The sequence below is a fragment of the Aedes albopictus genome, chromosome 3 (assembly GCF_035046485.1).
Source record: "Aedes albopictus strain Foshan chromosome 3, AalbF5, whole genome shotgun sequence".
Taxonomy (NCBI): domain Eukaryota; kingdom Metazoa; phylum Arthropoda; class Insecta; order Diptera; family Culicidae; genus Aedes; species Aedes albopictus.
In genome coordinates, this window is record NC_085138.1 from 399,473,823 (window position 1) to 399,738,312 (window position 264,490).

Here is a 264,490-nt window from a genome sequence, read left to right on the forward strand (position 1 = left end):
TGCACGATATTATGATCAATGCGGCTAAACCACTAGTCTCGGAGTAACAGCATGGATTTGTACCTCATCTCTCTACTACGACAAACCCACTATGCTACACTTCCGTACTATTCAACGAAATGGAACGTCGAATGCAGGTTGACTCAATCTACATAGACTTTTCAAAGGCGTTCGACACTGTTCCTCACAAGTACGCCATTGAAAAACTCAAACATATTGGTTTTCCTGGTTGGTTTACTGAATGGCTGCTGTCGTACCTTTCTGACCGTAAAGCATTCGTTAAAGTGAATTCTGCACGCTCGAATTCCTTCGACATTCCTTCTGGCGTTCCGCAAGGTAGTGTCCTAGGTTCCCCTAATCTTCGTGCTATTCATCAACGATTTGTGCACTCGGATCTCCCCAGGAAAGCTGCTGTTCGCTGACGACATGAAAATGTTCCGAGTCATTGCCACAGTTCTAGATTGCCTTGCACTGCAAATGGACATAAACGAGCTGCTGTGTTGATGCCAAGAAAACGGCATGAGCGTAAATATTAAGAAATGCAGGGTCATAACGTTTAGTCGTAAATGCAGCTCAGTAATCCACCAGTACAAGATGGGATCCATGCAGTTAGAACGTGTGCAGTCAATTCGCGATCTGGGTGTGATCATCGACAGCCAACTTCGTTTCAATGATCATGTGTCCGTAACAACTGCACACTTGGATTTATACGCCGTAATGCAGCGCACTTTACCGATCCATACACACTCAAGTCACTTTTTTGTGCCCTGGTGCGTAGCATCCTGGAATATGCAGCCCCGATTTGGAACCCTACCAAGCTTCGCAAATAATCTGCATCGAACGTGTCCAGAGACGCTTTATACGCTTTGCGCTTCGCAATCTACCGTAGAACGATCCGGAAGTTCTCCGGACTACCCAGCACGTTGCCGTTTAATTGATCTTGAACTGCTCTCCGATCGTCGAAGAAAGTTACAGCAGCTAGTCGTGTTCGATATTTTGGAGAACAATATTGACAGTCCGGATCTTCTGCTGCAACTCTCGTTGAATGCACCGATGCGTCAATTACGTCACAACGATTTCTTTATTGTACCTGGGCATAGAACAGACTACGGCCACAATAACCCCTTTAGCTCCTGCATACGCTGCCGGTGGAATCATAATTGTCCCATGTGCATTTTTGGCAATATTGAGATTTTGCAGCCCATGACCATGTATCGTACGGTACTATCATATGGGGAAATAAAAATAAGTAGTTTGTTCTGAAAATTGTTGAAAAAATGCATGGCCGATTTGTAACATTCTTAAAAGTGGACGCATAAGCGTCACGTTTCATAGGAAATCCTATGGAACTATAAAATCGCTCTAAAATAAAAAATAGTGCTCAAATTAAAAATTGGTTGATGTTAGAACACGATTCAGCACTTATACTTCATAGTTGAGACAATTTACTGTTTTCGAACTTTGGACGCGATTTTCTCGATTGTCTGTTTTTGCACATGGGACATTTATGCGTCCACCGGCAGTACGGGTATTTAACGAAGTTAGCAGCTTGTTTGAATTTGGTATGACAAAGCAAAATTTTAGGAATAAGTTATCAAATTAGATTAAGTATCAGTCTGTACGATTTATATCGAAGACAAAGTAATAATAATAAATAAATAAATAAATAAATAATCGACTTAGTGGGCCCTAAAAAGCTCTGCTTACTTCAAATCTCCAGGAGCAAATGGGGTTTTGTACTATTTTTCTGCAGAGGGATTTGAGTATTGCAAACATGTTTTGAACTCGTGTAGTTTCATATGGGGTATTTTCATGGCGTGAAATTACTCCATAATTTTATCCCGAAAGGGTGCGTGCGTTGTATAAAGATGAAATGAGTGTCAGATTTATCTGGCTACCTCGCTCTTTTTGAAATGCTTAAAACGCATTGTCGATTATGACATCTGTGATGTTCGTCTGGCTAACATGCATATTCATGTGAACTGACATGCCTCCCAATTTGGGATGTTCACAGTGGCTTACACAAAGTTGAAGTTCAAGAAAGTACTCGCTCAAACGTAATTTTTGATTGGGTGATTTCTTGAATATTGAGGATGCTTTCGATGACGTACCTTTCAATGTCATACTGAAAGTCGGATGAAGTCACAAGCTACCTCCAATAAGCTATAGGCTCTCTTTACGCTTATGCGGGCACTGATTAAACCCGTTGTGGTATGGTCTATGAGCTCTCGTTGCGCTTATGCGCTCATTCTCTCTTCTAGGGTATCCCTTCCTATTTCATCAACTTCCCCTCTCCTAATTCCCATCCCTTATCCCATTCTCCCTCAGGTAAATGATGAAAAAGGCTTATATGTATGGCGATGGCACAAATGTCCCAAATGGAGGTTAACGTGCCTCTGGAGCCGGCCTACTGATACCTGATGTTGCAAAACTCAGTGCTTCCCAATCTGGAGTCTAGGACCACAAAAATTTCTCATGAACCGAAAGTGTCAGTAAGATGTATAAATAAATAAAGCCGCTAAGCTAGGTCCATTTTGTATCAGCCTCTAATATTCTCTTCGACTATTACTCTTGAAAAAGTTTAATATATGTACTATTTGCCACAGCCAACAAAATACGAGCTTACCTTCGCTTCCCGTCAACCAAGTCAGCGCCTCTGTTCAGCTCCACAAAGAGAGATGAATGCCAATAAAAAGGGTTTGATTTGTTGTAAAAGAGTAAAAAATCATATGCATTTATGTAAATCTCGCAGCCCCCTATATCATTTGTATGTAAATTTGCGTGCTCCCCAATCGAATCCCGAGGGGCCCCAAACGCGAGAGGTGCCGTACTTCGGTCAGCACTTTCTCGCGTGGGTGGCTTTCAATTAGAATTTATATATATTTAATTTAATTACCCTCTCCTGTGTTTTCTGTCTGTTTGTCTGTCTGTCTTTTCAGCTGTTTGTGCATAAAAATGTGGCGATGTTGAGTGTCTACGGCTGAGGATATGCATCTGGGTACCTCTCTCTGGGCACATCCATGACGACGACGTCCAGCGTCGCGGGCTCGACTGTCGTGCACTAATGATAGCTAAACTAGTGACGGTTCGGAGAGATGGCGATTGCTGTCTATTGTTAGCGGTGCGGACTGTGCTGGACTCTCCCCGTCACGTGGAAACTCGTGTCTTGCTGGAGGTGCTTCTGGGCGGGTTCCTTCTTGTAGTATGTCATATCTCATAGGGAAAAACAAACAGCCAGGAGGCCCCCGCGGGAGCAGCTTGCTACTACTAGCACTAGTACGACTTAAAAACACTTTTCCGCCAGATTTTGCACATTTAGACTTGGAGAGGACATGACCGTTTGGTGTTGTGGTTGTTGTTGGCATTTATGTTACCATTTAGCGCATCGGTTTGAAGAGGAAGCTATAATCGAAGCCGCCCATCAGTTCCTTTTTTCGATTTCGATCCTTTGGTTGACTGGAGGACGAGCCCTTTTGCGTGCCGTTGGGCGAGGTGCCGAAGAAATTCCAAATGGTCAGCATTTCGTCGCAGCCGGCACTTGCTAAAATGGAAAAGAAAACGGCAATCGTTAGAACAAATGCCTTTGAAAGTGTTAAGCATGGGTTTTTAAGTATCCCAAAAGGGGTGGGTTTGGTCTGGCTTTACTATCCTTGTAACTATTACGTTCCATTACACTACCGTGCAAATGCTTACGGAAAACTTGAAAAATCTTGAGTAGATGAGAAGACATAGAAGACATTAATGCGATAGAAGAGATAGAAGTCATAGAAGAGATAGAAGAGATAGAAAATGCAGAAGAAATAGAGGAGATGCAAGAGATAGAAAAGATAGAAGAAATAGAAATTGCAGAGATATAGAAGAGATAGACGAATTAGAAGAGATAGAAAAGAAAGAAGAGACAGAAGAGGTAGAAGATAGGATCAATAAAATAGAAGATAGAGGTTAAGAACAATAGAAATAAGATAAAAAAAAAACGAATAATAGTTAAAAAGTAGCAATCATAAAAACAAGACCCAAAACTTCCCCACGGAACTGTATTTTTACTAGTATATGAATAATGGCATATCTCTCACCTAGCTGCTTGCCGTCGGGGCTCCAGAAAAGGTGCGCAACGTGGTCATCGTGATTCTCCATGGCATCCACGACGCGATCCATCGAGGCAAGCACCAACATATCGGGTGATTTACCCGTTTGTGCTGAATTTGAACGTTGTTGCAGTTGTTGTTGTCGAAAGAAGGGAGAGGCACAATGGAAATGGAATAGAAATAGATAAATCATTCGTTCGATTTTATGTATCGTCGTCGTTGTTGCTTGCTGGCGGAATGTGCTCCATACGATAGGCATGCGAAGCGGCGGAATGGAGGAGATTAATCGCACGGTATTGGAAATTTAAATGGAGAAATTGCTGTGCGTTGTTCTGAATATCGCAAACTTTGGCATATCGCGATCGTTTTATCAACGGTTGAAATTGATATTGTTGCTTGGTGAGTTGTTCCTTGCAATACATGTACTGATGGGTGGCTTTGGCGTTCCATTTATGGCTAATCATGAGCCTGGGAGGCACGTTGGATTGGTTGTTGGATTGATAGAGGAATTTTTATGAATGCTGGTTCAAATATTTTCGTTTCTGGATATCAAATGTACTTGAGAAATAGTATTGGATTCTCTGAACATAACTATTTCTGATGAATTTCTTTATGAAATTCTTAAAATTTTGATATGTTTCGTTTCGTTCGTTTGAAATTTCTTTGGAATTTCCTGAATTTGTTTCGTGATTTCCCGATTAATGAAGTGGCCAATTGGCAACTAATTTTTCTTTAACCAACGCCTAAGCTATTACTTCTACATCAGCACAGGAATGAGAACGTAAGATTGTACAGCTGGGAATTCTGACCGATGATTGAAAAGATGTTCAGCAGTCAGCAGTTGACGAACAAGATCGTATGCGACTGGTTTACATGGCAGCAATAATGAGGCCAATTGTGGTACCTATGTAAAGAAGATCAATACAGTTGTTGAGCGCAAGAGCATTCGAGTAGTTGCGCGAGAGTGTAGAATTAGCTCAGCGTTAAAATACACATTAATAAATGTAGAAATATCCAAAAGAATTCCTGGAAGAATTCTTGAAAAAAAAAAAAACCGGAAGGAATCATTAGAGGATTTACTGAAGGAAAAATTTCAAGAGGAATTTCTAAGGGAATCCCTAAACAGTTTCTGGAGGAAGCACTGGATAAACTCCTGGAGGAGATCCCTGAAGAATACAAGGAGGATTTCTTGAAGGAATCCTAAGAAGAAATCCTGGGAGAATCATTGGAGGAATTTTTAAAATAAGTTGTTCCTCGTAGTGAAGCGCTGGAGAAATTCTTAGAGGAATCCCAGGAGGCATTCCTGAAGAAATTATGGATGAACTCATTGAGAAATCCCTGTAGCAGTTCTTGAAGAAACTCCAGGAGGAATCTAGGAGGCAATTCCCAGAGCCATTCCTAAGGGAATCCCTAAACAGTTCCTGGAGGAAGAACTGGATTGATTCCAGGAGCGGTTTCTGAAAGAATTCCAAGAGGAACTCCTGAAGGAATTCTTAAACGAGTTCCTGGGGGAATCGTTGGAAGATTTTTTAATTTAATCCCTGGAGTTGTTCCGGAAGCAATCACAAAAGAATTCCCGGGTGAATCTCTGGAGGAACTCATGGAAGAATCTCAGGATAAATTCCATACTCCTTGAGTAATCCCTGTAGCAGTTCCTGGAGAAATTTCCTAAGAAACCTAAAAAAGAATCCTGGAAGCAATACCAAAAGGAATTCTTTAGGGAATCCCTGAATAAATCCTAGAGGAAGTACTGGGTTAATTCCTGTAAGTGTAAGTGAAAGAATTTCAAGAGGAATTCCTGGAGGAGTTCTAAAAAATATTGTTCCTGAAGGAATCACAGAAGAAATTCCCGGGTGCACCACCGAAAGAATTCTGGGAGGAAAACCTGGAGAAATTCCTGAAGAAATCCCATGAATGTGGAGTTTGGTATTTCACTGGGATGGAATCACCCCGCACGTGCAGCACACACAACTTACCCAGGCTGACGTCGGTTCGCAAGTGGCAAGAGTGAACGCGGTTGGGTGACGCCTGGAGTTGTTACTACGCAAGCAGGGGTGCTAACATTATTGTCTGCTTGACAGTTCGCATCACATTCAAATGCGCTATATCGCCTGCTGTGATCATTCTCTTTATAACAGCTTTATTCAGTACATCTTATATCTCACAATGAAGAATCCCGGAAGCAATATCATGAGCAATTTTTTTGGAAATCCCAGGAAAGCTTTCGTCACAAATTTTAATTCCTGGAAGAATTTCTGAAGCAATCCATTTATGGAGTAATTTCTGGACGAATTATTGTAGGAATCTTTAGATGGAATACAAAAAAATGTGTTGTACCATTTTTTAGGGAATTCCAGGAATAATTTTAAGATAATCTTGAATTCTTGAAAGAATATTTGAAGGAATCCATGAAGAAATCTCTGAAGGAACTCTTGCAGAAATACCTAAAAAGATCTCTGTTGACATTCTTTTGGGAATCGCTAGAGAATTCCTGGAGAAATCCTCGAAAAAAAAAGTATTGGAACAATCACTGGAGGAACCTCTAAAGATATCCCAGGACAAATTTTCGGAGGAATGTCTGGTGAAATCCCTAGAGGAATTCTTGAAAAAGTCTCTGGAGCAATCACTCCACCGAAAAGTGCCCCGCTGAAGAATGCGACCCGCGCTGCGCGAACTGTGGCGGTAAGCATCCGGCGACCGACAAGACATGTGGGAAACGAGCTGAGTTCCTGAAGATTCGACAGCAAGCTACTATCGGCAAACAACCAGGGCGCCGTATCGACCGACGTGGAAACTTTTCTGAAGCTACGATGCCAACTTCCCACCGCTAAACCCAAATCTGGCCGAACCCCCGAAGAAGCAATGCGGTATTCCGCTGGGATTCCAGCGTACTTCCAGTTCGGAACCACCCCCGTCTGCGTGGAACTCGGAAGCGACTTCAAACACGCTTCACACCAACGCGGAGCTGATGAAGATTTTCGTCGACATGTCCAACGCTCTCCGCGGCTGTAAATCGAAATTTTAGCAGATCAGCAGTGCTCGGTACGTTTGTCATCCAACATGGGTACTAATCCATTGAAGATGATGAATTGGAATGCTTGCTCCATTGGGGCAAAAAATATAGAACTCTCCTCCTTCCTACACGAACATTCTATTGACGTCGGGATCATCACCGAAACACATCTGAAGCCCAAAAACACCTTTAGTCTCCCAGGGTACTCGACCATCCGGCTCGATCGAACTCGATCCAACGGTGGCGGAGTCTCTATGTCTTCCCCATTTTGCCACTACAACCATCGAATCATCGCTGTTTACTGTCCTCGACAGTGCAAGGAGTCCTGCTGAAGGACGTGCTGAAAATTTCATTTCGTCATATCTAAATTCAACCACCTACAGCTCATTTTAGAAGCTGAACCTGAGGATATGGTATATGAAAAACTTGTGCAGCTAGACCAGTTCTGCAAGAAAGTCACGGAAAAACCGCCATTTTTTGAATATTTAAGGTAAATGTCACGGACTACATTTGAAAAATAACAAATGATATTCATCGTGAATATCATTAGCATTTTTCGAAGGTAGTCCGTGACATTTACCTTAAATACTCGTAAAATGGCGATTTTTCCGTGACTTTCTTGCAGAACTGGTCTAGCCGCACAAGTTTTTCATATACCATATTCTCAGGTTCAGCTTCTAAAACGAGCTGTAGGTGATTGAATTTAGATATGACGAAATGAATTTTTCAGCACTGGCAAGGACACCGACGGATCCTCGTCCAGCTTCAAAAATGACCTATCTATGCTGACTAGACCGATGCAAATTTTGAAATTTTCGCTCCCCTAGGCTTAAACAATGACAATTCGAGTGCTGATCATCCTACCAAAATTTGAAATTATTCGGATGAAATTTGACTGAGCACACGCCATTTAAAGTTTGTATGGACATTACTATGGGAAATCTCGTGTTTCCTTTGCACAGGCTGTAATATTTTTTTATGATGTCTTAATAATCAAACCAATATTGATTTAAATAGCTTACATTGCCATCTATCAAAGTGCCGAAGACACATGACACGTAAAACCTATAGAAAAATTGTTATTCAATAAAATTTAGTTTTTAATCTTTAGCAATCCTATTTTATTTTACTTCTTGGGAACACTGCGGGAGGAAAATTATGCCTAGTAGGCCACATGAAAATTTTACAATGCCAAATGTCAACATGGAAATGCAAAGGCGTGAAGCAACAACGACTACAGCAGCACCAAGTTTTTGTGTGTTTATAAATTGGGCAAAAAATAACCGGCTGGTAACAAAAAGTCGTGGATTACTTAAGAGGATACTCTTCTACTTTCAGATACTCAGAAATACAATACGATAGGCTCGAATAGAGCCAAATGTATTGCTAACGTTCGGCAACTCAAAACATCCTTCATCCGGGTGTTCACGGCCGTCATGCCATTAATTAGGTATTACACATTACAATCCAGATAATTTAAAGTCGATTCCGGGTTGACCAGAAGAATAAGTTTATAGTTTAATATATTAGTTAAATAAAGTTAAGCCATAGAGTTCAGGGATCCTTAACCACAGACGAACTGATACTTAAAGTTTACTAATTTTCATTCAACCAGTAAATGTCTCAATCATTCCCAAAAATGCTTTTCCAATGCCATACTGAACCTTACCTCTCAATAACAAGATGAAGTTAAAGTTCATGGTGATGGTGATCAAACGTAGTAAGATCGTGACCTGATTTTTTTTATAGTTGGCTCTTTGGGGATCGGTATACAGAAAATAACCCAAGTAACAATTTCTATGCCTTCTGCTCTTAGACATTATTTATGAAGGTTTTGTCATGGATTTGGTAAGCCCTTTTAGGTTTAATGAAGATGTTCATGTAGTAAACAGCTTTAACAACAAAAGCAACTTTAAAACAGTTTGTAGATATCTAGAAGTCCTAGGAATAAAACCGATTATCTTGCTTTTTTGATAAGCAATAATGCCATTGTAAACGAACTGCTAAGTACGTATTAAAACTTCATCATAAAACTATTTTCGAAGCCGCTTGCACGTCTTAAAATATCGGTCTTAAAACCTGATGAATTGCATAAAGTCATAATAAATCAATCTTAAACCCTGTCGGAATTACCAGTGGATGCATTAAAACTAACTTAAGAAGGTTCCTGTAATACGATCTTCTCTTGAACAAACGAGAAGATAATCAATTATGCAAAACTTGGGGTCATTATTATTGAAACATAACTGATCGGAAAACCTCGGCTGGGCTTAAATTTTCTGGCTAGGAGATCAAACCAGTTTTCTTCACTAGAGTTCGATTGCAATCGGGGTTTCCGAAGCAGCTGATGGGTGGGTATTGCATCATTTGTTCTAGGTCTGGCACTACAATTGTGTATAAATAATGACTATCGCGCCCAGCCGCAGTCGGCGTAAGATCAAATAATACAATAAATTCACCCACCAAGCACTCGAACAGCCTAAAAAACACGAAACAGCACCAAAAACTCACGAAAATACCAAAATGTTTGGTTTGTTTACATTTTTGACGGCTGTCGGTCAAGCGAAGTGTTCTTAAGAGCATTCAGTCCGAGCCCACACTTCCCTAAATCTTAACAGTGTTTGTGTAGCGCACATAATTATGCGTTAAGAATAAGTAGGTGTTTGCTAGTCATTGCATCGTATTCATAAAGAACAACAACTCTAGAACATGTTAAACATCTTAAACAAAACCAGGAGGATTTAACTTGACGGCATGCATATTTTTCATTACGATGATCAATTCCGGCTTGCCAAGTGTGTACGCCATGTTGATGTTTGGACTGTAAATTGAATTCATGGTTTTGCACGAGGAATTAAAATGATTATTATTTATATGCCAAAAATCTCAAAATGACGTGGCGCACCTCCTTTTTTAGAAACAGTTCATTGCATTTCACGGTAAATTTTTTTTGGCATAGATTTTTTTTGTCACAGCACTCGTGATAATTTGCAAAAAAAAAACATAATGGACATGGATGATTGATATAATTTTCGTTCTTGCATTATTAGTAATTTACTGCCAGTTTGTGTGATGATTTTATTTTCAGATTCAGTTTGATTCTTTGGTTTTAATCCTTCTTTTAGAATGTTGTACGAACTTCAAAACGGCATGTTGTTCTTCTTGCGACCTACACAACAAATCTTATCCATGCTGTATAGTATACTACAAGAGTATGTCACAAAACCAAGTAGCATACATAACGTTTTAAGGGTTGGTTTTAACAACCTCCTGTAGGGTGGGCCCTTTTGGGCTTTAATGGGCTTCATTACGGGTTTATTAGAGCTGTTAGGATTTCTAAGCTTTAAAATTAGCTTCAATTGTTTGGTTGTAACAACAGCTTGTAAGCAATGAGAAAACTAAAAATGTTACTTGGGAAGGATGTGTCCAGGCACCTACATTGGTGCGCGGAATCACAATTTCAGGAAATCACAGGAAAAAATGTTTATTAGCAGTTCATCTTCATCGGTTCCCCTTCAAGTGCAGCTCATTCTGTTTTCGTTTTGACACATTGCATTGCTCAATTTGTCCTTGCCTACTAGGTAAAATTTTCCTCCCGCAGTGTTCCCAAAAAGGAAAGTAAAACATCATTACTAAAGATTCAAAATTAAATTTCATTGAATAACAATTTTTCTATAGGTTTTACGAGGCATGTGTCTTTGGCATTTTGATAGATGTCAATGTAAGCTATATGAATCAATATAGATTCAATTCTTAAGACATCATAGAAAAATACTACAGCCTGTGCAAATGAAAGATAACATTTCCCATAGTAATTGCCATACAAACTTTAAATGGCGTGCGCTCAGTGAAATTTGATCCGAATAATTTCAAATTTTGGTAGGATGATCAGAACCCAAAATGGCATCGTTTAAGCCTATGGGAGCGAGAACTTTAAATTTTGCATCGGTCTAATGCTGACGCGATGTGGCACGGAGCCTGTCATCGGTGGAGATCTCAATGCCCAGCACGAGGTCTGGCGAAATCACACGAGAAATCGGAACGGCTGCCTGGTGTTTGACCATGCTCAACTGTGACACTACACGATTGAGTTTCCAGATGACCCCACTTTCGTCTCGGCAGCTGGAATACCAAGCACACTGGGCGTCTTCCTGGCCAACTTCAACATTTCCAAGCCTGTGACGGTAAATGACCTCAGCTCAAATCACAGCCCGGTGGTGTGTGAGATCAACTCGCGGGCCACTCGTTGTCCAGCTCGAAATCCCAAGGATTACAACAACGTCAATTGGGTTTTTCAATTTTGAAAAATGTACTAATTTTTTTATTTTATACGGAAGAGCACCTTTTTTTGAGCCACTATGATTTTCTTTTCAGATTTTTAGAACTTTATTTTGGAACCTAAAATCAACTTCAAAGAGATTTTTTGAAATCACCTTTTGACAGCTGGGCAACTGTTTGACAGCTCCACCCAGTACAAAAGCGACGAGGGGTGATTCGACAAATCGCTCCCATACAAACTTCAAACTGATTTTAAAATAGCTTCCCGGGCACCGAAATTCATGAAAATTTGACATGCAGATTCAGAATATGGAATTATCTCAACACGTCTAAAGAAGCCAATTGGTTGGCGTTTCAATGTACCGTCGACAGCCTAGTTGCGGACAATCCAGCTCTGACCACCGAAGACATTGATACAGCATTGGAAACTCTGCAGCGAGCGATTGACACGGCTGACGAAAGATATGTCCGGCGGCTTCCGCTTAAGGGTGAGTACCTGCGCATTGATCCCAATACCAAATACCTCATTCAGGTGCGAAACAGCTGTAGGCGCCAGTTTCAACGGAATGGTAACGGCAAATGCATTTCTTAAATAAAAACATTAGAGACAGGTTGGACTCTCTTCGAAACGCAAATTTCGAAAGAGTGCTCCAGGGTCTCGATAACAACTCCAAACCCTTCTGGAAAGTCTGCAAGGTACTTAAAAACAAACCCAGACCTGTTCCTCCGTTGAAACTGGCTGATAAACTTTTGGTAACCGCCACTGAAAAAGCAACAGCTATTGGTAACCATCTAGTGCATTCTCACCCGAGCAGAAGAGAATAACAACAGCATAACAAAATGCGTTATTTTGGCAAAATAACTGCATAATGGAATTAGTAATTTTCATGTTATTAACATAACATATTGAGTTATAAACTTGGCTGTCATAAGCGGCAAAATAACAAGTCACATAACAAAAATTTGTTCCTGAAAAATCAATTTAATAACATGTTTTGTTAGTGGCAATAACAACTTAATAACAGTGAATTTGGGAAATATTTCAATAACAAATTTTGATATTAAAGAGTTATTAAATTAGTTAAAAATTAGGGTAAAAACTAACTTTTTTTACTCATTTTTGGGTAATTATTTTAAGTGTGTTATTCTATTTTTAGAAAATAATAGGCCACATAAAAAAAAATTCGAATTCATTATAAAACTTACAAACATCGACGGGATTTGAACCTCCAATCCTGCTATCGTAAATTTCCAGTCGCCTTTACCAATGAGGCTATCACAGCACTTGCAGTGAGGGACGATAGAAGCTTTACTGGTTCTACGTATTGCCAGTTTCTCTATTCCCCCATTTCATGTTTGCCAGTCGCAGGACAAAAATAGACAGAGATTTGAATGCAAGATCAAACAACGAACCTCTCTCTCTTACCAACAGCGCTATCGCGGTGCGCAGACATGTGCACTGTAACACTAATAACAGTGGTGGCGTTCGCAGGGCCCGTCGTCGGCTGTTTCGGAACAAGGAGAACGACGAAAAAGTTGCTAGTCGACTATTTATGATTGAGCTTCGTCATGGGGTGCATTTTGGCGGCGACAAAGATCCTTTCCAGACGGAGATGATTTTATTTAATTTTTTGTTTTGTTCGCGTTGTGAGAACGGCGATTATACACGTACCTACGTGAGCGAAGGTAAAAGGTAATTATATCATATGCCGATATGATTACTTCTGCAGATGCTGTTTAGTTTTATCCTGTTTTAGATTATTTTTAGTAATGAAAAAAGATATTTATGACATAATGTCAAACAATATATGATCGAATAATAATAGACCGAAAGAAAAAAAAGTTATAATAGACAAATGCAATCATCAATTGAGCAGAATTGTCTGTATAGTTGACATTTTTATTGATTAGAATTATTTAGTAGGTACCATATTTGCTATCTCCACTCTCACTAACATTCATTACTTCGTAATACATAGTCTGTTCGATACTTTTTGACGTTATAATTAGAGGTTAGAATAGCAGTACATATGACATGACATATAATTTCAACTAAGTTTACTCAATTTTGAGATAAAAAGAACTCATTTGCAGATGTATCACTTTTTGAAGCTAAAATTTTACTTAACCTATAAGAATTGGGAATCGTAGAAAAGTGATAGGAATTTGGCACCGTAACGGAACTGGGATATTGAAAGAAGGAAATTAATACAAAGATAAACATATCAATAGCTATGATGCTATATTTACCCAAAACTCAAATTATAGCAATGAATAAAATAAAAAATACGGAAGAGTCTGATGAAATTTTTAGAAGTTACAATGCCTTTATTTTCTACTTCATAATATGAAACAGCAGACAATAAAATAAAGAAGGTAAGCTATGTAATGGTTATATCTGCGATAAATTTTCTCCGATTTTGACAATATTGATCTCATTTGATCCAGATTTATTTTTTCCATCAAAAACAAATCCGACTGAACCAATCTGGTCATCGTGAGTTAAGAAAAAACCCGAATTGCCATACACGTGGAATTTTCCATAGACCAGCTGCAATTGGCTTCTTTAGTGGTGTTGAGATAATTCCATATTCACAATCTATACATGCCAAACTGAGCCGAAATCCAAATTTTCATGAACTTTGGTGCCCGGGAACCTATTTAAAAATCGATTTAAAGTTTGTATGGGATCGATTTGTCGAATCACCCCTCGTCGCATTTCGTACTGGGCGGAGCTGTCAAGCAATTGCCCAGCTGTCAAAAGGTGATTTCAAAAAATCTTTTTGTAATTGAAGCTTAAGGTATCAAAATAAAGCTTAAAAATCTGAAAAAAATCATACTGGCTTAAAAAAAGGTGCTCTTTCGAATAAAATCAAAAAATCAATATATTATTCTTAATTTAAAAAACCCAATTGGTGATTGGTACAAATTAAGTACCTTACCAAGAAAAAAAAATGTTAAATTTAAATTTATACGTTCAATATGTAGTCCGTCCAAAGTCTTACACCGTACATCAAAACGTTTTTAATTAGATTTTGTTTTAGATTTTATAGAGACATTTTAAAATCTTCTCCTGTGTGGTAGGGATAGGATTTTTCAAAACACCATCGTTCTTCTTCTTCTTCATGCACTATCAAATCACCAATAGCATATCTGCCCAGCCTAGGCCCAAAGTATTGACTTCAAAGTAATCATTACGAAGCATAAATGTCAATTTCTTGATTTTGCTTTGGCTGACCAAGCCAAGGTTGACCGTAGCATTTTCATAATTCAAATCTCAATTTGTTCATCGAGCACATGTTCTGTTGTGCTGCACGTGGATGTCAAAGCGTTTTCAACAGTGTAATTACGAAGCATATTTCACGAGAGACCATATTTTTTTCAATACGCTAACTCTAACAACGCCGATATTAGAATAGAGGAGCTTAGAAGCAAAGGGGTGTAAGTTACAAAAACCCACTTTCGAGTAAATGAGCTTTGAAGTTTTTCACCAGTTTTTCATCCCATTAAAAATGTATGGAGTTTCAAGACGGGCTTGGTGGTCTAGTGGCTACCGCTTCTGATTTATATGCAGAAGGTCCTGGGTTCCATCCCTGACCCGTCCCTTTCCTCCTACTTTGTATCTTTCTATATACCTTCTCTCTGCTCTCATGTATATAAACATGTTCATAGCCGTCGCTAGAACAGAAACGGGTTGAAAAAGCCGTTTCCCTTCCTTCCAAACTTTCACAGCACAGTGTCACAATCCTATTAGAAAACGCCTACAAGTTATGCAATCAAGCGAACTGTGCCGCACATCTTCAAAATAATAAAACACACAATTCTATCACCTTCCTGTGGTATCCACACACCAATGTGTGAACCTTCTGCCAACCAATTCCCACCAACACTCCAACATCCGCATGAATTTGTGCTGGCGCAGAGGTATATTCGGCCAGATGTGGATACAAACGATTGCAATCATCACTTCCTTACCCCTTCCCCACATTGACCTGCAACCTGGCGTGGCAGGCGCCATTGTCGCCTAAAAATAGAAGATCACTAACGCTCACACACTGAAGATGCCTGCTAGTCCCCGGCAGTTATCTCATTGGTCCTTGTGTGAGTGTAGCTGGTCTGGCGATACTGGAGTAGCATCCACGGGCGGTCAATCAAGCTCAAGCTCAAGCTCATTAAAAATGTATGGAGTTTCAATATCAACCCAACTCTGATTTACTGTAATTTTTCTAATCATCATAAAAATAATCTTTAAAAAGTTCCTGTGAGCTTGAAATCTGAAGATTTTTTGATATGTTCAGCTCAAACTCGACAAAACGCTCACTTACACCTCTTTGCATCTGGGCCCCTCAATAGCATAAGGATATGTTCCAGAAAATTTGGACTTTTGGGAATACCGCGTAACCCAATCGTTCTATTCGCATAACCAATCAATAAAAAAGATGTCTTATTCAAACGAGTTTAAGTTCACTTAAATCGGTTCAAAGTTGAAAAAATATGAGTACTTTTCAGTTTTGAGGGTAGCCGGATACGCTTCCGGCATTCTACGCAATGAAAAACAAGCAAAACTGCAGCCCCTCAACAGCAATTGAATGTTTTTTTTTTAATTTTTCAATTACATAGAATAAAGCTGTTTCCTTATAAACATTTTCTGATCTTTTACCTGCTATCCATCGACCTTTTGCTCTACAAGCAATGAAAAAAAAACGAATACTTAATCAAATTTCTCATTTTTTGTAATATAGCTAAAAATTAAAATTATTTCATATTCTGATATAATTATGTTATTTTTGCAACTGATTATTTTGTTCAGTTGCAAAAATAACAAAGTTATAACAGAGTTTGTTCTGATTTATTTGTAACAAAACTAGTTACAAAAGATTATAATATATTTTCTTATAATTTAGTTTGAAAAAGTTTGAAACAGTCCATGTCATAACAAAATTATAACATAATTTGTTAGTTATATCACATTAAGATATAATTATGATATATTATTGTTATGTTCATCTAGTCGGGTTTGGCCTCCACTTTAGCATCCTATTCTACATCATATATGACTTCGTGATGGCTGAGAATTCTATATATTTAGACCAACATGTTAGAATGCGAACTTCAGTTTCTCTCTTCCCTAATAGGTGTATTTTCAACTATTCATGTACCTATCTTTCAAATAGGTAGATCCGACTTCATCCTCTGGAACGACAGGGAAAACATGTGAAATACAAAATATTTCTGAAAAATCCCATTCAAAACCATCTACAATTTTGGATTCAGCTGTCTGTATTAGCTTCGTTCAAACAAGTTTATTCCATAAGTTTGACATTTTTATCATTGAAATTCACATGTCAAAGGCGGAATCTGGAACGTCCCTTTGAAAACCTTAAAAACCTTCAATATCGTCTGCTATGTTCTCGTTTAGATGTATGCAGGGTACTGCGCCACTTGGGCAGTGGCTGGTATTTTGGGTACTTTTCAGCTACAACTCAGTCAATTTCAGAAATTTAGCAAAACCTCGCGCCGCAGAGCAGGGACTTTGTTTTGTACACATTACAGCACCTCCATGTCACGTAATATACCATACCTCTTATCAAATGTGATACCGTAAGTGTACCATACTTTGCGCACCTAGGGCCTAACTTTGCGCACTTTTCAAAAAATCGTTAAACAGTTTTTCTGGTGCATTATGCAAACTTTTTCCCACGGAATACTAGCTAGTGATATGGGGCATGCACTTTGTCTCAGTTTGGATGTAATGATAAATGGAAGAGGAAGACAAATTGATGAGTGAATATGCAGTTGTTTTCCCTCAAATGCTGTAAATAACGTTGTAGAATGATGTAGGTTTTGTTTCAAAATTTGTTTTAGTTTAGATAGCAATACCATAAAGTATTTGTGCACTCTCAATAATACAATAATAACCAAACTTGTTCCACAACAGAATGTAATATTGAGATGTTATTTAAGGGCTGCATACCAATTGCTTGGTCATAACAAAATAAGATTGTCCAACAAAACATGTTATGGAAACGTAATGCCTTGATAATTCAATAATAACAAAACAAGATATAAAAACAGGTTTTGTGATTTCGTAGTTATTAATTTGATATTCCCCTCTGCTCGGGCACGAACTAGGAAGCACCATAAAAAGTCCTTTCGAACAAGAAGTAAGTCAATGCGTGCAGCAAATCGATAACTCCGACTGTGAGGTACCAGACGACCAAAAGATCACGGTAGACCAGATCTCCATGTCACTGAAGCGAGCGAAGAATATGAAGGCCCCGGCATTCAATGGTGTCTTCAATCTCGTCCTATAGATCTCTTCCAACAAGGCACTCTTTCTGCTGGCCGCTATATTCAATAGGTGCTTGGAGCTTGGCTACTTTCCAAGTTGCTGGAAAACTGATAAGATTGTCTCCATACTAAAGCCAGGAAAAGACCCCACTTCTACGTCCAGCTACAGGCCAATAAGTCTTCTTTCGTCGCTGAGCAAACTATTTGAAAGGTTAATACTCGATCGGTTGCTGAATCACGATGTAATCCCGCCAGAGCAGTTTGGTTGCAGGAAAGGCCATAAGACTGTGCACCAACTGAAACGTGTGGTCAACAATATCAAACACAACAAATCAGTCTCCAAGTCTACACCTTGTCCAATAAGTTCTCATACAAAATGTAAATTTAGAAAATATAGTTTTATTTCACATCAGTGATTCATATTTTCAAAATAAATGCGTGTATTGAAGAGTGACATAATACTGATTAAATAAAGCATACGGTTTAGAATAACGTAATTTGTTATTTGTTTTTATAAGCCTAGCAGTACACTTCCTTTTTCAAAAATTCGTTTGCTCTGGCACGCAAGAAAAATATACAAACAGTTTTTAGTTCTACGGTAACTGAATAGAGTCCATAAGGTTAAATTTTGAGTTTTTGTCCCAAGTAGTGTACCAAATAGACATACTAAAGCTAAAACAATAGGGGTACTCACTAAACAGTTTAAATTGCTGCGTAAGCCATGATTTTCTGCTTATTTGAAATGTTTCATGATTTTGCGAATGAAATGATCAAAGATTGCCTTGGTGATCGCGACGTTTAATCAGTTTAATTAGTTTACGCTGTTAAGCGAATCCCCCTAATATAATGTTATTGATGATATGGTAAGAAATTTTGCAAGTAAGCACAACTTGGGCTGATATTCTTGAAAATGATCGCTATATTAGAGATAAACATCATAAACATAAAATTTGGACAAAAATTACCACAATAGGAATACAAGCATGTTTTAGAAGTGAGAATAGTGTGGAATCAACAAGATAAGATGCAGCCGTGCTTATTTGACACAACAAATCTCATTTAAATAGGTAAATGGGCATTTTTGTTTCATGCACGTTTTATTTTGAACAAAATAAAACGGCTTCGTACTCCACCAATACAAAATCGCTTTTTTTTCTCTTCTGGTCATAGTTGCTACTAGCAATGGTGAGGTCAGGAACTTTTTCTTTCAACCTGAAACCATTACTCGTTAAAATGAGATGACATTCCAAAGAAATGACGTGCGTGCCAGCTGAAATGAACTTACGACACATAAGCGATCAGCAGAGATGGATAAAGAACTATTAATTCCAAAACATTTGCTGTATTTGGTCAGTGATAGATGGCCTTTCAACAAATAAATTTACTTTGAAAATCCTAATTATAGATGTGAAATAAATTCAATTTGATTTTGTATGAGAACTTGTTGGACACGGTGTACAGCGATGGCTCTAATGGACGTGGAGAAAGCGTTTGATAACGTGTGGCATGATGGTCTAGTTTTTAAGCTATGTGGTTTCAATGTTCCACTGTACAAAACAAAAATCATTAGAAATTACCTCCAAGATAGGACGTTCAAGATACCGCTGGAGGGGTCCCTATCAAACAGTTTCAACATCGCAGCAGGAGTTCCACAAGGTAGCTTGTTGGGGCCTACCCTGTACAGCATTTTCATATCTGACCTTCCTCCCCTGCCGGATGGTGGTGTTCTTTTACTCTTTGCGGACGACACTTCCATTGCATTGCGGTGAAAGGAAGGACCCTCCAGCGATGCCTTGACGTCCTGATACAATATCTAACCGACTGGAAAAAAACAAAATAAACCCAACCAAAACTCAAACTATCATGTTCTTGTACAAACAATCAGACAGGCTCAAACCACCAAAAAACTGTAAAATTTCATAAGAGAATAATATCATCGACTAGTCATCAGAAGTCACCTTATTAGGAGTTGTTCTTGATGCAAAGTTGCTTTTTAGATCACATACAGAAAAAAACTAAAAATAAATGTATGACTCTTTTAAAATGTTTGTATCCACTAATTAACCGTAGATCTAAGCTATCCCTGCAAAAAAAAACTCTCTGTATATAAGCAAATAGTTGCTATTATGCCATTCCCGACAACAACAACTAGTTTTCATGTAGCTTTAAAATTGACCGATCTAAAGATATTTTTCTAAATTAGTTTTTTTTTAAGTTTCGATTTTTCATTAAAGTCGCCCAAGAAACACTTGCAGAGCATTTGAAGACGTGTCGTTTCGTGCGCTGAGATGGTAGTAATCACTTTTGGTTCAATAGTTGCAGGTGTTTTTCATAAAAAAAAATCATAGTTTTATGAAAAGGTTATATGACGGGTTGGGGCAAATATAAAACATATCTTTTACCCGTATTCAAAAGAAGAAATGTTGTTATAAAACATGTCAAACAAATAAGAGGGGTGTTATTTTTGGAACTTAAGTAAAAAATACTTGAAAAGTGCCTATTTTTTCTAGAAAATCATCAACAGTTTTTGAACGGAATGACCTAGACACATTCTCCGCGCACGAAAATGCGCGTTTTTGGAAGTTCTAAAAGTGGTTCATAGACTATATTGACGAGAAATTTGAATCAAAAAATATAAAGCGATAAAACGATTTGTTCTAGCGTCACCATAACTATGGGAAAATGCTCCAAATTTGGTCAAAACAGTTTGAACGCTTTAACATTTTTGTTTCAAATGCCTCGTCAAAGTTGTCTAAGAACCCTTTTTTGAGCTAAAAACGGGCATTTTTGTGCGCGGAGAATGTTGTTGATACGTCATTCCGTTCAAAAGATAACGATGATCTAAAAAAATAGGCACTTTCCAAGTAGTTTTTTTACTTGAGTTACAAAAATAACACCACTCTATTTTTTTTTATATTTTAACAACAACATTTCTTCTTTTGAATGCGTGCAAAAGATATTTTTGTGTTTGCCTTTGATTTTTATGAAAAACACCTGCAACTAATGAACCAAAAGAGATACCGACCATCTCAGCGCACGAAACGACGCGCCTTCAAATGCTCTATAAGTGTTTCTTGGACGACTTTGATGAAAAATTGAAACTGAAAAAGTTAATGCCACAAAACCGGTTCTTCTTGAACCACCCTAAGGCCGTTACAAATATTTATTTCACTTTTTGTCCCACCACTCTTTGGCTAGTCGAGGGGGGGATATAAATAATAAAGCATTTAATCCGAAAAATATTAAAAACTCATCGGATTTGTTAAAGAATTTCCACCAAAGCCTGGTGTTTTGATAATTATTTTTTTATCTGCCCCCTCAAAATGCAAAATCCAGCTACATAAAAACAATCTTTGGCAAACTTGCTAAAAATTTTTTTTTTTTTTATCTGTATTAACGAGATTTTTAACCGTAGGCTAGTTCATCTCGGGACCCACGCTTTACTTCCCTTCCGAAGGAAAAACCCACATTTTGTGAGTATGTCGGGAGTGGGATTCGATCCCAGGTCCTCAGCGTGATAGTCAAGTGTTCTAACCATCACACCAGGTTCGCTCCATTGCTAAAAATTGATACATCTACAACATTCCTGAAGAATCATCTTCTTCTTCTTTATGCCCAGGGAGTCGACAAAATTTTCCCGACTGGAACGATAATCGAACCCGCCGTCTCCGGATTGGCGATCAATAGCCCTAACAACTAGGCTAACTGGAGACCCCTTTCCCGAGGAATGTATATAGTTATTCTTGTAAATAAAAAAGTTTGGTTTTCAACTTCTTTGAAAATGGTGATCCATCCCTAATTTTCATGAACATTGAAAAGAGGGATTTTTTATTACGGACAACTTTGTCGAAGACCATAATCGTCTAAGAAGTCATTTGAAGGCTCTGAATGCATCTTTCCTTGTAAATCTGGTTCGTGGAAAGTTGTGCAGTGTAACAGCCTGTTACTAACAGGTTCCATATTAATGCAATGTTCAAATAGCTTCAATACTAATCATGTTGAACATGGGCGGAATAGTCAACTGTAGCTCACAAAATTCATGAAACTATGCTGTTGATAAGGCTATTACATGATTTGGTACCGCCTCTTAGCATACCGCACATCAAATGAACTGATATTATCTTTAAATTAAATTGAACTGATTCTACATTGCATTGGGACATATAATTTAGCAAACCATCGAAACAGCATAAAGCAAACCAATAGCATCGTAAAATCCGTCTTAGCCGTCTAATGGGAAAGGGCGTTTTGCAATTACAGAAAAATAATCAACCCCCAGTGCTGATTATTGGCTTCACCAAATCAATACATAATTCCATAATTATGCCATAAAGTGGCCACGGTTGGATGGGCTGTGATTGGAACAGTTTGCCCACCACAAAGTAGAGAAACCCGTCCGCCGTCGTCGTCCCAGGTAGCTTATCGTCCTTGGGATCGTAAATTCCTGCATCGCCGATCGGATCCCATCTCGGCAGCTGCAACAACGGGTAGCCAGAGCATTTAATTTTAATCGTCTTTAATTAGTACTTACGAGGATACGCGTAGGAAACGACCAGCTCGCCGGAAATCTTATTGAATGCCAGCGCCGTGATAAGGCAGTCCACGTTACGGCGGCGATGAAACGAGAGCACCTGCTTGCTGGCCACGTGATACACGGCGATCGTGACGGGCTCCGTATCAGCTAATAAAGTTAAAGCCATTTAGCACGATCGCGTTCCACCGCTGCTGATTTGAACTTTTAGCTCACAATTAATCTTACCGATAATGATCTCCTCTTCGCGCCACGGGTGCCAGTCGAAGACCGAGGCTACGCCCTCGTTGCTGACCCAGGCCGTCAATGGACGCAGCTCGCCGTTGGCGTTCCAGCTCCAGATGTACAACCGCCCGGACTCATCCGTCGAGGCCAAATATTTGGACGTCGCCGAGAACTTGACCATGACAATCCTGTAATAGTGTACCGGCCCAACCACGCCCGGCATGATCTCGAAATCGCGGGCACGTATTATCATTATCTGGCCGTTTCCCAGACCGCATGCGATGTACCGGCCGCTCGAGTGCCACGCCAAACAGCTGATATCTGTATCAAGATGGGGGAAAACCTTCATCTGCGAAACGTTGGCCTTGACGTTCGGGCGAAGGCAATTCAGCAGGCGGAGAACCGGCCTCGACATGGTGAACGTGGCCATCGCCAACGCATCCCCTGCCGGGTTGAACGCAATCCCCGTCGTATATAGGGCACAGTAGGCGCACGTCACTTCGGTGTTCGGGGTCCAGATCACCAGCTTCTTGCTGAAGATAGCCGCTATCTGCCCTTTGGCCGACCAGTCGATAATGTTCGTGTACTCCACCTGTGAGCAGTTTGACGCGTGTGTGGAAAATTAAAAAGAAAATTGGTTAGTGACTATCGTTTGTAATAGAACGAGTGTGCGGAGGCTAGTGTATTTTTCATTGAAATCATCCGGGAAATTTGTGGTGAGCAGGAAACTCTTAAGCATTATCTTTAGGAATCCCTGGAAGAATTTCTGAAAAAACTTTACAAAAAATTCTGGAAGAATTCAGAATTTAGGAATTGACATTAACATTACGATTTTCAGCACTATTTTTTTGCAGAAATTTTGGAAGCAATCCGTGAAAGATCCTTTCTGCAATTCTGAGATGCTTAGAGATACTTCACAAGGAGTTTTTAGACAAATTTCTAATGGAAATATTTTATAAATACCTGGAGATTTTTTTTAAAGGTGTCTCTGAAGGATTTGCTTATGGAATTTTCGGAACAATTTCTGAATGGAACTTAAGAGGAATGTCCAAAGAAATTTATGAAAGATTAAATACAAGAATCTCTGGAAGAGTTTTTGAAGGAATGCCAGGAAGATTTTATGTTCAAGCTCCATGGAAGATTTTTTTAGCTTTTGGAAAAAAAAGCTTTTGTAGAGGAATTCTGTGGAAAACCATGTCAGATTTTCAGGAAGATTTCTTTTTGAAATTTCTGGATGAATCCCAATCTCTGAAGATTATTTCCGAATGATTCATTGTATGATTATTCAAAAGAATCTATGAGAAATCCGTGAAGAAATTTCCAAAGGAATCCTTGGAGAAATTTTTCAAAATGCTCTACAAATCTGTACAAGAATTACAGAAAGAATTACTGAAGGTTTTTATAAAAAGATTCATGAACATTTACTGAATAAATGACTAGATGATTTTTGAAAGATTATCTGGAAAAATTTCTGAAAGTATTCTGGGAAGCTATTCTAAAGCAATCCATACATTTCTAAACGAATTCTTTGTGAAATTTCAAAACAAATTCTAACTAAAACTCACGAAGGAATTCCATAAGGAATTACCAAATCAATCCCAGAAGGAAATGATCGAATAAGGTATTTAAATTGGGAAGCATTGAAAAAAAAAAATCCGTGAAGGAAGTCATCGAAGAATCCTTGGAGAATTTTTTGAATAAATTCAAAGAGGAGTTTCTATAGGAATATCCGAAGGATTTTTTAACCTTCGAGTGATTGTGCTATTGTATTTTGTACATCACGTTGAGGTACAAGGTTAAAGGAATCCCTGAAGCAATGCTTGAATGAATATCTAGACAAAGTTCTGAAGGAATCCTTCATTGAATTTGTGAAGCAACCCTTGAGAGATTACCTGAAATAAACCTTTGAGAAATTTCTATTATAGAATTTGTAAAGGAATACAGTAAGTAATTTAAAAGCAATTACTGAGGAAAATTTCAGATTGATTTACTGGAACGTATTTTGAAAGAATCATTAAAAGAATTGCTTTTGTAAGTACAGTCAGCTCTGACAAGTTTTTCCAATAAAGCCGATATACGGCGCCATTCACCGTGTGCCTTCGAATATTTTTCCATTATTTCCATATTATGATTGAATGATATGACAATTTCCCTTCAATTTCACCAATACAACACTAATGTATTGTTACCATGTCAAAACGCTCATTAAAAACATTTAAAAGTATCATTTTGACACTAAAGTGTGTTTACATGACCCGGGTTTCTGCTCGTTCACTGCATTCATAGTGAAAAAAACGAAAACTGCGCTAAGGTGATTTAAGCGATAAACTAAATGTAGTAACGTTTTTATTCCACTAAGAAGCAATTGAATTCACATATCAGGTATGTATTTTGCATTACCGAAGTAAGTTTAACAAGAAAGTACGATTACTCGTACTTTTTAATTGAAACAAAAAGGCACGGTAAATGGGTACCCTAAAAATCAATGGTCTCCATTCACCGTGCCCCATGTTGTCCCATATATCTAGAAAAAATCGAAAATTTGAACATTCGTTTTTCTAATACAATCTTGCAAGTTATTACTTGAAATGAATTTAAACGAAGAAAATTCCCTTGGCTGGGTTGTTTTGATCATTTTTAAACAAAGTAGAATAAAATTTCTCATACACGGTGAATGGGTCCCTACTACCACGGTGAATGGTGACCTATCACGGAATTAGGTGTACTATATCATCAAATTTTGTGAAATATTTTCTACTTCTGTGGATATTGCTTCAATTTTAACCTATAATGAAGGCAATTAAAAGCGGCACCAACAATGTTTATAAGACTGGTGTAAAATGACAGCCCTTATTTGCCCCGAATCCTCTTAGATCCACGGTGAATGGTGCCTTGACTATGAAAAACAATAATATTTTTTCGTTCTCTTCTTAACCCTTATCCGCCCAACAGAAAAAAAAAATATCATATGGCTGCCATTTCGGCAATTATCAACCGATTTCTTTCATTTTTGGACCATTGCATCGTTTTGATGCATGGTTTTAGGAAACCTTCTGGTCATTTTTGAATGTTCCAGATATCCGGAGTTATTCCGGTGGGTCACTGGGTCACATCCGGTAAAAATGACCCCAACTTCCTTTCACCACTAAATTTCTTACACTAACTGCTGAAATTCCAGTTTCATTTCAACCAAATTTTCATAATCTAGACCACAGTGATATTTTCAGATGCAAGTTAGGCGATGTAACCTGTCACAGACATGATCCCTGTTTGGAATCTTCTCCGGGGTCCTCAGGGAACCGATCCAAGTGCGGTCAAATATGATTTTTCGTTCAAGTTCAGCAATATGGGTATCAAACTTTAACGTTTTTCAATACCAGTTATAAAATGAACACTAAAACTTGTTTTCTGGCCATTGGTCACCGGGAGGACCAATCCAGAGATCCCACGCGGAACAAGATATCGGCCATTTTGAAAATAGTTTGCGCCCCACACTGGGCAGAACGCTTGTGCTCTGGATATCCATCCTAGAGGTTTCGTATCTTCAGAGAAATGTCTTGTAACAGTTCACACTTAAATTAAATCGCCGACCTCAGCAAACGGATTGCCGAGAATCCAACAGCCGAGAATCCGGTAATGATTTTCACTGAATCTCGGTAAAAGTTTTACCGAGATGTCGTTAAAACTTTGCCGAGATCTCGGTAATCCAACTTTTTACCGAGATATCGGCAAAGTTCACCGAGACTCGGTAATGATTTACCGAAATCTCGGTAAAAATTTTACCGAGAATCAGTAAATATTTTACCGAGATATCAGCTGTTGGATTCTCGGTAAACCGTTTACCGAGATCAATTTCTGAATTTAAGTGTGTTCTTACTAAAATTTGGTATCATAAAACTTGACCTAGATAAGTTGCAAATGATCTAGATCAGTTCTAACTTCCATAGAAACGTCATAGAAGAAAATTTTCTTTTGCATAGATTTCTATCTGATGTTTTTGACATTTCTTCTGAAGACACTTAAATTGTTAAATGTAAACAAAAGAAACGGTGGGCCACTCTATGAAAAATGTAAAAAACAAGTTTGATCATGATGATGAACCTGGACTTGTTAGGGGAATATCTGTAAAAAAATCTGTAAAGAAAATCGTGTTGTGTACAGTTCCTTTGAATTCCACAAAGAATTTGCATCCTTCGACGGATACGTATTTTGACCTCAACTGCTAGGTCGTCTTCAGTGCCTTGTAGTCGAGTCAAGTGCAAGACACTAAAGACGACCTTACAGTTGAGGTCGAAATATGTATCCGTCAAAGGATGCAAATTCTTAGTGGAATTCAAAGGAACAGTACTTAACACGATTTTCTTATTACTTAAGTTTGGTCAATTTTTCGTGAAAAAAATATTCTAAAAGAATGTTATTACTATACGTTTGCAAACTTAGATCAAACAATTTTATTATAATGATATAAATCTAAGATAACGTTAATGCAATGATCAATTTTTATTTTTAAAATGACAAGAAAGAAGGTTATTTACAGTTTATTTAGCTCGACCAAACATTCGCTGAAAACTTCACTATCGTACAGATGTGGACAATAGAGAATAGAAAAGTTTCTCGTGAAACATTTAGTTGATTTCGGTGAAGCAGGAAAAGAGTTACGCAAGTTTGAATGTGGCACAATAATAACCGGCTTACCCTGCTTTTATAACTTATAACAAACTTCTAAATATTTAAATTCCGTTTAAAAAACAGTAAACAGGTTATAGGTACAGCCGTTCAAAAATCACGTACCGTAAAACGGGGTATCTTTGATAATGCGGGTAACTTTGATAGTGCGACAGGCATTGTATAGTTTATCTTATAACTATGCTTCCTTCAATCAGTTAAGAAAAGGCAAACGAAGATCAATTCTATGCATATGAAAGTTCATCTTAGACGTATTTTCATTAAAATCTAGTTTAAATACAACTTTTTGGACAAAAAATAAAAATTGTTAATATTTTTGTCATTTGTCAACCCCTTCAAACAATCTGCTATACGACTTCGTTACAACTATTTTTTCAATGAATGGACTCTTATTCTCCTTAGAATCATCATAGTAGATTCCAAATCTAGTCTTGAATCTCTTAACGAAGTGTGTTTTTACGAAATGGAAGCAGTTTTGTAAATTGTGACATAAATCTCCATACATTGATAAACGCCTAAAAGTATGCAATGCCCTTGTTATATCCTGTAGTAAATCAGTGTTGTTCAAAATTTGTCAATAAAACTTTAAAAAACAACCCAAAAAAAATAGAGAACTCACTATGAATAGCATGTAATCATATGTTGATGTACCGTTATACATATATTTTTACAAAGATAATGGTTTTTGAGAGCTAAATTCACTGTGTTTTTCATTCAGGACTCCACAAACACATTTTTATATGTAGAATTTAGAAAAATCAATGTTTCAATATAAAAACTCTATATGATATATTCCACTAGGTTTCTTTCATCATGTTCATACTCCTAAGATTTCAATCTGTGATTATTTTTCATGATTTGATGTATTTTTCAGGGCATTATCAAAGTTACCCCAAAATCAAAATGTGATTCTCGCTCATATGAAAAACTATAACCCAAAATATTTCAGATTATCGAATCTTTCAATTGCAATTGATGACTGATACCCCAGTACTTGTTTTAAAAATATAAAACTCGGGGAAATACTATTACATGGAAAAATATTAAGAAAATTCGCAGAAAAACTATCAAAGTTACCCCATTTTACGGTAGATTTTTAGTCTGTCTGTTCAAAATCACGTAGATTTTTAGTCTAGTCTGGTCAAAGTCTTTATTTCATAGAAATCCACCCATCCATGTGGATTGGCATCTAAGCCGAAATAGAAATGGTTTGTGACAAAAAGGAGTGTTCATGGAGCAAGTTTGGGTTCAGTTTAGTTTTCTATTTCGCAGAATCATTACCTGTTCTGTGCCTTAGTTGGTTAAAGCACCGGTCTAGCGAATACGGAGTCGTAGGTTCAAATCCCAAGCGAATGCGCTATTTTTTACAAATTTGTCTCTCAATATGTCAATTGGCTTTTTAAACGGTGTTGAGATAATTCCATATTCGGAATCTACACGCCAAACTGAGCCGAAATCCAAATTTTCATGAATTTTGGTGCCCGGGAACCTATTTTAAAATCGATTTGAAGTTTGTATGGGAGCGATTTGTCGAATCACCCCTCGTCGCATTTTCTACTCGGTGGAGCTGTCAAGCAGTTGCCCAGCTGTCAAAAGGTGATTTTGAAGAATCTCTTTGAAATTGATTTTAGGCACCAAAATAAAGTTCTAAAAATCTGTAAAAAAAACATATTGGCTCAGAAAAAGACGCTCTATCGTATGAAATCGAAAAAAAAAACTATAAATTTTTCAAAATTTAAAGACCCAATTAGAAACATTCTGTGCCTTTCTAATAACAAGTTTTTCTGTATCGTGAGGTATGTAACCTTTATCAAGAAACAACAAATTTATTATTTTTTTGACTACACTATTGCACATATTCACACCGAAAATAACGAAACATTCAAATTATTTTGTAATGCAATAATGAAAAAAAATGTATTATTAACTAAAGATGACACGGGAGTTTGTGCCGACACTAGACATGACAAATCTTTCAATATTTGTTGGCTATATAAATACATGAAAACCAGTTTTATGAATCATATCAAATAGTAATATTAATATGGAACGAACTGACCCTTAAATATCTATTCTTGTCTCCGGTGATGATGTGCTCCATACCGGAGCGGATAGAAGCGGTTCTTATCATTCATATAGGAAGAAAATGTATATTTTATTGAAACAAGATTCTATGATTTCACGTTGACACTTGCAGTGATGAACTGTACAATGTGTATTTGTTAAATTTACGGAGATGGCTATCAAAGAGTGTTGTAGTAAGATATGGTCGGCGTTAAGTCAGAGGCGACCAAGTAACAAAATTGATGAAAATGATATTTTTAAGGCATTTAATTGAGAATTACATTATCTACATGGCACTTCTACCTGATTTGCTTAATGTTAAAATTAAAAAAAAAGTATAATGAAATTTCATTTTGATTGTTCTGCGAAAATCCATTATAGTGTGCAGTCAGAGTGGACCAAATGCTTGATGTCATGAGAATAGAAAAAACTATATTTTGGCTGAAATCCAAAAATGAAAATAACTCATCATCGAAATGAAATATTTTTTTCCGAATCGGACAACTCCTCAACGTATTTTCTAATGATTATAAAGTATTCAAAGTAACACGTGAAAATCCATATTATTCTGCTAATCATGGTTGAAGCATATTGCGGCATTTTACGTGCAGACAGAGTGGACCATATGTCTCTTAGAAAAACAAGTTGAAATTACCTATTATTCGCTATCCTATCTATATCAAAATATGTTTGTTTATAAGCTGTTAAGCATCCTATTGGAATGTACCATTACCGGGTTTCTGAAGAAGTTTATTTTACCAGCTATTTCATAGAATTTTACTTAGCTCACTCTGACTGAACGAATATTTCAAAAACACCAGTCATCTGAATAAAATGTTATAAACTGTGTAACTACAATAATTAAAAAAAAAATCTATGGAAGAACTATGGAAATACGTTCAAAATTTGTTAGCCGTAACATGCTCTAGTCAAAAGTTCTTAAATTGGATGACAAAAAAATTGACAAGAAATATGTGGGAAACGAAAAAAAGCCCTTCAAACCGGTGCAAACGGGGAAAACGAATCCCACTTGCCTGGGTACTCTTCCTCTGCCAATGACCATTTTGCATGTGTATATCGTGTGGCAGGCACGAAGATACTCTATGCCCAAGGAAGTCAAGGAAATTTCCTTTACGAAAAGGTCCTGGACCTGGGAATCGAACCCGTCACCCTCAACATGGTCATGCTGAATACCCGTGCGTTTACCGCCTCGGCTATATGGGCCCTCCATCGTCACCCTTATATAGTTCACAAAATACAAGTCAGATTTTGTTTTATCAACGCCTTACATATCTATCCCGTTGCATGAATCCAAACTGTACCGCGGTACCGCCGTTAACCAACGCATCTTACCTTGATCCGGGGCAGATCGTGCACCGACTCGATGAAAGCCAGCGGCTTGGACCGCGGCCGACAGCCCCAGTCCAGTTTGTGATCGTTCTTGTACATGGGTTCCTGCTGCATCAGCAGCGGCTCTCTAATCTCCAGCCGTTTGCATATTTCCTGATTGGTTGCGTCACGAAAGTTAAGAATCTTATCCATCCGTGGGCTGAGATCGAACATCTGGTTGAATACCGTGGCGAACGAGTGGGACTTCCAGTAGCCCTTCCGTTCCTTCTGAAAGCAAAACGCCAAACCGCGTGCATCATTAGAAGAGGGACTTGTTATGTGGCTGCGGCGATCCCGGAGGTCATGCCATTACCATACGCATCACGTCGGTGCCTCTATCGGCTTTGCATTCCGCCTTGAAACGGCTCGAACTGGTTTGGGCATATCGGCGCGGAATGAAGCGATCGCCGTACCGATTCGGAACATAGTCCACCGGTTTCAGAACCTGCAAGGGAGGGAAGAAGAGGGTAAACAATAAGAAAACCGAACGGGGAAATCTGTCGATGAATCAGTACGTCTTTGGTACGACTGTTTCTCTTATTTAGCTGGAGCCAGCTTCATTGCATTGCACTGTGGATCGAATATTTTAATTTGGCTCTGAAATCCTAAAGTTACAAAAATAGATCTAAGATATACTTTTTCTGTACTCCTTTAAAAACAACCGGCCGAATAGATTTTATGGAACGAATTTCTAGGAGACTCTTTGGAAGTTTTCTCAGAGAAATTCTTTCACAATGCCCTGGCAAAGATTTAAGAGAATTTGTTGAATCTCTAGATATTAGTTATCAAGAGATTTAGAAAAAATCCTCTGAAATATCACAAAACTTGGAGAAGCTTCCAGAAGGAATTTTGAATAGTATATAGTAAAAGGCTATCGAGAAATTGGTACATGATTTCCTGAATCAAAGACAATTGACTGGAGGTGTTGCAGGAGGATTCTCCGGACGAATAACAGGTGTAGGGTTTCCTCGAACTACTAGGGAGGATTTAATGGGGAGTCTTCATCTCTGTAAGACTTTCACAAAGAATGTCTGGAGGGTTTCCCGGAGGAATTCTTGGAGGGTTTTCTGGAGGAATCCATGTGAGGTTTCCGGAAGAGTTCTCTAGGACCATGTCTGGATGCTTTACTGGAGGAATTCCTGAAAGGATTCATGGAAGAATCTTTGGAAGAATTTGTGGATTCGTGGAGGAATTCCTTAGAATGATTCCTGGAGGAATCTCTGGAAGGATTTCTGCAGGAGTCCCTGGAAGGATTCCTATCCCTGGAAGGACTCCTGGAGGAATCCCTGGAGGAATCCCTGGAAGGACTCCTGGAGGAATCCCTGGAAGGACTCCTGGAGGAATCCCTGGAAGGACTCCTGGAGGAATCCCTGGAAGGACTCCTGGAGGAATCCCTGGAAGGACTCCTGGAGGAATCCCTGGAAGGACTCCTGGAGGAATCCCTGGAAGGACTCCTGGAGGAATCCCTGGAAGGACTCCTGGAGGAATCCCTGGAAGGACTCCTGGAGGAATCCCAGGAAGGACTCCTGGAGGAATCCCTGGAAGGACTCCTGGAGGAATCCCTGGAAGGATTCCTGGAGGAATCCCTGGAAGGACTCCTGGAGGAATCCCTGGAAGGACTCCTAGAGGAATCCCTGGAAGGACTCCTGGAGGAATCCCTGGAAGGACTCCTGGAGGAATCCCTGGAAGGACTCCTGGAGGAATCCCTGGAAGGACTCCTGGAGGAATCCCTGGAAGGACTCCTGGAGGAATCCCTGGAAGGACTCCTGGAGGAATCCCTGGAAGGACTCCTGGAGGAATCCCTGGAAGGACTCCTGGAGGAATCCCTGGAAGGACTCCTGGAGGAATCCCTGGAAGGACTCCTGGAGGAATCCCTGGAAGGACTCCTGGAGGAATCCCTGGAAGGACTCCTGGAGGAATCCCTGGAAGGACTCCTGGAGGAATCCCTGGAAGGACTCCTGGAGGAATCCCTGGAGGAATCCTGGTGGAATTCCTAGAGGAATTCCTTTTGGAATCCCTGGAGGAGTTCCTGGAGGAGTCCCTGGAGGAATTCCTGGAGGAATCTCTGGAGGAATTCCTGGAGGAATCCCTGGAGGAATTCCTGGAGGAAACCCTGGAGGAATTCCTGAAGGAATGCCTGGAGGAATCCCTGGAGGAATCCCTGGAGGAATTCCTGGAGGAATTCCTGGAGGAATCTCTGGAGGAATTCCCGGAGGAATCCCTGGAGGAATTCCTAGGAATCCCTGGAGTAATTCCTGGAGGAATCCCTGGAGGAATCCCTGGAAAGAATCCTGGAGGAATCCCTGGAAAGATTCCTGGAGGAATCCCTGGTAAGATTCCGGGAAGAATCCCTGGAAAATTTCCTGGAGGAATCCCTGGAAAATCAGAATGGTCAAATATTCTTTCCAAAATTTTATTGAGAACAAAAGTGTAAATGTTCACACTTTGGGTTTTATGGTCCACAGTGCCCCGACGCCGATTGCCACCGGCTTGCTTCGAACCCCGGTTACTGACGACGCGCAGATAACCTTAAAAGCTACCGCCACACGATAACATTGTGTTTTACGAGGCCTAAATGCTACTTAAAATGTCAGGGACCTATTAAAGGAAAAGAAGTTTCTATTAAGTGCCGATAACATGCAATTGTGCGCGTAATTACGCGGCGCACCCCGCTGACCGACCTTCCCGGATTTATTATTGGTTCTGGTGGCGGTGGCGGTCGGAGGCGATCCGCGAAGGGTCCAAACAGTTTGTGTGTATCTCATTTGTTTCTTGCTTTCTCGGTGCGCGCCGTTAGATTTATTGACGACACATGGGCGCAGGAGTTCGTCGTCGTCGGTCTGCGCCGCACCGAAGAAAGGCGATTTAATTACCTCGACCGTGGCTGTTGTGTGTCCGATACCCAACTTACGATTTGGCCCGGATCGAATCGGTACTTTTTTTTAATGTTGTGCCTTTATCAATTTCATTGAACTTTGAATGGATGGTATGGACGGGTGGGCGCTTGGTCAAGACCTTATCCCATTACCCCATAGGACAATTTCAATTAACTTTGTAAAAGAACAAAGACCCCAGCGCTATCCAAGATGCAAACAACAGCATCTTTTCACACTTAATAAGGCAATAAAGGAGCCGTTCAAGGCGTGACTTGGTTTTGTTAACAGTTTTTAGGTGGTTGGTTGTTGATGGGTGTTTTTGCTATACGTGATGGGAAGGGACTGTTTATAAACCACGTAAACTGTATTGAGGTAAGTAGATGGGAGGAGGATCTGGCCAAAGTCTATGCTCCATTAATATATGATTTTTTTTTTTGTACGAACGAAAGTCTACAAAGGGGAGGGGGTGATCTGAGAAGCCCAAAAATTTGGTCTACGTGGTTTATAAACTGCCAAATGAAACTTGAAGTAGCTTCTAGATTTATTTATTTATTTATTTATTTATTTATCTCTTCAATTCATGTAACTTAAGACATAATCATTTTTAGCGTTACAACATGATGTTTAACTCAGAAAACAGTTCTTAATTTCTAATAACTATTTGTTCTCTATAACTGTATGAACCTGACTACTGCAAGTGCTGCAGGAGATCCCTCTTGAAGCACGGAAACGAATTTATTTCCTTTATTGATGTCGGTAAGTTGTTCCAGCTAACAATGCCCCTTACAAATAAAGTTTGGCTATAGTATGAAGAACTATGTTGCGGTACACGATAACTTTTTGTTCTTGTTCCTCTTAATGGTACCAGCTTTTCAAAAAGATAAGCAGGGGAAGATGTTTTAATTAATCTGAATAGTCTTACGCATGATCTATATCTATAAAAATTAACAAAAGGGCATCCTAAAAGGTTTTTCTGCAAGAGAGACACGTGTGAAAAACGAGAGAGGTTGTAAACATAACGAACACAGGCATTCAACGCAACTCTTAGCCTATCCATTGATCCAACCAACGCATTTGTGAAAATAAAATCACCATGCAGAAAATGAGGCAGAATTAAAGATTTAAAAAGTTTCAGTTTAATGGCAGAATTACAGTGTCTAGTTCTTAAATTTAATGTTTTTAATGATCTGTAGATTTTGGAGCATTGCATATTAATATGAGCATCCCAATCTAAGTTATTTTTAAAGATAACACCCAAATTATTTATACGATCGATGAATTGAACTTCAACACCATTAATTAAAAGTTGAGGTGGTAGTGGGGTATTTCTTAGCTTGGATATTAACATCGCTTTAGTTTTATTGGGATTAATCGGAAGAAGATTTTCTTTGGACCATTTCATAAGTTTTCGGAGGTCATGATTCATGCGAATACCCACGAACCTCATATCAATGTTTCCATCAGTACAAATATAAATTTGCACATCATTTGCAAAAATATGAACAGAACAAAAATCCAAAACAGTTGGGAGATCGTTTATAAAGAGTGTAAAAAGGATTGGTCCAAGAACGGACCCTTGGGCAACACCGGAAATAGTTGGTCTAAATTCAGACAGCTCCCCATTGCAGTAAACCGCTTGACTCCGCTGGCTCAGATAATTACCGATAAGTTTTGCAGAACAGTTGGAGAAATTGTACAGAGATATAAGCTTGTTTATTAATTTACTATGAACCACACGATCAAATGCCTTTGAAAAGTCAATCAACAATAAAATAGTTACACCATTTTTATCAATTGACTTTGCAATGTCGTCATGAACCTTTAATAATGCAGTATCAGTACTATGATGCCTTCTAAAACCAGATTGGAAACTATGAATGTAGTTCATTCTTGAAACGTAGTCTGTGATCTGAACTTTGATCAATTTTTCAAAAATTTTAGATATTGTGGGCAGCAAGATGAATTCTCACAGAAATAAAACAATACTCCATTTATCAAAATATTACCAACGGAACACGAGGGATGTTTTAGGAAATTATTCATAGCAGCGGAAAATCTAGAGGTATAGAACAATATTAGAAAAGGGCTTAGCAACTTTTCTAGACAATAGGGGGATTCACTTAACAGCGTAAACTGATTATCCCACCATATCCTTCCGGCTTTGGCCACTTTCTGGATACTGGGTTCGCCGTAAAGTGCAGCGAGCTCGTGGTTCATCCTTCTCCGCCACACACCGTTCTCCTGCACGCCGCCGAAGATCGTCCTTAGCACGCGTCGCTCGAAAACTACGAGTGCTTGCAGGTCCTCCTCGAGCATCGTCCATGTTTTGTGTCCATAGAGAACCACCGGTCTTATTAACGTCTTGTACATGGTACATTTGGTGCGGGGGTGAATCTTTTTCGACCGCAGTTTCTTCTGGAGCCCATAGTAGGCACGACTTCCACTGATGATGCGCCTTCGTATTTCACGGCTCACATTATTGTCAGTCGTTAGCAAGGAACCAAGGTAGACAAATTTTTCTACCACCTCGAAAGTATCCCCGTCTATCGTAACATTGCTGCCAAGGCTTGTCCTGTCTCGCTCAGTCCCACTTTTTTCTGTTTGGATGAGCCACTGCGGCCAGTATTTAGAACTTTTGTGGAAAAACCCGTATCCTTAGGATTTAGTGCATGTCGCACTACTCCATTGTCATTGAGAGGCAATGGAGAATCGATTTTTGTACAGATCTTGTTTTGTTACCTCAAAGGTTCGAGAAATCGAATGTGATGAAAATTACCGTTTTCACAGGGATAAAAATCCCACCGAAAGTGCGCCCTTAATCACACATAATCGATTCTATTTCTGAAAAAAACAAAACGGTAGAACTGATATTTGTCAATGCATCGGAACTCTGGCTTCATCCGTGTCTTGCTTCTAGTTTAGTCCCAGGACAACATTGAAAAACCCGGGGCTTTAGGCTTGTTGCAAAACGCTGACAAATTAGAGAATGGAAATAAGAATTCACGTGAGTCCTTGTATTACGCAATTAGATACGCAAAGCATGTTTGTTTTCCTTACATCAAGTGTAGTCTCGGCGAGGACAAACCGAGTCTTTAACTATCCGTAAGGCAAAATAAATGCAATTTTAGAAACTGTCACTACTAACAAGGGCTTTGTACTATGAATCCTTATTACCAAAACGCATTACCCTAGCTTAACAAGTTGGATGTCACCAGGGTTCAGTTTGGTAGATCTTACTCCGTAACGCAACCCAAAAGGGAGATCTACCCACGTTACGGGCTCCGTTGAAGATCGAGCATGTTTTAAATCCCCTCAATCATTCATCCCTCAGCACGGGTCGCCTGACACCTTAGATTGGGGTTCCCTGTTTGGTGGACTTTTACCCCGGAACAGGGAGTCCGTAGTGCTATTCTAAGCCGGCAACAACACGGGCTCAGTCCCACTTACCAGCATATACTTTGTCTTAGCCGCCGACCTTTGCTGCTTCACGTTTCAGGCGGGTGTACAGTTCTGCCACCGCTCCAAATGTTCTAGCAATAATATCCATGTCATCCGCAAAACAGACCAATTGGCCGGATTTCATACAGATCGTACCCCGGCTGTTGAGCCCGGCTCGTCGCATACCACCTTCCAGGGCGATGTTGAATAGTAGGCAGGAGAGTCCATCACCTTGTCGTAGTCCCCGTCGAGATTCGAATGAACTGGATAGTTCACCCGAAATCATTACGCTGTTCTGCACACCGTCCATCGTTGCTCTTATCAGTCTGGTAAGCTTCCCGGGAAAGCTGTTCTCGTCCATAATTTTTCATAGCTCTGCACGGTCAATACTGTCGTATGTCGCTTTGAAGTCGATGAACAGGTGATGCATTGGGGCCTGGTATTCACGGCATTGCTGGAGGATTTGCCGTACGGTGAAGATCTGGTCCGTTGTCGACCGGCCGTTGATGAAACCGGCTTGATAACTTCCCACGAAATCATTTATCTCAGGTGGAAGACAACGGAAGATGATCTGGGATAGCACTTTGTAGGCGGCATTCAAAATGGTGATCGCTCGAAAGTTCTCACACATAAACTTGTAGCCTTTCTTGTGGATGGGACAGATTATCCCTTCCTTCCACTCCTCCGGTAGCTGTTCGGTTTCCCAGATCTTGACTACTAACTGGTGCAGATAGGTGGCCATCTTTTCCGGGCCCATCTTGATGAGTTCTGCTACGATACCGTTCTTACCAGCCGCTTTGTTGTTTTTGAGCTAGTGGATGGCATCCTTAACTTCCCTCAGCGTGGGAGTTGGTTCGTTCTAGAGGGTCTTATTTCCCGGACTGAAAAAAATCCCGGGATTCGGGATTTATATTTTTCAAATCCCGGGATTTCCCGGGATCCCGGGATAAAATTAAAATTTCCCAAAAACGATCCAAAATACTAATGGAACGATTTCTAAAACATTTTTCATTAAATTCGATCAACTAGTAATCCAAAGTTTTGAAATTGAATACATTTTACAAAGACATTTGATTGCGTAAGGTCAATTGGAAATATTGTAGGATATCACAAAATTGAAATAAAATACTCATCTTCTTCCGGAATAGGTTAACTTGGGCTATTCTGCCATATTAATCCGATCGAAGTTTTTGACAGAACTTGTAAGAAGATTATATTTTTAGAGAAATGTCTTATAATTCACTCTGAGACTAAGTTTTATGTGGAATTTCAAGAAAAGTTTCCATTCGATTCGTTTTTTAATATTTTTACATTCCTAGAGGAAATAACAAATAAAGGGTTAATAGAATTCAGGCATCAATTATCAAATTGACCCATAGTATCTCTTCTTATAGTTATTTTTGGGAACAAATTTAAGAACTTCTCTGACAGAGTTTGAGTGCAAAAGTTTAGAAGAGTGATTTTGAGTGTAATTTCAAACGGCAATCTTTTAAGATTTTTTGTAAGCATTTTGTTTTTTTAAAGGAAATGTGTTATATTTGTATATAATTTCCTGATAAAAACTTCTGGATTTTTTGGTGAATATATCAAGAAAACTGTATGAAAATTGGAAGAAATTCAAGGCCTGACTCCCAACAAACTTCTAGTGAAATTGATATGTAGGTACATGTTTATAAAAAACCTTAAAATTTCCTTTAGGATTTTTTCAGATGCCTCTTCGTGGATTTTCCAACAACTCTGCTACTTTTATTATTCCTATTCCATGGCATTACAGTACCATTAGGACAGGTCAAACTGTGCAGTTCAACTTTTTCACTTATACTTCTAACAATATCACTAGTTAACAGCATTTTTGAACTCGGTAAGCTGATGATCATTTTTGCTGTAGAATCATGCCCTGAGTTCGAAAACACGAAGGAAAAAAATTACAGTAGAGCGGAAATTTTTTCGACTTTTCATACAAGGTTGATGATTTGAAACCGATTTTTGTTCTATTTTTAAGCAACGTCGCTCACTTCACACATCTCATTCTCCTTAATCAATGCTCCGATTGAGGTGAATTTTTTACTGTAACTTGCCTACATATGATATGTCAAATAAACGTTGAGAGAGAATTTTTAGATTGTTTTTTTTTCTTATTGAAAAAAATACATTTCTTCAAATATTTTTGGAAATTTGGCTAAAATTTAAGAAGATCGTCCCTAAAACTCGCCAGTATCTTGAATTTCATCAATCTGACGCAAAACGTGCATTCAGATGATCAAATGGTATTGTATTCAGCTTTTAATTTATGGAAAAAGATTTGAAATTGGTTGAACAAAACGCAAGATATTTGAATTTTAGTAAATTCCATATTTTTAAAAGTTGTAAAACTCGATATTGAGCTAGAACTCAAAAACTGATCTACTATAAATTTTTTAAAGCACGGTTTCGAAATCAGCACTAAATTGTGCTTCAAAAATTTTGGTCGTTGACAGAAGTTCACGACTTTCATTTTATTTTGTAAACTAGTGTATTCATCGGTATGCTGTTTCAATTGATTTATCTCTAAAATATTCAAACGAGTTCCACAGAAAATTTTCCCTGGACTTTAGAAGAAAATGTCTTAATTAATTTCATCGGAAATATTTTTACGACATCGTCAAGAATATCTTAGAGAGAGTCCTGCAGAAGTTATGAATAGTTTGCCCATTTTCCTGAGTTACATTTCTCTGAAAATTCTACGATTTTCCCCATAATTTAATCGGAAATGCGTCAAGTATTTGCTCAGGTCAGTTGAGTAGTCAGTATTCTTAAGGGACTACTTCAGAAATATCTAAAAAGATGTACACTTTTTCTTTAAAGAAAACTTTGCAGAAGTTTTACCTGTACATATTTCACATGTTTTGTAAAAAAAATCTATAGAAAATTTGCTAATATAAATGTTGAACATAGCTATCAATCCCAGGAATACTACAATAGAATAATCTAGAAATAGCTTTAAATAAATCCTAAGACTCCATATTCTAATATTCTGCCTGTTGATTTAGTTTTCCTATAACTGTAGTGTAATAAATAAAAATGAAGGTATGACTTGCCACAAAAAAAAAACTGTTGTGTAATAACAAGGGTTTTCATCAAAAGCTTGATTTCCATAGAAAAAAAATACACTAGATCTGCCAGATAGCGTAGAATTGGATGAAACATGGCAATATTGATAAAGAAGATTTAAAGTGGCATGTTACGTTTTAATCAAATACTATGTTGTCATTTTTTCTAGTTTTCGGGAAATCCCGGGATTTTCGGAAAAATATCCCGGGATTCGGGATTTTTCAGATCCCGGGATATCCCGGGATTTTTGTCCCGGGAAATTCCGGGCAAGACCCTCTAGTTCGTTCCCGTCCTCTGCTGCACCAACATAGTCATTTGCTCCGCTGCCTTGGTCCTCCGTGCCTACATTCTTTTCGCCATTCAGGTGCTCGTTGAAGTGCTGCTTCCACCTTTCGATCACCTCACGTTTGTCCTTCAGGAGGCTCCCGTCCTTATTCCTGCATATTGCAGGCTTGCGGCATGTAGCCTTTGCGGGATGCGTTGAGCTTCTGGTAGAACTTAAGTGTTTCTTGTGAACGGCATAGCAAATCCATTTCCTTACACTCCGCTTCTTCCAAGCGGCGCTTTTTCTCCCGGAAGAGACGGGTCTGCTGCTTCCGCTTCTGTCTGTATCGCTCCACATTCTGTCGGGTTCCATGCTGCAGCATTACCGCCCGCGCTGCATCCTTCTCCTCCAGAACCGCTCTGCACTCCTCGTCGAACCAATCGTTTCGAAGACTCCGTTCCACGTACCTGGCTGCGTTGTTGATGGCTGTTTTGACTGTACTCCAGCAGTCCTCTAGAGGGGCCACATCGAGCACATCCTCGTCCGGCAATGCTGCCTCGAGATTCTGCGCGTATGCAGTGGCGACATCCGGTTGTTTCAATCGCTCTAGATCGTACCGGGGCGGCCGCCGCTACTGTACATTGCTAATAACGGAGAGATTTGGGCGCAGTTTAACCATCACCAGGTAGTGATCAGAGTCGATATTAGCGCCACGATAGATCCTGACGGCAATAATGTCGAAGAAGTGCCGCCCATCAATCAGAACGTAGTCGATATGCGATTCCGTTTGTTGTGGTGATCTCCAGGTGTAACGATACGGAAGGCTGTGCTGGAAGAAGGTGCTACGAATGGCCATGTTCTTGGAGGCAGCGAAGTCGATGAGGCGTTGGCAATTTTGTTCATCAGCCGATGTGCGCTGAACTTTCCAATCGTCGGTCTGAATTCCTCCTGCTGGTCTACCAGAGCGTTTAAGTCTGCTATGATGATCTTGACGTCGTGGCTCGGGAAGCGGTCGCCTTTGTCTTCATCAGGGCTTCCGGAGTGAGGGCTGTGTACGTTAATTATACAGATGTTGTAGAATCGGCCCTTGATCCTCAATCTTCACATTCTTTCGTCGATCTACCACCTACAGATCACGCGGCTCTGCAAGTCGCCCATCACGATAAAAGCTGTTTCTAGCTAACGTGTGTTGCCGCAGCTCTAGATGGTAGATGGTACCTCTAAACGTTCGCACCATAGATCCTGTCCAACATACCTCCTGCAGCGCTACAATTCCGAGCCCGCGGTCCTTGAGTATATCGGCGAGTATGCAGGTGCTCCCGATGAAGTTTAGAGATCTGAAGTTCCGCATACCGAGCTTCCAATCACAAGGCCATTTTCCTCTCTGTGGTCGTCGCCATTGGAATCGGTTCGCATTCTTCTCTTGTTGATATTGCGGTGCTTGTCTTCTGACAGCTGGCTCGCAGGCCTGACGCGACCCACTAACTCAGTAAACTGGGCTGACCTTCCGTCCTAGAAAGGACGTTCAAGACACAGGATTAGAAGGAGTGTAAAATAAAAACTTTGAACTGGAATTCTAAAGTAACTTTAGAAAGGGTTCCTGAATATGGTTTTAAGAGAACCTTACCAAGAACTCTTGTAGATATTCCTGAAGAGTCTCTTGAAGGGCCCAAACATCTAAACAACATTACACAATAAGTTTCTGGAAGAGTCTATGGCGGACGCCTGAGAGTGTGAGAAGATGTTTTTGACTCGGAAATACTGGGACATATATTGTTCAGCTCACTGCAACGATCCCTGCATATACTTCCGAAAAAGCTTTCCCAGGAACTTATTATAAAATTTAATGAGAAATTTTTCAGGGAAATTTCGGGCAGACTTTTGCATAGAATAAATTAGCTGGGATATTCATTAATTCGTAAAGTATGTATGTAAAGAAATTTGTAGAGTATCCAGAAACAGTTTAAATTATGATTAATAGGTAGATAGTTCTGGAAAAATAATTGAATAGTTGAGCAATTTCTAGAATAAGAAGTTTGAAGAAGTTCCTGGAAAAGTCTGGTAAAACAGTTGAATTGATAATTCAATTCATAGCTTCCATGCCACTAGCCAAGATCCAACACATCCTGATCAATTCTAATCAACGTGATACCTGATTTCTTGGGTTTTCGGCTTGCAGTCTGAAAAAAATTGCGTTGACTGATTTCAGATCATCGCCGACGTTTCGGTCCAGGTATGGGACCTTCCAAAACAACGTGATACCGAACTACTCAAATAGAGGTTCCAAATAGACTCACCTAGAGACCCAGCGCTCTCTTGAGCACCATATTAACCGTTCTCCCTTCCGTGGCTCACAAGAGCAACGAAAAATCCTTCTACCGAATGAACCTCGATAGCAGCTCGACGTTTGTCTAAATCACCCACCTCTAGCCCTGGGACCCTAACAGAGCAGCACACTCCATAAGCGTGCCACCAGCGCAGACAGACCCCTGGGAAATCATTCGGGTGAGCAAGCAGCACGCGCGCACACTTCATATTTCTCAATCTGGTGTCCAGGGCCAACGAGAGCGGCGGCTCGAATGAGAGAGAATCGATTACTCTCCCCAGCATCCGATCAGCTGGTTCTGCCGTCGTCCGTCGCAAACCATGCTGCAGTGGTGGAGGTCATTCCCGTTTTGGTTCATTGACTCCTTTGGGGGCAGCGCGAGATCTATCGTGGAAGAGTCCGTTCCACGTTGAACAGGCTTATCCAAGCGTGCGAGACCCCGGGATGACGAGAGTGAGTTCCACTTGTGGTCGATCTAGTTTCTAGTGGAGGTTCACTAGATCTCGCGGAATTCCGATCAGACGGTGTTTGCTCTATTTTCTCTCGCTCTCCTTGCGCTGGGACCCCAGAGCAACCCAGCGATATTGGAGGGGTCAGTTACGACGACGACGACGGGTTTCCTCCTCTGCTGCTATTTGTGCTGGCGGACGACGGACACAAGTGGTGCGCGCGCGCCTATAGTTGATAGTTTTGCACATGCTACTACTAGTAATTGTTCGTCGCGCAATCGGATTAGGCCAATTCGCGCACGCATCGAGCCAGTTCGAAGCGGGGATCGAACGGAAAACCAGAACGACCGCCGATCGATCCTTTGGGGCTGCAGTTTGCACATGCAGTTTAGTAAATGTGCAGTGTTTGAAGAAAGCGGTTGACGCCTAGAGAGTTGCTGGCCCATCGCTGGGGCCAATTTACCTAGGCGTAACTAGTTTTCCTGTTGGTCGTTGGTCGTCTTGATTGCTACATTTTATGCGACCATTTGATTAAACCCAGACCCAGTGGACTTCAGCGGAGTGCAGTGACTGACCATTGATAGGATTTTCTTTTCCCATGTGAAATGTGGACCTCTCGGAGTGAAAACGGATGCTGCGGGTAATCAAATGATCGTGCGAGTGTGAGAAAAGAGCTTCAGTGATAATTTGAATTGCTTGCCATGAGACGCAGGAAACTGTTGCGTCGGGAGGATGTGTTTCAAGATAAGACCCACAAGTGAAACGGATAGTCGAAGGGAAATGCTGCGGTTGTTTGACTGCCCACGTAGTTTATTCGATCAGACCTCAAGTGGGACGTTCGTAGCAAAGGGGAGCAAAATTTCTCAAAATTCACAAAGTGCTAGTGTCGGTCAAAATTGAAAGGTGGAGAATTAATAGTTCAATCGTAGTGATTGATCCATGGCGGAACCAGTGACAGGATTCTGTGCGTCAACCGAAAAGTGAAACGAAAACGAAAGATTACCCAAGAGGCAAGCGACGAACCCGAAAGTGTTGCTGATGATATCAATCAAAAATGCAAAGCAGACGCAGTGATGAAAGAGACTGGCAGGGTGAGCTTGAGGGGTAGTGGCCAGTTGGACGAGTTCTCTCAGTCGGTGGTTGTTTGGTAAGTTTGAAAAAAGTTGCAGCTATTAATTTTGTGCTTGTTGGCGCTTTTGGGTGGTGTTTTGAGCATATACCATCAATCAGATGCACAGTGTAGAAAAGCGTGTTTGGTTAGTGAAATTAACTGGTCAGAGGTTGGCAGCTGATGATTTACGGTAATTGACAGTGTAATAGTCATTGTTAAAACTGGATATTAAAACTCGTACTATATAAATGTAAGGTATCCAAAGGGAAGTGTGATTCAAAAAGAAGTGATATTTTGTTTCATTGTGGCTTAAAATTTGACTAAGCATTTAAAGTTTCCATTTTCATACTTTTGTGAATAAGAACATTTCTTCTGCCTAAGTCTGCTTCTTAGTGTCCTATGAGCTAAACATTTGCACAGTTATCAACTCAACGATTCTTCTGCCAATCAACATTTGACATGTGCATACCGTGTGGCATTAATAGCATATGGAGCATTTGTAGCTCAACGCACTAATCGCGTAGACGCGACCTTTTTCAATTCAAATGAAATTTTGCTAATGTATGAGCTTGTTCCGAAGTATGTGAAGAGCTTGAGAGTAATATCAATCGCGTCTCTAAGCTGGATCTCATGTAATTTGATTTTCAAAAACCTTGGCCTTCATTTTTTTTATTATTATTAACCCGGGAGCGGTCGCGTCGTGTACTAAGTACACCATGAAAAACCCGATTTAATCCACCTATGGTGAACAGAACCCTTCTTACACTTATTGAAGTTATTGTTGTATTATTTGTATTTAACATATTTATATCGTGCTATTGACCAAAAATTCCAGAAAATATTATAGATTTGGCATCTAGAGGATTGGTTTCCAAAATAGCATCATGGAATATGGGCTAAACTACCAGAAATGCCAGACACCTCCTAGAATCTTGTGTGGAATGTTTAAAAAATAGCTTACATATTCTGGAATATTGTATCTTTTGTTAACTGCCAAAAGATCTTGAATCGATTAATAAATAGATAAGAAAATCACCGAGATACACTTTGTCTAATATCTCTTAATCAGTCGATTAAATTAGCTCCGAAGTACCTGATATTCATGGTTATGGTGTAGAAAGGACAAAAATGATATTTCTACTAAGTTAATCAGTTTTGACATTAGCTAGTTATTTTGGCTGTCCGGTTCTTGCATTTTTCCCACAATATATAAATTCAAAGCTTTCATTTAACATATTGTTAGTTTTCATAGAATTCCTGTTTATTTGTAATTTGTTATTTATAATTTTGTTGAAAACAATAACCTGCTATAGTATACACTATATATGAGGTCAGTTTTATTTATTGAAAAATAATTTCCCATATAATGGTCAAAAACTCATGCAAGATAACAAGTGAATATAATAATAAAATAAAAAAAAGAATTTATTGATATACTCTTCGTAAGATATCTCAGTAATCAAATGTCGAGTCGAAATAAAATTTCAGGGCCTTTTACAAGGGTATTGCAGCTTTTATTTGATGCTAAGAGAACCCAAATCGGTTGACAGACGGCTGAGATATTTATTATGGTACCCTTGGTCAAAAATCTCTCAAAAAGTTAACATGTATTACTCCCAAGTACTCTTTGAAACATATCTCGGTAACCAAATGTCCAATCCTAATGAAATTGTATAGGGTTCTACTAGAATGTTGTAGCTTTCATTTGGTGCCAGGAGAACCAAAATCGGTTGACAGACGGCTAAGATATTTATTATGATATACTTGGTCAAAAATCTCAAAAGGTTTAGTTGTATAAATCCTAAGTAATCTTCGAACGATATCTCTGTAACCAAATGTCCAATCGAAATAAAATTTCTGGGCGATCTACTAGGATGCTGTAGCTTTCATTTTGTGCCAAGAGAACTCAAATCGATTGACAAACGGCCGAAATATTTATTATGATACACTTGGTCAAAAATATTAAAAAATTTAGATGTATGACTCATAAGTACTCTTCGAGAGATATCTAACCAAACGTCCAATCGAAAAAAAAAATCAATAGCGTTCTACTAGGATGTAGTAGCTTTCATTTGCTTCCAAGAGAACTTAAATCGGTTGACAGACGGCTGAGAAACGTGCGTGACTTTTTTTTGTAACGCACATACACACACACACACACATACACACATACACACATACACACACACACACACACATACAGACATTTGCTCAGTTCGTCGAGCTGAGTTCATTGGTATATGAGACTCGGCCCTCCGGGCCTCAGATCGAAAGTCGGTTTTTCAAGCGATATGTATACCCTTCTTATGGGTGTAAGAAGGGTAAAAAGCTCGCTTGTGGTACACAGCGTGTTCATGATGTCGCTGAGGGTGGCCGACAACGTGACTGCTCGAGGGTTAATCTGCAGAAAGCTGACTTTCAGCCCAAAAAATTGTCAAGTAGTCTAGGATTAAAATTATGTAACATCAAACATAGATTCACGATGAGCATTTCTGTCAGTATATTTTTTTCTTAAATTCCTTCAAGTATTCAAAAACAACTCTGAAGTAATCATTTCAAATCACCAAAGCTTTTTCGAGTCATATTTTATTAAAGTAGAAAATTATTTTCTTTTTCATACGCCCTTCATCTTCTTCTTCTTCTTGGCGTAACGTCCTCACTGGGACAAAGCCTGCTTCTCAGCTTAGTGTTCTATGAGCACTTCCACAGTTATTAACTGAGAGCTTCCTCTGCCAATGACCATTTTGCATGTGTATATCGTGTGGCAGGCACGAAGATACTCTATGCCCAAGGAAGTCAAGGAAATTTCCTTTACGAAAAGATCCTGGACCGACCGGGAATCGAACCCGTCACCCTCAGCATGGTCATGCTGAATACCCGTGCGTTTACCGCCTCGGCTATGTGGGCCCCAATATTATACGCCCTTATTAAAATTTAAAGTGAGAAAAATGGTAATGTGTTGATGCAAAAGTAAATGATTAACGAAATTCAAAGCATAAACAAAATCCTATTCAATTTGAAAAATATCAAGTCAAAAATGGCATTGTTTTTATGTATTTTGGGCAAGAAATGCTTTATGGGAAATTTTATATTTTCGGACACCTAATCTATATTGTGGGATTTTGCTTTCAATATGTCTATTTGAAGAAGGTTAGTGATCGTCTGATTAATGGTATGAGAAGCCTGTGAAAAAGTGGCTCGTTCAAAAAGTGTAATGACGAAATATATGCACATTTTCTTATCAAATTGTGCATCGTAAAAAACAACAAGTAATAGTAGTTTACGCAACAAGGTGCAGAATGAAGATTTTTACAGCACGAGTCGTACATTTATCCAACGAGGCTTGCCGAGGTAAAACAGCCTATTACGATGAGAAATTGCAAAAACTATCTTACAGATGCGTAAGTAAGCGCATGTACTTCCAAAAAATATACAGCTAAGATCTCACTTCAAATAATCATTATGAGAAGCTCTTGCTATGTCTTCGGTGGGAAAACTTCCAGCTTAATGGTGTTTATCCAATCCAGTGTAAATATTCGTTTTGTCAAGTCCCGTTTTTTCTTATTTTGTAACCCAAATGACATGTTTTTTGTTTTTGAGATTATCTTGTAAGTAATTTGCATTTAGGAAACAGTGAAAATTGTTCTGGTTTAAGTACAGAAAAAAAGGAAATTTGATCGAGCTGTAAAAGAAAAATTATGAGTTCACAGAAAACGCTACTTTTTCTTAGAAAATAACCACGAAGCCTTTGAAAAATCTCAAATACGTATAAGTATTAATGTTTAATATATTATTACATTAACAACTATTTCGGCTCTCATTCTGGCTGAAGTTGTATACCTTTGCAGTAGACACAATGGAAATTCGTGCCAAAATATCAGGGTTCTATATTTTCGACTGTTTTGTTGAAGAAAATTCAAATTTTGTATCCCAAATGAAAAATGGACTTGTATTTAATGAGGTGTAATCATAAATTCGTCGGAAAAGTGACAAATTAGATGAAAAATTAGAAAGAAGCATAGACTATTATAATAGCCATACGGAATCGTCGGTAGTGACCAATTTATGCTTAAAAATTAGAAATTAATGGTAATTTGAAGAATATTATTCCAATTTTATCAAATTTCGCGGCCGGATTTCTTAAATTTCGTGGATTTCACGGATTCCGCGAAACCGCGAATTTCCATTGTCCCTAATTTGCAGCTTTACATTGCAAGAAATAGCACTCAAATTATTCAATTTTTTTTGCATGAACTATAGCGGTCATTGAAATACATCATGTCAAAAACAAATGTGTATGATTTCAAGTTTTGGCGCATATTATAGATTTCATCAGAATGAGTGGGCATAAACTATTTGGATATACAGGGGATGGCCAAAATGTTTGGGATAGGCAACTTTAAAAAAAAAGGTTCAACAAGCTATAACTTTTCATAGAGCGCATCGAAAAATCTCAAATTTTGACTGTTTGTCAACCTATAATGTGTGCATGATTGGTACAAATTTGGGCTCGATTGGTTAATATTTCGCAAAATTGAAACCGTTCGGGTAAAACACTATTTTTCAGACAACTCATTTTTGAGGTGTCATATCTCGGAAACCAGTGAACCGAATTGAATGAAATTGTGAATGTACACTAGCAAAATGTAAATGCTTCACAAACTATTAAAACATAGGTACTTTTTAAACGTTGAAAAAAGTTATCAAGGATTGACACTTTTTGGATTTTTCTCGTAAAAAATGCATTTTTTTTACATCAATGTCAATAAATTCTAGTGTTGATATCCAAAGATTTTCCACTTCTGTTCTCAAGTTATCTCTAATCAGATATATTAGAGCCTATTTAGATTGAAGGAAGAACACATTTAGTAATTTTTGTGTGTAATTGTAAATTTGACTTATTTTTCTCTATATGGGTAAAAATTTCTATCCGGTATAACTTAATTCGCTGTGAGAAAATATTATATTTCATAACATCGTATTAAGTATCAATATATTGTTGATAAACATTAAAAAAATCATTCAATTCGGTTCACTGGTTTCCGAGATATGACAGTTCAAAAATTAGTTGTCTAAATAATAGTGTTTTTCCCGAACGGTTCTAACTTCACGAAAAATTCATCAATCGAGCCCAAATTTTACCAATGATGCACATATAATAGGTTGACAAATAGTCAAAATTTGAGATTTTTTGATGCACTCTATGAAAAGTTACAGCATGTTGATTTTTTTTTTGTGGAAGAAAAAAAGTTGCCTATCCCAAACAATTTAGCCATCCCCTGTAAAGTATAATTACACCGACATTTTTCAATTCATTCAATATTGCTAGTGATAAATCCTAATATTTCAGAGACATTAGGATCCGTCACTATTTAACACACATAAAACTACCGTCAAACGGGGTTACTTGCAACAGCGGTGAAACTTGCAACACGATGTCATACATTAAATGAGAACTATTGTCTCATAATAATGAAAGCTAGTGTGCTCCACTATTTCGGTTATCAACATTATGTGTACCAAAGATCGTTTTAGTGGAAAAATCTAATTTGTTTCTTTGTTTATTGTTTAGCTACACTGTTAAACGGCTTGCTCATTTCATAACATTCAAACAAGTATGAAAATCGTGGTTTATCACTCTCCTATGGTAAGTGCGATAAGTCTGATGATCTTGTTTGCAGTTCAGGTACATAATAGTAAGTTTAGCTGAACGATAAAAGTTTGATGAAGTTATCTTCTAAATAGTGTAAAAAATCATTACCGTGTAATAGTTGAAATTATCAAAACTTTCTATTATAATTATTAACTAGCTGTCCCAGCAAACGTCGTTCTGCCTGCCTATTGTGTTTTTTTGACATGCAGCTCTGTAGAAAAATGCCCCGCAAAATGGAATTGCAAACTTTCTCGTTTTCGGTGCGTTCCCGTTTCGTTTTCCTAATTATTTTCACGTACGAACACGTCGGAGCCCTGCACAAATGAAACACTGAAAGAATGGTGTAGATCCGTTGGCCTGTTCCCGAGCCTATTCGTGACATACTAACACCACTCCTTTTAAATTTATATAGATTTTCATTTCGCGATGTTCCTAATAGAAACAGTCGAAATGAGTCATTTATCAATTACGCAACGTGCCCATTTTCAAATGCCAACTCAGTTTTTACATTTTTTTTTCGCAGGTGACCTTCAAACATAGTTAAAGACTGTCATATTTTGAAATTTCGTTCATGTTTCACTTGTTAAAAATCTGATTTGCTTAATGGACGTTCCAAAACAATCACCAACATCAATTCTGTACCTAGATGGGGTAAAATATTTCAGCTGAATGCTTAAATTAACGCCTTTGATATTTACTAAGTTGGATGAGTGTTTAAGTTATGATATTTTAGCTAGAGTAGCCATACAGTACTTCAAACATTAGGGCATCGTAATATTGAACATAACGAAACGTGAAATATTCTTCTTCTTCTTTATGGCTCGACGTCCCCACTGGGACTTGGCCTGCCTCGCTTCAACTTAGTGTTCTTTGAGCACTTCCACAGTTATTAATTGAAGGACTTTCTTTGCCTGCCATTGCATGAATTTGTATATTGTGAGGCAAGTACAATGATACACTATGCCCAGGGAGTCGAGAAAATTTCCCCGACCGGAACGGGAATCGAACCCGCCGTCTCCGGATTGGCGATCCATAGCCTTAACCACTAGGCTAACTGGAGACCCTCGTGAAATATTGTCAGAAGTATGTATATCGCCTACACTTTGGTACGCATATAGTAATTTTGTGCAGTTTATACGATTAAATAGGTTCTCAGATAGTAGTGTATAACACAAATTATACTGAGAAAGCAAATGACGGATTGCGCTGAAAAGTTGATCGGTTGGTGACCCACTGGCGATGGCCAATCGATCAACTTTTTAGCGCAAACCAACCCTTGGTTCTTCAGATTTGTGCTTTTGAAAATTCGAAGTGTGGCCTCGTTATATATTCACCTCAAATATGCTAGCAGTTTAACGAATAAGGACAGGGATTGGGAAAGAACTGGACAAAACGGTTACTGGCTCTACATTTGACATTTTTCCTCATAAACATCACAGGCGCAGGCAAACTCAAACTGCCCGAAAATAGTAATTTAGGTAACGAGTTGCAAAAAGTTGATTTTTTCAGCACGAGTCGTACATTTATCCTACAAGGCTTGCCGCGCATAACATAAGTGGAACTCCATAGTCAGAGCGAATGAGAAAATTGTATCCTTTTTCAGCACGCGAAACTGTTATATCTTTCATAAAAGGCGTCGAACTGTAATTCATTTTGGTAAACAAAAAACATCTGATCCAACCAGTATTCCAGTTTTGGCAAAGAATACAGGAACGAAGATTGGCATCTGAGATATGCGTAAAACTAGTCGCTGGAAATCCACTTTGTTATAAATTCACTTAAAGTTTCGAAATAACACATTCACGTTTCACATATCGATCTCCCTTTATATTTAAGGCTAGAACACGTATTTCTGATTTAAGTTTACAAAGTTTCATCATAACTTATGTCCTATGTAAGATCTCCACATGCTGCCAGTCTAGATCTATGAGATCTTTGTTTTAGTTTACTGCAATGAAAAATTGTATACATGCTGAAAAATGGTATGGCGATAATGTTATAACGCATGTGACATTTCGATGCCCTGTGTACCAGCGTACGTACCAGCGGGAAAGGCATCAACTTTTTGAGCCAGAGTTCTACTTTGTTATGTACTTGCCGAGTTGGATAAATACAAAGAGTGCTGAAAAAATCGGGTTTTGCATCGACGCCATCCCTGAATAAAAAAGAGCATTTCTTTAAAAGAAAGAAATGTCTCTACGTGGAACCTTTATCAAACCTATTTTGTGTCTGACCAGCAGAAGTTGAGTTTTGTACGAAGTGCTTTCGAAATTTACGAACAAAATTAAATAACTTAATTTCTGTTGGCTTTGGATGGTTGGCTCGTTCAATGAAGTTGTTCAATATATACCTATATGACCGGGGTTCTGCTAAACCGAAAGAAGCGCCGAAAAGTTTAATTCGAGATATTTTAGCTTAAAGTTCAAACACTCACAAACAAACAAGAGCTGGGATTATTGAAAACTTTTCCGCACACATGTCACTATCAGGTCTTGATTAACGATTAGAGATGAATAATACATCTAAATTATTTTAAATCATTGATTTAATTAAATTTTATTTCTTAGTACATTGCATTTAATTCACTCTGGCTGAAGAGAAACATTAGAATATGGATTATAGTTCAGTGTGGCTGAATGTAAACATCAGTTTAGTTATGTAAACTCAGTGTTATGGTGGTTGACATGATATATCATGTGAATTGGTGTTATATGTCATGTAAACACACAGAGTCAAGCTGAATTACATGACATATAATGGAAGTTTACATGATATTTTATGACTTTTACATGATATGTCATGCAAACTTCTGTGATATCCTACGCTCCAATCATGTACATCATATGTCACAGAACTTTACACTCTTTTTTCGATCTGTATAGAGGACGCGTATATTATAATATAGTCTTCAACAAAACCATTCGAGTATTAGAGCCATAAACAAAAAAGCTTTCAGTTTAAACTTCCTGATAAAATTTCACAGATTATTTCCTATACTTACGTCTCCCACAAGGGCTTCGATAAAATATTAAGCAATTCCTCCCGATGATTCTCCATGGATTTCTTCTATCATTAAAACCAGGTTTCATATTGCAATTGCTCTTAAGATTCCTGTAAAGATTCATCTCTGCATTTCATCCGGATTTTCACCCGAAACTAGGATTTTCCCTGGGATCTATTCAAGCTTCTTCTAAGAAATCCTCACGAAATTACTTCCTTTAGTCTTTTAGTGGCACCTCCTGGCATTTCCAGAGAGACTCCTCCCTAGATTCTATCACAGATACCTGTCGGGATCTATTCTGGGAATCTCCCATTCATTGCACTCTGGATTATTTCCCCCGAGATTAAGTGTAGAATCAGCATAAGGTAAAATACACAGAAATAAAAATTAAAAAACATCCCCCGAGATTCCTGCAGGGCTTTCTCCCAGCATTTCTTTATCCTGTGTCCTGGGTTTACATCGAGGATTCCATCAGAGATTCCTCGAGGCAGTTTCTTCAGCGATTTCCCCTGGGATTTCTTTCGAGAATCTTTCGGAGATTCCATCAGAGACTCCTCCCGAGATTCTTTAGCTGAGTTGTGACAGGTTCGCATTACGACAAAGAATGGCTTTCTCTATTACAGATGGTAATCAACCATGTTAGTTTAGGCAAGAAGGTTGGGTTCTTTCCTGATTTACAGGGGATAGACAAAATGATCGGGACAGGCAAAATTTTCACTTTCCAAAAAATGTTCAACTAGCTGTAACTTTTCGAAAAGTGCATCAAATATTCTCAAATTTTTACTGTAAGTTCTTCAACTAGTTGTGTATCAGTGGACAACATTTGGAAAAGATCGGACAATTCTTCACGAAGTTATAAAGATTTTTGAAAAAGATAAAATTATCCGATAGCCAATTTTGAACTGTTATATCTCCGGATTCAATGAATCGATTGCAATGAAATTTTGTCCATTCATGACTAATATAATGAACTCTGGAAAACATTTAACTTGACTTGAAATTTTTAACGAGCGAAAAAGTTATAGCGGTTTTATTTTTTTCACGATTTTTTAGTAAATTGGTCTATTTTTAATGTGCATCCCATTACTTTTTCAATTTATTGGCGGTTATGTTGTTACTTTCCTTCAAAACGCATTTATATATAAGTCAATTAAAGGGGAACCAAATGAACTATAATTTGCATATTGAATTTTGAAACGATGTTGATGTTTTGGATAATTTGGTGTTTTATTAGAAAAATAATCTAATCGTAATAATTTTCTTCCGTGTTAAGAATATTAAGTTAAGTCAATGGTTTTCCATAGCTTATTATATAAGTCATGAATGATCAAAATTTCATTACATTCGGTTCATTGAATCCCGAGATATAACAGCTGAAAGTTGGCTATCGGATAATTTTACCTTTTTAAAAAATCTTTATAACTTCGTGAAGAATTGTCCGATCTTTTCCAAATTTTGTCCACTGATACACAGCTAGTTGAAGAACTTACAGTAAAAATTTGAAAATATTTGGTGCACTTTTCGAAAAGTTACAGCTAATTGAACATTTTTTGAAAAGTGAAAATTTTGCCTGTCCCGATCATTTTGTCTATCCCCTGTACTTTAACTTATACAGGTTGACAGCATTATAGAGCAAGAGCTATAGTCAAATGGAGTGGCTGCTCTATTATGAAATTTGGTACAATGCAATGGTGCAATTTAGTCCCACTTGCCTGACCTTCCCGAATCCTTTCGTTTCGAATTAGGTATGGACTGTTTGCCGAGAAGTAAGCAAGAAGGATAGAACATCAATCCGTTTGTGGCTATTTTGGTTTCCTTTGATGTTTCTTTCGAGATTTATAATGATTCCTTCAGGGATTCTTCCAAAGATACCTTAAGGAATTTTTCCTGTGATTCCTTTCAAGATTCCTCCAGCTGAAGGGGTTCTCCCAAAGACTTCTTCAGAGATTAATCTTGGGCAGAGATGGAATCCTTCCCAAAGCAAAACAAGAGAACAAAAATTCTGCACCAATCCCTGCACCCAAAGATAGAGCGCCTTCTCTCGTTTTATTTCATCTTCCTGCTTGCAGCTTGTTACACCGAAACATGTGTGGTTTTTTTTTTCACAAGAAAGTGCGATAGCAGCTATGGAAGATTCATCAAGTATTCCTACTGAATTCTTTCGAAGTTTTCTACCAAGCTTCCTTTAAGAATACCTTCCAGGTTTTTTCCCGGGTTTCTTTTAGGGGTTTCTCTTGTTTCTGCTATTTATTCAAGGATTTTTTTATGAGTTTCTTCTGAGTTCTTTCAAGGAATTCTTCCTTGAATCCCTTTCTAGAATTCTCCTGATTGTTTCTTGGAATTCTCTGAGGAATTCCTTCACAATTCTCTCAGAGACTCCAATTGAGATTTTTTTGGGAATTACTCCAGAATTCTTTCATAGATTGCTCCTAGGATTCCTTCAGGAATTCCTTTTGGAATTTCCTTCTGGGTTCTTCCAAAGATTGTTTCCAAAATTCCTTAAAAGATTAATGTCCCCTCCTTCTTTGAGGGATTTTTCCCTTGATATTTTCAGTTCTAACGTGGTCATTTCAGATCTGGGAATCGAACACAGCAGTGTTTCACAGAATAAAAAAAATTTAAAATATATAAAAAAGAGAATGATAATGTTAAAAGCAACAGGATATACATTTGTGTAGCAAACCGTAACGTCATCTGACAGTAATTTTTCTGTTTTGTTTGAAACTACACCATAGCCTTCATTTTTTTTTCTTGAAATTATGTTTATTTCACTGGAACTTGAATATTGAAAACAAATTGAATTTATGATTCAAACTATGAGACTATTTTATGATTGTCAAGACGTTTCTATATCAATATTTTCATATTGCCAATCCAGATTAATTACAAATTTTAACTCGTTTCATGATGAAAACAAATCTTGGCTATCACCTTCTCACTCGTTCTCTTTCAATACGCGAACAAATGATAAATTGACTTGATACCACTAACCGCACATGACGCAGCACGACGGTCCCCTTGTCGCCCTTTTTGCCAACGAGTGTCGATACCCATAGGTACATATTGGTGATCACCATCCGGGCCGTATTCGCCCAGCTCACACTTGTGTAATTGGAGGTTGCGAAGAAATGCGTGCGTTGCCTAATTAGCAGCATTTAATCATGTACCTCCTCTGCAACAGCATCAATAGGAGCATTATTGAGCGACAAACCGGCTCCCGATATTACTGATACCGGTACTGACGGCTGCTGGGCTACTATAGTTTCATAAGGTGCTCTCTGTGCTCTCTGGCTTTCGTATTTATTTATTCAAGGCGAAGAATTTAAGGCATTTTCATTTCTCATCATCATCTCAGTTTTCCTCTTTTCCAAGCATTCCGGTATGCTCCTACCGGTTTTGGAATGCACCCTCATTTGCAGACTGATAAGGTGCCCAAGTGTGCATGCTGATCGCAGGGCAACGAGACAGCAATTAAAATTCAATTAAACTGTTGCCGCGATAATGTTCCAACCCACACGATTCAAATCTATCAAAGTGCATTTGCGACATCAACCGAGAGTGGATGGCCGTTAATTTCAGACGAACATGAGCTGTTGACAGCCCCCTCTTGCACGTCCAACTGAATTAACACTCAATTTCATCTCATCCTGAGCCCACACCGTGCACGTTACCCCTTAATTACACTAATCTTCGCGTAAATTCTCTTGATCCAACTTACACAAGTACCTTGGCTGGGCCATAGGACCCTCGGAATGAGATAGCTCCAGTTGTATTAATCATTTATGGAACACCGGAGCGTGATTTACAACGGCCAATAAAATGGTCATAATGCCAAGGCGAGGGAGGCCCTGGGAGAGGCGGGCGAAGGGTTGACCATTGCGAAAGGAAACCGTTCCCGTTTAAGGAGCTGTGAATAAATCATTGCACCAATAAATCAATGTACGACTCTCCGCGCGAGAAGAGACTATTATAATGCACTTTACACCAACCGTCTCCGAGCTCGGAGACGGAGCGTTAGCAGAGGAGCACTTTCGTCGGTACCTTGAGCTATTGGTATTAGGAGAACCACGCTGCACTGGTGCGTCGTTTACGAGCTGGCTCATATCGCCCACGGTGTGACTTATGGATGGAAACCAGGCAGGCAGGCAGTGGCACTCCAGTCTTGGGGCGATAGCGCAGCCGGTAGATCCTCACCGAATGCCAATGTCCATTGACTGCTGATGGAGACGTGTGTGTTCCTCTACGACAGATGGCGCAACGGTGCTGCGCTCAATCCTAATGAGCAGATATATTGCACAAATAAATAGAATAGAACGTGGCAGCTCATAAATCTGCGGTGCGAGTCGTGGTTTGTCGCTTATTCAAATTAATTTTAATTAATTGGTAGCAGTTCATTGCTGACGGGAGTCATTTGTAGGGCACCATAAATGGATTATTGGAGTTTGGAGTTAATCAAAATTGTGTTATTGTGGGAATCATACATATTCAATTCGAGGGGTCGGTGAAAAACTCTTTGAACTACTTGCCGCTTCAACATTTGATTGAAATTTTGGGTGATTGACTATTTTACCCAAGCATTTATATTAAACTGAGTATACATTTATATTGTTATTGTCTTGTACCAATTTCTCAAACCAGCAGCGCTTAGAAACCTTGGTTTTCACCTTCTTAGATTTTCACGGCGCCCCAGTGGCGCTGATTCGTTTTTAGAACTCATTCAAACGAGCCTACAAAAAGCTGGTGCACTGCGTAATCAGAGTTTGGGAATCCTGGCCCTCCAGGAGTACAACTGACACTGAGGAAGACTACAAGTGATAGTCAAAATATGCGTATTTGTTAATACTTACATATGATTTATAGGATGGAATTATCAGGTACATACACAGCCGATGAAGGATAAAAGAATTTAAAAAAAATCGTTTTTTTTTGACCTCAACATATCTGTTTCGTGACCAACCAATAATGCTGTTGAGCCATTACAGTTTTGCCTATTTTTGTTTGTCTTTGTTTTATGTGATGTAAACTGTTTTAATAATTGAGTCATTACCAAGATCATTACTTCATGCGCGAAACTACAGATTTTTGACAGGGTGCACTACAAACAAATTTTCATTAGTTCATTCATTCATCATACATCGTCCCATATGTAACAGCAATGCATCAAAATTTCACCAAAACACCCCCGATAGTTTAGCCTATGCATTACTTGTATGTATCTGAACAAACATTTGTTTACGTTGCATGTGAGATTTACAACAACAAGTTAAACAAAAAGTGGACAAAAACCATGTTCATGTTTTACGAACAAGTTTTATCCGTCGCAAATTTTTCATTTCCGATTTATCAAAGTAGTCAATTCTGGAAATTGAAAGATAAAGTGTAGTTCTTTCAAATGAGGAACAACAATTGTTATTTTGTTGGGGAATCTAAGAGTTCTTGGAGTTACTCGATTACTCGATTTTTACCACGAGTGGGCAATCAATGTATAGCAATTTCATATGTGTGCGTTATATCGTTATCCAATGATCCGTGATTTTGTTATTTACAGGGCAGGTGAAGGCCTGCTTTGGATTTGCTCATATATGTCCTTAAGTCGCATAAGAAGTCTCATTGTATCGCAATACAGTGGTTTTTCGATTTTGTCATGGTTCTATTTAATCACGCTCCATTATATCACACTCGATTTTAGCATGCTATTTTTTTCGATTATTTCACGCTATGATAACACTAGTTTACAGCATTTTTGAACTCGGTAAGCTAATGATCATTTTTGGTGTAGAATCATGCCCTGAGTTCGAAAACGCGAAGGAAAAAAATTACTGTAGAGCGGAAATTTTTTCGACTTTCCATACAAGGTTGATGATTTGAAATCGATTTTTGTTCTATTTTTAAGCAAAGTCGCTCACTTCAAACATCTCATTCTCCGTAATCAATGCTCCGATTGAGCTGAAATTTTTACTGTAACTCGCCTACATATGATATGTCAAATAAACGTCGAGAAAGAATTTTTAGGTTGTTTTTTGTTATTGAAAAAAATACATTTCTTCAAAAAATTTTGGGAATTTTGCTAAAATTTAAGAAGATCGTCCCTAAAACTCGCCAATATCTTGAATTTCATCAATCTGATGCAAAACTTATATTCAGATGATCGAATGGTATTGTATTCAGCTTTCAATTAATGGAAAAAGATTTAAAATTGGTGGAACAAAACGCAATATATTTGAATTTTAGTAAATTACATATTATGAAAAGTTACAAAACTCGATATTGAGCTAAAACTCAAAAACTGTTCTACTTTAAATTTTTTGAAGGTCGGTTTCAAAATCAGCACTAAATTGTGCTTCAAAAATTTTGGTCGTTGACAAAAGTTCACGACTTTCGTTTTATTTTGTAAACTTGTGTAATCGATACAAATATCGCCAAGCACATATTCCAAACTATATAGGATACATGAATCGTCATAAGTAAGATATTTTGCACATTACTATACGATTATGGTGCCATTGATGACAGACCGGAACACAGGATTCGATTATCTCGAGTTACATTGCCATGCTTTGCTCTGCATCGAGTCCGGTCTGTATGCGTCAATTCCACGCGTTACATTTTCCATCAGGGGTCTCCAGTTAGCCTTTGTGAATAACGTTTTCGATCGCCAATTCAGAGACTGCGGGTTCGATTCCCATTCCGGTCGGTAACTTTTCTAGACTTTCCTATGCATAGTGTACTTGCCCCACAATATACAAATTCATAAAATGGCAGGCAAAGAAAGCCCTTCAATTAATAACCGTGGTAGTACTCAAAGAACACTAAGTTGAAGAGAGGCAGCCTTAGTTCCATTGGGAACGTAGAGTCACAAAGAAGAAGTAGAAGGAAAAGGCTTTTCCGTTAGAAACTTACTTTGATTTTTTTTTTTGTATTTTATTTATTATTAACGAGCTTTACATTCCGGGGCTCGTTCATGTCAGGACCTACGGTTTCACTTCACTTCCGAAGGGATAACTAACATTTTGTAAATGTATCGGATTTTTAAAGTTGATATGCTGTTCAATTAATGCCAGCATATCGAACGATCAGAAATTAAAGACAGAACCTTTAAACTTCGAGACAATTGAACAACAAAGCGTACTACGACAACATCGCAAAAATGTCAAATTTTGATTTTTCAACCAGAAATTTCCAACCTTCTGGAAACACTTTTGAAAATGTTAAGTACTCGACGATAAATTTAAGCAATTATCTTTATTTTGCTGTGTAAAGATTTAAAATCGACAACATATGCAAGCATAAAGTTCATAAACTATGGTGTAGAAGTGCAAATAATACCTCCATTATTTGATTTTATTTTCAGAGACATTAAAAAATAATTACATACAAGAATATTAGATTTCCATTACCGGGTTTGATATTTTGTTCGTTTTTTGTTTGATTTTTTTGTGTGCAAGTGTATTTTGATTAATAAACGCCTTCGGAAAAAGATGTTTCAATTATATCACGCTCCAATATATCACGCGAAATTTTTTTTCATTCGTGATATAATCGAAAAAGTACTGTAGTGAAAACCGTAAATCGAATAAAATTACGCCAATGCATTGCATGTACATAAGCGTGGGTCATAGAGGTCGTTTTTTTTCAGATCAAGGTTTTTTTTGACTCCATTTCGGGTCCTGAACGACTGTACAAAATTTGAGCACGGTCAGTCATGCCTACACTTTGCGCATCGCGATTGAAATTTGTATGGAATTTTATATGGAAAACTCACTTTTTTGTATTTTCCTTATAAAAGAATAAAATTATTCTGAAAGTATTTAACCGATTATGTAAATGTATAGCCTCAGATGTCCTGAAAAACTTTGCCGAAGACCACAAAGCGATCCGTGCCTTGTAACAAAAATTATAACCTACTGATCGCCTGAGTGTGCTTATCTGTTAACATGTAAAGGAATAACACCAATAATAAAATCTCAATTTTTGGCCTGACTTTCGAAGAGTGTATCTTTTTCCACATGCATCGGATCGCTTTGCGGTCTTCGACAAAGTTTTTCGATACATCCTGGACTGTACTTTAACATTGGTGGCTATGTGGTATAGGACAATTTTGAGCAACCTTTAAGAAAAATACGAAAAAGTATGATTTCCCATGTAAAATCCCATAAAAACTACAATCGCGATGAGCAAAATGTAGGCTAAACCAATCATGCCCAAATTTTGCACAGTTATTTGGGACCTCAAAGGGCATCTAAAAAATTTTGATCTCATTGAATCTGATCAATTTTAAATTTTCCCATACAACGTTGACCCACCCTAATGTACATTTGTACGCTTTTGCTGCATTGCATTGTTTGGGATTTAGGTATAACACAGTCGCTTCGTCATAGAGTATATGTACCCTGGGGCAGCAGGGACGGATGTCCTGGGGCCTGACGCACCCCCCCGCTTGCGAGTCAGCCGCGTAGTTGCCGGCTAAGAATAGGACTACTAACCCCAATTCAAGGTGTCAAGCGACCCGTGCCGAGGAATGAGTGATCGAGGGGGTGAAAAAGATGCTCGATCTTTAACGGAGCCTGTGGGGCACCTGGGCACCCCCCACAGTAAGCTGTCCCTTACCGCGTTAATGCAGAGCTCTGGCGTGGTGGACATTATTTCTCGTGCGACTCGTGGGAATCAAATATGAGTAAACAAAATTCTAAAACTAGTGCAACAGGTAGTAGTGGTGCGATCAACCCCTTCGCAAGAAGCGGGTTGATGCGGTCTCCAACAAGGAGAAGCGAGGAGTCAGGTGCTGGAAGCTGCTTACGCAGCTCAAGCGTGGGAGCTCCTGTCCACTCCACGGCAAGCCAGCCGGCGGAGGTTATGGACGGAGCGTGGTTGCTGAGGGCCATCAGCCAAGTAGCAGGAAAAGGACGGCCCGCATTGGAGGTAGCTGAGCAGCAGCTTGGCAAAATTATTGACTTCGCGACAACTAAGTCGAATATAAGTAAGGACCTGAAAACGGCCTTGCTTCGGCTTAGAGCGTCAGTCGATGAGGCCAAGCAGGAGCACGCGGTCGCGGTGTTGGCTGTGGCAGCGGCGGAACCCGCAAAGGAGAAAGCGTCTAAGTTTACGCAAACGGAGGCCTTCTCTTTCGCGGGTAGTCCGAAGAGTGTGGAAGCGAATGCTCGTGACAAACGTGACAAGCATTCGCAGAAGCGGGCGAGGCAGCCGTCAGGTGAGGAGCTGTCTAGCGGTGCCCGCAAGGCCAGGCGCATAATAACCCCGAAAGCCGGTGGTTATGCCGGAAAGTCGGACCCCAGCCAGGGTTCCCGGAAAACTGGGAAGGGTGGGCCTGAAAAGGCCGGCCCGTCCCGGATTGATGGGAACAAGGGGTTGCGACCAATGGTGGGCCCTCAGCAGCCACAGAGCAGGGCGGTCCAAGGAGAAGACCCTCCTTGGACAAAGGTAGAGCGGAAGAAGAAGAAGAAGGTGAATCCGCAGGTAGAAGTGAAGGACGCCAAGCCAAGGCGTAGGAAGGCAGGTGCCAGGCGCGAAAAAGGTGACGCTATCGTCATCAAGACCGAACAGTCGAAATACTCGGACGTCTTGAAGGCGATGAGGTGCGACGCCAAGCTCGAGGGTCTTGGAGCCGACGTACGCAGTATCAGACGTACTCGTACGGGCGAAATGATCCTGGAGCTTAAGCGCCAGAAGGATCACAAGGGCGCCGCCTACAAGAGGCTGGCAGAAGAGGTCCTTGGAGATGGAGTGGAGGTGAGGGCTCTTACGCATGAGGCGACTCTGAAGGTCAAAGACCTAGACGAGATCACCGAAGCGGAAGAGCTCGTCACGGCACTGCGGCAACAGTGCGATGTTCAGGTGGCCGCCACAGCCGTCAGGCTGCGGAAGGGGCCAGCAGGGACACAGATAGCTCTGGTTCAGCTACCTGTGGCGGATGTTAAAAAATCCGTTAAAGTAGGGAGTATTAAGGTGGGCTGGTGTGTTTGTCACCTGACATTCCACGAGCCACCTGAGGTTTGCTTCAGGTGTCTGGAACCAGGACACAAGTCGTGGGACTGCAAAGGCCCCGACAGGCGCAAACTGTGTAGGCGATGCGGCGCTGAAGGTCATAAGGCCCAAAGCTGCACGAGTCCGCCCATCTGCATGATCTGTACCGGGAAAACCTCGAAAAACAGACATGCGATGGGTGGTCCAGGGTGCCCGGCCTTTAAGAAAGCCGCAGTGAGCAACAAATCACAGTGCAGGTAACGCAGCTGAACCTGAACCACTGTGATGCGGCTCAGCAACTGCTTTGTCAGGCGGTTTTTGAGTGGGAGACGGATATCGCCATCATTTCGGACCCATACCGAGTACCCGCCGGCAACGGCAACTGGGCCTCGGATGGGACCAGGAAAATGGCGGCGATATGGACGACGGGTAAATACCCCGTGCAGGAGTTGGTGTCTACTACCTATGAAGGCTTCGTGGTCGCCAAAGTAAACGGGGTCTTCTTCTGTAGCTGTTATGCGCCTCCGCGGTGGCCGATCGAGCGGTTCACGCAAATGCTGGACCGCTTAACGACCGTGCTAACAGGGCGAAGGCCGGTGGTAATAGCGGGTGACTTTAATGCCTGGGCTGTGGAATGGGGAAGCCGTTTCACGAACCAGCGGGGTCAGATCCTGCTAGAAACACTGGCCATCTTAGATGTCGACTTGGCTAACGTCGGTACCAAGAGTACCTATAGTCGAAATGGAGCGGAGTCAATTATTGACGTGACCTTTTGTAGTCCTGGCCTAACAAGTAGTTCGAACTGGAGAGTAGATGATGGCTACACTCACAGCGACCACCTGGCGGTTCGCTACAGTATCGACTACAACAACAGCAGACAGCGGATAGAAGAAGAGGCGGCTAGGCCAAGGCCAAGCCCTCGTAGGTGGAAGACATCATACTTCGACGAAGAGGTATTTAGGGAAGCGCTCCGCCGTGAGCGAAACCTACTCGGTTTAGACGGCGACGAGCTGGTAGCGGTGCTCTCACGTGCGTGTGATGCGACCATGCCTAGGAGAGTCCACCCTAGAAATGGGAGGCCACCGGCTTACTGGTGGACCGACGCGATTGCGGACCTGCGCCGCGCCTGCCTACGGGCTAGGCGGCGGATGCAGCGAGCACGATCAGAGGAAGAGCGAAACGAACGGCGGGTGGTGTTCGCCGCTGCAAAAGCCGCGCTCAAGACCGAGATAAGAGCAAGCAAGAAGGCCTGCTTTGAGGGTCTCTGTCAGAGTGCCAATACGACCCCGTGGGGTGATGCCTACAGGATCGTTATGGCCAAGACGAGAGGTGTGATGGCTCCTACAGAGCAATCTCCAGAGATGTTGGAGGGGATCATTGGAGGACTTTTTCCGCGTCATGATCCTAGTCCTTGGCCTCCTTTCGTAGGACAGCCGGGGACTGGGGCTGGCGATGAGGAAAGGGTCACCGATGTGGAACTTGCGGGGATAGCTAAGTCCCTTAGCGTAGGTAAGGCCCCAGGTCCGGACGGAGTTCCGAACCTGGCCTTAAAAGTAGCTATTGCAGAAGCTCCCGAGATGTTCAGGTCTGCTATGCAGAAATGCCTGGACGAGGGAGTTTTCCCAGAAGCTTGGAAGAGGCAGAGCCTGGTACTATTGCCAAAGGCGGGGAAACCACCCGGAGACCCGTCGGCATATAGACCAATATGCTTGATTGACACGGCGGGGAAGGTGCTCGAAAAGATCATCCTCAATCGAATGTTGAAGTTCACTGAGGGCGTAAATGGTCTCTCGAGCAACCAGTATGGCTTCCGGAAGGGGAGGTCCACCGTAGACGCTATCTTGTCGGTTACAAAAACCGCCGAGAAAGCACTCGAGCCTAAGAGGAGGGGAATTCGCTTTTGCGGGGTAGTGACTCTGGATGTAAGGAATGCATTTAATAGCGCCAGTTGGGCTGCTATTGCTGATGCGCTCTTGCGTCTGGGGATACCGGAGTACTTGTACAAGATTCTCGGAAGTTACTTCCAGAATCGCGTACTAGTATACGACACGGAGGTGGGTCGGAAGTGCTTTCACATAACCTCAGGAGTCCCGCAAGGTTCCATCCTGGGTCCGGTGTTATGGAATGTCATGTACGACGAGGTGTTGAGGTTAGAGTACCCAGTGGGAGTGGTGATTGTCGGATTTGCTGACGATATTACGCTCGAAGTCTACGGTGAAACGATCGAGGAGGTGAAGTTGACTACCGACCACTCGATCAAGGTTGTGGAGGCGTGGATGCGGTCCAGAAAACTGGAGCTGGCTCACCACAAGACAGAGGTGACGGTTGTGAACAACATGCAGTCGGCGCAGCAGACGGAGATCAGTGTAGGAGAGTGCACTATCCTGTCGAAGCGCTCTGTCAAGCACTTGGGCGTGATGATCGACGACAAGCTTACCTTCGGTAGCCACGTCGATTATGCCTGTAAAAGAGCCTCCACAGCTATTGCGGCACTGTCCCGGATGATGTCCAATAGCTCAGCGGTGTACGCCAGTAAGCGCAAGCTTCTGGCTAGTGTTGCTACGTCCATACTTAGGTATGGCGGCCCGGCGTGGGGTACCGCGCTAAGTACTGAATGCTACCGACGGAAGCTGGAAAGTACTTACAGGCTTATGTGTCTGAGGGTTGCAAGCGCGTACCGTACCGTGTCACACGACGCTCTCTGTGTCATTACTGGTATGGTGCCCATCAGCATTCTTATCAGTGAGGATATGGAGTGCTTCGAAATGCGCGGCACAAGAGGCATACGCAAGACTGTCAGGATGGCCTCTATGGTCAAATGGCAGCGCGCGTGGGACAGTTCCACCAAAGGAAGGTGGACCCATAGGTTGATACCGAGGGTAGATAGTTGGATTAATAGGCGCCATGGGGAAGTTTCATTCCACCTGACACAGGTCCTTACAGGTCATGGTTGCTTCCGACAGTATCTACACCGTTTCGGGCATGCGGATTCTCCCGAATGCCCAGTGTGCAATGGTTTAGAGGAAACGGCGGAACACGTTTTGTTCGTGTGCCCGCGTTTTCGCACAATGCGTGACCGCATGCTTGCCACATGCGGGGAGGACACAACTCCGGACAACTTGGTCCAGAGAATGTGTAGGGATGAGATTAGCTGGAATGCCGTTTCAACGGCTATCACCCATATCGTCTGGGAGCTACAAAGGAGGTGGCGCGTGGACTCGGAGAATGGCTAGTCCAGATGCAGTACAAGAGGTGGTCCAGGGGTTCGAAGTCGGCTTCGTAGGTCATACCGGTGCCCTGCGGTCGAGATCGACCCTTACAGCGATTAAGTGGCCGCGGAGAGGAAGTCCCGGTAGCGGTGCTGTCGTGGCGTCGGTCTACTGGGTTGGATCTGAGCCCGCGGTTGGAAAGGGGTCCCCGGCAAGGGTCGGGGTAGGTGAGACCCTGCTGTCTGCAACCTACGGATGCAGCTGATAAGGCCTGAAGGGTAGTGATACCCTTGCCTTCAGCAGGTCAGATCGGGTTGCATGTGGGCATCAGTTCTTGATGTCCGCTCAGCAGTAGGGCGCGGGCGGGGTTGACCCTGCCCGCCTTCCGTGGACAAAGGGAGTGGCGAGGACCACTCGGGAAACTGGCTAAGCGCCAGCATGCTATCGTGATGGACTCTCCAGTGCGAGTCATCGATGTTCGTTGCTGCTAGGCTACGGCAGCTAACCTTGAGGGTGCGATATGCACTAGCCCCTCTCTGAAGCAATACCTTCTTGGTGGTTCCGGCGAGACGTAGGGTTTGGCGACCATAGGAATGTGTTTTAGTGGGTCGAGGAGAGAGTAGTCCTGGCTTCTACCGGCATTGTAGAAGACGGCCTCATCCCCACACTACCCTAACCTTCCTGTTAGGGTGTCTGATGAGCAGATCAGAGCGTTAATGATTAATCATAAATTTAATCATGATTAATGATTAATGATTAGGATTAATCAAAAATCATTAATCATAATCACAAAAAAAAATTCATCTAATCATTAATCATTAATCTTAATCAAACTGATTTCACAATTTAATCATTAATCAGTAATCATAATCATAAGAAAAAACATTAATCAATCATTAATCATTCATCACCATAAATGATTCACCGTATAAAATATATGATTCAATTTGAATTGGTTCAAATGCTGTTCTAAATAATATAATTTATGATTCTTTTCTTAAAAATCTCCCAGACAGAGTTACCTTTCACTTTTGGAACTACAAAAATATTTTCAACAACAAATATATTTTAATCATTTCCAGTTTTTTGTGATTGATTAATCATGATTAATCATGATTTTTAATCAATGGGCCATTTTTAATCATTAATCATAATCAATAATCACAGGTAAAATTAATTTCAATCATTAATCATAATCATTAATCATCCCAAAAATCAAATTAATCATTAATCATAATCAATAATCATCGAAATTAGAATTTTAATCATCAATGATTAATCATGATTAAATTTTTTGTTAATCATGAACGCTCTGGAGCAGATTTATCCCCCTATGGTTTAGAAGGAAAAAAAAAAAAAAAAAAAAGAGTATATGTACCCGTCTTCAGGCTATGCCCCTATGTTCATACATGTACTACATATTTCAAAAATAGATGATTTAGACATCGATTGTTTCTGGTATTTTTTATTTTGTTATCATGTATGTATGCTCACTAGGTTACGGCTTATTTTTGCAAAGTTGTTGAAACCTGGAATTAGTAAGCTCTTCTGGATTCAAATGACATGAAAAGAGAAACGTACCAGGGCCCATATAGCCGAGGCGGTAAACGCACGGGTATTCAGCATGACCATGCTGAGGGTGACGGGTTTGATTCCCGGTCGGTCCAGGATCTTATCGTAAAGGAAATTTCCTTGACTTCCTTGAGCATAGAGTATCTTCGTGCCTGCCACACGATATACACATGCAAAATGGTCATTGGCAGAGGAAACTCTCAGTTAATAACTGTGGAAGTGCTCATAGAACGCTAAGCTGAGAAGCAGGTAGGTGAGGACGTTACGCCAAGAAGAGAGAGAGAGAAAAAGAGAAACGTCTGACTTTGAGCCAAACATATTGAGATTTAGAGAAGGCACAATCGCCTCAAAGTTGACTTTTCGGGTTCTAAAAAGTTTTTTTTTTATTTCAAGTGCCATAACTTTTTCAATTTTCAACCGATTTTCAATATTTTTTATGGATCTCTTACAAATTAAATTTGCGCCGGGGCCCGTGGGACAATTGATCACACGTTTGCTTCATAAGCATATTGGTCATGGGTTCGATCCCAACCCCGGCACTTTTGTCAGTTGCTCTTTCCTCCTGAGAGCAGCTGACACTGACCCTCTTCTGAGCCCATGGCTCAAATGGACCCGGATACATGGATATCGGCAAACGGCAACTCATAATGTATCCCCAATCGGACTGGAAACAGGAACAACCAACCGCCATACATCATCATCCTCGTGCTCATCATACTACCATGATAGGGCAGAAAGTGAAAGCAGCGCAACGGCAACCAGTTCGATGTAGTAATTTTAGAATAGAATACATTTAGGCGCTGTACAAAATATAAGTACAGCTTCCAATTGGAATCGCTCATACAGTGCCCTAGTAGACAATAGAGCTGTAAATTAGGTTAAGTGATTGAAGAATAAAAAAAGTCAACTTTGGCGCAATGGCCCTTCTAAATCTCAATATTTTGGCTCAAACTCATACGTTTTTCTTCTTGTGTCATTTGAATCCAAAAGTGCTTACGAATTCCAGGTTTCAACTACTTTTGAAAAATAAGCCGCAAACTAATGCTCACTGCTAACAAAAAATACAAAATTTATAAAAATTAAAAAAAAAAACTGGACAAATAGCGCTTATTAGCTTTGTTTTCGAAAGGATAAAAATGGGAGCACTTGGTTTGAGATGGTTTACGCTTCTCTACGTGTGAATTGGTTGGCTGGGAAAATGGGAGCAATTTACTTAAGGAGTGTATCGGAAATTAACTATAAACATTCAGGATGCTCTATCTCGAAGCATGTTTGGTCTTATAATTTCGGTTCTTCTATCAAATCTTCACAATATAGTCAAGTTTAGAACAGCCTGAAAAAATTGAAAAATGTTTACCATTATTGAAAATATTGTAGAATGAATACATCTCACAAATTAAAGTTTTGGATAAATTGTTGTTTTTTAAAGATTTTCCAGCTTTTCAATAGCCTGTAGCGAATAAAACTTGTACGGCGAAAAATCCCAAAAATAATTAATATTGTTAGCAGTTATGTATCAACTTAAAATATAATATTTATGATCGAAAAACCCTCAACATTTAAAAAATGACCTATCCTAAAAAAAAACACTATTTTTTTGTCGAACTTTGACAGTCTGTTTTAAATATCTTCAAAGGTTATACAATTCCGTTCTCTACTAAAACTACCTCGTCGTTAAGTTTAAAAACATTTCCAATTTAAAAAAAAATGAATTATCAATTTGATCTATTTTTTATTTGCGTAATCGTGCTTTGAATGAGCATCAAAAAATGGGGTCCCTGAAAAATGACCTTTTTTCATTTTTAAGAATTGCGCTAAAATGGAGTCGAATTTTTTCTTAAAAATATTTTTTTACCTATATTATGAGCAATCTGGGAATGAATATATTTGCGCTAAAATATTTAAAAAAATCCATTTTTTCCGCAATTTCAAATTTTTAAGAGGTGTCCAAAATTTCAAGATCATGCGTTTAAACTTTGAGATTGATGTCCATGTAAAATAATGATTTTTACAAAAGCAAAAGTGCCATTCCTTTTTCTGAGGATTTATATAGTACCTCCAAAAATAAAATTATTTATAACTCGAATAAATTATTTTTTAGGATGATTTGAACATATATAGTTAATTTTCGATACACTCCTTAAGATACAGGGGATAGACAAAATGATACGGACAGGCAAAATTTTCACTTTTAAAAAATATGTTCAACTAGCTGTAACTTTTTGAAAATTGCATAAAATATCAAAGGTTTTTCATAGCTCATTATATAAGTCATAAATGGTCAAAATTTCATTGCATTCGGTTCATCGAATCCGGAGATATAACAGCTCAAAGTTGGCTATCGGATAATTATACCTTTTCCAAGAGTCTTTATAACTTCGTGAGGAATAGCCCGCCCTCTTTGAAATTTGGACCACTGATATACAACTAGATGATGAACTTACAGTGAAAATATGAGAATATTTGATGCACCTTTCGAAAAGTTACAGCTAGTTGAACATTTTTTTTTAAAAAGTGAAAATTTTGCCTGTCCGGATCATTTTGTCTACTGATTATTTCTTCAATAACTTACATTGAAAGTATATACAGAGTTTTTATGGGTAATTGCTTCGAGAATTCATTAGATACCTCGCGCAATTCTTCCAGGGATTCATTTAGGGAATATTTCTGGGGTTAATTTGGGAATCCCTACAAGGATTCCTAGGGACTTTCTACAGGGGATACTCAAAATAACTGGGACAGGTATAATTTTCACTTTTTAAAAAATGTTCAACTCGCTGTAACTTTTCGAAAAGGGCATCAAATATTCTCAAATTATTACTAAAAGTTCATCAACTAGTTGTGTATCAGTGGTCAAAATTTGGAAAATCGGGCTATTCTACACGAAGTTATAAAGGTTCTAGAAAAAGGTATTATTATTCGATAGCCAACTTTGAGCTGTTATATCTCCGGATTCAATGAACCGAATTCAATGAAATGTTGATCATTTATGACTTATGTAATGAGCATTAAAAAACATTTGACTAAACTTAAAATTCTTTACACGAAAGAAAAGTAGAACGATTAGATTATTTTTCTAATATAACACCAATTTATCCAAAACTTCATCATCGTTTCAAAATTCGAGATAGTAATTATAGTTCATTTAAATTCTCCCTAATTGACTTGAATATATTTATGTTTCAAAGGAAAGCAACCAAATAGCCGCCATAAAATTTTAAAAGTAATGGGATGCATATGAAAAAAAAGATAAATTTACTAAAAAAAATAAATGAAATCGCTATAACTTTTTTTCTTCATAATAATTTTAATTTAAGTCAACTGTTTTTCAAAGTTTATTATATTAATCACAAATAATCAAAATTTTATTGCATTCGGTTCATTGAATCGGGAGATATAACAGCTCAAATTTGGCTATCAGATAATTTTCCTAGAATTTTTATAACTTCGTGTAGAATGGCCAAATTTGAACCACTGATACACAACTAGTTGATGAACTTACAGTAAAAATTTGAGAATATTTGATGCCCTTTTCGAAAAGTTACAGCGAGTTGAACATTTTTTGAAAACTGAAAATTTTACCTGTCTCAGTTATTTTGAGTATCCCCTGTACATACACTGTGGTGCATAATTGATCGGACAAACGCCGATTTTCATACAAAATGTCCAAGTTTGAGATGCTGTAACTATGGTTTGCTTTGATGGATTGAGCTCAATTTTTGACACGGAACTAAAAATATGCTGAATTTTGTGTATACAAAGTATAAAATGTTTTCGTTCACAGGTCTGGGCGTGGCAAGGCGTTGAAAAATTTGCAAAAGTGATCGGACAGCGGCACGCGTGTAAATCAAAGGGGTACCGCTGTCCGATCACTTTTGCAATTTTTTCAACGCCTTGCCACGCCCAGACCTGTGAACGAAAACATTTTATACTTTGTATACACAAAATACAGCATATTCGTAGTTCCGTGTCAAAAATTGAGCTCAATCCAACAAAACAAACCATAGTTACAGCATCTTAAACTTGGCCATTTTGTATGAAAATCGGCGTTTGTCCGATCAATTATGCACCACAGTGTAGTCTCGAGAAATCGGGGAGCGCTTCGAAATTTCCATAGAGTACATTGAGAAGTTTCTCTGAAGATTCATCAGATGATTTTTCCTTGGGTTGCTACGGAAGCTTTCTGTAATATTCTTTGCAAACATCGCCAAAGATTAATTCAGTTTTTTCCTGTATGTTTTTAGAAAACCATTGAGGTTGCATCAGAGATAACATTAGAAATATGTAAAGAGATGTGGCAAATATTTCCCAAAATTTCATTTTGATTTTCTCCAGATTTTTTTCTCGTGAATTTTATTCGAAATTCTTTTGGGAGCGTCTAAAGGGATTCGTTGGATAATTTATGAAGACATGCTTTGAGGTACTATAAAATAAAGCAACGCATGTTTCATGAAAGAACTTCTGGAGATATCTCCACAGACATTCATAAAGAAACACTAATGAAAAATTCTGAAGAAATTTCCGAAGCATTTCTAAAAAATAATGCAAGTGTTCCTTAAAACATTTTAAAGATGTCCCCAACAAAACTACCTATTTTGTTTCTGAACTAATTGAAGCTGTTATTGAACAATTGTGTTGATATTTTTTTCAAAACCATTCGTTGAAATCTAGGTATTATTGATAGAAATCTCAGAATAAATTTTTGTTAAATCGCCGGAGATACTTTTGAATTAATTCCTGGAGCAACATCTGCTTAATTTTCTCGGAAAACTTCGAGCAATTCTTACTTAAACAATTTGCAGAAAAAACCCTTGAATTATGCTTGAAAAAAAAATACAAAATGAAAATAATTTTCAAAAAATTTTCCACTGTTGGGAAAGTCAGAAACACTATTTACGATGTCCGGAAAAAATCACAATTTTTTTTTGGAACTGGATTTTATAAGCTATATTCTGTAAAATTTTCAAGATGTGTTTCTTTTTTCGTTCCTGAGGAATGATCATTTTTGTGCAAGTTAATAATCCAGACGGTCGAAAATCAACCAACAACTGGACAATTTTCACTAAATTGGTCATTACTAAGGAACAAAAAAAAACATCTTGAACATTTCACAGGCTATAGCTTATGTAGATCCTTTCCAAATTTTTTTTTTGGGATTTTTTCCGGATTTCCGAAATTGTGAAAAATTTTTGTGGAAAGATTTTCATTTTGTATTTTTTTAATTGTTCAGAAAAATTGCTATGATTTCACAAAAAAAATGTGTCTACTATGCTTCGTACCACAATAGATCAAATATTGGTCGCAGTGGTTATGTCCCGAACAGAGAGATGCTTCGTTTTTGAGATAAAAAGTAGGTGGTGTCTGTGGAAAAATTTTTGTTTTCCACTGGAGTTCTCCGGAAAATTAAGCGACCTTGATTTTTTTTTTCTTTTTTATTTTTGTTCATACATTACATATATGAACCCTACCTATGAAATAAAATTCGTTGAAATCTAGGAACCTGCGTACGATAACAGATGCCCGAAACACGCGTCACTTTTCCAGAAATTTGACATGAATTTGTATAGGAAAAGTCATAAATTATATCAGGAACTTCATGGTTTTCCGAAAAAAAGTCAATAGTTTGTTTTTGATTTTTTACTGTTCCATAAAGTTTCGCCAGAAGATGGTTACCGAGTGTTATCGAAAATCCTTTGACGGGTAGTAATTCCATTAGCAGTCGCGTTAGAACTCCTAACTCCTACGAAAAAGTAATCGTAATCGACCAGCATCTTATTCGAAAACTGCTCCAAGGTTTCAATTAGATAATCAGTTTGAAGTTGTCGTAATATAAAAACGATCCCAGGGCTTGCGCTGCAAGTTTTGCTAAAAAATTGTGAAAACTTTAAATTCACGTAGATACTTCCTAAATATGTTAATGCCACGAGCACACTCGCGAAAAGCGCGTTTTACTTTTTAAAACTTTCATAATATCGTTTTCGTACTAGAAATTCGAAGCTGCATCGCTGTTATGAATTAATTGAAGTGGGCACCAGAACGATTGCTAGTTATGCTAATCGTCCTAGATTCACATTCTTACATAGTGAAATTACTACTTTTTTGTAAGAACTATTTAAATTTTCGCGATTTGAGAGCAAATATTTTTTCTAAAATTAGGGCCGCACAACACAGTGGCCCCGGGCCTCCACTTTTGTAAATCCGGCCCTGCGTAAGGCGAATGCATTATTTAGAAAGTGCACACTTTGAACCTTCACCTTAACATGCGGTGGTGTCTTCTGTTAAAAAATCTAACTTTGGTTTCTTTGTAATACTATATTACCATTCTACACGTTACATTATTCCGTTCCGTTACATATTCCTGTAAAAATATGTATATATGCAACAAAAAACAAATTTAGTTAACATTGCAGCATTATTCGATCCATCGCTCTTATTTCAGAAGCGCTCATTTTATCTAATTCAACACCAAATTCCATCGCATGCCACGACGTACAACACGCCCCATTCCCCGTTTGGCGCAACGGCATCGCACTGTTCAAAGTGTCACATAGCCCACCACCAGACATCGCAAATGAGCGACTTCTCGTTTGGGTTACAATATAAATTACACCCTACCAAAGAGGCGCGCATATTTCTCTGCCATAAGTCTCCGGGGCTACGCGGTGCGCTGGCGCTGCTGGTCTGATCCCCCCCATTCATTAGCGCACGTCGACGTTGTCTCTCCGTCGATCCTCCAATCCGATCCGAATGCGGTCGACAAGCTTGAAAGGCTTAAACACCCTCTTCTGTCAGCTTAGAAAATTTTCTGCACCTATTAGCAAATTCCTCCGGACTCTCGGCAGTAGTGGCCGGCCACGCAAAAGCCACCAGTTTTCCCCGTCGTTGTCGTTGTCGTCGGGGATTCGCTAAAATGCTCCGGATCCTTGCCTCCGTTATGCACTAGGCAGGGATGCCAGATTATAATTCTCACAAATGTCACAACTAAGATCCTATTATCAAGCCTAGAAACGTTGTTAGAGCAGTGCCGACCAATTTATGAAGAGGTCTTACAGTTTAATGCAATGTACTACAAAAATTCCTTATATTATTACTGTTTCCAAGAAATCGGTGCTTTATTTCATAAGATTTTAGGCTAATCCCCTAAAACTCCAGAAATCCTCCGCACCTGGCATTCCTGGTACTAGTTCTTTGAAAGACTGGTGCCAACAGCTATCGGCACCTCGGTCGGTTGGTCGGTCGCTAGGTCGATCCCAACCCATTTGGCGGACGATCCGCCGCCGCCGCCAGCCATCCGACGAACAAGTGAATCATGTTCGAGAGTGGGCAGCAGTGCTTTATCTTCACCAGCCCATCGTACTACATACTATAATACCGACGACGACGTCGACTTTGACTGCCTGCCTACTGTACCTAGTTGCCTTGCGGTTCAAGCGCACGGTCCATGGAGGAAGGACAAGCCAGCTCACAAAAATGGATGTAATGTGCAGCCGCTGTACATATTTCGTGCCACAGCTTCTTTTGCTAAAAATTTGCTCCGGCTGAGATTGTGGGCCGAGATTGGTTTGAATTGGGGTGGATCGATATTTTCCGTTTGGTAGAAATTTTGTGAGGGTGCTAGTTAAATCTCACGAGTTTAGCGTATAAATGAGGTGCTGATTTCAACGAAAGTTCAAATCAAATCAAATAAAATCAAAAAAATAACTCTCGTAATTTCTTAAATTTTTCTAAATACTAAAGTATACTAAATTCTCCAAGTAAAATCGCAACAACTAATTTCTTCTCGTGAATTGCTTTTAGCAGAAGTTACTCAAAGAAACTCTGGTACCATTTGTAGAAATATGAATTTCTTGAAAAATTGCGTTGCAAGAAACGGCTGCATTCGCACCGTGGATGAGATCTCGGGAGCGGTGGAACTCGTCACGGCTGTAAGAGTCGTTAACGCATTAAATCCCTCGACAAACACCCTTCATACAGTTTTGAACAGCCCAACCGAGTATAGTTTTAGTAACCATATAGACCACCTCACGACGAAAATCTCTCTGTCGTTTTTGAAGAAAAAAAAAACTGGACCAACAGCTATCAAATTCGACAAAAGCTGGTTCTGTTCTGATAAAAACTTGAAACTTGAATGTTGATTAATTGACAAATTATTCAAAAGATGAAATTGTGAAATAAAAACTCGCATTCTTTTTGTAATTTGAACCCACGACTCTGTATTTGCTAGACCGGCGCTTTAACCAACTAAGCCACAGAACAGGTAACGATTCTTCGGAATAGAAAACCAAACTGACTCCGAGCCCACACCATGAAAAAAATACCACCACACCACTTTCTTTTATGACATATCAGGAACCCTGATGCAGAGAGCTTCCACCTTGATACGATTCGAGAGCGCCACTTGTCTTATCGCTTGATGTTTACATAGAAAAAGGCAAGAGATGGCATTCTTTCTATTTTTATTCTTTGCATAAAGCAACCTTCGCGTTACGTTTTAAATAAATGTTTAGAAAACGGTAAATTGGGTCCTGCATTCATAAAGCATGCACTTTGGAACTAAGAACTTAGTTCATAATCACATAAGCATGATTTATGATGCTAGTATTTAGAGCTGGCTTCATATTGATCGGGAAGCAGATGAAACGAGTTATTCGGTGGAAGCCGATTAGCGATCGAATCTGTGTGTTGAGGATGAGGGACAAATTTTTTAACTACATAAAGGATGAATTATATGAGAGCCTTGACAAGGCCTCCGAAGAGTACCCAATACAAGATGTCAAAATAGTCATCATTGTCCGTTACCAACGACAATGGTCTGCGCCTTGTGACATTTGCTGCTGCTAGAGGGATGGTAATCAGCAGCACCTACTTCGCACGTAAGAATATCTGAAAATACACCTGCTGATACCCGAGTAGGGAAACTTGCTCTCAGATAGGCTCGAGCTGCTTGATGGGCGACATTTTTTGAACGTTATAGATGTGTGAAGTCCTACAGAGGCTCGAACATTGATTCGAACCATTATCTTGTAGCTGCAAAAATCTGGGCGCGATTATCCAGCGTCACGTGTACAAGAAACAAAATAACGATGCGTTTCAATTCAATACCCAACGCTTGTCAGCCGAAGGGGTAGCTGTACAGTAGAACATGGAGAAATTCCTGGTGAAACCGAAATCCTCTATTCTTGGAGAAATCGCTGAATAAATTTTTGAAGGTATAATTGGAAGATTTCATGGAGGCATCCGTGGAGAAATTCCTGGAGAAATGCCTGGAGCAAATCCTGGGAGAAATCCTGAAAAAAAATCCCAGGATGAATTCCTGTAGAAATTTTCGAGAAAACCCTTAAAAGAAATTCCGTGAGGAATCCTTAGAGAAATTTCTAGAGAAATTCTTGGAAGAATCGCTGGGGAATTCCTGGAAGAATCCCTGGAGGAACCTCTGAACGAAATTCTGGAGGAATTCTGAGAAGAATCCCTGGAACAATTTCTAAAGTAATTCCCAGAGGAATTCCCATAAGATTTTTTAGATGAAATCCAGGAGGAATTCTCGGAGGTGAGAAGTTTTCGGGCAGCTTTTGGAAATCATTGCGACAAACTTTCGTGAAAGAATTTGGATTTTCCGGTAGTAGGTCAACGATATCAGTTTCTTCTGCTGTTCAATGAACGTGATACCAGTAGAATCTGGTCCCGGCGTAATGTTTCCTTAGAATTCCCAAGAATTTCACGGAAGCTTGAAAAAAGTGTATACGAACAAAAGTGCCGAAAAGTGGTACTTTTCGGCACTTTTAAGGGTGCCGAAAAGTAGTACTTTTCGGCACACTTGTTTTAGTATCGAAAAATCTACCATTTTAGCACAGAACAGATGTGTATCTTCGAACAAATTTGAAGTTTCCAGGTGGATGTCGTAAAATTTTCACTTGGAGAACTAGATTGGAATGAATTTCTTTGGAGAAATAAAAAAAATCATCAAAGCGTGCCTCGCTCCCGCCCTATAGGGCAGTGCATGAAATTATCTCCTTCTCTTTCACTCTTACAGAAATTTTGTAAACAACAAGGCCACGAAACGTCAAAATCCCATACAAAATCAAAACAGTGCAGTGCCCTATGCTCACTGTACAAAAAAGCTTGCTTTCCACCACCAGGTTCGCTAGTGTCCAGCAATCAAACGAGCGGCTCTTTTCGTGATGAAGATTCACCCCCGTGATTTTAGTGTTATTCTCGCGTGTGAAAAGTTAGCTATTTTGAAACTTAATTGCAAAAACTAGTTTTCGTACGAGTCGGTCGTGTGATGCTAGCAGCGGATGACATTTCAGTCTGTCTTGGTTCGTCGTTGCATCGCGTCGTCGTCCTGCGTGCGTGCTCGTCTTCGTACGGGGCGGTTAAGTGTGTTTTTGGAGGCAAAGTGGAAGTGCCGCTTTTTTCATTCGGATCGGCCGCGTCGTCGTCGACAATTTGAATGTGCACATCGTCGTACCCGTGTGTTGTTGTAGCGGTTCAGTGTGATTTCGAGGCCAGTTTGTGAAGATGCTGCAGCACATACGCACTGGACACTTCGAAAGATGTTTATTGGTGAGCTCGTTCCATTTTATCACAATAATTAATGCTATAGGATGTATAAAATTCTGCACTGGGTTTTGTGTATTTATCTAACAAATATTGAAAAGTTCGTCACGTCATGTGTCGGCGCTAGTTCCAAATGCACATTTAGTTGGTAATAAATATTTTTCTTTCATTTTTTGCATGTACACAAAAATTTGAATGGTTCGTCATCTTCGGTGTCGACATTTGTAATATTTTAGCCCAAATGAATAAATGTTTTGACTCAAATAAACGTTGCATGAATTTCTGGAAAAAAGAGAGGGTCGGTAAAAGATAGACGGCGAACCATGCGGTAAGATCTTTCTGATTTATTTATCCCGTGTTATTTTGTTAAGACTTGTGAATCGATCGCGTTCAGCATTGTCTCGCGCGGAAACGCAAACTACAGATGCGTCGGTGTTTAGCATTGTGTTCTCCTTAATTGCGAATGAATAACTTATGTAGGGTGAGTTTTGAGGCACAATAGATCGCGTTCGTCGTCCAAGGTTTAGAAGGGTATTTCTTCGCGAGCGCATTATTAATCGCGAATCAAAACATTACATTCGTTTACCACGTCGAAATCCTCAACACATCTTCATTTCCCCTGTCCAAACTCCTAGTGATTTCTCGTAGTAACGCAGAGAATTCCTCGGTTATTGGCCTAAGCGAGAATCACGTCATCATTTCCTTCCCTATCCTCAATTGACCTGCATTCGGACGCGGCCGGCGCTGGTATTGCTTATTGAAAAGTATTGGGATTGCAGCATTTACACAATGAAGAGAAAGCTAATCCCAAGCATCATCTGTTGGTTCTTTGTGTAAATGTGTCCTTGCAATAACAGAGGAGCAACCGCGGGCGGTCAATCATGCTCATGCTCATGCTCAATCCAGGAGGAATTCTCGGAGGAATATATGGAAGAATCCGTGAAATAATTTCTGGAGGAATCTATGGAGGAATCCCTGGAGTACAAATTCCTGGATAAATTCCTAGAGGAAATCCTGGAAGAATTCCCGGTGGAATCCCTGTGAAAATTCGCAGAGAAATTGCTTATAAAGTTTATAAAAGAATTTCTGAAGGAATCCCTTGAGGATTCTCTGGATAAATTCCCGGTGGAATTGCTGTAGGAATTCCCGAAGGAATTTCTGGATGGGTTCCTGAAAAATCAGGGGTAGTTCCTGGATGTATTCTTGATGGGATTCCTGAAGGATTCCTGAAGAAATCCTTGAAAGAATTCCTAGTGGAATCTCAGGAAGCATTCACGCAGGAATCTCACGAGGAGTTATAGAATAATGCCTGTAAAGACTCCGGGAGAAGGAATTCCTGGAGAAATTGCCGTAGTAATTTCTAAAGAAATTTCTGAAAAAAAAACTTGGATCAAGTTCCGGAGCAATTCCTAGGGTAATTTCTGCAGGAATTCCTGAGGTAATTCTTGGTGGAATTCTTAAAGATACTTCTCGTGGAGTCCCTGAAAGAAATCCTGGACGAATGCTTGGAGGAATGCCTGGAACGCCTATAGAAATCTCTGGAGGAACTCCTGAAGGAATTCCTGGGAGTATTCCTAAAAGAATTCCTGGAGGAATTCTTGGAGTAATCTCTAAAGGACTCCCTATAGGAAATCCAGTCTGGAGGAACCCCTGGACAAATTCCTTGAGGCATGCCTATAAGAATTCATGGAGGTAATCTTCTTCTTCTTTATGGCTCCACGACCCCACAGTGACTTGGCATGCCTCTCTTCAACTTAATGTTCCTTGAGCACTTCCACAGTTATTAATTAAAAGGCTTTATTTGCCTGCCATTGCATGAATTTATATATTGTGAGGCAAGTACAATGATACGCTATGACCAGGGAGTCGAGAATTTTTTCCCGACCGGAACGGAAATCGAACACGCCGTCTCCGGATTGGCGATCCATGGCCTTGACCACTAGGCTAACTGGAGACCCTTGAGGTATCTCTATAGGAATACCTGGAGGAATTCCTAGAGGAATCTTTGAGAAATATTCAGAGGAACTCCTGGAGGAGTCCTTGCATAAATTCCTTAATTCCATGAGGAATCTCTGGAAGAATGCTTGGAGAAATCCCTGAAGGAATTTCTGGAGGATTTTAATGATGAATCACTGGAGCACTTTCAGGGAAAATCACCGGAGAAATCCCTGGTGGAATCTTTAGAGGAATTCTTTGAAGTATCTCTAGAGGAATACCTGGAGGAATTTGTGGAGGAATTCCTAGAGGAATCTCTAGTGGATATTGGAGAGGAATTCCTGAACGAACCCCTTGAGAAATTCCTGGAGAAATCCCGGGAAGAAATGCTAGGATCAAATTCTTAGGGAATTCTAGGAGAAATCGCTGAAATGTTTGAGGAAATCCTGAAGGAATCTTAAAAAGAGTACATAAAGGAACTCTTGAAGGAATCTCTGTAGCAGTTCCTAAAAAATCTTGAAATTAATGCTGTTGGGTACACACTCAATGCTCGCCACGGTCACCAGCCGACGTCGATGAAGTGCCGAAAGCAGTGCACTTCACTGCCACCATCGCGTTGTTCTCTCTGCCGAAGGACCACGGCTCGGAAGGCAAAACATACCTGCTCCGCTGACCGTCGGAACCGTCGCCTTGCTTTCCACCGGATGCCGGAAGTGACACCGAATGCCCTCAAATAGGAAATTAAAGAATAACTCTTGGTGTCGCCTTCTGGACACCACACAATTAGAAAGCACGACAGCTCGTAACGACACCGCCTCGATTAATCGAAGCGACTCGCAATCACAACGACGACGAACAGGATCCAACACGTTCGCTGCTATAGATCCTGCCACCGTCTCCTGCAGATCCTGCAGTCGGTCAGCGCAGAGCACGCTGCAAATTAGGCTCCGCCCATGCAAAGCACATTGTGTAAGAAAGCGCCTCGTTGGTGGCACGTCGATGAGCAAACATACACGGAGAAACTGAAAAACTCAAAATTAGGTACTTTTTAAATCAATTTTGAGTTCTTTTTCATCTCCCATTTCATGCGCTCTTTCTATTGTTGTCAGAGTGAAGAGAGAAACACCCCAACTTTTGCAGTTCCGTGCATCAAGCCAACACTGAGTTTCTAGCACAGTACTCAAATTTGAGTAAATACAACCTAGTCAAAATTTCGGTTGGGTGGAAAAAACTTAAAATTAGGTATTTTTTTCACATGGAAGCAAGCGGGAACAACCCAACAAAAACATCGATTCCATCAACTCAAAATTGGCTTGACGCACGCAACACCGAAGTTGGGTGGAAAGAACTCACTTTTGGGTAGTTTCATCTCTCCGTGTAGGTCCGCGAAAATAAATCCGTTATATCAGACCGCACTGTCAAAATCTGTATAAGGCAATCCATGAGACAGATGTGATCAGCTGATTTTTTTTTTGTTTACCATGTATTTTTGACATTCGTCGATCGGGGTGACAGTTGAACACAAAGGAATTTGTTAAGCATCGAGAACACTCGACGAAAATTTGGTAAGCTATACATACACTGTGTTTACAATTTCAGCTGTCACCCCCATCGCGATATGTCGTCATGGATTGCCTTATTCAAACGAGCATGACGTCACGATTCCAACATTAACAAGTGAGCGCATGACGTCATACTCAACAGTCGCACTCTTAAAAAATACTTTGCACACGCTTGAAACATTTCACTCAGTGATGTCCGCGTATCTACACGGAGAAATCAAACTACGTAATTTTTGGGTCGATTTTACTCAAAGCTGAGTATATCGAGTAAACTAGTTACCCAAAATTAGGTTGTTTTCCCTCTTTCCCTCACCGATGTTGTCAAAAACAAACAGAGATGCATCTACCCAACGGGGGTCCTTGAGCCCAATAAGCCAATTTTGGGTAAATGCAGGTTTACTCAAATTTGGGTTGAATGAGGGGGGGTCTTGGGTTAAATTTACCTACTCTTAGGTAAATGTTTTTGCTGGAGGTGAAGGCAATTTACCTAGTGTGAGTTTAATCGATTTACTCAAATTTGGCTTATTGGGCCGAACTATGGGATTGCGTCAAAAGAACTCAATTTTGGGTAGTTTGGCGGTTCCGTGTATGTTTACTCTACTACCTATAGTTACCTCTGAACGTTCGGTCCGTTGATTCTATCCAACACACCTCCTGCAGCCGAACGCGTGATCCTTCAGTTCATCGGCAAGTATGCGGCTCACAGGGTCTAAAACCAACCCTGAAGATTGGTTGCCAAAGCAAACTTCCTTTCCCTGTCAGCATACGACCAAAGTTCCCACCGGGATTGGCTATACGATCTTCCCTAAGGTTGCTCGTATCCCGGCCAGTGCCACTCGGAGGCAGGGATCGGAGTTGCATGGCAAGAGGCTGAAGGGCCTTACAAGAGGTCTGAATCGCATTGCCAGCCTTTACGTGTTTAGTGCTGAGGTAGTGATTGATGGGGATGTGTTTGAAGTAGTTGAAGAATTTGTTTATTTTGAAAAAGAGTTTGTATTGTAGCTGCGAATAGGGCCTTTTACGGATTGCGTAACCAGCGTAGGTGCTGCAACATGCATACGCAAACAAAATTCGCTCTATATAAGACGTTGATTTTTCCAGTTACCCTCTTTGATCAGAGACGTGGACATTTAAAAAGGTTGCCCGAAAATTTTCGCAGTTTGTAAGCGCAAAGTGTTGCGAACAATTCTCGGTGAGAAACAAGAAAATAGATTGTGGCACAGACGCATGAATCACGAGTTTTTAGAGTGGGTCATCATTTATATGGAAAATGAAAAATTCAATGGTATCCCATCAGATCAAAGCTTTTTTGATCCCATTTCAGGACCCTAATAAGTGTGCAAATTAGAGCACGATCGGTTATGTCTACGTTTTGCGCATCGCGTTTGAAGTTTGTATGGGGTTTTACATGGGAAAACACACTTTTTTGCATTTCTCTCATAACAAGCTCAAACTTGTCTAAAACCATGTAACCGATAAAGTAAAACATAGCCTAGGGTGTTCTGAAAAACTTTGTCGAAGACCGCGAAGTGATCTGATGCTTATGAAAAAAATTATAGCGTTGACATTACTTGGCGAAACAGTGTGATTTTGTTGCTATTGTTATTCCTTTACATGTTAAAACATAAACACATGCATGCGATTCGTTGGTTATAACTATTTTCATAAGCATCGGATCGCTTTGCGATCTTCAACAAAGTTATTCAATACATCCTAGGCTATCATTTTATAGTATCGGTTAAATAGTTTCAGACAAACTTTTTCAACTTATGACAAAAATGCAAAAAAGTATGTTTTCCCATACAATATCCCATACAAATATCAATAGCAATGCGCAAAGTGTAGACGCAACCGATTGTGCTCAAATTTTGCACAGATACTCAGGACCCGAAACGGAACCAAAAAAGCTTTGATCTGAGAAAACGGTTCCGATGACCCACACTAGTGTACATAGATGCGAAAGTTGTGAAACGCATAAAATACGGCAGATTTCAGTGGGCTGGAAACGTAGTGCGAATGTCGGAAGAAAGAATAGCGAAAGTAATATTTAGCAGTGAACCATGTAGGGGTTGGCGACTTCGTGGGCGGCCGCAAACACGCTGGCTGCACGCAATTGAAGATGATCTGCGTCCTGCGCTGCCTACACGTTTGGAGAAACTGGAAGAACATCACCCAAGACCGACGAAGATGGTGCTTCACTGTACGATCGGCGTTGGAGTAAAGTTACTTTGTAGCCAACATGGTATCAAGGTAGGTAGGGAAGTGGAACCATCTCGGCAAGGGTTCAATTTTGGGCACTTTTCTGCTATAACTCAGCCAATTCCAGACCAACAATTGAAAAGGCCACATCAACATTGCGTAAACAAACACGTTTATGTCGACTTGAGGCCTTTTGAACTCCACCCACGCATCTCACCACCACTATCAGAAAGCTTGTTGTTTGCGCTTTCTGTTAGTGGTGGTGAGGTGTGTGGGTGGAGTTCAAAAGGCCTCAAGTCGATAGAAACATGTTTGTTTACAAAATGTTGTTGAGGCCTTTTCAATTGTTGGTCTTGAATTTTGAATCAATTGACACAACTTTTGGAACGCGATAAGATACGTATAGTATCTAGCCGTGTAGAAAATTTCAAGTTATATTGGTTTGGAATTGGCTGAGTTATAGCGAAGAGTGCCCAAAATACTGGCCGCTGTCTAAGTGTTTCGCTACCCTATGTCATTTGAAAGACCCAAAGTTTCTCTATGCTGAGAAAGTTCAAGAAAATCTCTATCGCCAACGAGATCCACCCTAACCCATCCGGTGAAAGATTCGCAAAAAGGAGTCCCATCGCGACCAAAGTCGACAGCAGCGGGTTTTGTGATGAGGATCACCAGCGTAAGCTCTGGTGAAACACGCGAATCTGCCTTCTGCTGCAGCTGCTGCTGCTGCTGGTTGCAATTGCCACTGCCACCAAATGATACAACGAAACGGCAGCATCAGCATCAGCAGCTCAGCCACAGACAGTAAGCAGTCGGTTTTCGTATGCAACCTGGGCAGGCACAGAGCTTCTTGTCTGGAATCAGGCAGCAACAGCGTGTAAAATGCAACAACGTGTAAGAAAAGCGTGCGAGGGCGTCACTGCATGTAATATAGATCAAAATTCAAATGAGATTATGTTCGTTGAATTAATGAAAAAATATACCTTTTCGTACGGTACCCTCGTGGCAGTCAGTGACTGCTGACTGTGGCGCGGGCTGGAAAGATCACAACCGCGCGCGCTGCTTTTGGAGAAGACAAGGTAGGGCCTCTCCCGTATACCTTCGAGATAGTTTTAGCTATTTAGTGCTATTTTGAGCGCAAACGGACAGACAGACGGACGGACGGACGGACGAGTATACGGCGTGTTTTAAGATGTGGTAGTCCCGATAATGCTATTAGCAGACTGTCGGGCGAGGGTAGACAGATAGCAATTTAGCATATTTATGGTCAATTACATCTTCGCCTCCAAATTGAATACTAACATGAAATGTTTTGAAATTGAATTTAATAAATTCGATCCGGTCTTTTGTTATCTGGATATCTGCAGGTGGTGTGCAGGAAGCTGCGAAAGAGCTTGCGAAAGTGTCTACGCGTGTGGGAATGAACGAACTAGTAAATGTTTAGCTTGTGTTAAATAGTTGGCATTCACATATTCGTTTCAAAACGATATTGGCCTTTTAAAAAGATGAACTAGAAACACAATCTGTTAGGACCAAGGTTAGGAGCTACTCATATATCTTTTCTAGGTTTTTGTCAGAGCGTTTTGTAATGGGAATTTGCAACAGAAATTACACACACAATTTATTTAAAAAAGTGATAAAAAAGCTCACTTTTGTCACCTTGGGGGAGCACTGGCGAACTAAGGGTTCACTAACTTAACGCAACCAAAATAGTTTTATCCTTTTTTATCACGCTCTTATAAGCAAGAAAAATCTGAAATCCCAAAATTTAGGTTAATGGCGGCCTAGTTTCAGCGAGAATTATCAAAATAGAGTTATATTTTTAATTATATGGAACGAGCTCACCATAGCTCATCGTAGAACAAATTCGAGAAAAGGCATTTCTATGACTGTTTGGCATCGTTGACTCCTGGTATACAATCTATTCTATCACGCATTTTCTTCTTCTTGGCATAACGTCCCAACTGGAGCAAAGCTTGCTCTTCAGCTTAGTGTTCCATGAGCATAGACAGCTTCCTTTACTCAATTCCCAAGAAAATTAAGGAAGTTTCCATAACGAAAAGTCTTAGTTTGTAAGGTACACCGGAGCAAGTTGAAACGGGTGGGGTAAGTTGAAACACACCGGGTTAACATGATGTTTTTAAATGATTATAAACAATTTGCTTGCCATAACACATAGTTTTTGATTCAAACAATCTTTTGGCAAAGGACAAATTTCCAAATTGTATTGGAATCTATTTTAAAACTTCGCGTTTTATCTTGCTCCACCCGTTTCAACTAGCCCCGGTGTACCTTAAAGAATGCTAATAGTAGTGCAAACTTTCTTAGGAATAAAGTTTTCCGTCCCAGTTCGGACGTTTTATTAGTTTGTCCAAAAGACGAAGATGTCCTTTAATTGAAAAATATAATAAAATACAGAAAAAAAACTAGTTAGTCCAATGATTCCGAAAACTACGAGATACAGTATGATATAACTCTGATTCTAATTTAATGCCGTTAACAGGGAAATCAATTTCAAAAGACCTGAATGCGTAAGATTCCTTACCAGAGGCGAACCTTGTTGTTAAAAAATTACATGTTGAGCATACAAACAACACGGAACCAGCACGAGCCGAATCAAACACGAACCCTACGATTCATTTGCGGCCCACAGCGACCAACCAGAACACCTCACATTACCACTGTAATTAGGCGTTAAAACATCAATTCTTGTCAAACATTGTGCAAACCGTGCTGCACACCAGTAACACATTGCACTCCGCAGTTACTGTAAGTCTCGTTGTACTTTAGCAGCAGCGGCATGGCGCGCGGGGCGCGATCTGCAGAACATGTTCATTTATGCACAGAAAACATCTAATTATTCATTTATGCAAATCCGATTGCGCTGCACATTGGCGGGCGCATTCCGTTTCCTCTCTTGTGTTGTTGGCCGCCCTGGATTCTGAGACATTGGAGCCCACGCGCGCGCCACCCCGCCACGACACACGATGACGACGATCGTCGATTCGCGAGCTGCCGCTGCCGGTTCGTTTCGATTTCGTTTCGCGGTCAATTGTGTTCGATTTGCTACGGTTCGGAACAACGCCAATGACGACGACGGCAACGGTTGCAAATTTTCACCGCCTTTAAGTTATTATGGCCCATTCAGCCAATATACATAAATCAGCTTAATTAATTTGTGCTACATGTAGAATGAACATTTTCCTGTATTTTCTTCCATACATTTCTAATTTTAAGTATTTATCATTCCTCACGTTTTTACTTGCTGATCGCGGCGTGGGGAGGCATGTGTTTCAAGTAAGTACCAGTTCAGTAGGAATATACTGGTGGAGAGACTTCAACATCGCGTGAAATGTTCGTTCTTCCTTATCATCAGCAATGAGACGCAATTCATGTACGGGGCAACTCGTACTTTATTATACTATTCGTCATAATTGTAGACTAATCAAAAAGAATTTTTTCAAAAATTTAGCATAAATCAAAAACCTGAAAGCTTTCAAAAATATGGCTTTTAGAAAAGTTAAAAACTTTGCATCAAAATACATCTTTCTAGGACTTCATATGTTTTCCGTTTTGCCTTTGTCGTACACTAAGTGTGCTGGGAAGGCTATATGTTCACTCCAAAAATGATTTTTCGATAGAAGATGCGGAGGATCGAGTCACATAATATATCAATCAACTCAGCTCGACGAATTGAGGTGATGTCTGTGCGTGCGTGTGTGCGTGTATGTGTGTATATGTGTATCTGTGTGTACAAAGACTCACATCACTTTTTGGCAGTAACCTGTTCAACCGATTTTGATGACCGACGGTTTATTCGACGCGGCATACAGTCCCAATGTTTCCTATAGAAGATGGTTCGGATCGGTCCAGCCATTCCGGAGTTAAGACCATTTAGGTATTCCGGGCAGGTACCCCTGGGAGGGGCCAGAAATGAAAATGCAACAAACCCATGCGACTCATCAAACCACGGCATTTTTGATCATCTGATGAACGGTAAGCAGGAAAACAGTCTCAGACCATATCAGAACCAGTAGTGTTCCGGAACCCGTTCCGGATGTCCCGCCGGAAGTTGCCAAATATAAAAGAGAACCAAATCCATGCATGCGACACATCAAACAGCGGCATTTTCGATAACCTGATGAACGGTTAGCCGGAAAACTGTATCAGACCTTATCTGAACTGGTAGTGTTCCGGAACCGGTTTTGAGTGTCCCGCCGGAAGTGGCCAAATATAAAATTCAACATAACTCATTCATGCGACCGATCAAACAGCGGTATTTTCGGTAACCTGATGAACGGTTATCAGATGAATATTATCAGACCAAATCTGAACCGGTAGTGTCCCGAAACCGGTAGAGACTACCGATTGTATTCCGAAACCAGTTCCGGGTGTCTCGCCGGAAATGGCCTTATATAAAAGTGAACCAAACCCATGCATACGACGCATCAGAGCGCGGCTTTTTCGATAAACTAATAAAAGGTTAGCAAGAAACTAGTCTCCGACCATATATGAACAGGTAGTTTCCGGAACCGGTTCCGGATGTCCCACCGAAAGTGTCCAAATATAATAGTGAACCAAACCCATGTATGCGACATATCAAACAGCGACTTTTTCGATAACCTGATGAACGGTTATCAAGAAAATAGCCTCAGACCATATCTGAACCGGTCTTTTAGCGGAACCGTTTCCGGGTGTCCCACCAGAAATCCGAGTGTCCCACCAGAGAACCAATTCCATGCATGCGATACAACAAATAACGGCTTTTCCGATAACCTGATGACTGGTTATCAAGGCAGTAGGCTAAGACCACATTAGAGACTGCCGGTAATGCCGGAACTAGTTCCAGGTGTCCCTATGAAAGCGGCCAAATATAAAATTGAACGAAACCCATGCATGCGACACAGCAAAGCGCGGCTTTTTTGATAACCTTATGAACGTTAGCAAGCAAATAGGTTCAGACTATACAGGGTGTTAGGTTCGTGAATGCAAACTTTTCAAGGAGTGATAGAGGATCACAAATGATGAAAAAATGTGTACGCATATTGTCAAATCTCAACCGTTACGTAGTAATTGAACTTTACATGTTTTTGACTTTGCTTGCCTCAAACAGGCTATAACTTGAAAATGATCAAACTTATCGCAGCTTTTTAACCCTCATTCGAAAGTTTATTATATTTTCTAGTTTTCTACAGCGAATAAGCTCGAAGGTATTGTTTTGTATTTGTTTTTGTAAATCATATCTGAAAAATGCGTAATAAATTTGAATTTTCTCTTAAGAAAATTTGAGGTCACTGTTCCGTTCTAAAATTCGTTGTTTGCATCAAAGGTTTGGCTTCTCTCGTGTTCTTTTAATTCCTTATTCAACATTGTATTTCAGATCATGAATTTGCAACTGTAAAGGTAAGCACTTTTTGCACACTGTGCCGCTGGAGCTAGCACACGCTGATATTTATATCGTTTTGCACCACGCACACATTCTTGATCACCTGCCGAACCACAGCACCTGAAACCTCAAATCGCGGCTTTTTAGGTAACGTGATGAGCAGTTGACAAGAAAAAAAGTCTCAGACCAATCAGTGCAGTATACTACGAAACCGGTTCCGTCTGTCCCACCGGAAATATAAAATGTAAAAGAAAATCAATACATGTGATATATCAAATGATTTATTCGGTATCCTGATGAACGGTGAGCAAGAAAATAGTTTCAGACAAAATTTAGGACAACAGATCCTGTCCGGGAACCGATTTTGGGTGTCTCGTCGTAAGAGGTAAAATATATAAGTGAACCGAACCAATGCATACGACACACCAAATCGCGGCCTTTAAGAGCCTAATTATAAGTTTGTCAGCAAAATGTCTCAGACGCACATTTGGTTAGAACCGGTAGTGTTGAAGAACAGGTAACGAGTGCCCCGCCGGTAATGGTAAAATATAGAAATTAACCAAAATCATGCATGAGGCCATCCATTAAGTATGTCACGATCCTAGGGGGAGAGGGGATGCTTAAAGTGTGACAAGCAATGTATTAAGTATAGGAAAAAACGAAGGGGTAGAGGGGAGCTTAGAAAATTCCCAATTTTAGCGTGACATACTTAATGGATGCTCCCCATGCAACATATCAATTCGCGGCTTTTTAGGCTGCCTGATAACCAGTTGACAAGAAAATAGCCACAGACAATATTTGGGACTACCAGTAGTGTCATGGAATCGGTCAAACGAAAAATGAACCAAGCCCATGGATACGACATATCAAATAGTGGAATTATGATCATCGTGGCTTTTTTGATAGTCTGGTAAACGTTGGGTAAGATTAAACGTGAAAAAATAGTCCGCACCTTCATATATGCAAGAGAATAAAATCGTGACCGAGGCAATCTCATCAAATCACACCATTTCAATTTCCTGTGGTGTTAATATAAAGTAGGATGAATCAACGTGTTATGGGAAAATTATAATTTGATTGCATCAACACTGAATAAAATTTTTACAATCTCCTTTTGCGTCTAAAATTACTGTGCACAATTTGGTTCATAAGGAGGTCAAATTTTACTTGAATCGTATTAAGGTGTCATGATCCATCACCAAGTTTTCAAACGAATCATTGACTTTTTGCTTTTCAATGATTGTTTGCCTCGCGTTTTTGAAGTGATAAAAAACTGCCAGTTCAGCAGCAACGCAGCTGAAAAAGTATCATCGCAATCACTGCGAGTGAGCATATAGGATGATACTTTTTCATACGAATATTTGCTTTGGTTGCAGAAAATTTGGAGTCACATATGCATAGAGGTCGCAGTACCGACCACTTTTGGTGAGTACCGGTATTTCGGTACTGGAGTTTACAGTACCGGTAGTACCGGTAAAATACCGGTACTGGAAATGTTTTCACTAAAATAAAGAATAACCTATTGCACTGGAAATCTACAATTTCCAGTTGAATTCCGGTATTCAGGGATGTCATATAAGCTAATCAGAAAATACTAAGTTGAACAAAAAATATAGATAAACACCAAAAAGATAGAATTAGAAAGAAATAAGCTGTTTGGGGAGCGTCCATAAATTACGTCACGCAAAAATTGCCCATTTTCAACCCCCCCTCCCCCCTATGTCACACTTTTTGTATGAGACCTCTGAAATTTTTGTATGGGTTGTCACACTTTACAGAACCCCCCCTCCCCCCTAAAAGCGTGACGTAATTTATGGACGTTCCCTTGAAACTGTTTTTGGAGCTTCTGCGCAGTTTCACAGGCAGTATATTGGTCAGTCTAAAATGAAACAGGTAAAGTGGAACTATCTCGGCAGGGGTCCTATTTTGGGTACTTTTCTGCTATAACTCAGCAAATTCGGAACCAATTGACACAATTTCTGGATCGCGATGTGATACGTATAGTATCTAGCCGTGTACAAAGTCAATTGGTTTGAAATTGACTGAGCTATAGCGAAGAGTGCCCAAAATACCGGCCACTGCCCAAGTGGTTCGCTACCCTACAACATTACATGTACCCAAATCAGATAGATAGCTGCAAGGTGAAGACAGAAGAAGTTTTAACTGATTTTTACCGACGGATTCTAAAAACTGAAGAAATAACAAGAACCCCTAATCTAACAAATTTTATTCTAAGCTAGTTATACCATTTCCGAAATTCAACGTTTATTGAACCAATCATTACTAAGATATCCTGGATTTGCAGAAAGGTTGCATATATGAAATGTATGTTTCTCAAAGTAGTTGATTTTAAATGTTTTCGTTTATTTCCATTGCATATTGGCTATACTAATAAGCGGATTACAACACTTCGGGAGAGATTTCACGGTACCGAAAGTACCGGTACCAAGGATCTGTCAGTACCGGTATTTCGGTACCAAAAAATGGTCGGTAATACCGGTATTTTCGGTACCGGTACTACCGGTACTACATCCCTACATATGCAACATGGCTGCCGATGTTGATGATGCCGTAAAAGCCTTAAGCGTATATGTGTTCTCAGATTCGGCTAATGTCAACGTAGAGATCATGAGTACATGTTCGACGAGAAAGGCACTATCACCACTAGGTGGATTAATCTGGGTTTTTTCTTTAAAAAATAATATCTCTGAAACCTTGAGAGATAGTGATATGGTTTCTTCGACAAAGTTGTTCAAAATTGAATGTTTTTTTTTACTTGTAGAACATTTTGTCGCTCTATATGATAAGGGAGCTTAGAGGGGGAGGGGGAGGCTTAGAGTGACAAGCAATGTATTAAGTATAGGAAAAATCCGTACGAAGAGGGGAGGGGTGTTGAAAATTACCATTTTAGCGTGACGTAATAAATGGATGCCCCCTAAAAATGAAAAGATGGCATTTTGATCTTGAGAACCATTAGGACCACCCTAATTTCACATTATTGAAAAAAATGTTTAAAAAATATGAAGAAACTTTCCCAAAGACAGCATATAGTTAAAACTAATAATTTAGACGTTATTATTTTTTTCCGCTTAAATACGGCCCACGGACCATTATGCATTCGGTTCATTGAATCCGGAGATATAACAGCTCAAAGTTGGCTATCGGATAAATATACCTTTTTCTGGAATCTTTCTAACTTCGCGTAGAATAGCTCGATCTTTTCCAAATTTGGACCACTTACACACAATTAGTTGATCAACTTACAGTTTAAATTTGAGATTGATGCTTTTTTTCAAGAAATTACACAGTGATTTGACCATTTTTTGAAAAGTGAAAATGTTTGCCTGTCCCGATCATTTTGTCCATCCCGTGTGTCTCAATTCAAAAGCTTTCTGATCAATAGTACTTTAAACATATGATTTGATTTGGATTGCGAAGTATTTGAACAACGGGTAATTCATAATTTTAACATAGCGTCCGTATAACGTGTGAAGGGAATCTTCTTCTTCTTCTTCTTCTTCTTCTTCTTCTTCTTCTTCTTCTTCTTCTTCTTCTTCTTCTTCTTCTTCTTCTTCTTCCACGCAGAAAAATGGCGCTTGTTGAAAACAATAAAACGCATGGTTGATTTTCAAACTGAGAATTTACTTATTCCAAAGTTATATTTAATTGTTTTCATTTAGAGTTTATCGATAAAAACAACCGATTACCGTCATTTCATATAATGTCAAAAATTTCATTTGTTTCAGCAAAATAAAAACCATAAACATGGTCCGAAAGCACTTACACATCTATAAATTGCTTACCCCAACATCGCCACAACGAAGAAGGTGCAGCAAATCCATCACGCCAACTTCCAAGTGCAGCTTTGGCCGTGATGGATAACGCGCAGGTACTCACGACAGCATCCACAAAAAGTTGATCGGGTTCGCCTTTTTTGTCTTTTTTTAGTCGTTCTCCTCCCCATCCGCTTACCGATGGTCTGAAAATAGATTTCCGAGCTGCCGCAGTTGCTGCCGTCACCAACACAATCACATTCCGGGTTTGTTAGTGGCAAAAGTGCAGTCGTTTGAATCAATCCATTATTTCATGTTGAAAATACCATATCTCTGTTTGTTTTAACAAACTGTCAATAATTTCGACAAATGAAAATATTTGTATTGTCAAACAATAGAACAGTTCAGTTTAAACTAGAAATCAGTTTGTCGCTATAGTAAACTGAAAAATCGGTTGATTTGAACTAGAATTTTATTGTGTTTACAATTTATTTTTCTGTGTGTCTTCTTCTTCTTCAGCTTCTTCTTTTTCGTCTTCTTCTTCTTCTTCTTCTTCATGGCTCTACGTCCTCACTGGAACTTGGCCTGCCTGCAACAGTTATTAATTTAAGGGCTTTCTTTGATTGCCATCCCAAGTAGGTGAGAAAATCTCACAAATAACTCATTCAGTTATTAATTATTGCTGTAATCAAAACTGATATTGGTTTGATTCAGATAATACTTAAAACATCAGAAATAATATCAAAATCTAGTATGGAGAAGTGCTCAATAATAATTCGTCAAGATATTACAAGATCAGAATAATAGCAGACAAGATTTGTCGACCTTTTTCTTGAAAAAAAAAAATGCAAACATCCGGCATCAAACCTACGGATTCAAAGGCCGCGTCTTACCACTCAACTGCGGCTCGGTGTTGTGAATATCAAGGCAACAAGAGCATGAGGTTCTTCGATTCCCCAGTTCAGAAAGGGGCACATGGCATTTTACTAACATTGAGCCATCTCAATGGGAGTACGTGCTTCATTTCGTGCAGAAAGTTAAATTTGTACTTATGTAGAAATTTTCAGATATTCCGACAAGAACAAAAACTGATATCATATCACTTTGAGTTGTTGGTGCGATATTCTTGAAATTTTTGGATAACATATCAAAATCACATCGAACTACGACAGCAAAAATTGTTCGATTTGAGTGTTTTATTTAGATATTCTCGTCTGCTCGGGATTGCATGAGTTTGTATATGTATTGTGAGGCAAGCACAATGATACACTATGACGGGAATAATGTTGTGGCCGAAATAGACGTGGACTAGATGGAAAAAGAATTCGAGGGACAATTATCCAATCCATAATAATAAAGTAGATGGAATGAAAATGGAATAGAAAATGTTAGATGTTTAACAATATGTTTTAACATGATATGAAAGCTAATTGATGAATTTGTCATTGAAACCAAACTGGCCATGAGGCATTGGGCGAGGTGCAAGAATACACTCGATCATTCTTGGTATGTTCTTAGTATGACGGGAATTAGATAAAAAAAAAACCCTATCTTCCTATCGCTCATTGTACATCTCGACATTGTATGTATCACATTTCCAATCAAGTTTCGTTAATTGTCGATTCGAAAGGTAACTGATGGCATTCATTGCTGGAATTGCTATCCAATCATCATTCTTCATGACGAAGATATTATGCTGCCAACTGCCATTGCTGAGCTCTACAAAAATCGCTCTAATTGTACCAGGGAGCGGAGCATAGTGCAAATGAAGACATAACCTCCGGCGTCAATTAGTACGCCTTCGGACCCGTGTAGACTGCCTCGAAATATTCAAGAAATTTCCCATTCCGCCGGATCACATTGTTGCCATTGCTACCGATCATTATACCTACTCCTTCATATCAGTGCAGTGCCACAGTGGTTTCTCAGGTTGTGAGATAGTAGTGAGATATAACCCGCACGTCTGGCACTCAACCACTGTTAATGCAAGGACAAGTATATCAGCCCCACAGCAGTACAGCAGCGGGGTTGCGGTCTGGTTTGGAAGACGTTAAAAAACAATTATTTATCTGCTTGTCCAAACCCGAGCGAAAGGGAGATCCGCTGTTGACACGGACGACGTTGTCCACTACTCGGTGGACAGATGCCAGACGGACGTCACTCCGGCAAATCCCGCTCGCTTGATTCAATCAGTCAGCAGTGGAGCGGAAGGTTCATTTTCACTTGAAAGCATTGGCGTAACTAGGATTTTTTCCTGGAGGGGGCCCAGGGGGGGCCTGACTTGAGATGAATTTTAAGCGGGATGGGCGCCCGATATGTGAATATGCAAATCAGTATTGTAGTTTTGAGTAATCAAAATGACTGTTTCAGATTTGTTCATAGTTTTGTAAACTATAATATAGTTCCTTATCGGGTTTCTTCAGAAATTACTTCAAGAGTTCCTCCAGGGATTCACCGGAAATTTCTTCTGTTATACTTACAAAAACGAATTCCGAGATTATTTTAAACTTTTCTAGAAGAACTCTTATTGGGATTCCTTCAGAAACTCCCGCAGGAAATAATCCAGGATATCAGGATTTCCTCAAGAATTTCAGCAGTTTCTTCAATATTTCCCCTGAGAATTCTTCAGAAAATCTTCTTGGAATTCCCTCAGAAATCCAACTTTGTATTTCATCAGGAATGAATCTTGAGATTCCTCCAGGAACTTCTTCGGAAATTCCTCTCGGATTTTTTTCAAGAATTATCCCAGGTATTCAAGATGGCATGCCTCTAGGATTTCATTCAAGCATTTCTCTAGAGACTTCTAAAAGAGTTCTACCAAGAATTTCTCCAGGTATTACCCCAGGTATTTCCTCAGGAATTACTCCAGGAATTTATTCAAGTTTGGATCCATGAATTCCTCCGAAAATTCTTCCAGGAATTTCTTCTTTAGGGTTTCCTCTGCACATTCCACCAGGATTTATTTCATGGATCCCTCCAGGAATTCCACCGATGACTCCTGCAGTAATTCTTCCAGAAAATCCTCCTGGAACTCCACCAGAAATTCCTTTCCGAATTCCTCTAAAAATTTCTCCAGGAATTCCATCAGAAATTTCTCCATGGATTCCTTCCAGAATTCCTCTAGAGATTCTTCCACGAATTCATTCAGGGATTCTCAAGATATTCATTTAGGGATTCCTCCTACAGTTCTTCCATAAATAGTTCCACGGATTTTTCCCAAGATTTCCTATAGAGATTTGTCCATGAATTGCTCCTGAGGTTCTCCCAGAAATTGTTTCAGGGATCCCTCCAGGTTTTTTTGCAAGAATTCCCCCAGGGATTCTTCCAAGTAATTCTCTAGAAATTCCTCTAAGGATGCCTCCAGGAATTCCTCAAGAGGTTACTTAAGTATTACCCCAAGAATCCCTTCAGAAAGTCCTCCAGGAATTGATCCAGGAACTCCCATAGGAATTCCTTCAGAAATTACTACCGCAATTCCTTTAGGAATTCCTCCTGGAATTCCTCCAAAAATTCCTCTGGGAATTCCTCTAGAAATTTCTCTTGGATTTTCTTCAGAAATTTCTCTTGGAGTTTCTTCAGAAGTTTCTCTTGGAATTTGTTCAGAAATTTCTTTTGGAATTTCTTCAGAAATTCCTCCATTAACTGCTACCAGAATTTCTCTCGAGATTCCTCCAGGAATTCATTCAAGAATTCTTCCAGGGGTAGTTCCAAGGAATTTCCACAAAAAATCCTTTACAGGTTAATCCAAGAATTCTTTCTGGGATTCCGCAAGGAATTTATCCAGAACTTCCTGCAGGAATTTGTCCAGAACTTTCCAGGCATTCCTCCTGAGGTTTCTCCAGAAATTGCTTCAGGGATTCCTCCAGGGATTTTTCAAAGAATTTTCCCAGGGATTCTTCCAAGAATTTCTCTAGAAATTTCTCTAAGGATTCCTCTAGGATTTTTTCAAGAGGTTTCTTTAGAAATGTCTCCTGGGAGTTTCTCCATAGACTCATCCCGGGATTTCTCCAGTAATTCATCTAGAGTGCTTCGGGAGTTCTTCTAAAAACTCCAAACTCCACTAGATTGCTCCCAGAATTCTTCTGAAAACTCCACCAGGAACTCATCTAGAAATGTATCCAGAGATTACTCCAGGCATTAGTCCAGGAATTTCTCCAGGGATTTTTTAAGGAAATTCCCCAGGGTATTACTCCAGGCATTACTCCAGAAGTTCTTCCAGAGATTTCAATAGGGATTCCTCCAGGCATTAATCCAGGATTCCTTCAGAAATTACTACCGAAATTTCTCCAAGAATTTATCTAGAAAATCCTCCAGGGATTTATTTAGAAATTACCCCAAGAATTCCTCCCGGAGTTTATCCAAGAAAAATTCCAATAATTCTTCCTGGGATTCCTGAATGATTTCCTCCTGAGATATCTCTAGGAATTCCTTCAAATATTTTTTCAGGAATCCTCCAGAAAATCCTATAGGGATTCTTTTAAAAATTTCCCCACAAATTCTTTCTGGAATTTATTCAAGAATTATTCCAGGTATTCCTCCTGGAATTCTTCCAGGATTTCATCCAGGCATTTCTCCAGGGACTCCTCCAGGAGTTCTACCACGAATTTCACCAAAAATTACCCCAGGTATTTCTTCAGGAATACTTTCGGTAATTTACTCAGGAATGGATCCAGGAATTCCTCCAGGAATTTCTTCGGAAATTCGTGCAGCATTTCCTTCAGGAATTGTTCCAGGAATTCCTCCAGAAACCCTTCCAGGGTTTCCCCCAAGAATTAATCCAGGAATTTCTTCTCCGAGGTTTCCTCTACACATTCCTCCAGGAATTATTTCATGGATTCCTCCAGAAATTCCTCAGATGATTTCTCCAGTAATTCTTCCAGAAATTCCTTCTGAAATTGCTCCTGTAAGTGCTCCAGAAATTCCTCTGGAAATTTCTCCTGGAACTCCATTAAAAATTCCTCTCAGAATTCCTCTAGGAATTTCTCTAGGAATTTCTTTAGGAATTTCTCTATGAATATATTCAGAAATTTCTCCATGGATTCCTTCCAGAATTCCTCTAGAGATTCTTCCAGGAATTCATTGAAGGATTCCTCAAAGAATTGATTAAGGGATTCCTCCTGGAATTCATCCATGAATAGTTCCATGGAATTTCTCCAAGATTTCCTATAAAGATTTGTCCAGAAGTTATTCCTGAAATTCCACCTGGAGCTTGTCCGGAAGTTCCTCCAGGAATCCCTATTAAGGTTCCTTCAGAAATTTGTTTCAGGGATTTCTCCAGGGTTCTTTCCAAGAATATCTCCAGGGATTCCTTCAAGAATTTTTGTAGAATTTTCTCTAAGAAATTTTGCGGGAATTCTTTATGAGGTTTCTTCAGAAATACTCCAGGAATTCCTTCAGAAAGTCCTTCAGGAATTCCTTCAGAAAGTCCTTCAGGAATTCATATAGGAATTCCTTCAGGAATTCCTCTGGGAATTCCTCAGAAATTACTACCGCAGTGTCTCCAGGGGCTCCTCAAGAAATTCCACCAAGATTTACCGTAGGTATTTCTTCAGAAATTCCTACAGGAGTTTCTTCAGAAATTGATCCAGGAATTTCTTCGGAAATTCCTGCAGCATTCCTCCAGGAATTTCTGCAGGAAATCCTTTAGAGATTGCTTCCGATATTCTTTCAGGAGATTCTTCAGGAAATTCTATAGGAATTTTTCCAAGGGATTCCTCCGGAAATTCTTTCAGGTTTCCTCTAGGAATAAACCCATGAATTTCAACTCCACGAATTCCTCTAGAAACCCGTCCAGGAGTTATATCACGGGTTCTTCTAGAAATTCCACCAGGAATTCCTCCAAGAATAAACCAGAAATTCCTGCAGGGATTCCTCTAAGGATTCTTCCGTGAGATTCCTCCAAGAATTCCTCCTGGAATTCCTCCAGAAATTCCTCTGGGAATTCTTCTAGAAATTTATTTTGGAATTTCATCAGAAAATTCTTTAATGCTCCAGGCATTACTCCAGGAACTTCTCCAGGGATGCCTCCTTCAGAAATTTACCCATTAACTTTGGAGCCAAGGGCTGAAAGTATCTTTAAAAAAGACAAATCAATCAATCAATCCATTAACTCTTCCAGGGAATCCGCCAGGAATTTGTCCAAAAAATTTTCTAGGATTTCCTCCAGAAATCCATCTTGGAATTGCTGAGAAAATTTGCTTATGATTTCACAAAAAAAATGTGCCTATGATGCTTCGTTCTATGATTTTTCAAAGTAGGTGGTGTCTGTGGAAAATGTTTGATTTTCACTGGAGTTTTCCGGAAAATTAGGCGACCCTGATTTTTTTCAATTTAGTTTTTCAAATATATATGATCCCTACCTAATTTCATTAACCTTCAGAAAACAATTTGTACGATGATAAAAAATCCCCTAATGCTCCAAGCATTAGTCCAGGAACTTTTCCAGAGATTCCGCATGGAATTTTTCCAGAAGGTTCTCCCGGATATCCTCCAGAAATACATCTAGGAACTCCTCCTGTGATTTCTTGAAGAATTCCTCTAAGGATTCCTCCAGGAATGCATCCAGAAATTCCTCCAAGGATTCATCTAAAAAATTTTCTAGTAATTTCTACTAAGATTTCTGATGCAGATTCTTCAGATTTTTTTCCTGTAATTCCTAGCATAATTGCTTTTCGGATTCCTCCAGGAATTCATCCAGGGATTCCTACAGGTATACTTTCACAAATTCTCCAGGGATTCCTGCAGGTATTGCTCCGAGAATTCTTGTAATGATTCCTTCCGGAATTTCTCTCGGGATATTTTTAAAAATTTCTTCTGCGGTTAGTTAAAAAATTACAGTATTCCGTACATAATGTTTATCAGGGATTAACCCCAGGGTTTTTTTAGGATTACTTGTAGATTTTTTGAATAATTTGAAGGATTTCTAGAGGAATTCCTCCAGCGATTTGTATTGAAATTCTTTTAGATAATTTTAGAGGGACAAAGAAGCCAAGAAATTCTCCAAGAAGTCATCCAGGAATTCTTTCACAATTATCTCATGAATACCAAGTCTTTTACAAGTCCAATCATGAATACCTTCAAACTTACGATTACATCTTGCAGCACCAGCTTTAAAATATATTGAAACTTCCTCAATGACCATTTGAATTTGTGCGTTGTTTGATAGACGCAAAAATACCCTTGGCCCACGAAATAAAAGAAATTAATAGTGACCGACTAGAAATCACCTCCAGCATGGTTTTAATGAATACTCTCGCGTTTACGCTTCAGCTATGTACATCTATTCTCACTAGGAATTCACAAACTTTTGCTGGAATTCCATTGCAAATTCAACCAGAGTTTTTTCCCACATGATACTTGATTTCCATAAAGAATCACTTAACCATATTTTGCAGTAAATCTGCTAGAAAATTCAAAGATTCTTAAAGATACCCATCCAGGAATTCCTGGAAATTATCATTTAGATTTAATTTCTAAGCGATTTAAACAAGAAGATGTACAAAGTATTGCTTTTTATATAATTCTGATTATATAATATTTCCAAACAAAACTAACTAATTACATAGACCATTTTGGATAATGATCTTGTAAAGAGTGACAAGTTGAGAATTGTCTCCAATAACTGTAAATTTAAACACATATTATGCCAAATAAATTTCTATTACTGTACGTGCAGTTGAAACCCGGAATTTTTGACTAGCGAAGTTGGATTTTTCTCCAAATCCGTGCGTCGGACCTAACTTCGGAAGTGGTGCGCTGTATAGCTGTTTGCCGACGCACGGATTTGGAGAAAAACCCAACTTCGCTAGTCGAAAACTCCGATTTTCAACTAAATTGGGAATATAGATCTATATTTGTCACCACGACAGTGGTTTTCAGATTTTTTTCTAATTTCCATATATAAAGTCATGAAAAATTTCTGGGGGGGGGGGCCTGGCGGATTCTGGGGGGGGCCTGGCCCCCCTGGCCCCCCCTCTAGTTACGCCAATGCTTGAAAGCTGGTGGTGTTGTATCATCATCATCCGTCCAATCAACCAAAACAACGACGGACGTGCGACGACGGTAGCAACAGGTGTCTGAGGTTTACCGTAAGATCGCATTTCAAAGAGATCACTTGACTGGTTGTTTATTTTTTTATCCTGATTCTGTTTTTTTTCAATTTGTAGTCGGGGTTCCCTCCCAGCTGAATAATTCCACGCTTTGCGAGAAGTGGTGCAACGAAGGACCGTTGGTCAATGTCTTTTAGTGGTTTTTGCGGTTGATTGATGCATGTAAAGTGATATCATTCTCTGCTGTAGGGTCAAGTGGGGTAAAATGCCATTTTTCAAACTTTCATCGTTTTCAATGATAATTAGCCTCATCTGTTAGGCTTTCAAAGTGGTAACAGCAACTAGACAATATTTGCTCGATACTTCAGCAAAAATATTTACTAAACTATTGCATTTTCATCGATTTTTAGCGATTTTAAAAACTGACTCGTAAAACGGAAGTGGTGCAAAACGACCATCTGCCATGGGGTAAGATGCCACTTCATAAAAACATTCAAAAATTACGTCCATCAGTTTTCGGGCATTTCCGTCTCCTTTTCCCCCCTCTGTCCGCTTTTTTCGTAAACGCAATAAATGGAGTGTTACCCCCCTCCCCGCAAAACGATGATCGTAATATTTGGATGACCCCTAACATGGAAAGCGTAGACATCAACAACCATGCGTCTCCATGTGTGCCTCAATCTCGTTGGAAACACTTGGCTGGTGATAAAATCACCAGAAAACCTTAATTGCAAGCACGGAAAACCGGAAGTTGCCAATTTTCACTGGGAAATCAAAAGATTTTCCGTGGGTTTGGTGGCCTAGCTTCTAGAAGAATGTTGGATGCAAACATATCTTGATACCATTCACCTATAGTAATTATCAAGTCCCATTCAGGAATGATTTTATGAGTTGGGCCATTTTACCCCATCTTGGCATTTTGGACTTTGTTCCCCTAATTAAGTTATTATCCGTGCATCATGAGGCTATTATAAATATTGACTCGTGCTGAATGTGTGACAGATGGGTGGAGAGTGAGGAGATAGGCAGAGTCATTTATACGTACTGAGTAACTACAGGTCACACAGGATGTTGTTTTTCCTCATCTAATCTAATCTAGTCTACTTATACATTGTTGTCAGAAACTGGCATATTCTTCGGTTTCTAGGTGTAACATCCTCACTGGGACGAAGCTTCAGTTGGATTTCGGACAAAAGGTTTTTGGGTTTTAGTAGGTCTGATTGCAGTACCCATAGATAATATACTAGCTAAAGAATAATATCAAACAACAATCCAACAGAAAATGACACAAAATTACTTCTCCATCACGCAACTCATAGCAAACTGTACTCACTCTGCGTGTCATTCCCTACCGCATCTGAGTAATGTTAATTAAATAGTTTGCCATTTTCGAACTGCATCCGATGTAGTTCTCATCAAGCCGAAGGGTACCCCCAGCCATCCCCGGTCAGTGAGAAATTGAACGATCCACACGCCAATCTTGGCCAAACATGGGTGTTGCAACATCCAACGGCGACAGAATGCACGATCATCATCATACAAACTGCTCCCAGGCTAGGTGACTTTACATATGGTCATCATCATCATCACTGGACCGCGGCACGAGCATCTCTCATGCAAGCGAGAGACTTCCCCCGGACCAGACCCCGGTACACCGGAGTATTTTCAAATTAATTTGCAATTCCACACCGCACCGGTTCAGTCAAATTCCGGACGCATTTTTTTTCCTCCATGGTTGGTGCCAACGTAGCTTCACGTCCTACCTGTGTACATTATACACAGGGTAACTTTGACAACAACCGTTCCTCGAGGCCACGCGTGATAACAGCTGCTATGGCCAAAAATGGAAGCTAGTCAAATGGAGCATGTTTTAATTACGGCGCGCGCTCTTGAAAGCCTCCCGTAGTCTGGGTCAACCGGCAGCCGAGAGTGATGGAGCGTGCCGCATTTGTTCCCATTTATGGACAGGACGGGAATCCTACGAAACAAAAAAAAAACTATACGTATGCTGAAAATGATTTAGTGTCTCAACTTGTCAGCGAGTATAGGAGCTTAATTAGCGCCTAACTCTATTAAGATGGGCTGCTGCTTGAGTCTGCGTGTGAAGTGATTATCACTAATCATGTTGGGGTCTACTTTCGCATTGGCGAGGATGGCGATAAAAACAATGTTAAAGTTGAACTTTTTGTTTATTTTTTTGCATAGTGTTTATATCAAATTCCCGTCTATCTAAGCACCGACCAATAATGATCGAATTTGATCTTGCACCTGGCCAAACTGGTATCAAATCAAATGTATTTCAAAAGAGCTACAATTTACATAAAATAATAAGATTAAATAATTGTTTCGCGAAATATGTTCCCGTCGAGTCCACGTATATTTTCGACACAACCTGAATTTGATTCCCGCCACACTTTCTATGTGACACTACACTCAAATAAACCTAAGATTACACTGATCGATGAAATTTTACAAAATTTGGTGTTATGGGATGAGAAACAAAATAACAGGGGTTTGGGACCCTAGAAGTGTTATAGTGAAAGAATTTTTGAAAAATATTGGACCGGGCCTTCACAGTTTAAAACCGAAGTTTATATGGAGAACTTGGGGTGTTCAATTAATATGTGCATTAGAACGTGCCCTGCATATTTTTAGGCGTTTTCGGTATTTGGGTTAGCTTCGTTATTGTCTAACGCCTAAAAATATGCACGGCACATTCTAATGAACATAACAATTGAACACCCCAAGTTCTCCATACAAACTTCGGTTTTGAACTGTGAAGGCACGTTTCAATATTTTTCAAAAATTCTTTCACTATGACACTTCTAGGGTCCCAAACCCCTGTTTTTTTTCTCATCCCATAACAAAATTTAGTGTTGAACGGTGTTATCATAAGGTCTGACTTATGAAACGGCCTTTAAACAATCCATAACGGTGAGAATGAATTTCATAAGGTCGCTTTATGACGCAGAATCGATTCACTGCTCGGCTTTTATACTTTGTGCAACACGATATTCTTTCTGCTCTTTTCATAAGTTTATTTTATGTAATTTGGTCATAACAAGCATCACTAATTTTCATACGGTATTCTTGTGGCCTTCATACTTTACAGTTATGGCTAAATTGCATAAGGTAGTTTGATTGAGTGTACTAATTTACTTATTCTTTCCGGCATCTCTGTGATTCCTCTGGGTTTACTCGTTAAAATTGCTCCAGGAATTTGTTATGAGATTTATGTTGTAGATTTTCGGCTTGGATTGCTTCAAAAATTGCTTTTGAAATTCTTCTAGGAATTCATTCATCAGAATCCCTTAAGAAATCCGAGGTGGGATTCCTCCAGAAATTCTTATTGCGATTCTTTCAAGAATTTGATGCTGTTTCTCCAAGAATTCCACCGGAAGTTTTTAAAAGAATTCTCTCGGGGATTCTATAACGATTCATTCAGTTGTTTCCCTTCAAGATTTTTCAGGGCATTTCTCCTGTGATTCCTCCAGAAGCTTTTCTTGAGATTCGTTCAGGAACTCCTGCTAGGATTCCTCCAAAAATTTCTACATGAACTCCTACATGTATCCAGGGGTTTCTCCAATAATTCCTCCTACAATTGCTACGTGAATTTATCCAGCAATTTTTCTAGCAATTCTTTCAAGAAATCCTGCTGGGATTTCCTCATACATACACTACCCGGCAATAATATGGAATCGTTGCAACACTAAGTATTGCATCACCCAAAATAAGAAGAAAAAATGTAGTAAACTTAGAACTAATCAGGTTGTGGGTACGAGTTGCATTTTCTAAGAGAGTAGTGGGGTCATTTGTGATTTGTGCTTCAAGGAGCTGAAATAATCACATTTTAGGGTGATGCAAAACTTTTCAGGGTACTGCAATATTCAGTATGAGTGTTGCAATATGCGATTCCATATTTATGGCGGGTAGTGTATCTGCTTTGATAGTCCAGGAACTTCTGCTGGAGTTCCTCCAAGATTTTTTTCTGGAAATTTCTATAAAGACCCATTAAGATATTTCCCTATAAATTGTACATGTATTCATTTTATGATACCCCCAGAGGTTCTTTCAGGAACTTCTGCTGAGATTCGACTAGAAATTTTTGCTGGTATTCCTGTAGGATTTTATCCAGTGATTTCTACAGAAACTCCTCTGGTGATGTACTCAGATATTTCTGTAGACATTTCTGCAAGAATTCCTATACATATGAATTACTCCGTGCATTAGTCCATGAATATATCTATGGATGGCACAAATTTCCCAAATGAAGGAGAACATGGGCATGGGGCATGGGGCCAACCACTGATGAATAAATCTAGCGATTTTCCAAGGGATTTTCAAGAATTCCTCTTAGGATTCTCTATGGATTTCCCAGGGGGTCCCTCTTGGGAATTGTCCAGGGTTACCTCTTGGTATTCCAATACGAAGAAAATCACTTGGTATTGCTACTGAAATTCCTTTAGAAAATCTTGTTGGAAATTCTCCTGCATTCATGCTAGAATTTATCAACTTATTGCTGCTGTGATTCCTCCTTACACTGCTCCAGATATTTCCCAAGTATTTTTTTCAGGAATTGCTACATGAATTTCCCAAGGAAATTTCTTAAAATATTGCAATAGGGATTCTTTCAATGATTGCTCGAGAAATGTTCCAGGAATTCCTCCAGGGATGCCTCTAGGGATTTCTACGGAGATTTCAGTAGGGATTCTTTAAAAAAAATACTTAAGGGACTTATCCGGAGCTCCTGTAAAGGTTTTTGCTGAAACTACTTACGGGATTCCTTCAAGAATGCTTTGAGGGTTACGTCTTGTAATTCCTCGAATAATTTCTGCAGGAATTCCCACAACAATTTCTTCAAAGATTTCTCCTGAGAAGGAAAATCAGGAAATTAAATTCATCAATTAGTCATCAATCATCAGCCAGATGTTGGTTCATTTTTATTCGTTGACAGCTAAGGTTAGAAGTTATGATTTAAGCTGCGCTAACCAGTTCTGCTTCCACTAGATCTTTTATAAATTGGGAGAAGGTTGTGTTCCAGAAGGAACGTTATGACAAGAAGAAAAGGAAGTAAAAGATTTAATAGCTCTGCTGTAATATGCAAAAAATATCATTAAGCCAAAGCACTGAACAAAATCCCATTTTTTTTTTCTGTGCCCTTAACACGAATTCGATTTATAGCACAAAAAGGTTCTTTCAAATATTACGTAACGCAAAATTTGGCAATTTTAGACTTCCTCCCTCCCTCACGTAACTATTTACATAGCAACATAGCAAAGATATTTATAATCAATGCTATCTTATTTGCAGATATTATATTAAGCCATCTGAACAAAAAATCTTGCTCTTGCCCCGTGAAACGGAGTAAATGAAGATCTGCTACACTTTTCATTATTATTTCATTATTTATTTATTTCGTAACAACAGAAACACGTGTTTGATGATCAATTTGAGATTTGAATAAAATCAAATTTACAACTTCGACTTCATGGGCATTAATATTTTTGTAAGAAAGTACGTGCGTAAAGAAGTATGTAACGTGGAAAATTGAAATATATTTAGGTTTGTTATAAATGGAACAAACTTACCCGTTTGTAAGTGCGTAAAGAGCTCGAAGTAATAAAGTTAAATATTATGATGATTGGCTGATTTATATTTTCCTTTTGCTGGGCTGGGAATATAAACATAAATTCACCTGCTCTCACCGCCTGTTGACCTTTCCTCTTCACGTTAACGCACGCATAAGCAGAAATAGTCCATAAAATCACGATAGTCTCCAACGAGCACCACCCAGAGACACTCAATCAACCCCGGCTCTTGGCCGTTTTCCATTTCGGATTGCTCGATAATGAATGCAGTTTGAAATTGCATCCAGCATCGGATATCCACACGCCACCATTATTCCGGTGGAAGTTCATTTGCCGGAGAGTAAACACATCTAATGCGCACATTATATGCGGTGCCCTAGCTTGCTAGCAACCCATTAACAGAACCTCATACACAGATTTACAGGTAGCGCATCGACTAAGTTACGACTATGGGCGCATGGGTCTATCTGCACTTTGGACTGCCAACCCCTCGAGCGAGCTGCTGCTGCTGTTGCCCGCCATAATGTGATGCGTGGAGTAGGAGCTCTATTGCCCCCATTTGAATTCATTGGCGATGGCGATGACTTGCGCAAACAGAAGAGACCCCGACAAGCGCCGTAGCGTCGTCGCCGACCTGAGCAATACTCTGCTGCATGGGGGAATCCGGAGGTGGGGATCGAATGAAATTCATTTATCCACCCAACGAAAGCTCGCCCCCCGATTGGTCGCAAGGCGTGGTTTAATACACCATAAACTAGCTATTATCGTGGCGGTAATTATTTTCATCAGTGATGTGTGGCGCAATACAGTCGCCCAGTGCGATGCGATGGTGTCTGCGCGGCATAAATGCACTCGATGCGATACGGTAGTGGTGGACGTTTCTCGTCGGTTTATGTTAAAGCACTTAGGGTGCCTTCGAGGGCATTTCTGATGGTGATTTTGCGTCTCCGCACCATATCCGTTTAATTACACTTCCCTGAAGGGTTTGGTGCTCCAGATGTGATGAGGGGTTAACGATTTAGTGTCGATCGGTTTATTTGATCTTGAACATTGGGAACGCTTAAAAGATATCAACGCATTCCTATAATACAGAATTCCTATTACGCTGTGTCATCCACGGTTTTTTAAGAAAAACAATTTATTTTAAAGCCTGTATCCGAAATAATCGGGACACAGAAATACAGCTGTTACTCTGTAATAGGTACATGAAAATTGCTCAAATTTGACCTAGTAATATCTTCAGATGTGTTCATTTCACTTACAAAATTTCATGTGAATCGGAGCAGTACTTTTTGTTGCAGCAATGAAAGAGTAAAATGTGCGCCATTGAATTTTGTACAGCCCCCAGTTTTGCTTGTCAGTGCTGTAACTTTTGAATTTTGCAAAGGAAAAGGCTGAAATTTTGAACACAAACCTCTAATTCTACATTTGTTGCATAGGCAAAATTTCAAAAAAAAAAATCGATGCACTATCAACAATTTTATAGTTGAAACATGTATTGGGACTGAACGTGATTTTAGCCCCTCAGCGAGCAATGAGTCAGCACCCTTTATTGATTCGATTGTACTACTGAAAGTACTATAGCAATAATCATCAAATTTTGCAGGCATAATATACACATAACCAACTACCTTCTGTGAAAATTTCATGAAAATTAGCGGATAAATTCAAAAGTTATGATTAGGCTAACATCGCACATGAAAAACACGAAAACTTTTCACTAACACTCACCCCTATCAACACCAACAGCTTTCAAACCAATTGATCAAAGTTGATGAAATTTTGCAAGAAAATGTCTCTATAAGTATCATAACTGCTAACGAAATTTCATAATTATCATCACAGAACTTTGAACTGTAGCGTGAAAGAACCATCTATTATGGGAATGAAAATTGGTCATGATTGTACAAAATGCTTAAAACCACGTCTGTTTGTTTTTCATCCACAGCTAAAAGTAATGCATCGATTTTTATGAAATTTGGCACATGTAATAAACATACACCAAAGAGTTCTCATTCAGTTATTTGGTCAATTTTACCGATTCATTACAGAGCTACAGCCGTGCTTCTGTGTCCCGATTATTGCGGATACAGGCTTTAGGTCCTAGTGAAGTCCTTCATTAGAAATTAGCTACAATGGATGGCTATTGTACCGTGTTGTTGAAGTTCCCAAGAAACAGTATCCATCTTCAGCAAAGCGCCCCCATTTTCATCCTACTTGAAACAATGGTAGGGAGTTATATGTTATATGCGCTCTATTATTTTCATGGGTCGGCCAGTTTTCTCGGTAGGGAGATGAGGACGCAAATGTTGAATGCGGAATCAGACGCGCGCGATAATTTTTATAGGAAGGTTTTTTTCACGGTTAAGTAAACGATCAATGCGCTGACGCGTGTTATATTGAACGACCATTGACGTATGTACTAACTATACCCTAACTATTGTTTGGGTTGGGCATTGCGACCAAATAAATCGTAATGGTGATGAAGACCGTGACGTGGATTTTTATATATTTAGTGTATCAAATCACCTACCATAGGTGGCTCCTTTCCCTACCCTACTAACAAATACTCCTTCCCGAGACAACTGTGGGATGCTGTAGATTCAACGGTTTCTAGTTATAACGGTTGTCAAACTAACATTCCTTCCCTTTCCCGATAACCGTAAGGACGTGGCCAACACCGTTATTGACTGACTTTCAAACATTGAACTTTCGAAATGTGCACATTGAGAATGTGTAGCTAGTCCCAAGTACCATTCATTGGTTCTCTGTGCAACTTCGAGTGTTCTGGTCAATCACGGAGTAGCACCTACGATGTGTGCAGAGCCGTAGCGTGCGGTTGGCCAGGTTGGCCCTCGCCAAGGGTGCCAGCCTCAGAGGCGCCGAAAAGGTCTAAGGCTAGCAGAAAGGCACGTTATCAAGATTTTTTTGTTTTCATTATCAAAGATTGATAATATGTTTTTTACGTTTTGCCGTATCCACAAAAAACAACTTTCTAGTAGGTATTTAAATTAAGGATTAAAACCCTCAGTCAATCCTCCAGAAGATTCAGTTTTGTTTAATTTATTTTGATAATTTACCATTATGTTACCTTGAAATCCATCTACTACTTAATTTATAGAAACTTTTTTAGTATTTTATTGAATAAAGCGAAATCAATATGCTTTCAAAATTCTTGTGAAAGTTTTTATCTAAATTTGTTTAAACAATCACTCTCTTAAGGTTACTTCCGGGGATTTTCTTCGCATTCATTGAAATATTTCTTTTATTTCTTTAGAAATTTATGAAGTTTTCTAGGAACATATTGAAAAAATTGGTCAAAGAATACCTCCTGATATTTGTCTAAGGATGTTAATACATAAGCTACCATAGTGTCCTCTAGGAATTTTGGCAGATATTCTTTCAAAAAATCTTTCTGTGGTCAATTTGTAGATACTCTTCAAAACTACCTTGAGAAATTCCTCCACAGCTTCGTTCGAAAATTCTTCATATTTGCAGTAAATCCACAATATTTCACATTTTTTCCTGGGTTTCTCCTGGAAAATCTTCAATGAATTTCTTTAGAAATTTTACAGAGTTTCCAACAGATATTCTTATAGAAGTTTCTACAAAAATAACTTTAAGCATTGTTATGAAACTCAGTTTTCCTCAGTAATTCTTCACTGGAAAGTTGAAAAAGGCATAAAATTGGAATTTTGTTAATCGGCATCTTTTTTTTCCTCACAATTCCCAGGCCCAAAATCAGTTTAAGGTTAAACTTTAGGTCTACACTAACGGTTTTCAATGCGAAATGCTGCGGTAAATTGCGGTCTTGGGAGATTAAGCGTTTTATTTTGCATAGGAACGCCCCTTGAGATTAAACTTTCAAGCAAATGCCCTATGAAACTAATTTTTGCAGAAAATCCACAATATTCTGATCATGCCAAGTAAAAAAAAAACAAAAAAAAAGATAAAATTAAATAAATCCAAATTTTTTTTAATTATCAGTTACTCGGATATATTAAGATGAATATATAACGAAGCCACACTTCGAATTTTCAAATTCGAAGAACCGACAAATCTGAAGAACCGAGAGTTGGTTTGCGCTCAAAAGTTAATCGATTGGTCACCACCAGCGGGTTACCAATCGTTCAACTTTCGAACGCAATCCGTCTTTTGGTTCTTCAGATTTGTGCTTTTGAAAATGCTATGTGTGGCTTCGTTATATATTCACCTTAAAAATACGCCCTTTTCAAAACTTGATCGAGAATCTTAAAAATCTCCATTTACAATATATTTTGGCCGAACCAACTACAGAAAACTAAGAAATCCTCGAAAATGTGATAAAAATATTTGTGTCCGCCTGCTTGTATGGGAATCCCCCATAGTGCACATGTGTTTTTTAGAAAATCGTCTATAAATTTCTTTAGTAATTTGACCAAAGTTTCATTCAGAAAGTCTTCTATAATTCCTTTGGAAAGAAGAAATCTTTCATATCGACTAGAATACCTTCCATCGATCCCTTCCGAAATTGTTCCTTTTTCACTAGAGATTGCTCCGAAATTTTCTACCAGATATCCTTTTATGAATTTCCTCATAAATTTCTCCGGAAAAACATAAATTTGGAATTTCTTCAGAAATTATTCTGTCTTCCGTTGGAAAATCTGTCATTATGGTTTTAAATAAAATCTCTCCATTGGATTCTTTCAAAAACCTTCCATGATTTTCTTCAGGAATCTTCACAGATTCTTACAGGAAACCCTTTTTTACGAATATTTCTTTACGAACTATTCCAGGAATTTCGGCAAGAATTATTTTATGAATTTCATCTACACCTGAATTTCCTGCAAGAATTTCGTCAGAAGTTTCTATTCATTTTCTTTCAGTAATTCCAGCAGGAATTCTTCCAGAGATTCCAACAAAAACTTATATTAAGTTTTCTTTTGGAACTACTCCTGGTATTTCCCCATACCTGTGGCTCGTCTAATAATTTCTGAAAATTTTCGTATAGATCTTCTGGGAAATATTTTTATTTAACTTCAGAAGAAACCTTCGGTAAAGTTATTGGGACATTCTGGTAAAACCAATTGAACTAATCATTAAAAATTGATTAATGATCGTTTGAGGATTCCTGAAAACACCTGAAACTCAATTACGTATTCTTGAAAACAAAATGCAGTTGAACAAAAAATCCAGAAAAGAAAAGAAAAAAAAACACTGTTGGATTTCATGAAGAAATGTGAACCATTTATGTTATGAACCTGAAATGTCATTTCTAATTATTGTGCTGTTCTTAGTGAGATTCTTGAAATACATAATGTATGTATTCATACTTATATAGGGTGTCTCAGAAAGTATGGGCACAACTTTGTATAGCGAAAATACAATCATTTTCTAAACAAACAACATTTTTTTTGTTTGTATTTTTATTCAATGTATTTTGATTAATACCTGTAAAAAATTTAATGATTAAAAAGAGGGTTTGTATACAGAATATTAAAAATGAAAAAACATCTTTCAAAACTTCTGCACAAACTACTATTTCACGGTTTTGCCGAAAATCCAAATTCGAAACATTTTTTTTCGAATTTTTTTCACATGATATATTCGAAAACATGTTTCCTCAGATGGTTGATTGAAATTTTATATAAAAATATGTTTTGCCTGTGCGTAGGGGTATTTCAGAATTTTGAAAAAAAACTGGAAAATTCGCCTTTTCTATTTCTGGATAAGACATGCCCACAGACATTCGAGTTTTAAACATGTTTTAATGAGAATAAAAATAATTCAATCTACACTTTATAAAGCTGGAGCATTTATTTTACCTATAGTGAAATTATGTTAAAGGGCCCATATAGCCGAGGCGGTAAACGCACGGGTATTCAGCATGACCATGCTGAGGGTGACGGGTTCGATTCCCGGTCGGTTCAGGATCTTTTCGTAAAGGAAATTTCCTTGACTTCCTTGGGCATAGAGTATCTTCGTGCCTGCCACACGATATACACATGCAAAATGGTAATTGGCAGAGGAAGCTCTCAGTTAATAACTGTGGAAGTGCTCATAGAACACTAAGCTGAGAGGCAGGCTTTGTCCCAATGAGGACGTTACGCCAAGAAGAGAGAGAGTGAAATTAAAAAGTTATTTTCTACATGTTGTGATGTATATTCAGAAGCTTGTTTTCAACTATTAGAAAAACGGGTTTTCAAAAATATCGATTTTGGTGTTTAAATTAATTTTTCAGGTACAAAAGTATATGTTTTCAATTCAAACTAAGGGTTGTATAATAGATACGCATATAGAAAAACACGGATATATTTTTTGAAATTTTTATCGAGCTTAATTTCGTGCCTAGAAAACAATTTGTTAAGCGATGTTGTTGAAAAATATAGCAAATTGTGCAGAAGCTTTAAAAGGTCTTTTAGGGAATGTTCTACCGCATTCAAACGAAGTGTCGAATTCAAATTTTAATGATTGGCATTTGATGTTAATACATTAAGGCAGGATATGTGTGAAAATAAAATTTGTTTATGCATCCATTCCCAAATGGCAGAGCTGCGAAGTTGTGCCCATACTTTCTAGAACACCCTATACTCGTTCAAGGAAAATAAATTTTTGAATATTTTTGAGTGATTCCCATTGAAATTCCTTAAGAAAAACACAAATGAAAAACACTTCAAGAAAATATAAAAAAGCGGGGAGTTTGTTTCCTAAAAAAAGTATAAATACAAACTTTTGCAAATAACAATGTCCATTGTCGCGGGGCGCCAATCTGAAAGCTTTCCAAGGGCGTCATGGGACCACGCTACGGCTCTGTGTGTACCGTTATCTTTGCTTTGCTTTGCTTTGCTTTTCTTTGCTTATAGTAGGCAATTAAAACAATGGTGGTTACAATCCTTTCACATCAAGAGGCTTATTACAACGTTTGCCCAAACATTTGATCTTAAACTAACCTCAATTCCTGTTTCTGATTCGCAGGATTCCATCTTTCACCGAAAATGGTGATGTGATCCGTGTGATCTGTAAGTATTTTAATTTGTTTAATCTACGAGCAGTCGCGTTTTCGGCCACTCTCATCGACACCACGCTCACACGGTGTACCAAAAGCGTGCATTGTTCATGGTGCGTGTACTCAGTACACGATGCGACCACTCCCGGGTTAATCGAATCAATCGCCGTTTTACAGTGTTTCTCAAACCATGGCTGAACAACAAAAAAGAGAACGTGCCTCTGGAACCGACCTACTGATACCTGATGTCTGAACAACATGTTTGAAATCCAGGCATTGTTGTGAACAAACACGATTATTGGCTTAGCTTAAGACAAAACTGGAACCATTTCTCCTCATTTTATAGTTTTTGATTTTTTTTATTTACCCATATACGCTCAGCGTCCTAGGAAGTCATTTTGGATACTGACTTTTGATATCCATTGTTTCTAATGGACAATATAATGTGTGACTGGTTTACTAGGTGACGTAAACGATGCTGCAAAGATTATATATTGACATTTTTAATGCGAAATACATTTATTTCTCTCTGCGCCACTAGCGTGCACAGGGGGGGGCAAGGGGGGGCACTTGCCCCCCCTTCTATGAAAAATTCCATGCACCATTTTTGCAATTCTTGCACCTTGGATCTTACCACGCAATGTTGAGAATAACTGAGCTACGGTGCACCATTGACACATACAATTTCTTAGTATCTCATACACAACCATGATGTTCTCAGAAATATCTAGGCTAATCTCACGCACCACCTTCTAACTAATCAGTGATGTCAGCGCCACATTTGAAAAACATGCACCATTTAGGCATTTCGTTTTCCAAAACTGAATTCCATGTACGTGAACCATGGTGACTTCGGCACCACATTGAATTCTAAGCACCATTTTTGCAATTCGTGCACCTAGCCATACAGAATAACGAGTATCACTGAATAACAGTGACGACTAATATAGCACACTTACATCATGCACCTTCTTCAAAGCATCAATGCACCATCATGATGTCCACAGAATGATCTAGGTATATACGCATTATGATGATCGCATGAAATGTCTTTTTATTATCAATTAAATATCTAATACCTCATACTGATATGCACCATCATGAAATTTCATGCACCATTTCAGCGTTTATCATATCATCTAGGCATCTACAGCACCGTAATGCCGTGAGCATCACATAAAATACGTTTTTTGTATGGTATGCACCATTTTTGCAATTCGTGCACCTAATCATGATAAACTTTGAAAAATGGTGACAACTAATGCATCATATAGTATCATGCACCTTCTCTAAAGCTTCCTAACCACCATTTTGGCATTCACTATATCATCTAGGCATCTTATGCACCATTATGATGTGGTTCACAAGTGAATTTGATGCACCATTTTGGCATTTCGCATACAAAATAGCATTCCTTGTACCTGGACTATGTTGATTTCTGTGCCGCAATGAGTTTCCTGCAATTCGTGCACCTACTTATGGAATTTGTTGAGTATAACTGAATCATGGTAAAACTAATGCACCATACAGACATCATGTAGCTCTTTTGCATTCCATGCACCACCATGATGATCACATAAATATCTAAGCACCATCTCACGCGTCATCTAAGCATTTAATTCACATTTGAATTTCATAAGCTCCATTTTACCATATCGTACACCCAATTATATTCCATGTACCTGATCCATGACTTCCGCACCACATTAAATTCTATGCATCATTTTTGCAATTATTGCATTTTGGATCTAACCACCGAATGTTCAGAATCACTGAATCATGGTGGCACCACTGATACATACAATCTCTTAGTATCTCATGCACAACCATGATGTTCTCAGAATCATTTAAGCTAATCTCATGCACCATCTTTTAACTAATCAGTGATGTCAGCACCATATTCCAATAACATGCACCATTTTGGCATTTCGTATTCCAAAACTGTAATCCATGTACGTGAACCATGGTGACTTCGGTACCACAATGAATTCCAAGCACCATTTTTGCAATTCGTGCACCTAGCCATACACAATGTCGAGTGTCGCTGAGTAACGGTGACGACTAATACAGCACACTAACATCATGTATCTTCTTCAAAGCGTCCACAGAATCATCTAGGTATCCACGCATTATGCTGATTTCATGCACTATCTTTTAATCAACTAGCAATCTAATGCATCATACTGATATGCACCATCATTAAATTTCATGCACCATTGAAGCTTTCCAAGCACCAGCGTTTATTATATCATCTACGCATCTGATGCACCATTATGTTGTGAGCATAACATAAAATACTTTTATTTTGTATTCTATGCACCATCTAGGCATCTTATGCCCCATTATGATGTGGTTTACATTTGAATTTGATGCACCATTTTGGCATTTCGCATACAAAATAGTATTCCACGCACCTGGAACATGACGATTTCTGTACCACATTGAGTTTCCTGCACCTTTGCATGAATTGCAAGTGCACCTTAATATTACACATGACGAGTATAACAGAATCATGGTGAAGCTAATGCACCATACTGACATCATTCATTCCATGCACCACCATGATGTTCACAGAGTCATCTAGGCACCATCTCACGCACCATCTTTGAATTGCGAAATCATGCACCATCGTTAAATTTCATGCACTACTAAATCTTGTAATGCGTAATCGTGGCGTTCACTATATCACCACCACTATTGTTGTATGAAGCTTCGTACATCGAAATAGCATTTCTTGTACGATGTCAACTCTAATGCATCATACTGACATCTAGCACCATCTTTGAATGACATGCTATATATCAGCATTCAATGCACCATATCAATGAACTCAGTGTTATCAGAAGATCCAATACACCACGGTGACATCATGCACCTTTACTGCCACACGGAATTTGATTTTTACGCAGCACTAACATTTTTATTTTTACACCATCTCCAAATGTCATGTTTTATCTTAGCATTTTATGAATCAAATTGCAATTACTTGCCACGCATGCACTATCTCGACGTTCCCTTGATTATTAAGGTATATAATGTACAATACTCACATCACACACCTTTTTAAATTTTTATGCAAATTCTTGGTGTTCATTGTACCATCCACAATTGAATTTTATATACCATTTTGTGATTCGCACATCAAAACAGCATTCCGTGGATCATTTTGAGAATCACTTTACCAGCTCGAGAAATACTGGAGGAATCCGTGGAGGTATTCCAGAAGAAATCACTGAAGGAATTTCTAAAGAAGTACTTGAAAGAATTCTTGAACGAATCTCTCAAAAACTGGAAGAGGAGTCTAGAGAAATTCGTGTAGAATTTGAAGGAGGAACTACTAAAGGAATTGCTGGAAAAATTATTGAAAGAATTCCCTGGAGGCATTCCCAAATAAATCCTTGAAGAATTTCCTGGGGAATCCCTAGAGGAATTCATGAAAGAATTCATAAAGGAATTTCTGGAGAAATATTTCGAAAAACTCATGGACAAATTTCTGGAAGAGTTCCAGAAGGGGCTCATTGACGAACCCCTGGATGATTTCCTGGAGTAAACTCTGGAGGCATTCCTGGAAGAAACCCTGGAGAAATTCCTGGAACCCCTGGATGATTTCCTGGAGGAATCTCTGAAGGCATTCCTGAAGGAATCCTTGGAAGAATGCCTGGAGGTTTCCTTATAAGAATTGGATTCTTTAGGGGTATCCGGATTATTTCATAATCGGATTCTCCACCCAAAAATTAGTCGAAATCCAAAATTTCATAATTTTTGGAGTCCGGGAACTATTTTTAAAATGCATTTAAAGTTTGTATGGGGAAAATTTTTTGTTCGGGTCGAACTGTCACTTTAACGATTGAACTGTCATTCTATCCACGAAAATTAAAACTGTTTTGTTGATTTAACCATCAAAACAAAGGTGTTGGAATCCAATAAAATCACGTTATACTCAGAAAAATGAGCTCTTTCGATTAGGCTATAGAAAATAGCAATATTTTATTCATTAAACAACCCAATTCCTGAAGGAACTTCTGGAAGAATGTACGGGGGAATTTCTGCAGGAATGCCTGAGGAAATTTCTGAAAGGACATTTGTGGAAGAATTACTCGAGGAATTCAATGATGAATCCTTGCAGAAATTACTGGAGGAATTTCTGGAGGAATTTGTGGAGCAATTTCTAGAGGAATCAGTGGAGGCGTTCCTGAAGGAATTTTTGGAAGAATCCGTGAAAAAAATTCTTGGAGGAATTCCTGGAGTCATTCTTTCAAGAATCATTGGAAACAATTTCTGGAGGATTTTCAGGAGCAATACTTGGAGGAATCCCTGGAGACATTCATAGAGGAAATCCTAGAGAAAGCTTTGGAAAATTCCTGGAGAAATCCCTGCTGTAATCCTAGGAGGAATTCCTGAAGGAATCCGTAAAGGAATTCCAGGATAAATCCCTGGAGAATTACTAGAGCAACTTCTGGAAGAATCCCTAGAGGGTTTTCTGGAGAAATTCCTAAAAAAATGTAGGAATTCCTGGAAGAGCTTCTGGAGGATTTCCTGAAGGAATTCTTTGAAAAATTTCTGGAAAAATATTTGCGACTTCCTGGAGGAATGATTAAAGGAACTCCTCGAGCAAAAGAATTCCTAGAGGGATTTTTGAGGAATATCTGACGAAATCCATCGATGAATCCCTGGAAGAATTCCTGTAGAAATTCCTGGCGAAATCCATGGAGGAATACCTGAAGAAATTTTTCGAGGAATTCCTGGAACAGTTCCGGGGGAAGTTTATTTCTGGAGAAATCCGTGGATGAGCTCTTGGAGAAATACCTAGAGGAATTCTTGGGGGTATCCATGAAGAATTTTTCAGAGGATTTTCTGGATAAAAAACTAGAGAAATTTTTATAGTTGTACCAGGAGAAACTTCTGGAGAGATTCCTGAAAAATTCAAGGAAAAAATCCTGATTTTTTTTTAGAAATCCCTGGAAAAATTTCTCGAGGAATTCCTGTAAAAGTTCCGGGAGAAATTTCTTCAGGATTTTCTGGAGAAATCCGAGCAGAAATTCCTTAAGGTATCCTTGTAGAAATTCCTGGAGGAATCCCTGTAGAAATTCAAGATGGAATTACTGAAGAAATGTTTGACGGAATGAATGGAGGAATTTCTGGAGGAATTCCCGAATGAATTCTTTGAGGTATTTTTTGCGAAACATTCCTGGAGGAATTCCTGGAGAAATTCCTGGATGATTTTCTTGAGAAATCTCTGGAGAAATTTCTGGAAGAAACCATGTTTGCATTCCGGCAGGTATTTCTGGATAAATTCCTCCAGATTTTTTTGGAGCAATTCATTTTTGAATTCATAGAGGAATAACTACAGAAATTCCTGGATGAACTCTTTAAGGAATTTCTAGACAAAAATTAAAACTTCCTGGAGGAATGTCTGGAGGAACTCCTCGAGGAATTAATAAAGGAATTTTTTTGAGCAATTTCCGAAGAAACTCATGGATGAATTCCCGAAGAAATTTGGGAGGAATCCATAAAGAAATCTCTGGAGGAATTCCTAGGAAAATTCCCGGAAAAGATCCGGGAAAAATTATTTAAGGATTTTCTGGAGGAATTAGTCGAGAAATTTCTGGAAGAATCCCTGGAGACAATATTGGAGGAATTCTGACAGAAATTCTTAGAGAATTATCTGTAGGAATTCTGGCCGCAATCCCTGGAGGTATTTCATGAGGATTCCATGGAAGTATCCCTGAAGGAATTCCTAGAAGAGTTCTGGGAGAAATTGATTTAGGATTATGTGGAGGATTCCGTGGAGGATTTCCTGGAAAAATCCCTGGATGAATGCGTTGAGTAATTTCTGGTAGAATCCATGGAGGGAGGAATTTCTGAAGGAATTCCTAAAAAAAATATTATTATTATTAGCTTTATTGGGGAGATTTTCAGCCCAAGGCTGGTTCATCTCCATGAAAAAATCCTGGAGAAATTCCTGGAGGAATCCATGGAGGTATCCTTGAAGGAATTCTTGGAAGGGTTTCGGGAGACATTCCTTTAAGATTATCTGGAGGAATTCTGACAGAAATTACTAGAGGATTTTCAGGAGTAATTCCTGGTGGTATTTCTGGACGAATTTTTGAAGAAATTCATGAATAAATCGTTGAAAGAGTGCATCCCTGAAGAAGTCCTTGAGAATTTCCTGTAGAATTTCCCGGAGGAATCCATGAAAGAATTCCTCGAGAAATTCCAGGATGAATTCCTGGAATAGTCCCGGGAGAAATTCCTTCAGGATTTTCTGGAGGAATCTGTAGAGCAATGCCTTGAAGAATCCATGGAGGAAATATTGAAGAAATTCTCGCAGACATTCCTGGAGGATTTTTTCTAGAAGAAATTTCATGAGGAATCTCTGAGGGAATTCCTGGGGGTAATTCTGGAGGAATTCCTGGAGGTAATTCTGAAGAAATTTCTGGAGTATTTACTGGAGGAATTATTTGGGGAAACTCTGGAGAAATATATGAGGCTTCATGGAGAAATTTCTGAAGGAACTCCTCGAGGAATTTCTGCTGGATTTTTTAAAGAATTTCTGAAGAAATTTTTTAACGAATCCCTGCAGGAACTCCATGAGAAACTCCTAGAAAAAGTTCTGGGGAAATTCTTTGAGGAATGCAAGGAGAAATACCTGTAGTTCAGGTGAAAATACCCAGAAGAATTTTTAGAGGAACCCCTGGAGGAGTTCCTGGTAGAATTTCTGGCGCTCTTCCTTAAGAAATTTCTGAGAGAATTCTCGGAAGAATTTTTGCGGAATTTCTGAAGAAATTCATGGATGAACCCTCGGAGGAATTCCTGAAGAAATGCCTTGAGAATTTCCTGGAGGAATCCATGGGGGAATTTTTCGAAGAATTCTAGGAGTGATTCCTGGAAGAGTTCCGCAAAAAAAAATCATTTAGGATTTTCTGGAGGAATCCGAGGATCAATTCTTGGAGGAATACCTAGAAGAAATATTGTAGGAATTCTGAAAGTCATTCCTAAAAGAAAATTTCAGGAGGAATCTCTGGAGGAATTGTTGGAGTAATTACCAGAGGAATTATTTTTGAGGAATTTCTGGTGAAGTATATTAGGCTTCCTTCAAGAAATAATGAAGGAATGTCTGAATGAACTTCTCGAGGAATTTCTGAAATAATATCTGGAGGAATTTCTGAAAACATTCATTATTGCATCCCTGGAGGAATTTCTGAATAAATTTCAGGTAGAAATCTGGGAGAAATTCCTAGGGGATTCCGTAGAGGATTCTCTGGTGGTATTTCTCGCGGAATTATTCGAGGAACTCCTGGAGGAATTTCTGGAAGAGTTTCGGGTGAAATTACTTTAGGATATTCTGGTCCATGGATGAATTTCGAGGAGAAATCCCTGGAGTCATCTCGGAGGAAATTCTGGAGGAATGACTGAAGGAACGACTCGAGCAAATTCTGAAGGAAATTTTTGATTAATTTCTGAAGAAATTTTTGAATGAATTCCTGCAGGAATTCTTGGATACATTGCTGGAAAAAATCCTGAAGAAATTCCTGGAGGAATCCGTGGAGGTTTTCCTGGAGGAATTCTTGGAAGGGTTCCGAGAGACATTCTTGGGGAACTCAGGCAGAAATTCCTAGAGGATTTTCTGGAGGAATGAATGCCTGGAGGAATTGCTGAAGGAATTTCAGGAGTTCTTCCTCGACAAATTTCTGAAAGAAATCCTGGTGGAATTTCTGGAGGATTTTTTGTGGAATTTATGAAGTAATCCATGGATGGATCCCTGAAGGAATTTCTGATGAAATTGTTCGAGAATTTCCTGGAGGAATCCATGGAAGAATCCTTGGAGAAATTTCTCGAGGAATACCTGGAAGAATTCCGTGAGAAATTCCTTCAGCATGTTATGGAGGCATCCGTGGAGGAAATATTGAGGGAATTCTGACAGACAGACATTCAGGATTTTTCCTAGAAAAATGCCAGGAGGGATCTCTGGAGGCATTTTAGGAGTTTTTACTGGATGAATTCCTGGAGGATTTATTTGACGAATTTCGGGAGAAATATATGAGGCTTCCTGGAGAAATGTCTGAAAGAACTCCTTGAGGAATTTCTAGAAGAAGTTTCTGAGGAAATACAGAAGAAATTCAGTAATGAATCCCTGGAGAAATTACTGAAGAAATTTCTGGAAAAAATCCTAAAGAAATTCGTGGAGGATTCCGTGGAGGATTCCCTGGAGGTATCCATGTAGGAATTCCTGAAAGAAATCACTGGTTGTATATTGGAGGAATTTCTAAAGAAATGTCTGAAGGAACCCCCCGAGGAATTTCTAAAGGAACATCATGAGGAATTTCTGAAGAAATCCATCATTGAATCCCTGGAGGAATTCCTGAAAAAAAAAAATCCTGGAGAAATTACTGGAGGAATTGCTGGAGGTAATGTTGGAAGAATTCCTGGAGTATTTACCGGAGGAATTCCTGGAGGAATTATTTGAGGAATTTCTGGAGAAATATATGAGACTTCCTGGAGGAATTTCTGAAGGAATTATTGGAAGATTTTTTGGGGGAATTCCTGGAGGAACTCATGCACGAATCTTTGGAGAAATCCTGGAAGAATCTCTGTAGATTGCAACTAGGATTCCGATCAAAATGTTCTATCTAGGAACTCTGGCATTCTTCAATTGTCCTAATTGTCCAGGATCAAAATTCTTTCACAACGACAGTATTTGTTTTCTATAACACTAGTTTACAGCATTTTTGAACTCGGTAAGCTGATGATTGTTTTTGGAGTAGAATCATGCCCTGAGTTCGAAAACGTGAAGGAAAAAAATTACCGTAGAGCGGAATTTTTTTCGAGTTTCCATACAAGGTTGATGATTTGAAATCGATTTTTGTTCTATTTTTAAGCAAAGTCGCTCACTTTACACATCTTATTCTCCGTAATCAATACTCCGATTGATCTGATTTTTTTACTGTAACTTACCTACATATGATATGTCAAATAAACGTTGAGAAAGGATTTTTAAATTATTTTTTTCTTATTGAAAAAAATACATTTCTTCATATATTTTTGGAAATTTTGCTAAAATTTAAGGAGATCGTCCCCAAAACTCGCCAATATCTTGAATTTCATCAATCTGACGCAAAACCTGTATTCAGATGATCGAATGGTATTATATTCAGCGTTTAATTTATGGAAAAAGATTTGAAATTGGTTGAACAAAACGCAAGATATTTGAATTTTATTAAATTCCATATTTTATAAAGTTATAATACTCGATATTGAGCTAAAACTCAAAAACTGTTCTACTTTAATTTTTTTGAAGCGCGGTTTTGAAATCAGCGCTAAATTATGCTTCAAAAATTTTGGTCGTTGACAGAAGTTCACGACTTTCGTTTTATTTTGTAAACTAGTGTAATTGATATTTTTCTCGATAACCTACATTGTATTTGATACGTTTACAAAATTTTATAAGAGTCGAGATAATCACATCATATTAAAGTCTCGCATTGCCTTGAAATCATCACCATCCGAAGCCTTCTCCAGAATTTCAGTGAAGTACTTGGCGATGTTAGCACCACAACATGTTGAGACCTCTACTTGGGAATTTATATTGCATGTAACACCATAATCCAATTTTGCACCATGATCATACATATTTTGCACCATTATTATAGTGCCCCCCCTAAGCAAGAACCCTGCGCACGCTAGTGCTCTGCGCATTTCACTCTGGAATGCCAATTTCTACCAAATTTGGCATGAGTAGAAATGTAAATAGAAGGATAGAGGGTAGGGTAGACGTTGGAGTAGATGTTGGGTGGATGAGGGTTTTGGTGAAGTATATAGTAGATGGTAGGGTAGTGGGACAGGGTGAAGGGTAGGGTAGAGGATAGGGTAGAGGTTTAGAGTAGAGGGTAGACTAGCGAGTATGATAGAGGGTTAGGATAGACTGTAGAGCAGAAGAGGGTAAGGTAAAGAGAGTAGATGGTAGGGAAGAAGATGGGGTAGAGGATGATGTTAGGGTAGAGGGTTACGGTAGAGGGTTAGCGTAGACGAAAAAGTAGAAAGTAGGGTACGGTAGAAGGTTAGGGTGAAGGGTGATGGGGAATGGTAGGGCAAAAGGAAGGTTAGAGAATAGGGTAGGTAGAGGGTTAGGATTGACGGTAGGGTAGAGGTTAGGGTAGATGAAAGGGTAGCGAGTAGGGTAGACGGCAGGGTAGAAGGTTAGAGTGAAGGATATGATGGAGAATCAGGGTAGAGGCTAGGGTGGATGGTGTAGAGACTAAAGAGCATTTGTTATTATCGCACAAATTGGGCCGAAGGGTCTCAGATTTTCAAGAAACTTTTTCCACAGGCAGGGCTCATGGATATATGAACAACCAGATTTCTTTCAGATGTTCCTTCCAGAATATCTGTGGTGCATTTATGCACTGATTTCTTAAGGGATTCCTTCCGAGAAGATATGTGAAAGAATATACCGTGAGGCCGCCATTCACCGCTCATGCTCCGGTCGCCACTCGTTTTATACGATTTAAATATGAATCGTATGAAACGAGCAGTAAATGGAGCATGAGCAGTGAACGACGACCTCACGGTAGATAAATAAATATCTGCCGAAATTTTTTAAATTTTTGGATTCGACTGCTACAGAATTCAGTATGAAAATGGCTTTGCCAGTCTTAACGAAATTCGAATACAGCTATTTAATCTTGTCCGACGTTTTGGTTACATTTAGGACCTTTCTCAGGGACTCTAAAATTTGTTGTTTTTTCAAAGGATGGGTTTTATATGATTAATTATTTTTACATTTTTCACAAATTATTGCCGATATTTCGTGCAATGTTGTTTTATTGATTAGGATTATACATTATTTAAAAAAAAACTGGTGATCGATCAAGCGCGACACCAGTTCCAGAGCGGTAAAATTCTGGAAGGGGTTTTCCACAGTTACCGAATCCCAACCGCTAACTGCTGTGAGGGAGTAAGTGCACAGAAAGAAAAATTGCATGAGACGAATGAAAATACTAAGGAAAGTACTTTTTTTTTAACAATGTATTGTCTTAATAGTATAAACTCCAGCCATTCGACAATAATTGTTCGATAAAACAACACTGGTTGAAAAATCGGCAATAATTGGTAAAAAATGTTATAATAATTATTCATTTAAAAATTGAATGAATAACTAATTTTAGAGTCCCTGAAGAAGGTCCTTAATGTGACCGAAACGTCGGGCAAAATTTCTCTCGTGATTTCTGCACTGATTCTTCTGTGATTCTTTCAGGGATTCCTGCCGAGCTTCCAGCCACGGTTCCTTTCAGGGGTTTTCCAGATATTTCTCCCAGAGTTACTGTAAGAAATCCTCCCGGGAAAATTTTGATATTTCATGTGAAACAAGGTGAAACATAACACTGTTGTAGACCCATTACATAATTCAATAGCGTTGCGTAGTTTATGAAGAATCACTGAACTATTTCGTCAGAGAAAGAAATAATATTAGAATAGAGGGTACAATGTTTGTCAGAAGAGCGTTACATTTCATAAAGCTCTTATAAAAAAAAACAACATAAGTGAGTCAGCTCAGTTTTTGATCAATTGAGTTGAATCCTGCAAAGAATTCTCACAGTCTTGAATGTAAAGGTTTATTTTTGGGGCACACAGACTACGTTAGCAGATGGAGAACCTATCGCTATCAATGCATACATAGCATGTTCTTTGATACTATAGAGAGTAGATGTGCTAATCATGAAGAAAATTGTGTAAAATAATTAAATAAATTTGTACCACGTTCAACTAAAAAAGGGTTTCAAAACGTTAGTTGATAGTTTTTTATCTAAAGCATGGAAAAATATGAAATCTATCGTTTTTCTCTGATTTCGATAGTTAATAAATCGCTTGCACCCACAATAGGCACAGTGTTCCTCACACGGAGAAAAAAAATAACTTTGATTCCAAATTTCGCATCCTATTAAATTCTCATGGGGTTTTGGAGGATAAGAACACTATCGCAACAATAAGCACAAACCAGCAAAATAAAGGAAATATTTTTTAAATGGAGTTTTTGGATAAATCTTAAGCACACAAATAGTGCTATATCAAAATTGCATGATATTAAAAAATCTTTCTTGGAAATATGTTAGTCGAAAAAAAGGTTCAATTTCTATAACCGCCAATACAGCTATACTACCGCAACGAAGAGAACAATTACCCAAGCGCAATTTTGCCATGTCTTCTAAATTGTCCACGTCCATATAAACCTGGGTTTCTACGGATAAATGTGATGGAATGCATGAGTTCGTCAATTCATATCTAGAAATATTTTCATTAGTTTCTTCACAGTTTTTTCTACAACTCATCATAACTTAACGTCACTCAATACTATCAGGCAATTTTTATGCCTTTTTTTGCAGCTCTGAATCCATGCAATTTAGATAAAAAACGAAGAATTTCCACACATCTGTAGTGCACTACCTCGAAGTACAGCTCCACCGCCCGAAGTGTGAGCTGATGATGATCGGTTCACAAAGCTCACGCGCACAGATCACTTATATCCGATTGACGGGTTATGATTTATGTCATCTTTCTTCGAGACCCATGTATGGGCTCGGTCTTCATCATGGACCAAACCGACCAAACACCGCGCATCATCTACGCAGCGCACTCCGAGTGATTTTCCTTTCTCGGAATGGGAGGTTTTTGTGTAGCTACCGGGCGAGATGTCGCTCGACAACCGGTAGCGCAACCAACCAGATGATAACCAAGCCCGAAGACTTTGGGATGGTGGAGGAATGGGCGAAATGTGCTTCTTTAGAAGGGGCTAAATTTTAAATTGTTGAATGCAGTTGTTTCTAGATAATTTTGCTCTTAAAAATAAGCAAATGTAGATAGATTTCTATTCTTAGTTTTTCATCCTTCAGCTTTCAACTTCCATTTGTTATATTTAAATGTCTATCTTCTATAGTTTGTCTTCTATAACTCGTCTTCTTTTTTCTATCTTCTATTTTTGTTTATCTTATTTATCTGCTATCTTACACCTTTTATCTTCAAAATACTTTCATGGTGGATCATTTCACCCACAACACCCCCCTACCACACGCGTGTGATTGATGATTTGGACTGAATCTGAAGCCGGCAACCCCACCGCTAATTAGGAATATCTTTACTCACTGTCACCCATATTTTACCACTTCGGGCCAGGAAGATTACCTGCCCAGATATGTCCGCTGGGAGATGATTGAATTCATAACGTTATTATAAAGCAGTAGACACGATAGAGACGGAGACGGTACCCCCGGTCCGGTCCGGTTGGGGAGATTTATGGGATCCGTACGGTAGCCTGGTACGTTGTCGCATGTGTGTTGTTTCATGAAGGTCGCAAGAAGTGCTCCATACTGTCGGTCGGTGGTGGTGGGTACGACATTTCTCATAAATATTGAAACGCAAGCCTTACTCGAGGGACGCGCTACTGGTGTACATTCCGATAATGCTCGCTGGGTTGGGAAGAAAATGGTAACTGATCGAATGTTTTAGCCGCGCTGCTCGACAGCTGAATGAGGTGACTGAATTCACACGGGAAAATGACAGTTGTATGGACGATTGGAACATTTTTTTTCCGCAAATTTGGAAAACTTCTTGGTAAAGATTTGATGGAGCTGTGCACATCATCAAAGTCTGTTCAAAATAGCATTACACATTTTATCCGTCATCCAGTTCTTGTTTTTCTTGATTCAATGTTTAGATTCTCAAGAAACCATTAACTCTTTCGGTTGGAGGGTCATATATGACTAAAAAATGGCTGTGTAACATTACCCGTTTCATAAAAGTGAATTCTGGCCACTTGCTGTTGAACTTGCTGTAAGTTTTCGAAAAGTGCATCACATAAGCTCAATTTTTTACTGCCAGTTGATCAATTAGTTGTTAATTAATGATCCAAATTTGGAAATGATCGGGCTATTCTACATTAAGATAAAAATATTCTAGTAAAAAAACATAGATACTATGTCCTTTACAAGAATCATTCCAACTTAATGTGGAATAGTTCGATCTTTCCCTAATTTGGATCATTAATAGACAACTAGTTCAACTTACAGTGAAAATTTCATATTTTTGGAATTTTTTTTTTTTTTTTGAAAAAGTTACAGCTAATTGACCATTTTTTTGAAAACTGTCCCGAAATTTTTTCTATCAGATTCTTTGATTTTGGTCATATTGAAAATAATTTCCCGCATATGAGGTCCAATTTTGAAAATTTCTCTACAGGATCTCTTTTACATTGTTTTTTCGCCTTTTTGATCAGATTTTCCACTATAACTCGTAAATACGACGGTAAAGCTCAAATATTTTTGCATGTTCAGATTCTTTGTAAAATTTACAATAAATATGACCTTTTGAACAGTTAGTTTTTTATTTGAAAAGTGTGTTAAAAATGGGAATTAATAGCGTGACGTTCCAACGTTCCCAATCAGTGGACCTAGGCTCGATTCCCACTGAACACCTTTTCTTTTGAATTTGATAATTTTGAATTGTATTCTGGTCTACCAAATCGCTGTAATCAGTTTGTGTTTCAAGCATTGAACACTATTTCTACACTATGTATTTGTGTATCATGCAGCAGACCAATACAATGACAAAAAGTTGTGCATTTACTTGCTGACGTAACGTAGTGTTCCACTTAGATAAACGAGAATTAAATACTTTGGATAATGGGTCGGGATAAGAAGTTTACCCAACTTGAAAATTTTATAAAGATTATATCATATTGTGTTACGATGTTAAAATATGTTTCAATTACCTTTGTTATAAACTAGATGTTCAAATAACTAAAATTGTAACAAAAAGTACACTGGTCTAATCAGGATAATAACTCATTTTGTTATAATTAGATCCAAATTTTAACAATATATGATATGAATTTCAGCTTCAAGATTACTAGTTTGTATTACAATTTGATAAAATTTTGTGACATTATTTTCTAAATTTCTAAGAATCAAAACTAAGTAATCAAACAGCATTTACAACATTATGTGATATAGTTGACTTACAGTATTTTAAAAACATCAAGGAACAAAGGGTTATAAATATCATGATTTGTTATAATTATGTTAGAATTATTGGCGCAAAGGGCACAATTGATGTTTATGCAAAGTACCATATTTCAAAATCGTTATAATTTTTCTAGGCTATATCACTTATTCTGGGATATTAATTCGTACCACTATCAATCTTTAATTTATTGCGCATTTCCCACCCCACTGGACCCCTATCGCAGTTGGTATAAGTGCGGGATCGTGGATAAAACTGCGGTTTTGCATCGGATCGTGTCGGTGTCTTCTGCGCACTTGTGCATTACAAAGTGCTAAATAAGTGCGCAGAAGACACCAAAACGATTCGATGCAACATCGCAGTTTTATTCAGTTTTTTTGCACTAATTTGGAAAAGAGAGAAAGTGTTGTTGATGAAAAAGTGAAAAAAAAAAAGAAAAAAAATTCAAAAGAAATGTATCCCAAGCAGTACCTGCAACATCATCCAAAATGTGGCTTTTTATGCTTTGGTCTAAATGAGTTGCACTGAAGGCACACGCAACTTCCATCTTGTCAATTGAGTTGCATTTAAACTCCGAATTTCGTAAAGTTTCAGCTTTGTTTCATTGAAATCACCAAATACCTCGTGTTTGACATCGATTCGTGGAGGCGGAACTTACATGTTCATCACAAGTGATTAAACAATCAGCTTGCATTAAATGTGTTATGTTACAGTCATACAACATCTAAGTCAGGTTTGTTTGTTCATATTATGTTCCAAATGTGTTGCGAAAAACTTGCGCGTCTTTTCATTTTGACAGTTCTCTAACTTGTGAAAATGAAGGTGCAGTGAAGCAACAAGTAACTTCAGTAGCTTTAACGGTGCTTTGACCAGCAATCTTCTCACATAGCGTTTGGTGTAGTATGTTAAATAGATAAGTAGTTAATACTCCTGGCGTCCATGGTACGAGTCTGGCCGAAATCTTTTTTCCATTTTTTTTTTCTATCATTCCCTCTCATTCAAGTTGCATAACGATTAAAAATCTGCGCTTTTTGGGTTTCAAAAAATAAGCAATTGTGTTTTATCGTCTATAATACGGACAGTGAATAAATTGCACTAAAGTTGCTGTTACTGGTTTTGAAACTAGTCGTGTTGCTTGGGGAGGAGTAAAGTACGTGCGACGCACAAAAATTACAATTTGTCAAAGGATTTCCAGTTTCTAATGGTCTCGTAATCAGTTCCCCGTCACAAATATTCTGAATAATATCCGAAAACCAAGAAGGGTTTTGAATGAAAAAAAAATGCAACCCACACATAAGTTCTAGCTTAAGAAGGTATAAAGCTTCTTGAAGAAATTGGGAAACATTTCGAATTCAAATCTCTGGATTTTGGCACTTTGCATAAATTTCACTTACGCCCTGTGCGCCCCAAATTGCTCTTTTTTGTACAGCTTGTTTATTTTTAACAAAACATCATTTTTCATTTGGGAAATCATATCCTGGATAGAGTTTTCAAAATAAGCCCCACCCTATTGTTGACTGGGTATTTTTCGAATTCCAGGAAATTCTAGGCGTTTCTTCTGCGGTTGCTCCAGTTGTTGTTTCTGAAATCTTTTTAGAATTTGCTTCGGAAATAACTCAAGAAGTTCCTATTCCTCCATGAGTTCATTTGAGAATTCTTACAGTAAAATTCATTTCATTTATTTAGTTCACATCAAATTCATGATAATACTGAATCAACATTTGCCGCCATAATACTCGATTTGCAGCTGCAGCTCTCCATCCTCGGTCACGCCCAACACTCGCCAGATTACGCTCCACCTGGTCCGCCCATCGTGCTCTCTGCGCTCCACGCCTTCTTGTACCAACCGGATGGTTAGCAAACACCAACTTTGCAGGGTTGTTGTCCGGCATTCTTGCAACATGCCCTGCCCACCGTATCCTTCCTGCTTTGGCCACTTTCTGGATACTGTGTTCGCCGTAAAGTGCAGCGAGCTCGTGGTTCATCCTTCTCCGCCACACACCGTTCTCCTGCACACCGCCGAAGATCGTCCTTAGCACGCGTCGCTCTAAAACTCCGAGTGCTTGCAGGTCCTCCTCGAGCATCGTCCACGTCTCGTGTCCGTAGAGAACCACAGGTCTTATTAACGTCTTGTACATGGTACATTTGGTGCGGGGGTGAATCTTTTTTGACCGCAGTTTCTTCTGGAGCCCATAGTAGGCACGACTTCCACTGATGATGCGCCTTCGTATTTCACGGCTCACGTTATTGTCAGCCGTTAGCAAGGAACCGAGGTAGACGAATTCTTCTACCACCTCGAAAGTATCCCCGTCTATCGTAACATTGCTGCCAAGGCTTGTCCTGTCTCGCTCAGTCCCACCTACCAGCATGTACTTTGTCTTTGCCGCATTCACCACCAGTCCGACCTTTGCTGCTTCACGTTTCAGGCGGGTGTACTGTTCTGCCACCGTTCCAAATGTTCTGGCAATAATATCCATGTCATCCGCAAAACAGACAAATTGGCTGGATTTCGTGAAGATCGTACCCCGGCTGTTGAGCCCGGCTCGTCGCATAACACCTTCCAGGGCGATGTTGAATAGTAGGCAGTAAAGTCTATCACCTTGTCGTAGTCCCCGTCGAGATTCAAATGAACTGGATAGCTCACCCGAAATCCTTACGCTGTGCTGCACACCGTCCATCGTTGCTCTTATCAGTCTAGTCAGCATCCCGGGAAAGCTGTTCTCGTCCATAATTTTCCATAGCTCTGTGCGGTCGATACTGTCGTATGCCACTTTGAAGTCGATGAACAAGTGATGCGTTGGGACCTGGTATTCACGGTATTTCTGGAGGATTTGCCGTACGGTGAAGATCTGGTCCGTTGTCGACTGGCCGTCGATGAAACCGGCTTGGTAACTTCCCACGAACTCATTTACTTTAGGTGAAAGACGACGGAAGATGATCTGGGATAGCACTTTGTAGGCGGCATTCAAAACGGTGATCGCTCGAAAGTTCTCACACATTAACTTGTCGCCTTTCTTGTGGATGGGACAGATTATCCCTTCCTTCCACTCCTCCGGTAGCTGTTCGGTTTCCCAGATCTTGACTACTAACTGGTGCAGACAGGTGGCCAACTTTTCCGGGCCCATCTTGATGAGTTCTGCTGCGATACCGTCCTTACCAGCCGCTTTATTGTTTTTGAGCTGGTGGATGGCATCCTTAACTCCCTCAGCGTGGGAGTTGGTTCGTTCCCGTCATTTCCTCCGCTGCCTTGGTGCTCCGTGCCTACATTCTCTTCGCCATTCAGGTGCTCGTCGAAGTGCTGCTTCCACCTTTCGATCACCTCACGTTTGTCCGTCAGGAGGCTCCCTTCCTTATCCCTGCATATTTCGGCTTGCGGCACGTAGCCTTTGCGGGATGCGTTGAGCTTCTGGTAGAACTTGCGTGTTTCCTGTGAACGGCACAGCAGTTCCATTTCCTCGCACTCCGCTTCTTCCAGGCGGCGCTTTTTCTCCCGGAAGAGACGGGTCTGCTGCTTCCGCTTCTATCTGTATCGCTCCACATTCTGTCGGGTTCCATGCTGCAGCATTACCGCCCGCGCTGCATCCTTCTCCTCCAGAACCGCTCTGCACTCCTCGTCGAACCAATCGTTTCGTCGACTCCGTTCTACGTACCCGATAGTGCTCTCGGCTGCGTTGTTGATGGCTGCTTTGACTGTACTCCAGCAGTCCTCTAGAGGGGCCACATCGAGCACACCCTCGTCCGGCAACGCTGCCTCGAGATTCTGCGCGTATGCGGTGGCGACATCCGGTTGCTTCAGTCGCTCTAGATCGTACCGGGGCGGCCGCCGGTAATGTACGTTTTTAATAACGGAGAGTTTTGGGCGCAGTTTAACCATCACCAGGTAGTGATCGGAGTCGATATTAGCGCCACGCTAGGTCCTGACGTCGATAATGTCGGAGAAGTGCCGCCCATCAATCAGAACGTGGTCGATTTGCGATTCCGTTTGTTGTGGTGATCTCCAGGTGTAACGATACGGGAGGCTGTGCTGGAAGAAGGTGCTACGAATGGGCATGTTCTTGGAGGCGGCGAAATCGATGAGGCGTTGGCCATTTTCGTTCGTCAGCTGGTGGGCGCTGAACTTTCCAATCGTCGGTCTGAATTCCTCCTCCTGGCCTACCTGAGCGTTTAGATCCCCTATGATGATCTTGACGTCGTGGTTTGGGCAGCGGTCATACTCGCGTTCGAGCTGCGCGTAAAATGCGTCTTTGTCATCATCAGTGCTTCCGGAGTGAGGGCTGTGCCCGTTTATTATGCTAATGTTGAAGAATCGGCCCTTGATCCTCAACCTGCACATTCTTTCGTCGATCGGCCACCAACCGATCACGCGCCTCTGCATGTCGCCCATCACTATAAAAGCTGTTCCCAACTCACGTGTGTTGCCGCAACTCTGGTAGATGGCATGATTACCTCTAAACGTTCCAACCTCTAAACTGTCCAACACACCTCCTGCAGCGCTACGATTCCGAACCCGCGGTCCTTCAGTATATCGGCGAGTATGCGGGTGCTCCCGATGATGTTGAGAGATCTGCAGTTCCACGTACCGAGCTTCCAATCGCAAGTCCCTTTTCGTCGCTGTGGTCGTCGCCATTGGTATCGGTTTGCATTCTTCTCTTGTTGATTTTCAAACTTTGTTATAGTGGGAATTTCTCAAAGCTCGCTAAAGTATTCAAGAGCTCCAGCGGATGTTTTTCCAAGAACAACTTCAATATTTCAGGAGCGCCTCTAGAGATTCTTTCATGAAAAGTTCCTCCAGGATTTCTTTTGATAAGTTGACTTTCGAATCTTCATCTTCCTGGCGTAACGTCCCAACTGGAATAAAGCCTGCTTTTCAGCGTGTTCTATGGGCACTTCCACAGTTATTAACTGAGAGCTTCCTCTGCCAATCACTGTTTTGTATCTGCATTTCATGTGGCACGCGAAGATACTCTATGACCAAGTCAAAAAATGTCCTTTACGAAAAATTCATGAACTAACCGAGAATCATCTTACCATGGTCATGTCAAATGCCCACACCTTTACAGTTGTGGCTATAAAGACTCTTTGCATTTGAATCTTTTTCACCTTGTGAGTCGCCTGTTGCCCATCAGGCAACCCCATGATTGATGAAAATGTTGTCAATGCTACGTCTGTTTGTCTGTGCTCTAGGTATCGAAAATAAAAGTTTATTATATGATGTTATAATCTAAGCCAAATGTTTCCATGAGTGTTTACCTCCCATGAAACTCAGTAAACCAGGATTAAAAATAATGAATTCAGTATATTCCATAAAACCCAATTTTCATACATTTATTTTCCCAGATTAGCTTTAAAAATCAATCATTTGATTCTCGATTTTCAATCACATTCCACATCACTGTCCTCTCAGCTTAAAAAAATGCTATGAAGCATAACAACTTCACTTCCCCATAGACATCTAGATCGCGGTTGCTACAAAGAAACATTCCATCCTGCCCGAAACCTGCATGTCGTGCCGGCACGGACCAAAAAGCGATTCCTCGCAGCGTAAACTTCAATGTAGGCTCAGTGTACCAGTTATGGCTATAGTACCTCAAATTCGCCATAGTTGATTTTCAACCTTTAAAGATACAAATCAACAAGAAAAAAAATCGTGAACAACAGATCACGATCACAAAAGATGATTGCAATGGTTAAAACTTCACACTTTGCTCAAATTATGGTAGAAATAAATCATTTTCCTTAACTTTTCGGCCTCCTTGCACCCTATTTCGCCATAGTGTACCAGTTATGGCAAATCCCATAAGGAATGCATGTAAATAGTGCGAAGTGGAACCCAAATTAACAAATATGTCCATAACTGGTACAGGGTTCCTATCATTGGCACACGCCGTAATAAATACTAAAAGTAGTTTTGGCTCCGTTTTTATATTTTTCCTGTAAAGTATGAAAACTAATCAATCATTTGACTTATTGTTTACATTCATCGGTCTTCTTCTTATTTTTGTAGAAATAGTTTTTCTTAGGTGGTGCGATAACTGGTACAGGCACTGTATGGGATGGCAGTGGACTGTATCTGCGCTGGCTACGTTGTGGTGCTCGCGTTCCGCTCAGGAACCGAGCCGGGTGGGAGCAGGAACCCTCGCGTTCCTTCCCAGGATGATGGCCGGACGTTGGCCTGGCTTCGCCTCATGAAGCCCCGGTGGTTGAGCTGGACTAGACTCCTCTAGCAGCAACCTGATAACTCTTTGAGCCTTGATAAAGGCTGTTTGTGTGGAGGAAAACAATTTCCGAACAACTCCGTTGCTCCGAATAACTCTAGGAAAAATATTTCTGAACAACTCTTTTGGTGGAATCGGGGATGTTTCAGAAGCGCGATGACTAGATACAAACACAGGAGAATTTACTTAAACTGCTATATTCATCTTCTCTTCACTTAGCTCTGATGTACACTCTTCGGTGGTTCGCAGAAAACTGATGCTGCTGCCACGATGCGCACTATATTTATAGCCCGCACGAGGGTGGGGCCACGCGCCGATCACGCTATTGGCGCACCGTCGCGTCGGTCGGCTCTGCTCGTTGTCTGTGTCTCATGCGGTCTTCACGTGCTATAGCTGCCTTTGCTTCGGCTTCGCTGCTGTGTGGTAGTCTCGACGACGGATGAAATAATACTGACGCTGGTCGCTGTTCGGTCGTCAATTTTATTATCGCCGCTTTGCTGTTCAGCACTCGCTTCGTCGTCGTCGTTCGTTCGTCGTTGGTTGGATGGGCGGAGCTCTCGTGGTGCAAACTGTCGCCGCCACTGCTAGACGCTTCTTCAGTTTGGCTGCTGTCGAACTGAACATTCTCCCCCCGGCAAAAAGTGGAAGTTTGGAAATTTGGATCATTGTCCAAAATAGGCAAAGGCGCAAGCTTATGTATAGGTCGTCTAAATGTACCAGTCTTCGTTCGAACGTCTACCACTCTTACCAGGTTATCGGCTTACCGGGTGTACCCTTTCTACCCGGCCCAGATTCCAGCACTGTGGGGGCAAATTGTCATCCTTCAGGAGAACAACCATTCCCGGTTGGATGTTTACCTTCTGTTTGGTCCATTTGCCTCGCACTTGTAATTCGGTGAGATACTCTCTCGACCATCGTTTCCAGAAGTGTTCGCGAAGCTGTTGTATGTGCTGCCAGTGGGACAAACGATTGGTCGGGATACCTACTACAGACGGTTCGGGAATTGCTAATAGTGGACGGTTGGCAATAAAATGTCCAGGGGTCAACGCTTCAGGTTCCGTCGGATTGTTAGATTGGGAATAAAGTGGTCTCGAGTTGAGGATTGCTTCAATCTGGCACAACAGGGTGGATAGTCCGGAGAGTGTTAGGGAGGTGGATTGGTAAACCCTTTTGAGCACTGTTTTAACACTTTTCACACCGGCCTCCCAAAGACCTCCGAAGTGTGGCGCATTTGGGGGAATGGTCTTCCAAACGATCTGCTTTGCTTGGCAATACGCGAAGATCTTGTTCTGGGTCGTCTCCTCCTTGAATAACCGATAGAGCTCCTGCAGTGCTGACCTTGCTCCGATGAAATTGGTCCCGTTATCGGAGAAGACTTCCTTCGGATATCCTCGTCTGGACACGAATCGTTGAAAAGCCGCAAGGAACGAGTCTGTGGACAGATCTTCCACGGCTTCCAGATGCATGGCCTTTGTCACCATGCAGATGAAGACACAGATGTAGCTCTTTACCGGAGTCGCCTTTCGAACTGACTGCTTGACGTAGATTGGTCCGGCAAAGTCAAGCCCAACCCTCTCGAAGACTGGCGCTGGGTTAATCCGATACGATGGTAGGTCTCCCATTTGCTGATCAATTGTGGTAGGATTCGTCCTGAAGCAGGTAACGCAGGTTCTCAGCACCTTTCGAATTGTCGATCTCGCGTTGATCAACCAGAAATGTTGTCGCAAAAGGTATTGTACCATGGAGTTTCCGGCATGGTGATTCTCTCGATGGACGTCGCTTATCAAACCGTGCACGATGGGGTTGTTGCTTGGTAATATTAGCTGGTGTTTCACTCCGAATGGAAGCTGAGACTGACCAAGCCTACCTCCAACTCGCAGTAAATCCTCGTCGAGAAATGGTTTCAAATTGTTCAGACGATGGTTGGGTTCGTCTGCTCGTACACACTCGATCTCCTTGGCAAACTCCTGATGCTGAATGGCTCCAACGATCAAATTTGATGCCGCCCGTAGTTCAGGAATAGTAAGATACCGGGACATCACTCGGTCGGCCTGCTTCTTTCGAGCGTTCGAAATGAAGCGTAGCATGTAGGCAACAATCCGTTGGCATTTCCGGAACGAAACAAACTTTGTCAACACAGGGAATTCCTCGTAGTTCATGACCGACAGTGCAGCTAGCTCAACCCTGAGTTCGGGAATTTCGCAATCTTGGAGTGACTGTGGCCGCTCTTCTGGGTAATCCACGAAGCACAAAAACTGAGGACCATTCCACCATTGCTCGTTGTTAGCTAACTCTCTTGCAGACTGTCCTCGAGATACAGTATCGGCGGGGTTCTGATCCGTGCGAACATATTTCCAAACGTGACTAGTATTCGATGTGATCTCTGTAACTCTGTGGCGGACGAAGGTTTGGAGATTGCCAAGCGGTTTGTGTAACCATGCCAATACAACTTGCCTATTCGACCAGAGAACGATGGAACTGAAGCTCATCTCCAACGCTGATTCGACCTTACACTGCCTATGCCTGTTATCGGGACACTTACTTCTTCCACTTGAATACCAAGAGTATTGACAAATGATTGGGAGATAAAACTCACCTGAGATCCGCAGTCTAGCAGGGCTTTGCACACACGAGGCCGCTGTTGATGGTCCATAACGTTGACAAGGGCAGTGAGCAACACCACCTGGCTCGCTGGGTTCACCGGGTTGTTGGAATGCGCTGCTGTCACTGATGGCTGGTTCTCGGCCGACTGCTGTCTGACAGCCGACGCCGTTGGTTGGGCTGATCCTGGAACTCCATTCGCTGAATTTTCATTCGCAGGCTGCGTCGAGATTGCACCAGCTTCCAAATGGAGCAGGGTGTGGTGCCGCTTGTTGCACTTGGAGCACGACTTCTTCGATGGGCAGTTCTTCACGCTATGTCCACTTCTCAAGCAGTTGTAGCACACGTTCTTCTGTTTGACTTTGGCCAGTCGATCACTCACACTCAAGCCGTTGAACACAGAGCACTTGTACGTCACATGGCTTTCATCACAAATGGTGCACCGCTGATCCGCTGATGAAGGAGCTGTCGCTGCGTTGGCATTGGGAAACGCCTGCTTCCTCGTAGCTGGTTTCACTGATGTACGCTGTGTCTTGGCTTCTTCAGCCGTATCGCGGCATCTCTCCAGAACTGAGACGCGGTCTTTCAGGAACTGTATGGTATCTTCGTAGTTTGGGAGTTCTCCTCGCTTTATCGTCGACTCCCACAACTTCTTCGTGGTAGGATCCAGTGCACGTGCGATTAGGTGGACGACAATGAGCTCAGAGACGCCGGTGAACTCTTGGTCAAGGAACTTCAAGTTTTCCACGTGACTAGTGGTAGACTCGACCAAGGATCGCAACTCACCGAAATCCTCCTTCGAAAGTTTCTTCACTCCGAGCAGTCCAGCAATATGGATGTCGATCATTCGCCGCTGATCGTCGAACCTTTCCTCCAGTAACTCCCAGGCGTGGGCGTAGTTTCCATCGGCAATCGTCTTCACGTCTATGATTCCCGCCGCATCACCGACGAGGGCCTTCTCAAGGTGATACAGCTTGATTCGAGGTGCTTCGTTGGTACGGTCGACTGCATCACGGAACATGATCTTGAACCGTTCCCAATTCTCGTACCTCCCGTCGAAGGTGGGAATGGCACGAGGAAGAGATTGTTGGATGACCAACGGTTGTTGGTTCGCCGGTGGCTGCACTTGTTGCGCCGCAGGTGGTGCGGCTTGAGCCTCGAGAAGGGTCTCGAGCATGATGGACACCTCTTCGTGCAACGTCTCGAATTGCAGGAACTTCTCGTTCTGTTCCTCCTTCTTGTTCGAAGGAAGAATCGCCACTATCTGCTGGTGGTGCTGATGGTACTCGTTGTAGGCACCTTCCACTTTCTTCACGTACACTTTCACTTGAGCGGAAGGCAGCTCAGCCTGGTCCGCTTGGGCTTGGGTCAAGATGTTCTTGATGCGCGTGATGTTACCTTGTGCCATGCCACGCAACAGTACAAGAGTGCTCAGATCTTCTTCACTAGAGCTGGCCATCTTGGAAGACTTCATTGGCGTGTGCTTCATTTTCACTGTATTGCTTTAGTTCACTTCACTTGTTCGTTATAGTTCACACTAACTGTCACTTGTTCACTTATTGTCTTTGTCTCTCAATCACTTTACTATCTTCTCCGTGTTTGCCTCCAATCACCACTCATCCGATCCAACCACCGATCACCGTCGATAACACAATCGGACACTCGCACTCGAGCATCCGGCTCGAAGGACCAAATCCATGTATGGGATGGCAGTGGACTGTATCTGCGCTGGCTACGTTGTGGTGCTCGCGTTCCGCTCAGGAACCGAGCCGGGTGGGAGCAGGAACCCTCGCGTTCCTTCCCAGGATGATGGCCGGACGTTGGCCTGGCTTCGCCTCATGAAGCCCCGGTGGTTGAGCTGGACTAGACTCCTCTAGCAGCAACCTGATAACTCTTTGAGCCTTGATAAAGGCTGTTTGTGTGGAGGAAAACAATTTCCGAACAACTCCGTTGCTCCGAATAACTCTAGGAAAATTATTTCTGAACAACTCTTTTGGTGGAATCGGGGATGTTTCAGAAGCGCGATGACTAGATACAAACACAGGAGAATTTACTTAAACTGCTATATTCATCTTCTCTTCACTTAGCTCTGATGTACACTCTTCGGTGGTTCGCAGAAAACTGATGCTGCTGCCACGATGCGCACTATATTTATAGCCCGCACGAGGGTGGGGCCACGCGCCGATCACGCTATTGGCGCACCGTCGCGTCGGTCGGCTCTGCTCGTTGTCTGTGTCTCATGCGGTCTTCACGTGCTATAGCTGCCTTTGCTTCGGCTTCGCTGCTGTGTGGTAGTCTCGACGACGGATGAAATAATACTGACGCTGGTCGCTGTTCGGTCGTCAATTTTATTATCGCCGCTTTGCTGTTCAGCACTCGCTTCGTCGTCGTCGTTCGTTCGTCGTTGGTTGGATGGGCGGAGCTCTCGTGGTGCAAACTGTCGCCGCCACTGCTAGACGCTTCTTCAGTTTGGCTGCTGTCGAACTGAACAGGCACCCTACATGCAAAACATCCACTTATCGCGCCGCGAGAATCACATTTCCGATCTGTAAATCATACCTACGTAGCAAACGTAGGCCGACATCCTACCCCCCCGAAGATCGAGCCCCGACCGAAGAGAACCAATTGAGCCCGCATCACGACCTGTTGGGGATGGTAATGGTGATGGCGGTGGATGATGCATTCCGAACGCTACATCCGCCCACCACATTAGGGCATAAACGGTCATAAATTATGTAATTTCGCTCCTAATCGCATTAATAGTTCCAGTTTTATGCGTCCGACCATGTATCCTCTCTCGGCGCTCGAGTTGAGCAATGGAGTAGAACGATTTCGCCAATTTGGTGAGGTCCATCGGATCGATGCACCTGGAAATTGCAGATTCATAAAAGTGTATCAGTGGGTAATTTCCACCATAAAAATCACTTGACAAAAATGTCAGAAGAAAAGACAGAGAAGACAGAGATGACAGAGAACACAGAGATGACAGAGAACACAGAGAAGACAGAGAAGACAGAGAAGACAGAGAAGACAGAGAAGACAGAGAAGACAGAGAAGACAGAGAAGACAGAGAAGACAGAGAAGACAGAGAAGACAGAGAAGACAGAGAAGACAGAGAAGACAGAGAAGACAGAGAAGACAGAGAAGACAGAGAAGACAGAGAAGACAGAGAAGACAGAGAAGACAGAGAAGACAGAGAAGACAGAAAAGACAGAGAAGACAGAGAAGACAGAGAAGACAGAGAAGACTGAGAAGACATAGAAGACAGAGAAGACAGAGGAGATAGTGAAAATAGAGAAGACAGAGAGGACAGATAAGACAGAGAAGACAGAGGAGATAGTGAAAAAAGAGAAGACAGAGAGGTCAGAGAAGACAGAGAAGACATAGAAGACAGAGAAGACAAAGCAGAGAGAGAAGATAGAGAAAACAGAGAAGACAAAGAACACAGAAAATACAGAAAAGACAGATAAAGGTGACAAAAAATATAGAGACCACAAAAAAGACAAGGAAAACAGAGAAGACTTAGAAGAGAAATAATATTGAAAAGGTAAAGATAGAAGATGTAGAAGACAGAAAACAAGGAAAAGAGATGGTAGTGAAGAGGACAGAGACATCAATGAAGACAGAGACAACGTAGAAGACTGATGGTACAGCATAGATAATGAAAGTTTACAAAGCAGAGAAGACGGGGAAGACAAGGTAAATAGAAGATAAAGCACATAGAGAAAATAGAGAAAATATCGATCGTTTGCCATTCGACGTTTTGTCCACAATTTTGTTTGCATTTGCATTATTCGCTTGTTTAGTAATGAATAGCCAAAATGCTCAGATAAGTGTTCAATAGAATTTGACCCATTTTTTCTCTAATTAGATCCACTGTTCGCCACTCCACCCTGCTGCGAATGATCTGTGTGATGTGAGCTGATCTCTTTATTTCACATCGCGGCGGCGATCCTTGGCGCGACGCTGCGCGATCGGTTTGATGCGCATTTGCCGTGGTTGGAACCCGGTTCCGAAACGGGAAACTTGCCAGCCAGATGCCTAACCTAACCTAACCTACCAAGTCTCGGCGAAGCAAGGCACAGTGCAGCATTCCACCTGGCCCAAGCGAATAGTTTATGTTTTCGATAGGGTAATAAACAATAATTTCGCAGCGTGCTTCAAATCGTATAAAAGCTGGTGGTCTCTCTATCTCGGGATGGGGGCTAGGTATTGGGGTCTGTTGTTTCGAACCGAGCTGTTAAAGCGTTATTGTGGCTCATATTTATTTAATGGCCCATTGAGTCGGATTCTAAAAACGAGAATCGAGAGTGCTATTCGATGGTTTATATTTCAATCAGGGCGATTGCGAATACTTACGGTGGCTAAATGCATTTGATAATTATTTCTTTAGACTCCTTTTAACACATCCAGTTCGAAAATACTTATGTCGTTAAAAAGGCTTAACGAATCGTAAAACGTAACTTCTCGTTTAGTGTATTGCCTTTGCAAACATTCGACCACACTGAAAACGTCATATATGCAGTTTTCTCTGGCACATCGACCAAGAAAGTGTTTAAGCGAAATAAGAATATCGACTAATAGTTCTTGAATCATGTCAAGCGAAGTTCAGTGATAATCTCCATGCAGATCCTGTAAGAACCTCGATTCAAAATCAGTGAGACTGAGATCAGAGATTCTATGTTAGACAGGAAGTTTATGAGAATACTGACCGAGAGTTTGCGAGAAAGATTCTGAGAGTATGTGCAGAGATTCAAAGGGAATCCACGCAATAATAAATAAGTATCTGCTAAGGTTCTGCAGAAATCTCAAATTAAAGTCTTTTGTGTATTAACAGCCAGTGGCAATCTGGACTCCTAGTTTGTTTTAACTTTGAGTTTGACTTTACGAGGATCTTAAGTCGAATTCTGTGTGAATCTCCACAGAGACACCATGAACATGTCAACTGAGACTTCAAAAACGGTAACTAAGATACTGTGAGATTACTGGTGTTCGTCAATCTGAAATTTTCGTTGAGAAACACTGTTACAAACCAATTTAAACCTCATGAATTGAAATAACAATTTAACGTCCGTTCGATCAGTCTTTACCGACCGATCAAACATGTCACATTACAAATGGATTTGCAATCAAGTTGACACTTCCTCGGCATGGGTCCACCTGTGCGATCAGCAGAGTCCGGTTGAGCGCAAGTGCGTGCAACACTGTTACATTTTTGTGCAAATGTCCAAAGTGCTCAATCACTGCTCTATGGGGGCAGTTGTCCACATTTCATAATTTATCCCCGCCGCTCGGCCTTTCTCTGCTCCCTAAACTATTTACACAGCAGCAATTGGATTGATTCTGATGTCACCTGTTTCTTGCTGCGAAAATGCGCGCTGCAACAGCAGCAGCATCAGATCGTAAGTATCCGCATTGCATCGCAACGCACCACAGGGAGAGATCACGTAAATCCTACTCACTTTTGAGCGGTAGCCCATCAATTTTCTCCCCAGCCACTCCGTGCGACAACTTCAGTGATAATCGTCGATTTATAGCAACTGGTTTTTCATGTGTGCATTTGCTCGGACCTTGACGATGCACTATGGTTTAAAAAACATTAAACAAATTTGAAACACAAGTCAAAGTTCTGAGAGCTTAAGAAAGCTATCAACTGTAAAATAAATTTCGGCTCCGCCGTTACACGCGATTGAGCCCAAAAATAAACGGACTAGATAAAAAAAAAGTTCTGAGATGGCCAAAAATTAGTCTACGTGGTTTATGGACAGTTATAGATAGTTATGGCTTGGAAGATCCTGAATGTTCCAAAAGTATATATTATATAAACAGTCTTCCAATAGTATCAGTAATCAATGTTGATAATACAACATTACTGAAGCCGATATTACTACCGTTTCGAGTGTAAAACTAAAGTTCTGTAAGTAGTTGGATTAATGTGGACCATTCCAAATGATGCATACATAATACATAATGTCATACATAATAGGTGTATACGTGATGTTACAGTTTACAGTAGATTATGCAATGATACAATTTGTTGCTAAAGCAAATAAAATTACTCCTGTAGATTGGAAGGACTGAATTTCTGGACAATTTAGAACGTCTTGAACAAAGATATGAAAAACTGTTCCATATGAACCCTCCCCAGGTAACCAATAAGCAGTTAAAGCGGCATTTATTTAGCATTACATGCGCCTTTACAGCAGGTTATTTAGTGCCAATCTGCCGTATATGCGCCATTAGTGCTACTTAAATGCAGGTTTTGGCCCGATATACGGCTGATTAAATGTTTAACCTTCCTGTCCCTTAAATTGTCAAAAATAAAAACAAAAATTTTCCCCTGCTCATTTTTTCCGCTTCATACCTATTCTCCTTCCTTTCTCTTCTTATTTTTTTCTCTCGCTTTCTTGGGCAACTTTTGATACTTGGGGCACGTTATGGAAGATTGTTAGTTTTTTTTGCTAATTTCTCCGAAACCGGGATTCGATCCCTCGATCTTCGGGTTGATGATGTAACAGAACCGCGCTACAGTATAAGCTAAAGATGGTCAGATAATGTGCGTTGATTTTTTGATCTATATGAAGCTCAACACCAGCAGTTGTTTCGTTTAACCCCGTGCTCGGGCATGTGCTGATAATTAACATACATCCTGGGAAACGCAACAGAGGAGATTTATTTGCAAAAGGCCTCTTTACTTTCATTTTTTACCTTCGTTTGTTACCTACGACTAAAAGGATACCCGAATGATGCCGGTCCTACAGCCATGCCACATTGAAACGTTGTTGTCGTGTTGTTGTGTTGTACTTTTCGCATCATTCGTCTCTCCTAGCAGTTCTGTGGCATTAAAGTAGCAGTTCACATGCTTATTATCCAAAATATATCGAGCATTTCAAATGCTACGCAACAGCTGTCAGATGTTAAGCAGCAGTTCGATTGCTTATTTAGGGCAGCTTAGCAGTCGAACTGCTATTATATAGCAGTAAGTAGGTGGAATGCAGTTTTGAAACTGAAATACTGCTTATTTAAATGCTTATAGGTTACCTGGGTCTAATCCCAGCCCCGCCTTTAAACGGGGTAAAGTTTAAGAGTTTTTGTGTTTATATGTTTTTTCCTGGGGCATTCAAATTTTTATATTTTTGGCTGATATTTAGAACTGTTCTGTATGTCTCAAAATGTTTTTTTGTGTGTCTCTAGTATGAAAAATTGATGTTTTGGCCACCTTTCAGATGACATTGTTTCTTTTGTAATGAATCACAACAATTAACATATTATCTTCATTCAAGTTAAGTAAAATAGTTTAAGGAGATGAATACACGCTAAAATTTTTTTTCTTAAAATTACAGGGAAAATCTTTTTTTATGAAAAAAAAATTAAATTATTTCAACAATCATAAAAAATTCTCAAAGTGGTTCTGCCTTAAAAAGTATTAAAGTGTAGAGATGTTCAAAAATAAAAATCAGAAAAATCACGAATGTAAAAGTAGTGTGAAGAATAAGCTTAAGTTAAAATTCACAAATAAAAAGAAGTTTAAAAGAATCATATTTACATCTGTAATATTATGTAGACTTTATGTAACAAGAACTATGTTAAACTAATCATTTTGCAGATCCAAAGGCACAATATGTGACCGATACATCAGGTGTTGAACGAATATCCGTTCAAGATAGCACAGAGACTTAAAGCCGAAAATCTCCGCTAGCATGATATTTAGATCAAAATCACAAATTTGGGTATTAGAGGGTTAATAGTATTCTTTCTATTCAGACACCAAATTATATCCATAATTATCATTTAACGCAACTGGTGTATCAATTAATTTATTCTTTTAAACTTCTTTGTGTTCTGGACGTTCTATGATTACCTAGACCTCAACATATAAAACCCTTTAAGTGTCATAAACTTCTCAATTTTCAATCAATTTTCTTTTTTTTGCATTAGTCTTTTCAAAATCGATTTTTGAATAAAATTGTAGAATTGTTTTCCAAAATCAATCATAATATCAGATTTTTTTTATTTCTTATATTTTTTCTACTATTTACTCAAAGTTGTAGTTCTAGTGCCCGCTAACTTTCAAACTGCTTGACAATTTCAAATATTTTGGTATGCTTTTGCAAATAGTTTGCTGTCTAAATATGTATTAAACAAACTATTCGTAAAAGTTTTGATTCTATTGAATCTTTCCATCAAGTTCAAAACACTCCAAAAATAAAACCCTCTAATACCCAAATTTTTGATTTTGATCTAAATATCATTTTTCGTCATCTAAAATCGATTTAAACATGTTTTGGAAGATGATTCTTTTTAATTCTCGATTTCGTGAATTTCAGTTTTTGATTTTTCTAATTTTTATTTTTGAACATCCCCACAGTTTTATATTTTTCCTGGAAGCCTATTTGGTCAGCGTTAAGTCAGACCGGACCATCTGATTTTCAATGATTTTGGGGAAATTTCCTGCCAGCACTTGGGATATCAAATCAAGCGCGTTATTTTATGAAAAACTGTAGATCTTTTATGTAATGACCCATCAACATCAAAGAAACGTCGAAAAATTCAGAAATATCGATTTCCTTCGCTTATCTTTACCTGCCCAAAAAATTGCGTAGTCCTCTCTGACTTAACGCCGACCATTTGGGGTACGGATTTTTTGAGATGAAAACATTTTGAAATTTTATGATTATTGTTAAATTATTTTTATTTTAAATTTTTTTTCATAGAAAATTTTATTTTCCGTGTAATTTTAAGGATAATAATTTTAGAGTGTATTCGATTCCCTTAAACCATAAAACTAGGATGGAATGATTTGGGAAAAATAAAAAATATATTATTTGTAGCGATTCAATAACATAGGTGATAGTTTGTACTCTTTTTTCAGTGATGTACTCTTTTGAAATATTTTTTCATTGACCTGGCGTGGGTGCTCGATTGTTTGCTTCTAGTGTGAAGCGAAGCGCGGTAAACGCGGTCCTTCACAACAAATATTGCTAGTAACATTCCTTGCCTCTTCCAACCTGACTTCAAAGACGTGGCCGGCGCCGTGATTGTACCGTTAAAGGGAGCCTCTGAAGCGTGCACAGTCACAATCTTGACCACTTCCGGACAATTATTCACTATTCAGTTGATTTATAGTGCAACTCTCATTGGTTCGGGTCATGGAGTAGCAACCATAGATATGTGCAGTCAGTCTTAGTTTAGCTAACTAAACTAAGCTAAAACACCTCTTCAGAGTGACACTCCAAAAATCTGAACACTGGCCCCAAGTTTTACTATTACTGTTAAAAAAGATCAAATATCTCAAAACACCAAAATATAGCTCTCCAAATTTGAAACAGTATGTATTGCTACCATAGGCGCCAAACTTGTGACGTAGTAGGGAGGCAAAGCTCTCCAAAATTGGACAATATTAAATTTTTTTAGCTCAAAGTGCTATTTTTCACGTGCATATGACTCAATAAGAAGAACTGCGTCGATATTTTCCGAATTTCATTGATTTTGAGAGAACTTGCAAGACCCCTCAACTAAGTCACAAGTTGGCTGCTCGTATAGCGTCCCGACTAGAAAAATATATCAACTTTATAACGCATTGTGTTATGATGTTATGAAATTTTTCTATAACTCATTGTGTTATAAACTAACTATACACCTGATTAGACTATACACCGGTCTATTAAAAACAATAACCTATTTTGTTATAATCAGATCGAACTTATAACACAATATGATATAAATTTTAGCTACAAGAAAACTAGTTTCTATCATATTTTGATACAATTGTGTAACATCATGTTCTGAATATCAAAGAATCAAAACTAAATTATTTTACAATGTGTTATTGAACAATTGTAACATAATATGATACAATTGAGTTATAATTTTTTAAAACACCAAAGATGTTAAACATGATTATATCACAATAAGTTTTAAATATCATGGTTTGTTATAATTATGTTATATTCAATGATGCAAATTATCACCTCACTAGTGCTCATCACAACTCATCAACTGTATATTTATCGCGTGCGATTGAACTGTGCACTGATCAGCGATGACCAGCAGCAAAGAGGTGGCAAAACGAACATGATGTAAATCACAAACGATTTTGCACACATCTGACTGTGCCGCTACACGCTCGCCCGAACAGCCGAACCATACCGAATAGGTTGGTTTGCGAAGCTACGGCACGAACGCTCGACACACACACAGAAGCAACATTCGCATGTATCGATACCATACTAATAAAGCTTCCAGCCAACGATGCTTCGCGATAAGCTGCCGAAAAGCATCGAAAGCGATGAAAAGAGATGCTTGGCTAGAACGCAATGGCTCAACGGCGAAAAGGAAGAGTCAACTATGCTGATCAGTGTTGAGTCCGTTCGTGCACACTTAATTTGGAGTACCGTGTTCGGTAAATTTTACAGGTGTACTGAGCCTCAGCAAAATCGATTACCGAAGCTACCGAAATAGTTCTGCTGTTCCATTTTCGTCAAAAAATTGCTGAACAGGCAATTCAGGATTGAGTGTGTGTGCTACTCGTATGGGAGGTTGATTGAATAAAGCGAGGATGGGTGAAAACGTATTCGTTGTCGAAAGCAAATCGCATCATTTCGCGAATGTTTTCATCAAATAGCAAGCTTGGTTATATTTTTGTTACAATCTTTGGGGTTTGTTTCCTACTCATGCTTATTGTATTTGCTAAAAATTAAAGTACTGACTTTTTGCGCTTTGGGAGATAACTTTATTGGAAAATTGTATGATTTTTCGATTTTGAAATTGTTTAAATTGTTAACATCTGTCCGAAGCTAATTATTTGACATTTCTACGCCAGGAAATGTTTCGAAATCACATGGTTATTAGTAAACATGTCAAAATAAGCTCAAATAGCTGATTGTTCACTAATTAATTTAAATCTTAACTTAAACAGTAGGCTACGGAATTTTAACGTCGAAGGAAAAGTTGTTTATTTTGCCAAAATGAACAACTTTAACTAGGATGCAAAGTCTCTAGTACGAAAAACTAAAAAGTTAGATGGTGGCGCCACCTATGCAAATAAGTTGTGAAGTACTAAATTCTTTGCAACTGATGCCCCTGACAATGACAAAAATCTTCGTCGAAGACACTATGCTTTGGCAATGCTTCGATACGTAATAATTAATTTTGTCCGGCTAGATCTCGTCAGTAGATCAAGCGTCAATTTTATTCAAATGTCATTGATTTCGAAAGGTCTGGTCCACTCTAACTACGCCACAAGTTGGCGTGTTTGTTGGTATGTAAAATCGAAACCTGTAATTCTGAAAAATCTCCTAAATTACAAAAGAAATTTCTACCATTCTTCCAATATCTTTGAGGTAAATTAATATATCTCTCTTGTAAAATTTGTGACATTTCTTGACACACCGTGGAAAATTTTAAACATGTCTTCACGAAATTCACAGAATTATTCAGCAGTAACTTTTTGATTATGTATTCTACAAAGTTGTGGAAAAACCTTGGGAAAAACTTATCATACACACCTTGCCCATTGACAGTAATTTGACGTTTTTATAATAAAAATAACAAATTCCAGAAATATTTCTTGCACTACTTTTTGTTTCTTGTTCATGTTTTTTTCATGAAGTGACATTTTGTGGGGGGCCTGAAATGTGGGGGCCCGAGGCCCCGACCACCTGACACCCTGTGTGAATGTGTGTTATCATGACTATGAATGACATAACTGCGCTAGTTTTATTCGTCGACGGTGCTTTCTTCTGGACAATCTTCGACGTCGAGGTAGGGAAACTTGATGCCGCTGGATCAGCTGAATGAGCTACGACTTGCGAATAGATCTTAACGCCGGGTGCATTAGCACATTGCTAAAACAAAGGGATGATTGATAATAAAAACCGATAAATGCGAAATGTAAACATTCTTCGAACTTTAGCGCCTATTGCTTCATATGTTTATGAAGCTGATGAGAAAGACTGCTGTTAGGTACCTTTTGTGTTTTTAATAGAACAATACAATTAGAGCTCGTTTATGACACTGATTGTTTGACAATCCTCTTATAAAACATTTTTGATAATTTATCATTTTGAATAAGTGTAATCAGTTATTATACCATTTAATGCTCTTTTGCTTATCCTTTAACAGATACGCGTATCCACTGGATTCAGTGGATAACTGCCAAGTGGTAGTCGAAAGACGCTTACCTGTGAAAGGATAAGCACAAAAGAGCGCCAACACATGAATGCATAAAATAATTAAAGTGTGCATTGCTCCGGAACATAATGTGCCTTTTAGTACAAAGTAAAATTCAATACTTTTCAATCGATAAAAAGAAATTTTCAATCGGTGAACTAGGGTAGTGAACTACTTGGGCAGTGGTCGGTATTTTGGGCACTTTTTGTAATAACTCAGTCAATTCGAAACCAATTGGCTTTAAATTATGTAGGCGGCTAGATACTATACCTATCTCACCGCCTTCTAAAAAGTGTGTGTATTGGTTCAAAATTGGCCTAGTTATAACAAAAAAGTGCCAAAAATAGAAGCCACTTCCCTAGTGAAAAAGTTGCGTGTTTTTTTTTTTAATTTTGAATTCACAAAAATCGTGCAACGTTATATCCTAAAATGGTTTGTTTTGTATAAAAGACTTTCAGCCCTTGGCTGGTTCGTCTCTATTATATAAATTATGTATAAGGTAAAATTTTGAATTTTTAGTTATTTCTCATTCTTACACAGTCTAAAGCTCGATTTTCAGCATTATTTAAAACTGTTCTACTGTTTTGAAGTATGCGCGTAAATATGCACATTTTAGGGGCCCCCACAAAAACCTTTTTTGGTTGCTAACATTAGCTTTATTTTTCATATTGCTCAAGTACTGTTCGAAAATAAGGAAAAACATTTTTGGTCATCTCTCCGAGGGGCCTCCACATCCGCTTGGGCCCCGGGCCCCCACAATCCTTAATCCGGGCCTGTGCATTGTACGGTTGATTAGATTTTAACGCTAAGTTTCAAGTTCCAGTCCACAGTGCCATGGGCGGTCATCGTCCCAAACTTTGCTGCCCCGTCCGTGCGGGTTTTATACAGTTGTATACAGCTGATTGAACATCATAAATTCAGATGCTTAAATTTATTTATTACATTGTAGAAGTTGCCCTTCTTTACGCGAACGCGCGCTATGCAGTGATTTCCAGTTTTCTGCCGAGCAGGCAGAGTGCTTCTCGTCTTGGTTGATCCTCGCGCAACGTGCGCATACTCTAAGTGAGCAAAAGATTCCGGCAACCGGGCGAAAGAAGTGCGATAATAATCACCTATTGAAATGTCATTTCTTAATAATACGCCGTGTGGTTTGCTGGCTCGCTGCGCCTTCGATGAAGAAACATGCTCGGGCGGTCATCCCATACTAAGCGCGGAGGTTGGCTTAGCCAGCCTGCGCTCCAGCTGGTCCAAGCAGAAAACTGGAGCAGCTTAGAGCTGGAAAATCTAGCTGTCGCTCGCGCTAGGCGGCAACACACTTTTAACAAAAAATGGTTCCAGGGCGATAAGTTTCAGACCCGGCGCGTGAAAACGCCCACGGATGAAAGGTTTTTTTTTGCGGAACGGAATCGGGCAGTGGGTCCGGTGAGGATGCTGTGGCCGCCCACCTGCCTGATGGCCCCCGCTGGATCAACGTGATTCAACGCGAGGAAGCGTGGCAAAATATTGCTCCTATTAGCGGGACAACCAATTTATTCGGTGCGTGCCAAAGCGTACGGTGGTGTCATGTTAATGTTTTCATATAAAAATAACACAGCGGTTATGGAGTGCAAATCCATGGGATTTATTTTACTGAGCACACATAAAACAAAAAGGTTTTGGATTAAACATATTCAATAAGCTGTATACCATTATCCAAAGTGGCTTATATGAGCAAAAATATTGTGCAACGACAATTAACACATGTTTCTCTCTTTCTTCCATTTACAGGTGTTGCACACAGTACTTTGAAGCGCAGGTAAGAGGTGAAAAAAGCACCCATGGACACCAGATAGTTTACGAACTTCTACACAGACTTCTGCATGATAAAATGTGCCCGATAAGCTTCCTAGATCTGCCTACATACATACATTTATCTGGTCAACATCACAATTAGGATAACACATAATGAGCAATAGTATGCCACAATACTTGGTTTGCGGCTGTCACTACTACCGATCCTCGATTACACCCAACGCTCGCCAGATCACACTCCACCACATCCGTTCATCGTACTCCTTGCACTCCACGCCATCTTATAGGAACCACATCTGTAACGAACACCAACTTTACAGAGTTGGGGGAGTTATCCCTCTATGGTTGGCTTTTCGGTCCGGATAAATTATAAGCGGGGTGATACTATTTCATCCGACGTTTCGACCCTTGGTTTGGGTCTTCTTCAGGGAGGTCTAAAAAACGTGTGTTTTATTATCTGTTTTAAATTTTGCTAATGAACTAGTACAAAACTTCTTGAACCACCCACAGTCTCTCAACTCCGTGGATCCAGTCGCCAGATTTTGCAAATCCGCAATTAGAGTGACCAAGAAGTTCATCGCCGACAACCCCGAATTATGCATAACCGAATCAGACAAGGGCAACCGAACGGTTATTATGAACATCGAGGATTACGATCGAAAAATGAAAACGTTGGTCGACGATGACACGGTGTACGTCAAGCTGAATAAGGACCCAACCAGTGGATACGAGACTAAAAACAACGAAATGGTCAAGCGTCTGAGGAATCTGTCTCTCATAGACGATCGCACAGCTTACAAGCTAAAATGCAACACGGCCGTCTGCCCTCGCATATACAGTATGCGGCAGGAAAAAATGCGAAAGTGTTTTTCAACTTCAAACCTCATTTTCGTCCATTTGACATTAACCAATCTATGTTTCAACGTTCCATGATCAATAATAGGCTAGTTTTCTGAAAAGTTAACTAAAAAATTTCCCATTTTGGTCACTAACCTTTACAGGGCGGCGCCTGAAGATGAAGACAACCAGAATTTTCAAACCGCAGAAAATCACACAGGTCGCTAAATTTCGCATCTGATAAAACAAAATTTTTAATTTTTTCTACAATATCATCAAATATATGTACTTATTTCATCTGGTATGTGAAACTACATGGCTCTGGATCAGTGTGGTCTGGTTGTTCATCGAATTTGAGCAAATTTTGTTACTGTTATAGTCATTTTGTTTAATGACCATTGGGCGCGCAGTTTATTGATATCCGCTTATAAGGCCTACATTATCACATGTTAAATATCAAATATGCTCATTTTTATTTTTCAGTGCTAGAATATAGACATTGACTGATACACTGTCATGAAAAAATAGTCATATATATCCCATATTTAGCGTGTAATAGTGCCTTGAACTTTTCGCATTTTTTCCTGCCGCACCCTGTACGGCCAGCCCAAAGCCCACAAACCCGACCTTCCCCTTAGGCCAGTCGTACCCAACATCACGAGCCCCACATACCATCTCTCGAAATACGTGAGCGTCATACTACAAAACGCAATGTGCAGTCCGCACAACATACGGGATTCGTTTACGTTTGCATCCGAGATAAACCGAATGAAAATTCCAGAAAACCACGTCGTTGTCTCATTCGACGTGATTTCCTTGTTTACTAACATTCCCAAGGAACTGGTGATACAAGGAATTTTCAGAAACTGGGAAAAAATTAAACGACACACACAGATCAATCTCGATCTGTTTCAAGAGCTCGTCGCTTTCTGCTTGGATACCAGCTACTTTATGTTCCGTGCACAAGTCTACCACCAGCAATTTGGGACAGCCATGGGGAGTCCTCTGTCTCCAATCCTGGCAGACATGGTTCTCGACGAACTGATAGACACCGTAGTCCAAAGGCTGGATTACGTGATAAATTTCCTCAAAAAATATGTGGACGACTTCTTCTTGGTACTACCCCGAGACAAAGTCGACTACACTCTTCAAGTTTTCAACAGCTATAACGAGCACCTCCAGTTTACTGTCGAGGTTGAAAACGAAAACAAACTACCTTTCCTTGATGTGGTAGTAATCAGAGGAGATGACCAAATGCTATCGACAGAATGGTATGCGAAGCCCATAGCGTCAGGCAGACTCGTCAACTATTTCTCATACCACCCGCTGCCACAGAAAATGAACGTAATAACCAACTTCATCAACAGAGTCATCACACTATCACCAAAAGCCGACGCACAAACGCTGAAAAAAATAGTCCACACCATCCTACGCAACAATAACTATCCAACCAATTTGATCAATCGCATCTTCCATCGAACTCTATCACATGCCACTGCCGGACCACCACTCGGGCCAACATCCAATAGCATTGCCAACAATGTCAACTCTATGCCACACCACATCGCTACCCACACCACCACCGCCAGCACCGCTAACACCGAAGCCACCTCCACCACCTCCACCGCCACCCACACCACCACCAACGCTGCTACCTCCATCCCCACTGCACCAGATCCAGACCAGAACACCTGCACTCCAACAGCCCCATCAACGCATCCTACAACTGATGCATTCAAATACGTCAGCCTCCCGTATATCCCCCAACTCAGCCAGAGTATAAGCCGATGCCTGCAACAGGAATACCCAACGGTGAAGATAGCCAACCGAAAGGTTAACACAGTCGGACACCTACACACCAGAGTCAAAGACCGTATAGACCCGATGCAGCAACACAACGTGATATACCAAATACCATGTAGCGACTGTAACCAAGTCTACATCGGTATGACGACGAACAAACTGAGAAAACGCTTAAGTGGGCACCAATCGAACATCAATCAACTCAACCGACTACGGGACCAGGGTTACACCAACACCGACCAAGCAATGATCCAACAGAGCTCAAAAACAGCCCTAACCGAGCACTGCGTAAAAGAGGATCATCGCTTCGCTCTGCAACAGACGAAAATACTCGATAAGACACACAACAGATCCACTCTGCCTCTGCTAGAATGTTTCCACATCTACAATACCCACCGCACAGTGAACCACCGCACCGACGTAGAAGGCCTCAGCTCCATATACTGCGGGCTTCTACGAACAATAGCAGCAAAACAAGTCAAGAGAACCCAAACAAACCCGCTGCCACCACAGCACCCCAGCACATCCAACCCCGACAACCAACAACCAACAGATGATCAACAGCAATAAATCACCATAACACTACCCCACAGACATAGGTACCAGTCCAACTGCACACACATCGTCACATGTAACTGAGAGAGACATTTCAACAATCTCCCAAAAATTCTCCATTAGCATTTCCACTAAAACTAGTATTCAGTGTCTAGACGCCATGATAGTGTTCGGCGCAGTGGTAAAACAAATTATTGTAAACTACACCCTCACCATCTACCCACAAATAGCCAACACAAGGTAAACACACGCTACCAGGTACTAACAACCCCCACACACCAACCGATCATTACGTTTCAGCTTAAATTCACCAAACCCGACAGCCCTACGCCAAGCAATCGGCGATACAAACGTAGCGGTATCCCTATAGTGAGATTTTTCAAAAAAACTAGTTCATTAGCAAAATTTAAAACAGATAATAAAACACACGTTTTTTAGACCTCCCTGAAGAAGACCCAAACCAAGGGTCGAAACGTCGGATGAAATAGTATCACCCCGCTTATAATTTATCCGGACCGAAAAGCCAACCATAGAGGGATAACTCTGCCAATCCGTCGGTCGATTCCACAATCAGCTTTACAGAGTTGTTGTCCGACATTTTTGGAACATGCCCTGCCCGTATTTTTCCAACTTTGAACACCTTCTGGATGTTAGGTTCGCCGTTGAGTCCACAGAGTTTACTACATCGTGGAAATGAATAACAAAATTATTTGTATCCTGCTAGAAAATCGGCTGCAACTATTTTTCCAGAATTATTTACAAGATTCCTTCGGTATTTTTTCACGCCATTTGTTTTGGTATTCCTTTTTGAATTCCCTCTGGAAATTCTTCCAGATTTCTACCAACATTTTCCCTCGATTCGAAGATTGCTTTCCAGGATTCCTTGAGAATCTTCCAAGACTCCGGAATTCCGATCAATTTCTTCTGGAAGTTGTACGGAATTATACAGAATTTCTCTAGAGGTTTTCCCAGTATTGCAGGATTTATCACGAGATCTCCACTAGAGTTTCTGCAGATGTTGTCGTGGAATTTCTGATCAATGACAAGCAGGGCGCGGAGCCTGAAACATGCCGCATTTCGTCGTTCCCGCGTATTCGTATTTTTCTGTGTGTTTTTTGTTCGCACTTTGTGTAAACGATCGACGATGGCTCGGTGGCAAGAGACCACATTGCCCGCATCGTGGTGCTCGTGTCCGTCGTTATTCCGAGTTCGGAAATGCTGAGACCAAAGCCAAACATAGAAAACCAGCTGGTCAGGATTGCCCGGTGAGTTCGTTCCTTATTATTACTTTTTATATTTGAACATGACATATATGGGGATTTCGGAGGGGTAGCCTAAGGAAGTTAAATGAACTGGTTTCCGGGCAAATGTTCGTGGGGTGGCCAGACTTTGTCACGAGATAACAATTATCATGTTGTTTTCCGAAGGTCTCCAGTGAATTTAGCTTACCCTGCTACAACAAACCATCAGGTAGATCATTCCGTTCCGGTATGACTCTGCAGCCATAGGTAATCCTTGCGCTGATGGTGGGTATACAATCATCATCATCATCATCATCATGTTGTCGTGGAATTTCTGATAGAGTTTTATTTGGGACTCCTTTTAAAGGAGTTATTCCTGAGGTTTTACAGAATTTTCAGCTGGTACATTTTCGAAAGGTTCTCGCGGGATTTCTTTAAAGATTTCTCTCGGAGTTTCTCCCGGGACTTCTCTCAGAAGATTCCTTCCGGTGTTGATCCTGGAATATCTCTCAGAGTTTTTTTCAGAATTTTTGAATGATTGATTGATTTAGCTATATTATAAGGACCCAGAGTTTTTCCTGGACTTTCTCCGAAGATTTTTTTTTGAGAGTCTGAAATTTCTGCAGGAGCTACTGCTGGTATTACTCATACAGCACGTCCCGTGATTTTTTCTGTTATTCTTATGGTTTTCTTGTAGTTGATTATCTTATTTACTGCAACGATCCACCTGAGATTATTTTCTTACAGATTTTCTCGGGATCATTTCCAGAGCTCTTCCCGGAATGTCTACCAGAAATCGGGTGCTCCGTTTTAGGATATAAAAAAAATGCTCCTGGAGATCTAGCAGGATTTTTTCAAAGAGTTTTTCTCGGAATGTCACCTTGGATAACATACGAGATTTCTTGTGAGAAATTCCAGAAGAAATATCTGGAGGAATCCTGGTCAAATTTTGCGAAAATTTCCGCAAAGACTTATTGGAGAAATCTCGAGTGGTATTTCGAAAGAAATTCTGAGTGAATCGGGGAAATCTAGGAAAAAGTTCTGGGACTAATCTTAGGAGGAAATTTAAGCAGGAACTTTGAAAACCTCTAAAAGGAATCCAGGGTAAAACTACGTGCGAAATCCCGCAAGGAAATCCACGAGAAATATCTGAAAACTGTCTTTGGAAGAAATCCCTGGAAGAACTTATGCAAAAATCCCGATAGAAACGGTTGGAAATCTATCCCGAAACCACTAGGAGAACACTAGGAAGTAGCGTTGGGCAATTTTGAATCGATGTTCGCAACATCGATGTTTTTGTTCTGATTAATCGATTTTTTGAATTGATGTTGAAGCCCCACGAAATCGACCGAATCGATTTTATACATTCGATTTTTCATTCGATTCAAAAATATTAAATTTCTTTTTTTTAGAATACACTGTAGAATTTTACCATTAAAAAAACTAACATACGAAGTACATAAAATCGAGGGTCTATGTAATCTAGGGTCCACTAAATCGAAGTATACCTGTACATCTCAGGTTTCTTGGGCAATCCCTCCCAGGAGTCAAAGTGAATCTTTCTCAGGACTCAGGATTCTGGAGAAATCCTTCTTATGGTCGAGAAAGTCCCTTTCAGGGTTCAAGCGTCATTATCGGGATTCTGGGTCAGTCCATCTCCGGATGCCGAACTTTTTTTTTCGAAATCCCTCTCAGGATTCTGGATCACCTTTAATAATGTAGAAGATCTTCTCGTAGGATCCCTCTCAGGGTTCTAGGGCAATCTCTTTCAGGATTCTAATGGGATGTCTTTCAATACTGCAGGAGAATTTCTCTCAGGATTCTAGGAGAATCCCTCTCGGGATTCTGGAAGTATCCGCCAGGGAGTTCTGAGGATAACCATCTAAGCATTCTGAGAGAATCAGGAGGAAAAACTTCTCTCAGGATTCTGAGGTAATCCATCACAGGATTCAGGGAGTATCCATCTCGGGAATCTGCGCAAATCCCTCAGAATTCTGGAAGAATTCCACTTAAATTCTGAGAGAATCCATTTCAGAAAACTGGAGTTATCTCTCCCAGGATTCTAGGGAAATCCTTAACCCAAGTAACACACTTGTCACCGAAGAGTCACGGTGGCGCAGGTTTTTGTTGCGCAGAAGTTACTGCGACTTACTTTTAGCAAGTTAGTATTTATTTGTTAGAAGTAAGTCATAGTAACTTCTGCGTAACAAAAACCTGCGCCGCCGTGACTCTTCGGTGACAAGTGTGTTACTTGGGAATAGAATTCAGGGAGAATTCCTATTGGAAGAGTCTTTCTCTCGTTTCTGGGATAAGATCTCTCAGGATGCCAAGCTGCTCTTCCGTTGGTAGGGCCACTGCTAACTGCTGCGCGTAGTCTTGAGCCACTTCTACGTTACGAAGTTGCTCGATGTTGAGCCGCGGCGTTCGACTTCGACGCGTGGTGATAACTGTCGAAAGTTTTGAGCGCATGCATACAGCGACTAAGTAGTGATCCGAATCTATATTCACACTGCGGTATGTGCGGACGTTGGTTATATCTGAGAAGAATTTACCGTCGATTAGAACGTGGTCGATTTGGTTTTCTGTTTGATGGTCGGGTGATCTCCAGGTGGCTTTGTGGATATCTTTGCGGGGGAAGAAGGTGCTTCGGACTACCATACCACGGGAGGTTGCAAAGTTTACGCATCGCTGGCCGTTATCATTCGATACGGCGTGCAGGGTGTTTCGCCCGATTACCGGTCTGTACATTTCCTCCCTTCCTACCTGCGCGTTCATGTCGCCGACAACGATTTTCACGTCACGCGGCGAGCAACCATCGTATGTTTGCTCTAACTGCGCGTAGAACGCTTCTTTCTCGTCATCGGGTCTCCCTTCGTGTGGGCAGTGGACGTTGATGATGCTGTAGTTGAAGAAACGGCCCTTAACTCTCAACATGCACATCCTTGCGTTGATCGGCTGCCACCCGATCACACGTTGTCGCATCTTGCCCAACACTATAAATCCTGTTCCCAGTTCATTGGTGGTGCCACAGCTTTGGTAGAAGGTAGCCGCTCGATGCCCGCTTTTCCACACTTTCTGTCCAGTCCAACAAAGTTCCTGCAACGCCACGATGTCGAAGTTGCGGGGATGTAGTTCGTCGTAGATTATCTAGTGACTTGCAATTCCATGTTCCAAGTTTCCAATCGTAGTCCTTATTTCGTCGCGTGGGTCTTTGCCGATTGTAACGAGTCGTATTTTCTCCTATGTTATTCGCAATGGGGATTTTTACGGGTGGCTTATTGGGCCTACGCCAACACTCCTGTCTCGCCGGAGGGCCATCGTGCCAGTTCTGTTTAACGTCCCAACCAACACTGGGACGACCACGCTGATGGGGCTACCACCTTGGATCTAGCTGGGCGTGGTGCAGCGTTTCTTACTCAGCCACTGGATGCCAGAACAGACGCTGTTTGAGCCGCACCTCCTTGGTGAACAGACACTCGGATCGTACCTCCTCAATCTAGCTGAAGTCAGAAGGACAACAGTGCCCAGGCTGCACTACCAGCTAAGCACATAACTCATAGCTGGCGGTCTTTGTCATCGCTTGACCCGTGGAAGCATGAGGTAGGAACTTGTGAGGACCAGAGCTATATTGGATGCTCTCCTTATCGACTCACCGTTTTGCAGCCCAATGGCACGAATACGGATTCCCGGATAAACTGATACGGTTGATCAAGGCGACGATGGATCGAGTGATGTGCGTAGTTCGAGTATCAGGGACACTCTCGAGTCCCTTCGAATCTCGCAGAGGGTTACGGCAAGGTGATGGTCTTTCGTGCTTGCTGTTCAACATTGCTTTGGAGGGTGTAATACGAAGAGCGGGGATAAACACGAGTGGGACGATTTTCACGAAGTCCGTTCAGCTGCTTGGTTTCGCCGATGATATTGATATTATTGCTCGTAAATTTGAGACGATGGTGGAAACGTACATCCGACTAAAGAGTGAAGCCAAGCGAATCGGATTAGTCATTAGTGTGTCGAAGACAAAGTACATGATGGCAAAGGGCTCCAGGGAGGAATCACCGCGCCCGCCACCCCGAATTCATATCGACGGTGATGAAATCGAGGCGGTTGAAGAATTCGTGTACTTGGGCTCACTGGTGACCGACGACAACGACACCAGCAGAGAAATTCAGAGGCGCATTGTGGCAGGAAATCGTGCCTACTTTGGACTCCGCAGAACTCTACGATCGAATAAAGTTCGCCGTAACACGAAGTTAACCATCTACAAAACGTTGATTAGACCGGTCGTCCTCTATGGGCACGAAACATGGACCCTACGTGCAGAGGACCAACGCGCCCTTGGAGTTTTCGAACGGAAGGTGTTGCGTACCATCTACGGCGGAGTGCAGATGGAAGACGGGACTTGGAGAAGGCGAATGAACCACGAGCTGCATCAGCTGCTGGGAGAACCAACCATCGTCCATACCGCGAAAATCGGGAGGCTACGGTGGGCGGGTCACGTCATCAGGATGTCGGATAGCAACCCGACTAAAATGGTTCTCGAGAGTCATCCGACCGGTACAAGACGACGTGGAGCGCAGCGAGCTAGGTGGGTCGACCAAGTGGAGGACGATCTGCGGACCCTACGCAGAGTGCGGAACTGGAGACAAACAGCCATGGACCGAGTGGAATGGAGGCGGCTACTATGTACAGCAGAGGCCACCCCGGCCTTAGCCTGACCGGTAAGGTAAGGTAAGTATCTCTCAGGATGCTGGTGTGATAATTTTCAACATTTTGAAGGAATCTCCCACAGAATTTTAGAAGACTCCTCAGAGTTATGGAAGGGCCCCTTTAAAAAATCAGGAGGATTTTTTCTCAGCAGTATTATATTGGAATGCCTATCAGAATTCTAGGATCTCTGGATTCTAAAAAAAATCATTCTAGAATTTTAGGGTATTCTCTACCAGGGGTCCCTACCTCGGGTGAAATCCCTTTTAGGATTCTAAGAAATTTCTGGATGATCTGGGTTTATTCCTCTAAGTATTCTGAAAGACCCTCATTTAGGATCCCTCTCAGAAATCTGAGGATATCTTTATCAGCATTCTCAAGAACTCTTCTCAGACTTCTTGGAGAACCGTATACAGCATTCTCAGAATTGTGGCGAAATTCCTCTCAGAATTCTGGGGGAATCCTGTGTGAGGATTCTAGTGGTATCCTTCTCAGGATTCTGCGTAAGATCCTGTAAAGATTCTGGGAGAATATCACTAAGTATTCTGCGGGTACTCTTCCCAAGATTCTCTGAATACCTTTCGGGATTTCTGGCAGAATTATTCTCAGCATGTTAAAGAATTCCACCCAGGATTTTAGGGGAATTCTGGGAGAATACTTAAAAGGATTCTGGAGGTATTCTTCTCAGGATTCTGGGGGAATGCTATCTCCCTGAATTATGTGATAGTATATCTCAGGCTTCTTTGGCAAACTCGCCCAGTATATCGAGGGAACCTTTCTCAGGATTCTGGAGTAATTCTTCTTAGGGTTCTAAGCATCCTTTTCAGGATTTTGGGTCATTTCTTTTAAGTTTCTTGGGAATTTCATCTTAGAAATTTTTGTGAGTATTCTAAATGAATTTATTTCATGAATGTGGAAGAACCGCTCTGGAATTCCTCTTAGGATTCTGAGAGAATTTATCTCAGGATTCTGGGGTAATCCTATTCAGGATTTTGGGATAATCCCTTTAAGAATTCTGGAACATTTTGAGAGGATCTCAAGGGAAAGCTTCTCTTAGGATTCTGAGACAATCTATCACAGGATTATGGGAGAATTCCTTTCGGGACTCTGAGATAATTCATCTTATAGATATGGAGTAATCTCTCTTGCGATTCTAGAAAAATTCTTAATGGAATTCAGAGAGAAATCCTACCGAGATACCGGAAGAGTCTTGCCTTCTTTTCTAGGTCGCCCAGAATTCTGGTGTAATCATTTTCAGCATTCTTAAGAAATATCTCTCATAATTCTAGAGGAACTACTTTCAGAATTCTGGAGATTCTGGGAGAATTTCTATCAGCAGTCTGCGGTAGTTTGTCACAGTACTATATAGGAATACTTCTCAGAGTTCTGGGGAACTTCAGGATCTCAAGATTTTTCTTTCGATTCAAAAATATTATTTTTTTTTCAGAATGCACTGTCTCAACGTTATATTCATTTTTGCGAAATGTTCGATGTGCAATATCAAATTTTGATATTGAATTTATTAAGACAAGTAAAACATGAAGGGAACTTGAACTAAATGCAGCAAATGAATCATTTAATAGTTTTATCATATTTTATAATATCAAATCGATGTGAAAACATCGATTCAAAGCATTCGATTAAATCGATGAATCGTTTCTGCTGATCCGATTCGAATCGATTCACGAAAATCAATGTCTCTTCCAATTTTGCCCAATGCTGCTAGGAAGAACTCTGCGAAAAGAATTTGAAAAATTAGGAATTTACACGTGACGTAAACCATCAACGTACGTAAACATTTCATGACTGAATGGCAAATTTGACTAAATTTTACATCCATCATGTAAGTTCGAGTTGGTTGCGCAAGATGTCAACAAACCTATCTGACCAGAGGTAGAAACAGTTTTACATCTATCGTTTGTCTCACAACTCGGTGATACAGCCGATAGGTATAGTACGTGCCTCTCAATCAGCGGACCAGAGTTCGAATCCAGTTCATTATTTTACTTACATATGTTTTATCTCTCGCTTCGTCTCTAGCGATTGCTATCTCGACTTTATTTGTTGTGATAGAAGACATAAATTTGTGTCAAACGGGCCGCTCCTTTTATGTGCATCCAAGTGAACTTAAGTTTACATGATTTTTTCAAAGAGTGTAGAATTATGGGTAGAATTTTAAAATCTTAACACTTACCCAAGCAACACGACTTGTTTCAAAGCCAGTACCAGCAACATCAGTGCAATTTATTCAGTGTTTGTATTAAGGACAACATAACATAATTGCTTCTCCTTTGAAACGCAAAAAGCGCAAATTCTAAATCGTTATGCAACTTGAGCTAGGGGGATTGATAAAAAAAGAAAAAAAATGTCCAGACTCGAACCATGGACACCAGGAGTATTAACCACCCACCTAACATACTACACCAGAAGCTCTGTTAGAGACTTGCTGCTCAACGCACCATAAAAGCTACTGAAGTTACGCGTTACTTCATTGTATCTTCTATGTCACAAGTTAGAAAGCTGTCAAAATGAAAAGACGCGCAAGTTTTCTGTAAGACATTTGGAACCTAATCTGAACAAACAAACCACAGTTAGATGTTTCATGTGTGTTACATAGCACATTCAATGCAAGCTGACTGTATTGTCACTTGTGAGGAATATGTTAGCTCCGCCTCCATAAATGGATGTCAAATACGATTTTTTGTAATTCATATGAAACAAAGCTGCAACTTAACGATATTCGGAGTTTAAATGCAACTCAACTGACAAGATTGAAATTGCGTGTGCATTTATTGCAACTGTTTTAGACCAAAGCATAGAAAGCCACATTTTGCATGATGTTGCAGGTGCTGCTTGGGTACACAACCGGCACAGAGTACTAACATCCAAGTTTATATTCAAAACTGTGTATGGAATTCAAAGGTCACATAGCCTGTGGAGTTACTGATTGAACACCAGATTTTTTTTTTCCTGATATTTTTAGAGTATTTGGATGTTATTATAGGTGGAAATGACAAAGCAATTTCTTACAATTAACCCAAAACAACTCTTTTAAAAATTTACAAATATTCCCTTATCGATTCTTGTATTATATTCAAAACAGTTCTGTTAAACAGTTTTTGAGAGAATGAAATGATTCAGTGGAATCTCTTTAACCGTTATGTGGCCGGCAAACTTTTTGCTTTTTTCTACACCGTGTATTTTAAATTAGTGCTGGGTACCCGGGTACCCTGCCGGCCACATAAGGGTTAATAACAAAAAAAATTCTATTTAAGTTTTATGGATATTTCTGTATAGCTTTAGAGAAGTATAGAAATTTATTAAAATTTACATTAAAAATTTGCCCCTGAAAAAACCTGAACTCAGGGAGCTTTATTTTGTCTTATGAGTATACACTCTGTACTAGCATGTATGTACATACGTTGTTTCTCACGCATTCTCCACCAGTCTTACCTTTGCAGCTTCGTTTTTTAGGCCACCGTTCCAAATGATCTGGCAATAATGTCCATGTCGTTTGCAAAGCATACAAACTGATCAGATATCGTGAAAATCGTACACCGGCTGGGCTCGACGAATTACACCTTCCAGAGCGATGTTGAAAAGTTGGCATAGGCATGAGAGCCCCTTATCTTGTCGTAGTCCCCGGCGGGATTCAAATGAACTGGATAATTCACCCGAAACCCATACGAAATTTTTCACACCATCCATCGTTGCTTCAATCAGTCTTGTCAGTTTCCCATGACAGCCGTTTTCGTCCATAGCTCTGTGCGGTCGATACTGTCGTATGCCGCTTTAAAGTCGATGAACAAGTGATGTGTTGGTATTCATGGCATTCCTGGAGGATTTGCCGTACGGTGAACATCTGGTCCGACGGCTGAATAGTCCTGAAACTCATGCGTTTGAGATTACAGCCGACGGGAGATGATCAGAAATAGCATTTTGTAGGCACCATTCAAAATAGTGATCGTCCTGAAGTTCTCACATTCCAAAAGGTCGCTTCTCTTGTGAATGAGGCAGATTACCCCTTTCTTCCACTCCTCCGGTAGCTGTTCGGGTATCAAGATCTTGACAACTAACCGGTGCAGACAGGTGGTCATCTTTTCTGGGCCCATCTTGATGAGTTCAGCTGCGATACCATCCTTACTAACAGCTTTGTTGGTTTTGAGCTGGTGAATGACATCCCTAACTTCCCTCAGCGTGGGAGTTGGCTCATTTCCTTCCTCTACTGCATTGGCGTAATCCTATCCTTCGTTGTCGTGGTCTCCCATGCCTACGTTCTCCACGCTATGCAAGTACTCATTGAAGTGTAGCTTCCACCTTTCGATCGGTTCGTCAAGAGGCTTCCGTACTTACCTATCCCTGCATATTTCGGCTCGCGGCACGAAGCCGTTGCGGAATGCGTTAAGCTTCTGGTAGAACTTCCATGCTTCTTCGCACTCCGCTTGCTTCTTCCAGTTGGTGCTTTTTCTCCGGAAAGAAACGTGTCTGCTGTTTTTCGCTTCTGTTTGTAACGTTCAACGTTCAATGGGGCTCCTTGCTGCAGCATTACCGTACGTGCTACGTTCTTCTTTTCTAAAATCGCTCTGCCGTTCTCATTGAACCTTTCGTTTTGTCGACTTCATTTCAACTTACCCGATGGTGTTTTTGGCTGCGTTGTTGATGGCTACTTTATCTGCACAGCTAATCGCGTTCGGTAATTTTTACCGAAATCTCAACAGCTGAACGTTCGGTAATGGTTTTTTACCGAAATTCTGCAAAAAATACCAAATTTCGGTAAAATGTTATCGTTTATCTGTCAAATTTTAACGAAGTTCGGTAAACGTCACCGAATTTCTCCGGTAAAAAACTTAACGGTTGAGATTTCGGTAAAATATTACCGAATTCGGTGATTTTTTCTAAGTGTGTGTACTTCAGCATAGGGCCCATATAGCCGAGGCGGTAAACGCACGGGTATTCAGCATGCCCATGCTGAGGGTGACGGGTTCGATTCCCGGTCGGTCCAGGATCTTTTCGTAAAGGAAATTTCCTTGACTTCCTTGGGCATAGAGTATCTTCGTGCCTGCCACACGATATACACATGCAAAATGGTCATTGGCAGAGGAAGCTCTCAGTTAATAACTGTGGAAGTGCTCATAGAACACTAAGCTGAGAAGCAGGCTTTGTCCCAGTGAGGACGTTACGCCAAGAAGAGAGAGAGAGTGTACTTCAGCAGTCATCTAGACTAGAGGGTTCACCTCGAGCTCGCCCTCGTCGGGCAACGCTGCCTCCAGATTCTGTGCATATGCTAAGGTAACATCGGGTAGCATCAGTTGCCACTATTGCAGTCGCCGGTACTGTACATTGTTGATGACGGAAAGTTTTGGGCGAAGTTTGACCATCATCAGGTAGTGGTCAAAGTCGATGTTGGCGCCGCGATAAGTCACATTTTTGTTAGTCAACTGACAGGCGCTGAACTTTCCAATCGTCGTTGTGAATTCCTTCCGCTGTATTTTAAACCATACAAAATCCAGCGCTCATGACTGTCAAGACTGGATGAATACAGTTATTTGAGAAAAATCCGGACAACAACCCTGCAAAGCTATTGTTCGCAATCGATCAGATATGCAGGTATGAACCGCAGTGGACAAGATGAGCGGATCAAGTTCTTTTAACGATTTTACGGTTTTGAAGCGTATCCGAGGATGAAGAGCAGTTCAGTATACTGCGAATTGAGTTTTTGGGCTTATTTTAGAATGAACTAAAGCCTAAAATGAAGAACCAGAAAAGCACGAGAACGGACGGCATTACTATCGGTTGTTACTTAGATAGGATGTGCGGTGCGTGGACCAACAACTGACAAAGTTTCGAAAAGTCATATCTCAAAGCAATCACACTTTCTCGCAAACAAGTATCGCTAGCATCCAGACCGTCTGCAACAAAGTAGACTCGTAAAGTCCCACTATGCACAATATCCTAGCGCACAATCTGCGCAAGGCGCACGCGTTTCGCATCGCACTCACTATGCGCCCCAAACTAGAAAACCCAACCCTCTGCCAGCAATCCTCCGAAGAAGGAAAGAGCTTCCGCGGCGGCTGCTAGGCGTGTTGGGGAAGCAGTTGCCGACGACAACAACCCGCGCGAACTGTGTGCGGCTGCCATCACCATTTCAGAGGTGTCGGCCTGTCGAAGTGAGGACGTCGTAAATTATTTTCCCCAACTAGCTGAACGAATTGTGTTGTTCTTCCTGCTGTCGCGCTCCCTTCGCCGAGGTGTCTCCCCTTATACTATGTCGTCGGTCGGCGAACGAGGGGGACGATGTCGGCACATGAATTATCACTTGTTCTACGAGGTGTTCGGAACTTATTACAGCAATGTGTAATTAGCGGATTTCGCCTCGCCGGCGACAGCTAACGAATGGAACGGTTAACGGCAGCAGCACGTGGGTTTGAGGATAGTGCGGGTCGCACTCTCTCAAAGCCTTTTATTATATTCGCCTGCCGAACAGAACCGGGCAGGACGGGGAAAGGCTTGTCAAATCTGCTTGAGACTCGGACGGCGGCGGCGGCGGTTCGGCTAACTAGTTATGTATTCACACGGATAGAAATGGTTGCGCGAGAGCTGCCAGCTCAGCACCAAGGATCGCACCGGGAAGGAGAGGTCAACATCGTGATTTTCTTCATAAATACTATGCCATTCCACGCGAGGTGGAATTGTAACAGCACCCTGCCCGTGCCGATCGATCGGCGCATTGCAAAATACCACGTACGGACCTATAGTTCCCGGTGATAAATTTAATTGCGGGCAATTGCGACCGTAAATACTCATACTTCGAAGGCGTGAACGCATTCCATTACATCAGTAAGGAATGGGTATGCGATATGTTGAAAAATTCCTTCAATGATGTTTGAAGACGTAATGCTATAAGGAAGGTGGAATCTTCAATGTTGTGAATACTCAGTTTTCCCAGGAGCTCTCGATCATTGCATATTCCGACCCACCTCCACTTTCTCTCCCGAATTTCTGCCGCTATCGACTTTTGATGACAATGGCGATGAAACTCCACGTTGGAGACCTGCAGCCTTTGATTGCTCTCCACTGATATACACCAGGTTTCACTTGCGTACAGCAGTACAAATTTCACGTTTGAGTTGAAATTTCGGATTTCAGTGCGTTGACTAGCCTGACTGTTTTTCAAACATTTCCTAAACTCGCAAAAGCAGTCCTCACCTTCTTGATCCATGCACCTATGTCGATTTTGGTGCCACCATCGGCCGCCACTACCAAGATATTGGAAGCTTTCAACATTTTCCAATGGCCGCCGTTGAGCTAGAAAAGCAACCTCATCAACCAGTTCGAAGCCATTTAGGTGGTCCATGGTAATTACTCCAGCGAAGACCCAGATTGGGTCGGACAAGACACCGTTGTGTAGTACTCTGCCAGAAAATGCCCTGTACTAAGCTTAAATGAGGACGATTATTTTCTCAGGGACATCCTTGCGCCTGAGGGCTTCCCACATGCATCGTGACCGAAACAGTCAAAAGCTTTTTCGTAAGCAATGAGTAGAGTTTCTTGACATGCATTGGTTTGCTGCAGGATGATACGGAGCGTGTCAATTTGGTCTACACAGGATCGTCCGGCACAGAATCCTGCTTGCTACCTTCGGAAAGTAGCATCAATCTTCTCCTGTCCGGGAAACGATCACTTTGCAGAATACTTTGAGAAAGATGCACAGCAACAAGATACTCCGCCAATTAATGCATAGAGTCAGGTGAGCACCTTTTCTAAAACGCTTTGCATCCAGACGGCCGGCAATGTCGCGGTTTCCCATATGTTCGAGAACAGTAGGTTGTTGGCCCCTAATTCATTTAGAGAATTTCTACGGAGCTTTTTCATTGATTACGCAAATGATTTTTTAGAGAATTTCTCCCAGGATTTCTGAGGATTTTTTTCTAAATTTCCATCAAACACAAAGATTTATCCGGGATTTATCTATGGATTTTATCAGAGATTTCTCCAGGGATTCTTTTGTAGATTATTTTCGGGATTTTTTTCCGAGATTTTTTCAGTGTTATTAATCGATCCTTTCCAGGATTCATTCATTGATCCTAATCGGGTTTTCTTCATGGAATTATTCGAGATTCCCTCAGGATGATTACTTGTTACGAACGCGAAACGTAACGTACGTTTGAATTCACACAATTCAGAACGAATTTCTTCCCAACCATCTTCTACACATAATCAAACGAGCCACATCATAAAACCCCAATCAAATCATGAGCTACCACAATAAAATGAGGCCCTCGATTACAAACGTAGAGCAGAGCGATAATGTTTATCAGCATAACTAATCCAAAGCTATGAGGCTGAGTGGGACTCGACTGACTTTGAGCAGTATGATATAATAAAGCAAAAACCGATGGAAATCATACCAGCAGCTTAGGGGCTGTCCGTTTATTACGTAAGGCAATTTTTCCGAAATTTCGACACACCCACCCCCCCTTGTAAGATTTTTTGTATGAAACTCCAAATATATTTGTATGCCGCGTAAGATTTTCCAAACCCCCCTTCCCCCAAAAACCCTTACGCAGTTAATGGACAGCCCCTTAGCATATCGATAGCATTCTAAATGTAATTAACGGTCATCGGGATCGTGCAAAATATGATTGGTAGACGTAGTTTTGTACAAACACAATCGAACCATGTAGGCTACATGATGTAGCTAGAAATTTCTCAAATTCAGGAAAGTTCGTGTCAATTTTCTCTTCGGAGAGAAACTATTTCTCCTGTGCAAACACAAAAAAACCATGTACACGCAAAAGATCATTTTAGAATTCTTGCCACTTAAATGCGTAGATTTCAAAGCGTAGAAGCCATTTGGCATGGTAATTACGTAACGTCTAAATTGCCAATTTCCGACCCCCTTCCTCCCCCATGTAACGATTTTTGTATGAAAATTCAAAATTTGTTGTATGGATCGTAACGCTAAGCTGGACTACAACCCCCCCCCCTCCCCCTATAACTTTACGTAAACTGTGTACGATGCCTTTCTCACTCTGGTAATTCTCTTCGGGTAGCCGTTCCTTTTTGGAGGAGAATTTTGAGTCTAGAAAGGCCTAAGTGCTACTACACACATTTTAGACGAGTCCCCAACCATTGAATCGAACTTTTTCTCACTCTGGCTGAGGTTCCGAATACGAAAATGTTAGTAAGAGTCTAGAAAAGGCCAGTTTGACAAGATTCAAGTGTTAAAGGCATTTATTTCTCACTCTGGTAAGCTAAGATACCGAATGCAAGAACGTTGGCTTGGGTCTTAAAAGGCCTAAATGCTATTTTCATGATTTGGACGTTCGATTTTAACTATTCGCCTTATTGAAGCTTCTACCCTGAGCGAGTAGCACCGGTGTTCGAAAGTAACGCATTCCATCTAGCCCGTTAGTTGGCACACACGGAATGTGGTACCGTATCCCTTCGCAACGGTACCGTGAAACTATTGTAGGTTTCGTCATCCTGATCATCGTCGATTCATCATCACGATAGCTGTTGTCAAGAGTGCTGCTGAATTCAGTAAGAATTTAGTCTAGGCCCACCGCAAGCGGTGGGACCATGGCACCATGCTACCAATTGGAAGATTGTGTTGACGCCAACATTTGGTGGCTCCGGAGAGGATATGCTGACATCAACATTTGGTGGCTCCGTAGAGGAGGAGCTACTGCTATCAACTTTTTTGTGGCTCCAGAGAGGATGTACTGACACCAGCATTACCCGGCATTCCATCATGGATTCCTCCGAGGATTCCATTATTGATTTCTCCCAGGATACCCTTAAGAAGCTCTTCCGGGATTCCTAGTAGGATTCTTTCACTATTCCCAAAACTGTATCACAGATTTCATCAGAATTATTTCTGAGTTTACTCCAGAGTTTCCTTGAAGTATTTATTCCTGGCTTGCTTGATTGATTTCTCCTGGGGTATCTTAATTCTTTTCTCCAACTTCTCGAGATTCATTCAGGCATTCTTTCAAGGATTTGTTCTCTGAATTTCTTTAGCGATTTGTTTCGGATTGCCTTCTCAGATTTTTTCTTTGATTTCTCCTGGGATTTTATGGAATCTATTTGGGGACTTCGCCTAGACCCTTTCAGGGGTTCATTCAGGATTCTCTTTTGTCAATTCTTCATGAATTTATGTCAGAATTACTCTTGGAACTCCTTAGAGACTCCTTTTGGGATTCCTTCTGGGCAGTCCTGTGAAACATCGCGACCATTACGAGACAGTCATAAGAACCATTTCTTGGAATCATCCTTCTCATGGTGCTGCCATGATCCATTTAGGGATTTTTCCTCAAGAGATGTCTGGAAATTTTCATGGATATTTCTGTTGGTGTTACTTTATTGATTTCTCATAGAATTACGTTCGGGATTTCTTCCGAAATGTCTTAAAAAGTTTCGATCAAGAATTCCTTCAGGGATTCCAACTAGGATTCCTCCCAGGACTTTTTAGAGACTCCTTACAAGACTCCTACCGGGATTCCTTCTGCGATTTCTTCTAGGAAATCTCCAGAGATTTTTTCAAGCGTTTCTTCGCATTTTGTTCAGGGGTTCTTCCAGGTTTCTGTTTGAGTTCTCTCCAGGAATGTCTGCAAGGATTTTCGTTTTGAGAATTTTTCAGGATACAATACCAGATTTTTTAGAGATTTCTTCATGAAGCTCCATAGGAGTTCCTTTAGGGATTTCTCCAGGATTCCATCATGGATTTTTTCCGTCATGTTTTCATATCTTCCGCGAGTTCATTATTGATTTTTCACGGATCCCTGTAGGAACTACGTACAGGTTCCATTCAGGAATTTCTCCAGACATTCTTTCAGGGAATCTTTATTTTCTTTTCTATTCTTCTTTTCTTAAATATCAATTTCCTCAGGATTCTTTTCAAAATTCCTCCATAGGAATTTTCTTCCGAGGGAGTCCATCCGGTATTTCACCAGGATGCTCTCAGGGACTCCCCTTGAAGTTCTTTCAAGGTTTACTTCATTGCAACCATATCACAATAAAAATGAGGCCGATGCAAATATTTAATTTGTTTTGTGTCACGACACACCGCCACCCCCCTCCCCTTCAAAATTCCAAAATTATTAAAGAGGCGAAAAAAACATGGCGGCCCATGACTCTTTTTTTCAATAGAAAAATAGAAAAAAATGTAGTTCAGCAACAGTTGTTCAATAGTGGGTATGTATAATTTTTAATTTTTAAATAGTTTTTTCTGCTGTTTTTTTTTGTCCTTTTTTAGTTTTGTTCAACGCGCCCAACCAGATTTGAATAAGTTGGCCCATCCGGATCCCCGTGACAAGATCCACGGGGCCTCATTGGGGACACTTCTGGTTTTCAACTTATATATGCCGTGCGACATATCAATCTTCCTGATTCGAAAGACTGAGTCAGAAACGATAGACTGAAGTCTGTTTTCACTAATATGGCCACCTCGGACCATCTAGCACAGGTTACACGTGGGTGTCATAGGGGATATTTTTGGGTTTTCAAGCAAAACATGCCGTGCAACGTATCTTTCTTCATGATTTCGAGAGGATGGGGTAGAAAAAATTGTCTGAAGTATGTATCAACTGATGTGGCCGCTCCAGAACACCTGGAACAGGTTCCGCGAGGGAGGCTCAAACACAATAACACAAGAAATAATCACTTTTAGCCATTTGGCAAAATAAATTCTGTCCCCAACCCCTGACCCCAGTACAATCCGGAATATCTCTGGAATGGTTCCGGATATTACATGGCCACTTTAGTGTAATAAACTTGCACCAATTTATGATCGATCAATGGCGACTTAAAAAAAATCGGATGAAAATTGACGAAATGCCAGCATTTTGAAAATGAGTTGTTGGGGGTCGGGTACGTGAAGGCTAGTATTATGAATTTTATTTATCGAGATTCAGAAATCTGGAAGTTCTGAAATCTTCATATGTTCAATCTCTGGGTAGCAGAAAGCGTACATTAGAAAAGTCGGCATTATCATTTTAAAAGAAAGTATGTACCGGTTTTTGGAAATATTACTTTCTTCCAAGCTGTAGATCTTAGTTCATCCCTCCTACGTTAACTACCGTGGTTGTTAGAAAGAGGCGTATTTTTCCTGTCTAGTAGTAGTTGTAGAATACGTGGGATGGATAAAATACTATGCCTAGCCTTGAAAGAATTAGATTATTAAAAAAGCAGCAATGCGCTTTTTACATGTTGGTGCCCAAGTATACTCATAAACAACAGTACTCGGTTTTAACTCTGATACTCATTTAGAAATAAGGTATCGTATACCCTTACCACAAAAACTATGAAGTAGCTCAACCGCTAAGGCGATCGAGGTCCAGAATTTCATTGGGCGCGCAGATGACGGTGTGGTGTCCCCAACATCACAGTCCAACTATAAGCTAATGGGTGAAATGATACGCAAACATTACATACGTTTTTAGCGCGTTCACTCCCCCTCCGGACCGATACGGAATTTCACGCTGCTGCTGGTGCTGCAGCCCGCCCATACGCACCCAAGGGACTTTTCTTATCAGGTGCACGAGATCGCCTCTCCAGTTCCAGTCACCAGCACCATTCAGGAGAAAGAATGCGTTAAGTGCGCTGCTGTCGCCGCGCGCCTGAGAGTTTGGAGCTAAGTATGAAGCTGCGTCGTCGCCCGCCGCATTATGACCATAACGGATCGCGTGGCAGCCCTGCGGCCAGGGTACGTCGTCAACTAGGCGATCGCTGTATTTCAATGGTGAAATGGGGATGATTTCTATAGGGACCGTACAAGTGTAGCGACGCGACGAATGGGGCGCGGACAGGTTCGCTTGGCTGCTCTAATGGTAATTGCAGTTAATAACTGCCGGTAATGTCGAACGAAATGGCAGCTGCTTCTAATGGCGAACGATTGATTTTATTACACTTATTATGGAAATGCAATGAATTTATTCGTGGCATAAGGCTTTATGATTAGGAGTTGATAGAATTAGGTTTTTCGTTAGTTCGGCCATGCACTTCTGTTAGAATCATGTTATGGTTCTCTATTCTGGAGCCTGAGGCTTCGATGTATTTTCACCTTAAAAGCTTTGCGTGGAAATACAAAAATGGATTTCTTTTTATACAAGGAAGTGTGATAGTCCTTTTAAGATACAATCTTGATAGATTTGACCTCTTTCAGATTAAAATCTTATATAGATATCAGCCCTCAAATCTCTTAGCGAAAAGCTCCCTGATCAATAACGGCAAGCATAACCAGTGTGTAAATATTTAGATATTATGGATGGAGGCTTTCCTGTCCAACCCAGCAACGCAAGAGCATAACTCCCGGCTAGACAGCATCTCAGACAGCGCAACAACACCAACAACCTCGAAGTAAGGGGAACCAATCTACGGCAGCAGCCTAACGCGACGCGAGAACCTCCCACCCGCGAGGGCTGATTCTCCCCTGGGAGACGAGTCGCTAAAACATATTTTCTCACTTTAAAGGTGGAGTGATTTATTGGCGCCCGTCTAATAGACGCGTCGGTCAAACTTGAAAGGCCCTGGGCGGACACTGTTGTACTGGGGGGGTTCGGTTCGGTTTCGTTTAACATGGAATGGATCTGGTTCCAGAGCAGCCGGCTGGCTGGGTCGATGCGTTCCAATAATCCGGCTGCGGTCGGTTGATGGTCTAGCTCGAGGGGGATATGTTTTCGCACTGTACAAATGCTTGCTGGGCGATGTATGGTAAATAAAATTGTTGATGGTAGTTCACGATCCCCAATTAGTTTCGAAGCTGCACGGCAATTTATCTTGCGGTTCGTGTGCTAAAAGATCCCTAGAACTACATCACTGAAGGGGGCGAGAACGAGTCAACATCGGTGCTCAAGGGAAGGTGTTACATTAACCGATGTTTCATCATGATCCTAATGATCGAATGTTGTAACTGCTGAAGGCTGACACGCTCTGGTCTGTTTGATAGGCTATTCTTCAAAGCCAAAAGGTACCATAAGCCTTTGAACCCACTATTGAGAATATCTGAAATAAGTAGTACGGAATAGAAAAATAAATATGAAGGTATTTTTGAAAACAATTGACAACCTTATTTGAAGTTATTTTGACAAAAATGGGGTATTGGGAAATGTCCCTTCATGGTGAGAAAGTTCCTACCTAATGCTTTCTTGGTCTTATCTTTTTTGTTTCAAATTTCTCATCAAAGTTGTCTAAGAACCATTTTTAGAGCTCAGAAAAACGCACATTTTCGTGCGCTGAAAATGTTGCTACGTCATTCCGTTCAAAAGATATTGATGATTTTCTAGAAAAAAAAATAGGCAAGTATTTTTTACTTGAGTTACAAAAATAACACCCCTCTGATTTTTTTATATGTTTTGTAACAACATTTCTTCTTTTGAATGCGGACAAAAGATATTTTTTATGTTTGCCCCATCCCGTCATATCACCTTTTCAAAAAACTATGATTTTTTAAGAAAAACACTTGTAACTATTGAGCCAACAGAGATAACGACCATCTCAGCGCACGAAACGACGCGCCTTCAAATGATCTACAAGTGTTGCTTGGGTTACTTTGATGGAAAATCAAAACTGAAAAAGTTAATGCCAGAAAACCGGTTTTTCTTGAACCACCCTAAGCTTAACCTGAAAATTATCTCTAGATCTGTCAATTTTAAAGCTACATAAAAATTGTTTTCAGCAAACTTGCTCAAAATTGATAGATCTACAACTTTTCCGAAGAATGTATATAGTTATCCTTGCAAATAAAAAAGTTTGGATTCCTGTTCCTTTGAAAATATGGACCACACTTATTTTCATGCACAATGGAAGGAGGGCCTTATTATTAGGGTCAACTTTGTAGAAGACCACATTTATCTAAAAACTCATTTGAAAGGCGCTGACTGCATCTTTCCTCGTAAATCTGGTTCGTGGACCACTGTGCACTGAACGACTCCTCCCACTTCCTTATGGACTAGTCATACCTTCATCGCTTCACTTTACTTCCTTTTTTCATCTTTTCTCTCTCTCGTTGCTTGCAGCCTCTCGCGGACCTTCCTTCTGTCCCGTGCGCCCCTTGAGTGAGATGATGAATTTGAACTAGAGGCTTCAGTGATCCGTGGACTCACTGGAAAAAGCTTGGATTCGTCGGCGCACTTGGTGGTTGTATCGGGTACAGGGCTGGTGCGGACACACTACAAATCGGCTACCTAGCAGGGTCTACTGTCGGCACAATGTGAGAAATTGAGAATCACTATGCCGGGATAGGCAGTGTATGGATTGGCTAGATTCGGGGCTATTGTTGCTGGATTTACCTGGATGTCCAGATTACTCTAACTTCTCCACTTTTCCGTCCTTTCCAAAACTTCTTTTCACTTCTCCAACTATACTTTTCTCCTTATAACTTTTTCCGTATTTTAATGCTTGACTTTCGTCTACGGCGATCACCAGGTTAATGAGTATCTGTAGTTCTGGAGATCGTTCACCCCGAATCTTTGGCCATTGGCCCGCCAGTGCCGTAAATCCTCTTCATGATGGCCACCCGTTTCGCCACCTCCATGGCCATCCATTCGTACAGTCCTGTACAGCCTTGTAGTGGTTAACGGAAGTACCATCTTCCTTACGTGGAGCAGTGTAGCGATGACTGCGTTCGTGGGATTTAACCAGGCAGCGGTCGCGTCGTGTACTGAGTACACGCACCATGAAAATGCACGCTTTTGGTGCACAGCGTGAGCGTGGCGTCGTTGCAGGTAGTCAAAGACGCGACACCTCGAGGGTTAAGTGACATTACCATTAACCTAACTACAAACGTTTCTTTTTTAACATACACATTTAACGATTACAATACACGACATATCACATAAATTTTGGGCATTACACTGATACATGTTACAATTTTCCCGAAAATTCTTCCACGATATCCACGAGAATTTAGGCAGGAGTTTCCCGGATATTCCTCCAGGAATTCCTCGAAGTTTCTCGGATATCTCTCTAGATCTTCTCCCGGAATTTTCTCAGGAGTTCCTCAGCATTTTTATTTGAATTCTTCCAGGAGCTCGCTGGGGATTCCTCCGGGAGTTCACCAGGAATTCATCCAGGATTTCTCTGTGAATTCTAACCAGGAATTCCCTGGGAATTCCTCCAAGAGCTCCATGGGAATTCCTCCAGGAGTTCCATGGGAATTCTTTTAGGAGTTTCATGAGAATTTCTTCAGGAGTTTCATGGGAATTTTCCAGAAGTTCAATTGGAATTCCTCCAGGAGCTCCATGGGAATTCCTACAGGAGTTTCATGGGAATTCGTTCAGGAGTTCCCAGGGAATTCCCCAGTAAACATTATAGCTGTACAACTGCTGAATAAACCGCTCTGTTAACTGTATAAGCTGTAATTCAGCTGTCATTGTTACTTGGGTGCTCCAGGAGATCCCTGGAAAATCCTCCAAGAGATCCCTGGCAACTCGTCCAACAGTTCCCGGGGAATACCTCATGAAGTTCTCTGGGAATTCCTCCAGCAGTTTTATTGGAAGTTCCTGCAGGAGCTTCCTGGGAGTTCCTCCAGGAGTTCCCAGGGAATTCGTCCAGAATATTCCTGGGAATTTCTCCAGGAGTTCCTTATGAATTCCTCCAGGAGTTCCCTTAGATTCGCTCCAGGAGATCCCTGGAAACTTCTGCGATAGCTCCCTGGAAAATCTTTTAGAAGTTCACTGGGAATTTGTATAGGAGCTCCTGGGAAGTTCCGCCAGGGGTATCCTGAGAACACTCTCTTTCACCGAAGCTCAGCTTGAAATTAATCATGACAGTTGCTTTAGTGATCGCTTGAAGCTGATCGTGCACCCACTCGTAATGACCGCTGCGATTGCGATTGTTGTGTACGAGTTCCATATGCCTCGACCTCATCCAATCCTCCACCATGCCGACCGAGTGCCTTGATGTCAGCTCCATCTTATCTCTCGACTCACCGTATACCACAAACGTAATGTCATGAGCCAATCCAACCAGCTTTGAGCGATAGTAGTGTGAGTCTCAATACGCAAGCTCAAACAAAAATACGTCGAAATCGTGTGTAAAGGATTTAAGTGTACCTCAACGCCACCAACGGAGACTGTCCCACATATAAAGTCGATTTGACCCCACGATGACAGTGTTCATCGTTAAAATACACTAGCCCACAAAGCTACACGAGCGCCAAACGGCCAAAAATGACGAACACTGGAAACAAAAATGACAACATGACAATGTAAGTGATGGGAGCTAGCGCCACGCAACGGGAACATCACCTCATACTCTGATATGACCGTTACAAAGTTTTACACAAGGCAGAAAGCAAAGATAGACGTCTGTTCTCTGTGGTAGTATGCCGCGTTCCACAGTACTGCGGTCAGGATTGCCCCCGCCATGATCTTGTAGCTCATCTTTCCTTCCTCGGTATTTTAAAGAAGAATCTTTTTCTGGAAGTAATTATATCTAGGCATTCTGGAACTCCTAGTCAGGCCTGCTAAATATCACTGTCAGTGCCTGTTTTTCAGCCGAAAATGAATGACTGCGGCGATCGTTTTCAGTTCTTCGATGTGAGAACTGACAGAGTCCAAGAGCTCCATTCGTGAGCGATCCAACAAGGTCAATTTCCAATCATCCACACACTACTCATGCTGACAGGGCATTCCCCAAGTAACCACAAGCATTATATCATTGCACGAATTAGACTAAATATCAACGTTTGTAATGTGAAATGCAGTAATTCCACACTTGTCATGCAATAATGCTTCAGATTGGCATTATCAATGTATTGATGCATTACATTTTTCTTTACATTAGGGTACATTAAAAGGTGATACATATACGATAATTCAATAATTCAACCACAGACAAACAGACGTAACACTTGCGAAATTTCCATCGACCACGCTTTTAACGATCATTTTAAATTTTCATAGTTGTGGCTTTCACAACCAGAGGCGCGCGCATCGTTTTTCTATGCGTTTGACGTTTCACACTAGCGCCTTCTGTTGACGATATTGCACAACACAGTGATTCGTGCAACTTTCCCACCAGGTGATGGTAGTGTGAACTGGGCGATGGATTTCCATGAAAATCATTCAAGGTGTTACGTCTGTTTGTCTGTGATTCAACATTGCAAAAACTGAATAAATGCAATGTGCAAACTAGCAAAGGTTGCTCTAACAATACAATTATAACAGCTTGACTCTAATGGTAAACAAATGAAATCAAGAAGAGTGCATTACATACTTTACACGGTCAACTCTAGCGGTCTTTAACACTTCTGGTTTGTCTCCGGATCCACTTAATCCCCGTTTGAACCACCTGTCGACGACTTTCTTCAGAATAATCTAGAAACCACAATTAGAATATGAGCCGTGTGCGAAGGGTGTTTTAATTTTCTTATTCATTAGATGTCTAGTACAATGCATTATGTATTTATCAGTGATTTATCAGAATGTGATTGCAGGAATTCTATTACCTACATATGACATAGTCGTTTTGCCTTCTACTGCAATGATTGAGACAGAAGAACAGTTTCCATTTAGTTAGTGAAATATCTGTTGTTATCACTGCAGCAGAAACGGTCCAAGGCGCCAGCGCGTATGAAACTCATCTAGCGGTCTGCAGCACTTTTGGTTCGACTCTCGACTCGGCAACAAAAAGATAATGGTTACAACATTCATGGGTGGGGGCATTAGTACCGTCGATAACGAAACGGTGCTAAAAATAGATTTTTGTTTTAGTTTTTCGTGTTGCACGTATTAAGCATGTGCATGTGCAAATGCAAATGTACAACACAATATGCATTTATGTTACTTTAGCAATGATTGTCAACGTGTTGCACATGTGAGTGGCTCTGGTGGCAAGATGACGTTTGTGTGAAGTGCAAGGCATCGCAAGTAACAAAAAGTACCATCAATTCCGTACGAAAAATCACCAAACATCGATGAATCGCTAGTTAAAGCCATCGTGCAAGTTATCCCGATTAAGAACACAGTGCTCCGCCGCGATTTTTTCCCAATTCTCGACAATTTGTTAAGACTTGGCGAAGCCAGTCAAGCATCATCCATTTTTTGAGTGGTAGTTCTGTTGTGTGACCTGTCTTGCTGTCCGTTAAAGAGCCACGATGTCCGAAGAAGATCTGAGCGCTATGAGACTCAGAAGCAACTCTGTTTCACAGCAACGGAATAGCGACATGTCAGTGTCTGAATTAGCGAAGCTGGTCAAATCGCAGTTTGCCTCGTTCCAGAGGAGTACTAAGGATGACATACAGAGGATGGGGGATAAGCTATCGTCAGAGATTACTCAGCTACGAGCTGATCTCACTTCGGACATAGACAAGCTTCGGGAAGAGACCAACAAAACTGTTAGTGAGCTTGTTTCATCCGTCGAAGGGACCAAAACCGAAGTGATGCACATGGTAGATAGATCTATAAAACGAAATGATCTAATCATCAGTGGGGTTCCGTATACACAAGGAGAGGATCTGAACAGCTACGTTCGTGCCTGGAGTCGCTCTCTGGGTTACACTGAGAATGGGATCCCGCTTGTTGATGTACGCCGTTTATCGAAGCCTGGAGCGAATGTGGGAGCGGCACCTGTTATATTGCTCCAATTTGCCTTCAACACCCAGAGGAATGAGTTCTACTCTCGGTATCTGAGGTCCCGGAATCTCTCTTTATCGCAAATCGGCTTTTCGGTGAACAAGAGAGTATACGTAAATGAGAACTTATCACCTTACGCAAGAGAGATTCGCACCAAGGCTCTGCAACTGAAAAGGAATGGCAAAATCCAGACAGTCTACTCGAGGGATGGTATCGTCTACGTTAAACCGATAAATGGAGGAGCAGAGAGAGCTATATTGTCGGCGAATGATCTTGAGCTGCTATGTCACAATTAATAACCCTATCCAACAAGTTTTTCTCATTCCTGTCTCTCCTATCCATCTAATCCATGTCTCCTTTACCTGAAAGTAAAATTTTCGTCGATACCTATCCTATAAAGCTTTTCTTCTTCCTTCCAATCCGTTCCCAGCGTCTTTCCGTCAATCCTCTCCTGAAAGTCAATAAATCTACAACTCTGATCGTTACTGGATGGCGCAGTACAAGGATGTGAGGACGTACGTGGAAACGATGGGCTCGAAGTTGATGCAGTGGTTACGTTTCATTCATAATATGTTTTCTACAGTGTTGCTAGTTTTCTTGGTGGTTTTATTTTGATTCTATTGCATTTAAGCTTTTTGTTTTTTTGTGATAAATTGTGTAAAATGAATGTATTTGTGAATATTATTAGAAATTGTTTAGTTAGTATAGTGCTCAAAATGGTTTTCCTTCTTTTGGTTCTGGCCCTGGTTTTTGATAATGGATAGCACAAATTCGTTCGACAACTCCACGATCTGGTGTACCCCTGGAATTGTAATGAAATCCGCGTTTTTTCCTGGAAAACTTTCTATTTGTTCGTTAAATAGCCAGAGTATATGCGCCCGCAGATTATCAAAATTGGATGAACTGCGTAGAATTATTTCCGTATCAAATGTGGACATTTTATGCATTAGCGAAACTTGGCTCAATGATAGAACTGATGATAGTGTTGTTATGTTGGATGGTTATCAGATGATAAGATGTGATAGAGTTGGCCGCTTAGGGGGAGGTGTGATGATATACATTAAAAACGGTTTGAAGTATAATGTGATTGAAACAACCTGTGATAATATTGCCCGTACTGAGTTTATTTTAATAGAACTTATACTAGTCAATTTTAAATTACTTTTAGGAGCTGTTTATAATCCCCCAGATGTTGATTGTACTTTAGTGTTAGATTATTTACTTCTTAAATACGGTAGTTTTTATGACCAAATTCATTTCTTAGGTGATTTCAATACAAACTTGCTTGAAAATTCAGTCAAAGCTATGCGATTGCGAGAAGTGCTTGCTGCACATCAACTGTATAATATTGGGAATGAACCAACATACTTCCATAACACTGGTTCTTCACAACTGGATCTATATCTAACAAATAGTGCTTCAGAAGTATTACGCTTTAATCAGGTCGAGGCTCCAGTGTTTTCGAATCACGATATTATTTTCACATCTCTGAACTTTGATACAATGCATGTAGAAAATGTTATTTCCTATCGTGATTACAATAGAATTGACTCTGAACAATTGAGAAACGATATTGAATCTATCGATTGGGTCGATTTCTACCGTATTGATAGTCCGGACATTTTAACAGATATGCTTAACAATCATTTACAGTTTCTTCTCGACCGGCATGTTCCATTTAAAACCGTACCAATGCGGAAAAAGTATAATCCATGGTTCAATAGCAGTATCAGCAGAGCGATGGTTGATCGTGATTTAGCTTATAGGCAATGGAAGGCCACAAATGATGTCACGTGTCATGACTTGTTCAAGCGATTACGGAATAAAGTAAATTTTCTAATTCGTAAAGCTAAGGAAACTTACTACGGGGAACAACTAGACTCAGGTTTATCGTCAACTAAGTTATGGAAAAAGTTGAGATCATTGAATCTCTCAAAAACTATGTCGGAGAATAACAATAATTTTACTGCAAATGAGATAAACGATTACTTTTCTAAAAATTATACAAACCATAACGAAGCTACTCAATACAACACGGTTTTCCTACGCGATTCCTTTTGTTTTTATGAAATTAATAATGTCGATGTTATCAACGCATTGTATGAAATCAAATCGAATGCAATTGGACTAGATAATATACCACTTAAATTCATCAAAATGATTTCACCTCTTATATTAAACCAAGTTGTCCATTTGTTCAATGCGATCATAAAAACTAGTGTGTATCCGTCTGCATGGAAAAAAACTAAAATAATTCCAATCAAGAAAAAAGCATCAACAAATACGTTGAATAATTTACGCCCCATAAGTATACTTTGCGCACTATCGAAGATTTTCGAAAAAATAATTAAAAAACAAATCAGCAGCTATATTAATGAATATGATTTGCTTTCAAGTTTACAATCTGGGTACCGGGCAAAGCACAGCTGTAAAACTGCAATGCTCAAGGTATTTGATGATATTGCTATCATATTAGATCAAGGCAAACCGGTGTTGCTTATTCTCTTAGATTTTTCAAAAGCCTTTGACACTGTTTCTCACAGTATTATGTGCAGAAAGCTATATCAAAGTTTTGGTTTTTCTTTTTCTGCAGTAAATCTTATCAAATCGTATTTAGGAAATAGGTTTCAAACGGTTTTTATTAATGGCGTGTATTCTAATTTTTCGCATACTACATCAGGAGTACCTCAGGGGTCTATATTGGGACCTTTACTATTTTCATTGTATATCAACGATCTCCCCTCTGTCTTGAAGCACTGTCACATTCACATATTTGCGGATGATGTTCAAATATATCTGGAGCATTCTGAAGCGTCCGCTTGGAAAATTAATGAAGATCTAGATGCTATATTCAAATGGGCAACAAAAAATAAACTTACACTAAATGCAAGTAAGTCACATGCTTTATTCATCAGTACTGCTAACTCTATCTATATAAAACCTGAAATTAAACTAAATAATGTTCTTCTAAAATATGTAGACTCTGCAATGAGTCTCGGTGTCAACATCAGATCTAATTTTGAATGGGACTCATTTATTTTGAATCAATGTGGTAAAATATATGCAAAATTACGAACACTTCGGTTAAGTGCTTCGTACCTCAAATCAGAGATAAAACTGAAACTTTTCAAAAGCCTTATTTTACCTCACTTTATTGGATGCGATCTTTGGCTAATGCAAGCATCTGCAAGAGTTTTACAAAAAATGCGTGTCGCACTTAATTCGTGTGTACGTTTTGTTTATGGTCTTGATAGAATTTCTCATGTTTCCCATTTACAACATCGTCTTTTGGGCTGCTCGTTTGATAACTTCTGCAAGATAAGATGTTGCCTGTTTATGTTTAACCTTGTTAACAATAAAATGCCTGGCTACTTATATGAAAAACTGACTGCTTTCCGAGGAAGTCGTTCAAGAAAATTTGTCATTCCACGTCATCGCACTGCTAAATATGGGGATTCATTTTTCGTGAGAGGTGTCGCATTCTGGAATTCTTTACCCAATGACATAACCGTGATTGAATCTAGTGGGCACGCAACCTTTAGAAGGAGAATATTTGAGCACTTTGAAGTTAATAATCAATAATTAGTTATATATAGATGTCTTTATATTCCAAAATCATATCCATTCGTGAACTTAACGTCAAATCCACCATTTTCCAAACATGTAACATTATAAGATGTATGTCTTGAGTTACGGAATTGAATAAATAATAATAATAATAATATGTGGCACTAATTTGATTTTAGTGGGGCCCTTTTCGACTTTAATATTGTTTCAATGAGGTGTTCAAAGTAATGCAGCATTATATTCACAATTTTATATATCACTATACGGCAGAATTGATGCACTTATATACGGCTTCGTGGTTACTTGGGTCGTCTCAAGCGGTGGCTTGTGAGAGTGAGTGCCCTATACGCTACCACGGGTGAAAACACTCAACTACAGAAAATTGAATAGAAATTTAGCCCTGTCAGCTCTCGCTTTCAGCACGCTGCGTGCGAGTGTGTGTGCCTATTTCATTTCGCTCCCGTGTTGCTGATCGGAAAGCAACATTGACAGAAAAACCAAAACGGAGGCCTGTCAAAAAATTGCAGCACTGCTCCAAGTTGATGTATGACGCCCTCGATGGTGGTTTATCTGATATTTACTGTTGAACGCATTTCTCACGTATAAGCGTGACAACCCATTTTGGCCACTGACCTGATAGCGTCTACCGTAGATTGTTCTTTTCGGAAGCCTAACTGGTTATCCGAATGAAAATTCCAACCACAGGATCGAAACGTAGGCAATGATTTGAAATAATCAACTCTTTTTCTGTGACTGAAAGCCGAAAAAAACACCAAGTTTATTTTTAATGATGGTTCAAACCCCTTATTAATCTTTTCCACCTCTAAGGAATTTCGCCTCTACCCAGACACACCTGTATAGCCAACCTGAAATTGTCAGGGCGGGCCTCAATGGCCTCCTTAATAGCTACGGTCGGAATACCATTTGAACCGGACGCATTGTTTACCTTGAGTGGCTTCGCAATTGCAATGAGTTCCTCATTTGTCACAGAAGCAATTTGGCTTTGCCCGGGGTGCCAATGAGCCTAGACATATGTTTTCCTCCATTAGCAAACACTTCATAAATGTCGGCTTGTCGAAGCACAAAGTAAAAATAAAGCATTCGCGATAACAATCGATGAGCTTCGGCTGTGGCCGTCTTCCTCTGTATTCGACTCTGTACCGAATAACCAGATGGTTAATATACCATCATCAACCCTGAGCAAGGATTTAAGCTCGGACTCTTAAAGTTCACATTGACGAAGTACACTGCGTTGTGACATCCACGTTCAGCTAGGCCACTGATTCGAGAAGAACCCAGGCTCTTACGTTGGTCAAGCAGCTGCTGCGTTCAATCATCCACTCAGGCGGTCAAGTCCCCTTCGATGATCACAGGACTCAATCCTGCCAGAACGCTGGATAGCGAGACTAACATAAACGAGAACTGGCCTTTCAGCCATCTTTGCTATTGCGAAGTCCTCGTTTGACGTGTAAACTATCTCTTGATATCGCCGCTAGCTTGGCCTTATCCGTCACTCAGTTTCCGTTGCCAACGGGAATACGATACGGGTCCACCAGCAAGGTGATATATGTACCTAACTTCGATACTGTCTCGCAACTTGCCCTATCCATCGCATCCGTCCGCCTATAGCCACTTTAAGGATGGCAGTCAAGTGGAAGCCAAGTCAAAGATCGTCCTTAGCACACGTTGTAAGAAAACTCCGAGTGTTTGCATGGTTCTTCAAGCATGGTACAAATCACGTGTCCGTAGTGGACCATTGGTCTTATAAGGATTTTGTACATGGTACAAAACAAAGATAGCTCATTGCACACATATCCTACGTGCTGGCACTGACGCTACCTAGACGCCGCGCAGCCCAATGGATTAATAAATCCAACCAGCTTCAAGAATGTCATCAACAAATTGGTAAAGAAAATCTTTCAAAGCAACCAAATCCAGCAATATTGATTTGAATTGAATAAAATCGAAAGCGCGATCCATGTTGGTAGTCGCGAATTACACTCGTTTTACTCGAAACGCGATGGGGTCAAACCACCACCCGGAGAGGCAAGTTCACGCGTCGAACCATGGCAAGAGATGATATAATTTACAGCCGCATTGAATCGTGTTAACATACAACTACTAGGCCCGGAGCCGCAGCACATTTATCGGCTGGGATGGTTCCCCCTCTTTTGCCTCCCACCTCGGGCCACCTGATCGTGACACATTATCCTTCTCACCGCCGCGCCGCGCATGATCAGGAATGGGTTGTTCCCTCCTCCTGCTTGTAGCCATCAACTAGGTACGCGACGCCGCAATATGCGGAGCATAGAAACCCCTCGGTGCGAATCGTGAGCGTGTGCTCGCGCGTAGACAAGCAGAAATTTTAACGCAAAACACGCGCGAAACCCAGCTCACAAAACAGTAGTAAATTTAAAATTGATTTTCAATTCGAACATAAATTCTGCGAATGCGCGCGCGATCTATGCTGTTAGGAGGGTATGTAGCATAACGGCGGCGGCAACCACATTCGGCAGCCAGCAGCAGCAGCAGCATCAGCAAGGCAAAGTGCAAGAAATTCAAACGAGCTTATTGATCGCATTGCGGATGCACTTTCTCACCGCATTTTGTATATATGGGAAGAGGGACGTGATGAAGGATAAAGATGAAAAATATTTATAATATCGAATCGGTGTGAACTGGACCCGGAATGTTTCTGCGGTGTGGTTGCGTTGAATTAACCGCAACGGTCGTCATTCATGGTGGTATATGCCATTTAGTGTGAGCTACCACAAAATCGAATCAGCTGGTATGACTTGTTTGAAGAAAACATGGTAATGATCGATTCAAGTCGGAGATCTGTTTTTTATATATGTATATATTTAATCATTGTGAATTTATGCCTGAGAACAACGTGAAAGTTGATTTTCAGTCCAAGTTTAGTATGCTACAATTCATTTAACACACCATTTGTATTTAATCGATACCTTCCATGACTTTGCAGCTAGATTCACTACTATGGGTTACAGAAGAAAGTATTAACGTAAAAGATCTCCATCCTCAGCAATAGATCGCCATCGATCGCCTTGATATATGGTTCTGTCAGATTCACATTGACTTCTTATATTTTTTATGCAATTCAGTATTATAATTTCAGTTTTATCTGACTCATTTCAGTATAAAAATGACCTACTTTTCCGTATAGGCTCATTATGCAACTGAAATGAGTTGCATAATGAAAAATAGTTGCATAATATTCATAATGCAACTCATTTGGGGTGCATTATGAACATTTTGCAACTCAAATGGGTTGCATTATGAAAAAAAAAACATTGCATAAAATTTTGTATGCGACTCGTTGCAAAACTCGATTTTTTCAGTACCCGTAGTATTTATCCAACTCGGCAAGCCTCGTTGGATAAATGTACAACTCGTGCTGAAAAAATCATCTTTTTGCAACTCATTGCATATTTTTTTTGTTAAGGCTACATTACCATGAGCCCCTGGGTATGCCTCTGCCCCGATGTCCTGTTGGGTTCCAGTCTAACGCTTGCTTGCTAATTTTTACTACGCATATTTAGAATCTAGTCACAATTACCTCCTTCTCCCTCTTCAAAAGCACCATTCGTGAAGAAGAGCAGGGAAGCCCAATGGGAAGGCATGTCTTCAATTTGAAGACATTGGAGCTTTTGTAAAGACATTTATTTTTGTGAAGATATATTGAAGACATTTGAAAGATAAACATATCAGACCAAACATGTTGAAAGGTCCTATCTGCAGAAAAGAGGCTCTCTTTGGTTTCCCTCTCTTTCGTTAATATCTCAGCTGTTTATTTGTATTATGATTGTCTCCTTGCATTGAACGATGGTCAAAACAATCGTCTTTTGATTTGTACTGCAAAAATAGTTGAAAAGTGTATCATTACATTGCAATAATTGAAAGAAAAAGTGAACAAAGAGTGCCTCTCAAATGCAGATAGGGCCTATTGAAATGTTTGGCCTGATATATTTATGTGTTTTGTCAAACAGCTTGATTCGTAGAACAGTTTCTAATCAAAAAAATTAACATCTTCAATCAAATGATGCGTTACATGGTAAATATGATGCGATTCAAATGGAGATTCCAGTGAGATTTTGATAAGTTCCGATTTTGGAATAACTAATTATGCCATGAGAAATTTGAAGAGTTTAACTAGTGATTCATGTAGGACTTTTTCACATGAATTTTAGATTACCCTTATTTATTTCGTTTGTCATCAGTGATTCTGAAAGTTAAAAGAACATTTTCAGGAAATTATGATAGAACTTTTCGTAAATTCTTCTAGAGAACTTTCAGAACAATTGAAGTTTTCATTTGCGAGCATTTTAAAGTTTTATCACTCCATCTGAACATTTTCCAGCGTAGGTTCTAATAGAGACCCTCTTCATTTAAGTTTTTCCTATGGAATTTTTTTTGTGTATTTTCTATTGGTTTTTCGAAGATCTTCTCTAAAAGTTTATGAAGGTTTTATTATTTTTAATTTTTTTTCAAATTCCTACCAGGATTTCTTTACAATTTTTATTACAAGAATCACTTGAGGAGTTTTACTAAGACCTTTCCGCTGATTTGTCTGATGTCCGACCATGCAAAATGTGGTCAAGATTGACCGCTGAGACTTTTTTTGGGAATCTTGCAACGCTTTCCGGGGATTTCTTCAATAAGATTTTCAGAAAGTGGTCCAAAATTTACTTGAGACATTAGTTTTTAATTTTTTTGACAATGTTCCCAAAAACTTTTCCATATATATTCCCGAATATTCATCTAAGGATTGTACCAAAATTTATTTCAAAGACATACCCTAAAATTATGCAAACTCATGTGTTTCACTAAATATTCTCCGGAGATTCTTCCAAAGATTTTTTCTGAAAAAAAATCGAAGATTTCCTAGAAATACCTAAAACAAATCCTCCATTAACTATTCCGAAGAATCTTTCAAAACAGTGTTCTTCCTTCAGAGTTTTTTTGGGGGGGGGGGGGGGGGGATTCCTCAATTAGCTCTCAGAAGCTTATCTGAGGATACTTTCGGAAGTCCCTCCGAAGACTAAATTTATGATTTTTTCCGAAAATTCATCCGGGGATTTTTCTAAAATTTCATGCAAAAAATACTTCGAAGCTTTTCTAATGATTCTTTCATAAATTTTCGCAGAAAAGGTTTCCTTAAAATTTCTGTAATGAATCCTTCAAAGTTTGCGAGAATTCCCCTAGAAAATAACAAAAAAAAATTAAAATAAATTCATCCGAGAAATTTTCTTGAAATTTCCTCCACAATTTCTTCGGAAATGATTGGGAGAATTCCTCGAAAAATGGCTCCTCCAATAATTCATTCGAGGCTTTACTCAGAAGTTCCTTCAGAAACTCCTCTAAGGACTTTTTTCCAAATATTGTCCAAAAGATTGCATCGCAGCTGAACTCATCAAGATGGGCCCAGAAAAGTTGGCCACCTGTCTGCATCGGCTGATAGTCAGGATCTGGGAAACCGAACAGCTACCGGAGGAGTGGAAGGAAGGGGTAATCTGCCCCATTCACAAGAAAGGCGACCATTTGGAATGTGAGAACTTCAGGGCGATCACTATTTTGAATGCTGTCTACAAAGTGCTATCCCAGATCATCTTCCGTCGTCTGTCACCTAAAACAAATGAGTTCGTGGGAAGTTATCAAGCCGGCTTCATCGACGGCCGGTCGACAACGGACCAGATCTTTACCGTACGGCAAATCCTCCAGAAATGCCGTGAATACCAGGTCCCAACACACCACCTGTTCATCGACTTCAAAGCGGCATACGATAGTATCGACCGCGCAGAGCTATGGAGAATCATGGACGAAAACGGCTTTCCTGGGAAGCTGACTAGACTGATTAAAGCAACGATGGACGGTGTGCAAAACTGCGTAAGGGTTTCGGGTGAACTATCCAGTTCATTCGTATCTCGCCGGGGACTGCGACAAGGTGACGGACTCTCATGTCTACTCTTCAACATCGCGCTGGAAGGTGTGATGCGACGAGCCGGGCTCAACAGCCGGGGAACGATTTTCACAAAATCCGGTCAATTTGTGTGCTTTGCGGACGACATGGACATTATCGCTAGAACATTTGGAACGGTGGCAGAACTGTACACCCGCCTGAAACGCGAAGCAGCAAAGGTCGGACTGGTGGTGAATGCCTCAAAAACAAAGTACATGCTGGTAGGCGGAACCGAACACGACCGGATCCGTCTGGGTAGTAATGTTACGATAGACGGGGATACTTTCGAGGTGGTGGAGGAATTCGTCTACCTCGGATCCTTACTGACGGCTGACAACAACGTGAGCCGTGAAATTCGGAGGCGCATCATCAGCGGAAGTCGGGCCTACTACGGGCTCCAGAAGAAACTGCGGTCGAAAAAGATTCACCCACGCACCAAATGCACCATGTACAAAACGTTAATAAGACCGGTAATCCTCTACGGGCACGAGACATGGACCATGCTCGAGGAGGACCTACAAGCACTCGGAGTTTTCGAGCGACGCGTGCTAAGAACGATCTTCGGCGGCGTGCAGGAGAACGGTGTGTGGCGGAGAAGGATGAACCACGAGCTCGCTGCACTTTACGGCGAACCCAGCATCCAGAAGGTGGCCAAAGCCGGAAGGATACGGTGGGCAGGGCATGTTGCAAGAATGCCGGACAACAACCCTGCAAAGCTGGTGTTTGCAACGGATCCGGTTGGCACAAGAAGACGTGGAGCGCAGAGAGCACGATGGGCGGACCAGGTGGAGCGTGACTTGGCGAGCATTGGGCGTGACCGAGGATGGAGAGCGGCAGCCACAAACCGAGTATTGTGGCGTACTATTGTTGATTATGTCTTGTCTTAATGATGTGGAACAAATAAATGTATGTATGTATGTCCAAAAGATTCTCAAAATTTCTCCGACGACTCAAATAGAAATTATTTTGATATTTCCTCCATAGATTTTTTTTCAAAGTTTCTACTAGAATATACTTAATTCTAAGACTTCATCTGGAATTCAGAAGAGAACCTCTTCAGAAATTTTCAGGGTTTGCTCAATTATTTTTGTAAGAAATCCTCAGATGATCATCCAAAAATTCCGTATACATTTCTATGAAAAATAGTTCAGAAATTTTTCCAATATTTTTTTCTGGAAATTTTCCTGGGGCAAGACACTGAGTAAACGAGCACAGCTCAGAGAACCACTCTATGAAATATGTCCATTGATTCCCGTTGTTTTCTGTCAGCACACGTAACGCCATTTGATTTTAAATCGATGCCAAATTACACTTATGTGCAAACATAACAAAATTCAACGTATTATGTGGGATTCTGGGCAACATTTTGAACGCAGATTTTCTGTCGGGAAATCTGCCTCGCTCCTAGCAAATTCCTTTGAAGACTTAGCATTAGCATTGAGAAAGTCGCACAAATTTGTAGGTTGACAGTCCCAGACCGCCGTTAAGAGAATTGCCTTCTTCCCGTCCGTTACCAAAGCACAGATAATTTGGGGCTAACCACTGAGTCTAAGACAAGATTGACGCAATCCTTCAACGGCTGAGAGCTGTCCTGGCTACGTCCTTGCGACAGCTGAGGGATGGGAAATGAAGATCAGATGGACACCTAAAAAGGTATGCAGAGACCTCTACGTCCTATCAGGCTTAGGTGCAGTGCTGGGAATGGTAACAGTAGTTTGCTTTGATTTCATGATCGAATCGTTGTCTTTTGAAACCCGGCAGAAATTTATTTGAATCAATACAGTAGGCGTTCTAAACCATTTCTACGGTAGCAGCCACAGTGCGGGAGCTCCAAACGAGTGTCAGTGAAATTCGTTTTACGTACTGGAGTATATTACTAGGAGCAGTTTTCTTTTTTTTCCTTTAAAGCTATATTCGTCATTAAGACTATCTCAACGTTTTAAAAATATGCTGAGCTCGTTGAATTTTCATTCCCCTTTACCTGACCAATCCCTGACCTTTCCCTGAGTGGACCACTGTATTTCCGAGGAACGATTACCGATCGCCCGTCTGTTTCTTCCACCCTCTCGTTATGCCTTCCAAGCATCGGTCCTTCCGAGGCCTCATCCATGCAGCAGGAGAAGACATTCTGTTCCTTCACTGAACTGCCATTTCTCAAAAGGTTCCGTCCGCGGTTGTCCGTTCGATTCTGCCAATGAAAACCTTTCTGTCACTATAATGGTTACGTTCCCCTGGGTCGCCTTGTCCCGGTAGCCCAACCAATTCTTACAGCTAAGACATGCCCAACCTGTAACCGTGTGTTACATAATTAGAAGATTTTTAATTTGTGCTATATGTTTATTTTGGATACTGTCACGTCCCTTAGGTTATTAGGTGTTGGGTTAGTAGGGTTAATTAGAACAAAATTGTATGTTTGTTAGTAGGGTTAGTGATTTTCAAATTCAAAAAAATGTAAAACGTTACAACGGCACATAGTGGGTAAAAGGAGCAGACATGTTGCGCAAGGCATAGTGGGTACAACATGATGAGGCGGGCGTAGAATCAGCACAAAAGGGGTGGTGTAACAATAACCGTCTCAATATGAAAAGGGATTGTAAGGATTGAGGCGCAAAGATAATCCGCCATCCCTCACAAAGTATCTGGCGTTCGTGTGCTTCGGATCGTTGTGAGTAAATTTAAAAGTGTCCATAGTCCAAAGTTAAGTGAGTGGTAAACCTATTCAGGGGAAACTTCTAGTGTTCAATCAGGTATGCTTACATTTACGATGAACCTTAAAACTAACTTAAACCTACGTTAAAGCTAGTGACCAGAAGTGTATAGTACGGTTTGTTAAAATACCTCCCCCTTGCCCTCACAGGACCTTTTGTGGTACTTTACGGTACACCGCCATTTTGTAGGCCAGTTACGAACTGGTGAAGCACACGATTCGGCCTAGTGGTCCCTTGTTGGCCACTACGCCTAACCGTAAACGATTAAACCCGCTCTGGTCCTGCGAGGCCATAATTGTTAAGGAGCGATTCCTCGGACCCCTACGGGTGTCCTAACCGCCAAAGAGGACCCCTCTCGGCAGAGTCAATCCGGCCTTGTCCTGGGCTTTGTTGATCTACGACAAAGAGGGAAGACGCCAGCGAGACAGGCAGATCGCACCGTCAAGCCAAGACGATCTGCTGACCGATCCACCAAGCCAATTTCCGACCACCACACCACCACCCCAAACCGTCAATCTGCCGGCGGACAGGCCGTCCAGCCCGCAGCAGCATCGGCGAGCGCTCGTCCACCGACCAAGACTTCAGGCAGTGCACCACCAACAGCAACAGTACCGGTACGTCCCACAAAACCCTAATAAAACCACCCTCTCTACACCATAAATCACAAGTTTTCAATAAATTCAACCCACACCGTTCTTAGATTTTCAATAAAGCCAATAGTTCATTCATAGTTCAACATTTTCAATTCCCATAGCCTAAGTAAGGTGACAGTGTCTGCACGTTGGTCGCGGAGCCCCTCCGATTGCCCAGTAGTAAGCCGGCCTTGAGACCCAGTTCTAAGGGTCCCTTGCTACACTGAAGATATTTTCCGTATATCTTTTATGTGTGAAACTACATAGATTTTTGCAATAAGCTTTTATAAATGAAAATTATGTTTTGGAACATAAAAATTAAACGTTTTGATTCAAATAATATTCATTATCAAAATCAAATGAATTTTATTTATCTGGATATATAAAATTTATGTGTGAGGGTTATTATAACGCTTATAGCCCGTGTTCTATTAATTATTATAGGCTGCATTCAAATAAAATTGAAATTGTGTGTTATGATAAGAAAATTTCCCAATTCCTAAATAAAACTAGGCGACTTCGATTTACATCTTTGGATCTAGTTTTTATTTCCACCGATATCGTTACGAAATGTTGGATTTGTTGAATCCCCAAGAGGGTTTTTAGAGGCGGCCGGGGAGGCGGCGGAAACGGCTTCGAACGATGTAATTAAGGTTTCATCCTGGGATCTATCGGCTTCTGCTGAACCGCTGGACATTGTAACATTGCATTACCGGAAACCAATTGCTTATTTAGCAAAGACAGGCGGCACACAAGATCGACGAAAGCGGCGGTGTAGAACGTTGATTTTGGTTGGCGTGTAAATCGGGATGCTTTTGGTTGGCGGGGTTGATGGTATCTCCCGTTAGCTGCTAAAAGGGTTCCTATTTCTCCACATTTTCATTTCCTTCCACTTCCCTGCAAAATACACAGTTATACAATTGCAAAAAATCGCCTCTATCGTACTTACTTTTATTCCTGGGCTATCCGTCGAGAGCTACAAATATCCTTTAAAACTGTTCGGCACAACTTCGGAAGATCGAGTGAAGAGCCATCACGACCGTTACAAACCTATTCAAATTCGCGACAGAAGCAATGATAATATTTATAGGTAGACTCCTATAATTTTTTACTATAACAAAGATAATTATAATTTTTATGTTTGCACAAACATGAAAATGAAGGAGCTCGACATGGCGTTTATAGCTGCACGCATAAAAATAACAATCGATCAGTCTTATAAACTATAAAAGCGCCAACTACATAAAGTTTAGCTTTGCAATTTTATCAGTGTAAAGTTTAGCTTTGCAATTTTATCAGTGTACTGCAGTTTTAGGGAACGTTCAAAAATTACGTCCAACATTTGGGGGAGGGGGGGGGGTCTTGAAAAGTGTGACAGTACGTGTATTGGGTATAGGGAAACTGCGTGACAGAGGGGGGAGGGGGGGTCTAGAAATCCCGAAAAACGATGGACGTAATTTTTGAATCTTCCCTTACCGCGAGTTTTGCCCGGGTAACAAACTCGTTTCAAAGCATCGTTTGTCTCTGAATACTGTGGGGAGTCGAAATGACTACCTCGCTACGAACACACCATGAACTCAACAGTCGAACTGCTGCCAACATCATCGAACGAAAACAAAACCGAGCAGCGGTCGAGCTAGTGCTATTTCCTTTTTCATTCGAACTTTGTACTCTTAACGAAATACAACGAGTTTACTTTTGTTACGCCGAGTATCTTTTATTCGTGATCCGATTCCTTTTCGCTCCGGTTTATTCGCTTCCGTCGTTGTGGTTCCTGCGCGGTCGTTGCCCACAAATACCCAGCATAAAGAAGCCCGTTCAACTCCTCTCTCAAAACGCAGTCAGTGGATTTGGTGTAGTTGATTGGTTCGGAAATCTGGATAAAATGTGTACGGTTTGTCTCGAGACTGCGATGTCGGTAAGAATCCTGTCCAAATCACGGTTCGAATCAAGGTCCGAATTCCACTTACGGCTCCACGGTTCATTACTACAAACATTCAATTAGAAGTCAGGTAATTTGCCTAACATTAGCGACCTACTGTAGCAAGCTACCGTAGCAACGTATGGTTACCGATGAATTTCAACAAACTAGGCTACAGTAGCGAACAAATTTGCAGTTATCACACTGGGTAGCTGTGATTTGCATAGTTTTGGCTCCGCAGAAAGAACTTCGCGATATTTCCCAGCACTGCTTAGGTGTCATGGGAATTTGGGTTTCGTTAGTGGAAGGGTTAAGACCAAAGGATACGTTTGGTCAACGTTTAGGCACCACATCGGAGTACAGGAACAGACTCACTAAATCATACGAATTCCAATGCTCTCGACACGAAATTGCTGATTTCCATTTACGTGTCCCGGACATCCAACAGCAAAAATTACAGGCGAATCACGCGAAAATGAAGACGAATTGCAGCGCCCCGAAGGGAATAAAACAAGTTCCCATAACAAACGCGAATTATCCGGAGAGCAATTTACAAGCACTTTCTGATGAAAAATCTGCAACACCATCTTCTTCTTTATGGCTCGACGTCCCAACTGGGACTTGGCCTGCCTCGCTTCAACTAAGTGTTCTTTGAGCACTTCCACAGTTATTAATTGAAGGGCTTTCTTTGCCTGCCATTGCATGAATTCGTATATTGTGAGGCAAGAACAATGATACACTATGCCCCAAGGAGTCGAGAAAACAGCAGCCACTCGCGCGCACAGCCTGCTATGATGCCTCAAATTCTTTTGAAGACTTATCCACAAAAAAATCTTGGGTTCCTCCAATAAACCAACTATAGAAATTAAAACGGAAGTCGTGAACTTCTAAGTATCAATGACCAATATTTTCCATTCGTAATTAGGGTCTGGGACCATTTGGGCAGGAGCACCTATTTTGGGCACTTGCTGCCATAACTCAGTCAACTTCAAACCGATTGACTTGAATTTTTGTACATGGCTAGATACTGTGCGTATCTGATCGTGTCTCAAAAGTCAAGTCAATCGGTTAAAAATTGACTGAGTTATAGCAGCAAGTGCCCAAAATAGGTGCTCCTGCCCAAATGGTCCCAGACCCTATGTGCTAATTTCGAGACCGTACCTCCAAAAATTTTAAGTAGAGAAGTTTTGAAGTTTTACCTGAAAATTGAGTTATACAGTTTAAAAAATTGTAAAACTTCCTTATATTTGAATATTTTGCGTTACAATCAACCAATTTGAATCTTTTTTTTTTGCATAAATAGAAAGCTGATCAACTGAACATCATCAGATTGATGGAAGTTCAGATATTGGTGGTAGATGCAGGGTCATTAGGCCGAATGGTCACTAGTCCGAAATGTCATCAGGATGAATTGCAATTCAGGTTTGACATGAGAGAAAATCGGAATTTGTATCAGCCTAAACAATAAAAAAAAATGTGTCTTTCGTGTTTATTCTGTAGTGGCGTGGTACTGCTCGACTCGAATATAGAGGTGAGAAATGCCGACTCGAATGAAGTGACTCGCCATGTAAACAAATGAGGAATCATCGCATTAGAGCTGTGCCACGTCATTCCAATCTGCAATTAGTGGAAATGAATTGATCTTAGAGCAAGCCATTCAAAAGTTTACCATGTTCATACGAGACTAACTGAAAAACTGTACTTATTAGTATTCCCATACTTCAACCCTCTAATATCCAATCCCGCCTTTAGACCGGGTATAGTTTGAGCATTTTTGTAATTTTTGTTTCGTGGAAAATCTTTTTTTTTTATATTTTTGGCTAATATTTAGGACTGTTCTGTATATCTCAAAATAATTTTTGGTGTATTTCAAAGCGTATTTACATTTTTTTAAAAATCATTGAAAAAATGATGTTTCAGTCACCTTTTAGAAGTCATTGTTTATTTATTATTGAATCGCTACAATTAACATATTTTAAATTTTTCCCAGATCATTCTATGTTGATTCTATCCTTGTTTAATGGTTTAAGCGAATCGAATAGACTCTAAAATTATTTTCCTTAAAATTACACGGAAAATAAAACTTTCTGTGGAAAAAAATTAAAATAATAATATTTCAACAATAATCATTAAATCTCAAAATGTTTTCATTTCAAAAAATCCGTTCCCCAAATTGGCTTCCAGGAAAAATATAAAAGTGCAGGGATTGTCAAAAATAAAAATTAGAAAAATCAAAAACTGAAATTCAAGAAATCGAGAATTAAAAAGAATCATCTTCCAAAACATGTTTAAATCGATTTTAGATAACGAAAAATGATATTTAGATCAAAATCAAAAATTTGGGTATTGGGTTAAGAAAAAGCTCATCACGAAAGTTCAAGTCAGCTCCCCTAACATTGCTCCAGTTCTACACCTTCACATCCTCACAACAGTGCCCCCAGTGATCTATTAACCGCCATTCACCGTCATGACATCGCACCGGACATAAATTGAATTAATTTTAACGAATTCAATTCTTCACCTCCCTGTGAAACGGGCGACAACGACGACGTGCTGGACGGTGGTGGACGCTTGGTGAACGACCACAACGTATCCAATAATGCCCCCCATTGAAAACATTTCACTTTGACAGCGCGCGACGGACGTGGTCTTATGGAGTTTATCCCCGCGTTCTTCTCGTATCGGCTTGGATAGCACATGGTGGGTTCCATGCAATCTAGAGTTGATGTACCGATTATGAGCATCTGAAAAGCTGAATCTTAGTATTTTATTGTGAAAAAGTTTTCGAAATTAAGAATATATTAGCAAAAGTGAGTAAGTAATGGTTCGTATAGATGAAGCACTAAACGCACGAGCAGAGAGTGACGGATTCGATTCCCGGTCTTCGCAGGAGCTTTTCGTAATGGATAAATTTTGAACTTTCTTCGGTATAGAGTATCTTTGAACCTGTCACCCGAGGGTAGTATATAAATGCAAAAGCTCTTAGTTAAAGCAGTTGAAGCTTTAAGCTAAGAATCAGGTTCTACGCCAAGAAAAAGAAGAAAAATGTATCCATACAGGAAACCACTGCTACCAGAACTGGTGCACTTACCCTACATCTTCCCAGAAGACACTGACTGGGACCAACTGTACTTCGCTGGAGCTACTTTATGATATTATTAAGACGTTTCAATAGTGCACTACCGCGCGTGAAGCGATGGAATTTCGCCGCATGCATTTGTGTTTGGGCTGCATTTTTCCGCACATCATTATGTCGCATTGTCTGGCGCTGGCTGGCTAGTGCAAACGACACCGACGAGGACAACGGGGGGTCTTCTGAACGTGCGATCCGCCAAACTCCAGAGGTGTTTCTATTCGAGCAGCCGATAATGATACATTCATGATTGTTCACCGTGCAATGTCTCCGCAAAGCTTTTGCCTACATATAGGTTTCCAAAGATGTTCCATTGCAAAGTTTCGCGCAGACATGTCAAATAGCGGGGGCAGTGGAAATAATAATCAATAAATTATGAAACGTTTCAATTTACGGGGTTATTCGATAGACTGGATGTGGTTTATATTTTACTGCGTTTCAGGAATAGAGTCTACCCGATAGATACCTTTATTTTGATCAATTATAAATATTTGAATAAGTTAGAAAATAAGGAAACATACTTCATGTGTATGTATACCACAAGAAAAACAATTCGTATGTAATGTCAACATTGCAAAGCCTCATATCATTAGAAGTAAAAACTGGGAGACGTACGAGGTTAATGATTTGTCTAGACTACGATTAGGCGATAGGCCCAGCTTCAGGGGGTCTCAGGACCGTTTTGTTGGGTCTCAGGCGGATTCCAGTGGGCCTCAGGGGTGCTGTAAGGGTTAACTGGGGGTTCCAAGGGAGTTCCAGGGACTCAGAAGCATTTCAGGGTGGTTCAGGAGAGATTCAGGGAGAACCAGAAGATCTCATGGGCATTTCAAAGGGTTTGCAGGTGGTACTATCAGGTCTCAAGAACGCTTTAGGTGGTCTCAGGGGGATTCAAGGGAACACAGGACGTTTCAGGGAGTTCCATGGGTCTTTTGAGACGCTGAACTCCTGAATCTAAGGGGCGTCTTAGGGGATCTGATTTTTTAGACTTTTTGATCGGAAATCTAAAAATAGTACAAAATGCAGTAAACAGGACGAAGTTTGCCGAAAGCAACGGCGCGAGGAGTGAGTAGAACAGGCAGGATCCATGCTTTTTAGAGAAACATCAACAAAAATTGATCATGCTTAGGATGGCGGGTTCGATTCCGGGTCGGTCCAGGAGCTTTTCGTAATGGAAATTTCCTTGACTGTTACAAGGCATACGCATAAAACATTTTCACTGGCAGAGGAAGCTGTCAAATAATAACCGTGAAATTTCTCATAGAATACTAAGCTAAAAAGCAGGCTTTGCTCCCTTGGGACGTTACGCCAAGAAGAAGAACAAGAAGACAAGGGAAACTATCAATATATTCTAAGAAATATTCTTTCCAAAAAACTTTATCGAACTGAAAAGAGATTAGGAATGGCACAGTGAAATTGAGATATAGCCACCAACGAACCGACGTGACAGCTAGAACAAACAAATTCAAATTTGTTGTCCGCGACGCCATGATGAAAATTATCCGAACACTACCGCCACCTCTATAACGGTTCGCGTTGGTTTGTTAGCTTGATCTCAAACCCCCATGTGTTCATATAGGGTGAGGTTCGCGTCTGCGCTGATTTGACAGAAAGGCTGCTCCCTTTTCTGGTCGACCGTTAAATTGAGGGGGGACAGTTTTGAAACACCACTGTCACGTCGGTTCGTCGGTGATATAGCATTCATGTAGGAGTAGGTATTGTACATTAATTTTTTTTGGTCTTTTGGTTTCCACTAAATTTTTCGAATGATATTTCATGCCTGAATTTCTCTGGTGATTTCTACTGAAATAACTGAGAATCCCTATTGACATGGGACAACTACACTGACCATGGCAGAATCTATATCTATATATCTATATATCTATATATATATATAAAAATGGATTTCTGTCTGTCTGTCTGTCGGTCTGTCTGTCTGTCTGTCTGTCTGTCTGTCTGACCGCTATGCATTCAGAAACTACTGAACCGATCGGTGTGAAATTTTGTATGCGGGTATGTTTGAGGCCGGGGAAGGTTCTTAGCTGGGTGTGAGACCTCTCCGGTCTCGGGAACGGGGGGCTCCCATACAGATTACTTTCCGGGGGACGTCCCTAAGGAGCTGTGTGTCAAAAAACACAGTAGGCAGGCAGTACGACGGTTGTCACAGAAGTGTGTAATAAAAAATGATTGCATCGGAAACATCTCGGAAACAACCTAATTGCTTTTGCCGTAGATGCCTGCTTGCATGGGCAATATAACCTTTTGTCGCCCCGAATATCAACGGTAAAGTCGGTTGGATTAAGGACAGCAATGACAACGGACTGAATGAGTTAGCGTCCTGAAGCTGTGATGCCAATGGTGATTGCGAATCGCTGCTGGAAGTTCGGGAAGGGTTGATAGCACGAAACGGTAGGTGGACCCTAGACAGACTATAGAGTAAGGTGGGGCAAAAGTTCGACCCTAGTTGAAAATTCAATTTTTTCCAAGAAATCGAAGCAGATATAAATAAATGAATACCGTGTGGCGATTCTACCATCCATGAGCTAAAATTTTGCTGAACAAAGTTACGCCAAATGTCTTTTCAATTTTGAGTTACAACACTTTTTGTATCTGTGTGTCTAATTCGAACTCTTGCCCCACCACTGGGGCAAAAGTTCGAATCAAGTGTTTGTGGTATTTCGCTAACCGTAGCACACTATTTCGACACTTTGGTAATTGGAATACCAAAAACCAATTAATATTTGATGATGGAACTGGAATACACTTTAAAGTTCGATCTGGATGTTACCCAAATCAGGGTAAAATTTACTTCACCAAAAATTAGTAGTTTTCCGCCAGATTCAGATAAAACAACATTTTTTTTTCAACTTTGATCGAATTTTCTCACTGATTCCATCATTTTTAGAGATAATATGTACATTTTGCAGCATTTTAGGGTTTTACCTAAAGTTGCCACATGACTCGAACTTTTGCCCCACAATTCGAACTTTTGCCCCACTATGTGTAAAATATGATATCCAAATCTTTTTTGCAAAAAGTTATACATGCTAAAGCATCTTCAAAATATACCTAGTTACGCCCCAAAATAAAATATCGAATTTGATTTCATTACAATTCCATTCCATGCGTTGGAAGGACCATCGCATATTACAATTTTTTGATCAAAAACCAACATTTTGTCATAACTTTTCCAAATATTGCTCAATTTTCATAATTTTTGGAGTGAAAGACTCTTTTTCGAAAAGGCTTCGAACAACCTTGACACCCGAAAGATATAATTTGAATTAAGCTCAAAAACTTCAAAAGAAACTCTTGCCCCACTCGAACTTTTGCCCCACTTTACTCTATCGGTCTGAGGATACTGCTTGGTTGGATCAAGGATGATGTTTGTTACGATCCACTATGTAGTGCAATGCCGTGCAGGTCTAGGTGGACTTCAATATATGGAATCTCGGAGTACCAAGATCTAATATGGAGCCGCTGATCGGAAAATGTATTGCAGATTGTAAGTATGCAGGAGGGCAAGTTATTTATAATATCTTTGATTCGCCTATGCATGCTCCTTAAATTTTAACCCATGCTTTATCGGACATTTTATATATTGCTGTACTGTACGTGTATCGACGAGTGCAATAAAAAAATCAATTCAACCGATATTAAATTGACCAAGTAATAACGAAATGTGCCTAAAATAGGACCCTCCCTGCCTAAGAGTCAGAATAGAATTTTTGTAAGTACTAAGATTATCGAGCCGTGAATTGTATCGAAGCTTTCGCAAAAAGTTTCAGCATACTCTAATACAGTTAAGCCACCATGAGTCGATATTCTTTTAGACTCATCGATATCGGCGAGTCGATATAGACTCATGAAGGTGGTTTTTTCTAAAACAAAAATAATCGGGACGCCCCGAATGAAATAGTAATTCCTGCGAAATATGAGCAACAATTAAGAAAAAGGAAATAAATTTGGCATGTGGAAATTTTTGAAGGTATGACATATTTCTATTTTAGTGTCACACCTCTACCCCCTCTAAAAAGAAGGAGCCAGAAGGGCGTTCAGCCAATGGTCATAAGACCAAACGTCATAATGCCCATAAGTCCGACTGATAATCATGCACTTTTTGACAAACAGGTAGTACTTCACTACTACTATTGCTCACTCCACCTGAGATTTTTCATTCTTTTAAAAATAGGCTGTTCTTACAAGTCACATTGTTACATACATACATTCCCGATCAAATGTTTCAACACGATGGCAATATAAACAATCTTAAATGCGGTAATGCAAGAATGAACTCGACAAATATTGTCAAAAAAGCCTACACTACCATACTTTAAATGGGCAATACATGGTTTGCGATTATTCATATATTAATTCGGAAATTCCTTAAACATTTTGTTCAAAAAAATCCTTTAGGATGGATGGATTGTTCCTTCAATAATTCGGCTAGAATTTATTGCAGACATGGATTTCTTCAGATTTTTTTATTCAGCGATTCCTACAGAAATTCTTTCAAGACTTCGCTAACAAAACTCTCCTGTGATTCCCTGAGGAGAATTCCTTATGGCGTTTCTTCAGAAATTCACTCTGGAATTCCTTCTGTGATTTTTTCAGGAACAACACCAAGCACTCTGCTTTTGATTCCTTCAGTAATTCCTTCAGGAGTTGTTCCAGGATTCCTCTGTGAATTCCTTCAGGGAATCGTCTAAAAATTCCTACAGAGATTCGTCCAGGAATTCCTCTATAAAGTCCGCTAGAGGTTCCTCTAGAAATTCCTCCAGGGGTTCATCCAGGAACTCCTCCAGGAATTCTCACAGGGAATTGTCCAAGAATTCCTCCAGGGATTCTTCCTAGAAGTTCTCTAATGATTCTTCAATAAAATACTCCAGGAATTCCTCTAGGGATTTCTCTAGAGATTCCTCCATGAGTTTCTTAGAAGATAGCTCAAGGAATTTCTTTAGAGATTTCTGCAGAAATTCTCTCAGGTATGTATACTGGAATTCCTTCAGGAGCACCTCCAGGCGTTCCTTCAGGATTGCTCTTGGAATTTCTCCACGAATTCTTTTAGGAATTCCTCTAGGAATTCTTTTAGAAATACCTCCAGGGATTTCTATAGGGATTCCTCCGAGGATTCATCCAGGCATTCCTTAAGGATTTAATTTTGGGACTCCTACAGGATTACCTTTAAGAATTCCACAAGGAATTACCCAGATGTAAACTCAGGAACTCCTGCAGAATTTACCTCAGGAATTCTGGATTTCATCCAGGCATTTCCTCCAAAATTGCTACCAAGAATTCCTTTAGGAATTACTCCAAGAATTTATCCAGGAATTGATCCAGAAAATCCTCCAGAGATTCCTTTTTGAAATGATTTCAAGAATTTCTTCAGTTATTCCTCCAGGAGTTTCCCAGGGATTCCTACGGGAATTCTTCCATGGTTTCTTGAGGATTTTTTCCAGAAATTTCTCATACAGGTATTCCTCCAAGGATTCCTCCAGAGATTTCTCCAGGAATTGGTTCAAGCGATCCCACCAGGAATCCCACCAGCATTTCCTCCAGGAATTCTATCAGGAATTGGGCCAGGTATTTACCAGAAATTCCTTCTAAGATTCCTCTAAAAATTCTTCCAGAAATTCCTCTAGGAATTCCTCCGATGATTCCTCCAATAATTCATCCAGATATTACTCCAAGAATTTCCTAATGGAATTTCTGCAGGGATTCCTCTGGAGATCTCTGAAGGATTCCTAGAGGAAATCCTCGAGGTATTTCTCTAGAGATACCTCATGAAATTCCTGTAGAAATTCCACTAGGGATTCCTCTAGGAATTTCTCTAGAAATTCTGTAAATGATTCAACAAGGAATTCTACCTGAAAGTTTTCCAGCGATTCTTCAAGAAAACCCTCCAGAAATTCCTCCAGGCCGAATTCCCTCAAGAAATGTCTCTAGATATTCTGACAGGAATTCGCACATGCCTCTTCAGGCATTCATTCAGGAGCTCCTCCAGGGGTTCATCCAGGCATTTCTTCAAGATTTGATTATGGGACTCCTCCAGGAATACCTTTAAGAATTCCACCAGGAATTATCCCAGGAACTACTGCAGAAATTGCAAAAGGATTTCTTGCAGAAATTAATCAAGTAATTCGTTCAGAAATTATAACGGCAATTTATCCAGGAAATCATCCAACCGAAGTTTATACAGGTATTATTCCAAGTATCCAGGGATTCCTTCAAGGATTCCTCCAGAGATTTCACCAGGAATTGGTTCAAGGGATTCCTCCAGGAAAACCACAAGGATTAAGATCTGTCAAAATGACCTGATAACAGTCAAATATTATGAGATTATGTTAGTTGGTATAATAAAGAACCATTTTACGAAACACAAACGAATAAACTGTGGGAACGAACTGTTTTATTAATGAAAAAAAATATCATGAAGTTAACTCTATGTGAAAACCCTGCCTCTTCTGGACAGGAGAGCTCCCATACAACAGACATTTCTTCATTAAACAAGAATCAATCAAGGGTTCCCTTTGGCATGTGGAGGGTTATGAAGGCAAGAAATGTTTCTTAAATAGTGGAGACCCCTCCCCAAGAGGAAACAATACAAAAGAAACAGAACAAACTATTAAAAATTACATCGGAAATGTTTGCTTTTTTTCATCAGAGATGTACATTTGGCGATCGAATTGTTAACGCCAAGGTTAACACTTTGGGAGATTTGTCACTTTAAGTTACATTGATAAAGAGTAAAGGTTGGTAACCAAGCAGCATATCTTAGATTTTCCTTCTTTAAAAATAGGCTGTTCTTTCACATTACACTGTTATGAAATATGGCCTTCTCTCAACATAAATGAAACAATAGATAAAATTTGTTAGGGCAATTCAAACACAAACTGTGTATTTCTCAGGCAAAAAACAAGTTCTAATAGAAGTTCTGTTCTACTATACATACACGACGTTCTAATATATATATAAAACTGACTTTACATACCCTTTGTAAACGATGAAATATTAGAACGATCGGCATGATTTTTGCACGGTTCAATTCGACTTCAGGGTGGCTATGTTTAAAGGGTGAGTCGATAATTATTGTGCCATTTTAAAACTAACGTAACTTTTTTCCTACTTCACCAAAGTCAACCAAACTTTGCACAGTTTCTTCTTATAGTCTATTGTTTACATATAATTAATTGAGCAGTTATCAGTGAGATTCCGGTCGATATAGAATAAATTTAGTTAACAGGTCTTAAAAAAGATGTTGTACAATCACGTGCTAAAATCTAAAATCATGGTATCGCGCCTTGGAACAATTAATGATTATACATTATCGGATCTTCTTAAAGCTCGTCAATAGGTTTCAGGAATGGTTACCAGTGAAACATAAGCTTGGAACTGTGTGAAAACCAGGCACGATGCACTTAAACAAACCAAAGAGCTTTAATTATTTGTATCATGTGGAGTCTGAACATGTCCACATGGAGGGCGTTAATTGAAAATGTCGTGAATTTCACTAAAACGCATCCTAAATTTGAACCGATACCAAAAAGTTGAAATACATATATATACCAAATTACTATAAAAATTTGGTTTCATTTCATTAACTGTAGACAATTTGCGAATCAGTTGAAGGTAGGGTGGCACAATAATTAACGATTCACCCTTTAGATTTAGAAAAAGTTGAGAAAATCAACTATACATAATTCGTTTAAAAAAACCCGCGACATTACTAAAATATGCATGAGATGCGAAGAATTTCAAAAACAACACAATAAAATTAATATTAAATGCGTTAGATAATTGTAAAAAAAAACTACGCCAACACATTTAAAATGGGCAATACAAGGTTTGCCGGGTCAGCTAGTAGTGCATAAAAATAACTTTTGATTCATGCACCTTTTTCTATGCCTCGCATAAACAGAGGGAGAGCTACTCAGTGCCAATACATTGCCTAAGAAGATGTAATAATGACGGTCACAATACCAATGACAGCAAGGAGACTTTTGTTGGATAAAGCAAAGGGAGGTTGCAACGGAATGTCAGGAGTCCCAAGAGACACTTCAGGAGTGGAGATTGTGAGGACATTGCTTTTCGGAGCAGGTCTCAGAGGTGTTTTCGGTAGTCTGGGGGGAATTGCTGAGAGTTTCCGAGGATTTTTGACAGGTTTTGGAGGCGTTTTCGGTGGTTTTGAAGGATCTTAGGTGCGTTGCATGACATCCGAGGAGGTTCTAGGGAAATTTTGGAAGCACTTCAAGAGGTTTTAGAGGATTTTCTGCGTATTTCAGAGGCGTCACGGAGGCTTTACGAAACCGTTTTTTGGGGGGTTTCGGAGGGTCTCAGGATCTGAGGGGGCTTTAGGGAGATTTTGGAAGCATTTCAGGAAGTTCCAAGCAAAGCAAAAGCAAAGCAAAGATAACCGTACACATCGTAGTTATTACTCCGTGATTGACTTGAACAATCGAAGTTGCACAGAGATCCAATGAATGGTGCTTGGGACTAGCTACACACTCTCAATGTGCATAATTCGAGAGTTCAATGTTTTAAAGTCAATAACCGCGCCGGCCACGTCCTTACAGTCATCGGGAAAGGGTAGGAATGTTAGTTCGATAACCGTTGTTACTAGAAACCGTGGAATCCACAGCATTCCCTCAGTTGTCTCGGGAAGAAGTATTTGTTAGTAGGGTAGGGTAAGGCGTGGATCTTCATCCCGACATACGTCAACAATATGTCAACGATCGTTCAATATTAAACGCGTCACCGCATTGATCGTTTACACAACCGTGAAACCCGACTTTCCCACGAAAGTTCCCATGTCCCTACCGAGAAAACCGACCGACTCACGAAAATAGCCGCGCGTTTCTCACAGTATTGAACTTTGAATATACGGTGAATATACTTTCAAGCTTAGATAGCTTTTTCCGAATTATGTATTTTACTATGAGTAGTCCCATGTGTTACCTGTGATTGACAGCCGTTGAGGTAATTAGGCCAATTTTTTTTAAATTTCCTCAATGATTGTTGAGAACTGCAATTATTTTCTCCTAACATTTATATTGCTTCAATATTAGGCTTCCAGCACCAGAGCTACAAGATTAATTTGCAAATATTACCAGACTTCAGGAGTCCGCATGAAAAAGCATTGGCGAAATTACCCCAACTCCTTCTTGGATGTAAAGAAAAAAATCGGAATGATCTCATCCAGTTCCATGTCGTCAAAAAACCGCAACCACTCATTGACTCCTCCAATTTTCTGCAATACTGTTGGCTACCAAGTGTGCATCCATTTTTATCACTTCACGAGGAAGGACAATGTGCACCTGCCCCAAACACGCGTCCCTTTTCGTGTTTTCCGCCGAACAATACCATTCGATCGAGATCCCCATCGCAACTGCCCCAAACACGCGGCTTTTTTTTTCACTTCTTCACTCGTAATTTTTCACTGTTCCCTTGAAGCAATCACACCCGATTGAGATCCCTATCGCAACTACACCAAACACGCGACTTTTTCAGCTTTTTCTTCGAACAACGCAACGCGGCCGAGATCCCCATCGCAACTGTTGGAAGCATTTCAGGAAATTTCAGGAGATTTTCAGCAGATTTCAGAGGCGTTACGGAAGCTTTACGAAGACGTTTTCAGGGGTTTTGAAGGATCTCATGGGCATTACATGAGGTCCGAGGCGGGGAGTTTTAAAAAGCATTTCAGGAGGCTTTAGTGGACTTTCAGCGGGCTTCAAAAGCGTTAAGAAGTTTTTTTTTTGTGGTTTTAGAGAGCCTCAGGTGCATTACATGGGGTCCGAGGGGGCTTTGGGGCGATTTTGGAGGTATTTCAGGAACTTACAAATAATTTTCAGCGGGTTTCATGAGCATTATGGAGGCGTTTTCAGGGTTTCGGTGGGTCTCAGGCAGGGATGCCATATATACAGATTTATCTGTATTATACAAATTTTTGAGCATCCGTACAGATTTCATTTTATATGAAATACAGATTTTTGAGCTAGAGGTGCTATTTTATTTTTGTATGGGATACAAATTTTTCACCCAAATTTTGTATGGGATACAGATTTTTGAAAATTGAGATACAGATTTTTCAAAAAATCACCTGGCATCTCTGGTCTCAGGTGCATTACATTGCGCCCGAGGGTGTTTTATGGGAATTTCGGCGGATTGATTTATTGGTTGATTTGTCTTTATTTAAGAGACTTTCAGCTGGTTCGTCTCTAGGGGAATTTCGGAAGCATTTCAGGAAGTTTCATAGAATTTTTAGTTTACCGTAAATAGAGGTAAACTCTATTGAATAATATGTCGATGTATTATTCCGTGAGTTAAAGTGGCATTTCTCTTTCGTTTTTGTTTTTTCTTTCGCACCAAAGACATCAGGGTGTATTAAGATGTTAGTACACAGGGGCCTTAGGCATGTAGTACACAGCGTCAAATAATTTATTTATTCATTTGATGGACGTCAAATAAATAAAAAAATGACAAGGAAAGAACTCAAGAAACAACATCAGTTTGAAGCGGAAAACGCAATGGGTTCGGCAACGGAAATCGGAAGCACTGCGGTACGTACTAAAAAAATCCGCAAGTATGCCGCTGCGGCATAGGCGCCAACTTGTGACGTAGTTGGGGGGCGAAGCTTTCCAAAATTGGACAAAATTCAACTTTTTTCCGTTCAATGCACTAGTTTTCACGTGGATATGCCTGAATAAGATGAATTGCATCGATATTTTCCGCATTCGATTGGTTTTGAACAGTGGGATGACACGGCTGTCAAACTCGGTACATCGCCGCTCCACCCAACATCATTTTTGGTACGGCGCGTTTTGGTACCCACTTTCTGGTCGGTTTACCCTAACTTGCTCCTGATTTTCGGGTGTGTGGCTCGTGTGTTGCTAGTGCTTATTTCAGAAATTACACATTTCAAACGAAATCGTTGTTTTTGATGATTGTTTCTCTTTCCTTATCACTTTGCACGATATTATATGTAGCAGCGAAGCAGTGTCGATGTTTCCAGCGCATGTTTTCCATGAATTAAGTAATCAAAACAAAAACATTGGACGCCATGTTGAATTGAATGCTGGGTAGATGATTCGGGCCCTTCGTCATCCCCCTGCTCGGCAAGCTTCGTTAGATAGGGTATTGGTTTACTTATTAAGCATGTGGCACCCATTTTCACCCCATGAAACACAAAGGATTAATGCGCTGTTTGTTTTCTTTCTTATTTTAGTATTTTTTGTTAGAAGTTAGCACCCATGAAAACAAAAAGAACGGAATCAATGGGTGCCGTAATCGATTGTTTTAGAAAAGGATGAATATGGGAGCGTGAGAATAGGAAATATTTCAGAGATACTGTGCATGGAAGATTACTTTAATAATCCAGATAGGGAAGTGGAACCATCTCGGCAGGGGTCCTATTTTGGGCACTTTTCTGCTATAACTCAGCCAATTCTAAACCAATTAACACAATTTTTGGAACGCGATGAGATACGTATAGTATCTAGCCGTGTACAAAATTTCAAGTCAATTGGTTTGGAATTGACTGAGTTATAGCGAAGAGTGCCCAAAATACCGGCCGCTGCCCAAGTGGTTCGTTACCCTATTTATCAAGAAATTGCTGAAGCGAATCCAAATGGATGTCCTGTGCCCATGTCGTAGTGGTCACACGTTCACTTCAAAATCGTCATAGGTTCAATTCCCAGCCTCAACCCTGCAAATTTTTACCAGTTGGTCTTCCTCACGAGAGCAGCTCACCCGTAGCTCCAACAGTCTGACAGTCATGCTGAGCGTCCACTACGTGAGCTCACAAAGAAGGTTGATATGTAATAAAATTGGAAGACTTGAGGTTTGCTCAAGACCTGCTACAAAAAGTATCTATGATTCCATACATATATGTATACATTTGGTCTACCCACGCATCTGACTGGGACCAACTAGTTCTGCAAAAAAATGTTTTAATAAAATAACATTTCATTACGAAAGCAAAACATGGAGGCCAGGGGTCGTACCCTGAAGAATTAACGTATTCTCCGCTTTAAAAACACATGGAAAGCACCAAAACGGATGAATCCAAATCATCCATTAGTCACACTTGAGCTTTTCGTATGGTCCAAGTAGAGACCAACCAGAAACAACGACGACGCGGCAGCTTAAAACACCCCGATTCAGTCCTAACATGATGCATTTATGGCTTATGACCGAGGCACGGCCAATTTGCTAATCAGCCTCAAGCCCGGCGGGCTTCTTGTGTTATTGTTAATTATATACAATTGGTTAGCTCAGCATAAGCAGCAGCAGCAGCATCGGTAGGAGTTGCTTAGGCTTAGGAGTTTGTTGTTTTTCCTGCTGACCCGAGACTCCAAGAGTCATTTTTTTTTCTTCCTTGCCGGCAGCTGGGGTCTCTCTGTAACCGATATCTTTTGGCGTGCAGAAATAAGACATTAAAGCGTTGCTTGTTATGTTTTTCTGCACACTATAAACATGAAAGGCTTTGCGGAGTGACAGCGAGGCTCTCCGTCGCACAGGGCGATGAAAAATGTTGCTTAATTTTGATGCTATTTATTTTATTGCGCATTTCAAATAAACTTGTTCGATGGGTAGGTTTGGTCAGTAGTGCACTCGCTTGCTCGTTTTGCTTTGGCGGTGCCCAGAGGGAACTCAATTTTTCAACGGGTCGACTTTAATGGTCTTTTGATTTTGGCTCTGATTGGGCGCAGGCTGTGCGCAACGCCTGCAATCGAGCGCCAATCAAACCGCGCCAGCCATTTATGACAGGTTCGCGTAAAACTAATGTGCGCTGTTTGGGTTTGTTGTACGCAGCGGGTGGAGAGGTCATAAAAGCCAGGTTGGTCGATGGCTAGCAGAAGTAATTGATTAAGGGTTACTAATGAATCTGTAAATGAACTATGCACCCTAAACAAAACAATTTATGAAAAATGCAATAACTCTACCACAAGTAGAAATATATAAAATCATTTTTATGAAACTCTGCACATAAGTTCCATATTTTCAATTACTAACCACGACCATTTCAAAGACTCTCGAACAGGGATTGAAAATGTCATAAAAATGTCATTTCGTTATTTGCTAATTTTACTGCACTTAGTTTGAAAAGTTAATCGACGACATCATTGATTATCCAGAACTAATCAGCGTTATGGACTGGTGATGCGTAGGAACAGAAATGTACACCGGAAGTGGTGTCAATAGAAAAATGTCATGACATTTTTTATGAAATTCCGCGCAATTTTCCATCCCTGCTCACGAATGCCACTGCAATTATATACAGAACTACAATGTTGTTCCTGTGCCAATTGATCCTACAGACCCCACCTAAACCATTAGGAATGGATCTCCTGGCGCTCGTGTCAATACGGAGGCTGCCCGAGTCAACCCGGCGGCAAGCATAAATTCTGTGGTGATTTATGGAAAGCATATTTCGTGCAAGCCCTTTTTGCGACTTACAGAAACTCCCGGTCGGATCCCGGACCCGGAGCGAGAAATAATTTAAAGAGATTTTATACAAATGATTTTCTATTTTATTTATAGTAGCCCCGAGTGACGATTGTTGTTACCGACGACGGACCGACCGACCGATTGGTTGCCACATGGGATCGTTCAATGCTGTGGTACCGACAGACACAAACGAAGAATCTGCAGCACCCGGTTCGTTTTCGTGATCGAAATTACTGACTTGAAAAGCCGCGCACGCTGCCGAACGTGCTGAAGACTTCGTTTAAAGAGGTAAAAATATCAAAATGGAACATTTAGATTAGATTTTTGATCGTTTGATTCGTGGGTGCTGAACGTCTAGAAAAACATGCCTTGTATTGGTGATTTTGTTTTTTATTTCGGTAAAAACTTTTTCATTTACAATAGGACAGATCGGCGAAGTACTAGATTTGTAGTAATGAGCTGAATTTTAGTATGGTGAGAAGGTCAATTCTCCGTTTCTGCAATGAAATGATGCAAAAAGCGTGGGTATTATGGTTTCTTGCCTAATTTGATGCTGTTTGAGCAAAACTTTGGGCAACAGTGTTGTTGTTTTCTCCATTTCTTGCAACATAAACAACATAGTTATCCAAAGTTTTGCTCAAACAGCATGAAATTAGGCAAGGCATAATAATACCCACGCTTTTTGCACCATTTCATTGCAGAAACGGAGAATTGACCTTCTCACCATACAAAAATTCAGCTCATTACTACAAATCCAGTACTACACCGAACGTGCCCCATTGCCTCAAATAGTTTGCATATGAATTTGAAGCGATACCGCGATAATTTCGGACGTCAGATTTTATACCGGACTTAAGAATGGGAACCAGAAAAGAGCTCTTCCATAGCTTTAGAAAAACACCAACTTCCAGAGACTTGTTTAACATCCATAATAATGGACCAGTTAGCTCAGAAGCTAAAGTTTTCATCTAGTCCAGGACCTTTGGAAGCATCCCAAATATATTATTGAATGATGTTTACCCTTACAGATTTTTTTGTTGAAATAAATTGCCCAAGAAATTCATGGATGAACTCCTGAAGGAATCAATGACATAATCCTCCAACAAATCCCTTTCAAAATTACACTAGGAATCCTTGGAGAAATTGCTCACAGGTTGTCAGGGTTTCTTGATGTAATCTCTGTAAGATTTCGCGAATTAAAAGACACTACACCGTCTTCAACCAGAGGTTGCACTTATTGAACGATTACAAACAACACATGAAACAACTAAGTGATCCAGTGGAGAATTTTCCGTTTGACGAAAAGATTTCACCAACTGAAGCGGGAGCCGAACCCACACATCCTAGGCTTACGAAACACCTAGACGACCCACAATATCAGGAGAAATTCGGTAAGAAGGATCTGTCAAGAACCCCTTGAATAATTCAAGGTAGATTGTTTCGATAAATATCCCATGCTTTTTATGTAGAGATATCCTAAAGACTGTGTTCAAGAATTCTTTGTAAGTATCCCCCAACGAATACCTGAAAAAATCATTCCAGGAGAAATTCCCAAAGCAATCCCTACAGAAACTTTCGATAACATAAATAAAGAAGTATCCGATTAAATTGTTGAGTGAATAACTGAAGGAATCTCTGAATAAAATCTCCATCGAATCCTTGGCAAATTCCTTAGAGTATATAGAGAAATTCCTCGAAGAATGTCTCAAGAAAATTACGATGAAATTCCTCGGGAAATTAAGTTCCTCAATGAATTTCTGGAGCAATTCTGCAACAAAAGGAATCCCTGCAGAAACTCTTATTGGAGAACTTGATAACTGCAAGATGAAATCTCTGGAAGAATTTCTGCAAGAATCTCTGATAGCATTTACAACGAACTATTCTACAAAATTCTCATATAATTTTCCAAGGGTCCTTAGTGAAACTTGAATAACTAAAAAATTCCAATAAAATTCACGGAGAAATTCGCGATGGAATTCTTTTCAAGAATTTACCAATGAGACTGAGAGAATTATTCACAGAATTTCTGGATGAATCATTTAAGGAATTCCGCAAGTAATCATTTAAGGAATTTCTTGAAGATGCTTTCTCTACAAGTTCCAGGAGAAATTTTCGTAAAAATACCTGGAATCCGTAAATGAATTCTAGAATCTCTGGTAGAGTTATTAAGCGAGTTTCTCAAGAAATCTCTGCAGAAGTTTTTCCAAAGAATCCCTAAGTAATGGAAACTCCTGATGGAATCGCGCTAAGAGGATGATTTGTATAAATCCTACAAAAGTATCTGTTACGAAATTTTCAATAAAATAAATCTCTGCAGAGTTTTCCTATGATTTTCTAAAAGGATTTACAAAATAATGCCTGGAAGAAATTCCTGAAAGAATTCTTAGACGAATTTGCATTAGAACAGTGGTGGCTCAGGCTGGAGGATACCGCGGGCCAAATTTGCAATTCGGCATCGTCCTGCGGGCCGCATAAAACATCGATGCACAAAAACAACAAAGAGAACAATTCTAAAGCATATATATTAAACATCTGAAGTGTTCAGAACTTGTGTAAGGGTCAAACTTTATAATCTATTGCCCTTCGAGGAGTTCAATTTAGATTCATAAGTTTGTTTGAGAACTTGTCAAGCAGCTTTTACAAGAATTTTTTTTGAATCGCTCCAAAAAGGTTTGCTGGATTTTCTCCTGAAATTCCTTGTGGAGTTGCTCCAGAAGGTTTTCGAGAAATTTCTTGAAGTTTCTTTTAGTTTTTCTATAATTCTTTTGGACCACTTCCAAGAACTCCTCTTAGATTTGCCTTTGGAACTGGAAGTAACTCATGAATTTCTCATTAATCGTTTCCAACAACTTCTCCTAGAATATCTTCCGGATTTTTCCGAAAATTTTCCAGGAGTTTCTTGAAGATTTTAGTAAATTTTTTCCATAAGTCTCTGCTAAAGTTGATAAAATACTTCATCATTAAATTTCCTAAAAAAAAATATTTTTAACAATAATTGTTTCCGAAAGTTTCTTCAACATTATCTTCTGTTGCTGCATAAGTTGCTTCAAATTTATTGTTCAAATTTTCCTCAGGCGTTCTAGGCATCTTTTTTGTCTTGATGCAGTTGGTCCTGGATTCTTGTTTGTAGTTACTCCTGAAAATTCTCTTTTTGTTGCTCGAGGAATCTTTTATTCTAAAGTTGTTTAAGAAATTTCTATTAGAGTGGCATCAGAACATTTTTCTATGAGATGCTCCTATAATTTCCATGCAGTATCGCCACAACTTTCTCATTGAGTTTCTTCAGGTTTATTTTCTCCAGGATGATTTGAGTTTCTCCTCTCTCTCTCTCTTCTTGGCATAACGTCCTCATTGGGACAAAGCCTGCTTCTCAGCTCAGTGTTCTATGAGCACTTCCACAGTTATTAACTGAGAGCTTCCTCTGCCAATGACCATTTTGCATGCGTATATCGTGTGGCAGGCACGAAGATACTCTATGCCCAAGGAAGTCAAGGAAATTTCCTTTACGAAAAGATCCTGGACCGACCGGGAATCGAACCCGTCACCCTCAGCATGATCATGCTGAATACCCGTGCGTTTACCGCCTCGGCTATATGGGCCCTCAGTTTCTCCATATAGTTCGATTAGAGTTGCTTAAAGTTTTTCTCCAAAAATGTTTCCTGGAGTTTTTCCAAAAATGTATCCAAAAGTTTCTCCAAAAGGGCACAGGAGACGCTTGAATCAGGAGTTTCGCTTGGACAATTCAAATTGGATTCGTAAGTTTTGTTTCGAAAAATGTGTGAGTCTTATAATAGAAATTTAAACAAACAGTGAAAATTAAACAATATTGGCAACCAAGTTGAGATTTGTTGAGAATTTTGTCAAATACTTCGTGCTTTGTGTTTTTATGTTCTTCGGCAAGGCAAAATGTGAAATGTTTGCTCAGCATTGAATTGACTGTGCTTAAAACTGCAACTAATTTTTAAATGATTCAAGATTACATTTTTAACAAACTTTCATTTGATTGGTATACCACTTATAAATAACTATAAGCTGGCTTCATGATTTAGCTGAAATGCCGAAATATTTCGGAGTTGTGATTTCGATTCTTACCAGAACGGATTGTTCTTTTTGTTTATTTATCATTTAATTTGTGTTCAACACTGTGAAAATTGATCAGCATTTTTTTTTGTTTAATTTCTTAATAAATTTAACGAGTTTTTTCGAATAATCGTTCAAAAATGTCAATTCGTCTTAAAGTACTCCGCGGGCCGCATCTTAAGGCTTGGAGGGCCGCATGCGGCCCGCGGGCCGCAGGATGAGCACCACTGCACTAGAACATATGTAGCTTTCCATATAATTTCCTGTAAAAACTTATCAGAAATCCCTAAAAGAAATTTTTGGAGAAATTTCGGTGGATACATTGAGGAACCTAGTTGAGCTCTTGAAATAATGTCTGCAAGAATTCTTCAATAAATTCCTGCAAGGATTCCTGAAAAGTCTTCAGAAACTCCTGAATGAACTCTCCAAAAAGTCCCTGAACGAATTCTAAATCAAATAGTTGATAAATATTCACTGGAAAACGAAATACAGGAAGTATACTCTAATGAATCCCTTGAAAAATTGCCCAATCAATCCTGTAAATAAATCCCCAGTGAATCGTTGAAGAAGTTCCAGATGGAATTTTAGGAGGAATGCCTCAACGAAGTTCCTGGAGAAATTCGCCAAAGACTCATTAAAAAAAGTTGAGATACTTTGAGAAATTAACGGCTACACAGTCTTGGCATAAAAAAAAACGAATTGTTTTATTCACCCGATGTTCACGCTCAATTCGGAATAGGAAAGCCTCACTGTAGAATATTGGTAGCGACCTCATAGCAATTGTCGGCATAATTGCAGCAGTGCAGATTTGGCGCGAATCTTCGTTTATTCATGCATGCTTGTATGTAAATTGCCTTGTTCCCTACATTCCTTTGTTACATTATCTGTAATGACTATAAAACCACCATAGCAGATAGAATTCAGTTAATAGTCCTTTAGATTCGTACTATAAGTGACTCACAGTTAGACGCGCGCGCAGTCCGAATAAAACCACATAATACTAATAGTTGAACTACAATATATCAATTGAATTAGACATAGTGCAAGTCGTTTCAGTTAAGTTCAATAAATTACAGTAGTAATGCAAGCTCGCGATGCTGGCTCTTATTAAAAGAAACCGACGATTCTCCACTCGACATTGATCAACCAAACAGACGCTCTTATGTGCGACAACACCCGACGTTTCGACACGGGGATAGTGTCTTCCTCAGGGGGAACATAATTTCTATATTTTTTTTTGTCAATTGTTTCGTCTAACTATAACTATTCCTTTTTGTGTCATTTTTCAACGGTTTTTTTGCCATTGGCGAAAATTTTCCCTCTCGAAACGTCGTTTTTTTATTCCAAGACTACGTAGCCGTTAATCAAGACACTATCCCCGTGTCGAAACGTCGGGTGAATAAAACAATTCGTTTTTTTAATGCCAAGACTGTGTAGCCGTTAATTAAAAGTGTCAGCCATACAGTTGTATTTCAATAGCAATAACAAACTAGGAATCGTAGCAGCACTTCTCTAAATAAAGTTCGTGTAATTGTCCCAAAGAATGTTAATAATGTCAATAATATTCTAGAGGAATTCGCGGAATAATTTTTAGAATTCCGATGCCATGCATGAAGGAATTTCCTAAGGAAACCTTAATTAAAGGCCTGAATTTCCGATGATATTTCTAGAGGAATTCCCGAAAAATCTTTGAAGAAATTCCCAAAGGGGTCCCTAGGGATCCATCAAACATCCCTGAAAAAAATCCCATGAAATCTTTGGAGGGATTTGCAAATTTCCGTTGGTTCTATTAAAGGAAACGTCAATTTCTTATACTGCTCTTAATTTATGGTTTCTGACTACGCAGTGTAGTATTTTTCTTACATTTTCTGGTGATTTTTTAGTTACGCCCATGTTTCTCTTTTGAAAAACTTTAACTGAAAGCTTCAATCGTGAAGAAATCATAGGGCACTTGGCAAGAAATTTTTCAACCTTTCATAATTTGATAAAAACGTGAATGAAGCACTTATCGTTTCCCATAAACCTAACAAAATTAAGTTTATATTGGTGAACTCGGGTTTCTGGTCACGTCCGTGTACAACATTTTTCTCACCAAAACGAGCTTAACAATTTTTTCAATGCATTTCAAGATTTTTAATTTTTAACTCTCTCGTCTTATTGTTGTGTTAGTTTAATGAACTTTTAAAGGCTATTTACAGTTCAGTAGGAATATCTTGTCCTATATTGATGCATAAGTAAGGTATGCACACAGCAAAATCTAGCCACCGCATTTTGGATACAAATATCTCTATTTTCAACGAATCGTGGCAATCTCTGGCGCAAATGAAAGCTTATTGTGTAAGGAATCGAAAAATATTTACTTCGGGATATATTTTGACATTGTGTTTAAAATAGAGTCAAGGGAACAAGAAGTCCTCGAAAAGTTTTTGCACAAACGTGCTGAAAATCTGACAATGTACATTAAAGCGACCGTCCCCGCAGACCTAAGTTAGCTTTCAAGTATTCGGTTCTATACATCATTACAACCTGGAAAGATTGCAGATCAACTTAAGAGCAAGAAAAAATCGAAGTTTGGCAAGAAATACATAGTTTGGTCAACAATATGAATTTGTGGTTTGAAAAACCGAACTTTTAGAAATACATGTACATCAAATCATCTTTTTTTTCACTACGGGAAATGTCGGGAAAAATGGCTGGCACCCCTTATTCAAAAGCTTAGATATTGTGTATTGATTTGAATTGATTTTTGTCCCCTGTTTTTGGCGGAGAATGCTTGCGTTTGTATGCAGAAAACTATGTAGAAATTGGATATAACGGATATAACAAGTCAAATCAGCAATGTCTTGATATTGATTTAAAGTAAATTAATGCTTTTTTACGATGAATTGCTTTTGGTTTGGGAACAAGTTGGAATGAATTATTACTGCTTGATTTTCTTTGGCCAGATTTTGCTGTGCGCATACCTTAATTCGTTGCCTAAAGAAACAGTTTCCCCTGCGATCGCAGTACGCAGTTGTTAATAAATGATTCCATAATAGTCGCTGTTGAAAGTTTCTGCCATCCGTTTCTAGTTTTCAGAAAAAAATACATTGAATGGGCCAAATTGTGTTTTTGTACAAAAATATGCAAGTATACTAGTTTTCTTCACGTTTTCGTGAGGTACCCTGGTTTTATATTTTTATCAGAAAATTCAGGAAATTTGGCGTAACATATCAAACAATCAGAGATGTATGATTTTTAGTATTAAAGATATGATTTTTTGAATATCGAGAGTCATATATTTCAATACTAGCTGCTCTAAATCTGCCTGATATCGTAAATCTCCATAAAACTATGCCTTGTACTGCTTTTTTGAATGATTCCTGGTATTTTTGGTATCCATACATATATAAGGATTCAAAATATAATCAAATTAAAAAAAATGTTTTGTATGGGATAATTTGACCTTTAATTTTTTAAAAATCATATCTTAAAAACATTAAAATATACATCACTGATTTTTCGACATGTTATGCCAAATGGGAAAACCAGGATACCTCTTCGGTCCCAAGACCATTGAAACGTGAAAAAAACTTATATAGTTGCTTTTTTTTGTACAAAAACACAATTTGACCTATCCAACGTTTTTTTCTAACATCTACAACAATAAAAACAACTAAAATCGATTACACAGCCAGGTTATTAACGGAAGACAAATCGATCGTTATAAATACGCTCGTATGACACTAATAGCCGATTTCTTCACCTCGGCTTAACGCGTAAGCCAGGCTTACTCATATAGTTAAACTCGGTTTAACGCCTAAGCCAGGGTGAAGAAATCGACCCTAAGCGCAATAAATATAACTATGAACTGTTACTTTGCCGAGATTGAGGTTGACATCAGGCTAAATTCACAACAGGGGAACTTTTGCTATTTGCGACAGCTTTGTTCTCTTCGTCATGGGATAAATTTGGTTGAAATCAGAATTGGCATTGAAACTTTTCCTACAAAATCGAGTACAAAGATGAGTTATCCAACTTTCAGGTAATTTGGCAAACATACATGCTCTTAAAGACGAAAAGAACGAAAGTGCCGGATATACTCAAGTCACCCTATGTAAGTGTGGTAATTTAGCATATTGCTGAGTAGGCGATGCGTACGGGAAGGTCATTATTAGTCAAGCTGTCAAGTACACTGGATGTACAAACTCCACAGTAAGCAAAAATATAAGGTTTCCCTAATCTTGAGTAGTTAGATGTACCTTGACCTTCCCTTAAGGTCCCATTAGACATGACAAATAGGGTATGTGTTCCATCAGTAATCTCACGCTCCCATATTCATCCTATTCGAAAACAAGCGATTACGGCACCGATTGATTCCGTTCTTTTTGTTTTCATGCGTGCTCACTCCTAACAAAAAATACAAAAATAAGAAACAAAACAAACAACCCTTTAATCCTTTGTTTTTCGTAGGATGAAAATGGGAGCCACATGCTTAATAAGGGAACCAGTACCCTATTTGGCCAAACAAGCCCAACAAATGAGCAACACAACGTAAATCATAGCAACCTTGGATGAATGTCGGACTTCAATGGCAAATATTTGTCTTAAAAACAAACAGTCTAATGACACCTTCACTAACCATAAATCAAGCCTAACTTTACCAAACACCGTCGGTAACATTTTTAAACAAAAAATAAATTTTCACATGATGTGCTGAATCTCGTTAAAGACTACTTATATCACTCACCTTTATGAATATTTTGAAAAAAAAAATACCCGGATTTTTCACGTTTCGGAAATGTTCAATGTATGAGTTGCTATGGGAACAGCGAACATCCCCTTCGATTTTCTCCGTTCGTAGATTTTGTTAGATACGGTGTTTGGTAAAGTTAGGCTCGAAATCCATTTGTAAAAAAATGATATAAATTTCGTAATATGTACTTATATGTAAGCAAATGAGTCATTTGTGTTCAAAATTGAAAAAAAAAATGTATTGAATTGACGGTTTTATCATAAAGCAATTGAAAATCAAATTAGCTGTTGCTGGAATCACTGCACTGTTAGCATCAAGGGTGCTCTTTGAATCACTCACCCCTAACCATCTTTTTCATCCACACCCGCAACACAACGCGGAATGAGGACTGCTTGGTGCTGATTAGCAACCTCTCAACTGCTTCGGCAATTCGCTGCCCCTGCACAACTAACTGGTGCGCAATATGGAGGAAAAATCGGTACCGTCATACCCGTGGGCCATCCGCCACGGCACTCCGCTCCGTAATCACGGTAACCGCAAGAACTTTTGACACTTGATTGTACACTTAATAATGACTAGGTAGTTTCCACAGGCAAAACAGAGCCGATCCGTGCAACCGACCCAGCAGCAGCCCTGGCGAAAGAAAAACCGCTTGCTATGTAATTTCTTTCAATCGAACTGGGATTTTGTGGACCAGAAGATTTCCTGCATTCGATAATAGCTACTGGCCTACTAAGTCCCAACTTGTTTGGAAATTGCCCGACAGATAGCAAGCGGTTCCCGACCGGAAGGAAAACGATGAATAGTAGGCGTTCGAATCTTAGCACAGCAATCCCGAGAAACAAGCGGAGAATATGCACTGAGTTGGGATTTTCGAGTGACATTAACGTTCCTTGGTGTAATGTCCTGTGAGCTTTGCATTCGTAATGCCCTTGGAAATCCCAAAATGTTGCATGTCACGGCAAAGAAGCAGATCCGAGTGCTTGATCCCAGTGCAAAACGTAAACAGTGCAGAGAAAAAAGAGGTTGGTGTGTGGCACTTACCTTCTTGACTTCGTTGATCCAACAGTTATCACGCTTCATCACTTGGCATTCCATGGTCACTAAGTTCACTCGATTCACTACAGTAATATTTTTCACAATTACACACTTTTAAGATAAAACAAATATAAGAGAATTTAGTTAATTAAAACAGGTTTGCTTTCCCCCTACATGGGTCATCTATCTCAACTGGAACTAGGTACCTATGGATAAAGAGATTTGTGAACAATAGATTTTTATTGCTATAATGCATAGGCACAGGAAGAGCAGTGTATGGTAAGTTGTTTTGGTTGGGATTAAATAGTGTAAATAACGTTAACCCTCTAACATCCAAGTCTTTTTTATTATCCAAGCCTAATCTTAACCAAGGATGGTAGAAAATCACTTCTAGCCCCATGTGATACAAGATAGATACAACACGCAAAAACGGCTACGCTCAAAAATGTGTTCGGCCTGTACATTTTTAGTAAACATCCATGCCGCACATGACTGTGCTGGAAACACACATTTTTTTTTAAATTGCTCGTACGCTTACATGAGCATGTATTTTGCAATAATTTCGACATGGAAACCTCACTGGGTTTATAAACCACCTTCAAATACCGAAAAATATTGATATTTTGCAAAAATGTGAGCGTACGAGCAATTTAAAAAAATGTGTGTTTCCAACACAGTCCCTGTGCGGCATGGGCGCTACTCAAAAATTAGAGCTTTTATTTTAGAGAGAAGATACCAACACTGAGCGAAAACCCCCGCCACAAATTGAATGATTCTTGCCTCATCCGAGCCCCATGCCTATTTTCAGTCAAGATTAGGATGATTTTCGTTTCATGCTGCTTCCATCAAAACAAAAACAATGTGAATGACAGTAACCATAAAAATGGATGATTTTTATCACATTTGAAGAAGTCAATAAATGAGTGATCATTCTTTGTCGAGCGTTCGTGCGACGTTCGTGCGAGACAGTCGAAATTTCTCGGTCGTCCGGTTTGTCTTCGATACTTTCCAGTTCGGTGGCTATTTTTCGGCGTGCTAGTGTTTCAAGTGTTCACATTTCAGTGATTATCCCTAGTGGGACGAGTGCGGTTGGCTAGGCCACAATTTTTACCGCAAAAGTTTGTTTAATTCGAGTGAAATTCTCGTTTTCATCGTAACACGTGGCGCATTGTCCGATTATCGTGCGCAGCACCCCCCGCACACCGCGCCGCTCACGCGGCCGTGATCGGCTTTTTCCACTCATCGTCGTCGACAGCAGCAGCCCACCGAGAGAAGAGCAGAGAGCGTTCCGCCGCACACCAACGTCGGCGCTCAGCAGCAGCTCGCCTCCTCCCAGTGCGGGCGATCCGATCGCTTGGACCTGTCGTCGTCGAGCCTGTGGCTAAACAGAGTGCACAAAGATAAGTACATAAAGTTACCCCTCGTTGTTCCCCCCTCTCCACTGACTCCTTGATTAGATTTAATTTGGTATATAAGCAGTTTTTTTCCTCGATTTTCCTGTAGCGTTAATTTTGTCCCTTGATTTTTTTTTTTTTTTTGATTATTTCGCCCCCGTGATAAGTGTTAGTTTAAGATTTTTGAGTGCCCCGTGGTGGTAGTTAGCTGCCACAATGGGCGATGATGATGATGGCGGGGGTACATCGTACCGCATCAACGAAGCTTTGTTATTGGCATCGGATTGCTCGAGCCAACAAGGCGATATAAATGCTAACCCCTTTGATTCCCTTCACCCTGGTGCTTCTCCAATGGACACCAACAGTAAATCTGTTTCGACGTCCCCCCGCCTCAAGGCCTACCCTCCCGACTTTGGCGGGCCATATGTTGTTTTCTTCCGACCCAAAGGCAAACGTTTGAACACCGTTCAAATCAGCAAGGATCTGACTAAGCGGTATTCTTCCGTTGTCTCCATTGACATGGTCGGTACAGCTAAGCTTCGGGTGACAGTAGGCGACCGAAAACACGCTAATGAGATTGTGGCCTGCGAGTTGTTTACACTTGAGTATTTTGTCTACCTTCCGAGCGCGTCGATTGAGATTTCGGGGAAGGTCGCCGACGCATCTTTGACCTGCGAAACGATCATGCAAGGCTGTGGTCGTTTCCATAACCCTTCTCTACCTCCTGTCCAGATACTGGATTGCCGGCAACTGCATTCGGTATCCCAGGAGGGCGAGAAGAAGGTTTACACACCATCTGAAGAATTTTGCGTGACCTTCTCCGGATCTGCATTACCAGATCTGCTGGTGATTGGCAAACTTCGGCTACCTGTGAGGCTGTATGTACCGAAGGTAATGAATTGCATCAATTGCAAGCAGCTGGGCCACACCGCCCAGTACTGCAGCAATAAACCTCGCTGTGAAACATGCGGCGAGAGACATGTGGACGGTGCGTGTAAAACACCGCCCAAGTGTGTTTATTGTGGTAGCGACCGTCCACATGATCTGATTGCTTGCCCAAGGTACATACAGCAGAAAAAACATCAAAAACGGTCGTTGCAGCAGCGATCACGGCGAAGCTACGCCGAAATGCTGAAAAAAGCTGCCCCGGTTGTTGAATCCCGTAACATCTACTCCTCTTTATCTCTCGATGATCAGGGCTCTGACTCTGAGGTCGGGGACGGGGTTCCCTTTGTTTTCAAGGGTGAAACGAGGAAACGGATGAGGCTCCAGAGACCCACCAAAAAACCTCGGAATCTGCCTAGCAGTGACCCCCAACCCACCGTGACAAATTCTAGGAGTGTTAAGAAAGGCGCCAAACGTTCACCTCCTGGATTCAAAATCCAAGATGAACGCGACTTTCCTTCGCTCCCGGGAACATCAAAAATCCCAGATGTCCCAATTTTTTCGACTTCTCAGCCAGAGGGACAGCATTCGGAGAACCAGGAACAACCCCTTGGTGCTCCGATGTTTACGCTTTCTGGCATCGTAGACATCATCCTAAACTTCTTTAATGCTTCCGACTCCGTGAAGAGCATTGTCAAAGCACTTCTTCCTTGTGTGTCCCCTCTTTTGAAGCAGTTGGCTTCTAAAATGCCCCTCCTTGCGACATTCGTATCTTTCGATGGCTAATTTAACCACCGAGGTCGAAGATATGATTTCTGTGCTACACTGGAACTGTCGTAGTATCGTACCAAAATTAGACGCTTTCAAATTTTTAATTAACAATTTACAATGCGATGTTTTTGCGCTATCCGAAACATGGCTGACAACCGATGTAACCTTACCTTTTTCCGATTTCAACATCATCCGTCTTGATCGGGCCGACTCATACGGAGGGGTGCTTTTAGGGATCAAAAAGCAGCACTCATTTTACAGAGTCGATTTCCATCCGATGACGGGCATCGAAGCCGTCGCATGTGAGGTGACTATCCGAGGTAAACCCCTCAGTGTTGCCTCCATATATCTTCCACCGAGAACTGCGATATCTCGCAGGGATCTCGCCCACATCTGCTCGGTTATGCCTGAGCCACGGCTGCTTATGGGAGATTTCAACTCCCATGGTACAGGCTGGGGGGAACTGTACGATGACAGCCGTTCAACTTTGATATATGACCTCTGCGACGACTTCAACATGACAATTTTGAACACCGGAGAAGTTACGCGAGTGGCGCCTCCAGCTAAAGATGGCAGTCCTAGAGACAGCCGATTAGACCTCTCAATCTGTTCGAGCTCACTATCGCTGGAGTGCTCATGGAGAGTTATCCAGGATCCCCATGGTAGTGATCACCTTCCGATCGCTGTTTCTATTTCCAATGGTTTACGGCAACCTCCATCTATCGACATTTCCTACGACCTCACGAAACACATTGACTGGGGGAAGTACGCGGAAGCAATTATCGACGGTGAGCAATCGGTAGAAGTCCTTCCACCGCGGGAAGAGTATCAGTTTCTATCAGAACTGATCATCAGTAGCGCGCTTCAGGCACAACGTCGGCCAGTGCCAGGTCCATCGGCTCGCAGGAAACCCCCCAATCCGTGGTGGGATAGCGAGTGTACAGAAATCTATCGCGAAAAATCCGCTGCGTTCAAACAGTTTCGGAAACGCGGTTCGGTCGAAAACTTCAAGCGGTACGTTTCTCTTGAAAGCAAGTTCAAAAACTTGATCAAGGCGAAGAAAAGCGGTTACTGGCGTCGGTTCGTCGAGGGTTTATCGCGCGAGACATCAATGAGAACTCTTTGGAACGTCGGGAGAAGAATGCGTAACGCGTCGTCGGTAAACGAGGATCGAGAAAGCTCTCCTCGGTGGATTCTCAAGTTCGCAAAAAAAGTTTGTCCAGATTCCGTACCCGTGGAGCGAATAATTCGTGATGTTTCCGAGGATAGGGACGACATGGATAGGCCGTTTTCGATGGTTGAATTCTCACTTGCTCTTCTTTCATGTAACAATTCCGCTCCAGGAATGGATCGAATTAAGTTCAACTTGCTTAAAAACCTCCCCGACGTCGCAAAGAGGCGCTTGTTGAACTTGTTCAATCAGTTCCTGGATAACAACATCATTCCGGATGATTGGAGGCAAGTGAGAGTGATAGCTATTCAAAAACCCGGGAAACCCGCGTCGGATCATAATTCGTACCGTCCAATCGCGATGTTGTCTTGTCTACGGAAGTTGTTAGAGAAGATGATTCTCTTTCGACTGGACAAATGGGTTGAATCGAATGGCATGTTGTCTGATACACAATTTGGTTTCCGCAGAGGCAAAGGAACGAACGACTGTCTTGCGTTGCTTACTTCAGAAATTCAGCTTGCCTTTGCTCAAAAGCAGCAAATGGGCTCAGTGTTTTTGGATATTAAGGGAGCTTTTGATTCAGTTTGTGTCGATGTTCTCTCCGACAAACTACACGAAAGTGGCCTTTCACCAATTTTGAACAACTTTTTGTACAATTTGCTGTTTGAGAAGCAGATGAGTTTCGCTCATGGCGACTTGACAGTTTCACGAATTAGCTACATGGGTCTCCCCCAGGGTTCATGTCTAAGCCCCCTTCTTTACAATTTTTATGTTAGAGACATAGATGATTGTCTCATGGAAAATTGCACGTTAAGACAGCTTGCGGATGACTGTGTTGTTTCTATAACGGGATCAATAGCAGTCGATCTGCAAGGACCACTACAGGATACTTTGGACAATTTGTCTACTTGGGCTCTTAAGCTGGGTATCGAGTTCTCTCCAGAGAAAACTGAGATGGTTGTCTTTTCTAAAAAACACAAACCGGCAAAGTTTCCGCTCCATCTGATGGGTAAGACAATCACTCATAGCATGTCTTCTCAATATCTCGGCGTCTGGTTCGACTCCAAATGCACCTGGGGGAAGCACATTGTGTATCTGATACAGAAATGCCAAAAGCGAATCAACTTTATGCGAACTATTACCGGAACATGGTGGGGAGCACATCCGGAAGATCTGATCAGGCTGTACCAAACAACCATTCTGTCGGTTTTAGAATACGGTAGCTTCTGTTTTCAATCCGCGGCGAAAACACACTTGCTGAAGCTTCAACGGGTTCAGTACCGTTGTCTTCGGATCGCGTTAGGTTGCATGAACTCGACTCACACAATGAGTTTAGAGGTACTCGCTGGTGTACAGCCTCTGACAGACCGCTTTGCGGAGTTATCGTTCCGGTTCCTCATCCGATTCGAGGTTGTGAATCCATTGGTCATAGAAAATTTCGAAAAGCTGCTCGAACAGAACCCTCAAACTCGTTTTATGAGTGTGTACTACTGGTACATGACGCTGGAGGTAAGCCCATCTCCGGTTAACACCAATCGTGACAACTTCTCAAACTTCGACAGCTCCTCAGTGGATTTTGATCTCTCTATGAAGGATGAGATCACCGGTATTCCGGAATCTTTTCGTTCCGTAGGTATTCCACAGATCTTTGCAAGTAAGTTCGGGCATGTTAGCGGGGACAGACAGTTCTTCACAGACGGTTCGAAAACCGATGACCAAAGTGGTTTCGGTGTCTACAACGAATTTCATAGCGCCACCTACATGCTTCAAAAGCCATGTTCGGTATACATTGCTGAGCTAGCGGCTATATACTACACCTTAGAGTACATTCGCACTCTTCCACCTGAGCACTACTTCATTTTTACCGACAGTCTAAGCTCTCTGGAGGCTGTTCGGTCAATGAAACCGATGAAGCACTCAGCGTACTTCCTGAATGGAATACGCCAAGTCTTGAGTGCTTTGTCCAAACGCTCATACATCATCACCATAGCTTGGGTCCCTTCACATTGCTCAATTCCGGGCAATGAGAAAGCGGACTCTCTGGCTAAGGTGGGCGCTAGCGGAGGCGATATTTACGAGCGTCAAATCGCCTTCGACGAATTTTTTGCATTGGCCCGTCAGGAGACCTTGATCAGCTGGCAACACAAATGGAGAGATGGAGAGATGGGTAGATGGTTGCACTCCATCATTCCACAGGCGTCGAAGAAGCCATGGTTCAAAGGGTTGGATTTAGGCCGCGATTTCATTCGTGTAATGTGTCGGCTGATGTCCAACCACTATTTGTTGAATGCACATACCTTCCGTATTGGGCTCTCAGAAAGCAATCTCTGTGTCTGTGGCGTAGCTTACCAGGATATCGAACATGTCGTGTGGGGATGCAATGAGTATCGTGAGGTCAGATCTGAGCTGCATGAAATTCTCCGGGTCCGAGGAAAACAACAGAAACCCGTTAGAGAAGTGTTGGCAGGACTTGATTTGGAATACATGAACCTGATTTACCAGTTTTTGAAACGTGTTGATGTCAGAGTTTGATGTAGTACGTTCCTTGTTTTCGTTGTCCGCCCTTTGGTTTTGTTGTTCGCCCCTGTCTGTCGTCACTCCCTTCCGTTTGTCCTCTTCTTGTCGTTGTCTACCGATAAAGTCCTCTCTTTTTTGTTCCATTTCAGATAAGGACATTTTGCCCCATCAATGTTTTTAGTATAAGTTTGCAAATAATTTAGTTTAAGACCCCTAAATTCCTCCTTCCCAATTTTATTTTATTTTTTTTTATCCCTAACCTCGAAACAGCCGCGAGTACTTCGGCTCCCCAAACTAACATAGCATTAAGGCAGTAAATATTGTAAAATGTAAAATATATTGTAAAAAAAAACAACAAATGATTTCGGCTCAGTTATGCCCATGAGGCGCCCGAGCCTTCCAAATAAACGAATAAGTAAAAAAAAAAAAAAATAAATGAGTGATGTTCATTCCTATTCCCGATTTTGATTTTATTTGGTAATTGTGTTTATTTTAAATTTGTCCCGAATGAAAAGAAAAATAAACTACACCAATTATGAAGGGGTATTAAAAATAATAAATATATTCAAAATTCAAATCAAGATTTATCAGCACATTTCATCATTCACTAGCATGCACTACAGTATTATAATATGGGTGCGTGTGTTGTTGCGTAGATCCGTTGTGATCACGGGATGTCAGGGCTACGAAATTCTGGAAAGAAATTATCAAATATCGATCGTTGAGGAAATCCTGTAATTCAAAAATAAATTTTTAATAATTGCTTACCTCTTGAAATGATTCATTTATTGTCGTTTATCTCGTCTATAAAATGATATTGTTTTGGTATTTTTTAAAAGAATCCCTCCAGAAACCAACAATCTTAGACAAACTACCACTCGCCAGCACTAGTTTAAACGTATGACAGATATAGGAGTGTGATTGAATGATTTTCGGTATGGAGAACCGAGGGAAATATTCTCAGATTGTTTTGCAATGATTGTCAATCACAACAAACCCTAAGTGAAAAATCATTTATTAATTGTGTCAATTATAATTTCATAACAAGATGATTTTCGTTCAGATGGACGCAGTTTAATCATTTTGCTGCATAATCATTCAATATTGAGATTCTATGGATTTGTATCGCATCGAATGACAAATCATTCTTTGCACGGCGGGGGTTTTCGTTCAGTGAAATTTGTGGGCCCCCATGAAAATAATAGATATACATATTAGACCTGTTCACTTTTTTTTACCTACCCGTGTCACATCAAATTATCAATCCACATGCAAAAACAAGGCTTCAGTCCAAAAATGAGCCAAATTGATAAAGGTTTAGAGGTGTATCAAATCGATTTTGTGTTTTTTCGAGCATTTTCACGAAAATGTACTTTAATATCCAGAAAATTGCACCAAAAAGGTACCGAAAAAACCGTTAAAATATAGTTAGAACAATACTCTACAACTTTGCCGAAGACACTACGGTGTTTAAATTGCGTATTTCAAAGTTATTCAACAATTTCCGTTAAAAAATCACGAAAAAATACAATATTTTTACGTTTTTTCATGTAAAAGTCATGAAATTTTACATTGTTTTACGTGACTAATTTAATGAGCTATTGCTCCTATGTGTTACGAACATTTCGTCCATACATCATTTTTGTGTAGAAATTCGTTTTCATTGACTAATTATCAAAAGTTTGTCACGTTGATACTAAAAATTGTACAGAGTTGCCAGCATAAAATAAAACAAAGTTACCCATGATTTAAACGTCATTACACTTCTTTGTCTCATCTGCATCAGTTTAAATTTGGTGCAGATGATTGAGCATGAGATTGTCGATTCGAAGATTCAAGGTTCGAGTCCTGGAATAGGATTTTTTTGCGTCTCGATCCAGCTATAAGTTGATGAAACTACACACTGCATTTCATAGAAATTTGGCATCATAGCATTGTTTCGAAACCGTAGAGCAGCGCTTCTCAAACTATGGGTCGCGACCCACTGGTGGGTCGTGGACTGATTTTTGGTGGGTCGCGAAGGCTTGGGCAATATTTTAATAAATGTCTTGAAAAACTTATGTCAAATGATATTGCTAGCCATACAAATTCTCCCTTGGAGAATCGGCAGAGTTTTTATCTAGAAATTCAGTTTCTAATTAATTCTATTCAATTTTTTGTATTAAAAGTGTTACTCTGGAGTATATTGGATATTGAAGCGATTGGCTGCGTTCCAAAATCATTTTTTTTTGAATCTATGAATTTTCAATCAGAAAGTTCAAGATTAGGGTAAAATTTTATTTTCTTGTGTTCTGGACAAAAGAATGATCGTTGCTTGCGCATTTTCAGTAAGAATGAAGTGAAGCAGCATATTTAAAAAAATAGAAGTTAAAAATTGCCAAATTTGGACTAGAAACCTTACCTTGACCGAACCTCAGTAAAGCTAAACTTCGGAGAAATTCTACTGAATGGCGATAATCTGAAGTTTTACGAAAGTCCGACCAACTGAAAAGTTATTTCAATGAAAATGTAAATAAAAAAAGTATGTATGAAGGATATGACTAAAAATTTCAAGAGGATTTCAACTTGCCACTATATCTTCAAAAACTTCGTCCAAATTGTATGTTTTTTGTTTATTTCTTGAATGTGTAAAAGAATACCTAAAACCTGTTGCATGGACTCAAACTGGTTGAACATTATTATAAGAAACTTGAAAACTTCTCTCAACATTCTTTAGACTAAGAGATTATTGAAGATGAATATTTGGGCATCTTAATCTTACTTAGACTTTTTCAAACTTCAAAGGGAGCAGTATAAGTTAAAAAACAATATTTTGTCTTAAGATTGAGTGCTACGTAACGTAAGTTTGTCAAAACCTATGAAAGTGATAAAATGTTTCCAAATTTTAGTATTTTATGAAAATACGTGCTGGTGGGTCGCCAAACTCTATAAAAATCCAAAGTGGGTCGCAATCTGAAAAAGTTTGAGAACCCCTGCCGTAGAGTGCATAGTAAGAATGAAGTTTCCCTTCATCGTGTAGTTGTGCTGATTTGTGGGTAGATAGATAACAAGTAAGCACCACCCACAGTTGTCTAATGTTGCATCCAGAAGCAGTTCCATCGTTCCATCATCATATTGAATTGTTTTAGATAAATTGATCATTATCAAACAGATGCTCAATATTTCGCCCAGCTGATCTCGTTGACACGATTTATTGTCAACAAATATAAACTAAATATCTAGCTAGTCCTGGAATGGGCTTAATTGGCAGGTCCCGATCATTATTATTTGGGAGATTGCGTGTAAGTCATGGCAGATTCATCATCCTAACTGCTACAAAGAAAGAAAAAAAAAAGTTTATCATGTATTTGAGCTTAAACCTGGGACCTTCTGATTCAAAGGCTCGAGCCTTACCATCTGCACCATTTCTGATACTTAAATCAAAAGACATTAGAGTCCGATGGCATGACGTCTTAATCATGGGTAACTTTGTTTTAATTCGTGCTGGTAACTCTGTGCGATTTTTAGTATCAACGTGACATACTTTTGATAATTAGTCAATGAAAACGAATTCCTACACAAAAACGATGTATGGACGAAATGTTCGTTACACAAAGGAGTAATCGCTAATTAATTTAGTCACCTAAAATAATGTAAATTACATTACTATTATACATATATAAAATCGTAAAAATATCGTGTTTTTCGTGATTTTTTTAACTAAAATTGTTGAATAACTTCGAAATACGCAATTTAAACACCATAGTGTCTTCGGCAAAGTTGTAGAGTATTGTTCTAGCTATATCCTAACGGTATCTCCGGCATCTTTTCGGAGCAATTTTGTAAATTTCTGAGTAGATTTCTGTGAAAACGGCTAAAAAAACACAAAATCGATTTGATGCACCTTTAAGGACAGACTTGTTAGAGTCCCAAAATGGCCGCCACAATGGCCGACTTTGGCACCTACTCACGATTTCGAACGCACAAATCTCATCGTAAACAAAACCAGCGCACCTGATCTTTTTATTTTCAGCTAATTATAAGTGAGCAAGAACAGAATAATAAAATGCACTGTTGTTTGCAGCTTGCATCTTGAGATTTGTGCATCTGAAGTTCTGATGCACTGTTGAAGCGGGATTTCAAGACGTTTGTCCTTAAATCTTCATCAATTTGGCTCAATTTTGGACTGAAGACTTGGTTTTGCATGTGGATTGATAATTTGATGTGTCACGGAGAATCGGGCAAAAAAAGTTTCAAAGTGAACAGGTCTAATACATATGATAAAAATGAGTTTCTGTTTAACCGTTTGTAATTGTAATTGATGTGTCCCAATTCTCAAGTAGGCCATGACCTAGGATTAACTTTGACAACTGACTTAAGACGATCAATCCCCAATAAACTGTGAAACTGAGAACACGTAGTTTTACTACACCGTTATAGATTTTGCTACTGCTGGACCGCTCGGCATGAACATTTGTAAGTCAATTCAGTTCTAGCGAATTTCTAGACGAACATTTAAAAAGGGCCTATCTGCTTTTTGTAAACGAACATATTTCTGTCTCTGCAGGGCCCATCTGCATCCAGCAGATAGGCCTTTTTAAAATGTTCGTCTAGATTTGAGATCGTTTACCGCAGTACTGGACGATGTAAATTTGATCACTCCATTTATGTGCATCTAAGCGAACTTAAATTTACGTGTACGGAAGAAAATAAAAAGTAGTTAAAAATTTTAACTACAGCAATAAAAACAATGTTCGACATAACTTCACGATCGGAGATTCTGTTAAAAAAATACTAGTGTATATATTATTAAAATTTTAGATTTTCCAGAACTTCTATTTCAGATATTAAATGCATGCTTTTTAAAACTTTGAACACGTTCAAGAAAAACAGCAAATATGCGACAATTTTTCAATCAATCGCGTTAAAATATTCTTCGTCTCAAATTGAATGATACCCAATTTAGTGTTTCTTTTTCCAAAACCAAATTTGCATCGTATTTTAACGCGTTTTTTTTTCAAGAATACCTTTTTTGGACACTGTTTCAATTCGATTACATGCCAATAAAAAAAACATAGAATGCACAATTCAGACTTTTCACATAGGGAATGTTTCCAAATATATTGCTAAGAAGAAAACCCAAGCAACCGAAAGTTCGGATTCCACTTGAAGAACGAACTCAGAAGTTTAAATTTGGTTCAGTTCTGGTTTTGTTGAACTTAAATCTCCTAAAAGTTACTTACGTATTAGTTATGAACTTGGAAGTACATGTACAAGCTTTTGACATCTCTTCAAAACAACATTTAAGTCGAAAAAAGGTTCAGAAAGAACTTACGTTGAACTTTAAAATAGAGTTCAATCAGATATTAATCGAACTCATGTTGAATTTTGTGCCTCTAAAACTCAAATAGAGTTTATTTGGACATATTCCAACAATTTGAAATGTTTCGTTCCGAACTTGTTTGAACTTACTACTCAAAGTTTGGATAGATATTAATCGTACCAAAAGTGAACTTCATTGGACCGTCGGCAACAGCGGAGCTGGGGATAAGTTCTCATTCAATTCGGAAATCGAGCGCAGCAGCCACAGCCGAAGTGAGAGTTATATGCGACGCGTGGTATGACTCTCAGATCGCCATTATATTGTTGTTCGGTACGATGATAAGTGGACTGTATTCTTCGATAGGTCACTGCTTCCCGGATAGTTGAAGGGGGATTTGTGTCTTCACTCAAATCGGAACACTTAACACCGGTTTATTCTCGGTACAACAATTTAGTTTTATTATATCGAAACCTTGATCGCGTAACACTTATTGGGTCGAGTGGTATTATTTCAAGAGGGATTCAAAACTCTAATTACCCTAGTATTTATAGGTTGCAGTAATGGTAAATCTCTATGTTTGTCTTTGTCTAGTTTGTACTTGTCTTTATTCCTCGGGACTCGTCTAATTTAACCACAGAAAATCTACCTACATTGTCAATGCACGCTAAGAGAGGGTTTACTCACTCGGGACGTCTTGTACAATTGTTATAGGGCATATCGGGGCAAAATGGACGCCCCTGGTTTTGCCGAAACGGGTGACTTTTAAGTTAAACTTTTAATGCATAAAGTGTAAAGGAACTAGTTATTGCTATATTTTTCAAAAGAACCATTTATATTCCTTCAAAATAACCAAAATATGATTGAAATTGAAATATGTTTTCCACATGGTGAAATTCTTATAATTACGAAGCAGCGAGGTGTGTTCAGGAAATCTTCCAGGTATACCTCCAGGGAGACATTTCTGGAGGAATCTCTAAAGAAATCTTTGAAATAATCTTTGGAGGTGTTCTTGAAGCAAGCCTTTAAGGATTTCATGGAGGGATCCATGGATAATTTCTTGGAGAAGTCCCTGACGAAGTTCCTAGAAGAATCCCCGGTGAAACACATGTAGAAATCCCTGTAAGAATTCCCAAAGAAATTCCTGAAAAATCTTTGGAGGAATTCATGAAGCCGTTCCTGGAGAAGTTTTTGGAGGTATTCTTAGAGAAATATCTGACGGAAAATATTAAAGAAATTCCTGGAGAAATCACTGAAAGCATTCTTAAAGGAATCCTTGGAAGAATTGCTGAGGGACTTCCTTTAGGAATCTCTTGAAGAATGTCTGCAGGAGTCCCTGGAGCAATTCCTGGAGGCAGAGTTTAAAATTTTCATTTTCAGTGAGTGAAATTCAACGTGAATTTTGAAGATTCTCAACTGAGGGATCAAAATAAAATTCATTTTGGTGAATGAATTTTCTCACTTATTCATTCATTTTTCTGTCACTGACAATTTTCACTGAGAAATATAACCTGACCGTAACTCCCGATTATTCTTCCAATCGCCTCAAAACTTGTGTATAGTAGTTAATTACAATATTAATCAACTGCTCTATTTGTCCATAAGGTCGGATTTAGCGTCTGTTAACAGAAATTGGACATTTTACGACGTGCGAAAAAATATTCGTGACAGAGAATTGAATGAAAAAAGAGAGGCTCAGCTGACAATGATTGTGACCAAGCACGAATGAAAAAATGAGAATGTCAATCTTCACTTTCAGCCTTCGATTTTTTTACACACTGCCTGGAATCGTTCCAAAAGGAATTCCTGAAAGTTTATTGGAAAAATTCTTGGATGAATACTTGGAGGAATTTCTGTAGTATTCTCTGGAGAATTTCCTGGAAGAGTTCCTGTAGCAAACATGTAGAAAACTCTGGAGGAATTTTCAAAGGAATCCCCGGATGAATTCATGGAGTATTTCCTGTAGGAACTTTTGGAGGTATCCTTGAAGCAATTCTTTAATGGGATTTCCTGTGTCAAAGTGTGTGTTAGATTGAGCCATCGCATGGCATGTTTTCATTGCACTCTAAAAATGTCTTCGAAATTGGTTCCTCCATGTCAGGTTATGATGGAAGCAGATGAACCAGTTTTTTTCTATGGTGCTTTTCCTCATCTTCATTGTAATTTAAATAAAAAAAAAACATGTTATCAAAAATTAATTCCATTATGTCGGACAAAAGATTTGTAGAAGAATTTTGAAATCGGTTGAACCATCGCTGGAATATGTACGATTCCAAATTTTACATCTAAATTTTTATCACAATTTCGGGAGCACTAGGGATGCTTAGCATCTTCTTCAGTTCATTCTGAACTGTTGCATTGGTATGAAGGAAATTGGAACGCCCTTAGAATATGAATTGTATGAAATTTGAACAATTGGACAGTATATTAGTAAAAGAATTTTAAAAATTGGTTAAGCCATCGCAAAGAGCTTGGAGCGCTAAGGGTGTTGAAAATATTTGAACTAGTACTACTCGGCCCATAAACGCATATTTGTAACATTTGTATATTTTCTGGTATTGAGTGAATATCAGAGATCATCATCAATCGGTTGAACCATCTCAGAGATATAACCAATTGAAAATTTAGTAACGACACATTTTCAATCACGGAGCCGGAAGTGTTAAACAGCTCAACCTAATACATATACAGTATACACTACAGCTCCATTGTTCAAGGGCGCTATGTGAGCGAACTGTTTTCACTTCTGGTAGAATAACACTTTAGAATCAAACCCATGACCATTCGTTTATGAAGCGAACGTGCGACCAACTACGGCACGCGCCCCGCTATGGTTATCAAAAGTTGGAAGCAGATGGTTGATAAATAAAGTAGATGAAGACATCGTCCTCTCATTGAGTGAAGGCAAAAACACCACTGCAGGTGAAAATGGTTTTGCAGCCGAACTCATCAAAATAATCCAGGAGGTGTGAATAATTTGTCATCATAATCGTTGGGGTCTGAGAAACGGAAAAACTGGCCACAGCCGTGGAAGAGTTAACATGGATATCTCTAACAAAGCAGACAAGTTATAGTGCGAGAACTTTTTGTGTAACCGTCATTCTGAATCTCACTATAATGTCTTAACCCAGGATTATCGTCTTCGAGTAATTTGATGAAATGCCTCTTCTTTTCTACATGAAGGGGCTCAAAAAGAATCAGTTATCATTACTAATAGCATACGCATGAGTAGAGTATAGTTGACCAAACAATGTGTATTTGTTACTCCGAAATTGCACAGAGAACCAACGATTGTGGCTTGGGACTAGCACATCATTCTCAATGTATATACACAGTTCGAGAACTCTAAACTAGAGCTAGGTCCATGACGGCGCCGGCCATGTCCTTACGGTCAGTAACCTAGTAGCTTGGATAGCTACAATCGCAGGTGACAATTGGCTTCTTTAGCGGTTTTGAGATAATCCCATACTCTGAATCTGCATGCCAAACTGAGCCGAAATCCAAATTTTCATGAATTTTGATGCCCTTGAACCCATCTAAAAATCAATTTGAAGTTTGTATGGGAGCGATTTGCCGAATCACCCCTCGTCGCATTTTGTACTGGGCGGAGCTGTCAAGCAGTTGCCCAGCTGTCAAAAGGTGGTTTCAAAAAATCTGTTTAAAATTGATTTAAGGTTCCAAAACAAAGTTCTCAAATTTTAAAAAAATCATAGTGGCTCAGAAAAAGGTGTTCTTTTGTATAAAAATGAAAAATCGATACATTTTTGAAAATTTAAAAACCCAATTGATCAATAACGCTCGTCAAACGCTATTATCTTTCACGAAGCAATATTTACAGAAACCAATTATTCCAAGTGTCCATGAAATCCAAGAAAATAATATATGAACCGTGTAAAATTTATGAAATAATTCCAACCACGGTAAAAATTCCTGACAAATCTAATCTCGATGATCTATCTACTCTAATTAGCAAATTATACCACGGAGACGTCCAATCACAAAACCCATGTATTGTTTGTCGTGCCGCCGTGCATATATTTGTACCTTCACGGTAATTAGCCCCAGTAATAATAATTAGCGAGTATTAACCAGCCCTGTGGCTGGCTGTCCACGGCTACTCGTCCGTCGATTGCCCTCTCGCGCAGGGGTGGTATGTGAGTTGAGTACGCGCCAATTACGCGCCAACGGGCGGCCGGACACTATTATAGGATTTCTCCGTGGTATGGTTAAATCAATTACTTTACGACGGCTGTTAAGACGCATCGACATAATTTAGCATACACATAAATCGTACATCGTCATCAGTTGGTTGCTAGTTGTGTATAGTTGTACGCTATACGTAATATACATATGTCGACATCTACATTTTCCTGGTAGACGTATCGACGCATTGGTCTATTGCTCATGCCATAAATCAATCACGGCTCATTGCAAACAATTATATGGAAGAAATGGAGCAAATAAACTCTAATTACCAATAATAAGCCGCTATACTGAGACTTATCACGCTCATGGTGTTAGTTTCTTCTAGCTCAGTCTATGTAGGGTATTTTGACAAGTAATAGATCACCTGTGTACAAATTACGTGAAGTAAAAAATTTGCCTTTTTCAAATTGGGTATGTTTTTAAGTCCAGTTAGCCTAGTGGTTAAGTCTGTGTATTGCCAATCCAGAGACGGCGGGTTCGATTCCCGTTCCTGTCGGGAAAATTTTCTCGACTCCCTGGGCATAGTGTATCATTGTACTTGCCACACAGTGTACATAATCATGCAATGGCAGGCAAAGAAAGCACTTCAATTAATAACTGTGGAAGTGCTCAAAGAACACTAAGTTGAAGAGAGACATTCCAAGTTCCAGTGAGAATGTAGAGCCATACAGAAGCAGAAGAAGAATATTTATAAGTTTTTTGACGAGATATTTTAAGCACATACAATTATATATAACTTTTGAAAATATTTGAAGCAGGGCGCTAAAGTTCGACCAAACATAGAGGTTTCTTAGGGTTTTTTTTAATTATTCGTTTATTTGGAATGCTAGAGCGCCACATGGACATAACTAAGCCAAAGTCTTTTATTATTTTATTTACATTTTATTTATTTTTTACTGCTATAAATACTCTGTCAGTTTGGGAAGCCGAAGTATACGCGGCTGTTTCGAGGTTAGGGATTATAAAATTTAAAATTGAGAAAAAGGGATTTTTGGGGACATAAACTAAATTGTTTTCTAACTTATACTAAAAACATTGATGCGACAAAATGCCCTGATCTGTAACGGAACCAAAAAAGGGACTTAATCGGTAGACAACGACAAAAAGAGGACAAACGGAAGGGAATGATGACTTACAGAGGCGAACAGCAAAACCAAATGGCGGACAACGAAAACAAGCAACGTACTACATCAAACTATTCCAAACTGCCAACTGCCAACACTTCTCTAACGGGTTTCTGTTGTTTTCCTCGGACCCGGAGAATTTCATGCAGCTCAGATCTGACCTCACGATACTCATTGCATCCCCACACGACATGTTCGATATCCTGGTAAAAGCCACGCCACAGACACAGAGATTGCTTTCTGAGAGCCCGATACGGAAGGTATGTGCGTTCAACAAATAGTGGTTGGACATCAGCCGACACATCACACGAATGAAATCGCGGCCTAAATCCAACCCTTTAAACCATGGCTTCTTCGACACCTGTAGAATGATGGAGTGCAACCATCTACCCATCTCTCCATTTGTGTTGCCAGCTGATCAAGGTCTCTTGACGTGCCAATGCAAAAAAAAAATCGTCGAAGGCGATTTGACGCTCGTAAATATCGCCTTCGCTAGCACCCACCTTAGCCAGTGAGTCCGCTTTCTCATTGCCCGGAATCAAGCAATGTGAAGAGACCCAAGCTATGGTGATGGTGTATGAGCGTTTGGTCAAAGCACTCAATACTTGGCGTATTCCATTCAGGAAGTACGCTGAGTGCTTCATCCGTTTCATTGACCGAACAGCCTCCAGAGAAAAAGGGCCCATATAGCCGAGGCGGTAAACGCACGGGTATTCAGCATGACCATGCTGAGGGTGACGGGTTCGATTCCCGGTCGGTCCAGGATCTTTTCGTAAAGGAAATTTCCTTGACTTCCTTGGAAGCTCTCAGTTAATAACTGTGGAAGTGCTCATAGAACACTAAGCTGAGAAGCAGGCTTTGTCCCAGTGAGGACGTTACGCCAAGAAGAGAGAGAGAGAGGAGCCTCCAGAGAACTTAGACTGTCGGTAAAAATGAAGTAGTGCACAGGTGAAAGAGTGTGAATGTACTCTAAGGTGTAGTATATAGCCGCTAGCTCAGCTACATATACAGAACAGGGCTTTTGAAGCATGAAGGTGGCGCTATGAAATTCGTTGTAGACACCGAATCCTGTCGAATCAACGGTTTTTGAACCATCTGTGAAGAACTGCCTGTCCCCGCTAACATGCCCGAATTTACTTGCAAAAATCTGTGGAATACCTACGGAACGAAAAGATTCCGGAATACCGGTGATCTCATCGTTCATAGAGAGATCAAAATCCACTGAGGAGCTGTCGAAGTCTGAGAAGTTGTCACGATTGGTGTTAACCGGAGATGGGCTTACCTCCAGCTTCATAAATATATAAAATATCCTATGACCAACGGATTCACAACCTCGCATTGGATGAGGAACCGGAACGACAACTACGCAAAGCGGTCTGTCAGAGGCTGTACACCAGCAAGTACCTCTAAACTCATTGTGTGAGTCGAGTTCATGCAACCTAACGCGATCCGAAGTCAATGGTACTGAACCCGTTGAAGCTTCAGCAAGTGTGTTTTCGCCGCGGATTGAAAACAAAAACTACCGTATTCTAAAACCGACAGAATGGTTGTTTGGTACAGCCTGATCAGATCTTCCGGATGCGCTCCCCACCATGTTCCGGTAATAGTTCGCATAAAGTTGATTCGCTTTTGGCACTTCTGATCAGATACACAGTATGCTTCCCCCAAGTGCATTTGGAGTCGAACCAGACACCGATATATTGAGAAGACATGCTATGAGTGATTGTCTTACCCATCAGAACGAACGGAAACTTAGCCGGTTAATGTTTTTTAGAAAAGAAAACCATTTTAGTTTTCTCCGGAGAAAACACGATACCCAGCTTGAGAGCTTAAGTAGACAAATTGTCCAAAGTATCCTGTAGTGGTCCTTGCAGATCAACTGCTATTAATCCCGTTACAGAAACAACACAGTCATCCGCAAGCTGTCTTAACGTGCAGTTTTCTATGAGACAATCATCTCCCGCATAAACGATAACCATAAGATTTTCTTAACCACCCATACGGGATACAGTTCGAACAGTATGCGGTATTGTTGAACCGTCTACATTACGATCCGTTTATTGTGTTGGTTTATTAGGGCTATGTCTCTAACATAAAAGTTGTTAAGAAGGGGTCTTAGACATGAACCCTGGGGGAGGCCCATGTAGCTATTTCGTGAAACTGTCAAGTCACCATGAGAAAAACTCATCTGCTTCTCAAACAGCAAATTATACAAAAAGTTGTTTATAATTGGTGAAAGACCACTTTCATGTAGTTTGTCGGAAAGAACATCGACACCAACTGAATCAAAAGCTCCCTCAATATCCAAAAACACTGAGCCCATTTGCTGCTTTTGAGCAAAGGCTAGCTGAATTTATGAAGAAAGTAACGCAAGACAGTCTTTCATTCCTTTGCCTCTGCGGAAACCAAATTGTGTATCTGACAACATGCCCCTCGATTCAACCCATTTGTCCAGTCGAAAGAGAATCATCTTCTCCAACAACTTCCGTAGGCAAGACAACATCACGATTGGACGGTACGAATTATGATCTGACGCGGGTTTCCCGGGTTTTTGAACAGCTATCACCCTCACTTGTCTCCAATCATCCGGAACGATGTTGTTATCCAGGAACTGATTGAACAAGTTCAACAAGTGCCTCTTAGCGACGTCGGGGAGGTTTTTAAGCAAGTTGAACTTGATTCGATCCATACCTGGAGCGGAATTATTACATAAAGAAGAGCAAGTGAGAATTCAACTATCGAAAACGGACTATCCATGTCGTCCCTATCTTCGGAAAGATCACGAATTATTCGCTCTACGGGTACGGGATCTGGACAAACTTTTTTTGCGAACTTGAGGATCCATCGAGGAGAGCTTTCTCGATCCTCGTTAACCGACGACGCGTTACGCATTCTTCTTCCGACGTTCCAAAGAGTTCTCATCGAAGTCTCGCGCGACAAACTCTCGACGAACTGACGCCAGTAACCGGATGAAAATCGACGCTGTAAAATGAGTGCTGCTCTTGATCCCTAGAAGCACCCCTCCGTACGAGTCGGATCAATCAAGGCGAATGATATTATAATCGGGAAAAGGTAAGGTTACATCAGGTGTCAGCCATGTTTCGGATAGTGCAAAAACATCGCATTGTAAATTGTTAACTAAAAATTTAAAAGCGTCTAATTTCAGTGTAATACTACGACAGTTCCAGTCTAGAACAGAAATCGTATCGTCGACCTCGGTGGTTAAATTAGCCATCGAAAGATACGATTGTCGCAAAGAGGGGCATTTTAGAAGCCAACTGCTTCAAAAGAGGGGTCACACAAGGAAGAAGTCCTTTTACAATGTTCTTCACGGAATCTGAAGCATTGAAGAAGCTGAGGATGATGTCTACGATGCCAGAGAGCGTAAACAATGGCGCACCCTGAGGTTGCTCCTGGTGCTCCGAATGCTGTATTTCCGGTTGAGAATTCGAAAAAGGTGGGATATCTGGGATTTTAGATGTTCCCGGGAATGATGGAAAGTCTCGTTCGTCCTGGATTTTGAATCCCAGAGGGGAACGTTTTGTGACTTTCTTACCACTCTTGAAATTTGTCATGGTGGGTTGGGGGTCGCTGCTAGGCAGATTCCGAGGTTTTTTGGTGGGTCTCTGGAGCCTCATCCGTTTCCTCGTTTAACCCTTGAAAACAAAGGGAACCCCGTCCCCGACCTCAGAGTCAGAGCCCTGACCATCGAGAGATAAAGACGAGTAGATGTTACGGGATTCAACGGTCGGGGCAGCTTTTTTCAGCATTTCGGCGTAGCTTCGCCGTGATCGCTGCTGCAACGATCGTTTTTGATGCTGCAAGTAATCTGAACCGAGTGTTAATTATGGATTTTTTATTTGATTGTTTAACAACTATTAATGAAAAAAAAAGTTTATTTAGTTCAATGAAACTTGATATCCGCTTGTGCGAAAAAGTATGTTAGGATGTAACAAAATGTTGGGATAGAAACAGTGAGAGGCAAATGAGAGACACTAGGGATCCCAATGCAAATCGCGCTGATTGTCGTCGATGGTCAGCATAATCGGTGTAGTGATTTCGAGACATCCACATTCACCTTTGACAGATATGTACCTGGCATGTTGCGACGCCGGAACAATGGTTACACTAGCGACAATCTTTATGTTGTACTATAATATCTTTTAAATGTCCGGACCACAATTAGGTGCCGTTAGTGAGCAAACGTCGAACGGAGCAGAAACGATGCCAGCGCCACGAGTGGTCAATCGATCACCTACCGATTATTGAATCAATCGTTAAAAATGTGTTCGATGGAAAGCGAGCGAAGGGTGACGACTGTTTCTTTGTGCATGAACATTTGTGAATGTATCTCAGACCGCTACGGAACACCTTTAAGAAAAAAAATCGATTTGTTTCAATGTTTATGAAACTCAATTTTGATTTTTCAACTGGTTCAATGAAATGTGTTTGGTTGAACATATTGTTCGTGCAGTTGAAAATCGGAATTTTTGACACACGAAAATCGATGTACCTTCAGTGTCATTGGGCCAAAATTGCATAGTCCATCCCTTTGTGGGTCGTTACGACAATATTTTAGCTCTAAATCAATGTTGAACTCGGTAAACACGTTCATTTTTATATTGTTTAGGATTGTTTCAGGTATAAATGCTTTAACTTTAATTTTGACAATGATAAAGCCTAATTGAAATTGGCCCAATTTCACCCCTTCTAGAGGGTAACATTGGGCCAAACACTAAAATTCCAACAAAATAGTTCAATATGAGAAAATATCGCTTGCAAATCAAAACTATTGATCATATGGATACTTGCGCACAACCTATCAGTGTTGTAGTCACTATAAAATAACATTTCAGACGAACAAACGTGAAAATTTGATCACATTCATAATCTACGTTCCTTGATGGGTTTAATCACCGTTAACGAGTATATCTCTTTATTGTTGATATTTCTCGGTGAACGAATAAAACAAACTTGTTTTTTGCGTGACGTTTCGGCCTAATCACATTTCGGCCATCTTCAGACGCAATTTGATCGCCGCAGCTTATGCTACCTCCTATCCAGCTGGGAGATCACGTACCACTGGTACGTGATCTCCCAGCTGGATAGGAGGTAGCATAAGCTGCGGCGATCAAATTGCGTCTGAAGATGGCCGAAATGTGATTAGGCCGAAACGTCACGCAAAAAACAAGTTTGTTTCATTCGTTCACCGAGAAATATCAACAATAAAGAGATATAATCTACGTTCAATGATCCAATGTAATACATCTGATATTCCTTAAATATAACTCCAACCAAAATTCTCAAAAGACGAAAGTAATATTTCTTTATCATCTACATAGCAACTGATATGCGTGCATTCTTAATTTAATATAAATCTTACATTTATTTCAAAACTACATCGTATTATGCATAAAATAATGTGAATACTTTCAGTTGTTTTAATTCACATTTGTAGGGTTCTCGTACTCATTGCATTGCTTTCATATGGCCCAAAGTCACCCCCAGATGAACTATTTGTACTAGAGCTTGAATAAATAAGTTTTTCATGGAAAATAGCTTACTAAATCAAGAAAACTCATAGTATTCAACAAAACAACTACTGAATGCACCTAGAATACAGCAATTCATTACAAGTTCGGTGTTCAGCTGTTTTCTACTGGGTATTTTAAAATAACGATATTGTACAGTACTCCTAACCATAAAATTCACATCACGTTTTCTTAATGGAAAATTATCTAAATGTGACTTTTTTCTACACCGGATGGCCAACACAAGTTGTATTTATCACATACTATCCACTTTTTGATCATCACTTCGATAAATGTTAGTATTTTGAGCGAAACATCTCTCTTGATTTTTGGCCCAAAGTTACCCCCCAGGCCCAATGTCACCCCGACTGGCGGTATCACCTAAACCGTGTGTCGGACGTACGTCGGGCTCAGTGCGCAGGATAGAGGGCCAGGTCCGCTGTCCAGCGCACTACGTCCGACGTAAGGTGTCTGTAGTGACCGTAGTATTCATGCACAATAATTATAAAAAGGCAACTGTTGACTTACCAGGTATTCTCCTAATTGATGATCGACCTAACTGCACTCGCGTTTCGGATTTAGTGTCGAAACACTCGAATTTCCGCGAATGAAGACGACTCACGAACGGACTGCACGAATTGACTGCATTTTGTAACTGTAAATAATGCAGCAAAACAAGGCATTGACGTTTCTGGGATTCCAATAGGATTTTCTTGTTGGAAAAAAATTTGACATTTCAGGAATGTCAAAAGAAAACATCGAAAGAGATGTTAGCCGCTATACGTTTCATTTCCAAACGTCTTATATTAGATTACACGCTCTATGCGTTCTACTCAATTAAGTGGTTGGCACGGTAAAGGCTGGGTATGCTGCGCAATTCAGATCCCATTGTGATCCACTAGCCTCTGCCCAGCAACTCCCATCCCTACCTCCACGCGGTACCGGCCGGAAACTATGAGCAACCTTAGGGAAGATCGGGTAACCAACCCCGGTGGGAACTTTGGTCGTAGGCTGACAGGGAAGGGGGGGTTTGCTTCGGCAAACCTGAGCGTCTGTTCTCCAGGAGGAGCGGCTCACAACAGCGACCCCCATGTTAGGGGCGGCTGATCTACGTCCGAGTGCCAGGGAAGGACTCTAAGCTCAACTGTGCACTATGGTCCTCCGGAAAGTAGGGGGTTGGTGTCAGGCCCTACGAGCCAGCCGTAAAAAACCATTGTAACGGAAAATCAGCAACAGAATAATACGAACCGAGACCAACGGCAACGACCCCAGCGAACAAAAAGGACTTGCAATTGGAAACTCGGTACGTGGAACTGCCGTTCTCTCAACTTCATTGGGAGCACCCGCATACTCGCCGATCTACTGAAGAACCGCGGGTTCGGCATCGTAGCGCTGCAGGAGGTGTGTTGGACAGGATCCATGGTGCGAACGTTTAGAGGTAATCATACCATCTACCAGAGCTGCGGCAACACACGCGAGCTGGGAACAGCTTTCATCGTAATGGGCGATACGCAGAGGCGCGTGATCGGTTGGTGGCCGATCGACGAAAGAATGTGCAGGTTGAGGATCAAGGGCCGATTCTTCAACTTCAGCATAATAAACGTGCACAGCCCACACTCCGGAAGTACTGATGATGACAAGGACGCATTTTACGCGCAGCTCGAACGCGAGTACGATCGCTGCCCAAGCCACGACGTCAAGATCATCATAGGAGATTTAAACGCTCAGGTAGGCCAGGAGGAGGAATTCAGACCGACGATTGGTAAGTTTAGCGCCCACCAGCAAACGAACGAAAACGGCCTACGACTCATTGATTTCGCCGCCTCCAAAAATATGGCCATACGTAGCACCTTCTTCCAACACAGCCTCCTTTATCGTTACACCTGGAGATCACCACAGCAGACGGAATCTCAAATCGACCACGTTCTGATTGACGGACGGCACTTCTCCGACATTATCGATGTCAGGACCTATCGTGGCGCCAACATCGACTCCGACCACTATCTGGTGATGGTCAAACTGCGCCCAAAACTCTCCGTCATCAACAATGTACGGTACCGGCGACCGCCACGGTACAACCTAGAGCGACTGAAGCAACCGGATGTCGCCTCAGCATACGCGCAGAATCTCGAGGCCGCGTTGCCAGACGAGGGCGAGCTCGATGAGGCCCCTCTAGAGGACTGCTGGAGTACAGTGAAAGCAGCCATCAACGACGCAGCCGAGAGCACCATCGGGTACGTGGAACGGAATCGACGGAACGAATGGTTCGACGAAGAGTGCAGAACGGTTTTGGAGGAGAAGAACGCAGCGAGGGCGGTAATGCTGCAGCAAGGGACTCGACAGAACGTGGAGCGATACAAACAGAAGCGGAAACAGCAGACACGCCTCTTTCGGGAGAAAAAGCGCCGCCTGGAAGAAGCGGAGTGTGAAGAAATGGAACTGCTGTGCCGTTCCCAAGAAACACGGAAGTTCTATCAGAAGCTCAACGCATCCCGCAACGGCTTCGTGCCGCGAGCCGATATATGCAGGGATAAAGACGGAGGCCTCTTGACGGACGGACGTGAGGTGATAGAAAGGTGGAAGCAGCACTTCGATCAGCACCTGAACGGCGTGGAGAACGTAGGCACGGGAGCCCACGGCAACGGAAGAAACGACGACGCCAGTGCAGCGGAGGACGGAAATGAACCAACTCCCACGCTGAGGGAAGTTAAGGATGCCATTCACCAGTTCAAAACCAACAAAGCAGCTGGTAAGGATGGTATCGCAGCTGAACTCTTCAAGATGGGCCCAGAAAAGTTGGCCACCTGTCTGCATCGGCTCATAGTCAGGATCTGGGAAACCGAACAGCTACCGGAGGAGTGGAAGGAAGGGGTAATCTGCCCCATTCACAAGAAAGGCGACCATTTGGAATGTGAGAACTTCAGGGCGATCACTATTTTGAATGCTGCCTACAAAGTGCTATCCCAGATCATCTTCCGTCGTCTGTCACCTAAAACAAATGAGTTCGTGGGAAGTTATCAAGCCGGCTTCATCGACGGCCGGTCGACAACGGACCAGATCTTTACCGTACGGCAAATCCTCCAGAAATGCCGTGAATACCAGGTCCCAACGCATCACCTGTTCATCGACTTCAAAGCGGCATACGACAGTATCGACCGCGCAGAGCTATGGAGAATCATGGACGAAAACGGCTTTCCTGGGAAGCTGACTAGACTGATTAAAGCAACGATGGACGGTGTGCAAAACTGCGTAAGGGTTTCGGGTGAACTATCCAGTTCATTCGTATCTCGCCGGGGACTGCGACAAGGTGACGGACTCTCATGTCTACTCTTCAACATCGCTCTGGAAGGTGTGATGCGACGAGCCGGGCTCAACAGCCGGGGAACGATTTTCACAAAATCCGGTCAATTTGTGTGCTTTGCGGACGACATGGACATTATCGCTAGAACATTTGGAACGGTGGCAGAACTGTACACCCGCCTGAAACGCGAAGCAGCAAAGGTCGGACTGGTGGTGAATGCCTCAAAAACAAAGTACATGCTGGTAGGCGGAACCGAAAACGACCGGATCCGTCTGGGTAGTAATGTTACGATAGACGGGGATACTTTCGAGGTGGTTGAGGAATTCGTCTACCTCGGATCCATACTGACGGCTGACAACAACGTGAGCCGTGAAATTCGGAGGCGCATCATCAGCGGAAGTCGGGCCTACTATGGGCTCCAGAAGAAACTGCGGTCGAAAAAGATTCACCCACGCACCAAATGCACCATGTACAAAACGCTAATAAGACCGGTGATCCTCTACGGGCACGAGACATGGACCATGCTCGAGGAGGACCTACAAGCTCTCGGAGTTTTCGAGCGACGCGTGCTAAGAACGATCTTCGGCGGTGTGCAGGAGAACGGCGTGTTGCGGAGAAGGATGAACCACGAGCTCGCTGCACTTTACGGCGAACCCAGCATCCAGAAGGTGGCCAAAGCCGGAAGGATACGGTGGGCAGGGCATGTTGCAAGAATGCCGGACAACAACCCTGCAAAGCTGGTGTTTGCAACTGATCCGGTTGGCACAAGAAGGCGTGGAGCGCAGAGAGCACGATGGGCGGACCAGGTGGAGCGTGACTTGGCGAGCATCGGGCGCGACCGAGGATGGAGAGCGGCAGCCACGAACCGTGTATTATGGAGAAATATTGTTGATTCAGTTTTATCTTGAATTTGATGTAATACTAAATAAATGAATCAATTAAGTGGTTAATTTTGTGAAACAAGATAGGCGTTAAACTATACATTGGAGTTAAGAATGGTAAGTGATGGGTTCAATTTTACCTACTATTTATTTAAATGAGAAAAGATTTTACTTCTGATTGTCAATGGTAATAATTACAAGCAAAAGAATGGTTGATAAACATATAAGTTCCTTGTGAGACCTCAACAATCAGCAGGAATGTTTTGAGAGTGTATGAACATTGAAGGGAAACGCAGCTTTTGGCGTTTTGGAAGTTAAGAAGAAAAGAAGAAAAAAAACGCTAGGCGATGTGCGTTGATGCCGGATGAGCGAAAACACAAAAGTTGAGGAAAGAGGAGGGAAAAGCAGATACGATTTGGTGGGAGATTCATTCTGTGAACGATTTTTGCGAAGGAAAGTTCGTTTATTTTACGCTTCGTAAATTCAAGCAAAAAAAGTGTGGATAAAGTTTAAATTGTCTTCGAGATTTAGTTTGCATTTGGAGAATCGACCCGGGAATTCTACAGTGTCACGTATGGATTTTGAGGAAATTCAATTGTCGGGTGTGGGGAAACTTCGGGTTTCAACCGCGACGACAATATCATGAAGTGGATTAAGCCGATTTTACGACCTCACTTTGAGATAGCAAGCAAGCTTGTGGATCAATTGTATTTCTCTCATGCTTATGTTATGTGTAATTAACATAAACATATTTAGAGTCGCTACACTGGTATGATCAAAGATTGAAAATAACACAGCGCAACATTTTTTTGTCTCAAGAGCAAACTTATGTGTCTCCGAAGGATTTTGGGCCGCTGAATCCGAATCCGGGCTCAGATTTGCTCTAACACGTCACAATTTTGAGCTATACCTCAATTTATAGTGCAAAATATGCGATTTTTGGCTTTTTTGACTGCAAGCCATGAGGCTTGTAAATATTTTTTTCAAGCAATCAAAAGGTTAATTGGTCAATTAACATCTAAATTAACGACTCATGCAAAATATTTCGTTTTACCTAATCAAATTTGATAGATTTAAGCATTTTATTCAGCGGCCCAAAATCCTTCGGAGACACATAAGTTTGCTCTTGAGACAGACAAAAAGTTAATTTTTGTTACGCTGTGTAATCAGTGTTGGACTTTTGAACTACAACCAGTGCTGAAAAATTCATTTCGTCATATCTAAATTCAATCACCTACAGCTCATTTTAGAAGCTGAACCTGAGAATATGATATATGAAAAACTTGTGCGGCTAGATCAGTTCTGCAAGAAAGTCACGGACAAGGTCACGGACAAATCGCTATTTTTCGAATATGTAAGGTAAATGTCACGGACTACCTTCAAAAAATGCGAATGATATTCACGGTGAATATCATTTGGCATTTTTCAAAGGTAGTCCGTGACATTAAATGTAAATTTTACCTTACATGTTCGAAAAATAGCGATTTTTCCGTGACTTTCTTGCAGAATTGGGTTAGCCGCACAAGTTTTTCATATATCATATTCTCAGGTTCAGCTTCTAAAATGAGCTGTAGGTGATTGAATTTAGATATGACGAAATGAATTTTTCAGCACTGACTACAACCAATATATTTGAATCACATGAAAAATTATCGCGATAAATTTCACCAATGGTTTGTTTTCGCAAGGTGCCGTTACATTTTTCATCCCAATGAAGAAATGGATGCTTGATAAATGTGACCGTATTAACTCGAAAGCTATAACCCCAGCTAAGCCGGAAGGGCTACTACCATCAGGTGAAAATCGAAAAAAAGTAGATCCAGCACAGCGGCAATTCACTGGACATTGGTCGCTACAAATTGCGCTACCACACACAGCATGACGGTGAGTAGCAAGCAACTGTTAGGCACTGAGGGCTTTAGATAGGAGATTGGGCTCTACCCCATTTGGCATAATGCCATTTGGCATAACGCCTTTTGGCATAATGCCATTTGGCATAAAAGCCACTTGGCATAATGGTTATTTGGCATAATGGCCGTTTGGCATAACAAATATTATGCACATTCTTACCAAGAAGGCTGTTCTTTGTGTTATGCCAAACGGCATTATGCCAAATAGCCATTATGCCAAATGACCATTATGCCAAATGGCATTATGCCAAACGGCGTTATGCCAAATGGCATTATGCCAAATGGGGTAGAGCCAGGAGATTGCATTTCCCATGGACGCCAGCAGAAACGCCCATTTCGCAGCACAACATGTCCAATTAATTGCTCCCGCTGATAAGCCAGATTCAGAACTCAGCCGTTGGCGTTGGCACTTGTTGCTGGCCGTTGCTCACCGCGGGCATTTCTGTAGTCGTCGCCTCCTGGAATAGAAACATTTTCACAAATTAGAGCAATTTTTCAACGATCAATTTCTTCGATATCTCTGCTTACGCGTGAACTAGATTTTCCGGTTTAATTTTTGTGGTGACACCAAGCGACACAACTGGGGAAACCTCCCGGCCAACGGGGTCTCCCGCTGCACTGCTATAGTGCTATGTGAGCAGAAATTGATTAAATGGTCAATTATCTCTGTAATAAATGAAGCTATTTTTGCTTATCGCGCTCTCACGGTATTTGAACCTCGGCCGAGACTGTACGCCGTCTACGTACTCAAGTTGCACTGGGTTTCATAAAATCAATTAAAATTATAATAATTTCATTGACACCGGTGCGCTCAGGTGCAATGGTGGGTATAACGCGACTTCGAGGGCACTCTCCGAAGCCGATTACCGCCGTCGATAGGCCATCTGTCAACTTTATTAGGTAGGTGCATGCACGATGAAATCAAGCAGACAGGTGGTCCTCCGGTTCCCAGCTCTTGATCCGAGCGGGCGGATGGAGCATCTTCCGAAGCTTTCTTGCGCTGGAATGTGATGGACAATTACTGGACGGATGATCAATTTGCATGTTAATAGCAGTGGTTTGTTTAAGATGACCAGTTGACGTCCGGTACAACACTATCCACCATATGCGGGCAGCAGTCGGTTGAATTACCTAAGCATGAGAAAGTTGATGGGATCAACTTCAGTATCTAGCGGATCTGCTCTATAAGTGTTAGATGCATCATAACCTAACTATAATTTTGCTTTAAATGCTTTTTAATATACCTCTCATAAACATGCTCGCTCATAATGTATATGTAGGTACATATCAATGCTCACGTGTGTCATTCTGAAACATCGAGATCTGGTATAATTAGCTTAACCATTTGGAGCCGGAGGGGTCGTATATGACCCCAACATAGAAACAGCTGTATAAATGATTGTATAACATTTCGCCGGAAATCATTTTGCGGAATTCCTTTTCGCGGTGTAACATTTCGCGGAATGGCATTTGGCGGAATGAACCATATCGCGGAATGCACCGTTTCGCCGAAAACCATTCGGCGGAATATATCATTTCGTGGAAAATCGTTAAAAAAGAGAAAATTTAACTGATCGAGAGACAACAGCATGATAAGATTAAAAATTCAAATCAGCGCTGGTCAACAATTCAAATGAAATGGTTCATATCATTTTTTCTTTTTTTTCTTTTTTATTTTTTGTAACATTTAACTTTGAAAGAACAGCCTATTAATAAAGAAGGGACATTATCTCATAATATAACAACTTAGCAGTTGTTATACAAAAAAGTAATACATAACATTTATGAAAGAGCAGCATTTTATCAGAATAAGGAAAAGTTTACTGATTAAAAAATAACAGCATATTTGTAAAAAAAATCCTTGGAAGTTTTATAAACCTGTGACACCAAAAAAAGATTTGTGCTTATAGCTATTATACAAGTATGCGCTAGTTAGATACACAAACAGATAAATCTGGTAAAGTTGTCGTTATGTAGTGTTACTTGGCGTAAAGGTTAAGCGGTCACCCGATTTACAAATAGCAACATTTTGACATAAATGCTTTCAATCAATAAGGGTGAATGTGTGGAAGCTGAGAATCAGGTTCAAATCCAGAATTATGGTGCTGGGTCATTAGTTCAAAGGACATTAGGCTGAATGAACATCAAATCGAACAATCATTGGGTTGAATAGATGTTGGACCAATTGGATAATAGGTCTTGAAAGATCTGCCTATTATTAGAACTAGAATATACCGCATTTAGTTCACTACTGGACTGCGAACTGCGACATTATAAGTGCGAAAACGTAGATAAAAGTGCGCGATTGCATCAAATCAGGTTGATGTCTTCGGCGCACTATTTCTTCAATCTATGGAGAACAAGTGCTCTGAAGACACCGAGTTGATTTGATGCAATCGCGCTCTTTTATTAGCGGTTTCGCACTCGTGAAAACTAGTGCGATAGTCCAGTGGTGAGCTAAATGGGCTATATTAGATGAATAAGTTAGTTCCTGGGTCACCAAACAACACTATGGCACTATAACTTAAAAAATAAACAATCTATTCTTAAAAAAAAGGAAAAATCTCAGATGTAGGTTTCAGTTCGATCACCAGCAAGTTTTATTAGAAAGGACAATTTATTTAAAAAAAAAAAACTAATCTCCTACGGAGTTAGCAGTAAGACCGCCAATAAACAACATAACAATGCAACTCGAAAGAACAGAGCTTGATTTAAAGAAGGAAAAATTTCTAACTGTAGGATCAACTGTTTAGTTACCAAAAACTCACTCGCAAAAGCTCCCTAAGAAAAAAAAAATCTTTCCGATGAAGTTGGCAGTTTGCAACAGTGTAACTTGACAGAACAACCTATTAACAAAAGAAGGTCAAATATTAAAAAAAAAAATCAATTTGATCGCCACAAACTGCACAATACATGAACAGCCTTTGGTAGAAAAAATGTGAATGATGAAAAATTTAGCAATTCGGTCGCCTTGTTACTTGAAAGAACAGTCTTATTTTAAGGAATGAAAGATTTCTGATGTTGCTAACGCTTCAATCTATGTGACAACGATGGCTTGTTGGCAATTACGCCTAATGTTCATTCGATCTTATTTTCATTTGACTTAATGACATTCGATCTAATGTCCTAGGGCCTGACGTTCAGAATTCAGAACAGCCTACGAATTGAAGAAGGTTATTATTTTTTCAGAATGATATCAGATTTAACATCAATACCATCGCAGAGCTAAGGTTATTATGATTGCGCATAAATTAGTGATGTGGCTAGTAATGTTTAGCAGAGAAAATAATTTGTTATTCTATTATGATATGCAAAATATTAAATTCCGCGAAATGGTATTCCGCAAAACAGTACATTCCGCGAAAAGTCATTCCACGAAATTGTATTCGGCGAAATGGTTCATTCCGCGAAGTGTTACACCGCGAAAAAAAATCCGCGAAATGGTTTTCGGTGAAATGGTATACAACCGTATAAATTCACACATTCAATAAACAGAATATTGTCTTCGGCAAAGTTGTTGCAAGTCTTTCACCAACTGGAGTTATAGCTTAGTCTTATTGCACGAACGAAAGTTGACTGAAATTCTCAAAATTCATGGTTGAATTTTTTCACGCGCGATTCTTGACTCGTCAAACTTACGGTGTAAAAATCAAGCATGAGTTGAATCATGATTTTACTCATTGCTTAATTTCTCGGTCTGCTTATTATTTACAACGAAGTGTTGGCGGTTTTATGACAGAATGACACCATAGTCCTGTTCAACGACGTAGGTTGAACTTGCTCGAAGTTGCTGCATCCTACTCTTACCCATTTGTCAATAAACGGGAAAGAGCGGGATGGAGCAAGTTCGAGCAAGTTCAACCTACGTCGTTGAACAGGACTCATATCTTGCATGTAATAACATTAAATGTCGTTTAAATTGATTTGGATTCGTTTTACGAAGTTTTTGGCGCTTGACTCGCGAGAGCGAGATTTCGCATGAAAATCTCGCGCACGAGTTTCTCAAGCAAGAGTGGTTCATGAGTGAGACTTGAGTGTGATTTTACCAACACTGGTTGACTGTATACTTTTAACTTCAGTGGAAGCAAAAGAAATAAGAAATGAACAGGAGATAAACAAAATATTTTTTCTTTATTCTTCGTCTCACTTTTGACAACTCCCGCTCCAGCGACCTGATACGGAATTTTGAAGTTGGCCGTATGTCAGCCGAATAATGCGCTAAAAGTGGCTTTTAAGCAGCTTTATTAGAGGATATAGAACGAATTAGCAAGGTTGCGACCATTCATTTGCAAAGATTTACATTCATTTGCTATTATCTCAGTTCAGAAGCATGCTATCGAAAAACAATGTATGGATGAATTTAACCTTGTAATTTTATCTGAAAGTTTGCCGAATAACATTGGGGTCGCAAACGTATACCAAAGTCGTGAGCGAGCTGTGAAGAAAACTCTCCACGCGATGAATGTAAATTACATTCACGCTGTGGAAAGTTGCCTTCACAGCTCGCTCACGACTTTGGTATACGTTTGCGACCCCAATGTTATTCGGCAAACTTTCAGATAAAATTACAAGGTTAAATTCATCCATACATTGTTTTTCGATAGCATGCTTCTGAACTGAGATAATAGCAAATGAATGTAAATCTTTGCAAATGAATGGTCGCAACCATGCCAATTAGCTGTGTTAATCAGGTTCTATATTCGACTATAGAATCGATTTAATGCCATTTTTACGGCTTAATGGTTACTTGTGTACCTTTCAGGCACTATACAATTCACAAGTGCCACCGTAGAACTTTTCTAGTCACTAGAAATTCGCAGGTTTTAACAAGACTTATCACAATGGAATCAGACTGGAAAATGATCGCCTGATTTCGATCTGGAGTGCACAAAGGTCTCATTTAGGCCAAGATTTTACTAATTCCGTCGCGAAATCGTTGGCGGAAGTTATCAGATCTTTGAGTGTGCCTCACGTTTTGTCACTTTCATCCTCATGCTCATCTAATCTGAACCTAAATCCATTTGACACCCAAAATCTGGCAATCATCGTAGTTGTAAAATGGTCGAAATTGCACGTCTACTGGTGCGAACACTGATATCCCGTATTCACCCGTCATGAGAGGTGTTCATTTGATTTAAAATAAATTCAATGGAGGAAGTGGCTCATCTAGGATGAAGGAGAAGTGGTTCATCTGGAATGAACGAAACTAAACGCTCTCTATCTTGCTTTTTTGGCACAGTCACTATCCGATTTTACAACTGTTACAATATTATGGGTCAGTCTTACTGTTATAGAGCTTAGTTGATAAAAACAACCCCTGTAACATGAAGTGATTTCGTTTAAGATAGTAAACCCGGGTAGAGGTAAAATACTGACGATCAAAACATGATATTGGTTTGATTGATATAAGAGATAAAAGATCTGAAAATAATATCTGAAAAATGTTCCTGCGACATCTGAACAATATCAAAATTTGATATTTCAAGATCATACGAATAGCTCGTTGCTATTGGTTAGATCTTACAAAATCTAAATATGATTTGATAATGATGTTCCGGGAGTAAATTTTTGATTTTATTTTTAGATCTTTTATCTCTTATGTCAATCAAACCCATATCACTTTTTGATCTCCATATCAAAATATGCTATTATAGTGCTCTTTTCCTCTACTCGGGAAGTTACACAACAAAACAGGATCCATGAGCCTCTTAACTCTCATGGGTAATTGGTGTAGAACATAGTAGCGTTGATGACATGATCACTGTCGGGTCCGAACGAACGAACGGGAATAATCGAGAACTAAAACTGTGACCAAAACAACTGATCACCACATACGACAATTGTAGTTCAAATGGACTGTATTTTAAACGTAGATAAGTTTACAACACGAAACGATTACTTAACTTAACTGGCGATAGTTTATTTTAACGGTACAAACTCGGTTGTTCTAACTGCGCGTCCGTGATAACTATTAACTTAACTATTGAATGGATCCAGGTTCTATGGTGGTTTTATAGGAATCTCAGTTGCGTGCATTTTTGGTAGAACGGATATTGCACACTTGCGTGCGCAGCCTTTTCTTTTTACCTTGAGATAATAATGGACTGAACACAAAGGCCATCTACATCTACAAACATACAGTGTATCAAACAATTGTCCGTACAGCAATTTTTTGGTCAAAATAATTTTTCATTCAAATGTTTATAACTTGTTTATACGTCAATCAAAAACGCTGAAAGTTTAACCAATCATAAACCATATATTGAAGCTCCGTTGGTAAAATTTTGAGCGAGATCGAATAAGTTTTCTGAAAGTTAGAGAACTTTTAATAAAATTTATAAAACTTTCGAACACATTTTTAAAACATTATATCTCAATATGTACTCGATGAAACTTTTTCAATCTTTTTTGTGTTACAGCTTATACCTAAGGCTTTCATATGCAGCTTTGTTTGAGGTTTCATATTCAATACAAAAAAATAAGACAAATTTGTATATGTTCAGAGTATTATTTGGAAATTTATCATATTTTGATCAATAGAAGTGCCAAGTGTTTTCAACTTTTTTAAACTCTCTTAATGTAATATTTTTATACAGGACCTACTAAACTACATATGAAGAGTAGATCCTATGCATTTTTCGTTCAGTTAATGCACTTTTATTGGTGAAAAACGTTTGGTAGATTATATCTGCAAAATAGGGTAATTTTTTAAATATCGTCAACTACATAAGCACATTTTTCATATTTTTTGTAGTGAATATAAAACCTCAAACGTAGCTGCATATGAAATCTTTAGGTTCAAGCTGTAACACAAAAAAAAAATGAAAAATTTTCATCGAGTACATATTGAGATATAATGTTTTAAAAATGTGTTCAAAAATCTTATAAATTTTACTAAAAGTTCTATAACTTTCAGAAAACTTATTCAATCTCGCTCAAAATTTCACCAATGGAGCATTAATATATGATTCAAAATTGGTCAAAATTCCAGCGCTTTTGATTAACGTATAAAAAAAATTATAAACATTTGAATGAAAAATTATTTTGACAAAAAAAATTGCTGTACGGACAATTGTTTGATACACTGTAAATGTACAGTATCAGCAACACTGCATCGGAGCTGCATCTATTATACCGACAATCGTTACAGAGATCGCTACAAACTATTACAGTATAAATTCGCTATTGCGAATTTCTATTTACGCATAAACTGCCGTAATTCTGCAAAGTGACGTAAGCGACATTGATAGTTTTGGCCCATTTTTTGATTATTATGCATAAAACTCTTGATCATCCTCTAAGTTTCTTTCTATAGATGAAAGATTACAACTAGATCTTGCATTCTAATGCATCAGGCATACCACAGTGTCATTTTTACACCAGATATTATATATAATGTATCAAACAATGTCGAATTTTTTAATGGCGCTTACGTCACTTTGCAGAATTACGGCAGTAAACAGGTAATTCCATGATAGTTTTGTAATAATTAGGGTATTTAATATTTCATGGAATACTTAACTTAATATCTACACTTGCAATGCTAGCAGCCGCGTCATACTTGCGATTTTTTTCTGCAGTCAAGTTAGCAGATTGTCGACGGTCCTCGGTACCCAAGTACATAATTTTTATCGGTCCTCTATAGATCGGTGTAATACGCTAAAAATTATTTACATAAATGACAAAATACGCGAAAAAGAATACACGGTAATGAATGTTATTGGGTACCCGATTGGACACACAAAATTCAATGGTTTTCTTCTTTACTATGAGGTCTTGAAGTTGGTCTAGCCTGCTACACTGAAACCGCGAGTCACAATGAACCATATGTAGGTACTAATATTCTTCAAAGACTAGTGGCATTGTTTTGTATCAGTAGGTCGGCTCCAGAGGCACGTTCTCCTCCATTTGAGAAAATTGTGCTTATGAAACTTGTTTTATGAAATTTGAATTCTTTGTAGTCATTCATTTTATTTATTAAGTATTACATCAAATCTATATAAATAAAAATGGAATGGTGTTTGTATGCCATGAATAGGCTTCAGTGTTTCATTCGTGTAGGGTTCCGACGTGTTCATAAGAAAAAATAATTAGGAAAATCGACTGAGAAAGCAAGAAAAACAGGAAAATCTAAAATTACGTTTTGAGAGCCACTTTAGGCACTATGTAAGCAGTATTCAAAATGGTGATCGCTTTGAAGTTCTCACATTCCAAATGGTCGCCTTTCTTGTGAATGGGAAAGACTACCCCTTCCTTTCACTCCTCCGCAGCTGTCCGGTTTCCCAGATCCTGACTTTCAACCGGTGCAGACAGGTGGCCAATTTTATGGCTTCTGGGTCCATCTTGATGAGTTCAGCTGCGATACCATCTTTACCAGCAGGATTGTTGGTTTTGAGCTGATGAATGGCACACTTAACTTCCCTCAACTTGGGAGTCGGCTCATTTCCGTCCTCTGCTGCATTGGCGTAGTCGTAACCTCCGTTGTCGTGGTCTCACGTGCGTTTGTCCTCCACGCTATTCAGGTGCTTGTCGAAGTACTGCTTCCACCTTTCGATCACCTCACGTCCATCTGTCAAAAGGCCTCCGTCCTTGTCCCTGCATATTTCGGCACGCGGCACGAAGCCGTTGCGCGATGCGTTGAGCTTCTGGTAGAACTTCCTTGTTTCATGAGAACGGCACAGTAGTTCCATTTCCTCGCACTCCGCTTCTTCCAGGCGGCGCTTTTCCATCCGAGAAGAGGCGGGTCTGCTGCTTCCGCTTCTGTTTGTAACGTTCCACGTTCTGCCGGGTGTTTTGCTGTAGCATTACCGCCCGAGCTGCGTTCTTCTCCTCCAAAATCGCTATACACTCCTCGTCGAACCATTCGTTTCGTCGACTTCTTTCCACGTACCTGATAGTGTTCTTGGCTGCGTCGTTGATGGCTGCTTTGTTCGAAGGAAAAAGTGAAAAATGATGCGTGTTTGGGGCAGTTGCGATGAGGATTGCGATCGGGTGGCATTTTTCGAAGGAAAAAAGTGAAAATAACGCGTGTTTGGGGCAGTTGCGATGGGGATCGCGATCGGGTGGCATTTTTTGAAGTGATAAAAATGGATGCTCAATTGGAGGAGTCAAGGAGTGGTTGCGGTTATTCGACGGCATGGAACTGAATGAGATCATTCCGAGTTTTTTTTCTTTACATACAGTGGCGTTTCGGTTTTATCACTAGTCATTTTATTCACTACTCGCCAAATTCACTCTCGAATTTATCACGGTTTTCGTTTCGTTTTTATCACGCCTTTTCTATCATTTTGTGAAATCGACATTAAATAGCACAGAACATAAAAATGTAATTGCGCAACTGACTTTTAGGGCTATCCACAGTCTGGGGTAGTCTTGATTATGAGATTAAAGCACGAATAGCTTTCTTTGAATGTAGAGGTTGTAAGTGGATTCTTTATTTCATAGCAAATATAAAACAAAAAGCAAAATAATTCTATTTCAAGTCAATTGTACATTTTATTGAATACTAGCTGTGCCGGCAAACTTTGTCTTGCCAAGCTGTGGTGGTTGGTCAACTGTTGAGGTTATTGCAGCACCTCATGACCTCACTGTAGATTGATTTTATTTTGATCGTGCTGAATTTCTTCTCGGCTAATAAAAATCAGTAATTTTACATTTTTAATACTTTGTCAGGTGATTTTCATAACTTTTCCTACATTAAAACACAGCCACCCTGAAGACGGATCATAGTGTGCAGAAATTTTGCTAATCGGTTCATCCGTTCGTAAGTTTTAATGCCTCAAAGCGAATTTAAACTCATTTTTATTTGTAGACTAGTTGTCCCGGCAGACGTTGTACTGCCATTTTGATTGTGATTGTTTGACAACTGCTCGGGAGTCATTTTGGCACCGCACTCTAGATTGGTTTTATTGTGATCGTTTTGAATTTCTTCCCCGCTCATAACAATTTCAGTAATTTTACAATTGCTCTTCTTTGAAGTTGATTTTCGTAACTTTTTTTTACTTATAAACACAGCCACAAGAGTCCCTGCAAGAGTCATCGCGATCGGTTCAGCCGTTCGTGAGTTTTGTTGCCTCAAAGGGACTTCAAACTCATTTTTATATATATAGATATGTATATCTCGACCCCTCGACTAGCTGTTATGTATTGTATGTATAAATAACTTTCATAAATGGTCGATATTTTATTTTAATTTGCACTTAAGTCTTCTGGAATTTTATAAAATAAAATTATAATGATGTCCAGGATATGTGCATATCCTATTTCAGAAAAAAAAACATTTAGGTATCTGGCCAAAGCCTACGGTCCACACAAATTTTTAGAAATTTTGTATGGATGAACGTCTACGAGGGGGAAGGGCGTCTAAGATTACCCAAAATGAGTCTACGTAGTTTACGGAGAGCGCCTGAGCAATACAATCATTGACAGATTACTAAAACTGTTGTAGCTTTTCGATTTTTAGTATAAAATTCACATTTATTTTTCATTTCGCCAAATTCACGGTTTCGCTAAATTCACGGCAAAATTTTTTTTGACCGTGATAAAATCGAAAAACCACTGTACTAGAAGATGTTGGGGTAATTTCGCCAATGCGTTTTCATTAGGACTCCTGGAGGCTGTAATATCTGCAAATTAATCTTGTAGCTCTGGCGCAGGCCTAATATTGAGGCGATCAAAACGTTAGAAGAAAGTAATTGCAGCTCACAATAATCGTTGAGACAATTAAAAATATTTCACTAAATTACCTCAACGGTCGCCTATCATAGGTAATGGGATTTCTTCTTCTTCTTCTTCATGGCTCTATGTCTCTATTGGGACTTGGCCTGCCTCACTTCAACTTAGTGTTCTTTCAACTTAGTGCAACTTTGAGCACTTCCACAGTTATTAAATGAAGGGTTTTCTTTGCCTGCCATTGCATGAATTTGTATATTGTGAGGCAAGTACCGTCCCTACACAGTTATGGATCACACACAGTTACGGATCACTTTGATGTTTAAAGTCGAATATCTTGCTCAAAACATATATTTCGGCTCGAAATTCATTTTTGTAGCATGATCCTATTTGTTTTCTGAGATAAAAAGTCATTTACAAGAGTTCAATCTAAAAATAAAATGTATTTTAATGCAACGATAGTGTTGTCCTCTCACATCTGCCAGTTAACAGCCGAATTCTATAAGAAGCTACTCCTGCAGCGGTAAGCTCTAAAAGTGTCGAAATCCATCAATTTTAATATAAAAACCGTCCGTTCACGTTGGATAAGATATGTATGTATCTATTAAAAAAGGTTTTGTTTCATTCTGGGATTCAAATACTCAAATAATGTGACTTTCAACAGTGATCCATAATGTGACCCAAAAACTGATCGTTTGACGCTATTATGGATCACTTTAAACAAATATAGACTTTTGTTCCACTCAACGCTCTTAATATAATATTCTTACCTAAAAGTATCAAATGTATCATTAAAAAACATGTAACCTTTGAAAGCCAGGTGTCTTGAAACACAGCGTTATAATAATAACACTTAAAATGGAGAGCATCGATGAACCCTAGTGGCGCATCTCTATCGAAGTAAATGGATTCGGGACTTTTTATTGTTTTCTCTTTAGGCCGATGCAAATATTATTTTTCTTTTATGTCCGAGACCTCTCATCAGGTACGAGGGGGGGGGGACAAAAATAAATAAGGAACAAACAAAAAAAAACTATTGAAAAATTAAAAATTATACCAACTATTGAAAAAATATTTTTCAACTATTGAAAAATAGTTGCTTGTAAAAAAAATTTCTATTGAAAATGGAGTCATGGGACGCCATGTTTTTTTTTCGCCCCTTCAATATTTTGGGATTTTTGAAGGGGGGGGTGACATAAAACAAATTAAATATTTGCATCGGCCTTATTCCTGTTGTAAAATCGAGTACTCCATCAGTAAAATAATGAATACACTGCGTAGTTTAGCCTTACAAACGCAAATTTATTATTAGAGTTGGAATTTTGAGTAATTTTGCACTGATCCATAATATGGCAAAAATTGATCCATAATATGTGGGACTCTGTGAAGCTGATCCATAATAGGGCATTTTGTAAACAGTGGAATATTCCTTTTTTACGCGGAAATGACTTGCGATTATACTTCAAATGGATCGGTAATGAAAAGTTCGAATCAAAACATAGCCAACGGTGCTTTCAAAGTCGTAGTTTTTGTTTTCTTTTATTTTTAATTGAATTTTGAAGGTCAAAAATACCACTAAGTGATCCATGACTGTGTACCCACGGTACAATGATACACTATGTCCAGGGAGTCGAGAAAATTTTCCCGACCGGAACGGGAATCGAACCCGCCGTCTCCGGATTGGCGATCCGTAGCCTTAACCACTAGGCTAACTGGAGACTAACTGGGTAATGGGACTACTATAGTAAAATACATAATTCGAAAATAGTTATCTAAGCTTGAAAGTTTATTCTCCGTATACTATAAGTTCAATACTGCGGGAAACGCGCAACTATTTCCGTGAGTCGGTGACTAGACCTGTGCGCCGCCGCACCACGCCGCCGCCGCCGACACTTTTTGCCCCACGCCGACGCCGACGCCGATATCGGCGGCGCGCCATACGCCCATTTTTGTCACGCCGCCGATTTTCATTTTTAACGCCTGTGATCAAAATTTTGTGAACATTAAGTTCTGATAAAATACTAAAACACTTTCGAAGATTTCTCTAAAATTCGAATCAAAGAATTCTTCAGAAGTTCCTTTAGAGATCTCTTCAGGAGTTTCTCCAAAGATGTCTCCAGTAGTTCCTTTAGAGATTCAGGGATGCCTCTAGGAGTTTCAACATGCATTTTTTTTTTTTCAGAAGATCTCGGCAGGAGTAAGATCAGCCCGAAATCTGTCAGAGACACATAAGTTTGCTCTTGAGACAAACAAATGTTAGGCTGTGTATTTTTTCGGAAGTCCCTTCAGAGATTCTTTCAGGAGGATTCATAGATGCCTCCTGGAGATCCATCAAGAGTTCTGTTAGAAGTTCTTTCAGAAAGAAGGTCCTAGAAATTAATCTAGGAGTTCTTGCAGGGATTGCTTTTGAAATTCTTTTAGAAATTTTATTTTGTAATGGCTTTTCTAGTTTTGATAAATTTCAAATACAGCTATTATTATATCTTGTCCGACGTTTCGGTTACATTTGGTACTTTCCTCAGGGACTCAATTATTGCCAGGGATTCCTTCAGAAGTTCATTCAGAATCCTTTAGGATAATCTTAGGGGATTCCTCGCGAAATTCATTTAGGAATTCATCCATGAGTTCTTCAAGGGATTGCTCTTGGGGTTCTTTCTAAGATTTTTCCAGGAGGACTTACGGATGCACCAGGAGTTATATCAGAGATTTCTTACATGAGTTCTCTCAGGGAATCTTGTTAAAGTTCCTTCGAGAATTACCTTAATAGGAATATATATAATCAGGCATATCTCCAGGATATTATTGTGGGATCTCTCATGGAATTCTATAAGAATTCCTCAAGCATTTTGTTCTGGAATTCCTCCAGGAATTCTTTCGGGGACCCCTCCTGACAATCTTTTGGGGATTCCTCCTACAAATCCTACAGGGATCCCTCTACCCAGAAAAATTTCCTCGGGAGATTCCGCTGAAAATCCTTCAAGAATTCCACCTGGAAATCCTTCGGACAATGCTACCGGAATTCTTCGGGGATTCCCCCTGGCATTCCTGTAGCAATTTCCCCTGCAATTTCTTCGGGGATTCCTCTTGGACTTCCTTCAGGGGTTCTTCATGGACTTCCTCCGAGCATTCCTCCTGAAATTTCTACGGGAATTCCTCCTGGAATTTATTTGGAGATTCTTCAAAGAGATGATTCGGAAATTCCTCCTAGAATTATTTCGAAGATTCCTCTTGGAATTCCTACGGGGATTCTTCCTAGATTTTTTTCAGGGTTCTTCGTAGACTTCCTTCTGAAACTCTTTCAAGGATTCCTCCTGATATTCCGTCGTGGATTCCTCCTGATCTGCCTTCGGGGATTCCTCCTGGAATTCCTTCGAAGATACAACTTAAACATCCTTCTTAGAATTCGGTTATCTTTGTTTTTTCTTTTACAAAAACGTGAATATCCATATAAACTTTATAAAAAGTTGACTATCAAATGTGTACCAATGGCCAAAGCGGAACATAATTAATGGACGTTCTTTC

The 264,490-nt window shown here is 40.2% G+C and overlaps 3 protein-coding genes across 6 annotated transcripts; 1 reads left to right on the top strand and 2 right to left on the bottom strand.

The window, feature by feature from the left end:
* Window positions 1–2,709: 2,709 nt before the first annotated feature.
* On the bottom strand, window positions 2,710–221,609 carry LOC109408340 (protein cortex). Of its 3 annotated transcripts, none has more exons than XM_029875479.2 (7): window positions 221,314–221,594; window positions 30,876–31,007; window positions 30,527–30,787; window positions 22,427–23,015; window positions 22,199–22,348; window positions 4,074–4,196; window positions 2,710–3,541 (listed from the first exon to the last, which is right to left on the bottom strand). In XM_029875479.2, the coding sequence occupies exons 1-7, from the start codon at window positions 221,365–221,367 to the stop codon at window positions 3,378–3,380; spliced, it is 1,473 nt and encodes a 490-aa protein (XP_029731339.1). In that variant the 5' UTR covers window positions 221,368–221,594; the 3' UTR covers window positions 2,710–3,377. The 3 variants fall into 3 exon arrangements, with proteins under 3 accessions (XP_029731339.1, XP_029731338.1, XP_029731340.1); XM_029875478.2 differs by having other exon boundaries at window positions 30,527–30,790; window positions 221,314–221,593; XM_029875480.2 differs by lacking the exons at window positions 2,710–3,541; window positions 4,074–4,196 and adding an exon at window positions 21,848–22,142 and having other exon boundaries at window positions 30,527–30,790; window positions 221,314–221,609.
* Window positions 135,113–139,878, bottom strand: LOC134289528 (uncharacterized). The gene is made up of 3 exons (XM_062855452.1): window positions 137,387–139,878; window positions 135,555–136,847; window positions 135,113–135,415 (listed from the first exon to the last, which is right to left on the bottom strand). The coding sequence occupies exons 1-3, from the start codon at window positions 138,878–138,880 to the stop codon at window positions 135,113–135,115; spliced, it is 3,090 nt and encodes a 1,029-aa protein (XP_062711436.1). The 5' UTR covers window positions 138,881–139,878.
* Window positions 152,830–155,118, top strand: LOC134291940 (uncharacterized). 2 transcript variants are annotated; one of them, XM_062860412.1, is made up of 3 exons: window positions 152,830–154,788; window positions 154,849–154,917; window positions 154,987–155,118. In XM_062860412.1, the coding sequence occupies exon 1, from the start codon at window positions 152,902–152,904 to the stop codon at window positions 154,561–154,563; it is 1,662 nt and encodes a 553-aa protein (XP_062716396.1). In that variant the 5' UTR covers window positions 152,830–152,901; the 3' UTR covers window positions 154,564–154,788; window positions 154,849–154,917; window positions 154,987–155,118. The 2 variants fall into 2 exon arrangements, with proteins under 2 accessions (XP_062716396.1, XP_062716395.1); XM_062860411.1 differs by having other exon boundaries at window positions 152,830–154,917.
* Window positions 221,610–264,490: the final 42,881 nt, after the last annotated feature.

Bases quoted from the DNA above. Each gene is read 5' to 3' on its own strand.
- LOC134289528 (XM_062855452.1), bottom strand. From the start codon at position 138,880: ATGAAGCACACGCCAATGAAGTCTTCCAAGATGGCCAGCTCTAGTGAA. The intron at 136,848-137,386 runs GTGAGTTTTATC...AACGCTCGAAAG, and splicing joins TGCTAGACTGCGGATCTCAG to AAGCAGGCCGACCGAGTGAT. The intron at 135,416-135,554 runs GTAAGCCGATAA...TGCCGGGGGGAG, and splicing joins GGGTAGAAAGGGTACACCCG to AATGTTCAGTTCGACAGCAG.
- LOC134291940 (XM_062860411.1), top strand. From the start codon at position 152,902: ATGTGCAGTCCGCACAACATACGGGATTCGTTTACGTTTGCATCCGAG.
- LOC109408340 (XM_029875478.2), bottom strand. From the start codon at position 221,367: ATGGAATGCCAAGTGATGAAGCGTGATAACTGTTGGATCAACGAAGTC. The intron at 30,791-30,875 runs GTAATGGCATGA...TTTTGCTTTCAG, and splicing joins GCACCGACGTGATGCGTATG to AAGGAACGGAAGGGCTACTG. The intron at 3,542-4,073 runs GTGAGAGATATG...TTTCCATTTTAG, and splicing joins CCCCGACGGCAAGCAGCTAG to CAAGTGCCGGCTGCGACGAA.